Raw genomic sequence first — 232,503 nt, forward strand, 5'->3', positions numbered from 1 at the left:
AAATTTCTTGATAGGGTTTGAGGTGTGAGATACATAAACCTGCATTGGTGGGTTAATATGGCCCAAATATCAGAGGTTAAATTAATACAGACTATTGCTTAAATGCACAGTGCAACCTTTGAGATAAGGAGAAAACTTGGAGGTGTGAAGTGAGATCCTGTATAAAGCTGTCATTATCCTCCTCTTAGGCTGAGTGAATTATACTATGCCATGGTGTAAAGAAGTTAAGAGGGGTTACATTCCGTAACATGATCATTCACAAACTAGTGAGTCAAAGGTTTTTAATCATTAAGTCATTTCTGTCGGGCTGCTGCTGGCAAAGTGAAGAACATCTAATGTCGCATGCTGTTACCTCTATTAATTGCTTTGTTTGTGGAGAAAATTTTAAATCAGTCATTACAGGAAATGAGCATATCAAACCCCCATTCTGGTGGAGATGGGTGATGAACATGGGGAAAAGTGAGGGCTAGATCTGAAAAGAACCTTGAAAATCAATTCCAATACAATTACTGCCCCTGGAATAAAAAAATGTTCTAATTACGTACTTTTCCTGCAAGTTAAAGTAGGATGCAAGAGTCAATAAATGGACAAGTTGACTAACACCCTTCTTAGCTGAATATTTTTGCCGACTACCTGCATCAGCTCTGAGTAAGCTGTATTAGATGATTCCCAGTTTTAAGCACTAGAGAAACCCAAAAACAAAAGTTACCTTAAGGGTTAGGACTCTGCTCAGTTGGAAGATGTTTTAAAATTCTGGACCTTGCACAGGACTGGTAACCTGACAAGAACAAGAGAGTAACTATGTTGACATTTTCTTGGTAAGTGTGCATTGAAAGTCAGATTATCACAACTAGTCAACTGAGTTGATGAAGTTGACTAGAAATGGGCTAAGGTGTCTAAATTTTATTCATTTCACTGAAGCAGAAGTAGTTCTGTATTTCATTTGGGAGACATTTGGAGCAAAGTTAAGAAAAGCTTACGTCAGGAGTACATTCTCAGGTAAAGTCAACACCAAGGAGTAAGAACCTCACAGAAAGAAGTTTAAATAATGACATTTGTCTGAAACAAGTAGTTTGCAGTGCCACAGGTAACCAGCCCTCTTGTTCTGCCAGTAACAATACTGACAGTTTCCCATACTGCCAGGCTAGCAGAATAATTTTAACTCAAACCTATTTCATTCATCATCTGGCATTGCTGTAATTACAGAAAATGTTGAGTGGTACAGCATTGCAGTGTTCTTTTTACAGACTGTGAAATGTGTGTGCTCAGAGTTACGCCTTTTGTCAATTCTGAAAATTGAGTGGGAAATACAATGTGGGCAGGTGTCTCCCTCTCTGTGAAAGAGTCATACTGAGCTGGGTTAGAGGCTGCAAACTGAAGTGACATTTGGTTTTGTGGCTGAAGAAAGAATTTGTTACATGGTAATGGGATTTTTGAATTATTATATTTTCTTAAATCTTTATTAAACATCTCCCATGTTTCACCCTTATGGCCACCACCTCACCTGACTGTATAAACATGAGCATAATCTCTACATAGTTGTAACATACAGCTAGGTACATTTGTCTATGCACTACCAATAAAAAAGTAGTGTCTTAACAGTTGCTTGGAATGCTTTACTTCCTAAAAATGCTAATTATGAGCACAGATTGCCCAACTTGAAGATGCAAACCACAGTGCTGATATGTAATAATTTCTGTAGACAAGTCAGGGTTTAAAATTGCTGGATATGCTCTACTTCCCCACCATCACCACCTGCTTTTTTGAATTCTCTTTACATCAAGCTAAAAATCTTATAAGACCAGACTATGACTGAATTTTGAGTTATATCTACCAAAGGTCTACCAACATTTAGTGGCAGCTTACCTGCAATTCAATACATCAGCTTTGTTACCAACACAGTGGGCCAGTGTTGGCAAATGTTCTGTGAGACACTCCCTCCAGTCATACCTGCCTTTCTTTTAATATAAACATTAATGGAGCAAAATAAACATTTTGCAAGAGCGAATGTGACTTTCATAGCTGAAAAGAAGGGGTGGAAGAAAAGGTTTTCATCCTTGCATTATATTGGTAAAGTCAACATTTTCATTTCCTAACCAGCTGGATTGAGTAGATAAGATCCTTCTAGGCCACATCTGCTAATATCAAGATCCTCGAGAAGAGCTTAGAGGCTTGCCTCAAATGCTGTCAGTGATGCCAACAACTAGTACAATGTGCCCTTTTTGCTTTGGAGCGGAAGAAACCCTGAAGTATAACAGAACCTGATTTATTTCTGTCAAATAGCCACTACGCCTAGGCTGCTAGGGGTGTAATCTGCAATGCCACGTTATGTAGCTTTCCCTTAGCTGCTGGCTTCCAGCATGAGCAGGTTTGGGAAGAGGTTTTTCCCATACTGTCTCCTTTCCCCAGCAGAAGAGTGTCTGAACTATAATGGTTAAAATAACTACACAGCGATGTTGTCTGCTTTCGTCTAGAGGACATCAAGTTTGCAAAAGACACAATTATGTTTTGGCAACATAAAAACTAGCTTCAGACAGAAAGGATAGCTCCAGACTCTGCCTCATTCTGGCAGAGACATGTGCATCTGTCATTACTTAAATGATGACAGATTTGGGCTGTTGGAAGATGAGGGGACTTCTTACCTGTGTGTTCTCAATAAAAGATGTAGGTATTTGCTTACATCTTCCACCGTAACAAACAATGAGCTGATCTCAATATAGCTGAGTGGCTATATTTATAAAGATCCTGATGACATACATACACCACAGAGAATATGAACTGAAAAGTTTTTGAATGCATCTGATCATCCCTTGATAGTAGATTCTTGCCCTACTGGTATAGCAGGTACCAGCAGTTGGCTACTTCCCAGTTGAGTTCCATAAAGTGATTCCCTTTAGTTATCCCAGGCAGATGTGCCATATTCCAGCTTGATTCCTCATGCAAACAGACAGACACCTTGTACCCACAGCGGGGCTCTCTGGTGGATAGATTGTGGTCTCCAAGGCACCCGGGGCACGTGGCACATAGCCTGTCAGAGGCCTGTACACCTCAGCTGCTGTCACATCAAAATATTCCTCTGAATTAATTTTCACAGTACTTTTTCTTGGCAGGATTTCACTTCCACTTCAGTATCCATTACAGATGGGGTTTTCCATTTGATTTTTCACTTCTTTTGGTTTCTTAAGAACCTGCTCACACAGCACAAGTTTCATTTATAAATCACAGATTAGATGAGTGTGTTTAAAAAGCTACTGCACACTTGGGCAGGTCTTTCTTACACATCTCACACAGACACGTAAGAATTGGTTTCTGTCTCCACAGGCTTCATCACCACTTCTCTCGTCATCATGCCTTCCCTGTCAGCCTCTATTACCAAGGGCCAGACAGAGAATTTATGTCCTCCCCCTCCACAACCTTTCAATTGTTTTTGCATTTATTGCTAGCCTCTGCTCCACTGTCTTCTGCAGCTCTCTTTATGTCTCCTGGCTTCCCAGTGCTGAGCTGAAGAATCTGTAAACCACCAGATAAGTCACACACAAAAGCTGAAGCTGCATTTTCTTTTATTATGTGCCTGTGTAGATTCTGTACATACTACAAATGCAAAAAACACGAAGCCAAAGCTTCAGAGAGTAGGGTTGAAATTTATATTTAAACTTTTTTCATGTTTTTAACCCTTCCTCTGTATAGCTTTTCTTTTTAAAATTATTATTCCTGAAACACATACCAAAATAGCATTGTACCCGATCTGGCCACAGGATGAGGATCTGCTGATTGTAACCTACAATTGTTGTCTGGTACTGCTCCAAAGCAGTACAAATGCCTGAAAGCTACTATTTTTGAAAAAAAAATCTAGGCCTTTTTTAAAACACAAATTGGTTGGTACTGATAACCTTCTGCTCTTAAAGCACTATAAGCACAGGAACCCTGCCTTAACAACTCTAAATTTACAGACATGAAGGAGGACTACAGAAAACAGGACAGCACCTTCTGGAAAAAAAAAACAATCCTAAACCTCAACACATCAGAAAAAACAAATTGCATTTTTAAGAGTAATTCACCAAATCTAAATGAAAAAAAGATGCATTATAGGGAAGATGGGTGGGAAATCTACACTTCTTGACCTAGACAATCACATGGAAGAGAAAACAAGTTCTGATATGAACAGGTTCATATACTTTTACTATGGTTCTCATTTCTAATTTATGAAATGCACTGGCTTTGGAACAAAGCATGATATGATGGTCATATTTGTACGTCAATGGCTATTACACACTTGAACGTCCAGTCCAATATTCATAAGGTTATTTAAGCTGCACACTTGCCCTTTGTGATTTGTTTGTAGTAGTAGAAGGGCACAGTTACAGAATGGCCCTAGGATAGCCTTTAGTTTTGGCAGCTTTATTTGGCAACAATAAAGCATTGAAAGCTGAACCTCTTTATATTGAACACAGTCTGGAAGATCACATTTTTGCAGCCACTATTGAAACTTGGTTCCAAAATCACATATGTTCTTCCTCAGAAGTAACTTCTGAGTCAAACAGATTTTAATACAACATTGCATTCAAAGGATACTTCGTTCACCTGCTTGAACAGAGACTCTCTATCTTGGGAAGCAGGGTCTGACCTACATAAGGTGGTATTGCATCCTTACATCTAAAAATTTATTTCACTGGAACAGAAGAAAATAACTGTCAGTATGTGGTCAGTCATTTTAAAAACGATTTCCATTACAGCTACAGTATGCTCTCCCTTACATTTACAGAATATACAAACCAAAGAGTTTACACATTAAACACATAAATTATTTCAAATGTCAGGGCATGAGTTGGTCCTAAGTGTTCAAGTAGACTTGGCAAGATGGTGTAGCAAGTATGAACATCTGGATAACGATTCAGGGGCATGAGCTGGTAAATGAGGTCATTAACTGTAAAACCTAACCCTGTCCTACAGATTAGGAAGACAATTTTTAGGATGATTGACCCTTGAGGGGAAACAGAAATATGCATCTTGTGCAAGTTATTTTTATCTAGGGCACCCAAACAACCAAGTTATCCCAAATGACAACAAAAAAGCATTTGAAAGAGCTGTAAATGGTGAGGAAAAAATAATTCTGACCGAACTATTCCAGATACCCTTATATTTGTAATGCAGTCAAAAGATTTTCCTCACAGTGTTTCATATCATTTTATTTTACAAAGATAAAAATCATCAGACAGGAAAACCACAGTAAGCAATGTTTGCCTTTGCCAAAGAATTTACATTAAAGTTTGCAAATAGATTTAAAAAAACCCAAAAACTCAGCCCAGCTTTCTTCAGCTTCTAAATCTGATGCACATTACTGTTTTTTGTTTAATTTCAGGTGGTTTCACTGCTACAAGATGAGACCTCATATACCAGAGAGACCAAAATATACTACCTCACTGTCATATAATTTAGGCTCAGTCATACCTCAGACAATATTTTTACAAGGTCACTTTGCAAAAGTATGTCTAGCCTATCCAAATGACAATATTATTTATGCCAAAGGTTTTGCTTTACAGATGGAAGTATTCCAACCACTGTTTAATAGGCTGTATGGAGAGGCTAAGAAAACATCATTTGTTGCACACACAGCTTAAGTATACAATATAGAACTAAAGTGTACAGACTGATCATTGGCAACATGGGCTAAAACTGGCCTCAGTGAAAAAAGCCACAAAAGCAATGAGCTTCTGAGTTTTCCTCTCTGATATTATTTTTGGAATTCCTGAGCTCAACCAGAAATATGAATGCACAAGTGAGAAATAGATGTGAATTCAGTAGCTACCTGGATATTAAAAATGCAAAAAAGATATTTTTCAAAAGGGACTTTGTAACACAGACATATGGCTTCACAAGCAGACAGGACAGCACATTCTCAGCTGCAGTCTCAGAACAGGGAATGGATAGGAGAGTAATGACAGGAACTCCAATAAAAAGCTGTTTAAAAGTACTGAGGTGAAGACAATACAGTCTTCAAAGCCAAAGTAATTAGTACCAGGACCAAGTGTTTTTGAAGGAAATTAGAGTAAAACAAGCATGTTTTTTCTCAAGCTCTATTCTTAGAAAACAATTTTCATCCATCAACTTTACTTCTAGTCAATTTGTAACAGTTTTTCTGGCAAACTCAAATTCTTTAGGGCTGAAACTTGTTGTTGCTGACTAAAATCATTGTGAAAATTGCTAAGATTAAAAAATCCACATCAGATGAGCACTACCATGTACACCAGAACATTATAGCATGTGAAAATAAGCTGGCACCCAAACAATTTCAGCATATCAGACTCATTAGGAAAGTGCAATTAAGATTTGGAGGAACAGAAGCACAATAGGAGATCCCAAGGGCTGAGGAGGGAGCTGGAAAGGTACTGTATATGTGTAAGGATCTTAGCCAGGCAACCATGGTACACAGGCCTGTGCATAATATTCTCCAATAGTTCTGCTTTCAGTATGCTAAATTAATGTTTATTTACCCTACAGACCTGTGGAGTAGCTGCCATTCTTCCTCTGTCAAATTAAGTCCATGTTTTCTGAGAGCACCAAAACATGAAGAAATCTGGGAGTTTTTACTATATGATAAAAGCTACAGCAGGGTAAGCAACCTTTTGCATTGTTTAATTTTGAGAATACTTCTTGTAAACTGGTGGTCAAAGCAGGAACATTACAGAGACTGGCAGCAGACAGTGGAGTGTTGCTTTTTCTGTTCTGGACATTCTGATGCTTTGGTCTGACCTGTATTTCACAAATATAAGTTGGTCTTTCAGTTGTCAGACCACAGGTTTAGTTCAGGTTCCAGACAGGAGGGGGAGAAGCAAGTAAAGAACTTCCACAGTGACAAAGTGTTTGCTATTTCTACAGTGTGGCTTTTGGAGTAGTGGTCCCTTGTGACCACAGAAAGCCACAAGCATTCAGAGCCATTTGAGTAAGCCAATACAGTATCACACAGCTATGGACAGAAAACATTTGGCTTCTGGACACCCTGTGTGGAATGTAGTTTTAGAAGAAAAATATGTTAAACTCTTGGTTAGAGGGCAAGTCCAAAGATATCTCACACAAAGAAAGACAGACTCAGTGCCTCAAGTTATCTATTGATTTCTACCTTGAATAACTAAAGTACACATTTATAAACAGGATGAATGCACCTAAAAGGAGAGTTTGGAGGCTGAAGTGCTATTTATTCACAAACTAGTGAACAGATCACTGTGCACTATTGCACACTAATTTTTGCACTTCAGAAATTAGACAACATTAGGAAGGGTGACTACTGGCTGCAATGCTAATAAGGGAAAAAAGGAGGCTATTGTACGAATACTAAACAGGATCAAACTACTAAAGTCTAGAGTCCTTTAACAGCAGTGAATTAATCAAGAATGTTTAGCACCTAAGCCACACCAACACCTAATGGAGATACATATGAAACAAATATTCCTGAAACTTCTCTTTTCATGTTTTTTGGCTCTCTGCTTACATGTAGCATCCTATTTCTAGAGTCTCCAAATAATAACTAAATTTCAAGTCAGAACAGACAACACATAATCAGATATACTTCCATACTTTAAAAGAGAGGTTTGTCTAACCTCCCTCAATACTCTACACTTTTTTTTCCAGTGCATGAATATTCTTGTCTTCAGAAATATTTTTCTAAAATCTTTCCTAAATCTCTCTTGCTGTAGCACAACCCGTAACTTCTTGTACCAGCCTGAATGAATAACCTTTTCCTCTCTGCAGCAATATTTTATGTATTGAAAGATTTATCATGTCCTTTTTCTCCTCTAGAATAAACAATCCCAAAATTTTCGTTCTCTCCCTAACAGTCATGTTTTGTATATCTCTAAATCATTCCTACTAATCTTCTCTGGCTTTTCTCCCAGCTGGTCTACATTTTTCTTTACCTGTGTTACCTAAAGAAAGCTGGAAACAGCAATCTCACCAAAGTCTGATTCATGCTAAAAACAGAGGAATGAATCTTAACACACAACGCCCCTGTCTGTACATCCAAGCATGGGCTTTCCTTTCTCCTCCATTTGCACAGGTTTTTAATGATGTTCAGCTCTGAACCTTTATAATTCTCAAATTCTTTGCTGGTAACCTACGGATTAGATTAGCAGGTTGGGTTTTTTTAATTGTAGCGATTGATTATTCCCAAGAGTGGTATTTGGTGTTCATCCATATTGAACTGCACTCTGTTGATTTGGTGTGTTTTATTAAATAGTTGCAATTGTTATGAATTTGTCTTGTTCTCACATGCTTGGAAGGCCTTCTAGCTGTAGTTTTGCCAACTCAGTACTTCACAGATTGCTTATCAGAATGCCATCTGAGACAGTTCAATCCATCACATGATCAAACTTCATTACTCCTCTACTATATGCAAGTCCTGTTACCCTGCACTGGACTTCAATTTGGCAATAAAAGTAAATTTATGCTCTCAAAACCAATGTCAATTTCATGAAGAATTATATGAGGGAGGAAAAAACCTACTCCTTGAAAGGAAAATATATTCTGAGATGCAATTTATCCTTAATATTATATAGACTATGTAAGATAAGAAATGCTTTTCATACTTGGCTAAATCCAGCAGCAACAGACCAAGCTAAGACAGAGTTGAGGCTTAAAGCCTGATTATCCAGTCAGTTACAGGCATTTTTCTTCCCCAGGTGTGTCATGAACAATGGTAATAAAACGCCTGGCTGCAAACAGCAGGAATTAGTATACCTCCAACCTCAAGTCCTTTAAACTGTCTGGAAGTGTGAAAGTGAATAAAAAAGCAGCTCTGGGTCAGAACAGAATGATGTGAAGGAGGTAAACACACTTGAGCTTTCTTAATCTTTCATGTTTGCAAGGATATGGAGTTCCTTCTGAAAAAAGGGAATCTGTAGAGGGTTCTTCTTCTTGTGTTGAAATAGCAAATTGGCATGTATACACAGTAACTAAAACAATTTCATTTCTTGTAAGTCCTCATATGAATAGTTATAATTCCTCTTACCAAGGTAGAAAGTGGAAAGGAAAATAATTAAGGTGTCAGACCAACCGTTTTCATCTGTCATTTGATAACTGATCTACCATGTCTGCACAAGAAAAGTGAAGTGCCTCCAGCCATTGTTCTTAGATGGATTTCACATGTTTTTTTACACTTTAGTCAAGTGTACTGCCACTGAAAGGAAGCCCACAGGCTACAAAGAAGGAAGATAAGGGCGATGTGAAGTGTGTGAAATACTTTGTGGTGACTGTGAATGTAAAACAGCATTTCACTTTTATGGAAGCCAACTGCACATAGGGTAAGATAATGGGATGCTTTCTAAAAAGATCTCCAACCTTGAATGTGAAAATAGAATTTATTCAGTCAGAGGTCAGGCTGATGGTGAATCTCTCATCTTTTATCTTTTGAAATATTGGACACATAACCAGAAAACATCTTCTATGTGAATTGTTGTAGCTATTCAGCCCCAAATATATTACTCCTGTGTAATAGCGCAGTCTTTGCTATAACTAGCCCTTAATTCTGGCACCTTTCTCTGCACATTAGTGAGACTGGATAGTTTGATTTGGCCATCTTCTCAGAGTCAAATGGCATGTTTTTGTGAATGGGACCTGCTAGTTCATTAAACAAAATCTTCGAAAAACAATACCTGTTGTCTTGAAAAGTCTGTTGAACTGGGAAGCAACTGCCTCTCCGCGTTCCTGCTGGTATACCAGTACAGTTTGGGGGAACAGGGTTTCCATACAATGCTTTAATCCTGGGAATTAGTAGAACAACCTATTACAAGTAAAAAATAGTGGCAGTTGTTTCCTGAGAGACAATGGACATACAATGTGATTACTCCTTGATATCAACACAGTCTTCATGTTCTGCTGTTGATGCCTTCTGTAGAGCTATCTCTTCCCATCCTCAAAATTTTGACCCCTCTTAAATGAGACACTTCTTGAACAGAACCACCGCTTTCCTCAGACCCAAATATGATATCATCTGAATAAATGAACATTTCTGCATTTCTTCAACAAGTCTTTTTCTGTGGGCATTACCTAATCAGAACAGATGTGGCTGTTGTAAGAGTAGTTTGTGCTTTAGAACTCGAAATTTTTGTTCCCCGGACAATAAGAAACAGCTGGCCAAACAACAGTCAGAGATACATCTCCTACAAAAGGCACACCAGTATCATTTTTTTGAAATGAGATGATTTCTAGCATGACAAATAGGACTGAAACCTTTCACTGTAGGATTATCAGAAAAAAAAATCTTTTCAGGTCTAGAGAGAAAGATTAAATATTCATCTTTTCGTAACTGAATGAAAGCAGTCCTGCATCAAGGTTGAGCTGGATTCATACTGTATTGCCAGCCTCTCCCCTCCCAAGCAGAACTTAGAACCTGTCAGGCAAAACACAGCCATGTCCAGGTGCTGCAGTCTGGGCTGTACTTCTGAGAAGCACATTGCAGAAGCTCGGTCTGTCTTAGCTGGAAACACCTGCATGCTGCTTCAGACACAGGGCTGACTGATCTCCTCTGTCCACTGGCACCTCATTCATGCTGTGATGCTGTCCCTTCAAAAAACAATTGTTTCCCTGTTCGAGCAAGGCACAGGGTGCCAGAGATAAAGAGACTACTTCTTTATACACTGGTTGCATCAAAACAGTTGCTTCTCTTTTACCGAATATATTTTTACTTACTTGATATTAGAAGTTACTGTTACCAAGAAGCTGTGTTTGTTTTGGGGTTTCATTTTTGGCCAAAATCTGTCTGGGAGGAAGACTAAACAGAAAAACATGCATTAAAGCTTCCATCTTATTGCATGGGTTTACTAATATGACATTTTTCTCTTTACCAAGTATTTTTCCATAGCACCCATGCCAAATTTCTCTTCGGCTGTAGGGAGGCAGAAGACAGACAGAGACAATGACATTTAAAAGCAGTTTTAACTCACCTCCAAAATAATATAGCTGCAGTCTCTTGCTACACTGGCCCATGCACACTAACAAAACTGAAATTAAGTGCTTGAAGACAGCACTTCATTCCCCTAAAATCCAATAGATCTTATCCCTGCTTAGTACTTGGACTTTGATTGCATTTTGCTACCAGGTAGAACTAGGGGAAGTTTTAGGTATTGAGTACTGACCTGGTATTTCAAGATCAGCTCTCAAACTCAGGATTTTGGTTTTAGACTAACTAGAGACCTAAAAGCCATTCTGAAGTACTTGAGAGTTTTGAAACTGACGTAGTCTTGAAAGCTCTAAATATTAGACTACATTTCTAATGAGGAAAAAAAAAAAGAGAGAAAGAAAGGAAAAGAAAGAAATATCATCATGCATTTTTTAATGTTTAAAGGTAGTTTTCTGAATTCTTGTTCACCAGAATTCTGGGAATATTTTTCGGGAGCAAATGAAGTAGTTGTGACCCAAGTGCAGCATCCAGCGCTTGGCCCTACTGAACGCCATGCAAATTTTTGTCTATCTCTGTGGAACCCAGTGTTGGAAGGGCATGGACCTGTCCAGAAAAGAGTCCGGAGGAGAGCCACTAAGTTAATCACAGCACTGTGAAGGCACATTGAGAGACCTGGGGTTGTTCAGCCTGGAGAAGGGGAGGGTGATGGAGAGCTCATGTCACCTTCTAGTACCTGAAGGGAACCTACAAGGAAGAAGGAGAGGGCCTACTTACACCGGCATGTAGGGACCGGACAAACGAGGGAGTGTGGATTAGATGTTGGGGAAAAGTTCTTTACTGTGAGGCTGGTGAGGCACTGGGACCATCTGCCCAGAGAAGTGGTAGATACCCCATCCCTGGAGGTATTCAAGGCCAGGCTGGATGGGGATCTGAGCAATCTGGCCTAGGAGAAGGTCTCCCTGGCCATGGCAGGTGGGTTGGAAGAAGATGATTTTAAGATCCCTTTCAATCCAAACCATTCTGTGATTCTATGATTCTAAATCCATTTGATGCACAAAATAGATTGAATATGAATACCATTAAAAGAGATTCAGATGGATTTTCTTCGTTCATGAACAATATGAAGGGCATCATTGTATATCTTTGGAGGTTGCTGAAAGTCTCTGGGCTGATTACAGCTTTTTCTCTTTCACCACAACATATTATGGCGCGATCACAGAATAAGTACTCAGTATTGCACAAAAATTAATTATGAACTGCAAGGTAAGGCATATGAATGTTTTCTCTCTGAAAGTGAAAGAAAAGCATGTTTCATGAATTAAAAACAGATTTAAAAGCTAATGGGACAGAAAAATCCAACTAAGACATCATTCAATCTGTTCTCATGTAAATCAACCTTACAGCTAAAAAATATATTATGGCTGTCAAGAAGTTATTTTCTCTCTTCATCTTCTTAGAAACTGTTGAATGGAAAGTCAGCTCCCCTCCAAGGAGTCACTGAGGAAATAATTTCATTCTTAGCCTGTAAACTTAATTACTCCTTGAAATTTGAAAAAAAAATATTACTGTGTGAAATAAGCTGTAGTCATTCTTTCAAAATAATTGTCAACATACTCTATCCTGGAGTCATGACCGGACTTCTTGAGAGCATAAATGGTCTATTTAGAATCATGTGTTGCAAAAGAAAAGGAAAAATTACAAGGGAATAAAGCTCAAATTGATTACCGAGCTCAATTTCTCTCCCAGTTTCTCACTCTTCTTTTATTTTTTCAGGGTTTCTCTAAAAGTTCCTTTCTCCTTGGTCTTCCTTATTTTCAAATAGGTTTCCTCTACATCTTTTGGCCACCTTCAATCATTTACTATTAGTCCTGGTGAACCATGGAGAAATTAGTATGTATGATGCCACCTACAAGAGTGGCTGGAATGCAGATGCAGGGAACTATGGAATGCAGATGATGGGAATGCAGGCCCATCAGCCTGACTTCAGTGCCAGGGAAGGTTATGGAGCAGATTATCTCGAGTGTGATCATGCAGCTCATGCCAGATGAGGGATAAGGCCCAGCCAGCACAGATTTGTGAAATGCAGATCCTGCTTGACAAACCTGATCCCTTTCTATGGCAGTGTGACACACTCAGTGGATGAAAGAAGCCTGTGGATGTTGCCTGCTTGGACTCTACTAAAGCCTTAGACCCCGTCTCGCACCGCATTCCCCTGGAGAAGCGGCTGCTCGTGGCTGGGACAGGTGCACAGTTCATGGGTTGGAAACTGCCTGGAGGGCTGGGCCCCGGAGTGGTGGTGAATGGAGTCACCTCCAGCTGGTGGCCGGTCACAGGTGGTGGTACCCAGAGCTCAGCACTGGAACCAGCACTGTGTAATACCACTGGGTGATTGCTGCCTGTATGACACCAAGCTGGGTGGGAGTGCTGATCTGCTGGGGGGCAGGAAGGCTCTGCAGAGGGATCTGGGCAGGCTGGATCATGGCTGAGGCCACTGGGGTGAGGTTCAACAAGGCCCAGTGCTGGGTCCTGCCCTTGGGTCACAACAACCCCAGGCAGCTCCACAGGCTGGGGCAGAGTGGCTGGAAAGGAGCTGGGGGTGCTGGTGACAGCAGCTGAGCATGAGGCAGGCTGTGCCCAGGTGGGCAAGAAGGGCAATGGCATCCTGGCCTGGATCAGCAATGGTGTGGCCAGCAGGGCCAGGGCAGGGATTGTCCCCCTGTGCTGGGCACTGCTGAGGCCACACCTCGAGTGCTGTGTCCAGCTCTGGGCCCTCCCTGCAGGAAAGGCCCTGAGGGGCTGGAGAGAGTCCAGAGAAGGGCAGTGGAGCTGGGGCAGGGTCTGGAGCACAAGTCCTGTGAGCAGCAGCTGAGGGAGCTGGGGGTGTTTGTCCTTCAGAAAAAGATCTTTTTGCTGTCTACAGCTGCCTAAAAGGAGGGTGTAGAAAGGTGAGGTCTGTCCCTTCTCCCAGCTACCAAGTGATAAGACAAGGACCACCTTGTCTTATGAGCTCAGATTAGGTATAGGTTAGTCACAAACACTGAGAGAAAGGTCACCTTTTATGGGATCATCTAAAATCCTTCACCATCCATCCAAAATAAAGGACCTCTACAGCTTCCCTAGTGGATTTGGGCAATGGGAGATGACTCAAAAAGGACATAGAGCAAAACCAAGGACCATTAGCGATATATATGAAGTTAAAGATGCCCCTTTCAAACAAAGGTTATTATTATGGAAGTACAACAAATCTGTCAGAACCCAAAGTTTTTTTGGTTTTTAAACTAGAAATATCAGATCAAGATAATAGGCTTTTTCTCCAGATCAGTGATTCAATATCACAGTCTTCAGAGTGATATAAATAAGAGATTGCCCCTTTGGGAAAGGGAGAAATTCTTTTGAACAATACAAAACAACAACAGCAACAAACAACAGCAAAGAAGACATTACTTCCTGTCTCTTAGTGCTTCTGCAGATCCTTTCAACAAGCAGCTGCTCCTTCCCTCCATGTGTAGGAGCCACACGCAGCGACTTCACCCAGTCTGTCCTGGACAAAGATGTAAGTGCCTGGAGTATATGACTTTTACCCAAAAAATAGCCATAGAGGCTGGAATAGCAATAAATAAATGTAATAGCAAAATAAATGTAATAACATTAAAAAGCAATAAATAAATGTGGATGCTAAACATTTATGAAAGGGAATGTTTTACTGAAGGTAACTGGAAATCAAATAACTTTGTTTCTTCTGCAAATGGCAGATTATAATTTGATAGATTTCAGAGGGAAAGGACAAGTCAAACTAAACCTTTACAATTCATACTTTTACATTACATACTTTCTCATTACATTACTTTTACTTTTTTCATTTTCATATGCTGAAGTAGGACCTGATTGTTCAGATTGAATTCACATTTCCTAGTGTCCTCTGCAATTCCTTTGGACCCAGACATTTACACTCAGCCAATAGTCATTCCATTCCCCCTCCCACACTGAGTAAGGTGTTAGCACACACACAAAAAACAGCTGCAAACAACCAAAACCAAACACACCACACATCAACTTTAGAACGTGCAGTGAGAACTTTGAAAACTGCAAGCAATTTGACTGTCTGTTTGTTTGGATAGTAATAGGACCAACAGGCTTTTTTGGTTTTAGTTCTAGGCAATCAGTAAAAAGATATTTGAATCACTTGGCGAGGAAATAGACAGAGTTATTGAAATAGCTATAGGTAAAATTGTATAGATCTACATTTAGTTACATGAACGGTGCTTTTTGTGTGTCATTTTGCCAAACACATGCATCATAAACATAAAATAACATAAAATTCTGTGAATAAAGCAGAATCAACAAGGGAAAAAGGGAGTAGGTTGTCAGAAATTCATGTTTCCCAGAGAAGAAATGAATAAGACGTATGGGATGAAAACAAAGTAATTATAACACATAATTACTTAAGACAGTTTATAAATGGAAAAGCTGCTAAGGAAGAATAGCAAGAAAAACAAAAAAAAATCGAACACAAAAAATAACCCCAACCAAGCAAACAAACAAACCACAGCAAAACAAAACCCCAAAACCAAACCAACCACAACAAACTAAAAAAAAAACCAACAAAAAAAACCCAAAACAAAACAAAAAAAAACCACCCCAAAACAAAAACCCACCAAAACAACAACAACAACAAAAAAAAAAACTCTCCAAAACACCACAAAAACAAAAATGAAGGCATGCCATCAAAAGAAAAAGAAATTATACAGGAGGAACACTAGCCGATCAAAGAAGGAAACTAGTGATAGATGGTCAATATCTTGCAGGTGTACTTTTTTTCCTTGACAGTCCACCCATAATGAAAGAAGAAAGCATCCTAGGGACTGAGGTATGTTTTCTTAGGCTTGGGGGAGTGAATTGTTGAAAAGTTTTACCCTCATCATAAAGCAGATAAGAAGGCAATTAGAACTCCTTAAAGCCAACAAAGCACTAGGCCCAGATGACTTAAATACCCAGCGGAAGAGAGGAAACTGTAAACCTTATTGAAAAGATTTATGACAGGTTACTGAGAACAGGGTATTACAAAAGGGCCAGAGAAAGAATTGATGCAATTACCACATTCAGTAGAGGAAGGAAGGAAGGAAGGAGCCAGAGAACAAATGCATTGAGCTGTAGACACAGATATAGGAAAGGCTCACTAGAAAAGATAAAAAATTTGTGTGACACTGATACAAGATATGGAAATAATAAGGAGAAAGGGAAGACAGGGAACTCACATTTTCAAAACTTGTTTTTTGTTTCTTTCTCTGTTCACCTTTAATACTGATCACCTAGCAGTAGAAAAGGGGACAAGCAGCAAAGGCCGTTTGCCCGTGTTTAAGGCAAGAAGATATCCCATATCTGTGTTCATGTTGATTGTCACAGGACATTTTTAGATGAAGAGAGCAGTTTGTCCTGATAAAGCACCTATCACAGACAGCTGCATCAGTCAGTACAGCATGAATGTGTTCACCCCAGTGGCAGGCTCCAACCTCACAGAAGCAAAAGTTAATTGAATAGCCCAGAAGATACATCTGATCACTTGAGAGAAATTTCAGAAGTGCTACAAGCCATGAAGACAAGTGCTCAGCGACTACAGAGCAGAACACCACTGAAAGACATATGAGTCACAGCTCAATGTTGAAGGGACACTTTCAGAAGTGTCTTTAATAAGTAAGCACTTTAATGAAAGCAAATGCCCCAATTTGCATGGTCACAGTGAGATAAAAGGGAAAAAAATTTAAAAGATTCATTTCTTTAAGGTCAAAAGACTAAAAGCAGTAAGTGAATGTGTGTAATCCTTCTTCTTTCTCTCCCAAAGCATGCCACCAAATTAATTCCTCTAAATTACACTGTTAGTTTACTCTGGAGGACATTAGTTTGTATTTTTAATTTGTACTTTCTGTTTATAAAGATTTAATAGCTTCAGTAATTGAAGAATATCTATGATCAGAAGGTCAGAAATACGTACTTACAGTTCTCTATTTGTGCACTTAGACTCTTGAGTACAAAATTTGATCTGCCAAATTTAAAAACACTCCAAACACCAATTTTCTTGCCACGATGTGATTTCCCACGTGGAGCTGAGATTCAGGTAGTCAATTAGTCCACTAACTTCTTTGAAGATCTTCTCTCGTACCACTTCCCATTACTGCTGGAGAAAACTACTAAAAACCATGGAAGATATTTTTTCAAAACAGAGGTATGAGCATTTTTAACAAGATGCAGCTTAGAAAAGCATAGCCATAATCATAGGAAGAGGTAGAGCCACAAAACAGCCTTTATGCTTAAATAAAGGCCTTCACCCTTCTTATCAGCAGGCCTGTGCACACTCTTGTCCAGAGTCTGTCGCACAATTTATCTTTTCTACAGGGGGAAAGAGTTTCTGTGGGAAGTGGTGTTAAAAGAGTGGCACACTTCATCAGTATGCAACAATTAAAGAAACAGCACTATTTTTAGTTTCAGTGAGATGTTTAGTTCGTTCAGTGGCACTTCTAACTTCCCTAATCACCATGTCCACTTCTTGTTACAGACAGCATTTCTGATCATCAGAAAACTAACGAGAGCTTAAAATATATACATCATGGAATCAGAGTGTTTTGGGTTGGAGAGACCTTAAAAATCAGGAGGGTTCTATGGTTCTGTGACAGGGGTGCCACCAGCTAGTCCAGGTTAATCAAAGCCCCATGCAACCTGCTCTTTGAGAACAGCAGTGATGAGAAAGAGCTGGATTCACTAATGAAAAGAAAGCCAAAAGCAAAGAAATATTTACCATGCAACAAAAAATGTCTCTACAAGCACCAGGAATCTGGAACCGCTTTTTATTTTGTCTTCTAAAAATGCGTAAAGTATTTGTGTACTAAATCTGTGTACCAAGATCACAGCAATCACAGCAAAAGTTTCATACAAGGTCACAAACCAATTAACACACAATTCAGAACTGTATTTACCACAGGATAGCAAAAGCACATTTGGGAAAAAAGATGAAGTGCGCTGAATTAAGAAAGTCAATTAGTAATTCTAATGTATAAAAGCAGTACTGCAAATTCAATACAACTAATTTTTAAATGCAAAAAATTGTGAGAAGGGAAACAATAAAAATAGCCATCTTAGCATCTCCAATATTTTATAAGGCCAGCTCTATGTAGCACCATTCTGAATTGCCATCGTCTATCATTTAATGTCTGTGTATTCTAAGCTATAGAGTTAACCTCTCCGGAAGCGAAGAACCTATGGACTGCCTTTCCACTCTTTATTCCTACCATTTTCTTACAGCCTTTGAAAACATTGATTGAACAAAGAAATTAACACAGCTATGTTTCAAGTGTTACACAGCCATACAGATCATTTGCTTGTTGCATACAATAAGATCAAAAACAAGTAAGAGCTGTGATGCTTTTTGATTCAACACAGAATAGCTTCTAACTCAACTTTTGACACACTTTCTCTGCCCAGGCTACTTTTTGCGGGCTTGTTTTTAGTTGGTTGGTAGGTGTTTGGGGGTTTTGGTTGGTTGGTTGGTTTTTTTAACCTTATATTTTTGTTCTTCATTTTAGCAGGTCAGACAATATCATCTTGAATAGCCTCAGGGGCCTCTGAGCAATCAATGGAGGCACAGAGTACAAAGGTTGAAAAAGCAGCTGCAGGTGCAAACTATGCTATCTCTGATCACATATGGTGCACTGTAATCATCCATTTCTTAAGGCTTCAAAACCTCCAAGCTGACCTTGTGCTTTATAAATCATGCCACTTCGACATAACTATCCCCTCCAGCTATTAATTAAATTGTTTTGCCTCAAATCTTATTCTTCCTTTTCAAGCTTCCAGAGGGCATTCTTTACTCCAGAGGGAAAAGAAGCTAAGTGAAACTTGGAAGATAGTTTAAAAGCCCCCAAACACCCAGTTACTATATTCTAGCTAGTCAAAACCCACAAAAATCAATGCTTATCCTCAGGACTCATCCCTCTTAAACCGATTTATGAGGTTAATAAAATTCTGAGTAAGTTTTGCAAGAACATTCAGCTCACAAATACATTAAAAAGATGGGGTTTGATTCATTGCCTTATTTAATTAGCATAAGCACAGGAAAATGGTTTAAGGATGACCTTCAGGTAAACAAAGAGAAGTATTTTTTGGTTACTAGCAGTACAGGGGAAGTCAATGTATTAAGCTCATAAGGAGGCTCAAGACTTGCATCCATTTAGATACCCATGGAAACTTTGTTCCTTAAGCCTCCCTATCTATGTCTGTAAATAACCAAAGTTACTAAGAAACGAACTTAAATTTAGGTATGTACCTAAATGCATACACTTTAGCTGCATTAAGCAGGAGTGGACTAGGTTAATCCTTAATTTCAGAATAGAGATGTTGACTTTTTCTCACTTGTTGATATATGCACGTAGACCCCATAAATTTCCAGACAAGACACAAAGGAAATATCATCATTATCTCCTACCCTGTGATTACAGCCTGACAGAGGAATAAGGCACAGTGTTAATGCAAAGACCTTTATTGGTTTCAAGCACTTATATTTATACTTTCCAAAGCTGTGATAAGATGCTCCACTTAACCATTATTGGTAACATGTTATTGCACTTGCCTCGTGAACTGAGCGTGCTGTGGTTACCCTGCATACACCAACAGGATGAGATGTTCCATCTTCTTGGATGCAGTTCATGCCATGTGATCAGCTTCAAGGTTGTTGCTGCACAAGCTTTAGCAAATCAGCCATTCTGTTCACGCCATTTAACTCATTCTGCTCCTGGACCAGCGTCCAGGGTGTGCAGACCAGGGTGCAGGTACTTATGTCTGTCCTGAGGTTTACAATCCATACATCACCTATGCTTTTTCTCTTTTTTTTTTCCCCCAAACACCAAGCTATGGAATACCTTAAACAAGGGGTGAAGGCATGTGCCACTAAGGGAGATATCCCATTACTCTGATACAACATGCTCTTGTGCATCTAGCCATTACATATTCTTGGAAATTCCCCCCATAGTATTTGTTTACATGGCATTTTGCAGGCAGGCACATGAAAATTCCACCCAAATAGAGCCAGCAGGACATGTGCCAGCTCTGAATGAAAAGCCATACTGTGCATTTAGCACATTATTGAGCCTCAAATGATAAACTCCACTCAGCAGTAAGCAACTTTAAATCCTGGCTTTTTTTAACGTTTTACTGTTTAACTACAAAAAAAACCCCAAGGATGCCTGCTTGCAATATATTAAATAGCAAGATTAAGAATTTTCCTCTATAACACTATCCTATTTAGGGTAGAATTTATGCTAATGCTACTAATAAAAGTAATAAAATGCTAGTAATATGCTAATGCTAGTAATAAAAGACTAGCTTTTATTTTGTGTCCCTATCTGTGAGAGGTAAAGACGCACACCTTGACAATTTTTTGGGTTTTTGTAAGACAGTAATGCAATCTGAGACCTCGGGAGGAGCAGCCTCTGCAGGCAAGCAGGCCGTACTTTATGTGCCAGTCAAAATGATCTAGCTGTTTCTGAGGCAAAAAAAGGTTAGAAAAAACATGGAGAGCTTAAAAAAACCATGACCTTAGTGAAAATACTCATCTTAGACTTCCCTGTTCCCTCACCAACTAGATTTATGAAAACCACTGTCAAAACATCCAAGCTCCACATAGAGGACAGCAACCTATTATTGCTGCCAATTACTTGCTTGCTTCAAAGAGCTCGCTTTGATGGGCCCAAAATTTCAGTCTATTTTGAATGAAAAAGGCATCTTGGAGAAAGCAGTGTGATTTTCAAAATCAGTCATTCAAGAGTAAGAAAGATATGAAACTGAGACCTACTTATGCAACAATAATCCAGCCATCTGTTTATGTATGCTCAGGTCAGATCTAATAGGGAAGGGAGCTGAAAGGACATCGCTCTTTTACGTGTCACTTCTCAAAGCCAAGGCTAATAAAATCCTCTGCAAAATTATTATCATTCAGAAAATTACTTTAAACCATCCCGTCAAGTTTCAGATCAGAAATAGCAATAATTTGTGCATGCTTTTGAAATTCTCAGTTTTGTTATTTGAAAAATGGGTTTGAGTTCACAAAGCAGTTATACGCACACTCAGAACCGAATCCCAAATCATCAGTCCAACATTCCTCTCACAACAGTGTAACATTCTGTATATATTTTAGCAGCAGGACAGTCATTAAAATTTCTGCTCACTGTTGGGAGCCTGAACCTTGCCCAGGAGTCCTTCTAGTTCAAGGCAGGTAGGGATTGTGAACAAGCCACAAGCACAAGTGATGTTCAATTCTGTTTGTGCTTGTATTAGTAAGAGAGGGGGCTGAATCTGAGCAAAACTTCAGGGCAAGTTCAGTATTACATGTATCATTTTATGTCCAAGAGAGAACGTGGGAGGACTGAGTCGCAGTCTTGACGTGAAGTATGAAAGTCTTCACCAACTGAAAGGAAAAAATCCTTCAGGAGTTCATCTAAGTTAACTTGCAACTATGGAGTTAATCCTGAGGTTTGGTAAATAGCTATTTACTTACTTGTCTAACATTTTCTTGTGTAAATGTTGATTCCAGCCTAAGAGACTAAACACCACCGCATTCCTTTCCTGTGAACGTGGCAATTCCTCAAACTGAGGGAAGTAACAGCATTTCAGCAGGGAGAGCCTGAACCTCAGGACACTCCCTATGAGTCTGCAATCCTCCCTCCCTTCATCTGCCCATGATGTTATGTTGCATACTTTAATGATCACAAAACAATTTTTCATTAGTGACCTCTGCCCCATTCTGTATGTTGGAGACTTGGAGGGTGAATCAAGGCTGCACATGAAGTACAAAAGGCTGTCTTCTGAAAGCACTCTGCGTGGCCAAAAACACTGGGAGAAATATTTGAACAAAGCCAGAACGACAGAAGGAAGAGTCTGGTTTCTTACTCAAGGCTGATAAGTGATAATCTGGAGCATTTTTCTCTGGACCTGTATCTGCATAGCACTTTTCATTTAGTAAAGGCTATACAGTGCCATACCACGCTACATGGGAGACAAGAAAAAAAGAAATAAACAAAAGATAAAAAACAGAAAAAAATTATTCCAAGACTTTGGAAACTGGACACCCAAAGTGAGTTATAGCATTGAAGTGCAAGACTAAGTTCTGATCTATTGAATAGTGAAATATGGGATCTATTAGCCTGTTTAAAGTTTTGAAAATATTAGCGATACTTGACTATTATTTGAGAATGCTTAGATACCATTGTGTCCTTTTCCTTAAGAAACAATCAGAAAGTTAATAAAACTGTTTGCTTAGCATAATTTTTAAATCACAGGAAATATGGTCAGGTTTAGATGCTGATTTGCTTGCTACTTCATCAACAGTTATAGTATCAGAAGTAGCAGAGCAAATAAAGCTGCGGAATGTATTTGGCCCTATGTGCAAAACTCCCATACATTGCATTAAGGACCTGCTTAAAAATGTTGAGGTTTTTTAACAACAGAAGCCAGAATTCCAAACAGTTTTCCTACTGGCACTGTCATCCAAAGCACTAATTATTAAATTTCAAAAGCAGAAAAGCAGCAGCAATTCTGTGAAATTATTATTATTTTTTATACATTACTATTGTTATACCTTATTATTTTATACTGTCATTAGCAAATAAATTAGCAAAAAATTAGAGATAGGTCAAATAGAGGCCATTTTCTCTTATTTTGTGCAAAGCTTCTGAATCTCTAAAATATCTAATATGCTCTTCTTTGTCTTAAACACAAAAAACGACATTTACATTTTTCCATCTTTATAACTTCATTAATGAAATAGCTCACACTAAGAAAATAATAGTTATAGGCCTGTTTATTTTTAAAGGTTTCACAGGAGATCTTTAAAACTTTTTAAAATGTAAAACTGTTTAGAAAATTATTGTCAAATAAAAGGACCTCAGCAGTTTGCATTAAAGCTCATTTCTCAGGACAAAATACATTCCTTCTTTGTGGTCTGTAAAATATAAAGAACTTTATTATTTTGACTAGGTCAAATAAAGATTTTATTCTTTTTTTCTCTTTCTTTGTTATAAACTGCCTTCCGCCGATACTGGTTTGACCACAAGGCTTCAGGCTACATATGATCCAAAATCATTGCAAAACACTGAACAATTAGATAGTGATTTTTCTCCTCTTCACAGACAAATTGTGGGTTTCCTACATGGATTAATCTTATAATTAGCTGGTTTTTTTCTCCTCCTGTTTACTTTACACTTCATACCTACCTTGATTTTTTTATTGCTAGTGTCCTCAGTGAAAAAAAGGGAAGTATCGCACACGCTTTTTAAAAAGGTGAATGGGATCCTGGAAACTACTGACCTGTCAGCCTCACCTTGCCACTGTTTCTCTTTCTAAGTTGGAGAGAAATAGATTTGATGGGTGTACAGTTAGATGGACAGTTAGAAGGCCACCTGCAGAGAAAATTGGTCCACAGTCCAGATGAAGACCAGTGATGACTGGTGTCCCCCAGGGGTCTACAACAGGACCACTACTGTTTGGTAGCTTTGCTAATGACATAGATGAAGAGACCAAGTGCAGTCTCAGCAAATTTGGAGGTGACAACAACCTGAGTAGTGTGACTGACACACCTGTGTGATGGGATTTTGCAGTGTATAGTAGAGGTAAGTCATGCTGTATATGTGTATAAAATATTGTAAGATCCAACTTCTGTCTTTGACCACCCTGGCTGGGAGCAGAGTCTTATTTCTATTCAATTAGTTCCTGGACAATGTTAAGATAATATCAAGTGGGTTAAGGTAAGAATGAAACCTTCCCAGGCTTCCCAGGAATGTCTGAGCCCTTCAGGAGAACCTGCACCTGGAGCAGATTGCATCTACCAACTCGAGCAGGCACCACTGGTTACATGTGAAAGAAGGCTATTCCGAAGAAGTTCAGACAGCCATCTGGACACCTGGACTGGCTTTTGTATCTGTATGGTCCCAGCTCTACCTGTGAAGGGACACAAAAGGACGTTCTGTCATTTCTGCCCAGGCAGAATACACAGGATATAAGCTGGCTGTATGAGACACTCAGGGTGAACCACTGGGGAGACGCTGTCACTCTGTCAGTCGGATCCAGGTTCACCCAGTGCCAAATTCCGGAATTGACGCTGCCTTGGCCGTGGTGGGTTTTCAAAATTCTCTTTTTGTTGTTGATCTAATAAATCTTTGTTAAATTTTTTTATAAATTTGGCTGCTGATTTGATCATTTATAACAGATTTCATCCAGAGGGACCTGGACAAGCTTAGAAGTAGGTCCCCATGAACCTTAGGAATTTCAACAAGACCAAGCACAAGGTTTTTCACTGGGATTGGGGCAACCCCCATATCAATACAGGCTGGAGGATGATCAGATTGATTAGGTTGAAGTACAGGTTAGTTCTTCAATTTTGTTGGTGTAAGAAACTAGTACAAAGGATCCCTGACTAAGGTATAGTTCTTCATCTCTCTATTTTGCATGCTTTGATAATCACTTTTAATCACAGGGCTGTGTTTCATCTTTAGATGTCTGTTCAGGCAGGTAAATATCTCGCTCATAGGGTTGTAATGAGCTCCATTTTTCTTCCCTCCCCTTCCTCAAAAGCTACTAAGTCTGTGGCCTGTCTCCCTTCCTCAAAGTTTAAGAAGGAAACATTGAAAACAAGTAGATGTAATTTCTAATTCTGAACATAGAAAGCTGTGTTTAATTAAGTGCTCCTTAAATGGTAGCTTTCTCCATGTTGGCAACGTCAGCAACCCTTCTGATTTAACTTGTGGTGAACAGTTCTAAAACATATGATAGTTTGATAATTTGATAATTAATAGTATGATAGTAAGATAATTTACATATGTCCAGTTCCAAAATATGCCTTATTTTATAATACAATGTAGTATATTATAGAAATATTCATCTTGGTTCAAGGTAAACAAAAAGTGCAACATATATAGCTGCATATATGAGTTGAAAGGTAAAGAGAAATCAAATTAAAAAATAATTTGGTCAAATTTTAATCTCTTGTTTACAAGTGGAGTAATAATATTGCTACTTCCTGGTACTTTTCCTTAGCATATCTGCAGAGCTTGTTTCTCCCTAAACTAGAAGCCATAGATAGACACAAGGCTAGCCCAGATTTACAGAAATTAAATCCCCCCTAGATGTTTGTAAGATGTTTCTTATTAGCTCACTACCAAGGCCACTGCTGTTGATCACAGGCCGTCCAAAACCCCATTACAGGGTTGTAGATGGAACACTGAAGTAGAACATTTCACAGGCCTGTAATCATTTAGGTGGAGGCACGATGGATCTGTTCCCAGGAATCACATTCAAACAGATTTCATCTTGCCACCTTTTTATGAGACTGCAGCTGAAGACACCCCTTTGTCTAGTTTTCACAGCTCTGAAATAAAAATTTTATTTCCAATTTAAACTAAAAAAATTATCAGAAGCTTATTGAGAATGCAGATATCCCCTTAATTAAGAATGCTCCAGGAATGTCTTGTTTTTCTGTCTGCCTTATCTGATCATGAAAAGTTGTATCAAACACCGTGAGACAACTCCTTACATACAAGGTCCTCTCCTTTCACTTAATTTTTTCCATTTTTCAGGAGGGACCAGACAAGGTGATCATTCCTCAAGAGCCCTTGATCTGGCTTTTTGTATGCAAATGGACATTGAGTGAGCTGCCTGCTCCTCTGATGGGCTTGGCAGCCTCCCCCTCCTGCCATTCTCTCTTCTGGGCTCCTTTGCGGGTGTTTTGCCACAAAGCCTACCCTTTGGATTTAGAAATAAAGAAATAGGAAAAGAATTTTAAAAATATATTAATTTTTAAGGATGCTATTCAGTTGTAGGAAATCTAGAAAATAACTACCCATAACTTAAGCTGTAGTGATGCCGACAGTTACAAAAACACAGCTGGAAAACAGGAAGTAAAGTGAAGATAAAATAGTCCTTAAATAAAGGTACATCTGGGTTTGCACCTTTCTTTTTCTTCTCTCACACTATGTCTGCTTTGCTCAGCTGATCTTAAAAGACTTATCTTTTGGTCACACTCTGAGCTGTGTTTTTCCTGGCCTTGTCTTAGGCTTAGCTTCTTCATTTCAGAAAGCTTCTGCCTGTTTCAAAAACACATAGCAAGTGACAGATACGTGATGATAAGTAGCATTATATGGGATAAGTTTACATTCTGACTGGGTTTCAAGAGAAACCTCACTTGGACAGAGAGTCTGATTAGAGCCAATGTTTAACTTTTATTTGAGATGTCACAAGTTCTGGCACAAAGACTAGAGACCTCAACTTCTTCTACTACTTTTAGAAAAAGACAGAGTTCAGTAGCGCATATAAATTCAGTAAATATAACACCAAAGGATTTTTGGCTTCATCTTAGTAGAGAAGCCAATGAATAAATACATCATAAACCTGAAAGAGGGAAATCTCATTTTACTGTCTTTGATCTAAAATTCCTTGGGATACGGAGAAGAGAAGCCACAATTGTTCTTTTCTAACTAACATAGCATAAGTTTGACCACTAGCAATGTCTTTCAATTAAGATTACTAAATTTCTCTTTTATAACACCCTGGTTTTCAAGTGATCAACAACTCGGCAAGACAGCAACTTTAGACATTTCACAGTTTTTTTACCACCTGGGCTTGCAGCATCTATAATTCTTTGAACATGGGGAACACAACTGTGACTAAACCCAGCAACATTTAATCCACTGCTCTTTCAATTTATTATCAGCTATTTAAAAAATAGTATCTATGTGAAAGCAGAGTATTAATAGAGTTTCTGCTTCTCTGTCTGTCCCAACAGGGCTCAAAATAGCTAATCCCAAGTGCAGGATCTAACTCTCCTAGACTAACAAAGTTCAGTGATGACCATTAGAATTGCCTCTTAATGTGCACACATGCCACAGCGCTGTTTGATTTCAAAGCAAAGGCTCAGTCAGAATTACTTTATCTTTTGAAAAGATAATCAGATCTTGTTAGTCAGGCCAAGTCTCTACTTATTCCTGCTCTGCTAATGGCTGCATGATTTACAACCTCTGAAAGGAAGATTTTCACCTATTTACCAGATACCAAATGCTTGCTGCCTCTCACATCAGCGATGTGACCTGCTTGTCAGCCTGCAAAGAACACCAGTAAAACTGCATTAACTGCCTGAAAACCAAGACTATCTCAGCTCTAAGTCATTGTAGCCCCAAAGGAGTTATTTGCTCAAAGTTTGTCGGAACTGAAGTTCTTCTGACTTCAGCCTCAGTTATGGGATCCCACTACTATGGGATCAGACCAAGCCTATTTTACTGCCTGTTTGTTTTAAGCAGAGATCTAAAAACAAGTAACTTGATAGGGAAAAAGTGTTAACCTCCATCAATAATAAAGAACTTTTTCTTCTAACCTTCAAAAGGGATTACAAACAGCAACCATCCTGTATATCTTACCTTCTATTGAATGTCCCACGGGGTAAGAGGCGAAGTTAAAATTATATACATAATATTAAAATTATTAAATATATAGCTATCAGAACAGAGAGAAAGCATAACTTATAGGACTCCACAACAGCATGGACAGCCTGGGATCTGCTTTTGTATCTTCCTAATTGTTCTCATACAGCTTTATTGAATAAAACAGAATGTCTAGAATTGACTAAATGTGATCACTTGCTCCACACAAATCTCCATAACCTAAATGGGCTGGCTTTTCCCAGCTCCAAATCAGGCATCCCCTGTGAAATCCAGGCATCTGAATGGACCACTTTATCACTTCAAGAAATTAGCTCATGATAGCACCACAAAGACCTCTTGAAAAAGTTTTGGGAGCAACTTCTTCCTCCCTAGAACTGTATGCTCAAGCCTCAAGTCACAGGTACATCATCAAGAGTTTTAGCTTTCCTTCAGACGGAATTGCTCCAACAGCAATGCCAGAAACACCATTCCAAACCTCAAAGGAAACATCAAAGAACACATCAACAACCTTCCCTCACCTCCCCCTCAGAAGCCTCCCAACAGGGACAGGCACCCAAAGGCAGTTTGGAGAGGAAATGAAAGAGTGTGAGTAAACCCAGTTTACAGCCTGACAGCTACTTTTATCAGTTTTAGAAAGTGCCTGAGGTTACCTAGGACAAATGGTTTCTCAAAACTCTCAGCAAAAGGTTCACAAATGATTTCCAAACTTTTTCAAACCTGTCTATATTTCCAGTGCCCAGCTGGATTATGACTGATGTTCTACTTTTGTTGCACAAGAATTTTGGAGTCTCTGATTTGCAAATGTGCAAATACTTGACTCTGTTTGTGTACAGTCCCATGTGTATATGGCCTTTTAGAAGCTGCAATGACAGAACCAAACCAGGCAGTAACACATCAGGGAGACTATTAGAGTGCAGCATCTGAAGAGTTTGTAAATTAAGTAATCATGGGACTGCACTTCACATGCATCATCAGTTCACTTCCCATATGCTTTTTGGCTTAGCCATACAAAATTAGTATCTCAGAGCTCCTTAAATAGGAACACCAGTTTTGTTCCAAAACTCTTCCAGTCAATTTCATCCATGCATCAGTTTAGCAAGTGCATTCCCTCTTTACTGTGGTAGCACTGCCCTGTGTCTGTCTCTGCTGGCATCTATACATAAGGAACATGGCACAAGAGTAAGAATTATGGCTTGCCTCGAGCAAGTTCTTAAATAATGTAAAAGAGGATATGCTGTGGGTTACACAGAACAGAAATATGAGCTCAGTATCGACAGAGACATCCTAAAGCTTCATTAGGGTTGAGATTTGGTTTTTTCTTAAACAGAAGGTAAAATCCAGAGGTGAACATGACATCAGAAAGGAAAAAAAACTCTGTCCAGATATAGAAACAGGCAGTCAAGTTTGTGACGAAGTCTAAACTCATTGATTTGACCTTGAGAACTATCAGGTAGAACAAAGCCCAGGATAGGTAAATGAGCATTTAAAATTAGCTCATTCTGAGATTAGTGGTGCTGTTAAGAAGTGTTTGTAAAAATATATTGATTCTTACTAAGCAACAGGAAACTTGTAAGTAATCTCAAAAGAGGAGATTTTTAAAATAAATGTAGAAATATGAAATGCATATAATTTGTCACTTGGTTCCATGTACCAATGGAATGAAGTGCTTATAGCTTTTAAGACTTAAATAAGATTGCTAATGGCCAGTTTGCAAAAAAGAAGTTACAGGTAACTTTGTCATAAAATCACTCCGATGTTTAGCAATTTTAGCAATATTTTAACAGAAAAATATACCTGTGAAAAGGCAGTGTACAATACAGCTGGAAGTTCCCAGAGGTTATGTATAACATGGATCCATAGCTTATGCAACTGTCAGTGAATAAATAACTTCATGCTTGGATATGCTCATTTACACATGATCTTGGGAATGTTGGTGGACTTTCTGAAGCCTTAACTGATTTCTGTTAAATACATCAAGGCACAATAAAGAACAGAGTGAGGCTTAACTGAAATGAGACCCTAACTGATTTTAATATTTTTGTGCTGTCAATAAACTACAGTTGAATGTTAGCTATGCAGTGTATGGGTCATGGCGAAAAATTTTATTTTAAAGTTGTTTCTCCAAAGAATGTTTTGTGAGTATTTTTCCTAGTGTGTGTGTATATTTTCAAAGCAGACTGCTAAGAGCTTTTAGAGACTGACTTGTAATTTTAGTTCTAAGTCAGAAATGCTGTTTGTGCTTTTCTTTTCTTTTTTTTTTTTTTTTACTAGAACTGAAATTCCAACATATTCCTCAAATCTCCTCACTCTAGCACTTCTTCAACAGATGCTTACCAGAAAAGTATATTCAGTCTGGAACCTCATATAGGTTTCTTCTTAAACAGAATAAAAAGGAGACAAGATACTTTGGGAAAGATCTCTATCAGTTCATAACAAACAACACCAAAGAAACCTCAGTTCTTATCTAACATATTTACATACAAGTTTCTAAGATGTATTACCTTGTGTTGAGTTTTCAGACCTAGCTGTTTGTTAACAGTTTTGGATGAATCACAGGAGTGTCCAGATACCATCATATCAGCACAGTACTTCATCAAATACTGACATATGAAAATGGGTCAGATTATCCACCCAGAAAAATCATTCTTTTCCTTGTATGTTTACTTCAACACTGTTATGTACTTATATGGAATTGTTATTTAATCATATTATTGCCAAACTGGCTATAATATAATTCACCTAGCACTGACCAGCTACAGAACAAAAATTAAACAAACATTTTGCTGTTGTTAATTTTTTTTTCTATGGGTCTGAGCTTCTGAAGCCAGCAGGTCACTTGGATTATATATACAATGTTGATAATTGCATTCCTTAAATCTACAAAATGCAATACAGTTCACTATTTTCCAAAATAGCTTTAAAAACAATTACAATTACTGCCCAGACATTTTCAAACACAGCAGGCTATTGGCTTAGGCAGTGATGGAAACCCTAAAAAGAAGATAAATATTTTGAAATGCACTGTAAATCAAATTTGTGCACTTGACTAAGAATGGATTATCTGCCTCTAAACAGCATAAGATGTTTTAGCTTGAGGGTTTTTTTCCATGCTTATTTACTAGAAATGATTTTAAATTGTGTCTGTGTGATTTATTTCATTTTTTTTCCTCAAGATTTTTAACAGCTGATTTGTAATAAATGCTCTACTATAATTAGTTCTACATACTTTACTCATTACATTTACTGATGCACAGGAATCCACTGTTTCTCAATCTTTTAATAAAAAGTACATTTTTCAGCTTAAAAATGGATTTGGAACAACTCTGTGTTGGCCTAAAGCTGCTCAGCTTTAGGCCTACATATCTTTAGATGTATCTACTGTCTCAACTGGGCAAATTTTGATGACGTTTTTGATGCCTCTGACAACAGAGGCATTGATTAAGAGCGAGACTTTGAGGAAGATTATTATATTGTGATCTCCTATCTTTTGGTACTGCGTTACCAAGACAAAGTTAGCTACTTTCTCTAAGCATTCCAGAAAGTGTCTGGGAGGGAAGGAAAAAAAAAAAAAAAAAAAAAGGCAGCCCAAATGGAAGCCAAAGGCACTGGTTTTGTGTGTGTCCACTCCAACCTGGTTATGAATTATCACTTTACTATCCCTTGGAATGACCCAGAAGGAAGCAGCATTTTCCTAAGTCAGGTCTTTATTTTTACAAAGTAGGAGTAAAAGCTTAAAATTTTACAAAATTTGCCTTCACAGAGAAAGATACTTACCACTTTCTTAGAAGTGTCATGAGTATTTAGTTCTTAATCAGAATGGGGTATTATCCTGTTAGCCCTTGTAATAATGATATATGTTAAAATATTTGTGTTTTCTAGTGAAACACTTCGGTTGCATAAATCTAGCTGTTGAGTTTCCCACCTTTCCTTCTTCCCCTTAGACAGTGATTTTCTGGCATTTCTCAGTATACAGAGCAGGAAAATATGAAATGAGAAAATCATAAGACTGAAAAAAAAAAAAACTAAGAAGAGAATGGTAACTCAGAAGTTTGATTTTAATTTGGTGGTTTATTTCTCACAGTCAGTTGCATGACCTTTTCTAGATCCTAGCTCAAGATTTTTGTGCAGTAGGGCTGATCATTCTTCTGTCCAGCCCTTTCCAAACTTCTCTGCATTATATCCAGGTAAGAATAGACCATACCTTCAAAATCATCATGAACTTATTCAAAACAAAGATAAACATATATTGTTGAATGACATACATGGTATAAAAAGGAAAACATCAGCAAAATCAAGCTGAGATTTCACATGTAACCACAAGACTCCACTGCACAACTCTGGACACCCTGTGCAAGGTCACTGCTTTTGTAATCAAGTTTATCAAGCCACAGAGGAATGATGAAAATTTCAATCCAAAGTTACCAAAACATGTTACTGCTCTCTTTTATTTTTAAAGGAGATTCAAGGTTCATTGTTTTGAAGGCTGTAAGTGTCATACTCTTAACGAGCAACATACCTCTTGGCAGCTCTTCACTATCTTAATTACCAGCTGAGAGTCAACACACCCTGTAAGCATTTGTTCATCAGCTCAGCAGAATTACTCAGGACCCAGTAAGCATCTGGGATTCAAGAATGCAGACACTGTCTGTGTGGCAGGCAAATTTACAGACGGGATTTTTGCAACTGCTACTTTTTGTGCTCACTTGCAGTTCACTCATCTGCTAAATACAGCATGGCCAATACAGGTTATCCAAAGTGGTGAGAGTTCTGCTCACTGCTGCAACTCACTGAGACCCATAGCTTCTTTTGTTATCAGTATATACAGTATTCAGGTGTTTGCCAAAGGGATTAAAGTGACCCTATCTCTGCAGGCTCTGCAAGGACTCTCCACTCTCCACCCTCCACCCTCCACCCTGAAGACTAAGCTTCTGCAGGGGACGTCTCTGAGCTCAAGGCATTTCTGCATCTACCCACAGAAGCAGTGTTCTCTCCTCTGCAGGGGTACCTCTGGCTGGGACCTGTGGTCCTGTCCTTTTTACCCAACTCTTGCCCCAGGTACCCCTCGCTGAGATTTCCTCAGCTCCTTACACATCCCCCAGCCCCATCTCATGGTCCCACTCTTTCTTCTCCCAAACTAGCAGCCTCAGCATAGCTCCCCCAAAACCACTGCCACTAGCCTTCCACCACAGCTCGAGCCATCCTGTTCCCGTGCAGAGCCTTCTCCCTTTGGAGCTGTCACGGCTGCACCCTGGGGCAGCCCCTTCACCTCTCCAGCTGTGGAGGCAGCTGTGGTGAGCTGCAGGCTGGGCAGAGGCTGCTGCTCAGCCTGGCCCAAGCAGCGCTCCCCAGACTCAGCGCTCCCTGAAGAGAAGCCGAACCATGCCCACCCAGTTCTTGGCCTCACCTTGGGTGCCAGCTGCTCACAGGGGTGACTCACCACAGCTCAGAGCTCAGCAGCTCTCCACACCAACAGGACCCACTAGGGATTGCCAGCTGCCACGGCAGAACTGCACATTCCAGCATTCCAGCACCCACCCTCGCTGCAGCTCAGAACAGCCACAAGCCACAGCTGAGCCCCGACAGAAGGCTGAGGGACACCTCTGCTGTAGACCAAGAGGGGGCTGCTGGCCAAATTTGAAAGATGCTCTGGAACCCTGTCCCCAGCAAGAAAGCCAGGTGACAAAAAAGCCTCCTTCCATGGGAACCAATTTTATGCAGTGCTGGTCCAAGGCACTTGTGATACCTGGTGGCCATGGCCATCCACTGAGTCTCTCACGGGTGTCTGCCCACGCTGCAGAGGAGCAGGCAGCAAGGCTGTGGTACCAGAAACCTGTTTTGCTCATACTGGGGGAAAAAAGGCCACATAGAAGTTTTTCCAGCTAGAGGGCACACACCTACAGCCATGAGACCAAGGCCTCAAACCCATAATCCTTAGTCTTCCTCTCATTAAAATTTGTGATCTTCACAACTGCAAGAAGCGGGAAAAAAACAGCATAGCAAATCTGCAGATCTGGGGGGGATGCTTCACAGAATGGTGCTTGAGACCTTCCTTAGATGGATTAGGAAAACAGAGTTAAAAACCCCCAAACCCTCAATGGAAGTAGAATTCAGGTCATTTGTCTTCAGCTTTTCAAACATTTAATAGTGCAGTGAGTAACCAGTGCTGAGCCAGCTTCTTAAATCTCACTGAAAATCAAAATGGAATACTCTTACCTTGTGTTTTCCTTTTGAAGCTTGTATAAAATACAGTTTTAATTTCTTTTCCTCTTTTAATTACATAGGCTATTCTGCACTTCATTTCACAAGAGCAAGATTTAGTTAATTGATACATGTAATTATAACCATCATACCTTCCCTTCTCTCTAGAAAATCAGTTAAAAGCCCTATCCTTGACAAAATGCTTTCGAAGAATAATATATCTGAAGTCAAATGTTATTGCTAATTGAAAGGGTAGTTTCAACAATGTAACCTTATCTTAGGTAAATAAACTTCCAAGGCAACTTTTGAGCCAGAAAGGCCAAATGAGATGTTTGAGATTCCTTTTTGCTGCAGAAGGTCTTGTTTTGATAGTGCATTTCAATAGAAAGGCTACATGTGAAAGAGAATCTGAGACTGAAAGAGAGGCTTGGTTCCTCCTCTTTGTATTTGCTCCTAACTCAATATTTTTCATAATAGGAAAAAAGTAACTTTAAGGGGCCTCTAATTAATGCTGTAGAAAAAATATTAAATATTATTTTTACTTGAACTACTGTTTGAAAAAGAATTAATGCATTTCTAGATTTTTTTCTTGAAATTCTTATTTAGATTTTATATTTGTTTTTACACTTCAATAAATGATTCACAAAAACAGTTAAAATGAGCATTTTAACAAAAAACTGTGTTAAATTACAGATGTGAAAACTCTTGATAATATTCACATTAAAGTATCTGATCAAAGACAGCAGTACATGAGATGCATAGATGTGTTAAAGTAGTGAGAAAGAGGAAAAACAGCCACCAGGGGAGATGATGAGGGAAGAGATACCCTGTACCAGCGTGTGGATTCTGAGGAGCGGAGTCTGAGAAATGAAAGAGTGTCCTGGAAATGGATTGTAAACTTTTCAACCACACATTGTCATTCATACACAAGGTCCTGCCCCTATTTTTGGTCAGCATTCAAAGATGTTAGAAGACAGTGACCCTACTAAGCACACTGCACTTCTGTAAATTTATTTGCTTAATGAAACATAGTTGACCTCAGAACAAATGTGACAATAATAACTTAAAATGCATTCTCAACTGAAGTTTGTCTTCTGAAATCCCTAGAGTGGGTCTGGGTCTTTTCATAGAGCTATAACTGGAAAATATTCCCACATGTCCAGAACTGTTATCTCACAGTTAATTTGGAGAGGAAGTGTTACTCGGAAACATTACTCAGCATTGCTTCTCAGGGGAGGTAGATTCTACACAGAAGACTGATCTTCATTGCAAAAAATAAATCATATTGCAAGATGGGCTCTTCAAACAATGTGAGCGATAATTTTGTTGTAAACACTGCAAGAATGTGTGCATTTGATGTCAAGGTTGGGGAGAAGAATAAACAAATATACTTGTCCTGATGCAGATGAAGAAATCCAATTTCCAAAATCCACAGCTTATTCCTTATCAGCCAGGCCAAATCTCATCTCTCTGTGTGGTCATAGCAACTGAGGGTTGGAGCACTCACTGGCTGAGTCTTCACTTCAAGCTCCCAAAACACTTCATTTTCTATCTCAAGCTGTGATCTGATAAATTTATTTCAAACATGATCTCACTAAAGAAGTGAGATTATTAGTAGATCTTGATAGATCTACTCTGAAAAGGCCTTCCTGTTTGTAGAAATTTAAGATTCCAATCCTTAATGCAGAAATACATGTATCTTTTCCAGGACAGACTTCAATAATTTTCTGATTGGCAGCTATATGACCTCTGAACATAAACTGTGTCCTGTAGCCTGTCCAGCTCAAGAAAACATCAGTCCCATGCAGAAACAGAAGAAAATAAATGACATGTGGTGCTTAGGTAGTACACCAGTTTAAAGGATCCTTTACACCACCCCACATTTTGAGTGTCTCATTTTCCTAAACTGGACATCAACTTCCACTTTATCTGGGCAAAATACACTTGGGAAATGACCAATTCATTAGCTCTGTAATGCACCTTGTTCAATGCTGATTGAGCCCTTATAAATCTGTTTGTGATTTCTTCCTGATTACTGCATGGAAATGCTCTTACACCATTCTGTCTAGAACTTCGATTGGAGGGACCACGCAGGAGCAGTCATCTATGCCTTCCACATAATTGTTTGTGGTGAAGGGAAAACAGCCAGATAGGGTGTCAATTCTTGCAGAATGATAGCCTCAACTTAGTAATGGCCTCCTATAATACTCTTGGATTGATGACTGACTGCCTCCAGACGAGGCTCACAGGACTCATCCAAAGTCCACTGCAGTAAACCTCCACAGAAGAGGACCCAGAAGAGTCCTGGGTCTTAGTTCCAAGTAACAATAAAAAAATAATAAAGAAGCCAGGAGAATAATGAAAATCTGTTCAGAATTCTACAGAGGATATGTAAAAATGCTTCTTGTACATCAGAGAGCTTCAGATAGAATGGCAAGTATACTCAAGAACAAACAGTATGGAAAGGGAAGTCAGGGAAAGGAAAAGCCAGTATCTCAGGTGCTCATTTCCTCAAGAAATAAACTGGAAAAGTGTAACAGAGAATTATAATAGTAGGATTGGCCCCAGAATCAAATTCTGGGGAAAAAATGCATTTTAAAAAGACTGGAGGGAATATTTTGTGTCAGTTCTACAGTCACCATGGGTTATGTCAGGTTTAAAGGTAGCAGGAGAAAAGGAGGGAGAAATACTTCTGTATACTTCAGTGTTCTCAGTCTGTCATTATAATACCAGTGGGAAAAAAACCAACGCTACAAACTGAACAATAATGGGAAATCTAACAGATTATAACTTAGTGTGAATGCACAGGAGGAAAGCCAATATCTTTACAATGACAGAGAAAACTGTCACAAAACTGTGTTATCTACTAAGACCTCTCCATCTTTAACTTTTGATCTGAAGGGCAATAAAATTTTGTGATCAAGCACAGATAGAAATACCCATGATTACAGAACAGGCCATTGGTTTTTGAATTCTTATTTGTGAATAGAATAACAAAGAATAACCAAAATTAATAAATACCTCATCAATACATTTAAGGTTCTCTGTACTTTCTTTAACATCTTATTTACAAGAGCAGAGTGTTTATGTTCATTAAACCATAAACTAGGTTTTAATTCAGAAATAAGAAATATTTCATAGGACTTGATCAGAGATTTCCATAGCGAGTTATTTACACTGTGCCAGGTAAGAAAGGAAGGATCTCTTGGCAACAGTTACCCAAGCACCAAGTCTACTGAAATTACTTTCTTCTTTATATCTAAAAACACCATGGTTTCAGATAAACTTCAGATAAAACCTTAAAAGCTCAATGCAAGAAGGACATTTTATTGTTATTATTGACTGGCTGTAAACGAAATAATTCCAAGAAGTACAGAATATTTTTGCTGCCATTAATTTCATTCTTGATCTACATCACTGCTTAGGTTAAAATATTACTTAATAATGTACATGACCGTATTCTTGATTTTTCCTTTTTGTTATTTCCTTATTTGCTTATATATGACAAATATTTCTGCTGCCCAGGACAGGATTCTAGCATAACATAGATCTTACTTCAAAGAAGACACCTTATATATATTTTGATGCATTGGATGAAGCAAACATTAAGCATACAGAATTCTAGTAAATGTAAGTCAGGGAAGAGACAACTGTACCATGGGTATCAATCTTAAAAGCTGCACTTTTATTTTACTAAATTATCTATGTTAAAAACAAATCTGTGCCTGGTGTGGAATTTCACTGCATCAAGTGTTACAATATTTTTGTTTTTATTACAAGCAGGAGAATGCATGTAGAACAAGTGTTAAGAAACATGACAATAAATTAGAATATAATTTACAAAAGCAAAAATAATAATAAAGTAACAGTGTACCACATTAATACTGAGTATAAAATAATAAGCAACTAATCACAATAATACAAAGGTAATTTCAGTCTGTATTATTAAGGATATCTATGTGACATTCACTCCTTTATAAAGTTCCTAACGAAATGGACTATTTTGGATGTATACACCTTGAAGGATTAATCTTAGATTTTTATTTCTCTTTTGATCTTTATATTGCTCAGCAGAAGTACTGGCACCAGGTTTCTGCATCTTGTATTATACTATTTGATTCTAGGTCTGTCATATTTATAGCCTGCACAAAGACTCCTTTTCTCACTATTTAGGAATATAACACTATTTAGCTTAGATTATATAGATGGCTACAGTGTAGCAGCAGCAATGAACTGTGCTGTTGAAACCAATTATTTTTCTTTGAATTAGGTTTCATATTTCAGTCTTAGTCTGTAGTGTTGCTTAGTTTGCAAATCCATATACATTCTGTGTTTTGTTCCCTTTACCAATACAATTCAACATTGCTCCAGGCAGTTCTTTAAATTCCAACCTCAGTGCTGTTATATTGCAGAGTAAACATCAGAATCCCCGGTGTTCTAGCACCAGTAAGAGAGCAAAATGTGTCTTTGGAAACATTCCTTACAATTTTCATGTCCTAAGTGAGGTAAAAAAATTGGGTTTCTTTTCAATACAGAGAAAACCCTTTTCTCATTAGCTGAAATGACACATTAGCTGATAAAAAAATTATGCCCTGGAGAAAACTGGACCTTGATACAAAAAGGCCTCTTGCTTAGGGAATGTTGTAACAACCCCTTACCCTTTCATCATACTTCTGATCTAACCAGGGCATGTTAGCACCAAGGTGTTCTGTCAAAAGGATACAGGAAGTCAATTCACTTAACAGACAAGCACTATGTACTGCCCTTAATCTCTATGTGCAACTCCCAAAAATTTGGGATGTTTTTATCTACTGGTGTCAGTTTTAACAGGAGTTGTTGACATGGTGATGAGAGCAACAGATAACAAGCATATGTGAATACATGCAAGCCAACTGAAAATTAATTCCACTGGTCATAAGTGTACAGAAGTGGAAATACTGGCAAGAGGTAGCATATGATAGGAATTTGATGGTCATGAGTCTATGGTCATAGACATGGGGTTACACAAAATCCCTTGACAGATTGTCAATATATTGGGGGAATTTCATAGTATGAGTCCTCTTAACAGTATCTATTGTTCCACATTAATTCACATTAGTAAGTAGTGTGCAATATATTTGGTTTGTTATTGGTAAAATACATTGGTACACTTCAATCTCATAATTTGAAATTATTTTTCACTGAAAAGATTACCTTTTTTTAAAAAGTGCTATTTGAGTTAGAATTTGTAACACATTATTGTTCACATAATTTTAACTGCTTTACAACAAAGGCGTCATAGTTGGACACACAATCACATTCATGAAGTACCTGTTGCAAAATGCAAATGTTCAAGTACAATACATTATTATAAAGAAATACCTACTTTCCTCATCTCCCTATTGAGACTGTTACTGAAAAGTGAAGGGGAAGAGGAGCATGACAATTAACTTTTTAATGTTATATTCCTGATTGTGAGTTGCCTAAGAATTTTGGTTTCACTTTTAAAGAATTTGGTGAATATTAAAAATAGGGTAATATGAATAAGTGGAGCATGGCAGTGAATAGTCAAGGCATCTAGTTTCTAATTCACTGGCACGAGTTTGTTCCAGCCTCATGCTGAAAGCTGCCCCTTGCTTAAATATGGTCCAGCTTCACATAGGTACCTGGCCATTTAGGTGAAAGTGGCCAGAATTCACTACAGCCATCCCTCTTCCAGTGTGCCTTACTCCTGATAGTCCAAGAGGCCTCTCTGCTCGAGCACGCTTTTGACTTCTCATTTGAACAGAACCTAGATACCTCCATGAGTCACTTATTCTTTGGTTGCAATCCTTGCCACTCAGATGCAGTCTCCTGAATAGAACATTCACATATTCCTTCTCATAAACAATACCTCTGCTATGGTATCAAAGGAGGGAACATCTGGAACCCATTTTAACTTTCAGCTTTGCAAAGGATTGTTGCTATTACACAGTAGGCTTATCTTTTGCATTCAAATTCCTTAGTTTTGGAGAATCAAAGCTAACATGTAAACCAGATCTAGAAGCCCACAAAGTTCTTTTGTGGCTGGTGTTGTAAACAAAAGTGAGCTGGAGTCAAAGTGTAAGCCCTAAACAACCTTGATGGTAGTAGTGAAGGAACTGGCAATCCAGCCTTTAGCACGGCTGGGGCCTGCCTTCCCCGTGATACTGAAATATGTTCCTTTCAGTGGAGATCTGTTTCACTTGTACAATGGTAAGATGGCTATAAACCTGCAGTGAAGATTTCATTTTGTTTCATAGCACACTTGTATTTCATGCACCACTGCAATAACTGTTGCACCTCTTAAAACTAAAGTCCCTCATGGTTCTTCTATTTAGTGTAGCTTTATATATGGCTCACAGCAGTGTTCAGGAAATATGGATTACTCCAAAGGGAAATAGGTGGAATGAAGGAAAAATACTTTTTTTCTAAAAATTTTCTGCTCATTAAATAACATTTCCAAGCTCATTTTATAATTTAAATTGTGGTGCTGTGTCAAGAGATAAAATAGTTAAGATTTTTAAGCTATGACTTAACTTTTTTTTGATTCTTCTTTACTTCCATAGTAAACCAACTCGTAAGAACTACATTTTAAACAGTTTTAAATAGAAATGGATTCAGTGTCATTGCTAAGTCCATAATAAAAGTTATTTTAATGGTCCATGGATGTAAACAGACTATTTGATTTAGTCAAAAGAACACAAATGTTCCACAGTAAGCTATTCTATATGTGTTGTGTGAATCTTTCAAATTTGGGATCCCCTCATACTGTGTCCAGCACTTTGGATTAATAAATCCCACTTCACAGAAGTTAAAATAATATTGAAATCCTGTCAGCTGGGGCTGACCAGTGGTTATGTTTTCCACAGGGTAATGCATTTGCAAGGACGTCAATCTTATTCCACTGTGTGGCTCTCTTCGATGGACACTCTTCCACAATGATAATAACAAGCACATTCTTCTGCTTCCTGTGGGTCAGTGTCCTTGGCAGGTCTTGCAGCACATCTGTCTGAAGTATGCTCGACTGCAGAATTTGAACTTCAGCACCAGTGGGCAATAGGCCACTTTGTTCACATCTTTGCACTCTAATAATTAAGAACATTAAAGACAAAAAAGTCAGATATGTAAATTAAAGTACAAAGAAAATTAGATGTTTAACATGCTTCTCATCTATCCATCTATCTTGCTTTCTTTATAACTACTCTTTCTAGTACAGTCTAGTGCATGTAATATTGCAAATTTTAAAAGCCATAAAAATATTTGCAGGGCTTTCAGACATTTAGAAGTGCACCATCTTTGCCTTGGAAGAACTATCATTTATTGGGATAAGTGATCACTTTGCACAGTTAGAACATGTGAGTCTTTTATTTTACATTACTTTTAACTTCCTTCTCAGGAGCTATTTTATTCATCCATGAGAGGTTATCATTATGATGATTCACATATTTGATACCACACCTGTGCATTTGTAAGAATCCTTAAAACAGAATGAACATTTCAGCTAACAGGGATGGAGAATATTACACAAGTGTTACGAATAATGATACCAACAGGGTGTGTTCAGTGACCGAACTGAATGGTGGATTATACTTTAGGCATGGTTCCACACATCCACAATTTATTTTGTGCGAGAAGGAAAGCCAATTGTATGCCTGTAATAGATATAAAAGCTTTTTCTCAAAGTTGTGGTTTCCTATATGCTGGGCTTACTGCCTCAGCTGCCCTGTTGTGCTGGCAAGTAGCTTTCTCAGGAAGGGAGAACAGAGCTCAACCCCAGGGAGGAGGGTTTCATTCTTTTGCATCCCGCACAGATTGCATATAAAATTAATTTGTGAGTACATTACAGGAGCTGGAATATGCTGTAGTTTTCCTCTGGTTCATTTTTTGCACTTGTAGAAAGAAGATGGGAATGGGGAACACAATAGTTTGATCCACGCTCAGTTCTTATCCTGATACAGCTTGAGAAAGAGCTACATCTGAGAATTCAGTGACACACTCAGGTTCTACAGCTCTTCAGTCTCCATATAATCTCCTAGTACATGATTCTTGCTGTGGGACAGGGCGTTACAGATAGTGGATTAACACTTGCAAGCATACTGTAGTAGCAAATTGAATGCAGATGAGAATTTTTAGTATTGAAGCTAGGAAAGAGTTAATGAGGCTGAACTTCCAGGTCTGTACTGACCAGTATTTCTGATAATATGCATGCTTTTAGCTAAGCAAGATGTGGTTAGGAAATTATTTAAACTTTCATTTCATTAACACAAACATAGTGCTTTCATTGCAATTATTTCACTCCACCTACATGATGTTTGACATACTTCTTTTCCAATTTTTTAATTCTTAATGGATACATAATTGAGTGACAGAAAAAAGACATTGTGAGTAGCTGGTTGAAACAGATATATTTTTCTGACATACTTCTTTTCCAATTTTTTAATTCTTAATGGATACATAATTGAGTGACAGAAAAAAGACATTGTGAGTAGCTGGTTGAAACAGATATATTTTTCTACCAGCAACCACACATGGTCACTGTATTTGACTGACTTTCAAAAACTCTTCACAAAAGAGGTCAAATCTCTTCCAGAAATATTTCAGGTACTCATGTTCATGAAGACTGGAATATATGAGAGATAAATGGTGAATTATAAATGAAGTGAAAAATAAAGAGGTTCACTTGATCTGCACAAGAATTGAACAAAGGTTCACTCAATTGCAAAAATAATCCTTAAACACACTGTGTTTAGTTAAATACAAGTAAAGCCACTAACTCAGTTTTTGCTAAAAGTAGGATTTCAAATTATTCTTTTTCATGTTTCTTATATGTTATTTTCTTCTTGCATAAAACTGGACCCTGTTCAGCTGATGCCATTTGGACAGCAATGAGAGAATATTCTTGAAGTTCCCCAAAACTTCTGGCTTAGAAATCAATTTTGAAATAGATAATTGTGGCTGATGAAGTAGCCTATTCTTCATAGGACTGTGGTTGAATGGAAAAGGTTTAGCAGAGTTCTTTTTGTTTCTAGTAACAAGCATTAATGAGTTTCAGTAAGCTACATGCACAAGCTCTGCCTTGCTGAACTCTGTGACTAGATCCAGTGATATTATGATATTAACTACCATTTTACATTTAAAAAATCACAAAATGTTACTGTGCTTCCAGCTAAAGAAATTGCAAAGATGTATCGTATAAAATACAAGAAAAACTGAAATTACATAAAAATAGACAAAACATTTTTTCAGGTGTACTTTTAGATGGGCTTCAGCAGTCTAGATTCAGCAGACATATATGTATTTAGGAGAATAGAATAATTCTGAACAGGTTTCAAGTGGTGTGGCAGATGATGCTTGTAGTTCACTTCAACAGAAAACACAACATTACCCTCATCAGTGGTAGCCCATCAAAACCACTTCTAAAATATTATAAGTCACCAATGAAAAGTTTGAAAACCCCAGAGGTAAAGCACATATAAAATATGAGAAGATTCAATGCAACTTTCTTTCAGTATTTCTGTATCCCCAATTTAACTCTTGTTTTACGCAATCAACCTGTACTTTCCCAAAGAAAAAATTTTCAAGCTTCACCAACATGATCATTACACTGTGGAATGGCTCAAGCTTCCTCAAAGCCCTGTATGATTTTATTTGGGTAGTAAAATTAAATTGCTAAGAAATTGTTGAACAGGCTCCATAGTCTGCAAGCACAGGTGTTTAGCAAAAAAAGGGAATCAGGTTTGCTGGGATTTGAAACAGGAAGAGAGCCCCCCAGATAATCTGACCCTGCTGCAAACCAGCGTGCTGCTGCTGAAGTTGCTTTTGCCCTGCCATGGAGCCCAAAGCATGAGGCAGTGCTACGAGGCGGCATGTGGACAAAGTCCCTGTGTGTGGGCAGGTATGCTCTGCTACACACACAGACTCTGAAGTGGACAAACCCTCTCTCTGAGAGACCTGATTCCTTCCTTGAAACCCAAATACTGATAGTCAGATCACATCCCACTGTACCTGCGGAGGGACAGAAGTAAGCACACAGGCACAGCATGCCCCACTCACAAATATATTCACAACAAAATATCATAGCTCCAAACTTTCTCACAGAAAATACTCTTTTCCAAAAATAGTTGTGCTCTTTAGGATCAGTTTGCCCTTGAAACCTTTTCATAATCTCCAGTATGGTGAAAAAGATAAGCCTCACTGTTTCAAGGCTGACACTTCACTGAACTAAGAAATGTTAGCTCCTCTTGTGTCTAAGAGGACTTTTCTAAAGCAGAAAATGTGTCAAACCTGCACATTATTCTGCAAATTCTGTTTGTGCTTCTCCTATTCACTATTTAAGAGCAGCTGTAAAAAAATTAAAATGAGAATATATATATATATAAGAAATACTTGTACAAGTATTGGAAAAATATATCGTGAAGACAGAATTTTTGCCTAATTTTGGGATAGGGCAACCTTAGTATTTCACAGATTGCAGCAAAGTTCTTCTGAAATGATCTAAACATTTTAAACTGTTAAATGAATTTTGAGATAAATATCTCCAATGTGGGACATAAGCAAAAGTGGGATGCTAAGTGGCAGTGTGTTGGGAACTATATCTTTCAGAAGATACTGTGCTATATCTTTTTCCCTTTGATTCTTCCTAACTGTGCTAATGAGCCTGGATAGCTGTCAGTAAGGAGCTGGCTTGCACCTGGCTCTCTCAGAGTGCAGGCCAAAGAGCTGACAACCATCTGGAAAAGAGTAAAAGTGTTTTTCAATATTTTCTATTTATGGATCCCAAGAATTTTCCAGTGAAGGTGTGGGTCCCTAGAAACACAATTACCAGACAATTAAGAGACTCACTGTAAGAAGCTAGCCTGCACAGTTCTACTGTAGGGAAGTTCAGGCCACTCGGGGTACAGAGATCACACACAGAAAACCCCCAATTGCATTCTTCTACAAGAGATTCGCATATTTTCTGATAATACTGAAGAATTACTAGTGTAATTACTATAAATAACAATATGACCTTGTCATCTAGAAACTAAGAGGAGACTGGGACTGAATCGTGTATAAGTAATTTATTACCTTCCTTACTTTGGACTGAAATCAACATCTGTGTTTGGAAATAAAATAACATGTAGCCTGTGATATTTAAAAGGCAGAAATTTTCCTAGATTGATAATTATCACTTAAAGATTTCTTGAGAGCACTAAACAGAAATAATGCAAACTTTACCAAAAATAGTGAATTACAGTGTTCATACACTGAAGTATAAGTGTATTTCTGGGACAATTTTGGCATGCTCCCATTTCATCACAGACATCTCTATTTGCCAGACTTGTATAACAATTTTGAATCTATGGCTGGGACATCGATGGGTAGAGTAGGCGTTGAATGACCACCAAATCTGAGTAGACTGCAGGACAAACTTGCCTTTAAAAAAATTTAAATCAAAGCATTTGTTCCACATAAACAGGACCTTAAACCCCATTGCAGAAGGAGATTCTGTGTAAAAAATACTCAGTTACATACTGCACAGAGATGAGTTATGTCAAAACCAGCAGTGCTAACAACATTGCGGTCACATACTCAAAATTCAGGGAATATAAAAATTTTGGGACTAAGTGTTTTAGAATGACTGCTTTTGCGGTGTAATCTCTTGATGGTTTGGAGAATTTTCTATTCCTTTTCCCCTTCCACACAAAATGAATTGTATTGTATGAGCAACTATTCTCAATTTTATAATCAATGAGGAAACATAGTTTTTATGGCCTAGAACTCCAAGCCTACTTTGAAGTCCGCATTTCCTAACAGCTTGGCCTAGACCATTTACACATTCAGATCTGAAGTATTTAATAAATATGAATACATTCTGATGAAGTTAGTTAATAGTCTGATTAGACTGGACTGTATAATGAAAAAAATACTGTAATTATTTTGAACAGGCATTATAAATAAAAAAATTACAAGTTAGTTAGAAGAAGCTGAAAGGATTTCAAAGTGTAACAGACTTGTTCTTTCAAGAACCATGTAGCATGAAATCTATGGTCCCAGTCTTTCAATGAACAGGGAATTTACTATTTTTTTGCCACTACATTGTTGCGTTTAACACTGATTAGGCAGGTAGACGATCAGTGGATGAGAAGTGTATCATGCTCCCCCTGCTATTATGAACATTTCCACTGAAACAATAAAGAGATTAGAAAATCAATGACACAAACAATAGTATTTCGTCCATTACCTAGGTTATATATTTTTAAGGGTATTTTTTTAAACAAACAATATGTATTTAGGTTTTCATTGACTTTACCATTGAGTTACAATGACTAAGCAGAAATGAATTTTTTAAAAAGTCATTCATAGCCTGAGAGATGATGTCATCTAGACTTTTACCAATGCAGCGATGCAGACTATGTCACTTTATTCTTTTCAGAATAAATTATATTAAGATGGCAGACTTACCCTCTGTGTTGGAAATGGGAGTACTGTCACATTTACTTTCACACTGCTGCATTGAAGGCGGTCTGAGAGTTTCTGGACACTCACTGGATGCTTGTCCAGTATATGACAGGCACTGTACTGTTCTCATCTGTTGCCCGAGACCACACTGTGCAGAACACTAAAGAAGGAGAAAAAAAATTTAAAACCATGCATCCACATTTTAAATATAAAATACAGCAACAGGAAGCAATCAGAAACACTTCACATCCACAAATTTTCAAGAAGACAGCCATGTGAAGAGGCTTGATTAATAGAGAAAATAATTATCATAACATGTTCCAGAATTTTTTACAATACATGTGAGTACTTGTCTTTCAAAGAAAAGAAAATGCAATGCAATATTGACTCCCTGAAAAGTTCAGATTTGAGATATTAGAATATAATTTACTCTATTTCATGTATCATACTGACACTTTAGAATAAAGAAGAAAAAACTAAAGAAAACAAGAATCCAAATCTTCTACAGGACTTTTTTTAAGGGAAAAGTAAACGTCTTTCAAACAAATAGACTTTGTTGTTTCAAAATATTTTTAATTTCTGTAACTAAATAGTTACAATTTTAGTACAATATTAGTTAAATATAAAAGTGGATCTGAAGAATCACCATGAAAAAAAGCCAACTAGACTGTAATATTGCAAATTATTTTCCACTGGGTAATTAAACTAAAATGTTTCATTTTCATTAGAGAAAAATTGTTCAGCAAACAGAAAACTATTCATTCATTTAATATTCTGAAAGCAGGCCATTGATGGCAAATGAGATGCAAAAACATAAGGAAAGAAGGAAACTTAGTAAATCATATTTTGAAGCACTGCATAATGGTAGCATTATTCAGCCTGTCCTGGAGTAATATAGCTCCCTGTATGGCAACTCAATATCTTATGTAAAAAATTATATTGATTTCAATGTGTGATTTTGTTCAGAGACAGATATATACACAGATCTGTTACTACAATAGGAATTAGCTTTATATTTCCATCATGTTTCTCAAGGAAGTTAAGGATATTTTTAAAATAGTACACCCTGCAACACTGTTGTATCTCCAAAACATTCTAAAAAAGTAAGGATTTTTTTTTCTTTAAAGTGCATGTAGAAACTCATCCAGTAGAAACTACATTCTCTCAGACAAGCATCATGAAGAATCACGTTTCAATCTGACACAAAAGGGGAGAATATTTTTGTTTCACTCAGCCATAGGAACCGCCTCTTATCTATCTCCAGGGACATCTTAGGCCACGAGGTGCTAATGTGGGAGACTAACAGCAGTGAAGACTTGCATGAGCTGTCTCACCTGTCCCCAGTCTCCAGCAACCCAGCGAGGAGGAGGACATCGGCCTAAGCTACAGCGGATGCGCACTGGCGGCTTGTTCTCATCTTGGCATTGTGCAGCTGGAAAGGTTTTTAGAAGATCACTGCTTTTGCACAGGACAATTCGGTGTTTGAATCCTGGGCCACACTTTGGTGTACACTGAGAAAAAAAATTATGCAAATAAATAATTAAAATCTCAGTAAAACACCAATGAAATTATCAGAAATGCTCTTTGTAAAGCAGGACATGAGGATTTATGATCTTACAATTCAACTACAATCACAATACAGTAATAATAATTTTTAAATGTTTAGAAACACAAACAAGCTGACTGAAGATTGTTTCATTATGTACAAGCTTTTCTTAGTTTTAAATTTCCTTTGCTGTTTATATTTAGGCTACAATGTTACTATTTATGTCAGGCTTAAGAAAAACACTGTAAAGTAGAAAGGTCTGCCACATGTAACACTATTATGAAACCAATTTGAGTGTTTCAATCATTAAATTAAATCAGTCTGTTCTTAATCTGTTCACCTTAGTACAGTCTTCATCCACTTCACTTTATCCACAGACAATGAATACATTTTTCATCAATACACAGAAGGAAAGAGAAATACTGGATGTTACTTCATAGAAAATGCTGGATTTGACTTCTTAGAAACCACATCATTCAGATATATCAAAATATGATACCCTCTCCTACAGGGTATGCTTTCCTCTCCTTTCCTATTTAAATTTTAACTCTTATTTCACGAGTTTTCCCTCCTTTTATCACTCTTGTGCTATTCTGACAGCAAGCAGACAATAAAACAGCCACTTGAAAAAGGCCTGATGATCACTGCTTTTTGTCATCTTCCTTCACCACGGTGCCACTGCCATTCTCTTTCCTTTTTGCTACAGACCATTAACTGTCATACACAGTAGCTCAACTGCATGAGGAAGAGATGAGTGCTAGTAAAATTAAAACTCAAGAACTTTCCCAAATCAGTTTAACATGAGATATTGTAAGCACAGTTCTAGAATCCTTTATCGGCATGTTAACCTTTATCCCATAAGCATATCTGCAGTATTTGGATCAGAATCTGTTTTTGACAGATATGCAGATTATGCTAACCTGTTCAAGACTGGAACTGCCTTTAATATGTAGAACAAAACATTATTTGGGATACAACATTATGTGGAACTGGATTAATATTCAAGAGATGACATACCAAAGGCTTTCCCCACATCCAAAACAACTCACTATATCACTAGGGAAAATAGAAACACCCCTAAGATTAATTGAAAAAAAAAATTACTTGAGTGAGGCAAACTTAATTGTTTTATGCCTAATCCTGAAGCATCTTTCAGTAATTTATAGAAATTTTAAAACAGTTCCACAGTATTATGTAAGGATATACCCTATGAATATGTAAAATTTTATATCTCTATCTACATATACCTTAAAACAAGAAGAAAATCTCCAGGGGGAGGCACCTAAACTAGGCCATGTAGAATGAAAAGGTTTATTCCAAATGTTCTTTCCACTTGGATGTAGGATCTTAAACTGGGCTGCATACAGATGAGTCTTGCATTTGAAGTTTATAATCCAGAATGCAAAATGGGTATATAATCACTTCCTTAAAATGTAACCTTTTCTACCCTATTTAATCTTCTTCTACCAAGGTACAGCCTCTTTATCTACAATAGTTCAGTATGCAGAATTTTGATAGGGAATAAACAGTTTCAAAGGTCCTTATACTTCAACACCAAATCTTGTGCACACTGCCTACTAGAAAACCAGATGAAGGAGGGAAGTAAGATAAGATCTCTGGTAGAACTAAACAAATAATACTAATGATAAAGAGAGACCAAAACACAATGACAGTTAATATGTGAGGTCTTGGAAGTCATGATCATGACTGATCAGTTGGGGTCCAAATTCCAAGGAGTGTTATGAGTACATAACCTGTATTGTATAACATGTATGTACTCATATTTCATGCAAAACACATGACTTTTTAACTAGGATGTAGAAGTATGTGCCCCTTCCTAGCTGAGTGCTTAAAAATCACATCAGTCTGTCAAAACAAACAGAAAAGTGACAATGTTGAAAGGACTGTGTCAAAATGTCAAAACGCAATGGGCCTGTGACGTTTCATAATCTATAGAGGATGTGAGCAAACAAGCAACAAAGACTAAACTTTGAGTTTAGGAGCATCTTCCTTCTAGTACTTATTGAAGACACAATCTTGAATCTATATGTAAGAGGCCATCTGAGAAAGATCTTCCAGCAACTTGTACCAGAAGAAAACAACACTCCCTTTTGTGGAGTTATAGCAAAAATTCTACTAAGATGGACTACACTGGATCCCAGAAATGGAAGTAAAAGAAGGAAATAGGTTGCCTTCAATAATACCAAATCACTAAAAATAATAAAGTCTAGTAAAATTTAACAAAAAGCTTGTATGCTTCCAAAGAAAATTAAAAGAAAATATACAGATAAGCCAGACAAGGAAAAATTCTCTTCCATTACTAAATGCTTCTAGAATTTCTGACTGCCTTTGTGGAAGTCATGAAGGCAAGTTATATGTGCTTGTCTGATAAGGCTCTTCCCAAAAAATTCTTAGAATATTTTTCTGCTTTTTTTAATAATTATCCTGAAAAATAAAAAAGAGTAGTTTAGAGTGGGCAGATTACTTCTGTCAAAGCTCAACTATCACAATGTGTGAAAAACCTTATGGCTCTAGCTAAGAATTATTACTTTCTAGTGGGAAAGACATGCTTAGTTTTCATTTCAATTTGAAAAAACCAGGCTTACATTTTCCTAAGGACTTCATCTAACCAGTATGTTTACAAAATGTTTTTGTTTCTCTGACCAAAAGAATACATAATTTATTGTTAATAATCACTGAAAATTTTAAAAACATGTAATTATATTGAATGTCAACAAGTATATAAGCAGATAAAACAGTTCTGTAATTGTTTTATTTGTAATATGCATTGTTTTGAGCATGAAAAGAAAACTTCATATCTTGCATTCCAGAGAAAATTAGCAAGGTTTGCCATTGGTTTAAATGGGAGGAGTATTCAACTCTTCATTTTTTAAATTCACTCTGGTTTTTCTTTTCATGTTTCTGTCAGAAATTCATATAAACACATATATAGAAATGTTTATATTTATAGTACTATAAGGATTTTAATATAGTATATTATATTTCTGGAAAACATTAACAGAAAAAAAAACAAAACAACTTTTCTCATTATATTAAAATGGCATCATCAGTCAAGAGAGTCTGCCAAGCTACATAATTAAAATTCATACCAAAAAAAAGCCTGGCACTTTTCACAACCCTGATTAATTATCACAACCAGAAGTTTGGCGGAGTTTGAATCTTTAAATTAGAATGATTTTGTTCAAAATCATTACATGATCTTGCTGCATAAAAGCCTAGACATGATAACAGAGCGAAAAACTACTTTAGGTAACCAGTATCTGATACCTGTGGGAGAGCTAATTCAGGGTATAGTGACACTGCAGGTTACAGCATTTTCATAAGAGGCAGGAAACAAAAAACCCAAACAATGGCAGAGGTGAAACATCCTCTGGGAAATTTTCCTATTAATCCTTTACTTAGCCATCCCTGATAGAAAATGTACTAATATTCAGTGGTCAGAGGTCCTGCCTCTGCTATTAGCAATGAGCTAACACAGTGAAATCTCCTTACCTCTGACCAGTCCAGAGCAACCCACTGTGGGGGGCAGGACTGGTTGTTGCAGGGCTCTTTTTCAACAGGCCGGTGTGTTAAACAGTTGGCAGCGTCCAGCGTCTCCTCCTCAGAAGGCCCAATCTTTCTGATGCAGAGAACTGTCCGTGAGCGCATTCCTCCATCACAGGTCTTACTGCACTCTGACCAATCTCCTATAAACCATCTGGATAGAAAATGGTAGGAGGTTCAGTTAAACACATTTCAGAAACAGAGTTGATAACTACACAAACCAAGAATTCAAACAGGTTAAATCATTAAACCAAAGTAATTTTTAACAATATACACATTTATGGTGAAATAAAGTAGAAATTTATGGGTCTTTTTACTAAATATTTTAATTTATGCCTCACTGCAATAATATCTTTCAATAATAACACTATTTTGTATTTTTTGAGAGCAGCAATTTCCATCCTAGCCTATAGTAGTTAGAAAGGAGTGTTTGAGCCTGACAAAACTGATGCTATTTATGTAGGTTTGTATTGGACTTGCCTGAAATAATTTCTGTAAAAGTGGTTTGCAACTGGAAATGTTTGGGAACTATTGCTTAAGTTACATCACAAGTTAAAAGCCAAGATGTTTGCCTCTTTAGTATCATTGCAATAAAATAATTTGATCTCAAAATTGGGCTCTTTGAGAGTTAATTCTCATCTGATTACAAGATATTTGTAAACTTTTTAAAAAAATGCTACACTGAAATGTAAAATATTCTCATTTTTTTAAACTGAAGCAAACACTAGTAAGACATGAATTCATCTCATGAAAACAATCATCTCAACAAACTCCTTTAAAATTTAAAGAATTACACTATAGGTGGCAGAGGGAACTTCTGAGTGTTTCTGCATAGGCAGTAGAAACCAAGAATTGCAAATAATATTAAATTGCTTTGTGCTGCTGCAGAGAATAAAGTGGCTATTAATCTGGCTACAATGTTATATATTTCTACTTATGAATGGCTAATGCAGCTCAATTAAATAGAAATATCTCTTCATATTGACGAGCACATTTGGTCTTCAGTATTTAATATGTTGATTAGCTACTCGCCTGAGCAATCCTTGCAGAGGGTGAAGCTGAAGTCTAGTATGCTATCAAATGTTGCCAAAATGCCAAAAATGCCAGGCATGTCATAAGATGTTTTTTCTCAAGCTGCTGTCAAAAAAAAGTGCTGCTATCCTCTTGTGGGTTACATTACGTGTAATACATCCTAACATGAAACTAGATCGATGCAGAGATGGAAACAATTATGCCATATTCTGTTGTTACTTTCCCAGCAAAAGGAAGTTAATTTGTGATTCTTCATCAAAAAATCTTATGCCTTTACCACACTAGGGAGAATCTGAAGCTATTCAGAGCTTTCAAGGGGCTGCAGAGTTAATTTTTAATTGATATTACAATTTGCTCAAGTGACTTTGCTCTCAGGTACCTTTAATATTTATACTGTATGATAAGACAGCACTATTCATAATTCATGGAAATATTAGAGCATTTTCTTGAAATCTGAAATGTAAGAGTTACTTATTGTAATAACAAACAAAGTATTGAAAACAAACAGTCTTCTGCTGTTCAAAGACATTAAGTATAATGTAACTGGCAATCAGTTAGAAAGGACATAATTTTCATTGCTTTTGGTATGCACCAAGAGAAGAGTTGTGCTAATTAAAAAGGGAAATATTTGGCTAGTCTGTGTAAACACAAAGTCTTACTGCATGATAAAACTTTCTGTCAAAACAGTCAAACTTCTTAGGATAACTATCTGTTATTTGAACAGCCTCCTACTAGACTACTTAGAGTGTCAGGAATTGAGAACCTTTCCTTAATTTGGCACTTCGTATTCACTCTGGGGGGAACACCAGAACGGAGGGAGACACGGATTGAATTGCTCTGATATGTTAAAGTAGATGCTAATTAATACACTCTACCCATTTTCTGAATATTGATGTCTTGACTTTCACCACGTTAATCAATGTCCCTGTTGTCCTAGATGGGGAATCCAAAAGCTTCCACTTTGGGTTTTGTTAGTTTGTGGGGGTTTTTTAAGTAGTGTCAGTGAAAAAACAAAACAAAACAAAACAAAAAACCAAACCAAACAAAACAACAGAAAGACCCCTGAAATTACACTGGTTTGGAATAACTTTGTTAACATTACTTTTTAAAATGCTAATTTTCTAGTAGTTAAGCCACACAAAGGAAGGGATTGGAACGCATTTGGTAAAAAGGAACTGATCAAACATGACTGCTTTTCAAGTCCTGCTCTCATAGTTGGTGCACTCAGTGGGTGCACTCAGAGCCATGCCAAACAGTGTTATCTAAACAGAGGACAAATGCATACCCTTCCAGGATAAACATATATTTACACATAGACTGTGGGGACATTGATTTCAACCTGATTTAGACCTGTCTGACACAGTTTGCTCACACTCAAATGTAACAGCAGTGCAATGGCTTTATGACAAATGAGTGTGTTACATGACACAGGGGCATGAAGTGTAAGAGACACTGCTCTGCCATCCTGCAACCAGGCACCATGCCAGGGAAGCAGCTAATGCTCCAGGAAGGGACTGACTTCAGTTGGAAGTTCATTGACCTGCTGTGATTTAATGCACAATAATCTTGTCTTATTCTTCACAGTGTCCTTCATGCTACACTTTAGCAGTTTCTAAAAGACATTTACAGGTGACCACAGTATTGTGCAGTATCTGCATTTAATTAGCATTAATGATTTTCATACCCAGATGGAATACAGCTTCAGATTATCACCAAAGTCAAACTAACCAGAGCTTGGGGATCAATAAGCTATTGTATCTGTTCCACCTTTTCCACAACTTTTATTTGTCCCAAAGCATGAGGAAAGCTGTTGTCACATGTTGATACTATTTTCTAGTACAAAATATCACAACTGTTTCTAAACAGGTTTTTGTATTAAGATTAAGCTATGCTTTGTGTTCTAGTCAAACTTCATTTTTGACCAAATGAGCCGCGGGGCTGTTAATTGCCAATACATAGCATAGTATACAGCTATCTTTAAAAATAAATCTAAATAGACTCCAAGCATCTAATCCTAAAGGCACACAGCATTACTCTTCAACACTGAATACGCTGGAGAAAAAGTTTGACAAAACTATTGCTGGGAAATGGTTTGGTCCTCTTAGAAGTTTCTGTATTTGCCACTTCTCATGTGAACTCTTCTACACAAATGTTAATATAACATACTTCAGAATATGGCAAACGTTTCAGATGCAGTATTAATAACTAGGGTAAAGTTAAGTCATACCTCAACATTTTTTTATCATTGTTGCCTTAAAAATGTTCCCCAGTTCTACTCTGTGCACCACTCACTACCTATGACACTCATATCCTAAGAAAATGTTTTGCTAGATTCTATTTATTTACAGCATTTGGTGTAGCTCAAACATCACAATTGTTCCACGGTCAAGCAGAGATCCTCAATGCATTTTCAGAGCTGATTTTAGAGGAATGAGAAACGAAAAACCAAACCCAAATACCCCTTCTGATAAGGCAGAATACTAGATGAGAATCTTATTTGGTTAATAGGATTTATTATAGATTATGAAGACTTATCTTTCTATGCAAAACTGATGTCTATTTTAAGTGTTCAATGACTTACTCAGGTGGGCAAGGCTCAGTGTTGCAGGCTCTTTGGTTTTCTGGAGGTTTACTGTCAGGGTCACAGTAATTGTTTTGTACAATGGAGCTGTCATCCAGCCTTTTACACACCACCTCTTGTTTCTGGACACCTTGGGATGAAATGAAACATCATTAATAGTCATTCTTGCTCTTCTAATTTTTGAGTATAATTGTATTTCACCTATTGATAATTAATTCTACCGTCCCACTTTATCTGGCCAAAGCCTGCAGCAGTGAGAATTTAAATTGACTGAATGCCCCTAGCCACAATAATTTTTTCATTTTCCTTCAATTTTAGACTATCCCACTCAGAGAGGAATTTAAGATTCTGTTGTTTTCTAAAAACAAAACAACAAAAAAAGAGGAATATATCTAGATTTACTAGAAGTTTGTTTTTATTTGTATATTGCACAAAATCCTCTGTCATCCTCTCTTAGTAAAGACATTTAAATTTCCAAAGAAAACATCACCAAATAGAATGTGGTCACCACATTTCAATGCAGAATTATTGTTTATGTGCTCTGGTTTAAAACAAACCAGCAATACTGGGAAACAGTGCTGCATCTTCATATATTATCCTACTATTTTTATTAAATTTCTTCTTATTATTTATTTTATTATATTATTTTTTCAATAAAATAATACAACAATAATTCATTCTGAAAGGGGCAGTTTGTCTCTGTGTATACTCATTTTGCCTGGCACTTTCAGTTCCTCTTTCATCGTTAACCATCAACAGGGTAATTTGGAACTGATCATTACTGCCAAAACATGGTATATCACTGCCAATGCAACATTATAAGGTAGTTTATTAAGCATATTTTCTGAGGTTTTTTTTTTTTAAAAGCAGTAAAGAATCACTGATATGATGACAGTATATTATTGCAATACACACTGCCTTCCTCCTCTCTTAAAAACATGCTGTAAGATCGTTATTAGAATTTTAAAAATGTGTATTTGCAATTCACATTTAGTTTTCATTGAACACGCATAGTTATAAAACTGAAATAATGGCATCATTTGGACTTTAAAGCTTCAAAAAGTCCTGCACCTTTCTTCAAAAGAGAAGCAATTATTTAACTTATTCCAAAATGTGAAATGAATATAATTAAATGGAGATGAAAACCTCCTGGCTTCAAATATCTGCTAACTTTACAGCCATCTCTTCATTTTAAGACATGCATAGAATCATAGAATGACTTGGTTGCAGGAGACCTTAAAGATCATAGAGTTCCAAAACCCAGGCTGTGGGCAGGGACTCTTCCACCTACCCAGGCTGCTCAAAGACCCATCCAACATGGCCTTGAACACTACAGGATGGGGCATCCACTTCACTGGACAACTTGTTCTGTGTCTCACCAACCTCACAGTAAAGAATTTCCTAATATCTAATCTAAACCTGCTTTCTTTCTATTTGAAGCCATTCCTACTTGTCCTGTGACTAAATGCTCTTTTTAAAGGTCCCTCTCCATCTTTTTTGTAGGCTCCCTTTGGATGCCTGCAATTAGGTCACATCTTAGCTGTCTCTTTATCAGGTTGAGCAAACCCAATTCTCTCAGCCTTCCCTTGCAGGAGGAAATATCCTCCTTTGGCTCTTGAAAAATAAGTGAAAATCTAAATCTATGAGAAGCTGTGACAAGATTCACCTTGAATACTAGAATCCACGCAAAAACTGCCAACAGAAGACAATAATTCAAATCAGACCTGACAGCCTTAGTAGGAATATTTCTAGCAATTTTCTGCTCATATTTCACCACAATAAGAAATAATATTTAACAGGCCAAGATGAACAGCAATGCCCGTAATATGGCACTGCTAGCTGATATACAATGCATGTTGAGTTCTGACTAATCATTTATCCTTTTTATCACAAATTGCTTTAATTCTCTTGGGTGACTAGGCTGAATGTGGACTTCATAATGATATTTTCCTCAAATATATTTGGTTCAAAATAATTTATACACACTTTAGAATTAAGCATTGTAATAATGCATGCCATTCTCACAAATGCATTTATCAGATAGCATTGATATTAATGTTTTATTTTTACTGCATTTTCTACTGGCATCAGACATATTTCCTTCTCAAATTTTGCTAAAAATTGGCACTCTTAACAAATACATTTTTAAGGAATTTTGTAATAAGAAAATATTCTAAACATCTATGATTGCAAAGTATCACTCAGCTTAAAAAAAAAAAATTGCAAGTGTGTTATTAACTGAATGTTGTTCAGGTAGCACATCACCTGTAAGAGAGTACTCACCCTATTCATTTACAGTGAAGAATCTTTAATTGATGCCAGGAGATACATTGATCCATTTTTTAAAAGTTCTGTAGCATCTTGTCACACAGTATATAAAATTTACATCATTGCTGTCTAATTTTAATATTATTTATTAAAAATCTCAGATAACAAACCCAGATAATAACTTTTACGACAAGAAAAATAAATGGAAAAAGCTAGAAGTGCTGTTTTTATCCAGACAATAGATACAACTTGGGTATGCCCCATACTGAAAAATTATTTTTAAATTATGAACTCTTCCCTGAGTATTTGGTCTCTTTTAAAAGTAATCTAAAAAGCACAGATAAACATGTTCATTTAAATACTGGGGGGGAATAATTACAAGCAGTTAGACAGAAACATTCTACTTTCAAATCTACAGATTTTTAGTTTATAATAAAAGATATAAAATGTCTTCATGAGTGGTCAATGCAATCCTAAGAGAAAACAAAACTCCAGTGGTTTAGTGACCATAATCTCCTGAGAACTGAGATGCTTTGCAGATTTCAATTCACAAACAGTCTGCATGACTTTCAGCAGCCAAATTTTAAATTACATGGAGCACATTTTATTCTTGAATTAAAATTGCAGGCATGTAAATGCTGCATCTATTTTTAAAAGCAATCCCAAAAATTGTGGCTTGTGATTGCAACAGTTAATTATAAAGATGCCAGTACCAATACACAGTGAAACTTGCATCTCTAAAACTAGTGCATGCTGGTTAACCCAGACATAGTTTCTGAGCTCACTCATCAGATCACAAGATGTTCATCTCAAGAGGCAAACTTATATTTTCTTTGATGAAGGAAAGTATGTTTTGTTTGCCTAAACATAGTTTTATAATTCATCTGAGGGCATGAAAGAAAAACATAGTAAGCATCACTCTAGATGGGTTATGAGCTGCAAAGAAAACTGAACAGCAATCAATTTACTTATGATAGTAATAGTATGCTGACTATTTCATAAAAACCTATGAATATCTGAGATATTTAATCTGTCTGGAGATGAACTGTAATAGAATGAATGAAATCCAAACCAATTCTTAGGACTACTGACAAATTCCAGATAATAAATGCTGTCATTTTTTGCCATAATTAAACATGAAAGGAATTAAAAGGGAGTAGGCATTTGAGTTATTTTCTAAATGCATAAAATATAAAAAACATAAAGAAATTCTTAGTTCCCTTGCTAGATTTTTTAAAACAATACCACCAGAAGTTCGCTGCCTTATTAAGAAGATTTGTGGATCTGAGCAGAGTAATACCCTTTCTCTTGGGAAATTACAAGACATAAGGAAGGACATGTCTGAGAGTTAATAAACTATAATTCTGTGATCTACAAGTTATATAACTGCCCTTTCCTTTCACTTTCCAGAATTTTCATTGTATTGTTCCAGCTCCTATTTCTAAATATATTACTTTTCACTTTCTCTGTGTTTCTCATTAAATAATATTCAGATCCTTAAAGAAAATCTTCTGTTGTTTTTTTTCTGATTTCCCCGAGTTCTTTCCCACTCCTCTCTCTATAGATAACTTAGCATTGTTACTGCACATTGCAGTACTCTCTAGCATTGCTTTCATATCGTCTTGTCCAAGTCTGCCACTGGCTATAAAGACCCACCTATATGAGATAATAACAAAATTTTCTTCTGAAAGCCCTTACCTCAGAATAGAAGAGTTTTTACTGTACTTTAAGGAAAAAGGGGAATTAATATGAAGGTTACATGTAGATCAGCTTTACATTGTTATATAATGTGTGTGTAGGTATATATATTTAAATAAACAAACAAACAAACAAACAAACAACTAAATAAACAAATAAATAAATAGATAAATAAATGTATATTCTATATATCTTTTTTCCCAGAAAAAAAGAACTAGCTGAGACACTTCAAATTTATATTGTTAAGGAAAACTTTTAAATACAGAAAATAGAGGTTCTAGTGTACAAAAATAAGAGCTGCAATTCTGAATCTGCAAGACTAAGAAAAATACTGATGTTAAAAATCAGTGAAATTATATTCTCATCCTATAGGAATCCCACATAAATAAGACATGTCTATCATCAGACATGCCTTTTTTAACTATCTGGTAAATCTGAACATCCTCTTTTAAGGAAAAAAAAAAGAAAATACCAAAATAGATCTCAGCCTTTGGAGATTTGATTCTTTCTTGATTCCCTGTACAAAGACCATCAAGGTCAGTGGCAGAAAAACTATGTGTACCTTGCTCCTTTAACACTACAAGTGACACTACAAAATACACAGTTTACAATCTCTCATAGAATGGGTCAGATTGGAAGGGACCACAATGGGTCATCTGGCTCAAATTCCCTGCTCAAGCAGAGTCATCCTGGAGCACATGGCACAGAACTGTGTCCAAAGACTTCTTGAGTATCTTCAATGAGGGAGAATCTACAACCTCTCTGGGCAACCTGTTCCAGTGCATGGTCACCCACACTGTAAATAAGTTCTTCCTTATGTCCAGGCGGAACTTCCTGGGCATCAATTTATGCCTCTTGTTCCATTGATTGGTACCACTGAGAAGAGCCTGGATCCACCTTTTTGTCAGTATCCTCCAAGAGCTCCATGTCTCTGTTGTCCTGAGGAGCCCAGAACTGGACACAGCACTCCAGCTGAGGCCTCAGCAGGGCTGAATAGAGGGGCAGGATCACCTCCCTCCAGCTGCTGGCAATGCTCTCCCTAATGCCCCCAGGGTACCATTGGCCTCCTTGGCCACCAGGACACACTGCTGGCTCATGGACAGCTTCTTGTCCACCAGGACCCCAGGTCCCTCTCCACAGAGTTGCTCCCCAGTGGGTCAGCCCCAGCCTGTGCTGGTGCCTGGGGTTGTTCCTCCCCAGGTGCAGGACCCTACACTTGCCCTTGCTGAATTTCAGATGGTTCTTTGTCCATCTCTCCAACCTGCTGAGGTCCTTCTGAAGGGCTGCACAGCATTCCAGGGCATTTTCCACTGTTCCCAGCTCTTTGCCCTCAATGAACTTGCTGAGGAGGCATCTGCCCTTCAAGCCATTGATGAATATGCTAAATAAAGCTGGGCCCACTATTGAACCTTGGGTGAAACCACCAGTGCCAGGCCTCTAACTAGACCCTCTGCAACTGATTATGACCCTCATCAGCTGTTCATCAAGTCAACACCTTCTGAGTTTGCTTATGTGAAAGGGAATTGAAAGCCCTGCTGAATTTGAAGCAGACAATAACCACTGCTGTCCCCTCATCCATTGTAGAAGGCAATCAAACACCTGATCACCTTTAGTGAACTCATGCTGACTACTCCTGATCACCTTCTTGTCTTCCATATGGACAGAGAAGGCCTCCAGAATGAGGTGCTCTATCATCACAGGGATTCTGACCCATTGTTCCCTGGGTACTATTTCTTGCCCATTTTGAAAACTGGGGTGACATTTCCTTTCTTCCAGACCTCAGCATCTCTCCTGATCTTCATGATATTTCAAAGGGGATCATGAGCAGCCTTGTTATGGTGTGTACCAGCACCTGATAGACCCATTCCATCAGGGCCCATGGACTTGAGTAGGTCTGTTTAGTTGTTTCAGACTAAGTCCTCCTTCCCTAAATCCTTCCTCCCAGCATTCCTTCACCCTGGTCTCCTCCATCAGGGATCTATGAGGCCTGGTCTTGCCAGTGAAGACTGATGCAAAGCCACTCAGGAACTCTGCCCTCTCATCTTTCCCTCTTACCAGGGTCCTGTCTCCATTTAATAATGAGCCCATATTATCTTTTTTATTTTCTTTTGTTATTGATGTATTTGAAAATAGCTTTTTTATTATGCTTGACATCCTTAGCCAAGTTTAAGTCTAGCTGGGCACTGGCCTTTATAGTCAGATTTGCATTTACCGTGACCACCTCTCTATATTCATTCCAGGTGTCCTGACCCTGCTTCCATCTCCTGTGTATTTCCTGCTTATAATTGAGTAATGACAGCAGCCTTCATTCATCCATCCACAGAGATTTCTTCCCCCATTGGCCCAATTTCTTTCTCGTTGTGTTGCACTGTTCCCGAGCCTGAAGTGAGTGATCCTTGAATATCAATCCACACTTCTAGACTCCTATTTGCCACCTGTTCCCATGGGATTCTTCCAAAAAGATCGCTAATGAGGTTAAAGTTAGCTCTCCTGAAGTCCATGGTTATGATCTTTCTTGCTGTCCCACTACCTTCAATACAGAATTCTACAATCTCATGGCCACTACAGCCACGGCTGCCTCTCATACAAGATTTTCTTCCACTTTTTAGAGGCAATCTAAACCTGTAACTGTTTCTTTCATGAGCTCTAACTTACTTCCTAAATCATTCTATTGAGAATACAAGGGGACAGCAGGTATAATGTCTACTGTGAAGAGCCCATTGATTTCAGGTGTCTGGGTGAGTTTTCATATGAGATTATGAAATTCCTTCAATGCTTCAGAGGTCAGAAATTCCAGAGAGCTACACATACAATAATGAACTTGTAATGAGTAAGTAAGAGTGTAATATATGCTTTGAGTTGCTCAGTACCATGAGAGAGGAGGCAGGAACGCAATCCAGAGCTCTGGCATTGTATTAAACTGTCATAAACAGGAAACCTTTCTTCTCCTTCCTATGATTCCACTTACTATGCTCTTCCTATTCTTCAAAGTCAAGAAAGGCTCTAGAAGAGAGGTCCTGTTTCAAAAGTTAAAGCATTTTTTAGTCTTCTGAGGTGACTATTCAGCACAGCCAAGATGAGCATAATATAGAAGACCAATGGAAAAGACAGCATGTTACTATTCAGTCAAAGGTTGTAGGTTTCTCCCAGCTTGCTCTTGGCTCATTCCTTGATTCCTGACTGCTCTAGTCACCAAGATAAGGTATACTAGCAGGTCTAGGAAGAGCTGAATGCAGTGGACAGCTCTTAAAACACTATGAAGAAGAAACAGCACAAAAAAATCAGACACTTCTGCAATATAAAGTACTCCAAAATTATTTAAACTTTGTACTGCCACAATGCCTTTATGCTCTGCTTCATGACATTCAACACATGCTCAAGTTCACTTTGGTTACTACATCAAGTATTACCCATGTTTTAAGAGTCACTAAGCAATTAAGACATGCTTAAGTCATTAAGCAATGCAAATACAGATAAACTGATTTAGAAAGGGCTAGACTTAAGCAGTGCACAGTGGACATAAGGCAGCCTGTTAATACTGTCCCTGGTCAAGTCTCTGCTTAAAAGAATATTTATATTAGCTAAACTTTCCAGTTAAAGTCTCTGTCTCTTCAACCTTTGTCTCCTTTTTTTTTTTCCTGACTCAGCTCCTCTTTATAATTGTGTTGTCTTTTGGCATATGGTGAAATGCATTTCATAAACTGACAGAAAGAGCAGGAGCAGGTTCTCTCATGGAGAAAGTAGACACACGTTTAAACATGAATTATAGCTACAATGAAATGTATGTTTATGAGTAGAGTTCTCTGTGAAAATAAATGACCACAATATATCCTTTTATTAAACAGAAAGAGAGGAGAGAAAATCCCTGATTCGGCCACCATAAGCTACCAAAGAAAACCTCTCCTCCACCTCCTTTGAGTTTAAATTAATAAATATATGCCACTTTAAGAGATTCACAAATCTTCCCATGAAATCTAATTAATTACATCTAAATTTTTTAATCTCAACAAGTGCCTCCTCCTTCAGAGCCAATTATTTTTTCCACTGTATTTTGTCAAATGTGTGAAATGACAATGACCCTCATGACAGGATATCCATGACTAAAATCTTGCCTCTACCTAAGTCAATTGGAGTTTTCCCAGGACTTCAGAAAGATCATTAGCACATTACTGTCACAAAAAAATAGGATCTGACAGTACCTTTAAGGTTCTGATAATTGGAACTTACTTTCTCTATGAGCTAGGCACTTCTCTTCTTTACACTTCTCCTTTAATTATTTTTTTTTCACTGCCACACTTACCGTTACTAAAACTGTATTTAAAAATCAATCTGTCACCTAGAAATCCAATAAATGAATAATAAAAATATCTGAGAAAGTTGGCATCCTTTATTTTCAAGACTTTCTCTAGTGGCACAAAAAATAATTTCTGCTATTCTTTGTGTATTATGTATGGCTAGGCTGTATTTAGACTGCATACAACTAGTAAAAGCCACAGCAGCTTCCAGCAGAAAGGTGAGGCATGATGAATACCTCCCAAAGACAGAAAAAACAAAAAAGCAACAACTATTTGGTCCAAATGGTCTTTAAAAAAATATGGTGTCTTCTTCTTGCTAAGGGCTGTCCACGATGCTGTAGAAACTGAAATTCTGAGATGCATTTAAAGCACTCTCCCATATCTTCCGGAACAGGGGTATGTTGGGGAGATGATTAATTCAGTCTCCAGAGAGAAGAAAGATACTGTTCACACAGCACTTCTACTCACCAGTTCTTGCAGCAGCAATGGTGTTGGCTTTGAAGGAAGCCAACAGTCCTGCTCTCCCAGCCAGAGGTAAAGAATTGCATTGGTGGCCACTAGAGGGAGGATTAGGAATATAGTAAGTTGTCGGCAAAAGCCACCCATGATGAACCACATGGGACAACCTACAAATCCCCCACTGCTGCCCAAGGGCAACAATTCTCAGATACTGCTACGGGCTGGCAAGTAAAATCCAATTGTTATCATCTTCTACAGAGGAGCTGCCAGTGTGCATCCTAAACTTTGGTGGCTGGAGGACAGGAGGGCTGACTAGGATTGTGTGAAGGACACTGACAAACACACAAAGATACATCTCTTTATTTACAGATGCCTATTTTGCCTTCTCGCTTTTAATCTCCTTACTTAAAACTTCTGATGTCCTTTATCAACAAAGCTTCTGGGAAAAACAAACATACCAGCTTCAAGAGAGTCTCAGAAGTATCAGCAGAGAGAGACACTGTCAAGACATGCTGCATTCAACAAAAAGCTGAACATATTAAAGGCACTTGAAAACGACAAAATCCGCTGTGATTAAAATATCTGTGATTAAAAGATCTGAGGCATACCTGAAAGAAATGTTTTCATTAGTCACCTAGATAATTATACAGTGAAGTGTATCTTGCAATTCAGTTTACCCTGTAGCTTGACTGTCTGGTGTCTTACCTCCTGCACAAGTGGCAGAGCATTCTGACCAAGGCAGATGATTCCATGCAAAGCCAACCTCATTGTCTCCACTGCCAGTGCGAGAGATCGGAACATTGAATTTATATTTTATCCCCAAATTCTGTTCCTGCAGCAGAATCTGTAGTTGAAAACAACTGGTTATACCATTAAAGCGACAAGCAGAGGGCAAACACAGTGACATTTACTCTAGGAATGTGTTATGTTCTGCTAAATGGGAAGAAAGTAATAAAGGAAGTCATGGCAGTTCTTTTTATGTATTCCCCAAAAGAATATGTATCAGCTTTTAAAACATGTACAAAAGAAAAATATTATTGTCCTAGGTAAGGTTTATCCTTTTTTTCTCCCTTAACACAACTTTATTATTCCTGTCAGTTTCTCATTCCTGACAAAATTTCATCATTTTGCTAGTTTCATAAATTGTATAAATTTTGCTAGTTTTCATAAAGTTAATGTCTTCATGGAAATTAACTTGAGAGCTGAATAATTATGAGAGGTCAAAGTTGGAAAAGCATATTACTGTAGAAACATGCAGCAGTTCTAAATCAAGTGAGGAGTACAGTCCACATAGTTTTGAAACTAACTCTTCCCATTTTAGCATTTCTAGTCACTACAGTACAGTACATTACTTCTAGTAATAATAGTAAAACCAACAGACTGTTGCTGAGGCTCTTGTTTTCCCCTAATGCAACAGCCAACAGCTTAAGGTGTGATTGGTGGAATTACACCAGTGATTCCTTTAAAAGAATAACAAAACTCTCACTGCAGCCACATCACTGCAGTCAACATAGACAAAAGTGCAACAATCACCATGAGTTTTTGCCTAGCTTCACTCTTGAACTGCACTTCTACAGATTACCGGCCCAACGCTAGCCTTTGACTCTCAATCAAACTTTTTTTTCATTGCAAATACCACAAAATCAAGTTGGACACAGCAATCTGACCCACCTTGAGCTTTTCACACATTTCTACTTTCTCTTACATTTTGCAGAAGCACATCTGCCTACCTCCACATGGCAAAACAGCAGAGAATTTTCAGAAAGAAAGTCAGTGACACAGACTCAATGAAAGAAGGCGCTATAATTGTGTAACTTATTCTGTATGGACTGTCTAGCTTATGCACAGATACAGAAGAAAAAAAGGTTATTCAAATGTTTGAAAATGCTACCTAAAATGCGGATATTCATGTAACAATTATTCTCTAAAAAATTACCCTAACTGGCTCAAGCAATCACTGAACTGCAAATTTGGCAGCTGACAGAATGCACTGGAAAAATATCAACTTGTTCTCATACACCTCCTCAACAAAGTAATGAAACAGCAGGCTCACCACTGCCTGTTGTCAGAGATGGCATCAGGATCCAGGTCATATCTTCTGTTACATTCTCATACTCAATAAAATCTTTTGAGAGCAATGTATGTCACAGTGACATGCTTTAACATGGGTCATACCATTACACTCATTCCGTGGTAAGGCATATAAATGTCACACTCAGGCCAGGCTTAAAACTACTGAAATGCACAGTATTGCCAGGGACTGTGAAGTGTCCGCTGTATGCAGAGATATGATACATTGCTCATCAATTTTCCCTACCATTACCATGAGTCACATTTAAAGAGATGTGGTTCATTTTCTGTGAGTTTTCCTGGTGCTCTTCTGACTTTATCCCCATTTCATCACAATGTTTGCCAGTCAGTTTTGAAATGTAAGAAACCTGTGTTATAACATCCACACAAAGTCCCAGCTAAACAAGTTGTATACTGTTTGTAAACTCAACCTATTTTAATTTCATTCATGGCATTATCCTTTCTCAGAACACAAATACATATTATAAATTTCAGACATATATTTATTGTAACTTTACCATGACTATGAGGTTTTCTGAAGTAGGGCCTAGTGCTTCCAAAGACTCTGGTTCATCTGTTGGCCTCTTGTAATGGAAAGCTGTTCCAGCAACATCAAACTTTCTTGGCCAGTCAATAGTCCAGGCACCATTAATATAGTAGTCATCCTCTTCAGATTTTAAAGCTTAAAAAAAAATACAAGCCACCTAAAAATTGGAAGCAGCATTTATAATGGAGAAGCCATTGTAAATTAATCTACTAATCTGCTAGAAGAATGTGAGCTTCAGCTCTATATCACTGTTTTTTCAAGCTGTACAAAGCTTTATCTTTAGCCCTGGTGAAAATATCCCTCATGAAAATCAACAATTTTGCCTCTGCAATAATCTTCAATGTGAAGATTATTTTGCAGGTTTCAACATGCACATGCTACATAAAATGAACCAGAATGCCTTATGCAACTTTAACTATGACATGACATACATGCACGTCTGAAATGCATAATCTATTATCAACCTCATCTTTACATTAAGAGGCTGGGGCATGGAATAGGTATCACAGACAATGTGCAGAGGAAAAAAAAGAAGGAACACTGAGTCTGACATATGGTACTAGTCAGCTGTTGTTTTGTTGCCTATGTCCAATAGTTCTTTTTTACCTTATTAAAGCACAAGATATTTCTACTAGAAACTGAAATATTAGCTACTTAATATAATAAAATATTTTATCCTTCTTAATTTACAGCTTTGAAACATGAAAGTACTGTAGACAAAATAGAAATTTCATAGCTAATCAACCATTAGGATGGGCAAGCACATCTTATTCAGAGATTTGAATTTGATATTTCATTAATAATATTACATTAATTTCCTAAATATAAAATTGACATTGTATCTTAAAGTGAATATTCAGCTAATTAAATATTGACTTCTTGATTTAAGGTGAAGATTACCAAGTTTTAAATATTTTATTTTTTAATTTATTTTAAATAGATCATGTTTTTAAAGGAAAAATGATGGTTGGAGCCCCATAGTCAAAGAGCATGTCATTTTTTGTTGAGACAAATAACTGATTTTACTGGATAAGGGAAAACTTCACATCATAATGCTAAGGAGTAAGAAAACTTCAGTTATCTGACATTTTACTCTCAACTACAAGTGTGTGAACAGCTGGTTTACCTTAACCAGTTAGGGAAAATGTCCCAGTGATGCTTAAGCTGTCAAAAACAGATCAGAGAGTATTCATGTGAGCAGGAGATGGTGAGAGAGGCAGTACTGTTCTACCAGTGACAATGACATTCCAACAGAAATTAGTAACCAATTTCATTAGCACCATAAGGTCTGAAAATTAACATATGTATGCTATATATGCTTTAACTAATACACATCCAGAAGCAAAGCAGGTAATTATTTACCTGCCTGCCAAAGAAAAACGCACTTTCATTCTCTAAGGACATTTACCTAATGTCAGTTATGTACAGGTGAAGGCCACAGTTGTGAACAGCAGTCCAATTCTTACATGACAATAATTATGCAGTGGCATAATGCTAGTAGCATATGAGACAGAAAGAACAAATTCATAGTCCTAATCAAATAATTTATGAGGACCTGAAATGCAGGAAGCCCATGGAAAATTAGTATAAGAGGAATATAAAGCCAGCTGTCATCCTGGATCAAGCCATTTAAAGGAAGATAACAGCAGTACTAAACATGCAGTTTTTTCTGCAGCTCTGAACACAGACAGTTTTGTTGCTGCTGGGTTATCTCTTGGAGAAATCAGTTAAAATATTGTAGTATTTGTGCAGCTGCAGAAATGGGTTTTTGACCAATTCTGTAACATAACTAGGAGTGATACTGGTGAAAAAATGATCAGCCGGATCAAGGTGAGAGAGGACAGGAGCTAGCTGAGCTAATTGAATTGCCTAACTTCACTCCAAACTTGAGGTCATGGATTTCAAAGGAACTCCACTCCAGTTTAAAGAACTATGGGATGTTTGCTGTGAGTTAGTTTGAAAATCTTAGTTTGAATAAAGGAGCCAATGTGACAACTACAGAGGAAGAGAAGCTTACTTTTTCAGTATGTTAGAATCATATATAAAGAATGCCCTTACCAATGTAGTTTTTTGACATTGCCACTTCTCTTATTTCAATGTGCACAGAACCTCTTGGAATTTGAATCACTTCCATATATCCTGTAAGACAAAGACAAATTTTATTTAGGAAGGAAAACACTCTAAACTTTGTACAAAAACTTTTAACTGATGGCAAGAACTTAAGTATTCAGGAATTCTTTTTTTTTAAGTGTTAATGAAGTATTTTCAACAGTGTATCTTAGGTAATTAGAAATGTCTTCAGGAACACAGGATAACTCAAGTGTTAGAGGATTTCAGTCAATCATTTAGTCCAACTTCCTGCTACAAGCAGAAACAGCTAAGAGATCAGATTGAGTTACTCAGAGCTTTATCCTGCTGGGTCATGAAAAACTCCGAAGATGGAAACTGTACAACATTTCTAGGAAATCTGATCCACTGCTAGACTGTCCTCCTGAGGAAATAGCTTTTTCTTCTATTTGGTTAGTCACCTTCCTTCTACCAGTTTATAGCTCCCACCATGTACCCGTCAGTGCAGAGCCTGGCTCTGTTTTCTCCATGACCTCCTCATGGTGTTGGAGGGCTCATACCAGATCCCCATAAACCAGAGGATTCTCCAGGCTGAGAAAGCCCAGTTCTCTCAACCTCTGCTCACAGAGGAGAGACCAGACCCCCACAGTCTTGCTGGTCCCCCACTGGACAGAACTAACTGCAGTGCTTCACTCCTTTTCCTGGAGTTCAAAATCTGGTAACACTAAGACTGCAAGATTAATATTTTTTTGAGCTAAGTTTTAAAATAATAGCCTATATATTTCCTGAATTCTTAATGTGATGAACTTCTGAGATTTTTCTGCATTCTTTTATTCTTAAATTTCATGCATGACTATCAGATTCTACCATACACAGTAAAATAATACACAACAATACTCTTAATATACCACCCTAACTAAATAATTACAAAAAACTTCACCAACTGACCTAAGCATTCAGTAATTAAACACATTGTTTTATTTACTACATACTAATAACACAAAGGAATAGGAAAACAGAGTCAAAGTGAACAACCAGCAGCAATGCCACACTGGGAAAGAAGGCAGCATTGATATTTGCTAAAGAGCTATCTAAAAACGTTGCGCGGAAGAATGGACACACATGCGCTTACCTCCTCTGGGCAAAGAACCATTGAAGAAACCTTCAATGGCTTCACATGTACTCCCATCTCCTCCACAAACACGGCATCTATCTTCCTTAGCATCAGACCCCAAAATATTATCACAACCTACATGCTGAGAATAGATAAGAAGAAATATTTTTACAGGACGATGGTCATGCATCATTATTTCTAAAGTTTCTTTGAAGTGTTTCTCTCAAGTTTGAGACACTCAGTTCTTATTTTTATCTACCCTATTGTTGATAACCAGTACTTTAAATGGGTTTTCACTTGACAATGAAAGGAGATAAAAAAAGAGAAGAATTTGCATTTTGGGTTGTTATCAAATCTTGATTAATAAGAACTTTGCAATTCTACTGTGACTACTAGGAAGGGTTTTCACAGTGTTTTGCATATTATATAATTATCATACTTATCAATAAATGATTACTGATGTTGTTATTTGATATTACAACAGCTTTGTGCCATCTATATTGCTTTTTTGAGGTCAAGATTTGCTGTGTGATCCTTAAACATTTAGACAGCTTAAGTCATACACCATATTTCCACATGCTGCAGGGGAAACTTGTAATTTGTATAGGTATGAATGTAGAGTGTAAATGACTTCACAGTAAGAATAAATGCAAAATGAAACATAGTAAAAAGCTGAATTGCATGCTCTATTAGATAAAAAAAATAAAATAAATTAAAATAAAGACAGGACTTTTGGGAAAAGAAAAAAGTTAGGATGAAACAAATAGGTTGTAAACAGAATAAAGACTGCAGCTTGCGAATATTTTTCTAGGACTCATACAAAGAAGCAGATAGCTACTTAACTGTCTAGGTGTCTTTGTTTCTGTCTAGCACTATTATTTGTCATCTTGAAAACAGCTAATACACACATTATAAGAAAAGTTAAAACACATTCAATAACTGACAAAATATTATTTTAACTCATTACATTTCGACTTACTGATTCCCTGAGATAACAGACACCAAACTTTCTTCACAGTTCATTCTCAACTTGAGATTCTTGTTATTGGTTTACTAAAACATGGCAAAACTTTTGATCTCATTATGTCATTAAACATACATCTTCCCTCCATTTAGCAAAGCACTTCAGCATTAAGTTAAGCTTTAGTTACATCGATGGTTTTGTTGAAATCAAATCATTTTTAGAGTCACCAGTACTATTCAAATATCTAGACCTAAGTACATAATTAAATGCTTTGCTAAACTGAGGAAGAAGTGGGATGTTAATAACCAAAAAATATGGCACAGAACCCCAATCCTATTGAAATTCTAATAGTGCAGTTCTAAAGAAATCTTACAACATAACCAGATTTTTAGTAAAAGGCAAATACTTACATCATTATACATTTTTTCCTAGTACCACATGGCAATAGTGATGACTTTTTGTTTCAATTACATTAACAGCATGATTTTTTGCAACAGGATGAACTAGTTAAACAGATTAATATGTTCACATTTAGTGTTTTTCAGTCAGAGTAATGTTCTAACTGAAATGATGGAACAGGGCCTTGGAAGAGTGCAAGGAGCCTGTTCATCTCCCGTTGCCATCTCCCGTTCCATGAACTCTTCAACAGAAACCATAAAGCAAGAAAAAAGATAAAATGGCAGATTCTACTAACGTCTCCAAGAAGTTACTAATATTCAAATTATTTGTCTATTTTATGCAATACCTTTTTTAACTTTCTGTCTCAATCTCACACTTTTTTTAACAACTTGACCTGCGAACACTCCCTTTTGTGTAACATACAAGTACCTTAACTAAATATCGGTAACAGCAGACACAACAAAGAAATCTGTAAGAACTTTATAAAACATTTGTAACCTTGCATTCTCCATTGATACAGATATCCAGTGAATCAGCATTGCACTGAGTCCCATCTATTACTGCAGGAGCACGTTCAGTGTAAAAATTATACCCTTCAGCCAAGCAGTTTAATGCACATGGTTTAACCCCACCTGGACAACAAAATCAAATAAAAGGGGAAAAAATTAAAAGAAACCTTACAAATTTCAGGTTTAGTTAAAAATATTATACATAAACAGATCTGCAATTTACAATCTTATCTCATACCTCACATATACAATGTATACACTTTATTTAACTACCCCTTAATGACTTCTCTACTTGACTCTTCTCTTTTGCAAAAAGGAGTTGTATGTTATTTCACACAGTAAGATATGACAAGGTTGGCTGGGTGCATAATGATGCCATTATGCTAGTACAATCCTAATGATTATTAAACAATTTAAAACATGAATACCACTTCACTATTTCAAAAGGAAGAATAGCAACAGAATACACTATAGCTCGCACCACATGATCATGACCACTTTTCTTAGGAAATCCTGTTTGTAAAACCATTTAGGCTGCTAAGATAAAAATCACTGGTAAATCATTTTATTCAAGTCAAGAAAATATAAAAACCACGAGTTGTATCCTCCAGCTTTAGAATAGGAAAAAATATTAAATTATGATATCTTAAATAATGTAATTATTGAAGTAGTCTTTAGAGACACCTAAGTAAAACGCTTTTACTTCTTTCTCATTTTCCTAATATGTTCCTGACTTTAGTGAAGGTAAACTTATTGTGAAATTACTTAACACTAAACTCATCATTGTAGCATAAGAGGCACTTGCAAATCACCTTTGGAATATCTAATTCTAGTACAGGTGTAGGTGGGGGAGAATGGCTCCATATTTTTGAAGTGGAGTCTCCACAATGATGGTGACTCACCTTCAGACTAAAACAAAATCTACTAGAATAAAGAAATTTTGCTCTTCAGTAACACTTGCAGCAACTGACAAAAGTATAAGCTTAAAAATCTTAGCTCATGCTATTTTTGTCAAGACATTATATTTACAAATATTACCCTCTATACAAGGTTTATATAATTTCAAAATCTTCACACATGATAATGGTTTAGCAATGCTAATGATTACCTCCAGTGTAGGGTTTCCAGTTATAATACTTTCCCCGGAAAGGCATATTGTCAAAATCCGCACATTGCTTCTCTCTAAAATCGCGAGACCCTGAAGGACATGGCTAAAAGAATAACAAAAAATAGTTAATTTATTCCAAATACAACCATGAAAGGAAACGCTTAGAAGCTTATACTGCAAAGACAATCATGCAAGTGATTAGAAGGTTTTGTCTTGTGGCTCTGACTCTGAAATTTGCTTTATTACTTTACAGTTGAAGTGTCCATTTGCAATCTTAGGCTGGCACAAAATAGCTGAAGTAATTTAAAGAAAAGTAAGTGTTACATAACAGATTCCATAAAACTGGAAAATCAGAATCCTGTCAAACTATATGTCATAATCAATCCATCAGCTACCTTCTTATAAACACATTTAAAACTGGAAAAAAAAATTGGTCAGAGCTGTAGGTTCAATTATACTGTACTAAGCTGTACTGAGACACATTATTAGGACACCAAGAAAAAAGCTCATCCTGTACAGAACTATATCACTCCTGCTTACTTGTAGCCTTGACAAAAGTATTTTTTTAAGGCTGAGAAAGAGAATACATAGTAGGTCTGGCTTGGATAGTCTGTCAGCCTCTATGCATCAAAAAATAAAAATCTTCATTTAAATTTTCATTGCTTTGCAAAAACCATGAATTAACTTTTTTACTTAGAATGAGGGTAGATTTAAGTAAAATTAATCTTGGAAAGAACTACAGGAGAAATAGAATTCTTTTCTATTTATGGCATTTTTTATCAGCAGATTCAAAGTAATCTTGAATATAGTCTCATCTCATTAAACATTGTTATCAATGCTTAAGTACCTGCTGAAATTGAAAGTTTCATCAGAAAGTATTTAAAACACAGATTAAAATCCTGGTTAGAGTGATAGAGAAAAGTATTTTTTGACAGACATCAGAGGTGTTAATAAACATTACTACTTTATGAGCGAGAGAAGAGTCCATTTTATGGCATTTTACTTGTCTTCCTGTATACCTAAGCCAGTTAGCTCTTCCCAGGAATCTGAAATGTATTCAAGTGAAAAGGACTCTATTAACATGGATGCTAAAAATTTATCACACAATGTAAAAACAAACATAACAATTATGATTCTCATTATACATTAATCAAGGTCTTATGATAGCCAGCCCATTGCCATATGATTCAGGAGCTTTAATTTTTTTTTCTGCTATTCTGAAGCAATAAAAATTAAAACAGTGAACATTAGACAGTATTTATATCTTTAGTTTTCTGTATTACTCTATTACCCCCTTCTAATTAAAAATACATTTTTAAATGCAATGCATTAGCATTGGTAATGCATTGTATTTAAAATGCATTCGTGGTAAGAACAGAGTCGTGCAATTACTTTTATTCAAGAATCCTTCAGATTATAACAATATGAATTCAAAATAATTACATAAATATTTTTAAAATTAATTTCAGGGTGTTTATAATAGTAACCCAAACTAAATTTGCCTCTTTGCAACACATCCTCTAAGCAGTGGAAGGATCAATCTTGACATTCCTCAAAGCTAGAGCCTAAATCTCTTGGGTACTGGTCACTTAACACTCCTTCAGTCCCATCTGCTCAGCTCCTAATCTACACAATGGATTTTAATTGCACTGAATTCTCCTTACAAGTTAAATAATGAAACCCTTTATCTAAATAGTTATACTAGGACAAAATAATAAAATCTGAAGATGAGCAAGAGGGATGAGGGTTTTCTCTTTTATACTCCGAAAAATATTCTTGCTACCTGGTCTTTGAGATGTAGTCTTGCTGCCTAATTTTCCTATCTTTTTCTAGTATCTCACCAATATCTGACAGGAGGTAAAACTATAGGCTACGATCTCAAGAAATGCATTCAAAACTGCGCTTGACAAACCTGGCTGCCTTCTATGGCACAGTAAGCTTAGTTGCTGTTGGGTGAGTGGCAGACACTGCTTGCCTGAATTGCTCCAAGGCTCTCAGCATTGCTTCCCACAGCCTCCTTCTGCAGAAGCTGTTGTGTTATGGCCCAGACAAGGGGTCCGTAGGGTGGGTGGGGACCTGGCTGACCCGGGGCAGTGGTCAATCACTTCTCTTCAAACTGACAGCCTGGCACAAGGGGTGTGCCCAGGGATTGATACTGGGCCCAGCACTGTCTGTTTTTCAGAGCGATCTAGAAGATGGGAACAAGTGCATCCTGGTGCAGTTTTCCAGTAATAATATACTGGTCGGGGAAGTGGATGCTTGTGAAGGGAGAGCCACCTGCACAAAGACCTGGATGAGCTGGAATGGCAGGCTGATGAGAACACTGTGACGTTCAGTGAGGACAAGGCTAAGGTTTTGCACCTGGAAAAGCAAAACCCTAGTGCAGGGATGCAGCACAGGCTGGGATCTACCCAGCTTGGGAGCAGCTCTGTGGGAAGGGGCCCGGCGCTCCCGGTGGGCTCGGCTCCGTCCGAGCGCCCGGCGCGTTCCTGCAGCGCAGAAAGGGAGCAGATCCCGGGGGGCTCCAACAAGGGCCTCACCAGCAGAGATAAAATCCTGATCCCTTAGCTTCAAGTCTTACCCACCCCACACAGAGCTTGTCAGGCCACAGCTGTGGCCCCGGCGCACAGCACGGGTGTGGCAGGCTGGAGAGCCCAGAGGAGAGCCACAAAGGCAATGACAGGGCTGGGAGGCTGGCACGGGCGGAATGGTCGAGGGAGCCGGGTTGGTTCAGCCTTGAGAAAGGAAGGCTTGGGGGGCCTTATCCCCATGTCACAGTATTTGAAGGGCAACTACAGAGAAGGTGGAGATTCTGCCCTTTACAAGGAGTCACATAGAGGAGATGTAATGTATACAAGCAATTCCTGGGCAGATTCTGATTGAACACAGAATAGAAACTTTTCTCAATGAGTACAACTGGCCATTGGAATAACTTCCTCAGAACAGTGGTGATTTCCCAGCCAGTGGATACTTTTAAGATTTGGCTGGACAGGTGCTGGGTCATCTTGTCCAGACCATGTTTTTGCAGAGAAATGCTGGACCAGATAGTCCTTGAGGTCTCTTCCAATCTAAGACTCTATGAAAATTCTAGGCATAGAAATGCAAAAAGATTACCACAAGGTAAGCCACAAAGTGCATTTACAAAATATCATCTCTTTGGCACTATCTCTGTGCATGTGTTCTTTTCCTAAGGTAAACATGCAATAACTGCTTTTCTTTACTGGGTAAGATATTTCACTTTTTTCATCCAATTATAGTACATGGATAAGTCTTGTCAAGATAAAGACTGCTTGTGTCTCCAAATGCTCTTTTATGAGACTGCAAATCGTGAGGTAGGAATCCAGCAAGAATATGAGAACTTAAAACATGTCTGAAGAAAGTCCTGAGAAGGAGATGTTTTGAGTTTTTAAATTACTAAACCAACACCGACACAACACTTGTTTATCTTGGGGTTTGGGGTCAGGCAGATTTCAGCAACTGAACTTCTTGTTTCCTATTAACGAAGGTCTATACAACCCCTCAGAGAAGACGAGAAACAAGCCAGAGGAGTGACAGTTCAACCTCAGGTACTATTACATTATGTGGCTTCTCACATGAATTAATTTCAGAAAAAAAAATGCTTGAAAATATTAAAATTATGAAAGCAACAAGCAATATCTGTCAATGTATGCATAATGAAAGGAACACCCCCGCTCCCTCCCCCCAAAAAAGAAACCAACATTCTGTTAGGAGAATGGACTGAAAAACAATGAACTTTTAAATGTATGTCTACACAGATATATGCATAATACATTTCCAGAATTTGTAATTATGTTTTTCATAATATACACAAAAAAGGACACTTTTACAATTTCAGATGTATGTCAAATTAAGATTTGCATCCTCATAAATATTTTAAATCAATCAGAGAAATTATGTTTCTTGCCATTCTACTAGAATTTTTTACTTTTTTTAAAATTAAAAACACTTTGGTTGGAAAAATACATAATTTTTTTTAGAGATAATGTGGTTGGCAGTAGAAAACAATTTTCTGATGAGTGCGTTCTTTCTACCACCCTTATGCTTCCAGAACTTATTAGCTAATGTTATTTTCTGCTGATCTCAATGTTTCCATTAGCAGATGCCTTTTGAATTAAGAAGTCATATATGGCTTTGGAAGTGCTTGATGAGAAATAAGTCTAGTAGGAGAGTGTGCACTGCTTCCAAAGGATTAAAATGGTAAAAAAAATAATAGACAAGAGAACTAACTCATGTCTGCTCAGAGAAATTTGCAGTGACAAAAATTACAATAATTAATAATGATCATAAATGCACATTTTTTCAAAGAATTAGTATATAAACTATTATCTTTTCCTGAATATATTGAAAGATAAAGAGGTGAAATAATATCTCTAGGTATAGATTCTCTCAGCATTACAAAATTCCTTGGTTTAAGATGAAAATTAGTATCGATTTAAAACTAAAATATTAGGAGAGTTTTTTATATTTGCAGTGCTACTGACCTGTAATTTTACTTGGAATGTAATTTATGAAATTCTTTATAATGCATATTTTTTCCTGATTTGAATTTTAAGTTATTTGAATTTATAATTTAGGTTCATAAGTTGACCCTATACATTTCTACTGTGTCCCGTCCCTTCAGGGTCCCTGTCCAATGGGCAAAGCTCTAAAATGGAACTGCAGGATTATTCTGGTAATACAGTAACTAGCAAATACCTGGTGGCAAGTTTCAAATACATTTGCACAGAGCGCATAATGAGATTGTGTAACACATTAGCACTGAATTTCACAAAGATACAAAAAGTGTAAAGAGGGGTTAAAAGTGGGTTCACGGAGGATACTTTAACTTGTGGCAGTTGATGTGATACAGATGCAACATGAGTTCCAGCAATCTTCAGGAACCCAGCTTTTGGAAACTCACAAGGTAAACCAATAGAAAAGTTATCCTTTGCCTGTCAAAAGTGTATGAATTATTCCCAAAAAAGCTGTTATAAGCCACTGCTGGAAGATAAGATAGTGGGCTAGACAGATTTTTGCTGTGATGTGGAATGATCCTTGTTCACATTGGAAGCTGAAGTGGAACTCACTCCAGGCCTTAATGCAAAGGCACTAGCTAGACACCACATCAAGACAGGATCCTAACATTTACTAGAACACACAGATGTGCAATATAGATGTGCCTTACAGGACTGTTTGCCAATTAAACACAGAATCCATACACTTTCTGAACAGGAGAAAAAGTGCATCCATTGCTGCTAAATCATAAATCAGTCAAGTTGATCACAGCAGAATAAAAATTACTTACATCAGTATTACAGGAGCGATAACGCTTCCTTTCTCCAAGACAATATTTGCCTCCACCTGAAGGCCTGGAAAAACATATTTATATGTTAGGATATGCCCTAGAACAAACACAACTGCATGAGTTATACTAATGAAGTCTTAATATTAATCCAAGTTCAAGAGATATACATTACTGAAATAAAAATAAAAATATGTTCAAGTTTTAAAATGAGATTTTAATAAGAATTATATCTTTGACATGCATTGGAGCAGATATAAAATATTATTTGGTACTTGAAAAATCATTACTCATAATAATAATGTAGCTTGCAAAAGTTCCAAACAGTACAGTTTAATTGCATTTTGAACATAATACAAAAAAAACCTGCTAGTTTTAATTATTTACTTGGTTTATAAAATTAAAATGAGAAATGTGTAAAAAACCTATATGATACTTTTTTTCAGTCATCTAATCTTACTTGAAAACCAACAAAGACTGGTTTTGTACTCAGAACCAGCAAGGACTGTATATTCTAGTTCAGAAATTTGAATCTGATTTGAGTTAATCAGTATTATATCTGAGGAAACTTCAGAGTAAGCAGATTTCTATTAGTTTAGGTAATTCACTATTAAAATCTCAAACCACTCAAGAACATTATCTAACTTCCATAGAGGTCAAATACTGAACTAACTTAGACTTATATGGACGATTAATCAGACATCAGCTCTTTGGCCTGCAACTTGATAGCAAAAAGAAAAAAAATACTTTGTGAGGCTTTCATGATAAAAAAAATTATGTATTTACAATTAAAAATTAAATATAAAATTAAATCAATACTATTTTTCATATTACAGTATTTAACCAGGAAATGTTCTCCTTAAACAACAGGGGTTTTTTCCCTATTGCAGACATACCCTCTCCCAAATGCATTTGCCTGTTAAACATTGAAAATTTAATCATAATTTTCATCATACCAACCCAAATATATGGTGGCAGAAGTTGGAAAAAAATCTTAGGATATTATTCATGCTCCAGACAAACATTTCACTAGGCTTTTTAAACACTGCTTTGGAAAAAAAATTAATTTCTTATTCTCTCACTAACACAGTCTGACTGTGTTATTGATGCACACAGATAATTTCTGCCTTTGTATCCATTGAGTAAGTGGTGATATTGGCCAGATTAGGTAGTTATTGCTAAAACAGGGGACAAACCGACCACCTTAAGTAGCAGGCATATGACATTATGGTAATTGTCTTGCAGAGTACAGTGAAAAGCTGATGGACAGCTTGGCTTGGAAAACACGGATATAAAAAACAAATAACCCAAGTGAACAGAGAGCAGGAGACAAGAAAAGGAGTGAAAAAAGACAGAGAATTAATTTTCATGAAAGAAATACAAATGACTTTCAGAAGAAGTGATTTAAAAACCAGTAGTGGCAAAGCAGATAGTCATTGTGAGAAATGACAAGAAGAGAACATGGAGTAATAGAACTATCCTGTGAAAGCCTATAGTGAAGTGAGGTAAATAGAACAGGTAAAAGCCAAAACAGAAAAGAGCAGTGATTCATTCAGCAAAGAACAACAATAGAAATAAGCATTCCTCATTTGAGACGAGATAATGACAGAGAGAGGACCACTTACCTGACAGGGCTTCTCCGGAACAGTGCTCAGGACATTGGAAAACAGATTGTAAGACAAGTACAGATAGATATAACAGATCAAGCTGTAGTGGAAAAGCTGGCCCCTCTTCAGAGAGGGCAAACACACCAATAGAGAGTAGTGGCAGGCAAAAAAGATGCTGAATCGTTTTAGGAGTCAGTAGGAAGTCACATGTGAAGTGTGGGACAAGACAGCACATAAATACATTGTATGCAATATAATATTACTACCTGCGGTTTGTATGTAAGCAGTTATATTAAAAACCTTGGAAATACTGTATTGTATTTGGGGTTTATTTTTTTAATAAGTAACTGGCAATAGTTATTTAACATCTGAGACAAGGATTAAAGGAAATCTGCCCTAAGAAATGAACCTCTCTAAGGCATAATTTAAATATATTTTGATGAACAACAAGTCGCATAAAGAAAACCATTCTGGTTGCTGCTAAATATAAATCCATCTATCTTTACAGTACACAAGATACATTAAAAATGTTAGAAGCATGTCTAGTGAACTCCTGTTTAAGCATTTCTGTCTGCTATTTTGAAGACAAATGTTGGCAAACTAGCAAAACATTTTTACAGATAACAAGTGAAACCACAGTTTTGAATAATTTCCAAATGTGTCTTTTTGTTGGCTCCGGCTTACTTTAGCTACTTACGCTGGACTGTCACAGTGTCTTATAGATGAGGAGACTCCTCCCCCGCAGGTCCTGCTGCACTCTCCCCATATTGACCATGGACCCCAACCCCCATCTACGCTCTGGGGCCAAGTGCCAAAAGGAACGCACTCTCCCTGATAACACCACTGAAAGATTTCACAAAAGAAACACAAAATTAGCTTGGAGGCTGACAGAGTTATCAGGACAGAAAAATATAAGGGTCAGACAATGACCAATTATAGGCATTAGCATTCCCTGTATAGATAACAAGAATAGTATTTTACTTTTTCTAGCCATGTTTAGACATTGGTGAGGGTGTGTGTGATTTGTTAAATGTCTCCACTCAGTCCTGAATTACAGGTCCCTAACACACACCAGAAGTATTTTTTATTTCATCAGCCTCCTTAATGTTTCACAATTAAGGAACTAAAAGTTGCTTACATTCTTTTAAACACTAAGATTCATTTCCAAGCCCAGTTTGGTAAAAGACCCTCTACTGAAGATTTACGTAGAGGCTTCATATACAGAAAATGAAAAATTCCCCTGATAACATTTTAAAGAAAGTATTTATTTTTATAAAAGAAAATCTGGAGGACATTACAATGAAGGAAGAATTTTTCTCAGTATTTCATTCACTTACGCTACAGACATAATAAAAGTAGTGCTGAAGCATTGGACATGGTAGAGAAAATAATTTTTTAATAGTGACTGGCCACTTGTTTGGGGCAGAATGGACACATATACTTCATTCAAGCAAACATTTAAACTCTGCAATATTATTATTTAAATCAGAAATACAAAATGACAGAAAATTTGCCCAAATTATTAACTATTAAAACAAGTTTATAATTTAGATCATCAGAGACCTTTTCTAAACCATTCAAAAATAATCCTGGAGCCCCCCATATTTTGATCATATTTAGGTGTCTACCATATCACTGAGAATTTGAAGCAGCTCAACTAGATACCCTTTCCTACTGCTGCAGGCTTAGATGAAAGAGCAGAGCATGGACTCAGGTCCATCATGACCTGAATCTCCACATTTTCCTCCCAAAAGCTGAGCCAGTGCTGGTTTTAAACTCCCTCAAATTTCCGTAGTATTGATAATTTCCAAAAAAAGACAGAAAACATCTGTGTCCACCCCTCATCATCAAATTGTTTTGCAATGCTGCTCATGACACAATAAGGATGGAGAATAAAGTGAGCTAGAGGAGTCCTAAAATCATATGTTTTTCTTCTCTTTACAGAGATAAATTGATAGTAGTTTTATTACTAAATGTCAAAATCTCCTTGTTACAATCTATTAGAGATGCCACAAAAGTACATTAACAGATATGCTAAAGTCAAAAGCTAAAAATTAAAATGCTTCTAAGAGTAAAAATGTAAGCAACAAATTTAATTTAAATTAAACAACATACATTACAAACATATCAAGATCCAAGCTAAGAAATGCAAAATACTCAGATTTTAACTCATAAGAATATCACAGATATAAAACTGAATAGGTAAACCATCCTAATTCTATACATGAGAACTACAGAGACAGTAGACAGGTGCAATTTACCTACTTTATTTTTCCAAAGCTGTATAAAATCTCTATAGTGAATAATATAGTGCACTGTCATGCATTGTCTTCCACATTCCCACACTGCCCCGTAAAACCTCTTTAAATGCTGCGTTTTCTCATCTACCGAACTTAAATCTGAGGGTTTAATGCTCACCTCTGTGTCTCTTCTTAATTTTCTAGTAAAAATTTATCTTTCACTAGAATCCAGTGATGCATACATTCTCTGTCACAGTAATTAAAAATTACTACGAACACAAAAGTGTTCATTACTTCTAATGGGACTGCAGAAATGTGTTTCCTCCAAGAACAACAGCAACTTCATCTCCTATAATGAGCTTAGGATTATTGAGTAATCACCATATGAAGAAAGAAGAGGAGGTGACAGCTATTTTAAAAGAACAGTTCTTCACAGAAGGTTTAGATCTGAAATATTAATTCTTCTCTAACATCGAAAGAATAATTTACCATTGTTTTAGCAGAAAGATGACAGTGATGCATTCAAATACACATAAAATATGTGAATTCTATGTGAATAAAAGCACTCTGAAATTTTTCCTTAAAAAGTAACTAATGAAAATAAAATATGATACGGTAGCTTATTTGCGATCACTTTTACGAGTATTAGCTTTACAGAATTAACACAACACTATGATTTTAGAAAAACTATACAGTAAGTACTCTAATATAGAGAAAAAATTATTTCCTATTTTGTATGAGGAAGAAAAATATTAGTGTAAATTTTGACTACTAATTTTCAATCATTGATTCTACAATTATTTTGCAAGAAAATGTAATATTCAATAATAACTTACATTTATTTTATGTTGATGTCCAATGACAAGTTAAATCATCCCACAAGGTAGCTAGATAAACTATCCTTTCAGCACCGTGTTTGCATTTTTTGCATGTTTTGCCCCTCTTTTCCATCCCTAGCATGGATGTAACCTATGATCTACAGAAAGGGTCACCTTTTTTATCACTATAAATCAAAACATGAGATGTGTTCCTCTCAGTTTTGACTTATTGTTTTATACACACAATTTCTTAATGACTATATTTTGTAAAAATCTATCAGTTAATTTAGCTTCACAACCACATCTCTGGGAATACCAGAGATAAACTTCATGCATATTTAAAATTCTTATTACAAATTAGGAGAAGTGCCCCTTTTTGAACCCAGATGATAAGTAAAACCCTTCATCAAATCATGAATATAGTAAAGCTTCAAAAGAGTACATATGTAATAGTTCCATCAGCAGCAAGAAACAATTCTATTATTTTTCCCTGCATGCAGACAACATCTGAATAACCCTTAAGGAAAACATTCTAAAAACCTTCAGGGGTAAGCAGATATCTACCATGGAAAATTTCAACCCAAAGGGTTAAAAGCTTGGCAAGTTTATAAAAACAACTGAAAGAAGGTTTTATTATAGAAGGTTAGGCTGTTTTAATTGTAGAAATCCCTACACCTTCTGCCAATAAGACGTTAATATATATTGCATCAAATTATGGTTTGGGTTTTTTGTTATACATAAAACATAGGTAAATACATAAATGAAATTAAATACTCTGAGATCTTGTTAGGTATTTAGAGCTGCAAATTTAATTTATTATATATTTGAACAGAATCTATCAAAAAAGGGCTTAACTTGGTTGGGGCCTTTAGGCATGACTGCAGTACAAATATAGCAATAATAATAATAATTAACAATAACAACAAGAACAACACCAAGAAGGTGTTACAGTGCAGTAATCTATTTATTTCACATTACTCTTTGGGAAAGCAAATTACATATTTGGAAAGAGCCATGATTTCTGATTTATTGCTACCAGGAACTATTAATTTAACGGAAGCTTTGTGAATGCAGTTTATAGACACAATTCTCCCACTGTTAACAGGCATCTTTGGTTAATAGGTTTATCTTTGTAAAATGGTATGGATTCTCTCATTTCCCTCTAAAATCTCACAATGGAACAAAATACTGGTGACTGGAAAAAGATGTTTGGCAGAGAGCAAACTGACTAAAGCTTCTTGACAAGGGAATAGATCAACAGTGTCTAAAAGGATCTCAACTTGTAGTCTCATGGTTCAAAAAACATAAATTGAGGTAAATTACTCTTTTGTCATTGAAAAGGAGGATGATTCCAAAATAAACCTAGATTGTTGATTTAAGAGCAGGGCTTCTAACATTTTCTTTTACTCTAATATAGGGTAACATTTTTGGTAAAACTGTGAATGTCTCTCTATTTTTATTGGCTAACTCTATTCTCACTATTTTTTAAAATGACTAGTTCAATAAATTTATTTAACATGATTTACCAATATTGCCAAACTCAGCATGGAAAAGCCACCAGAATCATACCAGGTCATGGGCCCTGAATGAAGCCGTCAACACGCATTAATAAACTGTGACAGCTGCCCAAAAGCTTTCATTCTTGTTGTTTAAACATCAGATTGCAAGTCTAAATGCACTGTTATCTTTGCTGAAACCAGCTCAGCTAGTATGACAAATGTCAGAGTGAGAATAGATGTTCAGAAAAAATCCAATCTGGATCACTGAATCTCATTAACAGATGCAGTCACTCTCAGACAGATACTGGAAATGGTTTAATGTAACAAGTTCTCTTCACTTTGTACAAACCTGCATAAAATATATTTATTTTGAAAAAAGGTATGTAGAATGCATTTTTTCCTCCCCAGTACATATCTTTAAAATCAATTAAAAATTTTTTTCTCTCCTTTTCAAATCTGTATAGATTTTGCCTTGTAACTGAGAAACAGTCTTCTAACATTCTTGTCTGAAAGTACTGATATACAGCGATTGTTTTAAATTCAAAATTCTCATATTCAGACAGATGTTGTAGTGATAAATGTATCTATGCAACAGTCTTTCCATACTTTTCTGTTAGGTAGAAGAGTTTATCTGACTGTACATCAAAGTCCATAAAGCCGAACAGTTATGCAAGCATAACTGAATAATAAAAAAATAATTCAAAGTCAAAATAGAAAGGTCACTGGGAAATACTGGGCTTTTATAAAACCCTTTTATGGAGTCATCCTTTTTTCTATAGGCTTGTATAGTTTGGCAGATATCTAAAAACTAAAATTCTTTTCCCTTCTAACAAAATGACATAGTTGAGGCTCTAGATTAAGTCACACATTTTCAAAGCCCATGGCAGGCCTAAAGCTGTAACAATTCTTAATGGAAGAGTGGAATAAAATCAAATAACAATCAAACTAAGAGTTTGTACAAAAAAATTACTCAAAAGATAAACAAAAGAAATAGAACATGTTTTGGGGTTGTTTTTTCATCCAGGCTCTAGAGTTTTATAGAGAGGATAAATATTTTATTAAATTACACATATAATTATAGTGAAAAAATTCTGTAGGACACTTTCCATTACGACATACATGTATTATGATAAACTACGGTTTTGTTTCAACTGTTATAATTGCTGTGAAATACTTTGATTTTCTAGTTCTTTTTTCTTGTAGACTTTGAACAATAAATTGCTTCTTCAAACAATAAAATTTTTGGTACTCACCCCTTTTTCAATGCTCCCTGTTTGGCAAAGAGTTCCTTCTGCTGCTGGAATGCTGTTGGTAACACAGCGGTTACTTTTGCTGAGGCACCAGAGCTCTCTACACACTTCCTAGGAAAGAAGGCAGAAGCAAGTTGATCAGAATAAAAGCCTAAAATTTCTTCCAATCCTCATACAGACATGTATACACAAATTTGTTTTGAACATAGACAATTAAGATGTGGTCTGCAGAGAAAAATCTAAAGATGGCTGTGATGGCAGCAATTTTGAAGGCAATGTATTTTGCCTAAGATTATTCTGCCCAAAAAAAACATTCTGGAAGCATCAAAACTAGACAATAATATGTTTTTCACACCTGCCATGCAAGTAATGTTCTATAACTGTTTTTTTTCTTGACTTGTGCTAAGACTAGGCTTAGTATATTTTAGTGTTGTTATAGAAGTAGTCTTCAGATGAGCTGTAGTGTCTCCATTAAGGCTGCTATCTGCCTCAAAATTACCTGCCAAAAAGGATACCAATAATCTTGAGATTTGAAACAACAACAATTATTTTTCTTTCCTTTATGTAAAAAGAAAGTTTTTGAGGTCAGACTAGCCACATTCCTCTTCTGCAACTCTTGTTAAAGCAGTGCATGTGTAGTTAGAGCTAACCTACATACTAAAATATTTCCTTTAGGCTTTTTACATTTGCAGCTGCTATTTCATAAATGATTTCTCCTATCCTATTTCCCCACACTGTGTTAAACTAACTGAGATTTTCAAACAATCTTTTTGTTCCTATATTTTCTCATTTGGTTTTGTTCATTTATTAATTTAAATTAAACCAGTTCTGCCGATATTGGAGATAAATTGTTAAAACTAGCAAAGGCTGAAATTCATAATGTGGGCATGATCCAAAATCAGGTGAACACCAGAAATCTTCACAATTGCTTCAGTTGCCCCTGGATTCAGCTGTGTACGCACAAAGGAATGAAGAGATGTTTGCTTTTACAGTAAATTAATTACATAATAATATTTACTGTATTACTTTGGGATCTGTGCAAAAGTTCACAACTTCCTTATACATATTTTATATTTAATTTTTTTTTAATTTGGAATATAACAAGAACTTTAAAATGATCTTATGATAATCCTTACTGTTTCATTTTATTTATCTGCTGCTTGAAATAATATTCTACAAAAAATCCTTGTATAGCTTCTACAGTGAAACTTGAAAGAAAAAGAAAGAGGAAAAGACAGTGAGAATGAATAAAGTAATTGTCCAGTCCCCTCCAGGTTCATTGTTTCTCTGAGGTAACGAATGAGTTATCTGGCACCTATACACCCTATATGATGTGTTCTATACACATCAACAGGAACAACTGTTATGTTTTACCCTGAGATTCATATTTCTTGCATGGTATACTGCATATAAAAATTGACTTATTTATACATTAATCTCTAGTGGCTGCACAACAGTTCAACAGTAGAATCTTTTCTTGAAGGATGCAGAATTATTTACAAAGTTTAAAACAGCTGGTGCCATTCTTGCAGGGATGTAAGTACAGTGTATTTAGTTTTATGATTGGCAGAAGCAACATATCTTCTCTACAGTCCACTAAAAAAATATACTATAGGAATGGTTTGAAATTAAGTGGAATGAAAACTGGTGATTCCTGGACTTTCCATCCAATTTTTGAAAATTAGGCCTAAGTTAATTAATCGCTATTTAGTGTCTGACTCCATGAAAACATAAAATTATTAAGCCTGTTTTGGGAGATATACTGCCCCTTGTAAAAGTCTACCTGTAGCTAATGCAGAACTTTTCAAATTAGTTTTCTTTCAATAAAGAAATACAAGCAGTATAAATATTTATGTAAAACTATGAGCAAATTAATTTTTTCTCCCTCAGCTGAACAATCTTCAAATTAAGATACACATAAATGAATATACCAAAAATGAAACAGAGAAGTAAGAGAAGATACATTACATAGCTTCTTGAAAAATTTACCTCAATTACAAATTTGACAACAACCAACTAAGGTGCTAAAATTCAACACTAAATCAATTTCACATCTAAATCCACCATGAATCCAAACTTCAATACAGTATGGATTTCAAAATTATGAAAATGTAAAATAAATTATTTTCAGACACAGCATGAAGTTCTCCTGTAATAATCCTGCCTTATTTACTTTAACGTTTAATTTACTTCCTCATTTTGTTGAACAAAATTGGTGTAATTTACTCCCTCATTCTTCACATGTGGTTTATATTGTTAAAAAAAAAAGAGTGAGACTGTGATAATTCTACTTGAAACCTTCTAGTTTTTAAAGATCTGACTAAGTTCAAATGTCTAAGTTAACAGCTGACTTCATGGAGTTTGCTCCAATGTTCTGAAAATCAAAACATTCAACTACATTAAGAAACAAAGATTTCAAACATTCCAATATGGACAAAAGTAAAAAATCAGGTCTCGACAGTGTCTGGAGTTTTAAAACATCTATGTTTCAGGATTATTTGAGTCCAGAATTATAATTAATTTCTGGTTTTTGCTCCAGAGTTTATGTGCAGAATCCCACTTCTGACATACCTACACAAGTATACCTTCTATATATCATGTAAGGGGAAGTAATAATTAACATCTTTACCATTTGTCTCTATAAATAAGAGAATTTGACAACTTCCTTTCAATAGGATTTTTTCTGTATATTCAGACTCCTCTGGTGCATTAGACTCTTCTAATTCACTGATCTAATACCAGCCTGACATTTTAACTCAACAGTGTGAATTAATGAATACAGCACTCCAAAACTACTTTAATCATTTGTCTGTTTATTGGAAGATTACAAGCAGTTCAACTCACCTCCCTACTTCACAAAATGCGAAAAACATTTATTCCTAAATTGATTTGAGAAGCAGTACATCAAAACTAGGTATTATTACTGACATATTCTGATAGTCCTTTTTCAGACCATAATGTCAACAGGAATTTACCTTAGTAAATCCCTAAAGACAAAATGATAGTGGTGAAAAATTATTATGGGCTTTATCCTACTATTAACATGTGAGCAGAAACCTCTACTTAAATCAGAAAGGAGTTCTGTTTGAAACAGATACACAATATCCTAAAATCACCAGAATATTTCCTCAAAGAGAAACTATTCGAAGCACCAAAAATAACACAATGTATCAATTTGTAGACATAATTTATATTAAACCCAAAAAATGAAAGGATGTTTGTAATATCTTTTAAATATAGACAAATTTAAGATATTGTTTACTTTTCCCTGCAGGACTGCATTTAAAAGAAAACATAGACTCTGAAGTATATTCTCCATCGCCGTGTACATGAAATGAAAAACAACATTAAAAGTAATTTGAAAACAAATGAGATACCTAACAAGAAGTAAAAAATCCATCTCTGTTGTTATTTCATTAAATGAAAATGGAATTAGACCAGGTGTTCCACTGACTATGTCTTCTTTATTTTCAACTGACCTTGAAAAGTTAAACAAAGAAGTTCTGACTAAAGTTCATAAAGCTTTCTCTTCTCCAGCTCAACCCCATTAACTCTATACCTGCTACTACTTTAGTTATTGACAGGAGCTATTTCCTTACTACCACCATTATTTGCAACACCTCTAACCAATAGTTTTTAATAAGCCAGCCTTAAAAACATACAAGAAATTGCCCTGAAAAAGTCAAGCCCAAAATAGCTAATAGAAAGTATACTGTTTTTTTTTCACACACACATACAAGCACACGTGCCCACCCACACACCAACAGGTGACCCTTTCAGGGTAGTCTTTTCTTCCTTGGAAAAGGATGAAGCTAAAGTATATTTCGCCAACTTTGTATTTGTTTGAATAATTCAATGAAACTAAGAGAAAGAAGCATAATCTGAAAATTAATAAATTACTTGAAAGTTAGTCTCCAAATGTCTGGATTTAGTAATTACTAATTCGTAAAGCAAACAAGGGGAAAGTTTTAAAAATCCAGGAAACATATACTGAAGCTGAGGCCTTTCACAAGATCAAGACAAGATAGATGACAACCTGTAACGGTGTATCTTAGGGTTCCATGACTTCAGTTTGGAATTCGGATGCTTGTATTTGCAGTAAATTAAACAAAGCTGAACCCATCTAGAGAAAAAAACACAGCAAATCAAATTACCTTAATTTTGCCTAAGTATTAAAAATGATGGAGCCTCTTTCTGTTGCATCATGCAGAGTTACATATAGGCATTTCAAATTACGAAATATCTAAGCATCCTATGTCATAATCATCATAAATTGTTACAATACAGCACAATGAAAACTCATTAATATGAGCAAAGATCAAATTGCTGTGCTGTTCTTGTTTTCAAAACTCATGAAAGCTTCCAACAAAATTTAGCAGTTCAGCCCATAATTTTTTTTTTTAATGATGGGAATTACATTCACAAGGCGTATTAAATTATGATAATATGGGAGCTTCACCTTTTGTTCACAAAATTTTACAAATCCTAAATAGGTTTGTCTGTTACTTCAGCATGTTTAATTTATAATATGCTGCACCTCTTGATAAGCATTTGCTAAAAGAGAGCATAAAAACAATCAGCTTGAATTGCAATTCAGACCTGAAAATCATCAACAGAGTATTTTCAGGCTCACTGCTGAAATGAAGATGACAACTTGACTAAAACTAGAAGGTTCAAAGTTTTGTTCAGATAAGCACCCAAAAGTTACCATTTTAGTGCTTCACTACCAAAAGCTCATTAAGTGGTGAATCACACACCAAAGAATGTGAAACAGAATACAAAACTTAAGTCCCACCTTCCTATTATGTTTCCAACATTTTCATAAACATTGAGTGCTCATGTGAACCTTAAGGAAACTAAAGGGACCCTACAAGGTCAATCACCTCCAAGTACCATCTTCCATTTCAAACCCATGCAACCTATCCATCTTTATTCAAAAAACATTCTGGTATCTGGAATCTCATCCATTATTGCTTCTATGATCATCTAATACATTTCTTCTGCTCTGACCTCCAGCTTCTCCTTGCACTTTCTTAACAGCATTCATAAGATGCAGGCACATTGGTGTTGATATTTGTGTCTCTAAGAGAGAGAAAGAGAAAAACAAACACAGAAAGGAAGGAAAAAGAGGGGGGTTTGCAGACAAGATAGTCCTAATGAAGAAAAAAAGGGGATTGCAGGAACTTGTTTGAAAAGGGATGCAGAACTGCTTTAGGTTCCAGAAAGAGGAAAACTTCTGGGACTTCCCTTGGCTATACAGACCATAAACTTAGAAAAAAGAGGGAAAAAATTCAGTTAATTACAACACAATCCTGTAAGTCCTTACACAAGGAAAGCGTGAAACTTTAAACATTTGTAATGCTGAAGGTCTGCACAATAGTGGCAAGAGTTCTTTCCATTGACTAGGAAGTAAAAAAAAGGTTGACAAAAATGACAGAGTATGATACCAATATCTTCAATTCCTCTCTTTGCTTACACATACTTTTAACATCACTTTGTGAGCAATGCAACATAAATCCATCTGATGAAACTACATATGCTCAGCTAACAGCAAGCATAAGGGCAACTTAGTTAAGGTATGATATATGAAGCTGGAGTCAAAAAAGGCACTTCACAGTAAGCTATTATTATGCCCAAATTCAACTAAATGCACAATCCTAAGCATAGTATCAACAGTGAGGGAACAAAAGGAAAACAGTAGCTTTGTGCAAAGATACAACAGTGGCTTCTCTGCCTTTCCTTGTGAAAGATCACCAGCTTCCATAATCAGCTTCTGCTTCTATCTTCCTATAAAACCCCTACCTCAACCTCAATACTACTGCTCTTCATTTAACTGGAGTAAACCACATGTATATTTCAAGAGAAAAGTGACAGTTTAATTCATGAATGTTAAAATTTGTATCACCTGATCACTAGGGTCAACTGCAATTCAGGTTTCTTGGCCCAGTGGAAATATTTTAGAACTATAGATATATAGTAACATATTTAGTCTCCTGGATTTAAAAGTCAGCTGATCAATGCTGGTAGAAAAGCATAAGATGCAAGAAAAATATACCAAATAATTGTAAGCTACTATCTCTGAAACCCTGCTGCTAGCAGCCAGCAGCTTCACAGATCATAAAATGCAATACAGCAATACCAACCATATGCATAAAGTATTAACTGCTTTTAAAATGTCTGAGGTTTTAGTCTCTCTCCTAAAAATGTAGGGACCAGGTCTAAAGCAGAGCATTATTTTGGACCACAAAATCAGTAACTTTGGCATTTTTCAGGTATTATTTAAACTCATAAAGCAAAGAAATTGAAAGTCAAGACTGCAATTCTTTCCTGAGTTAACCCAGAGACAGCCAACAGTCAACTGTTACTGGGCAGATGCTCAGAGGTTAAGGAGATCAGAAGTCAATGAAAAAGTTTCCCTTACCATCACCTAAACCAAAAGACTAAAGGAGGTTCTGAACTATTAGTGGAACTAAAACACAAACAGAGCAGAGAATTGAGACACATCTGACAATCAGCAGAAGAAAATCCACACTGCCTCATCCTAGAAGATGTAGGTTATCCAGCAGTTACATAACTGAAGAGTGTTTCTAACAACCTCAAAATCTTCCACTGCAGCGAATTCAGTAAGATACCTGAAAGAATGAATTGCCTTTAGGAAACAGCTATGCATCAGCAGTGAATGGTGCCATTTCTACCATTAGAATTTGGCTCACTGTAAGTCATAAATTTAACATTCTTCTGAGTGTGAAAATATACCCTAAAAATGAAATATTTTAAGTAGCTTGAGACATTGCCTTTCACTCTTTTATTCAAAATACCCATTTCTTCACCTAAATTCTATAACATTTCTCCTGTATCAAAAGGGACACAGCATAGTAAGTATAGTATATAAATTAGTATAGTATAGTATAAAGAACAATGCACATGTAACACTAGAAAGATCAGTTTCTACTTGCTAAAATACAGCTTTATTTTTTCAGCTCAAACAGCTAAGGCATCACCTTGACTTCTTGTCTCACTTAATATACTAAACAACACAGAGAAATCTGACCAATTGCTGCAATGCTTTTGCTACAAAACTTCTGTCCGAATGTAACTAAACATTTTGATTAGGAATAGTCCTCAAAATAGCACCAAAACTGAAGAGCTCCTTTTTATGCCAGATTGTCCCCTCATCAGTAAACAAACACATACAAAAGCAGAAACTTGGAAGTCCCTTTAGTAACTGAGTTCTGATGCTTTAATTGGTCAAATGCCATTCCATGTTATTTAACTTCACATTCCTAAGGAAGAACAGCTCTAACTTTACAGTGAAAAATTCACTGCAGAATAAGAAAAGGATCTATGATCTAAAGCAACACTTTAACTTAACATCCAGAGGAAGCAGATGAGGAAATAAGGGAGAAAAGGCAAGAAACACAGATTAACATTAAAGCTACATGGTTGAAAGAGGTACTTTTCCTAAAGGTGAGAAGATTATGGTAGAATTCCTAAGCAGAAAGAATGTGAAGATTTTCCAGGTTATTTTAAAAACACCAATTACGTCAACAGGTTCATCACAAGCCACAGGAGATTTTCTGCCTGCATGTATTTTGATTTGAGAGTTCAACTGTTTCTTTTGTCACAGCTTGCCACTAAAAACCAGAGCATGAGCAAAAGAAAAATGCAAGCAATTTTTTCTGAGACTTGGAAGTTAGTTCCTTTTGGGTCACAAAACTCCCTGTTGGAAAACCCGCTCTACACCTTTTTTGATTAGACGCTTCAAATAAAAAGGGCTAAAAGAAATGCTTGAAAGGAGCTAGTATATGAACTACATTCAATGTAAAAAGGTAGTTTTTGCTATGTTCTTCCATCATAGCTGCACATGTGTCTGTTCGAAAAAGATCCATGAACTATTAATGGCATCTTCATTGAATAGTACATTGAGAAGAAATATCCAAAGCACTGACTGTTTACTTTTGATAATAAGAGAGTCGAGCAGAGTATTCAATTTAGCTTGTCCTGGGATTTAGATCCAGTTTCACTCTTCAGTCCTGAAACCCTTTCATACATAAAGAAATCTTTTCTAACTAGGTTATTTTCATCTGCACTACAATCTCCCAAAAGCTGTTTCCCCCTGCTTCAAAATTATCACTTCAAATCTCTAAGATAATAATCACCATGGTCACATTTAAAGAGCATTATGGCTGTGGCAGACAATATTTTAAAGGTATATACTATTTTAAATGTATATTATTTCTTAGAACGGATACTACCAGACTTCTACAATAACTTCTATATTAATAGATGCAGTTTGAATCCTGTGATCAAAATAGTGTGGTTATTTTCTGAGACACTTGAAAGTTATGTTTGTATTGATGGCACATTCATGGAACACCTCACTCTATATCAATTCTGATATAGAGGGTCTGGTAATGAAGGCATAGCTTCACTTCATGAGGACTGCCTCAATTGAATGTCACTATCTTTTCCATAACTCTTACGGAATGCAAAAAAAATCTTTAAAAAAACCAGAAAGCAGAAGGCAAAAAGCAAAGATAACCTATATTCTTCATTACTGCCAGTTATTTCTGGTTTAGAAACTGGTTTAAGAAAGAAAATGCACTGTGCAGTACGATCATCACAACAATGGTTACACAGCTGAACAGTGTTTAAAAAACCCTACATATATGTGGAAAAACCAGGTTTTGCACATTATGAACTTTCCAGTTTAATTTAGAATGCAATATGTCTCCAAAAACTGTGCTACAAATCACAGATTAAATAGCTGCAGATTTCCCTAGTCTGCAAATAAAAGATTGTGGTGAAAATTTGTAAGAAAAAAAGAAAAACAAAAATGGTATTATTTAAATGAAGAGACAGGAAATAGGGCCATTAAAAATCGTGATGGGAGGTAAGAACCTAAAGAGGAACAATAAAGGCCAAAAGACGCTTGATGAGGAATCAGAAGACTCAGAGCTAGTTAGCCAGCTACATAGCTCTTAGATCCTTTCCAAAATGCACTCTGCCAAAGAGGCATCCCAAAAATAATATTGTATTTATCATCCCAGAAATATTAAAAATTGAATTTCTTGGTTTATTTCATTATTTTATCTGAATAATCTAAAAATTTTAAATTATTAAAACTATTTACTTTTAAACCATAAGATATGTTCTCAATGTTTACTTAGTGTGGTCTCAGCTGATTATTTCATAACAAGCATAGCAGAATGCTCTTTTGCCTTTAACTGCATACTTTGGCTGGAAGATTTTAAGTAAATATTTGTAACACAATGACCTACATGTGAAGGTTTTTATTTCTACTGTAAATTTATTTACTTTATTTACTTTGCACACTGGTACTTGCAGCCAAATCTTTGCTAGTACTTTGCTACTCAGTATTCTATTCAGCTATCTAGCTTCATGTTCATCTATGTTCAGAACCATAATTCATCTTTCAAAACAGATATCTGAATAGTATGAGATGCAATATACTCAATATCAGGGGAAAACAAACAAATAAACAAACAAACAAGAAAACAAAATCATATCTGGTAAATCAATACAAGTGCAAAAAGAACTTCAAAATGTAGCTCTATATTGAAAAATTAAAGCCAACAAAAACAGACTTCATGTTTCAAGATTAATACAACATAAACCTGATCTCAATCAAGTGAAATCAGGGAAAATTCTCAATTACACTTTACAAGGATCGGGCTCGAGTGCTCTGGGCTCTTTTTCTCCCTACAAATAAAGAACAGCATACCCGATTCATCGTTACCCACATTTAGTGTACAGCACATACAAAGGGCTCAAGCAAAAGATGCAGCATAAGGATTAAAATTAACCCTTTGCTTACAAATGATGGCACTGGACATGCTATTGGAAATCTGCAACCCACTACTACAACTAACTAAAGATTTATGCTATAAAGGAATATATACAAATGACTAAGCAGAACACTCAGCATAAGGATTAAGACTTCTTACCCCATATTTACATTGGCGGGATGTTGCTCCATACTGGAAGCGACACTGTTCATCAGCATCATACACCTGACCTGGGGCCACAGCTGGATAAAGAAAGTCACGCTTGGGAGGCTCATTATCAAGGCAAGTACCACGGCCCGAACTGTTCAACATAAAGGACCAAATCAATTAGGAATTCTACTGACTGTAAATCACAGTAATGATATTATGTATCTAGTTATTACTTTTAACAGTGCTGGGTGTGAAACAAATATGATTGCAATAAACAAGACACTAAGAAGGTACACCCATATAAACAAGAGAAAATATTTAGAGGGAATTAGGAAATTAAAATAATTTTTCATCATTATTATTTTAAGAAATGCTTATTTTAGATTGTGAAATAATTTTATATATTATCCTTTTTAGAAGTGTGATAATTTCTGAGCCACACAAGACTGATTTTCATTTTTGGTTTAGGATTCCTATTTGTTTTCACTGAAGAACAGCTACATTTAGTCATAGAATGAAAAATAAACAAATCAAGCAAATGCAAGAAGTTCAGTTTACAATTTGAAATGACCCTTCTGATCCTTCAAACAGCTAAGTATAATCTTATAGATAGAAGCAGCTCAACTGGTTTATGTAAAACTAAAACACATTCGAGTTTCAACATGACAAAATGTTTATAGGTCCGGACCTTAACATGCAAGCTTCTCCTCCATTCGAGGGAAGAAAATGGTTACAGAGGTAAAAATTGTGCAGGAACTTCAAATTTACCTATACTAAGATGAGTGAAAAATTTGTAGGGGTCCAAGTTCTTTTTTACTGTACTAATAGTTAGTCCTAAAAAATTCATGTTGGAACCAAAAGAATCATCTTTGCAAACTTCAATATTTTCTTCTTTTTATATTCACTGTTTTGTTCAGTGGTTGATTATTTTTTTCCAAAATATGCCCATATTCAACCACAATATTTTAGTGTAGTGGAATAAATGACAAAGAAAGCCAAAACCAGACTGAGCCCTGTTTAGAAAACTTTGTACTTTGCTAAATACAATTATTCAGTTTTATTGGGTCAGTGTGCATAAAAGAGGACAGATGCTTTTTTACTTTCATTTCACATGTGAATAAGTGAGGATTTTCAAAGAATTCTTATGGCAACACTTAAAATTTTTTTCCGACATTCCTACCAATTTTGCCAGCACTTATGTTCTGTTTTTTTCCAAATCTTTTCCATGCACCTTGCCAAAGGAACGTAATTTCAGAAGTGAATGTTCTACACTGTTTTTTGGAGATCTCCAATTTTCTATACTTTTCATCTGCAGATAAAAAAAGAGCAAAAAGTGTCCTTTAACTGCACATTTTATGTTTTCATTTTAAATCCTTTTTGATCAAGTTTTCAAAATACTAGAAAATATCCTTTGGAAAAACAAAGAAACAGCCTCTGCCAACCATTTCAGAAGGTGGCAAATAGCAACTAATGCAAGAACCAAATAAATACTGGAAAAAAATACAGTATTTGATGACAAATTCCAAGGATTTTGGTGTGATTCACCTGCATACATGCACACACACCACACCGATGCACACACTTAGTTGAAATCTACTTTTAAAATATCAACTGTGTGGTTCTTGCATAAAAAAATAGTGTACTTTCCCCTTTATCTCATGTAATTGCTGTAAGTATATATTTTCTAGTGGCAGAAGTTGGGAAAATATCCTTCAATCTTTTAAAATATTTCAGTTGCGTATTTTGCACATATAAGGAGTGCATGTTAATAATTCCAGTATTAAACGAACTGACATACAAGCTGATTTTTCTGCAATGTTCGGACTAAACTGCAGATAGAATCTTTCCTTAAACAAGCAGTGAGAAGCTTAGCATTTGGCACTAGCTTGAGCTAGTATTGCCATATGATGGGAACATTTCCATAGATTCCAATACTGCAGTTTACAAGATGACTGTAAACTGTGATCTTGTAAACAGACGGCCGAGGGGACAGCATTTAAAAAACCTCATTTCTTTCAGTGACTTCTCTCCACAGGCATATGTACCCCTGCCCAAATTAGATTACAGAACCCATTCTAAACCTTTACATTTGCTAAATTAAAATCTGTACCTACTCTACAAGACATACAATGGCAGAAAAGCAAGTCATAAGTCTTGTATTGAATAAAAATTATGATTCTTCTGCTCTAATTACTGGATTTGCACCGTAGTAAAATATTGTTGTAGTAATTAAGTGAGAAAAGTACTACTGAGAAGTTGTTCTCTTACTAGCTACATTATATCACAATCTCAAGACTGAAAATTTATTTCTGACTATCCTTCTGCTTCAGTTCTTTGATTTATCTCAAGCAGTTGAGCAAAACTGACCCCTGATACTGTATTGCGGGAATTGGAGTATCCTGGAAAAGAAATGGCATGGTCTTTATAAACATATTAATAAAACCAGAGACTTTCCATTGGTAATGAAAGGTCTGACCAAAGCTGTGTAAAGGACGAATACAGGCTGAGGACCATTTAACCTTTCCAGAAAACTTTTACAGGACTTGGGAATGGTCCAATACTCTTGTGTGTATGTCCCTGTTCTCTCTTTCTTTGTTCCATCAAAGCAAAGCCCAGATACTTGAAAAAAAATTATGTTAAATCTAGGGGAATGACCAAAAGGGTCCAAGAAGATTCATGGTTTTGGAGAACTTTATAAACAGAGATCTAATAGTTATTATCAGTCAGGCATATAAAAGTATAGATGTAAAAAAGGATTGGAAAGAATGCCCCAAATACCTTCATATCCACAATTTTAGAAAATTTCTACTCATGATTGCTCTTGCGCTTTCTGATTTTATCTTATACAGGTATATACACCAAGTCAAAAATTCTTCAGGATATCCCTGCAGAGCATTTGCATTTTTGAACATGGGGTGGATAAATCTTTAATGTCTACAACAGAAATAAGATGATCTCGAACAGACCATTACATTCTATTACTCTACAAGGCACTAATAGTACTCACAGTTTTTCTCATTTTCCTAACTTTAGGTTAATTTTGTGAAGTTTTATGGGACATGCTGGGACTTGTTTCAATTACGCTTGATGTCATTTCAGCCCAGTATTCCAGTGCAGTGTCTCCAGAGATCATTTTAAAACACTCTACAATATAATTTAAACTTTTTTCTTCTAAATTTTAATATCATGACAGCAAATTATTCTTCTGTTTGAAAGGATAACAAGGATTCTAGAACATTCTAGGAAAGCTTAAGATTTCAGGCTGCTATCACTGCTAACTCCTCAACCAAATTAATACCAACCAGTGATTAAAACTTTACACACTGAGCACAAAACTCAGGATCACCACCTCAGTACAGATATCACAGTTGTATTCAAGACCAATAACGAGAAAAAGCAAAAACCATGGATGTAGATCTCTCAGGATTTATGTTTCAATTACAGTATCTATTCCCAAATATCCCTACTTACATACTATAACCCAACGCCTTCAATGGATGAAGAAAATATCCCAGAATGCTGGCTCTGAAAACTGGTTTTGAATGACACACAATGGCTTCCTTAATAATAATTATGTGGACTATAATGCAAGCTACACTTAATGATCACAAATTAAAAGTAATATAAATACTTGTGAATATCTGTTATAGCTAAACAATAATATATATAAATACATTGATAATTTACATAATGTTTTAATTCTGATCCCAAATAAGCCATAAAATGTGAAAAAAGCAATAGTAAAAATTATTAACAAAAAACAGAGAGCATTTTTACATATACATACCATTAATTATTTCTATGCCAATACATCGACTCCTAACAGAATCCTTACTTCATATTTATAAGTATAAACTGATCTTTTAAAAGCACTAGGTTATAGCTCTGTACAAATTGCAAACACTAATAGGTAAACTCTGCACATTGCTCAGTAGTCTACAGATCTAGGCATAAATATTTGTAGAATCTGAACAGAAATTATAGAACTGAGATTTGGATTTGATGTGCTTTAGATTAAATGAAACAAAATGCAATTACTAAATAAAAACTTTCTTGAATGAAAGGGAAATTGAGATGTACCACTCACTCTTCTGATAAAATCTACTTCTTTCCATTCTTTTATGCCAAGGTTGGCTCTGTCTTAGTATCTATTTCATACAAAAGCCTTTGCAATTTTGCGCAATCTTTTCATCACACTCAATGTTCCTTTTGCTTTGAGGTAATAATTTGCTGTTTCTTTAATGTATATTATGCCCCACACTTTCCTGTGTTGCAGAAGGTTATTTTAATCATTGGAATATCCAGCAGCTGTAGAATGAAAAATCTATTGGTTCATCTATCAAAACCATCCTCCTACCAAAATGCAGTTTTAAGAGTTCAGGAGATACTAACATATAAAATACTGGACCAAACATTTATTTCACCAGATATTCAACAAATAATTTAATGGAAATCTGAGGCTGATTCTGCCCTTTACAATTTCCTTATATTTAGATAAGTCAAAAAGGTAGACAAAGAGTAATACTTGCAAAGTCAACACTCAAAGCCATATTGCCGTCCCACAATTACAGAAACTCTTTGATCTTTTTTTCCACTAAAAATCCTTTTAAGTAAAGCACAAGACTTTCAAAGTTTGAGAAATCTACAGCAAATGAGGGCACATGTTTTTTATTTAATTATCTGTTAGTAAAAAATACTTTAAATCTTAGTATAATTCAAAGAAAAGAAGCAAATTATAATCCAAAGTGTAGGTCAATGCATAATACTGAATGCAAATTTTCTCCACTGATTTGTAGAAAGAGATATTAAATTTTTTATGATTGATGTGATCTTATCTTTCAAAACTAGTCTTCTTTTTTCAGAAGTCATTTTACATTTCTGGAGTATGAGGGAACTGGCCAGCGTGCCATAGATAACATATGAGGCATATGTAGACATATCCTATATTTACCTTGCATATCCTCTTGTACATTTAAGATTCTTGGGTAGATGATATCTGGACCAGAACAGGGAATGATGGCTTTTTTTTTTTCCCTCTATTGTCTGCATGGGCTTGCTTGGACCAAGATACATTTGGTTCCCTTCCAGAGTTAGAAGCTGTAGTCTAAGATCTAAATCCTGCTGTATGGCAATCATAGAGTGTCTCCAAGAATTTCCTATGATAGATCTTAATGAAATAATTTAAGATTCTTGGTTCTCCTCCATCTTCAAAAGACAATCCTGCCTTTGAAAGACAGAGTTGGCCATCTTGCTTGTCTTAACTCCTCTCCTGTTACTGACAAGAAAAATAAACTATGATTCGAGAAATCACACCATTCTTTTTATAACAAAATGTAGAAGTTATATATACAGACACACATGTTGCATGGAATTAAATTCATACTAACTGTTTTTCAGCCACTAAAATTTTAGTCTTGGTTCTTTTCTCCTATGAATAGATATTACAGGTTTCTACTCATCTCACAGAAATCTCTGTCCCCTGAGACTGCCCTCCAAGCCTTCAATTCTCAGTCAGTATTACAGTAATTAGTTCCATATAATGTTCATGAAATTAAAGCCATTGCAAAGCACTTGTGAATAATTCAGCTGATAAACTGAATTATGTCAATCTTTCACTCTACCTAAAAGCTTGATAGACAACAGCTATTTTAAGCTTGGTAGACAACAGATTTATGTGCTTCAAGGAATCTTTTTATCCAGAAAAAAAGTTATTGCTTTGGTCATTCCAATATCTGTGCTGGTTGATCATCCTTGCTGAGACCTTTGGTAGACCTATTAGCATTAAAGAACTTTGCTTTATTTTATTGTCAGCTTTTGAGCCATATTCATCCTCTTTCCAGCACTCCTGGAAAATAATTTGCTTTCCCAACTACTACCTGACTGAACCGATACCCTCCAGGTGATACTTCATGGTTACTCCTGAGTGTAAAACTGCTGTAGCAAGTGGTGACCTGAGCTGGTAACTAGTAAACCCACATTAGCCTTCCTTATCATAAAATACTGTGAGTGTGTAATGAAATTCTATCAAAATTCATTCCAGTTGCATTAACAAGGTATCATGACAGCATGTCCCAAACACGGGCAAAGGTCCAAAGATATTAATTTAAAAGGTCTCACAGACCTGGTTTCTGCTTGGGTATCTGCATTTATTACCCTCAAGTCCTACCTGTCTTGTTACACACAGCTAAATTATTTCCAAACATCTTGGCCTCTGAAGTTCTAAATCAGCATTTTTCTCACCTTTTGCTAAGTCATCAAGAAATATTAGGGGAAAAAGAAATCATTTTTCCTGTGAGGATGCAGACTCTTCTACTCTGCTAAAAGTAACCACAGATATGTTGCCACACAAAACTTGCTATTATTTTTTTTGATTCTTGCTAACTGTTTACTACCTGTAACTGAAATATAGCTGCTCTCAGAGCTGCTCTGTCTTAAGGAAAGGTGTGAATGGGTAAGAAATGATTTTGGGTTCTGGCAGTTGTCCTGCACGTACATGTTTTACTCAAGCAGTTACCTGTTGTCATTGAGTTTGTATAAAAGCTGGGGAAGAAACTAGAAAAACAAAGTACAGTTTTACAGACTATCTACCTTATGAAATAATAAATAAAATATTTTAAGGAAAAAACTATCAATTCATTTATAGGATATTAGAGCCACAGACAAGAAGAAGCACAGATTTATAATGAACAGATCATGTTTGAGAAATCTGACATATTTGAAAACAGATTCCAGGATTAGTAGATGAAATAAAAGTTATATTTGACTCTTACTACAGTATTTAACACTGCATTCTATACAATAGAAAAATCTACAAAAATTGTGATGTGTAACATAATATATGTACAAGGTGGCTTTGAAAAAAAATAATATCTCTCTTCCAAGTTACAAAAATACAACTGAAGTATTATGAAAAATAATTTATCATTGAATCTCCTATGCATAGATTGTTGTTTTTCTCTAGTTCAAATATCACTTAGTATCTTCAGTAATGATTTTTTTGTGCAATTCATTTTTGGTAGTAATTTGAGTAGAGTTGCAAACACTGACTATGATAGAGAAGTATCTCAAAAAACCTGAGAAGATTAGAACTATAGAAACAGATTCAACAGAGTACTCCTGGCTTTATAGCAATATATCTACAATTTCACTGCCATCCCACAGATTTCAAAATTAAACTTAACCATAAATCAAACCTATGGAATGGAAAAGAATAATAGAGGTGCTAATAGTAAATAATAAACAAAATCAATTAAAAAAACCAGGGTAAAAATGCTCAAAATAAAAATGCTTTTAACTGGCAGTAAAATTTCAAAAGACCACTGCATGCATCAAGCTAAAATTTGAAACTATACAGGAGCATTATGAACAAATGTTCAGCTCTATAATAGTTGCAGAACAACACACACCACAGAATTTTATCATGTTCCTCTCACTAAATCCATAAATAAGAAATAACTTCTTCACTTTATGTTAAATTATGTCCTCATCAACAGACAACTTATTGTCAGGACAATTATGGGATCAAAATTTAGTTTTTCAGAGAAGAGCAACAAACAGAAGTAAACGAGACAGAAAACAGCAGAAGTGTAACAAGAAGAACAAGCTCCCAAATATTACAAAGAATTACCTGAAAAGGTAATTTACTGTAAGCTTACAGTATGAACTATAAAGGTGTCAAATAAGCTCAGAAGATATATGAAAACCATATTCTTTTTCACAGTTAAAGCCAAGCTGCAATGACAACTAGAAAGACTACTAATGGGAACAGCATTGAATTAACGTAAGTAATTGGTAATTATAAAACAAAATAACTATGAAATTTTTTAAAATAATGATAGCTTTAAATAAATATATATATGTGTGTGTATAGATATATAGATATAGATAGATATAGATATAGGTATATCCCCTTAGCAAATGAAATTATATTGTGAGAAAGCTGTACCACACATAAACGGTAAGGATGATTCACTCGTTTACTGCTTTAGTTTAGACTAAAATATTCATCTTAAATACACCAGTATATGAAACTGTGTGGATGCACGGTTCAAAGGTGTGATACAAAATGCCTTAAACCTATTACAGTAACTGATGAGTTTTCTTCCTCTGAAGCACACCAACACTTAAATGTTCATCTCTGCGCACTGACTCTACAGAAGTTCAAGCACCTTGACAGCCCAAGTCAGTGATTCTCTGCATCCAATGTTCTACATTTGAACCATCCTAAAGGTTTTGGTCTAGATGAGTCCCTTTAGAAAAGATACAGAACACAGCATCTTATTCTGAAGTTAGATCCCTAAAAGAAGAGGAGATGCTAATTTTGTTCTTAGTAGCCTCACGGTTAGACAATTGACTAGTTTAAGACCCTCTCTTAAAATACAGTAAGTGTCTGAATTACTGAAAAATCTGTATTCCTTAAGGGCATGATTGCACTAATGACACTGAACCTGCCAACTAACTGTTGTTTGCCTCCAGTAAAAACCATCTTTCAGCATCTAAACAAATCTGTTAAGAATCTGTTCTCAGTGAACTCATGGTTGTATGTACTCGTCTTCAAAATTTAAAGCACATACAAGGCTTCATTACAAATCATCAATATATATAAATGTATATATTGATACATTTCTGTGAATAACATATTTTGACTGTCTGAATTTTTTCATAGTGAAATTACAGGTAGCAAACTACTTCTGGATAAAAATCACCAGAGAAGTGGTGATTATCAGAATTTTAAGGTATTAATTTAAAGATCTATGCCATCCTCTTCTATAATCTTTACATTCTTGCCAGCAGTACCAAAGAACATTGATAGGTAAAAACCAGCAAGACTACATGAAAAATATCTGAAGAATTAAATGCAAAAGGAACAGGGCTACAACCATCTTCCCTTCATTAGATTCCCTCACATTACGTATGCTAACAAAACATGATCCATAGACAAATCCTACCCTCTTTAATTTCCCACTCTCAGATTAATGAAGTGATGAGGTACGATCAGAACTTCAGAATCTTTTGACTAGATTAAAAACAGTGGAGAACTGTTTAGGTTGTGAATGGAGCAAAAGAAGCTTTTGCCATTACATTGAAATGCTCTAAGAAAAAAAGAGCTTCAAGTGACTCACTGTATTTCTATCTATTCATTATAAAAATGTAAACCATCAGAACAAGTCAGTATATCTCTACAACTGATCCCAAAAGGTGTCAATTTTTTGAAAACTAATTTTTCTTGAGAGATTACTTACTCTAAAAAGCTGGTGATGTAATCCCGACTGCAAGCTGACCAGGAGAAAGGATTGGTGTTTGCTGTAATATGAGCTGCCATTAGCTTTGCTGCTTCATGACCTTTGGTCCCACAGGAATTTCCAATTCCATCATGATTCATACCAAAACTGCTCAAAAGAGTAGGAGAGAAACAGACCATTACTTCTCTACAGCATCATATAACCCTTAAAACATAATGTCACCTTTATCATGTTGTACCTAAAAGAACACAGCGCAGGAGAACTCCTGAGTAGAGAGTCAGTTAAGTTCTGTTTAATTTATTCAGATCTCATAATGCAGCACAATAACATAACCATCTTCCCTTCTATGGATTTTTGGAAGTATCTTATTTGTTTTCTAAAGCTTTTAAAGATAATAGTATTATTGCAAGACAAATACAGAGCACTCAAGCCTTTATTTGGTATGGTACCTGGATATGGAATATTTATTATAGTGCAGACTCTTGGATTAGTAAAAAAGGACTAAGAATAGGTACTGTTGCTGTTACAATACACTATATATAGACGCAGTGCAACCAATGATAATTCAAGTAGAACATGGGTTTTGCAATTCCTAAGACCATCCTGTATGTACACTCCCTCTCTGTACCTACTCACAGAGGGACTTGGAGTCCTCCTGTTAGAGCTTTGCTTTGTCAAAGAATGTCAAAATGAAGACAATTAAAAATCAGCAGAAAATAAAATAAGAAACCTCTGGATAGAACTTGGCCAAAAGCAATTTTTAGGAAAGAAATTAACTTTCAAGAAAAATTATATGACCCAGTAAAATATATCCTAAAGAATCCTTTTTCTTCTTATTATAAAAGAATCCTTATTCTTATTATTATAAAACTCTGCATTGTTATTCTTTGATTAATTTCCATTCAATCACTTGGGGAGAAAAATTTGTTCCCTCATTTCTTATCTTTTTAAATATTGAGCTTTGGTCAAATTTACTTCTTCTCAAAAGTTTACGAAATCAGATGGGCAAATAGTGAGAAACACAGGAACTTCCCTGATAATGAGACAGAGAAGTAATTAAAACGACGGCAAAACTAAGATTCTGAACTCCCAGAATCATACAGAGAAATCTGTCTTTGAAGTCTTCTGTTTGCTAAAAGGACTGACTCTCTGATTTCTTACTCATCATTCAGGAAAAAAAGAAGAATCGAGGCACTCAGTTTTGATTTTCTGTAACATTTAGGGCTGATGCAAGAACATAAAAAAGTAGTAGAAAAGAAACTAACATTTTATCAGCTGAAAATACCATTTCATACCAGTTCATGCCACTTTCTTCAGTGAAATCAGTGCAGTTGTATTATATTAATCTGAACGTATTGCTCCAGAATGTGGTACAATACCCCAAGAGTTTAATGCTACCCTGAATTTTAATACACTGAGCATTACTTCACCTCTTCAGATGATCATAACAATCTACAAGTGAAAGGTGTTGGCAACCATCCCTTACAAAAAAAAAGAACATCAGTGAACGATGGATGATTCCTACAGGATCAAGAAGGACTTCACCATCAAAAAAGCATGGCTGCCTCACCCATGGGATATGTCCCTGTGGAATACATATTCTGCAGCAGTGCCTGCATGTGTCTGGCTCAGTTTTTGGTATCTCACAAATGCAGAAGCCATATACTGTATTATACACTGCAAAGGTCTAACTGACACCTCAGATTATACAATTAAATGAAGAATGTCCCTTGCTTATAAAAAATACAGCTTTAATCAACTCATCTGAGCAATGTACATAATGCAATGTACATAATGCAGTGTTAATTCTTATGATCTTATCAATATCTATTCGTATTAGGAAAGAACTTAGATGTCCTGTGCAACAAACCGAACCAGAATTTTACAATTAAAAGTGTGCTTTATTTACCTGTTCTCAGTGGCAATTATTTCCTAGAATTTGGGGTACTTCAAACAAAAAAATTCCTTTTTCAAATGTCTCTGTACCATTTCTGAAAACAGAAAACCTTATTTTTTAATAATCTCCATAAATAACCCCTTTATAGAAATTACTTGGATGATTCTTGTATTCAGCTTATCTCTAGTTAGTGTATTCAATTTGCTAAAAATCTTACAGACTTCAGTTGTCTGGGAAATGAAATTTTTATCTTTTGGGTGCATAAGTAAAAGAACAAACTTCATAATTTAAAAACCTTCCTTCTACCTGCTCTTCTTGTGAAAAAGACAATGTTGGTGACAGTGGCAGTGATGTGCCTGATAAAAAGCATGTTTGTGAATGGAAGCCATAATTTCTGATGCTCATGGAAACTCAATCAATGCCTTTCCAATGAGCCATATTTCATAAATATTCATTCTCCTAAATCATCTACCCCTTTCCAAGAAGGCTTTTCTACTTGTCCTTGCTTCTGAATTTAAGAGGAATGTGATCATGAGGTGCAGGTAACTTTTTCTGATGTTTGGAGAAGGGTTTTACAATGACTGTCACCGTTTCCAAAGATGGTAGTGGCAGCATGCCATTACAGTCCAGTAATTTGCCCTCCTCTGGGCAGGACTGCAGATGGAAACACATTTCTGACCAAATTACCAGTTTTATTTCCATCAGAACAAGCTGGTCATATTTGGCCATCATTACATTGAAAATATGTCTTTACAAAAAGCACGCTTGCAATTGGATTGGCATGGAAATGTAGGGAAGAAAGTAAGGAACATAAAATATTCTTTGTGGAGCCACTGTTAATTCACCTACCTTTTTCAATCTCACTAAACGTACACAGACTTCTTCCTTTCATTGGCTTAAAAGCCTGTATAAAACTACCAGTATAATTTTACAAGAACAGACAGATGGGTGAGCAGAGACTGAAATCTCCTCAGCTGACACAGAAGTTATTCTGTGAAGTTCTTTTTCCACCTCCCATCTCAAGGAAGGATGTTTAACCCAAGAAGCTCTTGTGTTCTCATGCATTATGGTTCCTCATTTCCCAAGAGAGCACTTACTTTACATTAAAGAACTGTGCAAAATAGGAACAGTTAAGAACTTTAAAATTATAACTGAAACTCTCCTGCAAATTATCTCTAGTTTGTATGTTTCTTAAAAAATTCTACGGCAGCACATCCTAGTAGTGCTCACTGCCTTGTTTCACTTACTAACATCTGTAACTGAATAAATTTTTTCTCCCTTTGGCAACCTGTTTTTCATTATATCTGAAAAAATTATCTGAGGGAATTATTTGTAATAAGCATCCAACTTACGATCCAACCCCAAAAATCACAGGGGAGATAACTGGTGTCAGCTGCATTGAATAAAAGAGCAATAGATAAGCAGAGACCCTGGTGTATAAGCAGAGGGAAGGATGCGAATATAAATCTCTTGCCTACCCTTCCTTTATCTTGCAAAAAAAACCAGCACTGCAGGTAGGTCCCTCCAGTTTCATTTGGTTACTGATATGTTTGGTAGTTCTAAACAAAGATGGTTATGGCTGCCAAAACACTTATTGCTGATACACATGAAATTACAGCAGTCATTTTTGTGAGACAGCCAGACCGCTTCTGTCCTTATGTACTACCCAGACACCCCGGACCCCGAGAAGACAGATCCACACCAATCTGAATGCATCTCCACACTCTTCACTGAAACTTATTTTGTATTCCATGTACTTTATTAGCCCTGAAGTTACCTTAAAAGTGGTACACTTTTGGTTGTGAAATGCTATTTCACAACCAAATAACTCTGCTATCCAGCTGAAGTACTAATTATCTTCATGCCAAACAATTTCCTAGCTTTCTTACAGTTTGGAGGATTCAGAAAAGCACAGATGGTTTCATTTCTCTAAATACAATAGAGAATGTTAGGCTTTTTTGTTTCTTACCAATTCATGGGTTATATGAATTTGACACTTTTTTTTTTCTTTAAGCACTGTCTTTTATGCTCTGCCACTTAACAGCATTAGGAAGAAGAGTGCCAGAGACAGAACTGTGAGTCAGGTGAGGAAAAATAGTTACAGGAACACAAGCAGGAGAAATATTGTAAAGTCAAATACTGGATCTTTTTGTCCATTATCTGAAGCTGATTTACAGCTCCAAAAAGTACATATCCTCATGATAAAGAACTGGCAACCCTCTGTTCCTAAGAGAAAGAAAAGCAACTTACACCTAAAGAGGTTCAATGATACTAATTATCTGTACAAGGAGATGAACACACATGCTAAGAGTGAAACGGACTATTTTCAAGTATCTTGACCTTAGGTACATTGCAAGTATTTCCTCCAGGGTCTCACACTGACCTAACATTTATGGAGGTTGATGTAAAGGATAGAGAGGGGTCATAAAGTGTATCAGTGAAGAATACTTTAAAACTTTCTAAAAGTAAATCGCTACCCCAGTGCAGGCATGCTTGTACAAGTATTCTTGTATTTGACAGAAGACTTCAATAGTGGATCATAATTTGCTTGGAGAAACTGAGTTTATTATAACAGAGACAAAAATTTTCATACAATTTGTATTAATCAATTTTCCACTGTATTGTATGTATTCTCATAATGGTTTAAAAAGTGTAATTTAAATCTATATATGTATTTGATATAGCTTGGAATGTCTATTTCAGGCCTACATTAAAAAATTAGAAGTTAGCTTCCCTACTTTTTTTTTTTTTTAAAAAGCTATTATTAAGTTTGGTTTGTGCCTCTACTACCTCAAACTGGAGTATTTTCTTTCTAGTTGTACAAAAAAGACATTCCTTGACATGCATTTCTTCTAAAAACCTCTCCGTGAAGGTTACTTTCACTAAAATGCAAGTCTTTTAATACAGCTGAGGTTTGACTGACTGTAGTGAGTTGACCCTGGCTGAATGCCAGGCGCCCACCCCTCTCTTCCTCAGCTGGACAGGACAGAGAAAATATCAGGAAAAGTTCATGGGTTTGAAATAGGGACAGGAAGAGACTGCTCACCAATTACCATCATGGGCAAAATAGATTCAACTTGCTGAATTTAGCTTAGTTTTATTACCAATCAAATCAGAGCGGGAGTATGAAAAATAAAAAGTAAATCTCAAAAGAACTTTGTCCCCATCCATCCCTTCTTCCCAGGCCCAAATTTGCTCCTGATGGAGAATGAGGGTTACAGTCATTACACATCACTGTACAAGTGCTGCTCTTTTTGCTTCACACTGTTCCCTCCTTCAGCATGGAGTCTCACCCACCCACTGCACAGTTCTCTACTAAACTCTCCAACATGAGGCCTCCCCGTGGGCTGCAATCCCTCACTAATTGCTCCACTGGGGGTCCTGTCCTGCAGGTGTAGCCAGCCCTGTGTGGGCCCCCCATGGGCTCACAGGCCCTACCAGCAAACCTGCTCCGGCCTGGGCTCCTCTCCCCACGGGGTCACAGGTCCTGCCAGGACCCTGCTCCAGCACGGGCTCCTCTCCCCACGGGGTCACAGGTCCTGCCAGGACCCTGCTCCAGCACAGGCTTCCCACAGGGTCACAGCCTCCTTTCAGGCATCCACCTGCCCCAGCAGGGTGCTCTCAGGGGCCGAGGGTGGATCTCTGCTGCCCTGCGCTCCTCCATGGGCTGCAGGGCCACAGCTGCCTCACCACGGTCTCACCACGGGCTGCAGGGGAACCTCAGCTCTGGTGCCTTCTCAGCGACCTTGGGGTCTGCCAAGTTGTTTACCTCACATATTCTCTCTCGTCTTTTCTGGCTGTTGTATAGCAATTTTTCCACCCCTTTTCTGAAATAGGTTATCCCAGAAGCCCTATCACTGTCACTGACGGGCCCACCGTCCTGCCATTGTCACTCCATCCTGGAGCCTCTTGGCATTGTCTCTGTGGGACAGGGAGGAAGCTTCTGGCAGTTTCCCACAAAAGATTCCCTTGTAGCCTGCCAGCTACTAAACCTGGCCATGCAAACCCAATGCACTGCTCAAACATGAAGCTCACTGGTCCCTGGAGAATGAGGTAGTGACAAGCACCTCCTGAAAGTACCACCAGATTAAAAGTTTTACTCCAGCACTGAAGACCATCCTTCTCATATAGGAGGAGGGGTATTTATAAAATTTTTCATTCTGCGTACATGCTGAAAAGAGACAGTAAAAAGTGCTAGAATTGCAAGCACACTTCAGCTGTATGAGCTAATTTAGAACTAAATGCGTGCTTGAAAGTATTGCTGCTCTTCATTTTGAAGACAACTTAGTCAATTAGACTACATGTTCTTATTATTTCTCATATTTTTTCTCAAATTGTTAAATTTAAAGTTATTACATCATCTATAAGTCAAAACAATTCTGACTTTTCCAAAACTATTTTAGTCACGAATCTTATCTACCAGCTCCTTTCATAAAGCTCTCAATGGTTGTCTGTCATGAGTAAATTATTTTCTTACTCCAATTTTTATGGGCAACTTTCTGTCCTAAGCCTAGTTCACTATCCTCATATTTTGACATTCCTTTGTTTACCCATTCTTATTCTATTTATTCTTTTTCACTGTTTTTCACTTTCAAAACCTCGGCCAACTCCTCCAAAAAACTGCAACAATGAATGGTAAAATACTTTTTTTTACTGATACACCTCTTCCAGTGGAACATGGAATTCCTTACCAGTTTAACTAAGCATGCTTTACAGCATGCATAGGACAAACTAGACATTTTAGAATTTACCCAAATATAAAAGCATAGAGCAGAAAGCCACCTAACTCAGCTGTCTGGGGAATAGAAAAAGTGACTGGGTCTTACATCGTTCAACTTGTCCAAGATAAAAGCATGATCAGGCTTGAAAAGAGCTCCTCTCTTCACCAAGAGAAAAGTCGAACTTTGACAATTTAGGGGACACACTTCATTCTCACTCCCGGTACAAGAAGTTACTGTTACACATCACTGTGTGCCACCATCTTCAATAAAAACAGCTGGTTATGAGCCTGAACTGCACACAGCTGAATAGTACCAAAACTGGGTTATATACATATAAACACTAAAAGTGGGAAGGAATGGAAACCAATTTTTTTTTTCCAAAACTGTAACTATTTAACAGAAAGTTAAATGACTGAATATTACAATCAGACTACCAGTTCCTTTAAGGTTTCAAGAGATACTTTGCTCGTATTCTTCAATCAAATTGAACTAATTTGAATCAATACAAGGTTAAACAAGTTAAATTTAAACACACTATGATATAAAGGAATTCAGACTGAAGGATCTAATGCCTTCTCATCACTGTATAATTTAATAAAGTACTAACAACAAGTTGAATCACTTCCTCAGGGAAACTTATAAATCAAATTTTGGAGAATTTGTGGATAATCCATCAAAAATGTATTATCATAATTGTTCTCTTTTAATCACTAAAGAATTTTGATCCTCAGTTCAAAAGTTTTTTAAAAACTTGGTATTCCATAGCAACTACACAATTAATAAAAAAATCATCTTTCAAAGTGCAATTGTCCTATTCTAATCTAATTAGAAGGCTATCCAGAAAAGCATTTAAGAGACTGATAGTCTGATTGTGATTATCACGTTCAGTCATACCTTCTGTTAAATATTTATAGACGGGGGCATAAATTTCTTTTTGCTCACTTTTTGTTCCTCACAACTTGTACATTTTTTACGTGTATATTCATCAATCACATGGATGAAGGGGCTTGCCTGCTCAGCACATTCACTGAGGGCAAAGAGCTGGGAGCAGAGGGCCATGCAGCCCTTCAGAAGGACCTCAGCAGGTTGGAGATGGACAAAGAACCATCTGAAATTCAGCAAGGGCAAGTGTAGGGTCCTGCACCTGGGGAGGAACAACCCCAGGCACCAGCATGGGCTGGGCCTGACCCACTGGGGAGCAGCTCTGTGGAGAGGGACCTGGGGTCCTGGTGGACAAGAAGCTGTCCATGAGCCAGCAGTGTGTCCTGGTGGCCAAGGAGGCCAATGGTACCCTGGGGGCATTAGGGAGAGCATTGCCAGCAGCTGGAGGGAGGTGATCCTGCCCCTCTATTCAGCCCTGCTGAGGCCTCAGCTGGAGTGCTGTGTCCAGTTCTGGGCTCCTCAGGACAACAGAGACATGGAGATCCTGAAGCAGGTCCAGCAGAGGGGTGTGAAGATAATTAGGGGTCTGGAGCATCCAGACCCCAGTCTTATGAAGAAAGGCTGAGAAGGAGTTGGGTCCCTTCAGCCTTGAGAAGAGATGACTGAGAGGGGACTTCATCAGTGCCTACATAAGTACATGAATGGGAGGTACCAAGCTAGGCTCTTCTCAGAGATGCTGAGTGGTAGCACAGATACTGATGCCCAGGAAGTTTCACCCAGACATGAGGAAGAACTTCTTTACCGTGCCGGTGAGTGAGCACCAGAACAGATTGCCCAGAGCGGCTGTGAAGTCTCCCCTCGCTGGAGCTATTCAAGAACAATCTGGGTTCCACCTGTGCCATGTGCTCTAGGATAACCCTGCTTGAGTAGGGAGGTTGGACCAGATGACCCATTTCTGGTCCCTTCCATCCTGACCCATTCTGTCATTCTGTGTAATCGAGCACTCTTTTGTCGTATGTTACATTTTCCATGTAGATATGTCCTTAAAATGCTTCTATTTTTCACTTAACAATGAAGTCAATTTCCTATTCTAAATCAGAAAAGAGGTACAGCCAAAGAAAAATGTTTACAAGGCTCTCAGAAACAATTCTTTTATTCACATATGCAAATAATGTCTAGTAGGTACTGGAAACTAGGAGACTGAGAGGAAATAACAACTTTGATATTTGTAGAGGCATTCAGTCAGTCACCGCGTCGGTAGAACGGCAGGTGATGTTGTGGCTACCACAAAACACAAAAATCTTGAAGATTTTTTTACAAAAAAACTTGCATAAAAGCTAAAGGAATATTATTTCTACATCCTATCAAATCAGCACTTGACATATCATGCCATCTCAAGCATTAGGTGGAAGCCTCAAAGAGCTGAGATTTCAGAATTTTAAAATACCTTATATATAAGAAGCTGAAAGATATGAAACACAGAAAACACCAATGGTGAAAACATTCCTATGATCACAGGATATATGCTATCACTATATGTTGGGTTTTTCATCAGATTCTAACCAGTCTAGCTATTCAAGTAAATTCTGGTCATCATGCATGATAAAATTGATAAATGCATGATAAAATTTTATCATTTGCATGATAAAATTGCTGCATATATTAAATAATTTTGTGTATCTCTGGAATAACACATACAAAACATACGCAAATATCTCAATATCAAATTCAGATGCCAAGTGGATAGTGTCAGACTCTTTCCAGTGGTGCCCAGGTACAGGACAAGGAGGCAAATACTAAAACACAAGAAATTCCACTCAAGGTGGTACGTACCTTCCAACCCTAGTAATTCTGTGATTCCATGAATATGTAGATGTATGACATAGGAATGAGAATGAAGATAGTGTACTGGAAGATTGGGGGTTTTGCTATATATGTGACAAATTCACAGCAAGGTCACCTCTACAAGACAAATTTTTATTTACAGGAGTTTGAGAACTATGAATATTTAGTGACTGGAGGAGCTCTTCCTTCAAGAAGGAATGCTGGTGGGAAGGGCAGAGGAGGGGAGGAAGGAAGTGGCGGAAGGGAAGGGAAGGGAAGGGAAGGGAAGGGAAGGGAAGGGAAGGGAAGGGAAGGGAAGGGAAGGGAAGGGAAGGGAAGGGAAGGGAAGGGAAGGGAAGGGAAGGGAAGGGAAGGGAAGGGAAGGGAAGGGAAGGGAAGGGAAGGGAAGGGAAGGGAAGGGAAGGGAAGGGAAGGGAAGGGAAGGGAAGGGAAGGGAAGGGAAGGGAAGGGGTGGCGGAAGGAAGTGGCGGAAGGAAGTGGCGGAAGGAAGTGGCGGAAGGAAGTGGCGGAAGGAAGTGGCGGAAGGAAGTGGCGGAAGGAAGTGGCGGAAGTGGCGGAAGGAAGTGGCGGAAGTGGCGGAAGTGGCGGAAGTGGCGGAAGTGGCGGAAGTGGCGGAAGTGGCGGAAGTGGCGGAAGTGGCGGAAGTGGCGGAAGTGGCGGAAGTGGCGGAAGTGGCGGAAGGAAGGAAGGAAGGAAGGAAGGAAGGAAGGAAGGAAGGAAGGAAGGAAGGAAGGAAGGAAGGAAGGAAGGAATTGTTCAGATCTTAAAAAATTGCTTTTGAATTCAAAACTTCATCTACACTACATGTGTATGTGCTTTTTCATGCATAATAAAAATGAGAGCATAGTTGCCTGGTGATTTTCTAATATAATAGGTGGGCTAAAAATAACTGCTTACTTCCAAGGCCTTTTTTTGATCAGCAGATTGCTAGCTTTTATTTCAGTCCACTCTGAAACTTTTAACAGTTCCATCAGCTAATGGGTGAAAAAGCACGTCAACCATAACTCTGCATTGTTCATGTACATAAAACACAAAAATTCTTGGTAAAAGAAGGTGCCCAGTATTTTAGAGCCATCACACCACCCTAAGAGTGCTGTCTATTCCCATACCAAGCACCACTCAGATTTTATCAGTGTCATAACAACATACTCTTTAAAATTAAATGCTAATACTTTAAATGTAACAAATGATGCTGACTTCTCAATGCCTGTTTTATATAAATCATGCTTGAGTGAAAGAGGACTTAAATCATATGAATATTGACAACAGAATCAATGTTTCAATGATAGCAGTTTGAATTATATTAAAGACAAAATAAAAAGAGCAAAAAAATTTTACCTTTTAACCACTTCTCTTTCATAAATAAAGGCAAAAAAAAAGTAATGGGGGAGAAAATATTTTCAAAGCCAAATATTTAAAAATATGAAACAGAGTAGGAAGGTTGTGAGTCAAGTCTCAGAAGGACAGATTTAACTGGAATCTGAAATCAAAGGGTATACAATGAGTCTTCAGTTCTAAATTTAAAGCCCCTGGTAATACATACTAAATAAAATGTAACACTACTCATGAATACTATATACAGAAACATGGAACATCAAAATAGAGATGATGCAGGAAAAAAATATATCAATTATTATCTAATATTCATAAGGTGGTAAATTGAAATGTATTCCTATTTTAAACTCACTCACTTGTGACCAATCTCATGTGCAATGGTAAAAGCTGAACCCAGGCCAATATCTTCATTAATGCTGCAGCTCCTTTCAGGCTCACACATTCCAGCCACAGAGGCCAAGCCTGAATAAACAGAAGGAGACACAAAGGGTCATGCCAAGGTGTTTCAGTCTTAAAAGCCCTAGTTATAAATGCCTGGATTCTTTTTAATAACTTCTATGCACAGAAGGAGCAGTTGGCAAAAGGTTAACTTTCTAGTCATTTGCAAAATCACTGGGGGGAATTTCACTTTGCCGGCTAGACATTAATATTTTTTGAACTGCAGTCAGTGCTGGAAAATGTCTAGACTAGGGGTTAGATTTATAAATTTTACTTCTGGTAACTTGGGACCACCTAGTAACTTGAGCCAGGAGAGGGAATTCAAGAAAGCATTTCTATTTTAACATTCTTGTGCCTGAAGAAAGCAAAATGTATCCACATTATTTTTCTAAAGAAATCTGTTTAAGTTTAGTGGGTTCATAAAAACATACAAGCAACTTTTTTAGCTATGAAAAACCTCACATGGTACGTTAAAAAAATTAAAAAAACAAAACTGAATGCATCAGTGAAAAGAGAGGAGACATGTTAATAACAAGCAAGCATTTAAGCATGGAAGTCTTTTCCATTTATCACCTATTATCTTCTGGCATTAAAAACTTATTGTGTTACAAGGGCTTTTAAAAACTTTCTTCAGAGAGAGAACACCACTGGCATTTACTGACTATGGCTCTTCTGTATCTTACACATTTTTCAGCAACAGATTATTACAGAATATACTACAGCCATAATTTAGTGCCATTAGAGAAAGCTTTAAACATCAGGTTTATTTAATATATTTCTCCCCTAGAAATTCTGATCTGAAAGAAGCAGCAAACCTTTCTTTAGAGAAGTTACCTGCTGAGTTAACTACATTACCAAAAAAAAAAAAAAAAAACCAAAAACCAGAAAAAATAATATTTTATATATTAATAAATAAAATCCAAACAACCCCAACAATAAAAAAGTAACAATAAAAAAAAATTGAAAAAGCTTAACTTTGGTTGAGAGATGAGGGGAATGGAACAGGGAGTGGGAAAGGGAGAAAGCAAACTATTTCTATGAGGAGGGACTTCAAATTGTTCTATTTGGACTAACAGTAAGGAAGTCATAATATAACAAGTGCTTCCTGTTGTGTCCAAATTAGCAATTATTTTGAAGCCATAGGAGTGGATCAGCACAGTGAAGCACTGAAGTTGAGGCTCTTCACATATCTCTGCATGCTGGTTTGGCCATTCTGGGCTAGCTGAATCCTGTAGACAGAACATCACTACACATGTGGCTCAAAGCTTCCTGAAGGGAAAAAACACTGCAGGGGTATCATGAGAACCCACCCCGTGGGTGATCTCAGGTCTCCTGTAGGCACATGTAGAGCATTTGCAGGGGGATGTGCTCTATGCTTTCTTCCAAACAAATCTAGTTTGGACACAGCAAAACTACTCTGATAGCCAAATTGACATGGGCAAAAGACAATGTGTGTCTGGAGAGTTTGCAGTGTGGAACCTGCAAAAAATGTAATAATTATAGTTCACCCATGGTGTTATAATTGAAGAATTCTGAAGACAACATGGCAATACGTATACAACTACCATGCTCCCCTGCAAGGTCCACTGTATTTGAATGATAGTCATCTCCATCCTCAGGTCTTATAACTGAGGACTTGCTTCAGCAAATGAGAAGACCACAGGAAAATACCATGGTTGCAGAAAGTGACAGAGATCAAGCTAAAAAACTCAGTCTTTAAAGTCTGACTGAGACTTTAAAAGGACTTGTGCCACAGACACACTGCACAGATATCTGAGATCTTTTCTAAGGGGTTCCATGAAAGGTTCCCTGCCTCAGGTGTCTGAAATACGATACAGATGTTTATGCCACATGAAATCTTTTACCTCTGTCTCTTCCTAGAATATCAATTATTCAGGTCTCTTTTGACCTTCTGAGACGTCTCAGTGACTTTTTTTCACAGAATCCTCTATATATATATATGATTAACTTTAGTTATTGGATGTCAGTAGGACTTAAGCATATCAAATGCCTTGCAAAAGAGGACTACAGGGCCTTGTCTCTTCTCCAATTCAATGCCTATAATGCAGAAAAATTGTCATGGTTTTGTTGCCAAGACCCCTATAACAGTAAGTTGGAACTGACACCATATGTGACTCAATTTTTTTTTTAATTAAACTTTTTGTTTTATAAAATATTTGCCAAATCTCTCCTCTGTTACGCTGGATTCAAGTGAAGCAAAATTTGCCTTTATGCCAAAATCTGATAGAGTAAGAGTTAGTACATTAATGATCTGTGTCAAAAAGTATCACATAAAAATATCAAATAGTTCATGCATTAATGTATTCTCTTTCAACCTTTCTTTTTTTAACACTTGCAAAGCCACTTCTAAAACATCATCTCTTAAGTTTCATCACCTCCAATGTCAAATAATGGAAAATCAGCATGATTTGCGTTTTACTAAAGAATGCTGTGGGATTTGTTTATGCTTATAGCAGGCACAATTCTGGTACCTTTCCCCATGTAAACTATACTCCTCTGCCAGAAGCATTGTACTGAATTGTGAGAGACTTACAGAAAAAATTAACATAGGTTAAGGCTATCAGTAATAGTGATATACAGTAATATAGAGAAAGGCAAAGAAAATACAATGATGAATTCTGAATGAGAAAAATTAATAATATGAACTAGCTGAATTAGAATTTTGTCTTTAATCACCTTCAAGAAAGAGGCTTATGAAAGGATGCAAACTGAAAAAAAAAATCTAAACAAGCATTAATCTTTGAATAATGTTCCCTTTATGTGTTAGAGCACCATTAGAGGCAACAACCTATAGTTGTAGGTCATCTATAGTTATTTATTGTAGTAAATAACTACTGGTGACATATTGAGATATGGAGAGAACAATAGCTCTCCATTCTTAATCTAAAGTTGACATGTGCCCTTCTCCATTGTCAAAGCACTGTTTTAAGTAGTTTCAATGTTATTGTATTTTCTATCAGTGTACTATTTTTTTCTAAGTCTGTGAAAGGAAAAACATGAAAAACATGTACTTGCTGTGTACAACACAACAGTGTAGACCTCGAAGTCCACTTCTTTTTTTTGTAAACCTTTTTGTAAGGTTTATGGGGATAGTTTTATAACCTTCCTGAGGATTTTTTGTTCTGTTTTTTAAACTAGATTATGGACACCAGTAAATGGAAATAAACAGCAAGTTCTCTTCTGTAAGAAGTAAAATTGAGTCATCTGCTAAGTTTTATCAGTATTACAGCTGTCAGAGATGAAATACACAGCACCAGCTCACACAATTCAAACTCCCAGCAACGTACCAAAGCCAAAATCCACTTAGATTATCTTTTATTTTTCATGTTTATAAAACTGAAAAACTTGGAAAGTACAAACTTAAAAAGATCTAATCAGTCAATAAACCAATAGTTAAGTATAAAGCCAGGAAACAACAAATATGAGCTGAAATTTCTCTTTATAATCTTACCCAGTGTTCCACAAGGCTTGTTTTTATAAGTGCAGATATCATATCTGTTAAGAAAAAAAAGTAGATAAAGTATGTCAGTGAATCAGGTTTGTAAGATACTTTGTATATTTATCAGCTATCTGTATCATAGTCCAAGTTGTCAGACCGCAATCAGTTTAATTATGTGCAGCCAGCTGGTGTCGGCCTTTTCTACACTCTGGTGTAAACCACAAGCTGCAGTACACTCACAGCCGCTGGCCTCAGGCCAGTGGGACACCTGCCAGCAAGAAAAAAATGGTTAAAGTGGATCTTTGTAATCACCAGCTCCATAAAGCAGTCTACCATTCTGTCATGAAGTTACAACAGCATGGCTACAGACTGCTACTGATTCTTAAACCCTAAGTTTTACTTATCCAACATAATTGGAAGCCTCCTATGGTCTTGCACTTATCAACTAAACAAGTTGATAAGTGCAAGTTGCACTACTTAGACTTTGGTTCTATTTTAAAAACTGAACTCTTAATTATTATACCATTTTTAAAAAACATCTTATGAACTGTCATTATAGCGCCCTTCTCATTATCCTTCCATAATTATAATGTATCTTAAGAATATGTGCTAACAACCTAAAATGAAAACCATTTCTGCAAAAAGCTACAAAATTTCTTTAAAGGAAAATTTTTTGTCATTGCAGATACAGTCTTTCAAATACATAAGCTAGTGAGTTTTTGTGTAGTTAATAAGTAAATATCTGGAGCTAGCAATGAAATTAAAATGTTTTCTGTGGCATAGCTTTTAAAATAGCAGTGGTCATGTAGCAGTCAATTCATTAATTACACCTTCATATTTTGAATATGCAATCCTATAATATGGATAGCGATAAAAGTACACTCCCAAAATGCTATTTATTTTCAGGATTTATACTGACTTCCTTGATTTCTGAAGCATACTATGCTTCAGAATAATTTCTACTCTTTAGAAAGCCAAATGAAAAATAATATGAAAAGATACCATCTTTATGCTTTAATTTTAAACTCAAATAGTTACTAATTTTGGGCTACCAGACACTGTCTGTTAAAAATACTGTAAGGACTGCTATCACATAGGAGTCTGATCACAAGATATATACCTTTCACTGCTAAAAGAGTTATGGTCTGTCTGCAAGCCAAATCCATGGACAAAATAACAAAGCTTAAAATTTGGAACAAATCCAATAAACCCTCTATGCATGCAGACTGCTGTGACCACATGGAATTCCTTTGATTTTTAAAGGGTACTGAGTGTGGAGCAGTTTGTGGGATTAAGCTATAATTTTGAACTTAAATGTTCATGTGCATTAATTTCATCAAAGTGGTTCAAATGTTCACTGATTTCCCATTTGCTGTCTGGAGGAGGGGAAGGTAACCAAATCAGAATTCTTATAAAAAAGCATTCTTATTTCTCTTGAAATGTCCCTAAGTTCCAAGATGACATGGATTCAGAGAAAAAGAAGGATTTTTACCGAACCTTTCCTGCCTTTTACATAACTAAGGAACCAAACTTCTTATTTCTGTGTTCAGGAGACTGTCTGAACTAAATCCTATTGAAATTCAAGCAAAATTTGTTCCTCGGAGAAAGTAGATGGCTCAGTCTTGTTTAGCGAGAAAAACTCTAACTAAATTCTTTAGAACATAGTTGAGAACTGAATGGAAAAAAGTCTCTGAAATACACAGGTTGTCTGCTTTTTAGTATCCAATGGCAGTAAGGAAAAACAATTAAAGACATACATCCCTAGATAAAGTGGATGTTTGAGAATAATGCCAATTCCACCCAACTCAAGTAAAATGTTGTCACTGACTTCAGCAGAGCTGAAAACTTTCCTGATGGTCTGAATCAAATTATTGTCCTACAGGTATGAATCTGAAGTTACTCCTCACCTAAGGCTAAATTTCACAAAGAACTGTGACAGGAGAGAATTATATTAAGTAAGTCCCTTGCTTCTGATATATTTTTGAAAAACATAGACCACGGTATTCTTCAGTTTCTGCTGGGAAGTGTGTGTTCTTCATTATGCATAACCTAGCATTTTTAAGAAAATGTGATGATAATGAAACTTAAATTAGATAATAAAACTAAGGAAAAGATAACTTTATTTTCCAATACACCAATTATTTTTGCAAGAACATACCTGGGTAGTAACATGTTCTAAATATGCCATCACTAAATATTCGAATTTTATAAACAATGATTAATTTCCTGTAAGAATATTCATACACTCTCCTAGCCCCCAGTTTACCAGGAATAAATTTTTTGAACTTTTGAAAAAAATTTCAGTCTAATGACTTACTTTATCTACATCATCTTCCAGCTCCATTTCTTCATCTTATTACTTTCATATGAATGGTTTCTCCTTGTGATTTGTCTGAAAGCTCACAGCATTCTTATAAACCAAATTGCTCGCTTCCTCATATGCTTCTCTGTATGATTTAAAAACAGACTAACTTTTCTTTTGTTTTGATACCACTTCTTCTAACTTTATTTTGAACCTTCAAAGAATCCATTTAGTTCTCAGATGTTGGGTTCCAAATGCAGAAGACTACAGATGTAATACTAATACTTGACAGCTAGTAATTTTAAGATAAGAAACCCCTGAAAATACAAATCATCAAGACTGCCCATGAGATTAGATAAGTCTAATTGCTACGGGAAAAAAATAAAAATAAAAAAGCAACTCACAAACAAACAAAATGAAACAAAATGCCCACACCCAAAAAAAGCAGCACAAATGTGCAGTTTGATCGCCAGTTTCCTTGTAAATACTAAAGGAGCTATAGACCCAAAAGGTAGAGTCTCAAGCCAGTAATATCCTCAACCAACCATTAAAGTTTATGAAAACAGTCAGAATTATGACAACTGCAAAAATGTTGGTTCAATTCACTGACAAATGGTGTAAAAGAGACACCACGCAAAATTCGAATAAAAGAACACAGTTACATAGGTAAATAACTTGGGATAAGATGGCAGCCAGACCATTTTGAGACAGCCAAGAAAAATCTGTGCCCAAGCCAGAAAAGAAGATCATATAACTCCTAATAAAGTGGGTGCAGTGCCCCTGAAATGTGACCGCACTGGGGAAGTGGAATGGAAAAGAGGTAGGAGGGAAGATGGTTGATTACATGGCCATGCCTGCCCTGAAGAAATCAGAAGTCATTTCATGAGGCAGATGGGGAAGTGGTCTGGCACTGGTGGGCATTCCTGTGGGGCTGCTGAAGAGCTGCACAGACAGACAGGAAATGCATGATGAATGTACAACTGTCACTGACAACTCTGACTGACACATCAGCCAGAAGGAAACTGCACAGACAGACCATTATCTGTTCAACAGGCTGGTCAAGGACTGGAGCAGCAGTACACTCCTGTCATGCCATGGATCAAACAGTGCACCATACAGGGACACCTTAAAAAGAAAAAAAACCTAGTCTTTTCTGGCAGGATAGACAGGCACCATGCTAAAATATACTTGCACACTGTATTAAAAAGTGAAAGGGATCACACTGGACACTGAAATTCCACTACCTGCATTATCAAGATGTTCTAAAACTCTATCACAATTTTTTAAGAAACGCTCCTTGTACAGATTTGACCCATGAGAACAACTGACCTCAAAGAGCTCCCATGAAAAGTTGTGGAGATGGCCACGATTCTTAATAGGCAAAACATACAAAACTAATCAGTTTTGGAGACGCCAGCTTAGTAGTGTGTACACAAGATCTGTGCCAGTGGTACTTAGTGCAGTAAAAAAGCCACTGACATGTTTATTTAAGGTATTAGTGTAGATGTAAGCTACAGACTATCTCTTTAAGGAGTCTCTCTTATCTGTAACTCTAACCTGAAAAAAAAAATCCATTTCCTTTGCAAATCTGATGACTGGCATGACGCTGATTATTTGAGTAGGACATTTAAGTCAGATAAGAAAGACAAATCCTCTGTGAATGTGGTACGCACTGCTCAAACTTGTCAGGTAAATTGTCTGCAGTTACAGCCAATCCCAGCCACCTTAGGGGAATACAGCCATTTGTTTCCTGCAGAGAAAGGAGAGACGATTCTTCCTGATGCCTGAACACTGTCAGTTTTCAGGCCTAATGCATGCAGTTGTGCAGCTATGGAGCTCACACAGAGTTCCATGACTGCAAATGTATTCCCACATTAAAAATAAAAATAAACTTTAAGAAAAGAGACATACTAATTCACAGATTTGATTATAAGAAATCATCACAATGATTCAATTGTACCTCCCTCCACCCTTAGCACAAAAATGTAAGTAATTTATTCTAGAAGCTAGAGAAGTTAAATACTCCTTACAAGCTATTCAACCAAACATTAAGATTTATTTAGAGCTTAATTGGAGAAAAACTGTCCTAGGTTATCCAGTTATCTGCCCTTCCCTCCACAGCAGTCATTTCTGAGTGTCTGCAAAGGAAACAGGACAGCTCATACTGATACCTCCCCTGACAGAAGTCCCCAGCTCTGTGGCTTAGGGTACTTCAGAGACAGAGATTGCATCTTATCATTTAATTGAATTTTCTTTTATTGTCTTCAGCCCTTTGTTAATTCCTCTTTATTCTGAAAAAAACAAATTGTTTCAGTGTCTGTCTGGGGAATATGGTCATGCCTTTATCAGCAAAGCTGAGTCCCACTATTTCAGCAAAGCTTCTTCTCTTTGAAATCGCTATTTAAATTTATTTTTAATCAGATTAATACATGGGATTTCTCAGAATTGTGCCATTACACTGTGGCACTTCTGTCACCACCACGTGCACTGACGGGATTTTCAAACTTTCTGAAGTGTGTGTATTACAGTTTAAAAAGTTATTATAACAGTGGCATAAACAGTAGTGGATACAAAGGCAAAATGAATTATTTCTCCTTACATGTTAATCTGTATTTATAAATTCAAGGATAACATTGCCTTTCTACCAGTCTCATTATTCCAATTGGCCCATTAACTGCAAAGAGTCTCTATAAAACACTATTATTACTAGCTATATGTTACTGGAAGTGTCCAGTGTGCCAGAAGGGACTATTTCCATCAAGTTAACACTGAGATAGAAATATACCTGTTACAGGATTGGAAACATACATGAATACTATAATTAGATACACTCTAAAGAATTTTATTCATCAACAGGAATAATCCACACAATGTCTTTGATTCAAGTACAGTAAATGAGTAAAGCATGAAAACTCTTATTAGAAAAGCAAACTGTTCAAAATCAGTATGAAACACCAGCTGTTTACTTATACATACATCAAACTACTCCAACAGTACTCTGAGAGCAACCAATAAGCATGAGTAATATTTAAGATAAATATTGACATAAATAACCAAGACTTTGAAGGAATATTTCTTAATGGAAAAGATTTTAGGAGACCAAAATAGAGTCACAGTGAAAAAATACCAAGATGGATGGAATGTAAATGTAAAAAAATGTGTAAAAAAAAAAAAAGTAAAAAAAAATGTAAGAAAATTCAGGCTAGGCAAAACCAACTAATATGCATGATTGGACATGAAGTTCTTTATAAGCTTCAGGTAGGTGAACACATACTTCATGTATATAATACTAGACAATTTGCCAGTTCATCTGCTTGAAAAGGTTGTCAGAAAATAAAATAAAGAGAACTGATTCTTTCCCAGCTAAGAGTAAACAGAGCTAAATATTGATTATTGATATTTCATTTTTAGGGACTATTTCCAGAGATGTTTTCTCTGAAAGCAAAGTTTTATTTTTTCTTTTAAACCAAATTATACTTTTGACACTCACTTTTTAATTATTATAGGCTTTAAGACTAAGCTCTTTAAATAAGGACTATCCTTCTCACACACTCTTGCTCAACAATAAACTTAACAAGTTCATTAGGGTTGCATGTTTTTTAATTTTTATTCTTCATGCTGTGCAACATGATTTATCTATGCACTCAATCACAGATCTCCCATTTTTGAATAAAGGTAAAAGACCAGGCAAAAAGGTACCTCTTATGAAAAATTAAATTAACCTAGTTCTAACACCTATGACCATAAACTGAACAAATCAGACTGAATCTCAGATTCCTCTTGAATGGATCAAAACCTTCAGGCTATCTTACAACTCCAGCTCCTATTTCTAAAGTATGGAAGATCTAAAAAAAGAAAAAAAAAACAAACAGTGACTGTCTGGTACTTTCACCCTTTTTTATTTTGCATACATATACGTGGCTATATTAAAAAAGTGGTCATTTTGCAAGTGTAGAAAATGTAACTAATGCTAGAGAACTGGATGTCACTAATACTAGAGAATTGCAATGGAATTAAAAACTCCTAAGATAATTTGGTCATTCATTAGATTTGCACAGGTTACCAACAGTAACACTCTCTACTACACAGGGTTTTTTATGTCTTTTTTAGAGGTTTACTTCAGCCCATCCTTTGCCTTACAGAAAGTGGTACACCACTACAGCATTCTGCCCTAAAATAAAGAACATGTCTTATTTGGTTCCTTCCTCAAAAACCTCAAACCAAAAAGAGCTATTTAAACCAAGGAAGGAAAAGAATAACATACATATTACACATCACTCATCAGAAATAGCTTTTTCTATTATTAGTTTTCCATGTCTTTAATGCTGCCATAGACAACCAAAGTCTGTCTCTATTGGACTTCGTTCTGATACTTAGCTTGGGTGGATAAATTCTGAGTTAGAGCCAGAAAAACTATTGCTGCTGTAAGCTCTAGTTCTCCTGATTTAAATAAATCTTTTAAATAATTTCACTGTAAATGAAACACTTCCATACTACTTTTTGTAAACTGCAAATGCAGTCAAAAACATAAAAATAAACACAGTTCTGAAAAAAAATAAATTAAGCTGTCATGTGTATTCATCAATTTCGGCAACGTAGTAATAGAATACCAGCTGCAAGTTTGTCACAATCAGTAGTATTATTAGCGCCCTTAGAACACTCAGAATAACTCCTGATCCACACAAAAAATACTATGAAAGTGCATCAGAAATATAGAGCCACCTACCTGCGTGAGAATGGTGATTTCAATAATATTCAGGGATAATGTAGAGATTTGGCATTTGCACGATCACCACAGTGTAGGAAATACTAGATCTGTTGCTTTCTGAACCTCAGAAGCATTTTAAACTTTTATTGAATTCTCAGTATTGAGCCAAAATTTAGATGGAGTTATACAGATGTAGCTAGCTCAAACTGGGCAAGAGAATAAACCAGAAATTTCTACACATCTACTCTAAGTACACTGTTAATAATTTCTCTATCAGTACGTTCAGGATAAGTCCAGCAACTAACACATAAAGCTTTTTTTCAAAGGACATTGATACTGAACAGCTTAAGCAGCTTGTAGGGCATCGTTTTTTTTAGAGTGTGCTAATGCAACCAAGTCTGGGGAAAAGGAAAGCTAGCAAAACTAATTACATAGGTGTGGTTGGGGGCATCCTGCCACACAGCAGAAAATAGGAAGCAACTAGTCTAGACCTCTGGCAGAAGGGAAATACAGCTAACAGCTATGATTACCAACCAAGTTTTAGCTGTATTCTACGGAAATAAATTAGATAAGTTAGAGCAATAACATATTGCACATATATTTCTAAGTTTTTCTATGATTTCTTTCTGTGATTTTACTGTGGATGTGCCTTTTTTCCTAAATTTCTGAATATTGTAAACAATTAGTTTACGATCTCTGAGAAGATCACATATCTTTATACACAGAATAAATACACCTTATTTACCCTTACGTCCACTGCATATGGCATAAAAGGCTGTCTTGGCTGTAAAGAGTATCAGTTCATTAGAATGACAGACCACACCTGGTACAGAAGAACCTAAGAACTGCAACATGGGCCAGACCACAGATTCCACTATCCCAATACCTTGCCTTCACATAGAACTAAGAGAAGGCCCAAGAAAGAATAACACCACTGCAAGCATAAAATGTCAATTATACCAGTACTCTCCCAACTATTTTTGGCTTAGAAATTTTGAGACAGATGTGCTTCTGTGTATTTAGTACTTTCAATGGATTTTTCTGCTGTGAACATGCCTAGCCAACCTTTCAACCTATACATATGTCCAGCTTCCATAAAGTGACTTGCCAAGAAGTTTCAACATTAGCAAAACCTTGCATTAAGAAGGGCTGCCTCTCTTCTCCTGGGTTTGAGTCTTTCTTCTTCTATATTTTCTGGACAGCCTCAAGTTCTTGTGGTGAAAGATGCTATGAACGATTTTTTCCTCAGTTATGCCCCCATACAATCTTGTAATTGGTTAGATCACTCTAGTGCTGTCCCAGATTTGTAAAAATCCCATACTTTTCCAAAAGCTGACTTCTTCAAGTAAGAGAGACCTCAATTTAGTCATTCCTCGTAAAGAAAGTCACAGATTTTGCAGTCATCCTTGCTCTCCTTCTCCAATTCTCTGAAAGCCTTTTGAGATGAGAAGGCCAGAGTGACACAAACTATTCAAGATATAGGCATACCATGTCCAGTTTACCCAACTGCATAAGGTTCTTTATTCTTTTTCCAATAATTTTTAATACATTTTATTTGCTAGATTAACAATGTATACTTGACAAGTAGTCCAAATGTTCTCAGGAAAATAATATTATTATCCAATAACAGGAGCAGTGGTTGGGTTTTGCTACTTCTGGTTGATATTTGTACAAAATTTTTGAGAAAAAGATTGAAAATCTTACATATATATTGTCACAACTTATTTTTCCTGAAAATAATAAGAACCCTGTGCTTGGACTCAATTAAAGAGTAAATTATATTTATGCAAAGAGCTAAATTTCAGTAGCTTAATGCATTAATTAAAACCTTCTTCAGTCAATGCAATAAAGTTTATTTGCTGACTTCTTCTAAAGGTCAAAAACAAAAGACAGTCATTCCATCCAAATGATTTTTAACCTGGACTAGAATCAAAATAATTTTTTTTCTTAAGAGCATACTCACAGCAATATATTTTAAAAGTTTAGCGCTTTTTTCTACAAGCATGTGTTACAATAAGTTACAATAAAGGACTTCTCTTCAAAAAATGTCAGCAAACAATTTGATCAGATTGCTTTAAGAACAATAGAAAGCCAATTGAGTGCTGGACATCTGTGGTAGTTTTCCAGATGACATGCAAAATACAGCTAATAAAGTCTGAAGGTAGTATATTCTGTGGTCTGCTTGTGAACAGAAAGGAAAAGAAATACAAAGAATTAAATGGCAGCAGAGACAAAGACTGCTCTAACAAAGAGGATCAGTTTAAAAGAAATACACAAGTTTACAAGAAGAAAAATATGTTGGAGATCTTGTCCGAGTTTGCTAGAACACATCAACCTGTCATGTTAAGACCGGAAGGAACTTAATTTGATTTTCTGTGTTTTTTAAAAGGGCTGGCAAATGGAATACTTGCACTCCACATGGGTCTTTGAAGTGTGTGTATGAAAAGCAGAACCCATACAATTCAGAACTGCGTGCAAATCTTTGTTTCATCTTCTTTTCCATGTAATACAAGGCAGGAAGAAATATTAGCTCTATTGAAGACAAAAAAAGTTTGTGTAGCAAATGATAATACTATTATCATTTATAATTTTCATTATCATTACCATTTCAGATGTGTAACATCTATTATCATGTATCATTTATCATTATCATTTATCATTTTCATTTCAGGAAAAATAACTTATTTTTTACAAATCATTTTAATGTCAACAGCAACTAACTGTTGTGAATGAAGGGCTGAATACCATGAGAACATTAACTGACTTTACAGCAGTCACTCTTCATAAATCCCTCTTACTGTAAACAGGTTAGGATTAGTCAACTGTATCTATCCAGGCCATCTGCAGGCATACATCCTTGCTTCCTCTTACCTTAAAGAATGTAAGAGTGAAACTGGTGCCATTTATTTTATTACTCCTGACAAAAAGAAAAAAAAATCACAGAACTAGATAGGAAAGAAAGTGGACTTCAGAAACTATGATCTACCTTGCAAAGGGATGCATGAGTCAGGGTGCTCTGTATATGAATTCTTCAACCTAAACTATTAAATCCATATTATGATTTCAAGCCTTTCAAAGCTAACCTATCTTGAAGTGGGAAAATAAATTTAATAAATTCCTTTTCACTACATTTATTAAGCCCACCAAGTATTTAGCCACTTTTGTCTTTTCTGAAAACTTTCACAGTTATATTTCCAAAATTAGTTTGGTTCCCCCTACAAATGTTATGAAAGAAAAGTTCCATTACTTTTTTAAATTGACAGTATACTCGTCATATTAAAATTGACCTGAACTTCTGTTTTATTTTTTACCACATACTGCATATTACCATGAGACTATTAAAATAATTATTCCCATGAGTTTTATAAAATTTTAAATGCTGAACAGAAATTTTGGCTGGCTCCAAGGAGAACCTTTATTCCTATGAGGGCAGTCAAGTAGAAAAGTGGTCTCACCAAAAAGGTATTGCAAGATTTGACTGGGTAAAATCTTGTGAAACCTAGCTTGATCTCATAGCTCAACTCTGCTTAGGGGATAACATTGGACTAACACCTCCAGAGTTCCCTTTTGGACTGAATCCAACAGATTCTAAATTGGTGTTACCTAAAAATCTTCACATAATTTAATTAATAATTATTAAAAAAAAAATATTACATTGTAACACAACTCTTCAGAATATTAATTGGAAAGTAAATTACATTTAAATTACATTACTCAAAATTGAAGCATCATTAGAACCATAGTTATTGTATAGCATTAATTTTTTCATCAGTTCAGAAAACTGGGGGAAGAGGTTCCCTCTCCTTTCCACTCTGAGTAGAAATAATGCTACATCTTTCTAATAACTACACATAAAAGCTCTTGAACTTCATTCCCCAATTAGATGACTGTGAACTTTTAAACACCTGACATTTCTCTGTAAAGCGCACTCTCTTCTGCAATGCCAACACTATCGCCCAAAACACTAACTGTAAGAAATCCAGGAAGTTCAGGCTGAAAGAAAAATAAGCCCTCCTTATTTCTTTTTGCCTCATTAAATTTTAGAAATTAATGTAGCTAAACCATTATAAATAATGCCAGGTAAATACCGTAAGACCTACAAACAAGAAAAAAATCACATCCAAGAAAATACTTCTTTCAATTGTGGCTGAAAAATGGGGAGAATTTCACTGTCTTAAAGCCACAAAATTATTATTTTTTAATTATTAGTTTCATTTATGTAAAGTAATTGAACTAAAACACTTAAATTCTCCCCAGATTTATAGAAAAGGAAGGATAAAAATTAGAAGTTTAATAAATAAAGTAAGGATGATTTAAAAGAGGTTGGATAGCATGCAGGAACTACCGCTATTTGATTTTCTTTTTAATTTATTAACTGTTATTTCTGTTTTATAAAGTAGTCTGGTTCTCATTTGTTCAGTTTAAGTTATTTTAGTGTTTCTATTATTGTCAAGCATAGCTTTATTCAATAAATACAAGTCATTTACAAACGTAAATACTTTAATAAAATTCTCACTTTTGCTTGGAAGAACTTGGAAAAAATCAAGTGGTGTTCCTCAGAACTGTGTTGGGGCCAGTCCTGGTTAATATCTTTATCAATTATGTGTCTAAACCTCTGCAAGTTCACAGATGACACCAGGCTGGGTGGGAGTGCTGATCTGCTGGAGGGCAGGAAGGCTCTGCAGAGAGACCTGGACAGGCTGGATCATGGACTGAGGCCAATGGTGTGAGGTCAAGTAAGGCAAAATGCCAACTTCTACTCCTGGGTCACAACAACCCCAGGCAGCTCCACAGGCTGGGGCAGAGGGGCTGGAAAGGACCTGGGGGTGCTGGTGACAGCAGCTGAACATGAGCCAGGCTGTGCCCACGTGGGCAAGAAGGGCAATGGCATCCTGGCCTGGATCAGCAATGGTGTGGGCAGCAGGAGCAGGGCAGGGATTGTCCCCCTGTGCTGGGCACTGCTGAGGCCACACCTCGAGTGCTGTGCTCGGTTTTTGGCCACTCCCTACAAGACACTGAGGTGATGGAGTGGGGGTGGAGAAGGGCAGTGGAGCTGGGGCAGGGTCCAGAGCACAAGTCCTGCGAGGAGCAGCTGAGGGAGCTGGGGGTGTTTAGCCCAGGAAAAAGGCGGCTCAGGGGAGACATTATCACTCTCTACAACTGCCTGAAAGGAGGCTGTAGAAAGGTGAGGGTCAGCCTCTTCCTCCAGGCAACAAGTGACATGAGAGGAAATGGCCTCAAATTGTGCCAGGGGAGGTTTGGATTACATATTAGGAAACGTTTTTTCACAAAAAGGATTGTAAAGCATTGGAACAGGCTGCTCAGGGAAGTGGTGGAATCACCATCTCTGGAAATGTTCGAAACACATGTGAATATGACACTTGAAAATATAGTCTACTGGCGGTGATACTGGGTTGACAGTTGGACTTGATAATCTTAAATGTCTTTTTGAACCTGAATGATTCTATTATTTTATGATTCTAACTTGTAAAAGCCTAAAGCAAAAAAATCTGAATTAAAAGGTTATTTTTATTAGTTAAAAATTTTTATATAATTAAGAGTCATGAATCTAAGTTCTTGTGCTACTTAGGAGAATGTGCAAGAAAAGAGTTTCCTTCCAGTAATGAGGGGAGAGATGGTAATTTCAGCAATGCACAGACTATAAAGAAGACCCACATGTTTCAGTGAAGTTACTACCTCTAGCACAGCACCATTCTATTTAGTTAGGAAGGGACACGTAAAGGAACAAAGTATTTTGGACTGCCAAACAATCTGCTTAATTGACTCAAGACATAACCAAAAATAGAATTGCAAAACATCACAATTCTCCTGACCAAGTGCATCTCATACTATTGCTATTGTTTTATGCTTGGTTTTTTTAACCACTAAATAATTAACAATCATAACCAAAATGTGACTAAAATGGAATAGCTTCAAAACCAGTCTTGGTTGAAGACCCATAAAGGCTTCCATGGCCTAAGAGACTGCATTTCACACATCTGAAAAGTTCCTTGGTTTTTGAAGTACAATTTCTTGTTCTTAACTGATTTCAAACACACTGGTCACAATTGCGTAACATATTTCATTCTGCTTTGGCAGGTGGTTGAAAGAGCTCATAGGGTAGAAATTTCTTCAGAAAGAATCTGGACAATGAACATTTGTCAGCATTACTTATGACCTTGCAATTTCTAAGCAGGACTAACTGTCCTAAAATAACAATATAAGCAAATACCTTTCATTGCAGCTAAATTAATGTGCAAGCTAAGGAACTGCCTGTACCTCTTCCTGCCTATTTATCCAACAACTTAGCACTCCCTCTTTCAAGCTGCTGAGAGTAAAAAATGAGAGATTTACATGGGTCTGGCTGAAGTATTGTGAAGGCAATCCAAGTGCAACCACAGTGTTATCCAAGGAGCCATCTTAAAAGGTCTGAAAAAGAATCATGTACATTTGGAAGCTGAATGTTATCAGCTCCCAAAAATACAAGTTCTACAGTTTTCAGAACACAACCTGAACAAAATGTTCAGAAACAACAAAAATATTAACTTTAACGATTTACACCTGATGTCCTAACATAATGTTACAAATACCTACAGCAGCAATTTGATTCAAACAGTAGTATTGGATAGTCATTGGTTCTGTAACTCACTACAAAGCTAATTTTAAAACAAGGTTTTGTTACTTGCCATATGGAAAAGAAAAAATGAATTTTGGCATTTTCTATCCTTCCTGCCTTGACCTTAAGGCATCTTGTCCTCCAAAATGATAACTGCATTAACTCTCAGCTTATTGACAGTGAAACAGTCAGCTGCATGGACTAAACTAACTTCTTTTATCTTGTTGTTATATGTCTAACTATTACACAGACTCTTATATTTCCCTGGCATGAGCCTTACTCTATGTAGATCTGTGTGACAGAAAAGTCACGTTGGTCAATATGTACTTAAAACTCCAAAACATGCAAAATTGTAAGTCATTTATGAGCTATGTCTCAACTTCAGAAAGAATCCAAACAAAAACACATTAAAATATTCTTCTTAAATGATCAGAATATTTTTCCTTCTCCATTAAACTGACCAGGATTTGACACTTCAGTTAGTCTTATACCAAATCTAAATCCATTACTAAGAGATCCAAATTTCATCACAAGTGAGTGAGTAACAAGTCTGGTTACACAAATTCCAGACTACCAAAATTACATCTCACTGCTAAGATATGCTACTGACAACATTTTCAATTTTTTAAAACAACAAAAGATCAGAAATTATCTCACTCTTCTGAGAATCACTTGGGGGGGGCAAGTGAGGGGAAGGGGCAGGCATCAGGGGTCAGAATTCAAAACTTGGGAAAATTAAGTATTTGACTTGAAACAATTCAATATGTTATGGTTTTTTGTTTCTAGATATGTAAGTATTTTTAATTAAATCTCTTATTCCTAAGAACTAATAATAACTTGCTTTTACAAGGGAAAAACAACTCTCCATTTGTTCACAAGTGAATGAACTATTATGAACAAGTGTTTTCACAGCATCCCTCCAAAACTGATATAAGACTCAAAGATCATTAATAGATTCATGTAATTTAATTGCTAAAAACAATGTCAATCATGGTAACAGCTTCTGTAACATGAACATATATCTTCTTCTACTTGGAGAAATACTAATTGTAATAATTACCTAAACAGAGAATTGTCCTGAATGACAACTCTGTTCTGAGAGATAATAAAAAGCTTTCAATTCCAAATTATAAAAGTTACAATGATTTCTCATTAGAAAATATATATAAAAGTGCACATGTGTAGAAACATCCTTTTTCTGCAGTACCCAGGGCACAAGTGTATCTTGCCAGCAAATTGAAATAGCACATGCCCAAAAACTCAGACTGTGGACTAACAGTAAACTGTCAAACTCTGAAAACTCATGAAGGTACTGCTTCAAAACAATTGTGGACTTAAGCTGTGGGGACATATTCAGGATAGTCTGTTTGCCCAAGAAAGGCTTGGGCAGAAAAAACAGGTAATTAAGTATTTCAAGTCATATAAAGATGTCTTTGGCAGCGGGCAGGCAGGCAGGAATCTAGAAACCCAGAATCTAGAAATCACATCTAAAAGTTTAAATCCAATCTAAAATTCTATAGAAAGAAAGATGGTCTGCTATCTAAACCAGAGAAAAATGCAAGGTGTGACTGGTACTACATTAAAAGAGCATTAAAGCAGGAACTGGCACAAAATAATGATTCAGCTTTCAAAGTCACCAGAGAAAGAAATTTGATTCTGGGAGAATCTACTCCTCAGTGCTTGTCAGCATTTAACAGATCACCAGTCCCAGGGGCAGATAGCTGATAGCTTTTAGTAAAGCAGCCACAGATTGCTGGCTGAGAATATATCACAGGTATCAGGAGAAAAAAACATCACAAAACATCAGAGGAGTACACTGTAGTTGTAATTTCTGTTTGGGAGGCTGAAGAGCATTTGTCTTTTCATTTTACCAGATTACAAAGAGAAAGAAAAACTCCAATTAAAGAGTAAAACTAAATCCATGAAGAACAGCAGAAGATGAATCTAAAGCATAATTATAAAAAATAAGCATATAGCATTCTTTCTGCTTTGTGGAAGCTCTCACTGAATACTATAAAAAGCTTAAGATTGTCTTTCCTGATTTAACTGTCCTCTCAAAAAACCAAAAAAAAAAAAAAAAAGCCCAAAAAACAACCAAACCAAAATTAAGCCAACCAAACAAAAAACACAAATGAGCAAGCAAAAAAAAAACCCACCACAAACCAAAAATCCTTGGATGTGTCCAATAATGCTACTTCAAATCTGTATCATAAAACAGAATGAGCAGCATTACAATAAGGGCATATTTCTAAACTTGGTTCTTATTTCCATCTGTAACTTGCTAAATTCTCTTACTGTGGAAAGTAGAGAAAAAGTATGAAGAAGGTGTGGATACAGTTTTTCAATGACCAGGCTGCACAAAAGCAGAAGAATCCAGGCTACCCTTATCTGCTACATAAAGGACTAAAAGAAAAAGCACATGGAGTAGAAATCTGTGGATGGTATAAAAATAGTCTTTGGCATAAGTACTAAGAATAATGAAGAGATAGTAAGCCCTTGTTGCGTGGGTTCAGGGGATGCAGACAACTGCAGCACAGCATGGACAAAGGTACAAACATTCAAAACTGTAACACTGTGACTATATATGACCCAAGCACACTCACAGTAAAGTTCAATTTCCAAGTGAATTCCAATAACATGCATGTGAAAAGCAGGCATTTAAATACTGTACTTCATATTTAAAAGGATTTACAAGTTATTTGCATTTATGCCTGTAGTGGCACAATCAGACCTTTTAGCAGATAAGAACCCGTAACAAGAGATCCTGTTTGGATACGACAGTGCAGAGTATCAACACAACTGAACGAGTAAGTTTCACACAGAGAATTTTCACCTTGGCATGAATACAGAATCCTAAGGCTTAGGTGACTAAAGATATGGCAATCAAGCCCTGTTAGGTGCAAGCTGAGGAGTGAAGGGTGGAGGAGTGTATGTATGAGGGAGCTTAACAAGTGTTTTAATACTTACACACACAGCACTTCACAGAGAAAAAATGTTATCAAGCAGCCATAGCAAAGACTGAGACAAGCAAGAATGTAATAGTTAAACAGAAATTTTGTCAGAATATGACAATTGGTACTCATGTTCTAATGAGCAGTGGGAGTCAGGATCAATTCCATACGGATAAAAAAGGGAACCTTAAATACAGATGACCTAGCACCTTGGTGACTTAGAGGGAAGAGTGCCATCTACTGAGGCAATAACTTAATTATAATACAACCAGCAAATCCTATTTTTGTTGTAAAACAGAAAAAGTTTTAAAAGCAATATTTAAGTACCTTCTATATCCTATTGAAAATCTAAGCTTTTTATTTTGAAATACTACTACAGTTTATATGATGGAGGTTCTGTGTTTTTAGTAGGCTAATGTTTTAGCTGAATTAATACTTAAAATATGCCTGAATAGCTTTTAAGGCCTCTAGTTCTAAATAACCTAGGAGCTTTAGTTTCCCAGTAAAAGATGTCATTTCTGAATATTCTGCCTCTTAAAAAAGCCTCATATTTGGACACAGAAACATGAAGATACTCAAGGGGACAACTGGAAAAGGCCTTTATGCCTTTTTATTTTCCTTCATATAAGACTGTGGTACTGAGTATAACTGTGTTGGAGGACAAAAAAGTAAAAAATAAAAACATAAAGAACCAGTTACAGAAAATATTCTGAATTTATTTGACCTTTGGATTAATAAACTTGTTCATAATCAACCTGAAGCATACTTTTCAGCAAAATTAACTACTTCTAGAAACATATGCAGTAGTCAAAGAAAAGTACATAACCTCTTGGTGTGTTCTGTTTGACACTCTTCGCCAAGTATAGCAGAATATTATTTGTGTACAGACTTCAAATTCTTTAACTTAAATTGTATAAAGCAAGTGATTAGTTCTGGATGGTTGTGAACCAATTCCTCCTGTGTTTTATATATTTGCTAAGTATACAATACAATCTGAAATCTGGTCAGTGAAAAGTACTAGAAATGGAGCACAAACTGCACTGTCAATGTTTCCTTAAAGGTCATAGGTATATTTCAAATTTTGTTCTCCAACACAGCATAGTAAAACAATAGCAAACTGTCTTACTGGAGCCCTTGCCAAACTTAAAATCTGCATGAAGACCATTACAGTACTTGTAAAATGTTCAATTTCTATTTTTCACTTCCCTGGTTTCATTTTTCAAATAGCTTGCCTCACTTGTGTTTTACTATCTTAATGTGAAAACACATTCAAATGCATACACATGGTAGTTTACTCAAGTATAATAAACCACAGCTTTATGATGGCTATTTTAAAAAAAATCCAAAAAATTTCATCTGTGGAAAGCAAAACTTCAGAAAACTGACCATGTTTCTACAGTTACCTAAAAAAAGCTGTATTTGAAATATGAAGCAATCATGAGCTGGCATTCTTGGATTTAACCTCACCAAATGTAACAGGAAATTACTTGGTAACTACTTGAAAAAAAATAGATGCATGGAGTAGGTGATCATCAAGATTTTGGGTTGAGAGCAACTACAAAATTATGTCTCATATAGTGTTCAGGGAGTGTACAGCACTGAAAAACTAGAATTTCTCAACTTGACTTCAGCATATAAAACTGATGTAATTCCTAACAACAAGATATGCTGTGACATATTAAGGGCAAAAGGACAGTTGTAAAAGGGCAAGATATTTTAGTGGATTACATAAATTATGTTACTTACCAACAAACAGAGTTCTTCAAGGATACTTTATCCAAATGCACGTTTTCATAAAAATACTACTACCAATATAATTATGGATTTTTTTTTCCCCTAGTATTGACAAGCAACCATTCTCTTTCCGGTTTGTACTGACTTGGTATGATTTCCCATGCTGCACCCACTCCAACAAATTTCCCTAATTTTCAAAATCAAGATTGTGAAGACTTAGGAAGGTGAAAGCAGGATGGGAGAACATGGTACATCAATGTAAATTCTGATGCACAGTAGATACCAGTAGTAATTTTGCTTCCTTCTGAAGTGCTGCCAGTACACATGATCTCTGCTATAGAGGACTGCAGCACTGAGTTTTTGGAGACTGTTTCTGGGATCCAGGGCAATAGAAACTGTGTGCCTCTACTCAGAGCCACATCCATCCCGGTGCAATCACACTGAACACTTATCCCTGTGTTAGAGACGAGTGGAAGGGAACTTAAACATCACCTAGTTCCAACCCCACCACCCTCAGCAGGAAACTCCTCCACTAAATCAGGCACAAGCTGGCCTTGAACATCTCCAGGGATGGGCCATCAGATATGTCTGTGCAACCTGCTCCCAGTGCCTCACCACAGTAAGTAAAGAATTTCCTCCATGTATCTAAGCTAAACTACTCTCCTTCATTTTAAAACTATTCCCCCTTGCCCTATCACTACAAGCTCTTGTGAAAAGTCCCTCTCAAGCTCTCATAGTCTCCTTTTAGCTACTGGAAGGATACAATAAAGTCTGACTGGGACATTGTCTTTACAAGATAAACAACCTCTGAGCCTTTCCTCATAGGAGAGGTTTTCCATTCCTCTGGTCATCTTAATTGTCTGTCTCTGGACTCCTGTCCTTCCTATTATGAGGACCTCAGAGCTGGTTGCAATACTCCCCATGAGATGTTAATGAGCAGAGCAGCAGAATCACCTCCATCAACTTGCTGCCCCCATCTTTTGATGCAACCCACAGCACATTTGGCTTTCTGGAGCCCAAACACACATTGCTGGGTCATGTCCAGCTTTTCACCAGTCCAAAGTCCCTCTTGGCAGGGCTGCTCTCAATCCCTTCATGCCCTAGCCTGTGTTGATACAGGGGTTGCTGTGACCCAGGCGCAACACCTTCTAATTGGCCTTGTTGGGTCTTCTGATGCTCACATGGGTCCACTTTTCCAGCTTGTCCAGGGCCCTCTGGATGGCACCCCATCCTTCAAGTGTGTCAACAGCACCACTCAGCTTGGGGTCATCTGCAAATCTGCTGAGGGTGCACTCAACCCATTTGTCTTTGTCACTGTTAAAGACATTAAATAACAGTGGTGCCAATATGGAGCCCTGAGAGCACCACTTGTCTGATGCCCACCAGAACTCTGAGCCATTGACCACTCCCCTCTGGATGGGATCATCCAACCAGTTCCTTATCCACTGAACAGTACACCCCTCAAATCCATCTCTCTCCAATTTAGCGAGAAGAATCTTGTAAGGGACCATGTCAAAGGCTTTACAGGGTCCACATAAATGACATCTGTAGCTCTTCCCTTATCCACTCATGTAGTCACTCCCTTGTAAAAGGCCATTGGTCAAGGGGGACCTTTTTCCATTCACCAGGTGCTTCACATGACTGGCACAACTGACCAACTCTCTCTGAGGTGCCTCTCATGAAATCCTGTAGATTTATGTAAGTTCAGGTTCTTCAGCTTGTCACAAACTTGCATTTCACTTCGAGTAGAAAGAACTTAGCTACCCCAGTCCTTGTTTTGAGGTCCATGACAGACATGGAAATATTTTTCAACAGAGCTACCATAGCATGCATGCATGGTAGAATAAGTTCTGAAATGTAGGGCAAGGTCCTTAGTTATCAGACCACTATCCATTTGGTAATTTTAACCAAACTAAATTACTATTATTCCAGATCTTTCAGCTATAAAAGCAAGTAGTAGTAAAGAAATTTGTTTTGTTTTAGTAAATTCAGTCATGTATAAGTGAAACTCTTTCCCAATTACGTAAAAGACATTACAACAAATACACAGGCTAAGAGAGGGGAGGTTTTCCCGTCTGGAAGAAGGAAATGGCCTGTCTAAACCTTGGGCAATTAAAAGGAATGGAGACAGACTGCTGTTAATGAGTGGGGAGGTCTTAGACATGTGGGTTAGGGCAACACCAAGCACAAATACAGACTGAGTGAAGAATGAATTGAGCAGCCCTGCCCAGAAGGGCTTGGGGGTGCTGCTGGCTGAGAGGCTGGACATGCCCCAGCCATGGGCACTCACAGCCCAGAGAGCCACACGTGTCCTGGGCTGCACCCAGAGCAGGGTGGGCAGCAGGGCAGGGAGGGGATTCTGCCCCTCTGCCCTGCTGAGACCCCACTGCAGTGCTGCATCAGCTCTGGGGTCCCAGCACAGCAAGGACATGGACCTGCTGGAGGGAGTACAGAGGAGACCACAAAATTATAGGGATGGAGTACCTCTCCTAGAGGACAGGCTGAGTGAGTGGGATTGTTCAGCCTGGAGAAGAAAAGGCTTTGTGAACACTACTGCAGCCCTCCAGTAACTAAAAAGAAAGCTGGAGAGAGTCTTTTTACAGGACCTTGTTGCTATAGGAGAAGAGGTAGTGTATGAAATTGCCTCAAATGTATGAGATAGTCATGATCTTTTCTCTGTTGTGTCTTTATAATACCCTTTATTCAAAAAACTACACTAAACTGTCACTTACATATCTTTGATATTGTGCTACAGGCACAAAATCTTTGGGTTTTTATTATATTGTTTTCTTTAATTTCTATTCAGTTTTTAATCTAGCATCTTACACAGTAGTTTACCTAACAGTAATGACACAATGGAAACAGCGATTCCAGAGCCAAAGTGTTTTACTAGAGCTAGAAGAAACCATGCACACTGAAATAGTAAAGGTACAAGATAACTTGGGGAAACAGGTCCACTTAAACTGATTAAGTGTCAAGTGATCAAGTGAAAAAGTTGTCTCTGAAAACACACACTGATAAATTCCATTATATGCTTGTCATTTACAAAAATCAAATACATTTACCAGTGTGTCTGAAATCCAAAATTCAGGCACTCATATGAAGGAGGTTCACACACTGAGGACTGTACATTGTCTTAGTATAAAAAAAAATTTCCTCTGAGCCTCTGAACAGACTTTACAGACGGCATATTTCTAACTATGTAGAATCAAGGGACAACAGTATTTCCAAAGTTGAAGACAATGATCTAACAACAGAAAGGTTGAAATTCCTTAATGAAATACCCTATGGGAATGGAAAGAATTTTAAATGAGAAAAATCTGTCCCAGTTGAACATGACTTCTCACTGCCAAATCTTCCACAAGACTACAGAGTAGCACAGGAACTAAACCCTTAGCCAAAGGACCTTGATGAACCTTTCAGTTTTGCGAGTTTTTATTATGTACCTATTGTCTCTAGACCTTAAAAAAAAATTCCAAGTACACATTTATTTTACACTGCTATGGCTGTATGAGTCCAAAAAACTGTGTAACAATAGAGCAATTCTATTTCTACAGATGAGGTGATTTTAGAAACAGGACACTAAAACACATCTGTATCACCAGTCCCACAAAACATTGCTCCAGACTACCTCACCAAAAATACTTTTATACAGCTGCACCAGACACTTGGGATGCAAGTGATTTAAGATTTGTACGGGAGAAGACTCTCTTCAGCCCACAATGAGGGAGCAAAGGATACATCTGAATCTCAAGGATGGTGGAAGAGCTTATGGCATACAATATTTGCAAGATATAAGAAGGTCAGTAACAATGACCTCTAACAAAAGAAGGCACAGTGAAATAGCATCACTGAAATAGCAGATATAATTTTGCAGGCTTAAAGAAAATACCATTAACATTTTTATTCTCTTTCCTCATTTTACAGAAGTCATATAACTTGAACTCAAGCATGGCAGGGGAAAAAAACCCATGAAGCTGGGAGAAATGCTTTTTAAAAATAACACTATGGCATTGTAAAAGAAGTCCTAAGTATTACATTTTGTTTTAAGAGTGACACTTTGGTGATTCAGGCTGAGGAATCTGCATGGTTTTGTTGGGTTTAGAGTGTGGAAGGAAAAAGTGGTTTTGGTGTCATTCCTCACACATGCACACGCACAAAATGTGCTTTTGTTCCTCCCCCCCCTTCCATACACTAAATCTAGTTGTTATCACCTATAAGCAAGAAGAAAGCACTCTGCCCTCTAAATGGCCTAAATCCTTCAATATGATATACTCATGCAGAGTTAGTTTTTAGATATATATAGTTCTGCAGAGCCAAGTTAATATTTAAGGCACTTGGCATAAGTATTAGAGTTTGACTTAGAGATCAAAATACAGGACTGCAGCCATAGTAAATACTCTTCCTGCTAACTCACTAAGCAGAAACACTTAAAGAGAAGTTACATGTATAGAGATCACAAAGGATGATAAAATTATGTATTATAATTACATAATTATATATTATTCTGATGGCAGAAAGACCTTTTGGATGAGGCTGAGAAAGATTAAAATCTTCTTTTACAGCCAAAGCAGCCACACTGCATCTGTGTGTCTCTAACAGCTCAATGTTTTAATATATTCTTGATTCTTTTAATGGTCAAAACAATTTCAATTTATCCATTACACATAAATAGATATATCAAATTTATTGAAATAAAACTGCTGCATGTAACAATGATTTTTATCCAACTAAAATGCAATATATTTCACTGCACTGTGCTACCGCAAAAAAAATCATACTGTGGTATAAAGGAAATTAAAGGAAATTTTAATCTTCAGGCAGGAAAATATATATTGAAAATAAATACCTTTCCTTTCTCTGAAAGAATGCAAGTTCACCACTATACTCTTCCACACTAAAACACTTTATATATTGCTTGCCTGAATTATTTTCAAGTAAAAGCTTTTACAAACCACTAAGAAAAGCGTATGTCAATTCGAAGGGATGTACAGTGATAAAATAGTTCAAAATAGAGACAAAATAAAGAATAATATAGAATAAACAGATAAGGTACAGAAGGAATTCTAGTCAAAATGAAAGAATACTTTCACCATGCATGATGAAAGTAGATGAGAAGAGAGAGAGGCAAAGGTGACAAAAAAGTTCTTTGGTTTTTATCTGATTAAGACTGGTCTTTGCAGATTACTTACTTTGTATACAAAAGAAAGTACAACATACTTTAGTAATTGCTGTGAAGATACAAATCAGGTACTTAAAATAATTTTTAATCATGGATAAAGTCTTGGGTGCACAAATCAGAGAGAAAGAGAAACAATCCTCACATAAAACCAGAATGAGAAAATTACTATTGCAATATGTGCTGAAAAATTAGTGATTGTTGGGTCAATTTTGCGAGTCAAATAGTGAGAAACATCTTCATGGCAGTTTGAGTTGACAAGGGTTCCCTGTACTAGATCTAATATTTTCTATTATTTACCCAAGGGTTCTCTGCATTAGGTCTAATATTTTCTTTTGTTAATTACCACATTGCTGGAATTTACCATCCGAGCTGTGTACGAAAATAAAAGTTAAAATAACACATGCACACCCCTACTTATTTTAGTATGCGTTCCACTTTTATAAGATCTTAAGTTTATACATACTATGCAAAACCTAAATATAAAAAGCTCCTTGAGCATAAACACACTTTTCATAAAAAATAAGTATTTTCCTATTTGTGATAGTTGATGCTGATCGTGACCAGTGTTCCAAGTCTAGTTCAACAGCATTTATAACTTAAATTCACTTCTCTCTGGATATAACATAATCACAAAATGCAACAGGGCAAAAGTACATGGAACATACAGTACAAAGGATCTATACACAATTCAGTACCAAATTATCAAATATTAGAATACCCATCACTATTGAGAAACTAGCACTTTGACTCAATAAACCATTCTAAATTGCTTGAATATAACTGTTGCCTATTAATGAAGTGACCAGTCATTACTCAAAAGAAGATACATGCACATAAATTTTTTTAAACTAATTGAAATTATTGATTACATGTATTGGCTTGAAGTATCACTACCACCTGTGTCAATGGTGGTAAGCCTTGGCAATGTACATACAACAACTCTGGGCTGTCTCCACAGTGTTCACAGAATCTCAGACCTTATGGATCATCCAGTTCCAACACCCCCACTGTCACCCTGGACACCTTCCACTGGACTAGATGCTCAAAGCTCCATCCAACCCAGCCCTGAACACTTTCAGGTATGAGGCATTCACAGCTTTGCTGAGAAACATGCAGCAGTGCCTCACCACCCACACAGTGAAGAATTTCTTTCTAATAACTAATCTAAATCATAGAATCATAAAATGGATGGGACCTATAAGGATCATAAACACCAGCTCCAGGATCTGCACAGGATTCCCCAGTAATTACACCATGTGCCCAAAAGCATTGTCCAAACACTTCCTGAACTCTGGCAGACTTGGTACTGTGATCACTTCCCTGGAGACCCTGTGCCAGTGTCCAGCCATCCTCTGGTTGAAGAAACTTTTTCTAATACCAATCTAAACCTTCTCTTTAAGGCCATTTTCCCTTGGGTCCTATCACTAGTCATCAGAGAGAAGAAATCAGCGTCAGTCCCTCTGTTTCCCCCGGTGAGGAAGCTGCAGATCACGATGAGTGTCCCTCCAGACCAGTGAGTCTCCTCCAGAGCAACTGACCTCAGCTGCTCCTCATACGGCTTTTCCTCTATATCCTTCACCATCTTTGTAGAACTCCTTTAGACTCTCTCTAATAATTTAATATCTTTCTTACACTGTGGCACCCAGAGCTGCCCCCAGCACTCGAGGTGAGGCCACCCCAGAGCAGAGCAGAGCAGGACAATCCCCTCCCTTGCCCGGCTGCTGATGCTGTGCCTGAAGCCCCCAGGACACACTTGGCTCTCCTGGAGGCCAGGTCACACCACTCATTCCTGCACCTACCCTCTTTCAGTTTAGAGAATCACAAAATAATCAAGCCTGAAAGAGGTCTTCAAGACCACCAACCAGCACAACCATTGTCACCTCTAAACTATCCCTAAGTAGTGTCACATTGAGAACACTTCCAGAAATCATGACTGTACTACCTCCCTGGCAACTTATTCTAATGCTTATTCCACACTTGCAGTGAAAAAATATTGTCTAATATCTAATCTGAACCTCCTCTGGCACAACTTGAGATCATTTCCTCTTGTCCTTTTACTTGACACTTGGCAGAAGAAATTGGTCTGCACCCCAATACAACCTCCTTTCATGTAGTTGTAGAGACCCATAAGGTCTCAACTGAGCCTCCCTTCTCCAAACTAAACAGCTCCAGATCCCTCAGCCTAATGGTGCTCTAGCCCTCTGATTTCCTTTGCAGCCCCTTCTCTGGACCTAAATCAAATATGATGGGGGCCCCAGAGCTGGATGCAGGACTGCAGGTGAGGTCTCACGAGAGTAGAGGGGGAGAATCACCTCCTTGCACCACTGGCCCCACTCCTTTGGATGCAGGCCATGAAAAAATTGGCTTTCTGGGCTGTCAATGCACGTTGACAGGCCATGTCCAGCATCTCATCTGCTGATCCCCCGAGACCCCTTTTGCAGGGCTGCTCTCAATCCACTCAGCCTGTGTCCATGTTTGGGACAGCCCTAACCCAGCTGTAGGACCTTGCACTTTGCTTTGTTGGCCCCCATGTGGTTTGCACTGTCCCAACTCTCAAGCCTGTCCAGGTCCCCCTGGATGCCATCCCTTCCCTCCAGCGTGTCGACTGCCCCACACAGCCTGGTGCTGTCAGTGACATTGCTGAGGTGTGCTCAGTCCCACTGCCCATGTTGCCAACAGAGAAATTAAAATGTTCTGGTCCCAGTATTGACTCCTGAAGAATGCCACTCATCATTGATCCCCATGTGTTCACAGAGCAGTTGACTGATCTTTTTGAGCGCAGCTATCCAGACAATTCCTTATCCACTGGGTAGGCCATCCATCAGATCCATGCGTCCCCAGTTTAGAGATGAGGATGTCGTGTGGGACAGTATCAAATGCTTTGGAGAAGTCCAGGTAGATGACATCACTCACTCTTCCCTTATCCATCAAAACTGTAACTCAGTCACAGAAGGCCACCAAATTGGTCTGGCACAATTTCCCCTTGGTGAAGTTATGTTGGCTGTCAACAATGACCTCCTTATTTTCCATGTGCCCCAGCACAGCTTCCAGGAGCATTCAACCAATGATCTTGCTGAGCACAGAGGTTAAGAGTGACTAGCCTGTAGTTCTCCAGATATTTTCTTTCCCCTTTTTTAAAAATGGGGGTTATGTTTCCCCTTTTCAGTCACTGGAAACTTTACTGAGCTGTCATGGTTTCAAAAATATGCTGAATAGGGGCTTAACCATTTCTCCACCAGTTCTCTCACGACAGCTGGGTACATCCCAGCAGGTCCCGTGGACTCATGCACCTTCAGATTCCTTAAATGGTCTCAAAGCTCATCTTCTCCTACCAGTGATTCTACGTTCTATAGTGATAGCCACTGATATTTACAGCCAGCAGTACATAATTCTATGTTGCCTTTTGCAATTCAGGCAGTGTTGGCTGGAGGACTTGCCAGTGAAGACCGAGAAAAAAAGTAATTAAGTACTTTGACCTTCTCCATATCCCAGGTAACCAAGTCTCCTGCTTCCTTCTGGAGAGGACCCACATTTTCCCCAGTTTTCCTTTTATCTTTGACATACTGAGAGAAGTTTCCCTTGTTGCCTTTGACAGCCCTAAGAAAGTTTAATTTTATCAGAGCTTTAGCTTTCCTAATCTGATCCCTGCCTGCTTACACAATTCCTGAATTCCTCCCAGGCTACTTTGCCCTGCTTCCACCCTCTGCAAGCTTATATTTTTGTGTCTGAGTATGTCCAGAAACTCCTTGTTCATCTTTGAAGGCCTCCTGGCACTTCTGTCTGACTTCTTCTTTGTTAGGATGCATCGCTTCTGACTAGAAGGAGATGACACTTGAATATGAACCAGATTTCTTGGGCCCTCTTCTCTGCACAAGTCATTATCCCACAGAACTCTGCCTCTGTATTGTCCCTTCCACAGCTCTCTTAGTGGCTGAAGTGTCCATGAGGACGAGTGTTTGGGAACATAAGGCTGCTCCTATCTGTCTGTGGAGGGCCTCACCCCCTTGGTCTTCCTTCTGACTCCACTGTAAAGTCACCTGCCCTCTCTTTAATCCTCATCTGTAAACTCACAGTTGGCTCTCCATCGATGATCAGGCAGAGCTCTGTGCATTCCATCTGGTCACACAGAAGGCAACACCCTCTGCCTGTCTTTGGGAAACAGCCTCTATCATTCCATTCCAACACTCAGTCACAGGAGTCATCCCACAACATCTCTGATACACTGATGAGACCATAGTCCTGCAGGCATGCACAGGGCTCCATTTTGTTTACTCTTCATGCTCTTCACACTCTTCAAGTGGGTCCTTGATGAAGGAGGAAGCCAATTTACCGGCTTGAGCAGCTGGAATTCCTTTGTGCTGCTCTTCCACGTGTTCTCCTGCTGACCTATGGTCTCTCTCCAAGTTCTGGGCATCTCTTGCTGGCCCTGGGATCAGACTGGTAGGGGTGGAATGAATTGAGGTTTCTTTCCTTTTGCCTAAAGCCCTCTTCACCAGCCTAGCAAGCCTATGACTGAAGATGCTCTTCTCCTCTCTGACAGATCAACCCCATCAGCCCACAGGAGACCAGGTGTCATGGACTGCTTCAACACAGACTTGAAATACTACAAATAGTGCATATTGATAGTTTAAATTAGGAGAATCTAGAATCTGGCATAAGTGCATGTTTGGATGCTTAATGAATGATTAGTGATTTAAGAATAGCACTTGATTATGCAGTATTAGAAAAGATTTTTTTATTCACGGTGTCGATAATATTGTTTTTGCTGGCCCGCGTTAGATTGATGAGAAGACATACAGCAAGGAAAGGCCAAATCAGAAGTTCAAAGATTTCCAAGTCTAGAAATCAATAAGAATTACAGCATTAAAAAAAAAAAACCAAAAATTGTTGCAGCTGTGGAGTATATTCCCACTTAGAATACTCCTACTGCCTCAATTTCATTTGCTGATAACAGGTCAATGAGGCAGCAATAAAAGAGAACTGAAAAAAAATAATGGCAGGAGGAACTAGAATATAGTGTATGAAAGAGTAAATCTACACAAGACTTGCTAGTCATTTAATGTGTTTATAATTGCACATTTAATTCTTTACAGTTCGCCAGACCACTGCTTTTTCACAGGCTGTGACAATATAAATGGTTTGACCTGAATTTCAGTAAGTTCTCAGTGTTATCTCAGTCTTCATATTCCAGCAAACATATTTTCCAGAGTTAACTTTATATAACAAAGACTGTATAGCATGTGTCATACACTTAGTTCATACCGTAATCACTGTAAGACATGTAGCTTTAGGAAAGTAGAAATGCCAGTCAAGGAAATAACTGGTAATGCATATCCACAAATAATTGGGAATGCAACATAGCCAGTAATTTAATTCTGAATATACCTTATGTAAACAAATGCGGTTTCTTATTTTCTGTATCATATTTCTCATTCATTAAAATACTTGTATTTGAATTGAAAACAAGAGTTTGATTTTACAGAAAAAAAATTTACAGAAAATTAGCAAATCTGACTTCAAAATCAACTTCAGCAGCAATTAGCCCTGCATATGTGGTTAATCCAGCATGGCAATTATAAAATATTCAAGTACATAATTTTAACTGCAGATTTTTACTTTACTTCCCCCATCCAGGTCTGTCAGATTTTAATAGCTATTAAAGTTACATTTCATCATACACTATGAAAGTGAAACCAAACAGTTACAATTGCAGACATGAAATACAATTTATTTCTTTACTTGAGATGATTCTCTAATATCCTCTGGTCCTGCCTATTCACACCTCTCTTTGAAAATAACTAGAAAATTTCCAGACACTTCCCTTGAAGTGTCACTTTGCTGCAGATTCACTGAGAGCAAGCAAGCAGAGGGGAAAAAAAAGTCACCAAAAAACCCACTGTAAGTAGTGCTAATCACTTTGGAAAGTACACTTAACACACTGAATATATTTAAAAATTAGATAGGAAGTTTATAACAGCCATTAATTTAACACAGAAATGGGTAACTCTTCTGAGAAAATACCATACCTGATTTAAAAAAGGTTGAGACACTCATGCACATTACTTCATTATTCCACGACAACGTTTTTCAGAAAGTTTTAAGCAGCATGGAACAGACAGTGCTCAGTTTAGGTTTTACTTCACTATTTGCATAATTAAAATGAAATAGCCATAAACTCAAATTGAAATCTTATCCAGATCCTACTAAAATAAAGGGCATGCTGAAAGTTGACCTCAAAGCATAAAGAATCATGCCCTCCATTAGAAAGACTGGAGTAAATGATCAGAAACTAGAGAATAGTGAGTACTAAAATTAAATAGATATGATGTTGCCACTAAAAGAATGAATTTACAACCAGTGTCCTAATTAAGACCACATTTTTAATGTACTTATACATAACCAATCTAATAAAAGGTAGCTGTAAAGTTCAGCTAAATAGTCCAGACTCATGTTTAAAATGTGAGGAAAACATGAAACTGTAGTACATATATATTCATGTGTGGCAAGGACAGAATTTACACAACAGATCAAAATCCAGAACTGGTCAAAATCCAGGGAATAAACTGGCCTAGTATGTTTTTCTGGATTGTTAAGAATGAGAAAAAAATACTCACTGGCAAATGTATTATTCTGCCAGTCATTGGAGGTTATGAAAATAATAACATCCCCAAGAGAAGGGAAAAACATAGAAGAAGGTAAGTATTCTACTTAGACTACTAAGAAAACTTTAAAAATGAGGTATTTTAAACAAAAAAAAAACCCACAAAAACACAAAAAACAAAACAAAAAAAGACAAACAAAACAAAACAGCAAAATACAACATTTGAAACTGGTAAAAACGCCTTTGTCAGATATATGGCCAAGCAGTAACTGAGTGTTCTAGCAGATATCCCAAACTATTACCACCAAACATTTCCTGGAAAAACTATAATTTGAATAGTTTTATGACCCTTTGTGCAACTCACAAGGTGAATGCCTGGAGAAAAAAAGGGGGGGGGGGGAATAGGGCATAAAAAAGTATTTTTCACTGGTTTTTTTTCATTCTTTTGTAAGTCTAGTATACAAATGGAAAAATTTATTTATGAACTACAGAAGACCTTAACATTCCATTACTATCAACAGCATATGGAGTTTGGCATTTTATAGGCTTATCCTGATACATTTTTAATTGCCAAAAGTTTCATTGCCAGATTTATAGGAAGACTTTAACTGGGCAGTTATGAATTGCATTGTTCATCCTGTGTGTTGGTAGATATTCTCAAATTTTCCAAATCAGAAAATCACCACATGTGTAACCAGCTCCCCTTAGTGAGCAAATCTTAAGATAAATTTGTGGGATTACACCCAAAATTTCTGTCTCTCCTATTTCAGTTGAGATACGAGAACATTATTTTTATTGAGTCTTTTTATTTGGTACCATTTATTTTAATCAACCTAACAACAACCAAAAAAAAAAAAAAAGAAGAAAAGAAGAAAAGAGCTTTCAGGCTTGAAGTCAGAGCATGAATGAAAATCTGTGCTTAACTCCATGACATTGGTCACTCTTCTGGATTTGGTATTAAATAAAGCACAGTTTGAACACATTTTGTCCATCTGGAATGGATTAGGCAAACTCTGGGTATACCTTATACCTTTTCCATCCTTTCACCCTCACAGACTAAAATTTTATGAACTAAATCAGAATACACATCTTGTAACTAACCAGCTCTGTACACTCAGAGTCAACTAATGGCATCAGAAATTAAAAACAACAGCCTTTTTATTAATTAGAAAACATTCCACTCACACGTTGTGCTTGTTAATAAGCTGCAAATAACCTGCTGGTTGACATTTGCCATGCAATAAGCAGTTTTTCAGATTTACATTCTAGCTACTTTATTGTTCCACATGAGTTCCCTCAAATCCCACAGAGTCTATTTGATTCCCTTCAGCTACAAAATCTAGGAATAAAGTTTAAAGACAAATTTACCCTCATCTACCCCTCAAAAAAATCCAACCAACCAAACAAACAAACAAAAGAGCACTCACAAAAAAATATTCTCAACCACGAGTGGACACCTGAACAATATTTCCAACCTTATCCTGCTAACATGAGATGGGGGAATAAAAAAACCCACCCAACATGTTTATAACTGTCACAGAAAGGAGAATTACATAATATGCCAAGGGATTTCATTAATTTCCAACTACTTCCTATTTTCTTCTATTGCCTGTTTTATCTACTGATTTCTGTCATGTCACAGCCTACAGACTCTCACCTCAGAAAAAGCCAGAAAATGGGTAACAGAGAATTCTGCACTGAGATCTTTGAGTAGGTTCCCCCCCACCAGAATGCACAGTGCTTGCAATCGTGGAACATGGCTCTAGACCCAGACTTACCTAAAGTGAATCATCCACACACAGATCACAGTTGCTGTGCTGCATGTCTCAGTCACAATTTCTCTTTTATCACTCATCATTCCAAAGAATATGCCTTAGCAGAGATAGCAAAGACTCCCAACATGTTTTTGATATAGAAGTAAGAACATAAAAACTATGACAGTGGTGCCATATCTAGCAACCCGACTGATTCAAGTGGTCAACAGCAGGTCTCTAAAAGGGAGTGTAAGGAATACATCCTGTATAGGAACCCTGGAATAAACATTCCTATGTGCAGCACTGTACACAACATAAAATGCCTCACTTTCCTCAGTCTGTTGAGCAAAGCCCTAGTAGACTTCAATTTTGTTTGGGTTTTTTGCCCACACACATCATTTTGAATATGCAGATATATTTTTTCCTCTTAGACTCCTTCAATTCCCGGAAAACAAAGACACATGGGGATTTAGTGCTACTATCTGGAAGCCACCTCCTTACATTTTATGTATCTGCAGAGACAGACTCTAGGGGCAATACATGCCTCTCTGCTCTTCCAACCCCTCCCTCAATCTTACACATGTGGTCACAAGAAAACCAAGTAAATCGACACCGTTATGATTTTTGCACAAAAATCAAATCAGGAAACATAGTCTCCTGTCAGGGGCTTAAATTCATCTCAAGGAACTCCAGTAGAAAAAGCTAAAAGACTACACAAAAAACAAGGGTGAAAACTGCTTAATGGACTTCAGAGTCAAGTAAGTAAGAAACAAGACACAGAAATACTGCTTGAAATTGGAGCTTTTCTTACAAATAGAGGAACTAGCCACAGGATGAGGATCCAAGACAAGGCTACATGAGAACAGAAATGCTTTGGATCTACAGATTTATTGGACAAAGCTAGGAAACAGTGCTCATGGAGCTTGATAAGAGTACTTTACATAAAAGAGGAATCTTGTAACAACTTAAGAAGCCCAGAAGAAAAGTGGAAAATGCCTCAGAAAAGAGGCATAACAATCTTGGACCTGCAGGAGTAAAGGAACGTGCAGAGTCCTGGCTGGTTGGCCTCACCATGCTACCAAATGCCTTAACTAGTACAGAACTGATGGGGGAATGCTACTTACTATTACACAATAAGAATATATTACTAACCTATAGGCAACTGACATGCTAAAGGAAAAGAGTATCCATTAAACAAATTTTCTTTTAGGACTTTTATCTGGACAATGCAACTACAAAACCATCCCCAGCTGCCTAAAAACTCTAAGGTTATTTAAAAAATTAAAGGCATGATTGTGGTCAGCTCTACACAGGTATGCAAAATGAAACAAGAAACGTTTTGTTCCTCTGGAGTATCTACAGCAATGTCAGAAACATTTCTGTTCTTAGATTATGAACCACAAAAATTACAGGAGTTTAGGACTGCTGCCATTTAAATATACTTTCTGCGTCCTAAGAAAAACTGGCAGCACTGGCCTGCGCAGTGGATGCATCTCACAGACAAATGAAAGTGCCCCTTACCCATAACGGCACATGAATGAGCAAACAACTGATTGAAGCATTGTGAAATTAATCTTATGCATATTCAATAAATATACACCAGCTCTCCTTGAAAGACTCAAAAAATCCACCATGTAACAATGCTAATGCCTCCCATATGGGCTTCAATAGTGTTGCTAGAGAAATGCCGCACACTCATACTGATGTAGATGCCAATAGCAGCCATATCACACTGCTTAACAATACATCTACTTAATTAGTTACAAGTACCTAGCAAAAATACAAGTGTCTATTAAGAGAGAGCTCATTCACTGTCTCACAACATTAACATATACAAACCCATTCAGGACCCAGACAAATAGAAAAATTATACCATCTGGGGTACTGAACATTTTTACTCTCATCAGTACAACCTGCAAATTGAGGTGTATTTGATTTAATCAATTATCAAAATTGTTATTATATCAATTATTAACTTATATCAAAATAAAACATCTACAACTCCTATTCTTTATTCAGTCAAATAGGGATCCTTCCAACAGAGCATATCAGTTCAGTAGGGCAGTGGAATTAATTGTTGCTAAAGCAGTAAACCACTTGTGAACTTAACTCAAGTGGATTTCAATCCAAGTAAAAGATTTTTGTATTTAAAGGTATTTTAAGTCAAGAATTTCAAAAGGCGTATCTACATAAAACCACACAGGTTTGCAGTCTTAAAATTAAGCCTAGTAAGTTTTCTGCAAGGAATGTTTCCATAAAAGTGCTCTAGCTGCAAAGAGATCTTAATGTTTTTGTCAAGCATAGTGAATTTGTTTTCCTTTTAAAACATAAAACAAACTCATGGTGTGTGAACTACCAACAGTAGATGACACTTCATTCAACAGTTTTTGAGAAGTACTGTTTCCTTAAGTGATTGAGGTCTCAAATGTTTCTATGTTTAAAACAATTGCATCTCACAGACTAGATTCTGTGCCTTTAGAAATATACACCTCAACTTCCCCCGAAACCTTCCTTTCTATGGTCCATCCAGTATGCATTTTTACTTGATTTACTACCACAGGAGGAGGCAAAGTAATCTCCATCTCAGCAGCAAAACGCTCCATTGCTGCAATGTTTAGAGAGTCAGCCACACATCGTCTGGATAAACAACTACTTAGTACCTGGACAAATCAAACTAACCCTCCTGAGCTATAGAGAAATGTAGCACTAGAGAACACTTCCAGTGTAAAGGAAAAACAAAATTATAAAAAATTTTTCACCTTCTCAATCCTGTTACAATGCGTAAGCTAGAATCCAACCTTCTGGCCAGGCAGGTACACAGGAAAAGGAATGGCTCTGTTCATCATGCTTAGTTAACAAAGGTGTTCTTAAGTAATGCCACAATTCCTACTTCATGATCTTTAAGATCAAAGAAGGAAGCAACTAATCGAAATGGAAGGGGAGCTTAGTTTAAAAATATAAGTAAAAATAAAATAATAGCTGTACACTGTAGCTCTTAACTTTTGTGGGTTTGCAATCTACAGAGACACCATTTCTTAAAGAGTTTCAGAAGAAACAAAAAGAGGAAGCAGCCTACCAAGGACAAGGAAGGCTAAAAAAAAACAAATCACCAAATAAGAACTAACTTCAAAAAGGCACACTGATACCTCTACACTGGGGTGGGATGCACAAGCCTCAAAATTTACACTGGCTTTTAAAATTAATTATCTGACATTGTGCCAAAAAGCAAGAGTAGCACATAATGATGCAAGAATACAGAAACCAAATGCAAGAGCTCTATCATTATCAAAGGACTTGAGACTAGATCCATACAAGTTTTTCTCCTATTTTTATTATTTTGTAGTACAAAATAATTTTAAGGATTCACTCGGTTCATCTAAAATCTGCGTGAAAAAAAGGCGACATTGTCTTAACAGCATTACACCAATAATCAACCTCATCGTTCAAGTCTGTCTGCTTAGTATTTTACTTCTACCTACCTCCAAGAACCCAACTTGGACAATTTCAGGATAAAGCACTGAATTCTGACACCTAAATATATTCTCTTACAGGAAAAATGTAGGTGATACTCAATATAAGATCTTACTTAGACCAGTCTCCGGCCTGTGTATTTTTAATTAGCAAACCAGAAGTTTTCTGCAATTCCCTACCCACTCAGCAGACTGCAGGGTGGCTGCAGGACCATGACCAGAAAGGCCCATAGACCAGGCACACCAAACACAGGCAGGCTCTTGTCCAAAGACTGCTGGCTTAGTAGGCATGGCAACGCTTCTGTGGGATTTAAGAGATCAGTTTGACATACCTCCACTCTAGTGAGGCTACCTGGTTTTAGCACACAGCTTATTTAGGATAAAAAAAGTCTTTCTGCATTGGTCAAGCAGATACTCCTAGAGATTGTGCAGCCTTAATACTGTTTTTCCCAAATCAGACCACAACATCTTTGAAAGCAACATGATGGGATAGCAAAGAAAAGGTGAAGTGCTGTCTTCATCTGCATGGTTGAAGAGAATGATTCATTTTCTTAAAACCTCTGCCCCACATTTCAGATAAAGACTGCTGTAGTTGCAAACTTAAATACTTAGATAGGACTCAGTAGTATTTTCAAATACATCAATGTTCACTAAAAAATCTGGTTCTAATCAAAACAAAAGTATTCATAATGTTCAATTGAAACTTTCCTACTTTCCATAAACTAGAAGCACACACATTGAACAAAAAATTGATTCCAGTGTCAAAGTCAATAAAAATGTAATTACTCCGTACAAAGCAGAGCAGCATCAGTGGGAGGGATTCAGGAAACCGCTTTAAAAATACTATTGGAGTGGCTAAAAAGTATCCTAATTTTTGGTAGTAGAGGCTCAAAGTTCTTTGGATAGATGTGGTCATTAAAGATCTTCCCAGTACATTACGATTTTAAAGAACCATAGCTTTATCCTTCTGTTTCTCACATAATGCCATAAAACTAGTTCATCAAGTGAAAGATAGACAAGAGAATGAAAGCAAGTATATAAACATTTCAGCAATTAATTTAGAATTATTAAAGTAGTGGATTTACATGTTTATATGAACATAAATTTGTCCTTACTCATTCCAACCCCAAAAAGAACTATCAATTCTTCACATAACCTGATTAATTTTATTAGTAACACCTGGGATAGCTAGCAGTTTTCAGTAAAAGCTGGATTTATCCACTCAAATTGATTAGTACAGCCCTTGTGATTATTTTAAGGAATTATAATTATTACATAAATAAATTATTATAAGCACTTTGGTGTGAAAGCATTTATAACTGAACTTTATAAAGGCAGGTATTACTAGCCTGCAGACACAACACTGAGGCACTTCACTGATTTAAAATATAGGTATATTCTCAGAGGTATAAACTTCTTAGAAGAAAACTAGGAATTTATAAAATTCTTACATCCCTTTTAAAAGACAGCATACACATGCTACATACTTAGATAATTATAGCCCCCATAATGAAGAACTATAAAAAGTCCTCCATATTTATTGGTTTTTGATGAAAAAACATAATTTTGAATAGCTATTGCTCACGTTCTCTCCTTGCTCCCTTTACACTTAGAGGTTTGCAAGTTAACACTGGCTTAAGCTTTTGTCTGGAAACACAGAACTATTTGGCACTATACTGGGAACATCCCACAGGAACATCCTACCACATCAGGGAAGCCAGTACAGAATATACACTAATCAAAAACATTAAAGCACAGCTGTGAAAGAAAACAATGGTGATTTGTTTTCTTTCTGGTGACACTTCACCAATGAAGTGTCAGGTTAGTCAGCCGTAGCAGTAAAAATACCGAGTTGCCTATACAACTTATGCATATGTACACTGAGGAGCTTCAACTGACACAACCATACCACCCATGGATTGCACTTTTTCACTTGTCTAAATTATACCAGTGAAAATTTCATGTGTTGCAAAGCTGTGATCACATATTCTGCTTCAAAAGTCCTAGTGAAGGAATTACTTATAGGCACAAAACTGATTGTAAACAAAAGCTTTTGTGAAAAATTAAGACCTTAGAATGCAACTATTTTATTTTTCATCGCATCCAATTTATTTGTATCAGAGTTTAATCTTTTTTTTTACACTTCTTGAAATCTGAAAGCTTTCTGAGTTACTCTAGCATTTAATCACTCTGATTTTTGATATGTACTATTTAAGATCATATTTAATGATATCTGAAATATGAATACAAAATACATGCAAGTGATTCACTAGCTTCTACTTCCTCTCAAAAATATTTTTCCTCATTTGCAAAACAAAACTAAGAAAAAACAGCACCTCCCTCAGGAAATAAAAAAATAAACTTCCACAAATTATATGCAAAATTATACAAAAGATAAATTATTTTAATCACTATTTCAATTTTTATGCAGTGAATGCAATTACTCCAAAATAGGTTACATAAAAAACAGTACAGAATTTGTCCTGGAAAGTAGAAATCATAATTAAAAGATCCTAATCAAAATAAAGAGCAGATTAACCTGCTGCTACCTAAACAAAACAAAAAAGAATAAATAGTATCCTTAAATAACAGTGAGACTTATCTTCTATTAAAGTACAGTTGCCTACACCAAACTGCAAAGGGACAGACATGAATGCCTTTATCAGGATCACAAGATCACAGTGCAGGTTATGTTGAATTTATCACAGTAACAGTGAAATAGAAGCAAACAAATGGGCACAAATGCAGGCTTTGAAACTACCTATTAAAATTGTCAGTTCTCATCTTAATTAAGAATAATAAATCAAACCAGCTACAAAGCAGAGTCTCATATTGCTGGAATCTGCAAGAACCTGTTTACAGAGAAATACTATTACACTAGTTGAAGTTCTAGCTTGAAATTCTAACAAAAACACTTTACATGATTAACTATACATTTTTCATTCTGTTTTGTTCTCTGCGATTTTATGAATTCAATTAATTAAGTATAAAACATTCAATAGGATCCATCTTTTCTACTGCAATACTTTGTATTGGCAATTATGAAGTGAAAATAACAGCAGAAGCAAGTGATTTGCAGATCTTACTTTTCCAAATTCTTAATCTAAACTTTAATTATCTGATATATTTAAGACAAGCCATCTATTAATTTTCCTCCTTTTGAGGTTACCTACCAAATATATTGTTTTGCAACTAGCCTCTAGACATATATATGCTAAGAACAAGAAAGCTACAAGAAATAAAATAAACACAATACTTATAATGACCATACCTAGTAATAAGAACCGCATTATCATGGTGGGCAATCCCATTTTCTGGAATGGTGTTTCCATCACTTTGGTGGGAGAGAATGGATTTCTGCCACTTACAGAAGCTATCGAGGGACTTGTCTGCATGGTGGTTTATCTCCAAGTTTGGCTGCAATACAACATGCATACCAGAAATGTTCCAAACAAATTACTAAGGTCAGTTGTTAAGCCTTTTGAAAACTAAAATGGGACTATAATTAGAAGCAGTGGTTTCTAGGAATAAAATCTTCTTGCCAAATTTTATTTCTGTAAAATCTGACCCCAAGTTCAGCTGTGTATTACTGAACCATCATTCTTTCTGCTCCAACTTTAATAATCATTTTGTCAATACAGAAAAAAAAATCTAAATACAGATCTAAAAATAAAACTGACATCCCCGAAGGTATAATAATAGTCGCCTGAAGTACGAATACATATCTTTGAGATGATACACCAGGAATATTCCTTTGAACTGCTTCATCTTGATTAAAGTAGTAAAAAATTATGTGATAGGTTTTGTACTCAGAGGCAGCCACTTCAAGCTATTATTAAATAACTCTACATTATACAATAACGTAATTTGTATTTCACAGGCATAAGGCTTAGCACAACAGCTCTTACCTGATCTTCAGTGAGGACAATCAAACGTGTCACTATAATATTCACAACGTTTCCTAGACTGGAATCACGATAAAGTTTGGCAACCTGACCTCCAGAAAATAAGAAAAGGCACAAAGTCAGACAAGAAACACTACTTGCTTTCGAAATGGTTAAAAATGAACCCAATTTCCTCATGTAGTTCCACAATGTAAAGTACCATTGTCACTGAAATACAAGTTACTTTTTGACCAAAAAATGACCATTCCATGAAAAAAAACCTTTTTGAGTCCCACTTTTCAGTTGAAACTGTTTATACCTTGTTTCATAATTCATCCAGCACAATGAGCATTTAGAGTGTTGATGTAAGCAGAATAGAACTGTATAATCTGAATGCAACTATCTGAATTCAAAATTAAAGACAGCAATTTAAAAGGGATCACAACACACTTCTTGACATTCTCCCAAAGTGCTAAGATTTACAGTATTAAACTATTCACTTCTGCAAGCTGGTACTTATATTAAAGCATCATTCACGGCAATAAATAAACAAACACTTGACAGGTCCATTATCATTTCAGTACATGGGTATTGCTACGAACACAGAGAAGGATGAAACTTACAATATTCATTACACTCAAAATGTAGTGTTCAATGTCTTTGCGACCATGGTATCCCACCATCATTTTGTCTGCTACTACCAGCGTTTCCACAAACCGTTCAAGGCTCACAGATCTCTTCTGTCGACCATGACCACTTAGTGTGCCATTGACTGGAAGTGAAGCTGGAAAAGCAGATGCATCATTCATCCACCAAGGTTTGCCGCTTCTTGTGAGGTCTTCTAGGAACCAAAACAATTAAATACTTGAGAGGGAGTCACTAGTAAAATTCATTCAAATGCAGCTGGTTAATGTTGAGATTGCCATCTCCAAGATTCTAGCAGAGAAGTCTTTCTTGAGGCAAAGAAAAAATTAAATTTCTTTATTTTCTAAATTATTTTTAACTAACTATATAATGGAAAGGCAACTTTGAACACCAATAATCTCAACTCTCCTTAAACTTGAATTAGGATGATAAAGCAAAAATTCTCTCTTAATATATCTGATTTTGCACATTCATTTTACTATTAAAGATTAGTTATAATTAACCACAAAAACACATCAGAACTTTAAGAATTAGAACAAGACAGCCTCTAACCTCTGGGAAAAAAATACTAGAAACCAAAAATTCAAAATTAATGTAAAAGTTATCAAAATTTACTAAGGATTAAGGATTACTAAAAAGCTTTTCCCCTCCTGAAAAAGTCTGTAATTTTTAAGCAATTACGCTTATGTGCCTAAAATGAATAAATTTTCTGTTCAGAAACTTATCAGACTATATTTTATCTACCTTGTGAATTAACTGTAATAGAAAGTTTTAAATGGTCTGACATGGGATAATTGCCATAGTTATTTCAACACAAATTTCAATTCAAATATGTTGATCCATTTTTTTCAGGTAAATATATATAAAAATATTTCTTGTGTGCAAGAGATAAATTATTAGAAATCCAAAGAGCTGTAATTATTGGCAAAACAACATTACAAGATGACTTGGAATGCCAATTCCTGTCCTCAGACCAAAATTTAATCCATCCTTCCCTACAAAGGGATGGATTCAATTTTTTGTCTTTTTTAGTGTGTATCATATATCCCTTTTCCACAAGAGCCAGCAAAGATCTCAAGCTAAAGTTTAGCAAGGTATATTGTTAGTCTGGTTTTATCTAAGTAGGATTTAAAAATATCTAAGTTATTCTTAGTATTTACAGATGAGCACAAGAACATTTATACCTGTCTGAACAGGACTGCTCAAATGAATAGTTTTCTTGCATCATTACTTCTACTAAAACAGGGTCAGCTAAGGATGAGTAGAGATAGAACCAGTACCTCCCATAAAAAACCAATGATTTATGCAAGTCAGCTAAGCACACTGATTTCAAAGAGAAAAACTACACCACAAAGAATGTATGTTCAGGTCAAAACCAGGAATACAAACCTTCAGCATTCCTACTGTTGCAGTGTTTCATCATTTTTGAGGCTATGGTACTGGCTCTAAAAGGCGCATATTTTAGAAAAGCCAAAAAATTTAAGTAAACCTGGTAGTTATAAAAACACCAGTAAGAAAATGGTCCTCATTCTCCAATGGTTATAATTCATTCTAAAAAAGCCCTGTACAAAGTATTAAAGCCTGGTTTGAATTCTATAATGACTACTAAGCTTTCTCCTGTTTTTCACCTCTATTCTACAAAATTCAAAGTTGCTTGAATTGTTCAAAGATTTTCATCATACTTAAACAGTGTCTTAGAAATGTCTGAATTTCCTCTGACAGCTACTGTACTAAATTTTTTCTAAAATTCAGTCTTTTTCAAATAACAAATGCTGATGGTTTCTGATGCTCTTGGGGTGCTGGAAGTATTTTAGAAAGTACTGCTTCCACATCAATTCAAAATTTTCACTCAAAATGCAAACTATTCTGAAGATTTAAAAATTACTGATTTCAAGCATAAAACTTTCATAGGAAAAAAATATTATTTTGGAATTATCTTCATACTATCTTTCAAACAAAGGTCTCAGAAGACTTCATTAGAACAACCACATCTCATTTTCTTATCAGATGAGAAGCTTAGGCTTCAGCTGATCTCAAAATTATATAAATGCTAAAATATATCAATAACTAAAGATATACAATTCATTTAGTGAAAATAGTTACTGGCAACTTTACATCATTCTTTCACCATATTCATAAGTTAAAAAAGAAAAAAATTAAACTCCATTAACATTGAACATAATTATAAGGAAGTAAAAAAGGGTAAAATAAATGGAAAAATAAAGAAAAAAAAACACAGAAAAATATCGGTCCCAAAATAATTATTGCAGAAATGTGAAATTAGGTTTTAAACTGCAACTGAAAAGAAATCCAAAGCCATGTAGACATGGAGCTAACAACTACTGTATACAAGCTTTCCTAAGTCAGTCATTTAAGATATTGGGTAGTGATCAAGGTAGAAAGAGAGAAACACAAATAGAAAAATATCTGAAAATGTAATAGCAAACTTCTTATGTTAGATGAAACTAGGAAAATATTTCAAAACAAAACATTAGGCTGCTGTTCTTTTCTAAATATTTTAGCACCTTTATTTCATGCTTCTAGCAAGGTTTTATTACATATTTTAGAATATACCAACTGTAAACTCTGATACAAGTGAAATCACTACATAAATAAAAAATAGTAGAACTATCCAGAAATAATCTGCCACTCTGCAGCTTTTATATGTCAGTTTTTGTTGTTTCTCAATCCTAAACAAATACAGCATTTTGCAAGATAATCCAGTGGTATCAAACGCCATTAAAGCAATTGGAATTTGGCAGTGGAAAACTTCTTACCAAGGCCTTAGTGATTTCAGCTATATTTAATAAGACATAATTAATTGGTGAAAATAAATACATGAAACACAAATTCAACATTTTATATTTTGAACGTTTTTATGTTTAAATGCTTAAAATCTAATTTGAATCATGAAAATGTATCCTGTGCTCACATCTGACTCTCCATGCCTCTCCAATTCTCCTCTTGTATTAGCTACCATAATTCCACCTTTGATTATGAAGTGGCCCATCACTTACTGATCCCAGTCAATTCTGATCATGCTTTCACCAAATTCTGTACTCCACCTTCTATTCTATTATTGTCATTTTTCTCAGAAAGGTAGGAAACTACACTCCCCTTGTCTCTATAAACTCTTCAAAATCCTGACTATCTCCCTGATGGAGAAGAGGTACAAAATAAACTAGGTTACAGTAGGGGAAACTTGACAAACAATGAATAGTGGCACAGTTTCTCAAGTAGATTCCTCCTTGCACAGAATGCTAGGAAAACTGTTCTGAGGGTAAAGTTAAAATCAGTCTCTAGACAAAATAAACCACATACTGCCAACAGCTTTGTGACGTTTGCATTTTAAAACACAAAATTGGACTGTTCAAAACTTCCAAAACCAGCCCAATTCCCTAAACATCACTGAATACCTGGCTTTAATCCTCGGGTGTGAAAACCGCAAAACTGAAAATTTATACGTAACTTTATTTTTTAGCTTTTTTTTTGTTTTTTTAGGTATTTCAGGATGCTTTGTATGCCATTTCCCTTTAAGATAAAGCTGCAAAAGTGGTCAGAAAATGAGTTTAAAAGCTTTGGTACCCATGAAGGTAAAACAGAATGTCATCTGGAAGAGCAAGACCTTGCACTCTTGGCAGGCAGTGAATTTTTTTTAGACATTTTAAGTGGAAATAGTATACAGAACAACAGGAAAAGGAGAAACTGAGATAAATGAGCATCATAATAGTCTCATGCTTGTAAAAAGCAGTGCTTTAGTACTTAAAAAATTAAGGACTTGAGGCTATGAAAGCTGAGGGAATGCATAGGAGCCTCCAAGAAAAAAGGTACCATCAGTTATACTAAGTAATAAATGCTAAATATTATACCATGTTTTACAAAAAATGCATGCAAGATGTATAGCTCTGATCAACCTGTGATCCATGTAACAGATACCACCAGAATAACTGAACACAACCTGACAAAAGTAGCTGCCTCTGCTTCATGGCTTGGAGGAGAATGACTTCTAAGAATTACTGTAGAAAACAAGATCCAATAGAGGCCAATACCCTTTCTTTTTGTAGGGATATAATAATGATAAAAATTACATGTCCCTACATTTCAAAACCTTCCACTTATTTCAAGCAGCTCAAGTGACAGCTCTCCCACCAAAATGAACATATACTAGTACCCTTATTTTACAATCAGTTAGCAGGCAGTAACATTTAAGAGATTTGTTTTGCAATATTATAAGCATGTATATTGAATAATGCTCTCAAACTAAAACAGAAGTTACACACATGAAGTCTGACATTCCATAAACACAATTAACTGAAACACTCAAGAAAAAGCTATCTCCCAAGAATGGGATCTTGCAGACAATCTAAGCTTAGACAGCTGGTGCCACTACACATTATAAACTCCAAAAGAAGCTAAAATAAATTATATCAATGAACAATGATATTATTTTATTTTAAGATTAGTTATTGTCAGTCTGCACCATGCACTGAATCTCATGAAATACAACTGCCTAGGACTGAACTTTTAAGAATAAGCTATTACTGAAATATAAACAATTGACAAGGTTAAAGCATTTTCCTACCATGTTAAAAAATTACTTTTGTGGTCTAAAAGAACTTGTCAGATTAACTCCATGCTGTCTTCAAGAAGTTAGTTTTCAGTTTAATCAAGGGTTATGTCAGAGTACTCAAAATGTATATCTGTAAAGGTTAAAACTACTTTATAAAGAAAATATCTCTCCATCAAAACTTTTTAATCCTGCCCATAAGGCATAGGTAAATCACATACTTGACTATAAAGGAATAATGTCAACCAACTGGACCAAAAAACAGTACCAAAACACTATAAACCTTCATAAACAAGAAAGATATGGACTCAGTTCCAAATGTATTAATAATCATAATGCTGACATATTTACTGCAATCAAGTTTCTTCAAATGAGATTGAACACATACTAAACACTGAGCTGTAATATGTAGTCATTCAAGCATGCTTTCCTGTTGGGAAATGAAGTACATTTATATACATTTTGAGGAAGCCTGTCCTCATTTCTACCACTGTACACAATATAGGCATAAAACAAGACTTACTCCTGCTCTCTTAGTTTTTGAAATACACTATATTCTCAATCTGAATCTGAAAAAAAAGAAAAATCAAAACTACAAATTTCAACAACACGTTACACCACCCAGAAGGAAGATTCTCATAGCTATATTCTTCACTATGTCTTAAATGTGAAACAAGCAAGATCTTGAAATACATGTCAAGTTACCATTTTTTAAAAGGAATGACACTCATTCTTGTTTACCTGAGACTCCACAGTGACTGTGATCATAGAGGTGCTGCTGGTGCATGGTAGATTTTTTGTATATAACATGAGGATGGCCATTCTCGTAATTATAGTTACTAGAATCTTCTGTTATATTTCTTAAAGGCTCAATAAAATACTCATCATCTTCTGTGGCAATGACTCCATGCTTAAAGAAGCAAATAAGAAATCAAAAGCTTACAATAGACAATATGGAACTACTATCACAAAAGTTAACTTTAAAAAACATTCTCTGTGAAGAAATCCACAACTAGAAGCTAACACATTAAACAGTGCATGCGCCAGCTCACATCTCCTGATTAAGTGTGAGCAGAGTAGGTGCCTATAAACAATACAGTGAGAAAAAATAAAACTATCATTGTCCTATTTGTAGAGAACTTTCACTTGTTTTTTGGTACATGCAGTTAAAAAAGCAAGAGATAGTCTCAGAACATTACAAATAATGGCTTTACATCAAACAGAGATGTTCTGAAATGACATGATTCATATCCATTAAAAATTACACCAAGCCAAAAGGCCCTTGCTCTAATAGCAAGTCCAATATCCCTCTGTGATGCCACACTGCCAGATGCTTAAAGCCAAATACTTCATCAAAAACAAAAACCATGAAGGACTAATTTTAGAACACATATTCAAAGAAACCATTTTTATTTTACATCAAGACACAATCCCAAAACTGAGCTAGTTAATAGAAACCAAATTATTTATATTAACTTAAGTTACACTGTCTACAAAGCATTTATTCCATAAAAACTGTTGCCATAAATCTAGCAAACAAGAGTTATTGCAGACTGTACACTAGACCTCATTCTCCATAACAAATGAATACTTTTTTTCCTCATACTGCAGTGCAGAATAGTAGATATTCTATTCTCATAACTTCCACATTTGTGAACTCAGCTTCTTCCAAACAGGAAGTGGTTTATGGAAGAAAGGGGAGATTTCAGGCCAACTATGCAATTTCCTAAACCTTCAGCAATTAAAACTGAACTTTAGCAGAAAATCCAGGTTTTGGATCCTTTCAGATATAGAAATATTGGGGAATAAGCCCTGACAGACTTCTACACCAATGTTCACTAAATAAAAAATTCTGATACCCATATGTAGAAAATTCTGAATGTACAAACTTTCTACACAGGGAAGAACTACTCATCAGACAGAAGCCTAGAAGTAGGAACTTCTACATTCATATCCTGACTTGATGAATCACAAATTTCTACTACACCTTTTATCTATGAAACTACTACTACACATGAATCTTTTTTTAAGACCTCTACAATCAGTCATAAGACCACTTGCTCCATATCTTCTCTAAAAATCCTAATACTGTTTTCAAAGATCAGAGCTTGCCTTTGTACTCTTGGTCAAAGCGCTTGTCCTGCTACAGTTTCGTACATAAAATGCCTACTTCTGAAACAGCAATATAAAACTTACAAAATGAAAAATCCTATGTAATACATCAGAAACAAGTGTTTTCCAAATAGAACTCTATTATAAATGGTGAAATACATGTATGAACAGACTGCAGCTTTCAATTACTCATTTCTTACATTGTGAATGCAAAAACAAGTGCTTCTGTTCAGTGGTATTTTTCGTTACAAACTCAATTATTAACTCAGGAAGCAACATCGGGGTCTAAATTCACCTGGAAGATGCCAGTATCAAATTCATCTTACAATGACTTCTTGTAACTTGAAGTCTAAGATTTTACTAGAAAATAAATCATTTACTGGTATACTGCTGCTTAAACAGTATTGAAAATATAAAACAAACTGTAACTGGGCTTGCCAGATGTGCAGAAAGAACCTTGACAGTTTGGACTGCATCCAGTCTGCATGTCAGACATCTGGGTTCAAGTGAATCCTGAGCCATTGTAAGCTCTGGTATTATGTTCCCACAGGAAGAGAGTCCTGCGGAGTGGTTCTGGCCAACACCATCAGGCTGTCTGCCTCATGCCAAGCCCGAGAAGACAGAGATACCATCCCATCAGTGGCACTGTCTCTGAGACAGAGTGGGTCCTAACTTTAATTCCTCCAGAGCGTACATCCTTCCTGTCTGTACTCAAGTCCAGCCGTGTTTGCACATCTAAGCATAAATGAATAATTATATCAGGTGCTGAAACTGATAATTATAAGTGGCAAGACTACCTCAGCAGAACTAAGTCAATTCAAATAGTATAAACTACTAATTGCAGCACTAATTCTCTATACAAATTGCATATATGCTCTCGCACATAACTAAAGAATATCTGTGAACAATGGTCACAGTTCCTTCAGGTACAAGCAGTGAAGACAGAAAAGACAGCATCACCACTTTTCCCAATGTCTAGCTGATATCTGACCTCATTTGCCCAAATGCTATGGTGTTTAAGAAGAGACATTTTAATAACGCTTAGTTAAGGAACTACAAATAGATTTTAACATAAATCTACAAGCAGGAAGTGAAAACATATGTGGTCAGTTGCTTCAGTCAGATGAGTGAGTCAATTAGCACTGGAAACACAATGACCCTGCATATGTCCTCCCCATAAGCCTGGCATAGGTAGACCACTTTGAGCCTAACTATTTTTGCTTGCAAACAAAATTGTTCTTCCAGGGCTAAACAACCAGTCTTCATGGATCACAGTGATTCAACAGTGAAATGACTGATTTTTAAGAGCACTCTAAATACTGCAACTAAAAAGTACCTTGGTGATGGCCAGCATATATTCCAAGTTTCAAAAATTCATTTGGCTAGAGATACTGGCATTGTTTATGTATTCAGCAATGCCTGATTAATACATAATGGGAAGAATACTATAATATCCAAACCAACATTCTAAATATCAGCTTTGATTTATAATCCACTATCTGAGGAAAACAAAACTTCATTTGAAAAAGGAGCTTGAAATAATGCCCATTTAAAGCAATAAAATTAATTAATTTTAATTTTCTTTTGAAGTGTTGCTATTGTATTTTAACAGTTAATAAATTGAACTTTTGCTCCAAAGCATCAGAAATATCATTAAGACATAAGAATGACCAGAAAAGGTTTTGACATAATACCATGGATATAAGAAACAAGCTGAATGCACCAAGTATGTTACTACAAGGAACATTCCCAAGATTATTATCTAAAACAGATTGTTTGAGGTCCTGTGTTATCCAATCCTACTACAGACTGCCAACTCATGCTAACATATACAAGGTCTGGTTCCAGCAGTTTGACATGCTCAGACAAATCTGTGAATCCACATGGAGTTCCTCTGAATTTGTGAAAAAGAATCTTTTTCTGTCAGGCTGTCCAGCCAGGGTCTTAACCTCCTTCAGATGGGGGACATCCATCAGTTGCAAAAACAAACTGAATTATGGGGAACAAGTAAGCACATGCCTTTTCCACACAGCATCATAGTTGCACACTTTTTCCACACCTTGAGTGTCTTCAGGCTTTATGTTTAAACATCTTTAATATAAAGTACTAGTAATGGAAACTTCTGAAAACAAGTCAGTGTTGTTCAGTATGTCAACAGCTGGCTATACTACCGAGGAAGAAGACTGCATTAACTTACTGGGCTCTCAAAGATGACAAAAATAGTGATCTGGCCTGAGACAGCACACCATAGAATCTAACAAAAACTTAAAACCTTAAAACTAGGATAGGGACAGCTTGTATATCATTTTCTAAATACTGATGTGCTGCAAAAACACGAGTATCAATGATAGCCTTAAAGACCCTGATACAGAATTATTTCACATATAGTCAAAAATACCACAGTGTATGAAAATTATGATCTATAAAAGTAGATGTATTCTTTAGAGTAAAAATGGCATTCAAATGAACTCTTAAGAAAAATATTCGTAATTTATAAATATATTTATTTAGGAATACATGACACAAACATTAAGTCTTCCAGCAAAATAATTCCCCACTGAAAAAGTAAGCTCATGCTCTTAATCCACAGCCACCTACCTGTGTCTTCTTTATCATTTCTGTTTGGATGGAGATAACTGTGCTGTCCAGCACAAACATTATGCAATGCATGAACTTCACATACACGGAAATAATGCATGTTTTACATTGACCATTTACTTGAGACCACAGCAGCCTCAAAATAGTTCCTACTACAGACCTTTTCAGCCCAAAATCACAACATTTTCTACCATGCAAAACTTGTTTGAGCACTGAGTTAAGAGCTTTGACACCCAGCAGAGGACAGATGAGTAAAAATGCAAAAAGTTTGGGTTTTGCTTAATTCCATTACTGAAGGCTCCAGAACTTCCCTGAGATTTGCTCCTCCCAGAGTCAGTCAAACTCCATTCCCTCAAGGTGAAGTTCCTCCCCCTTCAGCTATTCTACCACCATTTCTTTTCCTCTTTCCTTCAGTATGGAATAGTCAGCTTAGAAAATGCCTCAGTCTGGTTGCCTTGTACCCAACATCCAAAGTCCCTAAAATGCTGCTCATTGTAGGCTCTTTCATGATACACCCGACCTGCAATCCACCCACAAATAAAGCATCCACTACAGTAAACATGAGTTTGGAAGCCAGCAAGCCTGTGGACAAGCCCTTCAATTTCCTCACAGGAATGCTCACTGGACTATAGAACTTTACTCACAACTTCAGACAATTTATAGCATAATCAGGGCCCAGCAGATGGAAGCTGCTGGACTGAAACTTCAGGAAGTAGCAGCCTGTAATTCTAGGGCACTTGGTAATGAGAAATATAGAGGGAGAGCCTAAAACAAGAAACAGTGATAGGAAAATCAGGTGACTGCTTGTCACTTTTATTATAATGAAACAGAGAAAGCCCTCCTCACATTTATCTCAAACATAAGTGTTCTTCAAAGACATACAACATACATTATTTAAATCATGTTCTCACATAACCACTCTGAATAACTAATAATAATAATTCAAGACATTTGCCAGCAGTGAAACCTAACAGGACAGCCAGAGTAAATATATTGCATACATTTTGTTTGTGAGCAACATTCACTATTAAATATTACTAACTACCTCTTAATAGGTAAAGAGTTAAACTTACAATGTCTGGCTTTAATAGAGATGTTAATCAAGGACTATTAGACTATGAATGGCAGTCATTCACACACCAGCAATCAAAGGGAAAAATACAACAAATGCCTTAAGTACAATGCATTCTGAGCAATTGCTAAAACAAGAAATAGTCTTTAATATTCATTGCCAATTGCTTTATTAAACATGTTCTAACCAGCAGCTGTATAACAAAACATTCATTAGTAGGAATCATCATTTAAAAATAACTTTGTGATGCATTTATCTGAATGGAGTGGTAACTCCCATACACTGTCCTCTGGAAGGCACTGCCAACATTGAAGAGTTTCCATACAGCAGAGGATGGTACCAAATCAAGACTACTGCTGCACCCTCTGCAGGATTCATGCCTCTGAGATAGAGCCACGTGTCACCCTGCTGATGTTTCTGGAGCAACACAGGAGCCCCACATGTTGTGACCAAATCTTCCTAAGAGATGCAGTGCACACCTGATATGTGAAGTCCCAAGTAAAGAGGCATGACCATGAAGAATTTGTGTGCCCAAAGACTAGATTAGGGCTGCCTTACCGCCTGAAAGACACACATAAGGACTAACAACCACAGCCACTGACGGTGATGATTTAACAGGGAAACACTCCACACAGAAGTTAACTTACAAATAGAAAGCTAAAACATACTGACACCTAGAACCACAGGCAGCCTCACTCCAGCAAAATGGACAGCCTGAGGGCAAAGGGAAAACATGTGAAATGTCACCTCAGGGTGTTGGGCACAAAAGGAAAAAAAACCCCAAGATTCTTATGAGACATCTTCCATGCTTTTTAGAAAAAAAGTGCCATAAGGAGCAACAGATGGGAAAAGATGATAGGAAATACAGGCTTTTTTGTGCTTCATCCCACCTTTATTTCCCCAACATGAAAGGAAAACAAGAGTCAGCTATGGCAAGGGCAGGAGTTCTTGGCTCACTCCATGAGCCAAGGTCAAAGAGGAACTGAAATGGGATCACCATGGCACTTACTGCAGTCTCCAAGGGGACCAACTAGTCCGTGCATCAATTAGCATGCAGCAATTAGCATAAAGAGGCTTGCAGCCTCTTTTAAAGGAATGAGTCCTGAAAGAAGGGACTTCATCTCCATCATATTTTTAGCTGAAAAAAACTCAAGCAAAGATGGAGTATACTAGCTTTGAAGCCTGAATGTGCCCAGAAAAAAAAAAAAAAAAAAAAAAAAAACTCTATTACGTGGAAACTGCAATCAAAGAGAAAATTGTACTAAACTCAGACCTATCTGCTATAAGTCTACATGAACCAAACTGTAATACCATACTCATGGAACATCATTTTAACTCCATTTCTTTTAAAGTGTTCACTTAGCACTGGAAATCCCCAATAAATATTTTTATTCAGGAACACTCTGAAATGTTAAACTAGCCTGTATTAGGCTAGTTGGGTGTAATGCAGCCTATCTGGGTCTGAAACAGCAGGCTTTTTTTTTTGAAAGTAACATCTCAAGAGGCATTGTTCAATAGTGCTTCCAAGGACAAATGGGAATTAATTTAGAAAGTCTGTGTAATTTTTTTTTTTTTTTTAACTTAGCAATTAGCTTGATCACCTATTCCTAACAAGATCAACCAGCATTCTACCATATAAAAACCAGAATGAGCAACCATAATATATATGTGTATTTTTACTACAGAAAACACTGGGTCTTGATTTAATGTTTCATAGTCATGCCTTTCCATTTTAGTATTTTGCTACTCAATAGCCTGCTTTTTTACTTTTTTGCATTCATTTTTTAATTTCTTTTTCCATGCATGTACTATTGTCATGTGATCACAAGATCACCAGTAAGAGAAGAGATGAGAATAAATTAGGTAAGAACTTCTAATTCTACTTCTAAATATAAAAGTTTACAATTTGTAAACAAAATCTTTCTGGTAAAAGAGTTATATAATTACTTTCTGATGCTGTTACTTGCTAAAGACTTTTCACGTTTTGAATTCACAGCAATGATGATGTCTACACCAAGCAATTCCTCCTCTTTTATTTACTTAGTTTTTAAACCCAAATACTCAAAGTCAGTGGGTGTTCAGTCCAACCAACATCTGTCTGAAGAGATTCAGCACCACGGAGGATCCACTGTTTCCTCCTCCCTGCCCCTTGAGCTTGGAAGTCTCCTATAACTGTAAAGGTCTAGCACAGACATAATCCTGCAAGCCTAGCATAGACACTATAAACACTACAGAGGTTGCCTGCTAGAAAACTACAGAACTGGGTCTCAATACTTATATTAAGCTTGAGAAACTGACACCTACTTTTCCCACCCACTCCCAGGTTTTCTGCACCTTCCTGTCTACTTGCTTCCCACTGGGAAAGCAAAAAACTGCAAGATACACCAATTTAATTCTTCTTCTGTAATTTAAAAGGGACAAGCACAGTATTATAATATAACATGCAATAATGACTTACCAGACCATTGCAGTTGCTTAAGGCCACTTTAGTTGTACTGTGCTGGTCTTGCAAATATCCTGTGTAATGACAGTGGTCTAAGAAATCATGCTTCCATTGCGGTCCATCTTTCCCCCAGTACTCTACTGTAAAATGTCTGGACACCAAATCTGTGTTGAGAGTCAGGTTTAAATGAAAGTGCTTGCCATAGGCAGAAAGTTTAAAAAATAATTTAGATGCTGCCAGTTCTTGATCATAAGGGTCTGTGCTCCTCCTCCTTCTTGAGGGTTTAGGATTTTTCACAGTAAAGCTGAGGAAGGCTCCATTTTGATCAACCCTTATTGGGATTGTTAGTTGGTAGTGTTCAAGGTAAGACAGGAATTCCTCTTTGTAATCAATCACAAGGTAAGACAGTCCAGGGAGTGGGCATAGAAGAGAAGAAAATATAACAGGAAACAACAAGTAGTAGCATAAACATAGACCATTTTTGGGTAAATTTCATCACTCTCATGAGTAAAAGTCACCTTCAGGTAAGTGCACAATGCAGCATTTTACAAAATAAAATAAAACATTATTTTCTTTCTTTGTAAGTCAAGAAAATATGTTTGAGTTCCTATTAATTTACTTATCACTTTGGAAATAGAAAAGTTGTTTAAGACCTATCTTTTCCTATTTACCAAAAATATGTAAATAATTAGGGCTAACTTAAGAAGGGCATATTTTTCCCAGTGCTACCATTCAAAGACAAATGCTATGAAATCCACTTGCAAGAATACAAACAGTAGTAATGAAAAGGATTATATTGTAAAAACAAGATTAGATTCTTACTTCCTAGTCTAAAAGCATGTTAATTTTATCATGGCAAGACTCTCAAATATTATCAAGTATGTTCTACGAGATTTAATTTGCAAGGCTTTCCTACAGTTAAAAGTAGACAGAGAGAAATTAGAACAAGGAAATTTTATCTGTATGACAATTAATCATGATAAAACTAAGAGCAGAGCCCAGATGAGCTCATGAATTATATAAACATGGTTTAGAAAATATTATACAAATACAATGCAAAAATACATGCTTCTTGCCAGCTACAGAGATCAGACCCGTACCTTGAGAACTGTATGAAAGCCTGCTGTTACTGAGAAATTCCGATGAAACCATGACTAGGCTCAAAATCCATGTCCACGTCTTCCAAAAAATTTCCATAATTTAGAAAAAACAGAAAGTTCTTTTTTCTTTCTCCTTGGAGAGCTACCTGTGTGCTATAGAGTTAACTTTACTCCAGAATCGCACCATAACAGGTATATTTATTTTATGCTACTTTCAAATTAACTATAGGATGTTCCACTTTCTGGACAGGTACTTTCTTCTATAGCTGCGGTCATTTTCTCAATTCAAAACAAGTATTTGTAAGATTCCTTAAGATATGAGACAGATGTTAGATTGGATAGTTACTGAAATTGTTCCATTTCTTTTCCTGAAAAACAGAAGAATATGAGTCAAGGCAAATTCTTTCTATTAAAACAGATCTATGCTGCAAAATATTAAGCCATGACAGTGAATTACACAGGGCAATATTTTGAAATAATATTCAGTATCAATTTTATGGTCACATCCAAGGTCACAATCTTACAGAAAAAAAAAAACAGAAAAAGAGTTACCATTAACCTTGAAAAGCAGATCCATACAGCCTATGATGCACTTATTAACTTCATGTTATTTTTATGAATTCTTACACCTATTTAGTGTTTCTTGTAACTCAAACATTGTGTTCAGACTTGTTCCATCTATTATCTATAATCAATGCTACACACTCATTGATTTCAGCTGTTAATAACACATCCCAATATACTGGTAGATAAAGGAAGAAACTGGAAAGGAATCCAGAGTACAGTTATCTGATCTTTCTGAAGCATGTATTTTGTTATTACTAGGGCCAGGGTTCTGCTTATGCAGGCAGAATTCCCATTCACTTAGATAGGAATGCTTCATGTTAGAATACTAAAGAACAAATTTCAGTATCTAAAGCTATTAATCATACACATTCGAATATTTTAAATATCTGTTGTCAGTTTGTTTGTTTTTTTTTTTCATTTCCAACACTATTGCAACAATGGTTTTTACTATTTTTTACTAGAGGTGCAGCTCTAGGTGCCGCCAGGGATTAAATGGAAGATCCATGCAGTCAACTAAGAATCTAGTACCATGGGATACCAAACTATGTGTTGTGTCAGCTGGTACTCAACAGTCCACTTAAACACTCTCAGCACACCTGTGCACAAACTCTGCTGAAGCAGACAATGGAGAAACAGAACACCTAAGAAGGGGAGCTTGTTTAAAAACCAATTTCCACAAGCATACAGAGTCACTAGCACATGCATCAGTTAAATCTGCCTTTCTAAAATTCTGGGAATTATTTACAACATTCATTCAGACAGGTAATACAGCTGCAGCTAATGGATTCTTTATGAAGGTTTTATAAAGAGCTGTAACATAAAATTTTAGGAAAAAATCATCACCCAAATCCTATTTACCAACATTACAATGAATATTTAGATAACATCTTAGCCAGTTTCAAACCCTCCAATTACTAATGTGCAAATTAGGTTAAACTGACCTTTTAAAAATATTTCAAGGCAGAATGCAGGATTTATTCAAGTTTGTAAAGAGACTAAAAGATACTTTGCAAACATGCTTTGTGCTTAGTAGTATATTTTCCCTGGGGAAGTACAAAGACTTTGTGATGCCATTCACAAGTGGCAAGGCCTCAAAGCACATTAATAAAAAAGGTCTCTGTTTGCGTTGCATTTGCATTGTTTGCATGTAAAACCTTTATTTCCTAGCTAATATTTAGTTACAGTTCTTAGAATTTTGCAAGTCTTGAAGGTACATAATTAACCCCATACTCTTTCAGCTACATTAGTACAATAAGTAATGTGCCTTATTTCTAATCTGAGAATGTATAGTTTCAAATTCTTGTCACTGAATCTTGCTTTATCCCCGTTTGCTAATGAGCTGGTTTCTTTCCCTTGTGTGCACAGTTATAATCTGATACAAGCATCTCTGGACACTTCCTGATAAGCAGATCAACCTATTTGGTTTATCTCATTCTGTATAATCCAGTTTCCAGATGACTGAATACTTCTGCAGTTTTTCTCTGAATCGCTTCCAATTTGCCAGCATCCCTTTTTATCTGCAGACACTAGAACTGGGAACTGCAGTCCAGTTATGGCTTGTTACCACCATATATAGAGGTAATATTGCCTTACAGCTTCTACTTAGCCAAAATATCCTAACAGGGAGCTCATGTTCAGACTGTTAGGCTGATAAAAAGTTATCCTAAAATTAGGATCTCCTGAAACTGCAGTACCTAAGAAGCTAGATAGCTCAGAATACTGGACATAAATTAACAGTACCCATTAATTAGTACTATTATTTATTATTTACCCACTAACAGCTACATGATGGACCATAAACATATGCTAGTCAACAGTGTCAAACAGTCACTGGTATCTAGTATTCTTGCAGAGGCCTCTGAAGCGGTCTCCCTCATGTCAAGCTTCACAGAAGACCAATCTCCTTTCACGTCAAGTTTTCTGAAAGATTCAGCAGAATTTTTTTACCTCTTCTTGGTAAATATTTATTGCCAGCTTGACCATGGATACAAGCTGACCACATGAAGCTATATTAATGTTTCCAATTAAAGAGTGGTAATGGATGTGAATGATGAAGCACTCGGGTAACTTCAAGATAAAATACTCTAAGTATGACATCTGGTAGGAACACCAAAGTCTGGACTCTATACCCTTTTTGTTTTACTCACACCATCTTTGGCAGCCTCTTTTCATGGCAGCCTGTAGGTTGTTGTTAAGATGCAAAATTTGGTCAATATTAAGCTTACAACAAGAAACTTCTAGTGTATCATGTGGTGAACTGCACATTCACCCACTGGTTAACATAGGTGTGGCTCTGTGTCCTCAACCACCACCTAAAACCAGAGATCCCATCTAACTCTAAGAGCTCTGCCAAACAGAAAAGGAATAGTACAAGATGCTTTCTGACTCCAATGATGAAACAGCTGCATGGCACTGGCATTTCTGTGAAGGGACAGATAACCATGGCAGTCCTGTCAGTGGTGTCATGAGGCTCCCACCCAGTGACACTCAGTGAGGAGGAAAAAGGTCACAGTTATTGGAGCACAAGTCCTGTGTGAGGTGGCTGAGGGAACTGGGGGTGTTTAGCCTGGAGAAAAGGAGACTCGGGGATGACCTTATCACTCTTTACAACTGGAAGCGTAGCCGGGTGGGCGTCGGTCTCTTCTCCTAGGCAAGAAGTGACAGGAGAGAACACAGCCTCGAGCTGCAGCAGGTGCAGTTTAGGTTGGACATAAGGAAGAATGTCTTCACAGAAAGAGTGATTAGACATCGGAACCGGGTGCTCAGAAAGGTGGTGGTCACAGTCCCTGGAGGTGTTTGAGGAAAGCCTGGATGGCACTGGTCTAGTGTCATGGTCTACTTGACAGGGTAGTGTTCGGTCATAGGCTGGACTCGACCTTAGAATTCCTCTTCAACCTGTATGATTCCGTGATAAAGTGGACTCCGAAGAGGCGACTAGCCAAACTGCTCAGAGCAGTGACCATGGGAGCCTCCATCTGAACAAAGGTAGCTCAAGATTGGCCACAGGGCAGCATGTGAGACCGATGTCCCAAGACAACCTTCACACCAGGGGCGTCCACCGCAGAACCGGTGGGTTCCGGTGCGCTCGGCGGCGGCACCGCCGAGGTCTCCCGTTAGCGGCCGCGGTGCCAGGGAACAAACACACCGCACCGCACCGCCAGATCGCAGCGCCCAGACCGCTGCTACGCCTCGGGGCGGGGTCGAGGAGAGCGACGACCGGGAAAGGGACCCGCCGCCCCGGCGGGCGGGACAGGGGGTTGTCCTCCACGCCCCCGCCCCGGCGGCTCGGCCCCCGCCGCCTTCCCGCCCTCCGCGGCCGGGCCGTGCGGGCGGCGGGAGCCCGCGGTGAGGCGCGGGCAGGGGCGGCCGTGCGCCCGCCCGCCCGGCACTACGAGTGGTTGCTAAGGAAATGGGGAGGGCGGCGGGAGGGGACGGGGCGGGGGACGGGCATCAATCACACAAATTCAATTACAGGTATCGCGGCTGGCCGTGAAAAACTTCGCAGGGCTTCAAAAGCCGGGGATTAGCCGTGCCCCCGGGAGCTTCCCCAGGCGAGAACTGCGACGGGCAGACCGCGCCAGGAAGAGCTCGGTGAAAAAGAAGGGGGGCCGGGAGTGGCGGGGAGAGGGACACGTACAAAGGGAAAAGATCGAACCCTCCTCCCCGGGAATTAACCAGAAGCCGAGGCGTGAGGAGTAAAATTACTGCTGTGCGGGCCCCGACGTACGAGGGGGCCGCCAGCGTATGAACCCCCCCCGCCTGCCCCCAGGCTCCCCGCCGGCCGTGCCGTGCCGAGGGGGCAGCTGTCACTGCATCTACCGAAAAAGCAACACCCACCCCCCCACACCCCCCCCCCAAAAACGAAAAGTCAACAGGCTAGGAAAATACATGGCTACACACATAGTTAAACACGTACACACATGCACATTATTTGTACACGTCTGCACACACAGAGAGTTAAAAACACTGGTACTGAAGAAAATTGGAAGTCACACATCCCTCAAAAAAAAAAAAAAAATTCAGAAGGAAAAGAAAAAAAAAAAAGTCCGTCCTCCCTAGAGAGGCTGAAGGGGAGAGTCTGGTTGCTGTGGTGGAGCTGATCCTAAAGTTAACTTTCAGCAGCCCATTTCCAGACAGCAGCGCTGAATCTATTTGGATAAAACGCGTGTGACCCAGACACTTGGCGTTTGGCCCAAACGCGTTGCACCGGCAGCCCAAATAAAAACAAGAGTCTGACTCTCTCCCTCTCTCTCCCTTCTCTCTTGTACAACAATGAAAGAAAGTAGCGAAGACAAATTTCGCACACACATCGCCGGGAAGCGAGAGCCCACTTACCTCCTCCCACCAAACAAAGTCCCTTTGAACCCTGGGCGACTGCGGAGACAGACATACACCGACAAACACGAGTCCGCGGGGTTAAGAGTCTGGCAAATCCCAAGCGGCTCGAAGTAAATCAAAACCACACGCTTCCATCTTCCTGATGAGCCCAGCGAGAGCCCGACATCCCCGCCAGCATCGCTGCGGGACGGCGGCCGCTCCGACCCTCCAAGCCCCGGTACAAAGTGTGCACTTGTCTGACCGCGGCAGCGGACACCGCCGGACACGGCACGGCCGAGAGCGGGGCGTCCTCAACTCAGCAGCAATCCGGAATAGCCCTGGGTTGTCGCTGGGGTTTGGGGGCTGCTTTGGTTTTCATCTGTTGTTTGGTTTTGGTTTGGTTTTGTTTTTCCCTTTCTGCTTCTACCAACGACTTAGTAGTCAAAGTATAAAAAAAAATATTTTTAAAAGTGCACTATTCGAGATGGTACTTCATCAATCACCTTTCTTATCGGTTGAAAAATCCTCGCACCCCCTTCCCCCATCTCAAGGTTTCTCTCTGAAATTACTCCAAATGCACCTCGCCTAATGCAATATAAATCTCCCCCCGCTCCCCAAAGCCCTGCACGCACCATTATTCGGGACACAAGAAAAGCAAAAAGTTTCATTGAATAGCGTGAAATCTTCCTTACCGTTTTCATCTTCAATTTCTGATATAAAGTAAGTTTCAAACAATAGAGATTGCACAGGACGATTCCCGTATTCCTCTCTGCTTTTCCCCTCTGTGCAAGCAACCATCAGGGTCCTATTCTCCAACAGAATAAGATTCTCTAGCCTTCCTAAAGGGGTTTTTAGAAAACGGGCTGGCTTGGCAGGAGGAAGGATGCCATCAATTCACCGAAGCTATCACCCTGCACATTTTGTCTTTCCAACAAAAAAGGGGGGGAGAGGAGGAAGGAGGGAAAAACAGGCTTATATTGGGGTGGGGGTGGGTGCCCTCCTCTTGAGCAGCCTCCTCTGTGCAAAATACCATGTGAATATCATCTGAGTTGGGGGGGGAGGGGGGACCGGGAGACAGAAAGGGGGGGGAAGAGAGGGGGAGCAGAGGGGAGGCAGGCAGAGCAGGAAGGACTCAGGAAAGTTTGGTTGAAGTAGCCCCAGACCTCCTCTGGCTGCCGGCGCCGGGCCAAGCCGAGCGCGGCGGCAGCGGGGGAGCCTTGGCAGCCTCGCCCGGGGGACGGCGCGGGGCCCGCTGACGTCAGCCTGCAGATGTGCCCCGGACCGCCGCGCATGCGCGCCCGTCACGTGGCGGCGGGGGGGCAGGGGCGCAGCCGGGGGCGCGGGAGCGGGAGGGGCGGCGGGACCCTCGCCCGGAGCCGCCTGAGGGGAGCCCGGCCTGGCCCGCCCGGGGGAGCCGCAGCCGCAGCCGCAGCCACGGGGTGCCGGCGGCAGGCGCCGCGCACGGGCGCTGCCGGTGGGCGGCGAGCTGGGGTGACCTCCTGCTGCCATCGCCCTGCTGCCGTCGCGCTGATCGTCCCGAGCCCCGTTAGAGGCGTTAATAAAAGGAAACCTCTTAAACACCGTTCCCAGCGGAGGGGAGGCGGTGCCTGCAGCCCGCGCGGCCAGCGGCAGCCGGGCCAGCATCGTGCCGAGGCCGGGGGTCCCGGCCCTGCTCGCACAGCGCTTTCAGTTTCATTTGCGGCGGGGGCCGGGGCCGCGGCGTCGCCTCCCCGTCTGGCGGGGCAGGAAGGTGCGCATGGGAGCGGGCAGCTGGCGGCCTGCGAACCGCCCCTGCTCCGGGAAGCCAGCGCTGCCGGCGAGAGGGTCACACGGAGAGAGTGGGCTGGAACTCCCACTCGCCCTCTAACCACCAAGTTAATTTCCGATTGCCGAAAAAAGAGAAAAGGGGAAAAAAATATATCCTTCCTAAACCTAGGTTCTAAGGTTTCAAGCTTCTGCTAACTGTATTTCCCAAATGGTGCGAGTGTGGGTTTTCCTCCCTAGCCGGAGGTAGTAGGTGTAATTGCAACTTCTGGTGAATCTCTAAGAGCTGGCTGGTCTGTGAAATGATTGCAGAGAAAGGTCCAAGAGCACAGCTACTCCGGGACTTCTCCGAGCATCGAAACAGCAGGATCGGCCTGCAAAGTCAAACAGTCAGCAGGAGTCTGGTGGTCAGCAGGGGCCGGTTTTGTGCCCTGTGAGACGGTGAAATCAGAGCCGGGGCTGGCACTCATCGTTTCAAATAAACTCTACACAATTACATTTAAATGTGAAGCAATACTGTAGGTAAATTACATTCTGTATACAAGTATGTGAAAATTCTTTTAACTGCAGCTCTAACAAAATAAGCACAACGTCCTAAATAGTAATCTTTGTCACTATTCTTTCTGAAACAGCGCAGTGAACGCTTACTTGAGAGATCCTTTTACCGTCGCCGGGCAAAGTAATATAACCATGGTTAGGGGAGTAGTAGAATGTATCACTGCATTGAAAACCGGAGCTATGAAATCAATGTTCCTTGGGAATAGTGGGCATTCAGAAAGAAACGCTTTATTCTGGAAATGCATCTCCAACCTGCTCCCCCCGGGTTAATTGCTCATACGGAGAGCGCCATCCTGCGTCGGCGAGCGCGGGGAGCGCCCGGGGCGTGCAGGGATGCTGGCTGCACCGGGACGCCCGGGGAGACAGTTCCGCCCTTCTTCCTCCTCATCCTGTACGTGCGTGAGCAGTTGCCGCTTTGGTGGGTGCGTCTGGATACATCCACTTCATTAAAACGGCTATCTCTAATATTGAGGAGAGTATTTTTTTGTTAACATTCCATAGTTCCTGCTCCTGCAGCAAATCGTTGTATGCGATGTCCGCATGGAAAAGCCTCAGAGCACGACCTGCTCAGATGCAGCCAGGTGTACCTGAGTCACATCACCTATCCATGGGCAGACATTGTAACAGGTTCTGCTCAACCTTTTCTGCAAACTCAGTAGTTCGTACAGAGAACTGGGACATTCTATCCTGTTGAAAGGACAGACCGTGAAGAAACTTTTTTTTACACATTCTTCATCAGAACCGAATAACCTTTTGAACAGACAGACACGCATCACAGCCAATTTTTTGCCTCATGGCTATGGTATCCTCGGGGGATTTGGGAGACCTGCCTTCAAATCAGACCCTGCCTGAATCAGACTCAGGAATGTTCACGTTGCTGTCTGACGGCTGAGCTGGGGACTATTCTGGTGTTAAAGACTGGCCTCTTCGTGGTTGGATCTGCTCCATTGTGTATAGCTGAATAAATACTCATCAAGCTAAAAAGAAAGACAGCTTATCACTGTCTGGTTAGGGTCCTCACATGGATTCAACTCCCTGCTCTAAATCCAGCAAAGCAAAGATATATGGACTTCACAAAACCCAGCTGCTTGCTCAGACCAACAAGTTATTTATTCCCTGTTCCAGACAACTACATTTTCTTGCCTAAGCCCACTGGTGTATATATACCAGTCAAAACTGGTCTATTACCAGGAAGAGCTTTGGCTCATCTTTAGAAATTCCTGTCTGTGATTAGAATTTCTGACAGAACTACCATTGCAGTTTGACTTAACTGCTTTGCTTTATTGTATGAAACAATATTTCAGAGTGAACCTCATTCAGATAAAAATAGTGAGCTCATTTAGTGACTTTTTTTAGTGTCCTCACCCCAAATATCATCCATATATATACATTTTTATGAGCTGCAACTTTTTAGAAAATAAACTTACACAGGAAGTTGCACACAGAGTCTTAGTAGAAATGCTGCAATTAGAAGTGTTTCTAAGAGGGATAGTAATTTTACTCTGAATTCTAGTACTATGTATAAACCATTTGGGCAACTGTGTCTCAGGAGCTCTGGGCAGGATTACAAACTTACTGAGTGAGCACAAAGCACATTATTCTATGTCTTAACCAGTTTCTTAGTGTTTGCTGATCATGGACATAAGTAGCTAAAGCAGTCTTGGCTTCAGGCCTTTGAATCCTTTAGCATGTTAGCCAACAACTTTTAAGATTGGGAAGCGCTTTCTTTTGTTTAAATAAATATTCATATTGAACTTGAATTTAGAATTGTGAGATGTATTTGGAGGTATTTGGGGTTAATTCCAGAAATCTTGCTTTTTCCTGAAATACATATAGAAGACAAAGCAATAAGTTAGCAATGTTTCTTTTATATGAGCTTTTTATTACCTGAACATTTGGATGTATATGCTTGACAGAGTGTTTGTTTTGGTTTGGTGGTTTTTTCTCAAGTAGTTTTACCTGATCAGTGAAGATATGAAGACTGTAACCTATCTTATTTGGAAACATCCTAGCAGTGTTTGTGGAGAGAATAAACCTGTTTAAGAATTATATATGAAATCGTATTATAAACCACATAAATACTGTAAAATTTAAATGCTGTATATAATTAAAATACTTCAATTAGCCATAGAGTTGAAAATATAGTAATGATGAACTTGCATTTATATGTGCTATACTTTCTGTGCTTGTATGGAGAAAAGTTTTTGATGTGCATAAGGACTTCATTTTTAGTCCCCTGAAATAAAAGATTCTAGGAGTACTTAAGGGTAATGGTTTATTGGGATCCAGTGTCTTTCACTGATTTTTCCTTGCAAATAGTCTGAATTCAGACTGCTTACAAATCTCACCTTTCCTTGCAGAAGGAGATCTAACAGCATCTCTAGAAATGACCCCAGGCTATGTATGTTCAATTGTGCCTGGTACATTGCATTTCAGAGGGAGAATGCATATCAAAGTGTACTTTCAGGTGGAAAATGCATGCCTTTTGAGTTGAGCTCTTCTTGATGACCCTCTAAAACAAAATTCACAGTGATGCATTTGGCTTCAAGTAGGGCTTTGAGGCTACTTCTGCCCAGCAAAGTAATGTTGCCAAGAATGTCTTCATTTAAATAAGAAGAGCCTTGCCCAACGAAGGACCCCCACAAGCAGCTCTGTGTGTTGTACTGATGTGGGGCTTATCCTCACACAAGCCAGCCCCCTTATGTCGGCAAGACTCCGTGAAACTGACTACCCGATTATTTTAGTATTAGATTTAGAAATAAAACTAGAAAACTTAATGTGAGCTTGACATCCTCCATAATGTCTAGGCCAGTTTCCTCCCTGGTGAACACAGATGAGACAGGGCAGAGTGATCAGAGAATATGAATGCAGTGAGAGTAACACCCCAAGCTTGCTCAAAACTTGGGAGGGATGGACAGTGAGAAGGGTAAGATGAATTACCTATTAAACCTGAGATAAGAATCTTAGACTCATCAAATTAATTAGGGAAGTGGTGTAGCAGAATGGTCGCCTCAAATTTTGCAGGCAAATAAGATGAAACAGATGCTATCCTCATTAAGATCAACGTAGAAAAAATAAAGAACACAAATCCAATAAAGTTCCACACAAGAACAGGAACAATAGTAAACAGAAAAAAAATAGATAAAGCAGATGAGGGAGTTGGGTTTTTTTCGGAGTTTTTCCTGCTTTGTCTATTTCCAACTTTCCAAATCAAGAGAGAGATACCAGAAAGATTAGGTCAGTAGGCATGTTTAAAGGGAGCATTTCCCAGCTATATGTATTATAGTTTTTCTGTGTATTCTCATTTTGCTATTTTTCTATTTCCAGAGAAAGTTGTTCATAAGATCTGAACAATCTGTGAGACTTAGAGAGAGCAAAGCTGAGACAAATTATACAATATGTGGAAAATGTGTATGTGGAAAATCTCTATGAAAAAAAATTGGCAAATGGTATTCCTCAAAGATTAGTGTACACAGAAACATATAAAAGCTGTGCAGAAAATCTTAGGAAATACATAAGAATTCAGTTATTTTGGTTTTAGAATGAAAAATCTGGAATTAACTCACAGGAAAACCTGGCTATTACCGTGCAGCATTTTGCAGTCTGGCACTCAGCTCCAGAAATTACACTCCTAGTGCAGAATTAGGCATCTTGGTCTCTGGTGCCTGAGTGACTTGTTTAGTTTCTGAATTGAAGGAGAGCACTGATGAGCATCACAGACTGCTCCTTTAGTATCTGCTGAACCATGTGGTGATTCCCCTTTTCTTGATACACTTCATATAAAAATGTGGACACATACACCAATGTCAGAGATGGTAAAACTGGATCATGAAATGAGTACAGATTTATTTTGAATGGAAAAATATGGACTTTCCATATTCCTGGACTGTATAGGTGGAAAAGATTTATTAGAGATTCTAGAGCATACTGTGGATACTGCTTTGGACACAGATTACAACTTTGTCTAATTTAGTTGGTTTTCTGGCAGTCTTTCTATCACACTATCTTGCAATAGTTTAAAAATGGAAAAATCTTTCATACATTCTGTTAAGACAATGGCTTGAGAAAGAATTGAAAAAAATCCCAGTACTCACCTCTCCCCTTGTAACTTTTCTGTGTCACTCCAAAATGCAAAAACTTATTTTGAGTACTCTAAGGTATTATGTTAATGTTGTTAGCAAATGTGTTTCTTTCCTCTTACCTCACAAGTAACTTCATTTTTCATTTTTTACAGGATTACAGCACTAATATCTTGTGTTTATGGAAAATAGTGTTCTGCTTTGAAGGAGTTTATTAAAGCCACTTCAAAAAGTCCAGCAGTTCCCTTTTGTGACTTATTTAGGATTGGCTGTTTTTGCATAAGCTGGTCTGTGCAGTAGTAAGTGCTCTGACCCTCATCTATGTGTCTAACCTGGAAGTGATTAGACAATGCAGATGGGTGAGTAGAAAGGAGAACTGCCATATATGCTTGTCCCATTTTTTTGTCCAGATAACTCAAGTTATCTCCTTGTCGGTGCTCTTGGAGTAAAAATCCAGGGCCAGATGAATCTTTTGGTATGACCTGGTCTGCATTAGGAACAGTGTGGCCCGCAGGAGCAGGGAGGTCACCCTTCCCCTGCACTCGGCACTGCTGAGGCAGCACCTCGAGTGCTGTGTCCAGTTCTGGCCCCTCAGTTTGGGAAGGACATTGAGATGCCTGAGCGTGTCCAGAGGAGGGCAACGAGGCTGGTGAGGGGCTTGGAACACAATCCCTGTGAGGAACGACTGAGGGGGCTGGGGGTATTTAGCCTGGAGAAAGGAGACTCAGGGGTGACCTTATCGCTCTCTACAACTCCCTGAAAGGAGGTTGTAAACAGATGGGGGGCAGTCTCTTCCACCAGGCAGCAACTGGCAGAACAAGAGGACACAGTCTCAAGCTACGTCAGGGAAGGTATAGGTTGGATATCAGGAAAAAGTTTTTCACCAAAAGAATAATAAAGTACTGGAATGCTCTTCCCAGGGAGGTGGTAGAATCACCATCTCTGGATGTGTTTAAAAAAAGACTGGACATGGCACTTGCTGCTATAGTCTAGTTGAGGTGTTAGGGCATAGGTTAGACTTGATAATCTTAGAGGTCTCTTCCAACCTCGTTATTCTGTGATTCTGTGACCCAGCAGCTGTCTTATGTTAAAAGCAATCCTCAACTCCTTCAGTACAAATGTAAGAGCAATAGCATAAAACCACCTACCAATTCCCACTAGTTCCCACTGCAATCCACTGGCATTCACACACATAGAAAAGAATCCACTGTGCTGTAGACTTACACGCTGGAGCAGCTCAGGAGCATACATGTATTTAGCTGCTCTGCTGTGAGACCCACCAGTGATCTCCTGGTGAGAGAACAGTTATAAAAAGAAGTTGTAGAAAAGAACAGCTACTGGTCCTCTAGTAATTTGGCAGCTATTTGTCAAATGAACCTCTCAAAGACCTCTGACATTCATATGAAGCTTGAGAGAAAGAGTAAATACCATGATGCTTGAGATTTATTTAACACCTTCATAGTAATTAGTGCTATGAATATATTGTTATTCCTCTAAGTATTCTTGAAGTACACTCAGTGTTGCATATATTTCTCTTTGCTGTTTTGTAAAAGGATACAGCTACAGTCTAAAGATAAAAGTTAAGTAAAGGACTTAAAATAAAAGATCAAAGGTCACAATGTAAGTTTTCCAGCATCAAAAGTATCTTTTTCACATTTACTGAAAACTCAGCTGCGCATTAAAATCACAAATAAAATTTTGTTTTTAAGGAGTCAAAAGATTACCTTTCTTAGCTATGGGCTTATATTCTGGGCACAATCTATGAACTGAAATATGAACTGGGTTTGGCATACTTCTGTTCCTGCTATAGCCATGTGGGGATTCTTAACATCAATATGCAAATTATGCTGCAAAAGGATAATATTCAATTTTTCTCAATTGCTTTCAAGATGCCTAATATTGTTATTAAAGTGACTTGTAGAGTCTATGTTATCAGTTTGGTATTTTAAAATGAAATAGCCATGAAACCATTCAAAGATATGAAGATGATGGTGTGGGACTGTTCACAGATGCTTGGGGCAAAGGAAGAGCAACTTGAGCCTGTGTTTGTACATACACATACTTACATGATGAACCCAGAAGAAAAGAGGTCTCATCCTCTATGTGGTCATCACTGCAAACTCTGGTGGTTCTTGCATTAACCTTCTCAGTTCTTGGAAGATTAACTTCTTCTAACTTCAGTTTTTCTTTTATTCAAAACAAAACAAAACAAAAAAATATACAACAACCCCTTCTCTGTATTCCCACCATGCCTGAAACTCAATCAATGGTAATAACTTCTGTCTATTATTTTTGTAAACTTTTAAAATAGTATTATATCTGGAGACTTCTCAGCCATAAAAGTACTCAAAGCAAATGGAGTAACAGCTAAAGAAATCTACTAGCGTGGAGAAAATTCTGCACATTTATTTTTAGCTCATTGCATCCACAGTTGCATCTACACAATTTCACTCACAGATTAGGTTATCTGACAATAAACAGAGTAAACTTCTGTATAAATTATTGCAAGAACAGTTTTCTGCATAGATTTAATTATACACTTTACATAATTCTTCCCATACCGATCTTCTGTATAAAGCTTGGGTATTTCTCCAACTTAACATTGTATTTACAAAAAAATTCGGGTAAACACATAAAGAGCACAAATACAGAGATATACCACTTGCAGCTATCTATGATGAATTTTTTCCTGCTGTCATTAAAAGCAGATCTTCAATGTTTACCTATTTCCCGTGCCAACTAGTGCTTGAGTAGTGCAGAAATGAAAGTTTAGTTTTGTGCTTTACCAGATATCATTGATGTTTCATAGCAGATCAAGTGGGACTGCAAGGGAAGTGTAATTAAGCTTTTTTTTTTTTCATAATTGAAGGATCCCCATAACTCAGTTTGAATTCATGCAATAACCCATCTTCACTAAAGCTAGTACAAATTTTAAGGCCAAAGAATTTTTTGATAAATTTACAAAAATGTTGTACAGTTTGTAAAAATATGTTTTACAGCTATCTTCTTCACTGCAGGGCTGCTTATTCCCTTAACATTGGCTCATACTTCTGAAGTATTATTTTTAAGTATCACCTGTGGGTATAGCCTGTCCTTTCTATTTAAAGTCTAGACAGGATATTTCTATTTCTCATCCTCCAAAAGCTGTCGCTGGGCCATTCTCTTTCTCTGTCCCAAGATAGTATATCTGACTTTCAGAGGTGAGAATTGGGATTCTCTCTGAATGGGCTTGGGGGAGGGTAAAGGGGTAACCTTTGCTCTTGCTCTGCCTCAGAATCTCGGCTTTGCACATGAATGAATACTTTTCTATTGGGGTCTTTCTTTTGGGGGATGAAACAAAAGAAAGAATACCAGGGATTTCACTTTGTGCACTGTCTCTGCAAAGGTTTTCTATGAGACATCGTGAAAAAAAGAAACTCAGAAGCTTGCAATGCCCCGTGTAAAACTTTTTGAACAAGCAGGTTTTCAGCCCAACATTCATCACACTGTACTCTACAGTAAATCACAAAAATAATTTTCAAATGAAAATGACTTACTAGCTACATGGTTTCTTACCAAAGATGGGATGTAAAGTGCATTAGTGTAATTCTTCTGAAGTACAATTGTAGTTTTGAAGATTAAAAGTTATCTGTTGATTGTTGCTCTCTAAGAAGGATGGAACCAGGTGGGATTTTTGGTAGTTTTGTTTTTTTGTTGTTGGTTTGTTTGTTTGTTTGTTTGTTTGTTTGTTTGTTTGTTTGTTTTTGGAATTTTTTTCAAATCAAGAATTTGGGGAATTGACGGAACTATGATATGCAGAAAAGAATACTTTTGTCTTGAGAACAGGACTCTGGATGACAAAATGAACATTCTATTAAATATTATTAGATACTATGAATGTTTTAATTAAAAAATCCTCATTGTGCTTGTGCTACAAACATTCCATATGTCCTAGTAAATGTGCCTGGATGCATGCATTGCTACTGAAGTGTCTTCTGCCCCCTGCTAACATTTAGGCCTCTAAGCCTCTCAGAGGCTCCTCCAGTTTTTTCATTATATATTTTACATGAAAGACAGAAATTAATCTTGTATGACTCAATATGAAAAAGCTGTGGAAAAGGATACCATTTTGTTTGTGTTTTCTTGGCTATAAAGTATTTAATACTACACTTATGAAATCTTACTGTATTCTCAGATGAGCCGGTGACACTGATCAGCAACATTGACAATAAACAGCCATCAGCGGTGGGATCAGCAATATATCATGGGTATTCTCATTCTGCCTCCTTCTCTGATCTTGGCTGAGTAGAAAGTGCATTCTTCCCCAGACCTCTGAGACATATTAGGAATATGAATGGTAAATATGTGCATTACTAGTGGTATATGTATCTGATCTAGCTCTTAGCTTGTTAAAAAACTTTGCACATACAAAAAATCAGTTTGCTGTAGATGAGCTCACAAGATCTTGTGGGCTTAGTGACTTCAATATAAATTCATACTAAAAGTATTATACTACTTTAATCAGGTCTATTTACACAGATTTGTTTCATGAAATGATATATAGATAAAAATGTAAACTGTACTGATGCTGTAATTGGAAATGTAGGCAAGGCCACTCTTTAATTATTTTGTTTTCTATAAATAGTGCTTTGCTATATAAAAAAAAAACACTAAACCTGATCCTGTCTTATGGCTAAAGTACTGTCTTAAAACTCAGATTTCTAGCTTTTCTCATCTTTGTTTTTGGACAGGCTTTTTTCTGAAATCAGATGGTTTGATAGCAGTGAATTTCTAAGCAGCATGTATTTGCAATTGAGAAGTTCTTATAGCGGAGAATGGGGAAAGGGCTCTCCTCTTGCTGATTATGCATTAAGATTCAGCTTTTCTGACAAGTGCACAGGCCTTTGAGATCTAGATTACCCAATTTATTTTTTTAACCGAAATTAATTTTTTTAAACACAGTCAATTTTAACTTGGACTAATTAACTGCATGGTTGGATATTGCTTTTTACCCATTATGGAAAATATAAAAGTAAAATTAAAAGCAATTACCTTTTAAAATACAGGAAGGGTGTGTGTGATATACTTCTTATCCATCTTTATTCCTGATATTTGACTAAATTAAATATACCTGACTGTTTTTTCATAATACTGGTAACAAGATCAGAATCTCTGTACAAATATTACAACTTTGTCAGAATAGGTAATTTTTATTTCCCAACTTCACACTTGGTCATCAGGCAATCATCCCACATCAGGCAGCATAATATTTTAAACCTCTGAGCTATAAAGTCATAGACTGGCCAGCTGGAAGCAAAATAGGTTTCCCCTTACCCATTGCCAATGCTTCTGGACTCAACCAATTCCCTGAAGAAAAATGACTATATACTTGGCACAGAGCAGCTGCTAAATTTAAATTCCTCCTGCCTCTATATACTAAGTTTTCTATCTGATTAAACACTAAACTCCTATGATTTGGCCAGCTTCTATTCAGAAAGGGATCTTAGCCATAAATAAATTTACTGAAAATTATTCTTTGCTTTTCTTTCCTTCATAGGACTTAAAGGAAGTTTCAGTGAAATAGAAAAAGTGGCAGATGCAGCCAACCTAACATGCCATCAAGAAAATTTTTGGCTATTACTTGCACCACTCCACATCTGATTGCACTGCTTCATTTCTCTTATGAATTACAGGTGTCTGTAGCAGTGTGCATACTTAACCAGCAAATCTGAACTGAATGCAAATTTTATGGAAAGGTTTGGAAGAGGAAAGTAGTCTGAATAGTCACTTTTATTAAATGAAAACAATTTTATTGAGGGTTCTCAGCTATTTCTGGAACTACATAAGATACATCCAATATCTTATGAAAGATCATTGTACCCTTCTCTTGTGATTCTTTAAAGTGCCACTAAAATTAGGAAATATTGTCTGTGTGATTCAGCAGACATTTATTTAACCCAAAGGTTTAAGATTTCTCTGATATCCACACTCTAGAGAAAATTTAGTTGCAGGATTAGTATCTTTATCTCAGATTATGTTATAAACTAGCCATGTGTGTTGTAAGCCTGATGGAAACTGGATAGCAGGTGAATAAATATCAATAACTTTGGCTGAAGAAATCAATACTAAAATGCAACTGTTATAGAAGCAGAAGTATATTTCTCTGATATTGTACACAATGAGTTCTTACTCTATTAATTACTGTATGTGCAATACATGGACTGAGATTCTAACATCATAGCAACATAATTAAAAAAAAATTAGTCTACTAAAAGATATGGAAGTGCTTCTGTGTATTAAGTAACATATAAAAACAGTATCATGCTCTTTGTATTTCACTGTGTATCACCATGCCAAAAAGGAGAAAACAACTTTCTAAAAATGATCACATCCTGTCTTATCCTTTGTCAATTTTTATTTAAAAAACAGTGATTATAATCAAAACCAATCTACTTTAATATCTACTTGTCATATATAGCATTAATAAATCATTGTGATGATTAACTACTGCTTAAGTTTAGTTGAAACAACCTCCATAAAAAATGAAATTTTGAACTCTTTTACTATTGTCAGGAAATCAAAGGATTGCTTTAGCTATGCAAAAAGCAGGCACAGATCTTTGAAACAAAATTGTTTTGTGGCAAATATCAGTCTCATTAATATATTAAAAATATTCTCTTTGGTCTGAATAAGCTGAGTTTTGTGTTACAGGCAACTGTGTTTGCTAATAATTTGCCAAACATCCATATCTGAAATTTTTTTTTCCTATATGGCTAATCCCTGCCATACATATGCATGTTCACTGGAAAGACTCACATTCATATTATTAATTTTTGCTTCTTAATTTGAGTTCTGAACTGCAACCACATGTCAGTCATTTGAGATGGTAACACATCAGCTTGAGTTCAATTATTTCAGTGTCTATTTTTTCCCTAGGCACTCTTGCTTTTTAGAATTGGCACTGGGTTTGTGTCCCCTTGAGGAATTATGTGCATGTTGGCAACCATCCAGATTTTATTTTTTTAATAGAAGCAACTTGAAAACAACGTTGCTCTAATGTTGGAAAGATAACTTTGTTCAGCAGTTATGATAATACTTCTTTGATGCTGCAGTAGTCCAGTGGGATGGTTTCATCCCTGGTATAGCCCCACAGACAGTCTTATCTCCAAAGGAAAAGAACTTCAGCAGGAATTCATTTGTCTTGAGTAAAATAACTCTCTCTTGATTTAAGGTGAAGGCCTGTATCTAGCTCCTGGTAGTTCTACATGGAGTTAACTGATTTGGTTTAGGACGTTCCTGGCAAAGTATAGGTTTCTTCTTGTAAGCACAATTCCTATTGTACATCATTCTGGGGCTCTGTCTGTCCTCCCCCAGTTTATTTTGGTTTATGTGGCTTGGCTTTCTGAGAAGTGCTGCTTCTCTCACAGTAACTCACAGTTGATATAGTGATGTAATATTTCATGAAATTAATATCTGTGTTACATTATAAAATCTGAATGCTGCTGCAGCTACACTCTTCTTGATGTAGAGCAGACACTTTCTGACTAACAGTCAAGACACAGTTGTTATTCTCAGCTTCAGTGTTCTTGAACTGTAACCCATACATGAGAGCTTGCTTTCCTAGTTAATCATCTCCTAAATTAGCAGTCCAGAGACTTGAAAATGTTTTTTAAATTCAGCTTTGTTGTTACTGCCCACAGCAGTTCTAGCCGTAAAGGGAAATTTACATTCAAATTTGTGTTGTTCTTAGCAGAAATCTGCTGGGACCCTCACATATGCAATTATGGTATTATTTTTATACTTTCGCCAGTTCTTCAATATTTTGTCTTCCCAAATAATAGATTACATGTAATGTTGCCAGAATCCTGTCATATACAAGGAACTTTGATCCAGTTACAGAATTTTTGTCAAGTTTGCACTCAAAGAATGTATTGACTGCACAGCCTTAGTCTTCATAAGCAAAGAGCATTAAAACTAAGCTGCTGTTTGCAATCAGGGCTTCTCCTGCATTTAGAGCCATCTGGCAACTACCTGATAAAGTCTAGATGAATTTTTAATTTGCAAAACAGGTAGGAGAACTATTCTGAATAGACTAACGAACTTTGAATTCAGCTTAGCTGAAGAGTTTCACCTCTCCATTATGAAACACATTTCCTCCCTTTCTATTAAGCAGCTTCATTCAAATTAACCCCAGTCTTTGGATTCTTCTTTTAAATACAACAAAACAATCACCTTGTTTTCTAGTGTTGCAGTTCACTTTTGTAGGACTATAAGTAACATGTTCCCAAATCTAACAAAACTTTAATTCCAATGAGTCGGACAAAACAAAACCTTTTAAGAGTGCAATAGACACAAACACAGAAAGAAATTATACTGAAATAGAAGCATGCTGCCCATTCAAATAAAAACTTACACACCACTGCAATTGGTGTGTAAGTTTTTACTTACACAAGTGGTAGCATTGTAAGCTTGTTCTTTTGCAAAATTTAATATAAATTGAAAACTGTAAGAGTTTTATAGTCAGTGTAAATAGTAATAAAATAATCAGTCTGTTAAATAAAAGCAATAGAAGTAACAAAGATTAACTTTTATGACAGTTATCAGCTTTGAGTAAAAAAAACCTGTAATTTGTTTCTGTGGATAAGTTAGTGTTCTAGTAAAGATGTGTCTAGATCATGTCGCCCAGAATAATTGCTTGCCTCATCACCAATCAAAATGGAAATAAAACACAACCACTTTATAATCATAAGGAAACGTGACCAAACAATTGTCAAGGAAATGAATGGATTAGTTACTTATCAAGTAGACTGCAACACTAATCTAGTTTAGTTTGTATTTTAAATTTTTCTGCTTGAAACTATCTCCAGCAACTAATTTAATGCAACCTAAATTAAAACTAGAATAGGAATACCACCAAAATTACATTTGTCTTGGCTAGCTATAATCAAAAGCTCATTTGCAAGCACCTGCAAGCAGCATCTGTTGCCAAATAGAGAAGGCAATATTATGTTTCATTTGACACAATAAATTTTCTGAAGTACAGAATTTAAAACGTTTGCAGAACAAAGAACTTCTTGTAACCATGACTGATTATAATTACGAGTGGTTCGGCACTGCTGAGGTACTTTGGAATGCTCATTGTTTAACCTGGAAACAATCTACTAAAACATGGTGCATTACCTGACAATATGCACAAAATAGAGTCTCATTGTCTTAATCACTAGAATGTCACACTTGGAAATAAGTAGAAGTATTTGAAGCAAAATAAATAAGCAAATAAAGTAAAAATGTGACAAGAACAAAAGAATCCCCTCCCCTGAAAAAAAAAACAAACAAAAAACAAACAAACAAAAAAACCAAACAAAAAACCCTAGAAAACCAAAACCCCCACAAAAAACCAAACAAAAATCCAACTTCCCCAAAACAGCAAATAAAACAAAACCAAAACAAACAGAAAAGCTCCACAAACCCCTCCCCCAAAAAAACCATACACCAAACCAAACACACAACAAAAAAACAAACCAACCAACCAACCAAAAAACACATAAACCCACCCCAGAGTAAATCCAGTAAACTAACCCAAAACACTGAAACCAATAACTTTCTCTCAGAAAATACATGGACTGGCCATCTTTTGTGAATACCTAACTATAGAAGATAACGTCGAGATTTAAACAGCTACAAGACTGCTATCACATGCTTTTACTGGACTTTTATTTTCTAAAAAAAGCTTCAAATACAATCTAAGACACAGAAAATATAGCTTCATTTTACCAAAATACTAATGAACATTCAGGAATTCAATATAGGCTTACTTTTCCAAGGTTTTGTTATATGTCTGTAACTAGCTACAACAGCCTTCATTAGTATCACCTGCACTCTCTCAAGCCACAAACAAATCTCATGTATATTTCTGCCAAAACTTTAGATCCAGAAACTTTTATGCCAAATTCTCAACATAGATTTTTTTTCAATGCAACAAAATGCAGATAAATATAGCAGTTGCATTTAATGCCACAATCAAAAGTTGAAAATCTGCAGAACAACTTAGTTATTTCACTAGGAAATCACATCAGTAAGTTTGTCCCAACAGTCCTTTGCAGAGTTTATGAAGGCAGGTGTGGTCTGCTCTTCCTTAACCTCATAATACTACATGCAAGAAGGTCTTCCTGTTGCTAGATCAATTTCCTCACAATAAGAAGTTTGCTGTACTCTAAAAGAAGTTTGATGTATTCCAAAAAGCAAGAAGAGCGGGGGGCTCTGCACAGCATGCACATTCCAGAAGAATCGTTACTGTGTAATGACTAATTTTTTTCCTCTTCATGTAAATGCCCGTCTGATGTCTAGACCACACCAAATCTGAATGGCAAGTAATGCTCCCATGGGGTGAGACTTTCTACTGAAACAGTCACAGAGGAAAGCATGAGTCCCCAAGGTTTGGCCTCTGATTCAGCAGATGACTGCTGGTCTGTGAATTATGCCATGGCTAGTGACACAGTTGTGACTGACATCTTATTCTTAACCATACTAAGACCACCAGCCCTATACTGGGAGAATATGGCATGTGTTAGATGTAGAAGCTTCCTGCTTATCTGGTGTGGAGGCAGAGCTGTGAGAGGTTTTAAGCAGCGCCGATATTCCAGAGATATGGGTCTAATCAAATAGCCAAGTACAATACTTCCATACTGAGCAATGACTGAAAATCAAAGACATTTGTCCTTTTGCAGGTTGCTATCATGTCATCTGTCTTGACCTGCATGGGTTATAAAACACAGATTTAGGTTTACCTGATTCTCTCTAGACAGACATGGCTGAGTAGGGAACAGCTGGTCAACTAAAGGGAAAGAAGCAAAGGCACAGGCTGATTGGCATTGATCTTCCTATTTGCACCCGGGATACCATTGGCCTTCTTGGCCACAAGGACACACTGCCAGCTCATAGATCAGTTTGTCATCTTATTCAGGCTTGGGAGCTCGAAATGTTCATTCAACATCCTGGCTTTTTGTTTACATTACCTTTGTAGAGTTAAAAATTGACGGTAAGCTATACAAATCCTTATTTCATGGAATGCACATGGAGTCACAATATTAGCATTTAATAGAGGTGTTAATTCCCAACAAACAACTGTTACTTAGACATGCAGGGAGACAAAAAATGGAGAAATTATCCTACTCTTTTGACACATGCCCCAACGTTCCTGATTGTTGAAAGTACTGATGAAAGAGCTTACTCCTAGCTTTTTTTCATAAGGAAGATCTGTTCTTCATCACTGCCTTGATTTGCTTCAATTTACTTGTCAGGATTCTTCTAGGAGCTACAGCTTTCGGCTAGCTCTGTTTCAGTCTAAACCAGCTTCTCTTAAAAACTGGCAGTCCTTTTTAGGCTATGAGAGAAAATGGATTATCTCTTTCTACAGCTTTTCTTCTGCTGTACTGATTCAATCCCTCCTGAGGAAAAAGCTCTACACCGAACTTTTGGGTTCTGAGCATATCCAGGGCCTAAGAAGAAAGACTTCAAAGAATGCTGAAGATACTGTGGAGCCGCAGGAGGGTCTCAGGGAATTTCTATGTGTATCTCCTCAGGGTCCAACAATTAGTTGGATAGAGATTTCTGAACCTGCTGACTGTCAATTTTCTTATTTAATCACAAATCTGAATTCCGTAAGTTTTTTTTTGCAAGTTCATATTAATCTTACAACATATTTTATGGCAGTGAGTTTCATAATTTAATGCTTTAAAGCTTTATGTGAAGTACTTTCATTTAAATCTATTCTGGTACTTTACTTGGATGAGATTTGATTTTGGTATGAAGAATAATGAATATTGCATCTTCTTCAGAGAATTTTTTATAAACTGTCCTATCTCTTCAGTGCTTTAATTTGGGTTTGGATTTGGGAGGTGGGTGGTATGGGTTGTTATTTTTCTTCTTTTTAAACACAAGAGGCTACTGAGTGTTTAACATTTTTTCTTCTACTTATTGTCACAACATAAGCAGTCATCCAGTGGCAATGAAGTATTTGAGCAGTGTTAATAAATAAGGTGAAAGGATAGCAGAATACAAAGCTTAAACAAAATGAAAGAGAAGATCCCAAAGAGACAATGCTATAAGCCAAAAAATGTAGTTATTCAAATTCTTAATTAAAAATACTGTAAGGTAAATAAATGTGTATAGATTAGTCAGTCTCTAGAGCGCATAAGAGACATTAAACCCCAACAGGAGGGTAGTTACACAAGCAGTATGAACCAAAAAGAAATCAATGTTCATGCACAACAGCACACACCACATTCTATAATCATGCTTAATCACCAGTTGTGAGGGTAAAATAACAAGCATTCACTCAAAACTACACAAGATGAATGATTTTTTTTTTGCTTAACATTTAACTGGTCTAAAAAGGGCAATTATACTGGAACTTATATTAGATTGGTTCCCCTTGCCTCTCCTATGCATCCTTACATCATCTTTACAAGTCATCACACCAAATCACATAAACACCATTCTAAAAACCATCACACAAAAACATTCTATGATAGTATAAACTCTTTATTTTTCAATCAACTAAAGAATCACCCAAGCTCCCTCCTCAAACTACAATCTGGTTAAAAATGATAATTTAGTCAGTACAGATAAGCAAGAGTAGAATTTTTGTACTCAATACAATCCAATAAAAATGGTTACAGAAAAGACAGATACAATGCAAAGGATACCAGCATTGAGTCAGAAGGTAATTCTAAACTGACAGAAGCTATAGAGATCAACAGAGCAGAGACACATTAAAAGCCTTGATAAACTAGGTCTGGAAAAGTGAAGACAGATACTGTAAGGCAATATAGCATAACACAAAGTGGGCCTTTTTGGAAGGGTGCAGTGAAAGGCACAGACTCAACATCTGCTGCCCTTTGCACAGAAAGATGTGTCAGCTTTCCTGAGTGTTTATCTTGGAGCCAGTAAAATTGTTTGCAAAGGCTCTGAGAAACAAACGAGGCATAACACATTCTTGAGAGGATATCTCTCTGTTAGCTCCAAATGTTTGCAAGGCCACGCACAGGAGTGGTGTTATTCTGAATTTTGCCTCTACAGAATACAAGAAAATACTAAAGGAAATAGAGACAACTTCAGGCAATCTAAGAAATCTAATCCATAGAAGTAATGTGTAAAGTATGGTTTTTAAAGTTAAAAGGACTGTTAAACATATTTGTCTATTACATTAATTAGCATCTTACAGAAGTAGTGAAAAAAACCTTCCATAATGCAAATCTTGATATAACACTGAAGGCCAAGTATAAGCAGTTAAAATACATGACTATTTTTTCTTTCTCCACATTTTATGCTCTTAAATATCCAATTTAAGAATAAAAAAAAAACAAACAATATAAAAGAACACAAAAATTGTCTAACAAGAAGTGATGTTTGATATTAAGAAAGCTTACGTATGTCCTAGCCTTCAATTAAAAGCACTGGTATTGTTTTGTTTTCAAGTGTGTGTGTGTAGGTCACATTGCTTGTGAAAAATTTTGGAGGCGCACTCTGTTTGCATCTTCTGGATGTCTCAGGGCCATTCCATGTCGCAGAAGCAGCTCAATATAAGGTGGCCAAAATGACTCATTGATTGCTACATAAGGATCATGTGGCATGGCCAATATTCTGTTTATCAGTATCTGAAACACCAAAAGGTTAAGATTTAGGAAATTAACAAAACAGCTAGATTTTATCTGCTTTAACCAAAGTTTTACAAATTACTGTGATGTAGGCAATATAAGATATAAAGGACTACAGAAGAAATATGAGACCTGTTCAAAGCAGAAGTAAAGCAAAGGACTTCCAATTAGCTAAATAACACCTTTTTTGATGTAAAAATTAGAACCAGAATTCTCTTTAATTCCAGAATAAATGTAGATTAAATGCCTTACGTAATTATTATCTACAGAATTAGTTAATAGCGTTAAAAACAAAATCAGTTTTGTCCTTCTTTTTCAGTTCATGGAGATCATATTCATGCCCTCACGATATTGCTCATGGGGAGTACCGCACACATTACAGTGTGTGCAGTTACCCATCCCAGGGTACTCTTTCTATTTATCCTAGATATTTCATCTTCTCAGACCTTTTAAATGTTATACTGTCCCAATTTCAGTAAGTACAAAATAAAGACAAATTCAGAATACTTGCTACCAGATTTTATATTTTTGCATTTATTATTATATTATTATTATTAGATAATATATTATTATTATATATTATCTTGAAGCTAGAACAACATGACTCAACAAAGAAAAACCTTCCAGACTACAAAGATAAGGGACATTGACACTTTAGGTCAGGATGTTGAAATTCAAAATGAGTCTGAATTTTTCAAATAGTGTGTTCTTCCAAACAGAAGTCAGACATTACATGAATATGTTCACATTTTCAGGAGATTAACAATATCAGAAAAATATGAAGGGCAATTTTAAAGCATTAGAACTTCAAAATTCTTTTTCTGTAAGGGCTGTGGCCATCTAAATTCTGATCTGTTTTCAAGCTCTGCCTAATTTGGCATTAACAGGTATGCTGAGATATTTGAAGCATGTAAAATGATTTTGACGATGTAAATCCAAAGCCTGGGCTTTCAACTATAGTACATAGTGGTTAGATAATAACCAAGGAGGTCTCCATGCACTCTTCTTGTAGACACAACATTCTTAATCATTCTAGATTAACTGTCTTAACTAAATATCACATACTGTTATTTATATTAGTAACAAACACTTTATCATCATCATCATCACATCTGAATATTTAAAAATTCCTCAAATCACTACATAGTAAAAACATCTTACCTCTAAAATTTGTTGCAATGTTATCAGTTCTACAACTGGCTCTGCCAAAGAGTTCTGGAAAGATAAACATCCCCCAGTCAAATTAACAAACCCCCAAACCAGTTAAGAAAAATTTTAATATACAAAGTAAAATAATTACACAATTATTTGATTGCAAAGTACACAGTAGATGAAAACTTTTAGTTAGATTTAGTCCTGAGAGTAATACAGGTAGCATTTAAATCTACCAGTTCAAAATCCTACACTTCAAATGTAACATTTTTTGAATTATCAAGAGAGATTTATCTAAAGTGATCATAATGCTTTCATCTGTGTTTACATTTAAATAAAAACAAGTACATCAAATTTATAATAGTGTTTGGAATGTTGGGGGACACAAGACAGATGATGGACCTTGGATCTGGTTAACATAAGAGATTTGATAACAGGATGCCTTGGCAAAAGCAAATGGAACTTTGAAAATTAGACCTAGATAGCAAGAAGATTTAATTAGATAGGTTTACCGGAAAAAGAAAATCCTATTAAACTCTGCAAGCAAGAGACGTTGTTATATACATAAGTTTGTGTATGTGATTTTAATCTAATCATTGTAGTACACACTACTGGTCTCCCTGAAATCATATATAAGCATTTGTATCCCACAATAAAATCAGATTCTGATCACTGAGTCTCCCCATCTCTCTCCATCGCCAACAAAGTAGTACAGAACCTTCTGTGAACAAGATTTGCTGGAGGAAAAAATATTTTTCATGAGCTTTAAATAGATGTTTATAATAGAAATTTGACACAACTCAAGACTTAATTTCAGTCTTAATTAAGTGCCTTAATATTTTTTCATTATTTGACAGTGAATACTTACTTGCTTTGAATTCAACTAAAACATTTATCTTATCAAGGTTAAGAAACAGAATAATTAAAAATTTTGGTGGAATAAAAGGCAATGATAAAATATCACTAGAAGATAACTTGTCTTCCTTTGTAGCAAGCAGATCAAGCCATTTGTCTATAGGGATTCCTTTGGCAGCAATGTCAGTGGATCTGCTTGTAGTGTTGCACAGTAAACCTCATTATTTCATTTTCCAGGTCTATTCTTTTTCCTCACACACTTCTGTTTCAACAAAATAAAGGAGATAATATTCCACTGGCTTTCTCAGCATTGCTGTTGAATATATGAATTTATGACCTAAGATATTACCAGTTGTGCAGCACCTTATATAAACTTCATTTCTGGAACAGAGGAAAGAATACAAGCAAGAAAGAAGAATATTCTGAAAGGCAAGTTCTGGATCCTTTCTCCCAGTCACATTTGTAATAGTCTCACCTACAGAGAGTCAGAAGTTTCAGTTTCCAGGGAGAGCCTGCTGCATGGAAGCTCTGCAAATCCTGGTGTTACATCTATCTATGTGCCCTTATCTCAATATTTGGCTGAGGAAATAGAATCAACATTACCTACCTGCAAAAAGCTCCTTAGGGCAAACATGAAGGTACTTCACAACCTCTGCTGATATATTGCCCTGGTCAAAATTACCACTAATACAATTAAGTACTGCTAATCACTTAGTGTTATACAGTCATTAAGCAGGATGCTCAGCATTTCATTATTTAGCCTGAAAGGCACCTTCTTCACCCTTCCAATCAGACAGATTTACATAAAGAATACTCCTCAGCCTTTGATTTTTTGTATTATTATCTTAAAAAAAATAAAGTAGATTTTTATCCTAGATTTAAAATGCAAAATCATTGTTACTACAGTCACCACCCTATATTAAAGGTGTTGGGCCATAGCAATAGAAGCCAACCTGAGCTGCTATGATGCAGTCTTCACTCCCATTCCCAATCCCAATCCCACATGCCTGTCACCAGGTCAAAGGAGGGTGCAACCAGACCAGTGAGGCCTGGAGCAGTTCAAACTATACTGCAGCCATGTCCTACAGACATCAACCCTGCACATTTGCCCTCACATGGAACCACTGTGAACACCACATGCTTCCACAAAGAAGCAAAATTACTGATGTGCAGAGTTTGGTGCTGCTAGACTGTTGAACCAAGCTGATAGGAGAAGTGAATAATGTGTTCTCCTGAACCAACATAGCAGCTAATTTCATTGCTAAATAATTTCAGTGATTACAATTTGTATTTCTGACACTCAATAAATGTAGGCAAAAATGGCTTGCTGTCCTGCCTTCACAGTCAATTACTTAGAAGCAGATTAAGGGGTACCTGTAGTTAAGCCAAGTGATCCAAGTGAGTCAAAAGGTATAGAAAAGCTATGAATTCACAAAGAGTGAAAAGAAAGAAAAAGAGTGTCAGAAAACAGACTCTGTTTAAGATTTCAGGAAATGCATAAATAAAATATAAGCTGAGGAAAGATAAAACCTTGTGTTGAAATTAATCAAAGTAGTTTTTTTGTTTAAGTGAAGTGATTGGTGACAGGCAACATGGCTTCACTATAGACCATTTACACCCAACAAATTAGTGGCCTTCTACACGAGTTACAGTATTTATGGAAAAGGAGGAACAACTGATGGCATCTACGTGGAGTTGTGCAAAGCATTTGACACTGTCCCTCATGAGACTGTTTCTATAATGGAGAGACTAAGACCAAAATATGTCGTATTTACTAACAACAGGAAAGGAAAGCATTGGTATGCAGAAAAACTAAGATTCAACAAAATAAAGATATTTGAATAATACTTTGAAAATGAACATCATGTCTTGACATCTCCACTTGGTATTTTTACGTGCAAAATATGGGCTTATGTGCAAAACATTTTTTTAAATTAAAAGATCAGGATTCATTAGCTGCAAATTACAGACAGAAAAAGATAAGGGGGTAATTTGTTGCTTTGGTGATGGGTAGTAGGATGAGCTAGTAGTTTTATTTATAATATTGTTTCTTAGCAGGTTGTAAAAAGGATGATTCCGAGTGAAAACAAACATAGACAATGGTTATTACTAGGATATGCTAGAGAATTGAAAAATATTATCTTACAGGAGAACATAAAGGTGTTGCTAGTTCAATTAGCAAAACAAAGAAAGAGAGGATATAACAATGCTGCCACAAATATATCAAGAGGAATAAACACAAGAAAGAAACAGAGCTATTCTAAGGAAAATTGTGGTGTAAGAATACCAATGGATCTGTGTTTCTAACCAGAGTACTGAGGTACTACAAGAAAAAACAAGGAGAAACAGTAGTAAAAAAAATTATTTGTTCCAAAATGGAGCTCAGTGATAATACTGAAGAAATTAAATTATGTAGTTACCTGAAATAACAGGGAATTGGATTAAAGAAATAATTTCAACTTCCGTAATGTTAAGTGTGCCTGAAATCAAAATCAAAACCTGCCTTTTTTCACAGTTTTTTTGTATCTATCAAATAGTAATGGTAATCATTTTATTTTTACTGCACACTTTGAATTTATTATGCAAAATACTCCCTGGCTGCCTACTCTCCCTGAGGTTTTATGATAATTTTTGACCCTGAACAAAATCTGATGGTTAACATTCCAAACTACTCTGTAATTATAAACACTTTTCCTTATTGTTCCAAAAACATTGTTAGACAATTAAAATTTGCTTTGTCAAGGAAAATAGGAATCTACTTACCCAGTCAAGTAAAAAAAAAAAAAAAAGTCAATTTGGACTGAACCTCACACCATTTCCAAATTTGGCATAGCTTGCAGTTCAGTAAGAAATACAGTATATTGCTATGCATCTCATTCGGTAAGGGATATATGCATTAAGAAAAAAAATATCCAGCTGGAAACAGCCTTAAATAATATAAAACAACCTGAAAAATATAAATTAAGCCTAGAGGATCAGCTATAAAAATTATGCTCATTTCAAAATACAACTGCAGGTTCAATGCTAGTGACTTCAAACAGATACTGCATCTAATTAAATATAAATTGAACATTTCAAATTTAATAGGTTAAAAAAAGTCTTACCTTTTTTTTGTTATTTCCACCTGTCTCTGGAGGGGGGTAATGTTCATCCAGGAATTCACCCAAAGCATTCAAGAGTTCTTTCTTATAGGCATTTAATTTCAATACTTTATTTCTCAGTTCATTGAGTTCTCTAATTTTCAAACAGTAAAAACACAGCAACAAAACAAGAGATCAAATCACGTAACTAAAAAGTCCCTCCCAAGTAAAAAAACCCCTTATTATCTATTGTTAGAAATTCAACATCTTTAATCACAGGATACAGTAACATTACTTTCATGTTTCAAATATGGATTACTGAGCAATTATTTGATCTATTAAAACAAGGAATAAATTTTAGGAGTTTGTTTGGTCATTTGCTCCTGTTGATATTTAAATTCTTGAATTTGTAACTCAAAAATGCAGAAATACCTTTTTGTGAGAGGATGTTCAGCTTCTTCCATATTATTAAGAGCCTCTAGCACCCGCTTCTGTTCCTCATACCACTGCTGTTCTCTTTGAAACATGAAAGGTAGGAAATGGCACAACAGATAAATAGTTTCCCTGGGCAGTCAAAAAAAGAAAAAAGCTTACAGCATTTCAAATTCCAAATTATTGTATTACCTTTTCAGATCTTCTTCCAGTGTTTTTTTCTTTGACCGAACTGCTGACAGCACTATTTCAAGATCATTTTTTACTTTCTGCAACTATAAAAGAATAGAAATTAAACTACTGCTTGCAGGTAGCCCAGAGTGTAGTATTTGTTCTATAAATCTGATAAAGGTGGACAATTCTTCAATTCCTTAATAAACATTAAATCCAGCTTAAAATGCAGGAGCTATTCAAAACGTCACTGTGACCAGTTGCTCATTAGTGTCTTCTTGAAGCTCACAGAGTTTAGCAAAATACTTAATTTTACCTGAAGTACACACATGAACTGCTCAGCTGATGAATGGCTGAGGAGAAAATGTCTACAGCACCAGGGCTCTATTGTCTAAACTATTCTAGCTGCTGGCAAGAATGAATCCATGCTACTTGCACTACATAAAATGTACAGAAAATAAGGATGCATCAAAGAAAGACTAACTGCATCCATGAATTAAATGATCCTCAGTGCTATGACATGTGGGACAGGAAATATAGAGAAATAAAACTACTGCAGTCAGAAGCTACAGGCATTGCTGAATCTAGGGAACAGTGGACTCTTATTGGGCTGGGTCTTCCATTACAAAAATCACAGAATGGGTAAGGCTGTGTTGAGGAACGCATTCAGTGCAGGTAGCTCAGGGTGCAGCTGCAGCAGAGCTGCAGATTGAGCTCTTGGTTGAGCTCTGGCAAGAGCCCCAGGCAAGAGGCCATGAGCTGCCAACTCTGTGGAACAGGGGGCCTGGGGACCTGTGGCCCTGCCAGGTGAGGGGACATTGAGATGTGCCAGGAGCTGATGATGCCTGGACTTTCCTGTTTTTGCACTGTGAGGGTATAAAAGCCTTTTGGCTTTGAGGGTATAAAATTCCTTTGTTCTGGGTCCTTCCTCAGAGGCACCCAGCTGAAACTGTTAATCTGTTATTATGCCATGATTAAATTATTTTAAGGATCAGGATGTGTGAACCTAAGGGAAGAAGGAAACCTAGGATTGAGCTGGTAAGGACATGTGATCTGTTTGAGTGTGGGATGTGTAGCTGGAGATGGGCTTAGTGACTGACACCACAGCTCCCAGACTGTTGGACGGGGAAGTTTCCTTAACCATTGTGACAGGCCACAGTGGGTCATGTGGCCCAACTGCCCTGCTCAGGCAGGGGTCATCCAAGAAGAGCACATGGCACAGGCGGCATCCAGACAGTTCTTGACAAACTCCAGCAAGGGAGACTACACAATCTCTCTGGGCAATCTGTTCCAGTGCACAGTAAAGAAGCTTGTCCTTGTGTTCTTGTGCATCCCATGGCCTCCTGTCCTACTGCTTGGCACCAGTGAGAAGAGTCTGGCTCCATTCTCTTCAGACACTTGTATAAATTTATGAGATACCCTGTTAGAGCATATTATCTTCTACAAAATAATTTCTTATATAAGCCTATGATTTGGATGTATTTTTTCTGCTTCCATACAAAATAGGAGCACTTAAGAATTTAGCTCAAAGAAATACACATTCTGAAAATATACTACAGAAACAAATATGCTCCATATATACATCTGAAAAAAACCCTGTAATCCTCAAATATCAGACCAACACGCTAATCAAAATGTGTAACCCAACAACTTTTTAACAGCAGTCAGATTTGCTGTTGTGAGTGATAATAGAAGGCATCAGACCCAGGAATATTCTCAAGTCACATAGCATTCCTATGTCCCATCAGTATAGGATAATGTTACCTGCAAGACATTATTGATTTGCTCTTTCTTCCAATGGAGGAACTCAGCAAACGATTTGCAAATTATTGCCACAAAACTCAATGTCTAAGATAACTGGCTCTTCCATGCAACACATAACATTACATCATTTTCTATGAAGTATGAAATGCAATACATTATAACATTTTGTTTAAAAAAGCACACACAAATATCCTAAAGGCAGGTGTCAGAGGATAGGGTCAAACTCTTTTCAGTGGTACAAAGTGATAGCACAAGGAGCAAGAGGCCTAAACTAAAATACAGGAATTTCCTTCTGAAAATTAGGAAAAACTGCTTTACTGGAGGGTGACTGAGCACTGGAACAGGCTGCCCAGAGAGGCTGTGGAGTGTCCTTCTTCAAAGATATTCAAAAGCCATCTTGACACAATTGATTCTATCTCCAGAGGTCCCTTCTAACTCCAGCTATTCTGTGACAAATCAGCAATTAAAATTCAGCCACAGATCATCTTGAAAACACAATTCCGAGTGGATCTTCTCTCCCGAGCACTTGCACAATGTTAAATGAAAGTAATCTTGAAAAGTACAGTGTGTAGCTTCAGCCCTAGAAATGGACCCTCCTGCATAATGTTAAAGATGAAGTCTTTGCAAGGCATGGTCACCAGATTTCTGTCTCCTGGTGGCACCCAGCACAATAAGACTCCAATCCTAAGTGAGGCCTTGGAGGAGGGATGTTTGACTTGTGCAATAAGTCAGTTTAAAACCTCACTCACTACAACTATGAAATTTTACTAGTCATACTAGAGGGGGAAAAAAAAGCATTAGAACAACATAAAGGGAAGGAAAATACACAGCATTTTAGCAGTCCACCCTAGGAACAGTCATAGGAAAATGTAGCAGTTGCATATATTGGTGGTTTTTTTCCCAACAAAATTTTATTAGACTTACCTCTTCTTTTCCTAATTCTAACAGTACATCTGGACTGGTAGAAATTACTGAAAAATAAAATGAATTGTTTATTTTTTGCATTGGATGATAAAGATTTATTTATACTGAAAAGCAGCTTGGCTAGAGAGAAATTTGTGTAGCTTCTGAAAAACAGTTTGGCTCTCATTAGCAGTTTAACTACATGCTGTGGTGTCCTGCTGGGCAACCTACTATCACTATTCAGTAAATTAAATTAGACTGAAAAAAGTGCAGTGTTAATGCTTGTGTGTTGTTTTTATATGTGAACTAGCTCCAAGTACATTGGTGCAGGTGCATAATGAATAAACAGCACATTTCAAGACAACCAAGCCTGATTTTTTCAGCAGAAGGCATTCCATCAACATTACCAATGTAGGCAATCAAATTCTTCCAGTCCTCCAATTCCTTGCTAAATAACCTCCTAAATGCTTGATCAAGACTACAGAACCTAGTTTTAATAACTTCAGAAGCATGTCACCATCCTTACTGTTCACAAGAACAGTAGGGAGATGAATGGCACAGCAAGGCCAATATCCTAACTCAAAACACTGAGCAACAGCAATACCTAAGTGAAACCAAAGTACAGTTCAAGAAGATGAAAATTTTTCTCCAGAATGCTTCTACAAAATGCAGTGATTTATGAGTCATGCATTTTCACAATAAAAAGTGAAATTCTTGTTTTTTACAGCATTAAACAGATTCCAGTCAATTCTCCATGTCAACTTGCAGCCTCTGCACAAACATATTACTTTTTGGAACGATTTCAATATATTAACAGGAGAAATGAAAGCTATTCTAACAGATTAAAATCTTTATAAGGCAGAGTTTTTTGTGCAAGTTTGGGCTTGAAATCTCTAATCTTACAAATAATTACTTAAATAAAAATTCCTTAATCAAAAAGGAAATCTTTAACCCTCTCATGACAGCATTAAACATCTCCTAAATACACATAGTCTATGTAATAAATTCAGGAAAGGACTTTCTTTTGTAATGTACTTACCTCAAAAAATTTAAGAAGCTTTAGATTAGTAGTTTTAAAAGCACTGTTTGTTCTGAGATGAAAATCAGAAAAACTGCTGATGCATCAAAAAATGCATTTAGATTAAATGCTTCAATAAAACTCCTTTTAATTGGAAAATTACTGTTTCTAAATCCTGACACAAAATTTGAGTACTCTGCTCCCAATTAAGCTTAAGAGCTGCAGGAGACAGTGGTCTGTGATTTATTACAGTAAGATTTATTTATTTACATGAATATACTACCTACATGTGATAAAATTCATTGGTGAGCTTTTATTCACATTCACTGGCATATTTGAAAAAAACCCATACAATTCTTTCTCCTGCTACTTACTGCTGACCTGATTTTTATAAGCCTTCCCTTACCAACTATTATCAATTTTTACAACTGCCTCATAACACTCCTTTATTTCTAGATACCTGATCCTGAGTTCATGCTTGCCATTCACTGTTCATATTGTGTGAGTATCAGAATAGAAGGCCCTGAGTTCCTGGGAAAGAAATCACTAGCCATAATTTAGTGAAGGAACAATGCAGATCTAAAACACTGGGACAACATACCTATGCCAGCTGCTGCTGTAAATTCACTGCTTGCTCAATCCACAATCAATTAAATCTTTTTCAGTTTTGTTGAATCACTACACTTGCAAAAATCTAAGATCAGAGAGAATTGCCTAGTGATACAAAGTACAATTACTAAGAAAAATACTACCAGATGCTAGGAATGTAAAAGCAACTACTATGCACATGTTTATACAGAAACTCATATTAAAATAAAACAAAAAGGTATTTGGCAGAATACTGCTATTTTGCACAGAAAACCAGAAATTATGCAGAGACCACAACTGTTTGAAATGGTTTAAAATATGGTTGCTTTCACTTCCTGATTTTGCAAAGGAAAAATTTAAATTTTATTTTTGTAAGCCAAAAGCTTTTTTAGAAGTTTTAATTCAGCTGATTTAGCAGATCTAGAGCTACATAAATAATACCAGAAATTGAGAAAGAAAGACGCTAAAGTAAAAGCTTTGCAAAAATAAAATTCGCATTGTGAATTCAAGTCTGTTTGCCAATACTGTGCTAAAAAAAATGTAGAACTGCCAAGCTATAACCTCTGAAAATAAGGCTTAAGACTGAAATGCTGACAGGTCCTCATTTACAGGAAATGAACTAGCCACTACTAAAAGCTAAAACCAAAGTAACAAGACAGGCTGACATTCATGCTCTATTAGTAAATTGTATTAAATCAGTATTTCTACTATTTTTATTTAGATAAAATCAGACAATGTTTTCAATTAAGTAATTCCTCCTTCAGAACAAACAGTAGGTAGAAAGAAGCCAAGACAGACAAACAAGCTAAGTGGACTCCTCATTTTCATATAAGCCCCATAATTCTATTCAAATTCTTAGCAGGAATTTTTTCTTCCACTGGAAAGGGAGCCAAAAAAGGCAGAGATTCCGTTGTAAAGTATTAATTATAGACAAGTCTCTATTAAAAAATTAAAATTTCTAACAAGAAATATTATAATCTGGGAAAAAGTAAGAATGGTTGAACAAAGCAAGTCTCCAAGCCAAAAACATAGGCCAAGGATATTTTTAAGCCAATAGCTCGAAGTTTAATATACATATTTTAGTACGGAAATCTAACAGCCTCAGGTATTTTACCCAGATAAAAACTAAGTTCTTTCAATTAATTTGCTTTAAGCCAGCAACTTATTCATGAACTGCAGCCAGGAACCAGTATGTTCCAAATTCATTCAATGACATGCCTTTGGTCTTCATACCTCAGAAGCACTGGAGGCTGACAGTTCTTGGAGTGAGGCTTACAACACTGAACTATGAATTTATTCTAATACAGCAACAGTATCTGTTTACACAAAAACAAAACCCACCCCCCCCCAAAAAAAAAAAAACCAAAAAAACCACCACCAAAAAAACAACAACAAAACTCACCCACAAACCAAACCAAAAAAAAAACCCCAACAAAAAATAAAACAAAAAAAAAACTAAAAAAAAAAACCCAAACCAAAACAACAACCATAAAAAAACCAAAAAAACCAAACCAAAAACAACCCCACAATTCCCAGCTTCTCTTATTTAGTGATGCGATGCAGCAAATACATAGACTTCGATAAAAGTTGGAGAACTGCCTCTAATGTTCTAATGTTGATCTGAAAAGGCATTTCAATTTGGCTAAATGACAAAACATTGGAAATCACCACATGCTGTCTGTAACACATTCCTATAATTTTGCAAATACTAAAAAAACAAGCCTTTACCGGCATAAAAATATTCAATTGAGTCAATATATTAATTTAAAGATTAACTAGAAGTTTTACTGGATTGCAGGTGCTAACAGGTCTTTGATGGGAGACATAACCATTAAACTACCAGAACATTAATGATAGTGTAGTGTGAACTGTTTTAGGAATGTCCACATGGGACATCTGAAAAGAAAGATTACTTTACTCACACTTAGATCCTGAATGCTTTTATTTCCAGTGTCTGGCCACAGCCTTGCAAGACATTCAAATCTATCAGCAGTGGTGCTTATGTACAAAGAGAACTTTGAAGAACCAGGAATTGATACCTTTTGACTGATAAAGCCTAACAAATATAAGAACTACCACTAGTCTCAGTGGTTTGTGCTTCTCAAGATCAGTAAGTGTTCTGGATTCCTGTGTTATTTAAAAATTTTAGCTGCTCTTACCACTTCATCCTGACTTGAAATCTCCAATCCCTGTTAATTCACAATAGGTATTTCACTACTGTGTAAAAGGCTTAGCACTAAAGGTCTATTTCAAAATTTCAACTGTCACACCACAATACTACAAACCTTTAATCAGAAAAATAATCAGAAGATGTATGGTTAATGTATCAGCTTCTTAAAAGACAAAATGAAGACAATATTATTTGCCAAAATATTTCTGTTCTAAAAACAAAATACAAATAAAAGATAGAGAAAAAACAATCACACAGAAAAGATATGAAAGAGGGTGCCAGGATAATTAACCTTTCTTATTTGGTTAGGAGATCTCCTAATAGTTGTTTTTCCATTTAACTGACTGATGAATAGTAATATGAATCATGCACATGTTTGTCCAGAATCATAGGATTAAGTTATAGTGGAATTCACTTTTAATTTCAAGTTGACTTTAGAATTGAAGTGCAAAAATAATGAAGAAATGAAACATACATGCAACTTTTTAAAGTAGCATTATTTTAAGTAGTTATGGAATGAAAATACAATCAGCAAACATTCAATATACACATGGCCCAGACGAAAAACTTTGCAGAAGTTTATATAACCATTCTTTACAAGGAAACAGTTACTTACATTCAGGATTTCTTGCTTGCCACTGACGAAAATCTACTGCTAAAGCTTTCCATTGCAGCATTAACAAGGAAAGCTGTGTAACAAGAAAAGAAGCATCTCTTGAAGTGTGTTGAGTTGCATTGGCATAAAATGAGGTAGAACAGGATAGAAATTGAACTGTTAAGTTGATACAGCAGAAAACAAGAGCATCTATTACAGTAGAACACTACTTTCTTCAAAATATTTTACAGTAACTCACAGCGATCACAGAATGTTTCTATTATTTTTTCAAAAGGGGGAAATGAGAAAGACTCAGAGTTGGCAAAGTTGTGAAGGCCCTTCAGAGGAAGGTTCATACAGGTAAAGAAATGCTTTCTAATGGTGTAATTTCTGTCAATGCTGTCACCTCCCTTTGCAGATCTTTGAACCATTCCCCCACATAATATCACTGGGTATCAGGTAGAAGATATCAGCATCTCCCTCTCCACTTCCCTGAGGAAGATGTAGAGGAATCAGGGCACTGCTCAGCTCCTTCTCTAGAAAGCAGAGAAGCCCAGACTCCCCAGCAGTTCCTCACAGGACATGCCTCCCAGCCTCTCCCCAGCTTCGTTGCCCTCTGGAAGCACTCCAGGACCTTCATAACCTTCTTAAGCTGTGGGGCGCCGAGCTGCCCGGAGCACTCCAGGTGAGGCTGTTCAGCGCTGAACACCGGGATAATCCCCTCTCCTGGGGCCGGCAGTGCCGTGCTCCAGGCTCCCAGGACGCCGTCTGCCCTCCGGGCTGCCAGGGCACGCTGGGCTCACCCCAAGCTGCCGTCAGCCAGCGCCCTCAGATCCCTTCCCGCAGGGCTGCCCAACGGCCGCTCCTTTCCTGCTGTGTTTGCTCTCTTAGACGCCACGCCAGCGAGGACTGGCCGATGTCTCAGCTAGCTAGATCCCTCTGCAAGGCCTCTGGTCCCTCCAGGGCGCCAACGGCATCGTCCAGTTTGGAGCCATCAGCCAGTTTGCTCACGGTACATTCCAATCCTTCATCCAGATCGCTCATAAACACATGGAACAGAGCTGAGCTGCACCCTGGGGAACACTGCTGGTGGCTGGTCACCAGCCAGGCACAGCCCCAGTCACTGCACCCCGCTGAGCTCTATGCTTCAGCCATCACACTGTGAACCTGCTCATCCCACAGCTTCACAGATGTCCAGAAGGATGCTGTGAGAAACAGCATAACAATGATATTTAAAAAGAAGAAATTACATATGCACTAATTAGGAAAAAGTCCAAACAGGTATTGAAGCTACACCCCCTTCTCCTCCCATTTTGCTGTCTATGTTAGTAATTTATCAGTTGCATTTTTCAAAGTTAGGAAGACAAAAATCTGTCCTTATCTCGATTCCTGAGGCTTCAGTTATATTTCCACTCCCCAGTCGAGATGAGCAGGGGAGTGATGGAACAGCTAAACTGGCCAGATAGGATTAAACCCGTAACAGGGAACCGGCAGGTGAAGTGGTAAAGCCACTATCCATGATATTTGAAAAGTCATGGCAGTCTGGTGAAGATCCCACCAACTGGAAAAGGAGACACACAACCCATATTATTAAGAGAAAACCAAAAATCTGCAAACTACAGATGGATCAGTCTCGCCTCTGTGCCCAGCAAGACCAAGGAGCAGATCCTTCTTGAAATTACGCTAAGATGTGGAAAATTAAGAGACAACTGTTGTTAAGCAACATGAATTTAAGGGCAAATCACACCTGGGTTGCTTCCTATAACAGCATTAGGGCATTGGTGCATAAGGGAAGAGGTACGGATGTCATCTGTTTGGGAACTGTGCAAAGAATTGTTGAATTGACTGTACACTCACAGGTACAGTCAACAGTTCAGCATTCAGGTGAAGATCTGTGATGAGGGGGCATTCCATAGGCCTTGTTTCTGAGGCAGGCACTATGTAACATCTTCGTCAGGGACATGGACAGTGGGATCAAGGGGCACCCTCAGCAAGTCACTGACAGCACCAGGCTGTGTGGGACAGTTGACACACTGCAGGGAAGGTACGGCATTCAGAAGGACCTGGACAGGCTTGAGAGCTGCACTAGTATGAAACTTATGAAGTTCAACAAGACCAAGCACAAGGTCCTACAGCTGGGTCAGGGGAACCCCTAGTATCAATACAGGCTGACTAAAAGCAGTCCTGCGAAGAAAGATCTGGGGATCTTGGTGGATGAGAAGTTGGAAACATGCACTTGCAGTCCAGAAAGCCAACTGTAACCCCCTGCATCAAACGCAGCATGGCGAGCAGGTAGGTCAAGGTAGGTGATTCTGCCCCTCCACTCTGCTGTGGTGAGACCCCACCTTGAGTGCTGCCTCCAGCTCTGGAGTCCCCAACATAAGAAGGATGTGAACTTGCTCAAGTAAGTCTGGAGTAGAACCACAAAGATGACTGGAGGGCTGGAATACCTCTCCTATAAATACAGGTGAGGGGATTTGAGCTTGTTCAGCCTGGAGAAGGCTCCAGAGAAACACTACATGACCTTCCAGTACCTGAATAGGGCCTAAAAGACAGAAGAGAGACTGTTCACAAGTGCATGTAGTGATAGGGCAAGGGGAAATGGCCTTAAGATAACAGAGGGCAGGTTGAGATTAGATACTAGGAAGAAATTCTTTATTGTGTAAGCACAGAACAGGGGGACCAGAGAAGCTGCAGATGCCCCATCCCTAAAAGGGTTCCAGGCCAGGCTAGAAGGGGCTTAAAGCAACCTGATTTAGCTGAAGGTGTCTCTGCCTATGCCTGGGTTAGAACTAGGTGATCTATAAGGTCCTCTCTAACCCAGGCTATCCTGTGATTCTACAGTCTTAACAGAAAATTAAGTATTTTTAAAAACTCAACTGTCTTACCTTGGCATCTGATGGTAGCAGTGTCTGTGTTCCTAGAAGCATTAACTTGCTCTGACACTTGGTAGAAACAAAAAGAAATAAAACACAAAGAAAGTTTGTTTACTCTTTTCTTTTGTAAGAAAAACATGCAATTCTTAGAAATTTAAACACAACTTTTTAAATATAGAAATAAAAGAATTTTAACTTGGATCCTTCCACATCCCTTATACCCTAAGCCAGAAGAGCAAATTAAGAAATGTTTTGAAACCACAGCACAGTAAAGTACAACTTAACTAACTGTGAAGGAGAAAAGTAGCAGCTGGGCGTGTCATGGACAAGGCTGAACAGGGAAGCTGCTGAAAAGTTAACACGCTTTCTGCTACACTTCTGGCTTTCCAAACTGATTGCCCAAACAAAGCAATCATATTACAATACGTATTTTTAGTTTTAAGTCATTTAGGGCAGTATACTGTACAGTTCAGAAGTGGTCTGACTTTTGGGAGAATACTACATCAGCTCTCATGACTGCAATGGGATGTATATGCAGTGTGAAATTCAGCCCACTACAAATATCCAAGACATAGAGAGGTGACACCTGGTAAATTCTCTTTTTTATTAACTGTCACCAATCTAACTTGCCCATAACAAGGGAGGATGTGCTCCACTAAGCAAGAGAACTACTAAGCGGTACTTTGAAAACCTTGCTGTTAACATCTGGATACCAGAACACTGTATAGGATTTCTCCTACAAAAACTGTTCATGATGACACACAATCATTGGAACATTACATGCAACCATGTAACCTAGGAGCTAATTAAATGACTATTAGTTTAAATGTTTTGCTGAAACATGAACATTTTGAGTCCAGGTTGCAAAATTGAAATAATAAAAATCCAACTATTTTCATCAACTTTCAAAAATAACACATCACTTCTTGTATTATTTTGGGCATGCTGGGAATGAGATACAAGATATCAAATATTTTCAATCACATTCAAAATAGTAAACATTCAGATTTCCCTTATAATTTGAAAATTTTAGAGAAAGTTCAGGTCCTCCAAACAAAAGTTCAGAAACTGAGACATAGAATTCCCCGCCACTTGTTACATGCGAACTTATCTGAATACTCAACAAGAAATAAATCCCATTAGTCTTTTTAAATCAACTTGTGTAAAATTATTGCACTGTGAGTTGTCTGTACTTTCTTCTACTTGAAGTTTGGAAATACTTTTACTTATGTTTCTGCTATTTTATTGTTTTGAACCTACATCTCAGAACTCAACCAAATAGCATATATAGCAGAAAACTGAGTGAAGTGATTAAGACTCTGAAAATATAATTTAGAATATAATTTTTCATCAGATTCAGCAGAATCTTAAAGGAAGAACAGTATTCCCTAAGAACAGACAGAAGTTTATCTTCTCAGGGAATCCAGAAAATAAAAATAACCAGCTCTAAACTGTTATTTGTTAACATATTGTACTATGTACAAGAGAGAAGTTTTAACCATGACAATGTAACTGAGTTTGCAAGGGAGTAAGCATAGGGAGATATCATTGTCCTCCTCTGCCTCTCTTTCCTCCTATTCTCTCTCTCCTCTAAGATCCAAAGGACCTGTGAAATGGATTCCCATCTTTTGTGAGGTTGAAGAGAGAAGGGTCTCTGTATGCTGGTATTACCGCAACACAAATAAATTGTTTCATTTTCCATAATTTTAATATATACTCCCACACTAAATCATAACATCAGCACATTGACACTACAAGGCATTCCTCACCCCTCCCAGCACTTCTACATTTGACCTTTCTGAAGATATTATTTCTTTTTTTTTTTTTCTGTTTCTGATTTTTTTGTTTGTTTGGGTTTTTTTGGTTGGTTGGTTTGGTTTTATTGAAGTGGTTTCTTTGGAGGGTGGGGCAAGCATGTGGTGAATACAATAATTGTGAAAAAGCTTTATAATAAACTTAGTCTACCATTTATATTTGCATACCTCTTCCATCTGCTTCCAAATACTCTCACATTCATGCAAGAGTTCTTCCTTGGCAGTGCCAGGATCAGCTGTGTTACTGTTTTCTGATAAACATTCAGCCTAAGAAGCCAAGAGAACAGTTAGCATGTAGATCTACAAAAACTGATTACTTATCATACCTGCCATTTCAGATCAGCTATCTAACAGAATAAACTCCCTTAATCTAAAGCTTTTAGCTAATTCCTCTAATTTTAGAAAGCACCTAGCAATTAAGTAAAATCAGCAAACTATAAAATTAAGTTAAATTAGAAGACACTAATAATTTACTTTTAAAATTGAATGACAAAGTCCTACATTTTCATACCTGCTTTGATTACTTGCAATGGCTTCCTTATTTTCCAACAACTTTATTATAGAAACAACAAGAGAATCTCACATCTACAAAGCCACACTCTACCTCTATTTATCTACAATATATTATATTTTATACAAATATTTATTTTTGAGCAGTTACTTCTGCTCTGACAATAAACATGGTGATCTATTTATTTCTCTTTCATTTGAATTCAGAATATTTTTGATTAACAAATTAAGCACCCTCAAAGTTACTAGAAAAACAAACAAAAGAACCTGAAAGACATGCAGATAACCAAGGAAAGAGAGCACCTGGACAGCCAAAATAAAAATCAATCCAAGTTAAGTTAAAAACTTTGAGAAACTGTTGGGTCAGAAAGAAACAGCTGGAATTAAATTTATGAATTTGTATGTTTTTCACTTAAGAGATACCTGAATGACAGCAGCAATTAACAGGGGAAAATAAGAAGGACTAAAATTTTTTCCTAGGGAAAACAACCAACAGGCTAGATGTACCAGATGCAAGAAGCCTTTAAAAATACCTTAGTGGGTCACTAGGCCTACCAAACACATAAAGAATAAACAGAAATATTAAAAATAGATCATGATCAAGAGAAGAATTACACTTTTCTACCTTTTTAATAAAGCATAAATTACTAACTCAATCTTTTGTTCTTTTTCAGAACAAAAACACAGCATCAGAGAGAATAATGTCGAAACCCCTGTTTAAAAGGAGTTAAATATTCTACTAGTACTTGCAAAGTTCAAACACCTCATAGCAAAGTGGATGAGGAAAGAAAATCAGAACATCTCACTGAATGCTGGAATTACACTAGAGAGCACATATGCAGCCAATACTTCTACTAAGTCTTCCTGGCAAATTTGTTGCATTTAAAACAGAACACTACAAAATCTATCTAGGCTACCATGATCTTATAAGAACTAATGAACATAGATTTTGGAAAGGAAGATCATTATCTTCTTAAGAGTCTTGGAATGTCTCCATAATATAAAACAGAACCAGTCCCCATAATTTATTAATACTTCTGAAATGCCTCCAGCAAAGACTGCCCAGAAGGAAGAAACTAAGAAAGAAACTAAGCAGTCTTAGTTTTTTTCTCAGACAAAAAAGGAGCCAAAGAGGGTCTGGGGGGATAAAGGGGAGAGAGAAGAATAAGAGGGAGAAAAAGAGCCCCAAGCTTTGGAAATTTGAAAGGCTCGTGGGGTGGGATAAAAACCTATTCTGCTCATATTGCCTGCAATACTATAATTAATCACCATGAAAGCATTATATGGAATAATATTGCTTTCTCTTCTCTGAAGAAAAAGCCAGAAAAACTCCATCACACAAAAATGATTAAATTATTCTGTTGTCAACTTTAAATTTCCAGATCAGTTTTATACAACATTTCAAAATTTACATATTGTGAGACATGACAGGGCTCTCACAAGCTAAACTGACTTGCCATCCTTAATGCTGTGCTCTTAACTACCTTACACTGTACACACACTCAAATGTCACTTTTGGATGTTATTTTCTTGTAGCTTGCAGTTTTTCCTATTTCAGTATGCTTAAATTACATTTCTATTTCCACACCACACCTGAAAACTGTAAGTTTTTTTGGGTTTAATATTAATGTCTTCCAGTTTCAACAAGTTATTCCTTCTTACCTTGTTTTAGGACTACATAATTAGTTAAGAAATATACACATGCCCAAGTGAAGGCACTATGTTAGCCAAGGCTTAACGAAAAAATCACAGAATGGGTCACAGAATGGAAGGGACCAGAGGGGGTCATCTGGTCCAACCTCCTGTTGTCAGCAGGGTCATTCCAGAGCACACGGCACAAGATTGCGTCCAGATGCTGCTTGAGTATCTCCAGTGAGGGAGACTCCACAACCTCTCTGGGCAATCTGCTCCAGTGCATGGTCACCTGCACAGTAAAGCTCTTCCTCATGTTCAGGTAGAACTTCTTGTGCATCGGTTTCTGCCCATTGCCTCTCGTCCGATTGCTGGGCATCACCGAGCAGAGCCTGAATCCGTTCTCTTGGCACTATCACTTTCATACGCTTGCACACATAAGGAAGGCGAAATGCGGCCTGTGACCAAGCGGGAAGACGGGGAGGAAGGGGAGAGTAAAGGGACAGAAAGTCTGTGAAAGAGACACGAAGCCAGCTTGGGAAGCAAAATATCGGCAGGGTATAAACGAAATAGCAAAAGCGGTGAGACGGGGAGCCCCCGCGCCCCCGACGCCAACCCCTGCAGCACAACGGCGGCAAGACGCGAGGCGGGACCTCCCCGCTCACAACCGAGGGATGAACGTCGCCCCTTCCCAGCCGGGAAGCCACCGCCCACCCTGCAAAGCAGCCCCGCGGCCGAGAACGCCTCTCGGCGCCGAGGTGTCGGAGCGCCGGGATGCCCGTGAGCGCCGGGAGCCGCCCGGCACCCACCCGCCGCGCCTCCCGCCCGTTAGTACCATGGCGCCTTCCCGCCGTCTGATCCGCGGCGCGCACGTCACTCGCAGAGCGCCCGGTGCGCGGCAGTGACGTCAGCGCCATGGCGTCCGCCGAGCTCGAGCGCAAGCGAAAGCCGCCGGAGGTGGAGGCGGGTGGCGGGGATCCCGCGGCAGCGGACGAGGAGGATGAGCGCTGGGTCGGGCCGCTCCCGGGGGAGGCCGCGCAGGCGAAGAAAAGGAGAGGTAAGGAGAGTAGTGAAGCTCTGCCCCGACTGGGGTTGGGGCGGTGGGATCGCCTCCAGGCCCCGCCGGGCGGGCCCGGCCACGAGGTGAGGGCTGTGTCGGGAGCCCGATTCCTGAAGCGGTGTCTCGTATGTGAAATGAGCACGCTGGAGGGAAAACTTCAGGTGCGGAACTACAGAGCCGGAGTGCCTGGTGCTGGGGAACTTGTGGCTGTTCGGCCTGCAGAGGAGAAGCTTAGATGGAGATCGCATAGCGACCTTCCAGTACCTAAAGGGACTTACAGGGAAGCAGGAGACGGACTTTTCGACAAGAACCGGAGGGATAGCATCAAGGCTAGTTGATGCAAACTGAAAAGGGGAAAATTCATTACTGTGAGGTACTGGCACAGGTTGACCTGTGATTTTTTGGGTGCTCCAACCCTGGCAGTGTTCAAAGGCAGGTTGAATAAGGCTTGGAGCAACTTGGGGTAGTAGGAGGGGGCTTGGGACTAGATGCTATTTAAGGCTTATTCTAGCCCCTTAACATTCTCTGACTTTAAGACTTTTGCTTCCTCTGGAGAACTCTTTAAGGCTAAGAGCCGTGCTGCTGTGCAGGCTGAATTTGTGCTGTTTATTGATGTAGAGTTAATCCGTCTTTCAGATCACCACCCTAAGCTGGAGCAGCAGGAGAAGCCTCTAGACTGTGTTTTTGCATGTGGTATTGATGTGTGCAGCAACAAAGTTTTCTTTAAGGAAAGAAAAAAATGTTCATCAGATGTAAACGTGCAAGTTCAGTATAAAAAATACCGTTGCACACATGTTAGCAAGTAGGATCTAAAAATCAGAGACAAAACTCAAAATTAAACAGTGAAACAGTAAAATAGGTGGATACCAGCCCTTAAAATTTAGACTACAGGACCTGTGGGGCTACAAATCTTGTAAAAACAACAGAGGTACACGTGGCTTTAGAATGAAAGGAGGATCAGATGACCTTCTCTTTTCTGGCAGAAGCTTAAAAACTGTTGATTGACTTTGGGTTTTCTTGAAACAATAAGACAGTTACTTAACAGTTGCTTTTAGAGGGAGGAGTAATATGAGTTGAAGCCGCATTTGGGTGGTTTTAGTCCACAGAAAATATGTGAGTGAAACGCCAGAGCTAAAAGCCCTTTATTATGTTTGCGCACAAAATCCTGCATATTTTTGACTAAATATGAGTAAGCAATAAAAGGATGAGTAAAAGAGAACAAAATGTAGATGAACTTCATGAAAAAAGAAATCCTGACTTTTCTTTCTCTTCTGTGTAGTTCTTGAATTTGAACATGTTTATCTTGAAAATCTACCATCGGCTTCAATGTATGAACGCAGTTACATGCACAGAGATGTTATTACACATGTAGCATGTACAAAGTAAGTATTTTTGTTTTCCATTATATTTCTTTGTCTGGGGTGTATTTTTGTGTAAGCTAAGAAGTGTTCCCTGTAGAAGTTTTATAATGGAAAGTTACAGTGTCCTGAGGTGGTTTTTAAAGGGTGGCGTTTTTTTTTTTTCTTAAATAAGTGGCTTACCTAGAAGCAAGATATAAGTTGTTTTTATAGGGTCGTAAAAGGGTCTTAAGACCCTCCGTCTTTAAGGAGGGTCTTAAAATCCTTGTTAAAATATGCAGGAAATATAGGAGTAAAAATAACTTACTCCCTTCTGAAAAATTACTATTCACCATAATTGCAGAGATCACATACACACACACGCGCACACACACACTCTGTCTCAGTTTGTAAAGACAGGAGTCTGCTAAGGAAGGCAGGAGCCTCCCCTGAAATGGAGAATGCAAACTGTCCCCACCCCTCCGAATTGCTGTGAATTTGAAATTAAGGGGCTCTCGGGCAAAACATATGGGAGCAGGAAATAACAGTTCTTTAATAGGGGAGAAAAATAAAAGGATAAAATTAACAATGCAATACACTAGAATAACACTGACAGAGTCAGAACACAGCCTGACACCCTGTGGGTCAGGGTGTTGATGGCAGTCCAGCTGGAGTGTCAGGCGTGGTTCTGTTGGAGCAGGGAGGGGAGGTCCTGTAGAAAAGGGTGTAGTGTTCTTCCAAACATCCAGTGGAAGAAGAGGCAGCTGCTGTTCCTCTGGGAAATCCAGTGGAGAAGCCACACAGTTATTCCAGAACCTCCAGATTCTATTTGGGTAGCAGTGCTTGGCTCCTCCCTCTGGGCAGAGCATCTCACAATGGGATGTTATAGTTGTTATCAGTCATGCAGTGACATTCAATAGCCTCTTATCAGCAGATGTCTCCTGGAGGGAGGAGTGATTGTGATCACTCAGAGAGATAAGGAGCATTGCCCACTTGACACAAGACAATGCCATACAGGTGGTAATAGAATACATCTTGCCTTGCAATCTGGAGCACAAGCACACATAGTAACTGCCATGAAACCAGACTTAAAATAGGAGTTATATTTACATATTCAAAAAGGATAGTGTTATATTTTTCTTCATTTTGACTTTTCATAGATTAATCCAGAATGTACTAAAATACCTGGTTTATTTTTCCAGGAGTTATAGTACTCATTCAGACAGACTGTCACAGTAATTTCTTGAGATTTCATTCTCTGCACAGTCTTGATTCTAGTGCAAATTACTGAACAGTGGGAAAGTGCATAATGCATGCATCTGTTTTCTTGGTTTTATTTTTCTTTGCTAATTGTAGGACAGATTTTATCATAACAGCCAGTCATGATGGACATGTAAAATTCTGGAAGAAAATAGAAGAAGGGATTGAGTTTGTTAAACACTTCCGAAGTCACTTGGGTGAGAAGTTGCTCTTTCTTTTCTAAAGGACTTTACTTTTTCCTCTCCTTTGCTCTTTGTTTGAAGAGAGAGTGCAAATAGAGAGAGGGATTCTGGGGTTCCTTTATTGCAGTCAGAAATTAAATTGTATCTACCAATCTTCCTTTTGTTCTTCTGTCCTGTTGCATTTTGTTGCCAAGCTGTAGCAGGAATAGGATGAAAATGAAATATGAAAATGAAAACTGAAGCCTTTGCATTGCCTTGTGCCTGTATGTGGGGAGAATATCTGGGACATAAGTGAACAAAATACACAAGTGTTAATAAAATCCAGAAAAGTTTAAAAATATGTTACTTTAAATAAGGATACCTCAGTCTTTTTTTTTTTTTTTTTTTTTTTGCCTTGTAGTGTGGAAAAAAAGCTGTTATTTTTATCTGGAATACTGTAACTGTAAATTCAGCTTATTGTTGTAATTATGAAACGAATTGCAATTAAGAGAAACTTTAACCAAATTTTCTGAGCTAATAAGTACACAAAGGTTTTCAACACTATGCTAAGCATTAAATAGGCTGGACAGAAAATTATATTCTCAACAGTATTAGAAATTATGATATGTCTGAAGGAAAAAAATCCAGTTTGATAGGCAAAATGTTACAGTAAGATAAATATTTAATAATAGGTAGTAAAAGCATGGTTTCCTTTTAGAATTACAAGTACTAAAGTCTGGTTTTGATCTTAACTATTGGCTTCGTATTCTATATTGAAGCAAAAGGTGTGAACAAAACCTACCATGTGAAAATCAGCATTGTGAGAACTCTATGGAAGGCTCAGTTGCAGAGGAGTTTTGAGTATTGTGGGTGTAATACTCTGTAGAGTTCTGCTGCTTTTAACCTATTGAGAGATGCAAGCTGAGGAGCACATGACGTTTACCCCATCATAATATTCTCAATTTTCTAAAATCAACATTTTAAACTAAACTTACTGCCATTATAATATTTTACTAGGTTTTTCATAAATTGTTCATTATCACATACCTGGGTCTAAATGCTGATAGGCCATAAAGGGTTGTTTTATGAATTTTACTTTTTAAAATAATATTTTATTGAATTTGGGTAGAGCTTTAAATTGGAAAGGTGGCAAAACAGTTGGGAAATAGGTTTAAGCCTCTGTAGGTTTACCGTATGTAATACTGGAATGAAGGATGTCCTTTCCCATTTCTTAATAGCATCTTAAATTAATTCACAGGTGTTATTGAGAGTATTGCTGTTAGTTCAGAGGGGGCATTATTCTGTTCTGTTGGAGATGACAAGGCAATGAAGGTGTTTGATGTTGTCAACTTTGACATGATCAACATGCTGAAACTTGGGTAAGTTACTTAGTTCTCTGAAGTGTTCTTTTGAGATTATCAGTGGGGGTTGTTTTGCTAAGAGATAAGTCAGTAATTTGGGCTTCTTGAGTTCTTCCCTTTCTTCCATGCCCCAGTCATATGAAGCTGAGTAAACTGCATTGTCTGAAATTAATCCAATGGCTGAAGACTGCCTGTCTGAATACAAAAAATTACTACTGCAGTGCTAGAAGAGAGGAGTAGAAAAGGAGCTTCCTCGGTGTTACATACTACGCACAAAGATGAGGCGTTTCTTCAAATATTTAGCTAGGCATAATTTTTTTCCTGTTTGGCACTGAATATAAAAATTACCACCTTTTAGTAGTTCCATTAGGGAAGGGATTTGGCCTGTCTGTTTTGTCTCATTTGTTGTCTTTGTCAATTTCCCTTTTCTGTTAGAAGCAATATTCTTGTTTTCTTTAGCTGTGTAGTTACACAGTATGTACCTAAAGGATCTGGGAGAAACAGGAATGAGTGTTACTGGAATGATAACACCAGAGAAAAAAACAGCCCCACACTGTTAAAAGGGTGGATTTGAAGGGCTGGAGGATCAATAAATGCTGCATCAACAGTAGAAATACTGATTTCTCCACAAAACTGTTAGAATTGGAAAACATATTCTTCATTGCCTATGACGTATTGGTTAATTTTGAAACTGAATAGAAGTATAAAGTCAGGGGAAAAAAGCTTTTACAAAGGACATGTAATAAAATGCTATCTGCTTTGTTTTAGTTTTAGTGTCATCCTCCAGATAATAACTTCACCTACAGGAATTGATTTTCTCTCGGCTGCCTGTTCCAGAAAAATTCCAGTTAGGGTTAAGCTTTTTGGTTTTTCTGTTATTTTTGATGCAGCCCTGTAGTGGTACTACATAATACGTAAAATTATAGAAAAAAGAAAGTTATATCCAAAAAGGCACCCCTGATCTTCAGAGCTTTCCAGTTCTAACTAATCTCTAAACCATGGCCGTCTGCAAATCTCCATGCTTTATGCTTCCGTCTGTGATCTGGAAAACATTTGCTATTTCTGCAGAGACTTCATATTTATTTATTTGATCCTGTTGTTCCTAATGAATTTGAGACAAAGTATTTGTTTCTCTTTTCAGACAGAAATTGAAAATCCAAATTACTGGTGTCTGTCATACTGTCAGAATATCATCAGTCCATCAGCATCTGTTAGTGAAAGGATACTAAACGTGTTTCTTCTGGAGATTGTATCATTTTTTTGATGTTTGCATTTTAGTTTGAGTTCTAGTTTTCAGAATTTTTGCTTACAGACTTTAAAACAGATATAACTTATATTATTGACTATATCTGTCTCATTTGTAGATTACGCTTTTGCAAGTAGCCATTGAATTCCTTCTTAAATGCACTCACGACCCTTATTGAAATAGGGAGATTGTCTTAATTTTGTTTGTATCATTTCTTGGAAATTTAGTGGTTTTGTGGTTTTTTTCCTGGCAAGATCTAGTTGAACTTTTGCAGAAGTGTTTGGCAGAGGTGCAGTTGTCTTCATTTCTACTGAGTCATTACTCACTTAAAAGATGGTGGAGAAATGGTATTGACTTATATAAGTTGAGTACTATTTATTAATGCCACTTGGGCTTTTTATCTGGATTTCTGTCCAAATTCATTCTTTTTACTCACTTTCTACTTTGATTATCACAGCCTCTATACAAAACAATATGGAAGGAACAGAAATTAGTTGTCTTCCACTGAATGGTATTTCTTGGTAAAACTTGCCTATAATTTGCTCAATATTAGCAAGATATGTATTAGCAAAACTAGTAAATAAAGTTTAAAATTTACTTCTGGTGTTTGATTTCAAGTTTATAGCATAACTTGACTCTTACCTAATTAAAACCATTCCTAGTTTATTTTTAATTTATTTTCCTTTCTACTCCTTGTTGCAGCTACCACCCTGGCCAGTGTGAATGGGTATATTGCCCTGGAGATGCTATATCTTCTGTTGCAACATCTGAGAAAAGCACAGGAAAAATATTCATATATGATGGACGAGGAAATAACCAGCCTCTTCATGTTTTCGATAAACTCCATATGTCCCCTCTTACTCAGATACGCCTGAACCCTGTCTACAAAGCAGTTGTGTCTTCTGACAAGTCCGGAATGATCGAGTACTGGACTGGTACTCCTCATGAATATAAATTTCCCAAGAATGTGAACTGGGAGTATAAAACGGATACTGATCTATATGAATTTGCTAAATGCAAGGCTTACCCATCCAGTATAAGTTTTTCACCTGATGGCAAGAAAATGGCCACTCTTGGGTCTGACAGAAAAGTTAGAATTTTTCGTTTTCTGACGGGAAAGCTCATGAGAGTCTTTGATGAATCTCTGAGTGTGAGTTTTGTCTTTTTTCTCCTTATTGAAATGTTTTCTCTACTTACTTGAAATTGTTTGCCAGCACATTCACCTAAGCTATAATTTATTTCTAAAGGCAAGCTTCCTTCCCCTATTTTTCTTGCAAAAAGGCCTTCTGTGTTCTCTTGCTTGTTTCTTAGATTGCTTTGCCCCAAAATAAATTCTTACTCGTTTATGTTACCTACATAGTGAAACAGAGTTGTTGATTTTTGTTTCTGTTTTCATGCTGTTAGATTACATTTAACTAGAAAGCAATTGTGGAAGATGGTGGAAAATGCCCATTGCAAGTAACATAATGATAATGAATTAAATTTGTCATCTTCTAAGGAATTTGATAGACAACTGCACACTTTCACGTGCTTAAGCCTAGTCCTACAACATGCCTGTTGTATCATTAAAATAAAGAGAGTATTACTTGCATTACTAAATCCTTCAGTCAAGTTTGAATGAGTAATCTCACTTGAATTCAGTATTTTCTAATCAGGTGAATCAGTGTTTTACTGGATAAAAAGTTTAAAATATGTTAATATAGTAGTGCTGGGGTTTTTTTTTTTGTAGATGTTTACTGAACTTCAGCAGATGAGACAACAACTGCCTGACATGGAGTTTGGCCGGCGTATGGCAGTTGAGCGTGAGCTGGAGAAAGTGGATGCAGTTAGATTAATTAATATAATTTTTGATGAAACTGGACACTTCGTTCTCTATGGAACTATGTTGGGAATTAAGGTCATCAATGTAGAGACTAACAGGTAAGTTCCAGCGACACACATAGAGATAAATTTCTGTTTTAAAGTTTTTATTCAGTCAAATTCAGAGTATATTTAAAACTTGATAAGACTGTGGAGGTGTCTAATCTTTTTGTGTTGTTATTTGAGAGCCTTACATTATTCTGTAAGGCTCCCATTCTTTGTAAAGAGTCATTAGAGATTAGAGCTTAGACAAATGGCAAGCACGTGTATTAAAAATGTGTAATTAATCAATTAATCTCTGTCTAACTGGATGGGATAATGTAAAGTAAAGGCAGATCATCTAGTTGGGATTTTTATTACATAAGGAGGCTGACTGGTAAATTGAGGTACCAAGTTTAAATAGAGAAACATCATAAAAATGATTAGTAAATAATGATTTTGAGAGGATTTTGAAATTTTGCTCTGAATCTAACAAGACATTTTCTGACTGTGAGCAGCTGAACATTACACCTCTTTACATCTTGTATTTCAGGTGTATTCGTATCTTGGGAAAACAAGAGAACATCAGAATGATGCAACTGGCTTTGTTCCAAGGAGTAGCAAAGAAACATCGTGCAGCAATCACTATAGAGATGAAGGCATCTGAAAATCCTGTTCTCCAGAATATTCAGGCAGATCCAACAGTAATCTGCACAGCTTTTAAAAAAAACAGGTTTTACATGGTATGTGGGGTTCCTATTTAAATTGCTGCATTCTTGTATTGATTTCTCTACGTTATTTTTTGGTTTTCTCTTTGCACCTTTCTAGTGCTTTTTGTAGTTGTAAATGAAGCTTTTATAAAGGAGTCTCTTTTTATTGCAAGTATCCTTAGAATTTTTATCTTCAACTATCTGTACATTAACTAGAAACAGCTGTGATTTTCCTTCATGAATTTTTATTCCCCCAAGAAGATTTGTTCGTGTTGAAAAAAAACCTAAGAACATTTAGAAAAATAACCAGATTTTATAAAGAAACAAGAAGCTTAAAAAATATACTAGAAAAAAATTTCAGACCAGAATCAGGACTTGGTAACACTAAGGACATTATAAGCGACCAAGAAAGGAGTCATCTTAATGTTCACAGTTGGGTTTTTAGGTGAGATGGAACCAAACAGACAAGCAATTTCAGAGTGGTTAGTAGCTAATTTGAGAGGTTATAGCCATAGAGGTTAGAGATTGGACTGTGTTATGCCTTAAATTTGCTGGGCTTCTATGGTTTTATATTAATGCAGTATTGGAATAAGATGATTTAACTTTGTAGCATAACTGCAAAGCACAGCTAATCCTTTTGGCATAAAACCTGCCAATTCGTTTGAGGATAGCAGACAGGCTGGTATTCTCCACCTCAATTTAAAGAAAAGGTGCTGAACAAGTGCAGGCTCCTGTTGTAAAGGGGAAAGTGTAAAGATAACAGATTATTAAAAGTTATTTGGATTTGCATGTAGTTTTACTGGAATTTGTGACTGTGGAAATGCTGATAACACAGCAGTCCAAGGATAGACTGTCTATGAATTGTCTGTACATTTCAAATTGAATTGGGTGTTCAGCAGGTTGAATAATGACATTGATGTGTTGGGTGCAGAGTACTGTGTATTTTAGGAGGGAAAAAAAAAAAAAAAAGCAGTTAACTTTCTGTTCTTTTGTGCTTCAGTTTACTAAACGTGAACCAGAAGACACGAAGAGTGCAGACTCTGACAGAGATGTATTTAATGAGAAACCTTCTAAAGAAGAGGTCATGGCAGCCACTCAGGCAGAAGGTCCCAAAAGAGTGTCAGACAGTGCCATCATCCACACAAGCATGGGAGATATTCATATCAAGCTTTTTCCTGTTGAGTATGTAGTTGCTGTTTTTTCTGTTGTTTTGGTTTCTGTTGTTTGTTTTGTTCTGTCCCTTGTGTTTGCATTATCCAAGTCTTGTCTCATGCTAGCAATAATTACTTTCCTTTCCTTTTTCTACTGTTTCTGTTTCCTGACGGTTTCTAAATATACTAAGGTAGAAAGGTGACTTAACAAACAAAAACAAAGTAGGGTAAAAATAGGTCTAAAGAACAGTCTGGGGCACGGGAGTTTTTGGAATTGTATTTGGGTTTATTTAGTGCTTGATTCAGGAAGGGTGTTCCTTTCTTAACTTTTGTTCTTAAACAATAGTTAAGAAGATACTCTTCTGTGTAAGCTCTGTATTGTAAGGCAGTGCTGTTTGCATAGATCTTGAAAAAGAAAGATGATTTTGGCGGCAGCAGTAGATTTGGCAGCAGGTCTGTGCAAGCCGGAAGAAAAGTAGTTGCAACTTATGAATGTGGCCAGTGTACTACACTTTATTGCAGCTCCTTTAAAAGCCATTTAACGTTTATACCAGCATATAATACTAGTGTTGTGTATATCCAAAACCAGGCATAGAATTTAGAAGTTTATCCATGACAATTGCTAAAATGAGTGCCCTCCTCTCTCCTTCATGATGCAAAAATTGCAAATATTCTGTTATTTCATGGGAAATTTATAGAATATATTGCTATACGTGGAAACCTAAATTAGGTTGACTTACTCCATGCTTCTCCAAAAACAAATTCATCTTTAGTCATAAGCACAGGTAGGGCAACCTCAATTCTGCTCTTTAGGGCTACCATACTTCTACTGCAGTCTTCACCAGTGTTTCCTTGCATCTCGCTGTAGTTTCTGGAATTCATAATTATAGCATATAAGTTGTAGTAATGGTAGAGCTCTTGCCAACAAGTGACAGGTCAAGCTACATTAATTCCTTTTTTAAATTGTCATGCTGATGGGTCATATCTGCACGCACAGTATTGCAAGGTGCTTCACTGCAGTGTTCTGTAGGGTTGGTTATTGTTAGGTTCGTCCTTTCTTATTGTTGTATTTTCTCCCAGCTGAGCTTTAAATTAAAATCTCTTTAGTGTGATTAAAACTTTAAAGAAGAGCATATAGGATATGGCTAGGTACATCTTTGAATTCTTTGGTCATTTTGTTGTGAAATAAAGTTGTGAATGACTCTGTACTGCTCTGCAAGAACTGGGACTATAATCTCGTCTGTTCCATTAGTTATGACATTGGTGCTCTTTTTCACAAGCTAGCTTAGAGTACCACTAAAACCCAAGCTAACGTTCCTTTTCACAGTTAGACTAGAGTAACTCTACAGCTGTGGACTCAGCTTGCCCATTTTCTCCTTATTGGGAGTGCAGATAGAAAACTAGGGAACCTGTAGTCAGTGGTGCCTTGAACTAGGCCTTCGGGAGACAGATTTGGTTTCTGACTCTCATGGTTTAACCTCAGCCAGCAACTAAGCCCCCAGAGCCACTCACTCATATCCCCCTTAGTAGAATGGGAGAGCACTGGAAGAGTAAGAGTGACTACACTTGTGAGTTGAGGTACAGACAGTTTAAGAGAGAGCAAAAGACATGCACCCAAGCAAAACAAAACAGGAAACCAGGACAGGCAGGAGTTCCATTATCTCCAAGGAAGCAGGGCTCCCTCACATGGAGGGGGTACTTGGGAAGGCAAATCACTATTACTCTTCATGTCCCTTGCTTTTTCCCTCAGCTTTTTTGTGCTGAACATGATGCCATGTGTGCCATGGAGCATCCATGTGGTCAGCTGGGTTCAGCTGTCTCAGCTAGGTCCCCTCTCAACTACAGCCCCAGGCTCCTCACTGGCAGGGTAGGGTTAGGAGCAGAAAAGGCCTCAACAGTGCATAAGCCCTGCTCAGTAACAGCTAAAACATCCCTGTGCTATCAACACAGCTGCTGCCTTTCTGTGTAATCACACAGCTTTGCACTTCTCAAGCTTTTTGCTTTCAGTGCTCTTTAAGCTTAGGTTTGAGGAGTTGGAGTTTTGTTTTTTCCTTATTTGGCTAAATCCCTTCCTACAGAGTCCTGAAACATTGCACAGCACAAGGGGGTTTTAGTCCCAGCTGAAATCTTTATGGCCCTGTACCAGACAAATATTATTGCATTTTCTGTTACATGATTTTAGGTGCCCCAAAACAGTGGAAAACTTCTGTGTGCACAGCAGGAATGGTTACTACAATGGACACATAATTCACCGCATCATCAAGGTAACTTGCAATATGTTAATTTCTTGTTAATTAATGTAATGTACTCTGAGGGTCAGTCCTCTGTTAACACTTCCATTTCCCTTTTGCACACAGGATTGTTGGAGTACCTTTAGAGTTCCTTGTAAATTCTGAACAGCTGTGATCTAAACAGCTTTAGCACTTAATAAAGTTCTAGTAGCTGTTCTGCAACTGTTAAGGTAGCAGAAAACTGAAAATTGAAAGATGAGTCCTGCTATCCTGCTTGAATTAAAACTTTGCTTCATATCAGAAGCCCTTTCTTGTAAGGCTTCTTATTTCTGTCACACCAGAATCAAGTGATAGAGCCTAAGAATTTGCAAAAGGTAAAGATAGTCAGGTTTCTGTCCTTCATTGGCAGGAATAATGAGTAACCTTGCTTTTTCTCAAGTACTTGATAGACACTTAAAAAAGCCTTAAATGCTTTCTCCCTTACACACAAAATTTTAACACCTTTTGTGGAAATGTTTGAAGTAAGTTTGAAAAAATCTCACCTAGCATATAGCACTTAGGTTATGTATTTTATGCAGTAATGTGATAACATATAATTTTTTTGCAGGGTTTCATGATTCAGACTGGTGACCCAACTGGTACAGGAATGGGAGGTGAAAGTATTTGGGGAGGAGAATTTGAAGACGAGTTTCATTCAACTTTGCGACATGACAGACCATATACACTCAGCATGGCTAATGCAGGACCAAATACCAATGGATCGCAGTTTTTTATAACAGTAGTGCCAACTGTAAGTAATAGTAAAAGCTCAATTTAAGGCCTGAGAGACTACCTAGACAGTAAAAAATCAATGTTTTTCTCATGGAAAAAGGGACACACGAGAACTTACTTTACAAATAAATGATGCACATGATGTGTAGTCTGTAGGCTTCACTGAAACTGTCCCTTACAAGGTAGAAATACTTTTCCATCACTAGTGATCAAGAGGCATTTTGCCTTTAAATGGAGTGAGGGTGGTATAAAATTCCTAGGCATGTTTGCAATTATGTATTACTAGAGTATCTTATGTTAATATTAGTGATTTAAACTCAGTGGAAACCTAGGTATTGGTTAAATTGTTTGGGATTTAGATATGGTGCCAGGATGTCTGTCCAATATTGTCTGCAGCTATACAAGAAAGCCAGTGTTCAGGTTTAAAAATTTCATTTGATCTGTGTATAAATTCAGAGCCAACAGTAAAATTTTTGATATGTGAATCTAAGATATAGAAACCAAATCCTTAAAAATAATGCTTATAAAAACTGCATTCTCATAGCATTTCAAAGTAATATAAAAAAAAAAGCTATGTACCATATGTACCATAGCTCTGAGGTTTATTAAGTTGTATGAGGGCCTATATTCAAATTGGGTGTACTACTATGAGTATTGAATTGGGTAGTAGTCTGTACTGGCACTTAAAATTCCTCTGTAAAAATTACATGAAACAGAGAGACTGAAACAACATTTCTTGTGATCTGAGAATACACTTTAAAATGAACTATACAATACTACTGCACTAGTAGAACATGACCTCTGTAGTACTTTAAGAAAGCAATTGAAAAGGTAAGTTCAAATGCATATGCATATGTCGTAGCTGCATTCTAGTATTTCCTTGTGTGCTAATATTTACAGGGGGTGTATGTGTCCAGACTATGGAACCTAAGTGTATCCATGTACACTTTATTTTTTGTTTGGTACCTAACCTACATGCTGCTTTCTATTTTAATATGCTTTTCTTTTTCTCCTGTGCTTTCCAACAGCCGTGGCTCGACAACAAGCACAGTGTGTTTGGACGGGTGACCAAAGGAATGGAAGTTGTTCAGAGAATCTCAAATGTCAAAGTCAATCCCAAAACTGACAAACCCTATGAGGATATCAGCATCATTAATATAACAGTGAAGTAAGGCAGGCATTGAAGGTTCCAGCTTAAGCAGAAAAAAACTGAGCATGCGGGACCCAGAAAGGGACCTAGGAAGAACAAACATTTTTGATAGTTCCTAGATATAGCAAATACCAGCACAGAGCTGTCACTATAGGACACGAAAGAATACAAGTGCACACTGCTGTTCGCAAGGTGAAGAAGAAAAGGGAAGTTTATTTTCTGACTCTAACATTTATAGTTTTCTAAAAGTGACAGCGGGTTGGAAGATGACAGTGCCACCTCTCCAATGACACTGGACAAACTAACAGTCTATCAAATTTTTTTCTTCTATAAAAGAATGTAGAACAATGAGTTATTTACAGAAAGTGTGTGAGAAAGTTCGCTACAAGAATGTCAACATCAGAAAGCTTAAAAAATCAGAGCAACACAGAGCAATCACCAGTTCTACTCTTTTTAATGTACCTAAAGTGCCCTAATTCTGCATTTCTTGTAACTTTGTATTTTAAAGTAAAAACGTCTACATGTTTCTTACAAAGGCTACTACTGTCTTTCTTGTATCTTTTCTATACAAAATTAAAGATAAAAACCCCCACCACATCCCAGGACAGTGTTTTTAACTTTTTCACGTTTATTTGCATCTTTCATATTTAATTAATCTGTTTCATGGCACTGAAATCTTTGAAAAGGAAAAGGCCAGAAATTGGGTTGAGTAAACTTCTCAATCCTTTGTATGTGTATGAAAAATTAGATTAAGTTACGGTACTGTTGGCTATGAAAAGCAAACAATGTAACCTACTTCTGTTCTTTAAAAATAGTTGTGTACACATCTCTGTCCAAGAGCAATTATCAACTCATAAAATGCCAGTGTATAAAGTCCTTTGCAATTTGTTTGGTTTTTCCAGTGATTTTTTTTCATTCATGTTTGTGTTCTTGTTATTCTAGCCTAGTGAATCTTTTTTTCTGGCTTCATTTTTAGCCAACATCCTACAAACATTACTGCTTCTACTGAAATACTTAATTTAGTTTAAACTATCTGAACTAAGCTTTGCATCAGTTGTTTCTGATGGAGTTGTAGAACAAAATCAAAGCATCATTAAGACTGAAAAAACCTGGCAAGGTCATTAAGTCAAAGATTAACCCAGCAACACCACCATGTTTATCATTAAACCATGTCCCCAGGTTTTTTGAACATGTCCATATGTTTTTTGAACACTTCCACGAATGGTGACTCCATAACTTTAGTGGGTGCTATATTCCAATACCTGACCGAATTTCAGTGATGCAATTTTT

The 232,503-nt window shown here is 37.1% G+C and overlaps 3 protein-coding genes across 4 annotated transcripts; 1 reads left to right on the forward strand and 2 right to left on the reverse strand.

Annotated features, from left to right (window-relative positions):
• Positions 1–40,093: 40,093 nt before the first annotated feature.
• Positions 40,094–178,104, reverse strand: ADAMTS6 (ADAM metallopeptidase with thrombospondin type 1 motif 6). The gene is made up of 25 exons (XM_084225104.1): positions 178,031–178,104; positions 172,455–172,822; positions 171,370–171,734; positions 163,871–164,039; positions 158,541–158,755; positions 157,942–158,025; positions 157,305–157,450; positions 118,728–118,771; positions 115,174–115,279; positions 104,138–104,284; positions 94,905–95,046; positions 84,940–85,047; positions 79,827–79,972; positions 77,526–77,589; positions 72,221–72,323; positions 71,102–71,235; positions 69,259–69,382; positions 68,118–68,198; positions 66,031–66,194; positions 64,148–64,286; positions 54,723–54,852; positions 51,059–51,263; positions 47,334–47,510; positions 46,003–46,159; positions 40,094–40,643 (listed from the first exon to the last, which is right to left on the reverse strand). The coding sequence occupies exons 2-25, from the start codon at positions 172,549–172,551 to the stop codon at positions 40,534–40,536; spliced, it is 3,357 nt and encodes a 1,118-aa protein (XP_084081230.1). The 5' UTR covers positions 172,552–172,822; positions 178,031–178,104; the 3' UTR covers positions 40,094–40,533.
• Positions 178,105–196,256: 18,152 nt separating this feature from the next.
• CENPK (centromere protein K) lies at positions 196,257–217,800 on the reverse strand. Of its 2 annotated transcripts, XM_084224589.1 has the most exons (10): positions 217,772–217,800; positions 214,963–215,061; positions 212,993–213,049; positions 210,126–210,198; positions 205,755–205,801; positions 203,088–203,170; positions 202,896–202,979; positions 202,488–202,617; positions 198,538–198,591; positions 196,257–197,376 (listed from the first exon to the last, which is right to left on the reverse strand). In XM_084224589.1, exons 1-10 carry the CDS (start codon positions 217,772–217,774, stop codon positions 197,212–197,214), a joined length of 795 nt encoding a protein of 264 aa, XP_084080715.1. In that variant the 5' UTR covers positions 217,775–217,800; the 3' UTR covers positions 196,257–197,211. The 2 variants fall into 2 exon arrangements, with proteins under 2 accessions (XP_084080715.1, XP_084080716.1); XM_084224590.1 differs by lacking the exon at positions 202,896–202,979.
• Positions 217,801–217,851: 51 nt separating this feature from the next.
• PPWD1 (peptidylprolyl isomerase domain and WD repeat containing 1) lies at positions 217,852–231,894 on the forward strand (the record flags this gene model as incomplete). Its single annotated transcript, XM_084225383.1, has 11 exons — positions 217,852–217,993; positions 219,276–219,378; positions 220,690–220,790; positions 222,013–222,133; positions 224,064–224,511; positions 225,091–225,281; positions 225,754–225,943; positions 226,911–227,092; positions 229,244–229,325; positions 229,900–230,082; positions 231,092–231,894. The coding sequence occupies 11 exons, from the start codon at positions 217,852–217,854 to the stop codon at positions 231,233–231,235; spliced, it is 1,887 nt and encodes a 628-aa protein (XP_084081509.1). The 3' UTR covers positions 231,236–231,894.
• Positions 231,895–232,503: the final 609 nt, after the last annotated feature.

This window comes from Fringilla coelebs, assembly GCF_963513975.1.
Source record: "Fringilla coelebs genome assembly, chromosome: Z".
NCBI lineage: Eukaryota > Metazoa > Chordata > Aves > Passeriformes > Fringillidae > Fringilla > Fringilla coelebs.

Bases quoted from the DNA above. Each gene is read 5' to 3' on its own strand.
- ADAMTS6 (XM_084225104.1), bottom strand. From the start codon at position 172,551: ATGGAAATTTTTTGGAAGACGTGGACATGGATTTTGAGCCTAGTCATG. The intron at 158,756-163,870 runs GTAAACAAGAAT...GGTTCCTAGAAG, and splicing joins CAGTCACTGTGGAGTCTCAG to ACCTCACAAGAAGCGGCAAA. The intron at 54,853-64,147 runs GTAAGACACCAG...TTTCATCCCAAG, and splicing joins CTCTGCCACTTGTGCAGGAG to GTGTCCAGAAACAAGAGGTG.
- CENPK (XM_084224589.1), bottom strand. The intron at 210,199-212,992 runs GTAAGACAGTTG...CTTGTTACACAG, and splicing joins TGCTACCATCAGATGCCAAG to CTTTCCTTGTTAATGCTGCA. The intron at 197,377-198,537 runs GTAAGATGTTTT...TTGGTGTTTCAG, and splicing joins CATTGCAACAAATTTTAGAG to ATACTGATAAACAGAATATT.